Here is a 278,908-nt window from a genome sequence, read left to right on the forward strand (position 1 = left end):
CGGACAACAAACGGAAATTACTCATTAAACCACAAGCCTAATGCGAAGAACAAAGAAACCATGACGGCCTAATGTCTTGTGCTTCCCCGTTTGAAAAATCCCAAGCCGCCTTTACTGTGGTGGCACCTCGCCTGTAAACACCTGCGTAACACTGTGACGAAGTGAAAAGATTTCACGTTTTGAGCTTTTTTACGAAGAAATTTGTCCAACAGATCCCCTATAACGATGATATCTTTAAAATATAGTCTGAAAATTGTGATTATTGTTTGTAAACACTCTCACCAGCAAAGGTGAAAGCCAACACTACTATTTGAATCCAGTATGGAACGAGCTTTGTCCATTTGGCCTTTTGCTTGGATATAATTGCTTTCTTCAATGCTGTGTCCACAATTTTTGTAGCTGTCTGTTGGATTCGAGCTGATTACAGTCTGGCAACTAGTCGCAAACTTTTTAGAAAGTCCCGACACCTCCTGCACAATGTGCCATAAACATCCTTAATATAGCAAAATAAGTAGACAATAAGAAATTACAGACACACATAGAACGCTACACACTTCTAGTGGGTCATATATGATGATTGAGAGAGATTATAAATGTATTAGTTTATGCTTTTTTTTAAGGAAAATCCTGCATACGATCCCTTTAGATACCTTAAACACTGTTTGATTTTTGTGATGTAACTTACCCTTTAAAGCTGCAGTTAGTTGTAACTTTTTTAAAAAAAAAATGGCATATTTGCTGACACTGTCACTATATTCACATAGCAATAATACAGCAGATAAGCTGTTTATTAATATTTCTTGCCTTACTATTTTCAGAAACATATTTTAGTGCACTGTTTGGCTGTTAAATAAGAAAGGTTTTGAATGTTCTTTCAAAATATAGTGACAGTTTCTGCAGATATTTTTTTCATAAAAGTTACCAACTGTAGCTTTAATGCTGACAGCAGTCAACAGGTATGAAAATGAACCTAAGCTGATTTAGAAAAATGCTTACAGCTAGATGTATATAGAGACATTTTCTCGCCTGCTAATATTCGTAGCGACATGTGTGACATCAGTGGCGGCTCTTCCAGAAAGAACTCGAACATTCAATCCTGAAATAAGACCGTGATCTATGTTTCTTTTTATTCCTTTGAGACAAGAGTTTTGGGACTGCAATTGTATTTGCAACTTTTGCTAAACTTTACATCCATTAAATGATATACTATTTGATAAACAGAATATATGTATGTAAGCCCACACACACACACAAATACACACAGGGCATATGGTGCATATTTCAGAGTTGTTTCCTATTCTCTTTCTACTGTAGCTCACAGCAGCTGAAAGAGACAGAGACGGAAAGATAGAGAACAGTGTGTTCCCCCTGTGGGCATAGCTCGGTTGCAACACGTCTTCATTACCGTGGCAATTGTTTTACTATTTTCATCAGTGCTAGTGAAAGGCGCCTCCATTACTGTGCCGACATGCGTGCATATTGCAATAGACGAGATAACTGTTCTATTTGCCGTTCAGCAGTTTGCTGCTGCCGCCATTATGGTATCTTCCCACTTCAGTTCGAAATCAACCCTGGGAGAAGCGCTGAGAAGCATCAAAGCGCTGAAAGCAAGTCAATTCATACCAATATCAGTGATAACTTTCAGAGGGGCTGTCCTGGTCGACTTGCTAAACCACGTCTTTTTATTCTTACACTCAGGCAGACAGACAGCAAAGCAAAAGCAAAAGTTTCACTTCTCTAACACCTCAGGAGGGAGACCTCTCTCTCCTCCTCCTCCTCCTCCTACAGCTTCTCTCTTACACTCACTTCTTTACCTTTCCCACAATCCTTTGATAAAAGTGCAGATAAAAGAGAGTCTGTGCTCATCTCTCTGGCCATCCACCTCTCCTTGAGGTTAGCACCTCCTTTATTATTTACTATTAGATCAGTAGACATACATACACACACCGCCTTGTTCTACTAAAGTTGGTGTGTGTGTGTGTGTGTGTGTGTGTGTGTGTGTGTGTGTGTGTGTGTGTGTGTGTGTGGTGTGTGTGTGTGTGGGCGCAGTCAACATACTGTGTCTTTGCTTATGTATGTCTGTGTGCTTCATGCCCCTTGTGTATGTATCTGTTCTTACCCTTTTGCTTGTGTGTGTGTGTGTGTGTGTGTGTGTGTGTGTGTGTGTGTGTGTGTGTGTGTGTGTGTGTGTGCATGCGTGTGTGTGTGTGTGTGTCCTTGGCTGGAGGCGGTGCAGTGTGAGGTTTTCGCTGCTGTCTGAAGTCGTCCAGCCTCAGTGTCATTAGAGGATCTCTTTAATCCAGACTTTGGGAGAAACTTCTGACAGCACGCTGCAAATAGAAGGCCCCGCCGCACATGAAGAGCAGCTCGGCTCCTAACAAAACACCAAGTTTAAAGAGGCCCCTGGCCTTTTTTCCTCCTCCCACTATTCCCTCCCTTCTTTCTTCTGTGCTTTTTTTCCCTGCCCTCTGTTGCTTTTACTTCACCCTAGGGAAACATGCTTGCCTTATCTGCGCAGGAGGACCACCCAGGAAAGATGACTCAGGCATCGGTGTGTCTGTGCGCCTGTGTGTGTATGTTTGTGTGCATACAGCGCTGAGGATTGCACACTCATTTGACTGAGTATAGCACTCACATTTTTAGAACTTTTGCTGTTAATATTAATGCATGCCTGTACCTGTGTGGATCGCTCTGAGCGGTGTGTTTGTTGGTGCTTGCGTGCGCGTGTGCCTCGCTAATCCTTTGAGCCAAAGTTTGGAATGAAAGGCAGAGGCACATTGCTGATGGAGAGGTGAGAGAGGCCTTCAAGCTCCTGACTGTGGGACTGAGCAGCAGAGGTACACCGCTGCCCCGTCTCTAGACTCTGGCCACGTGTGTTTCTCTCCTTCATGTCCCTCCCGTCTCCCCCAGTATCTCGCTGTCTCACATTCTCACCTATCTGAGCTTTCTCTTCTTTTCTTTCTGATACCCTCCCCCTGGCTTATCTTCCCAGGCTTTTTGCTTTGCATTTTGTTTACTTTTTTCTCCTTCATACACCTTTCTCTTTCATTCCCAACCCTCCGCTCCCTCCTCCATCTCTCCCTATGGAAATCTGATTTCCCCCTCTTCCTGGCCTGTTCACAATGATCCCAGTCTGCATGACTGATAAAGACCATATCGCCCTGAGCATCTGGAGGCGCTTGAGCAGGATCCTCTACACTCAGTCATTCACGCATTTTCACGCACTATAGAAAAATCAGCATTTTGTGTGCAAGTGTGTGCTTGCAACACATGTGTGTGTGTGTACAGTAAAGATTTAGGACAGACAGCAAGTTAGACCCAGTAAATTAGTGATCAGTAACAGAGGTAGCGGACCAAAGCTGCAGCACAGTTTTTGTGGAATTTTCTCCAAGTGCTCTCTTATATTTACTCATAAAAGAGCCACTTCTATTATTAGCCATATAAATGTACAAATTAATTATCATCATGTGATGTTTGCCCCTGGGCCAGCACTGGATTAAAGTCGAAATCAGACATTGTTTTTTTTAACTGCAACAGAGGGTTGTGCAGGTGTTCACAGGTGTCTATATCGTCCTCTTCATAGTTTTGTTTCATTGTTTTCAGAAGTCTTTTTCTTAAATATATATTTGTGGCTGCCAGAGTTGGTGTGATATCTGTTGCTCAGTGCCTAAACACAGCCCTCAATACAGTATAATAAGACCATTATGTCTGACAGCGATGAAGACTAAATATTTCCAAGGCCCTTTCTGACTCACAAAGCACTTTTATTCATCTGCAGAATCATCCCATATGATTCTATTAATGAAGTTGACAAGTGTTGAACTTTTACCCTCAGAGTTGTTTTGAGCACATCAGATATAGAACCCACATGAAAGAGACAAACACGTCACCAATGAGGCCCACTAAGTCAGCCTTACTTCCCAGAAGACCTGGTCCAGAAATGCTGTGTCACAGTGCGGGGAATCAGAAGTGGGTTTTAGAGAGGGGTGAGGGGAGGGGGGGTTGCCAGGGTCTTCTTCTCAACCGTACTGATGCCTTTAAAGGAATACTTCACCCACAAAATGATCATTTGTACATCAGGGACTCACTCTGTGTTCCACTAAATACATGAAAAAAACCTTGGTTTTTCTCATGTATTTACAAAAACTGAGAAAATTCTTTATGAACTGAAGCCATAGGAGTCCACATTTAACAGCAGCAAAACTATATCAAAACATCCATTTACAAACTCGCTCAAAACTCTTGCAGTGTTATCTACATCTAAGTCTCATCTATCTAGTCGTATGCCCAGTACTTTCTGAACAGACAGCCCTCTCCAATGAGGACATCAGCTGAAAGTGAAACTTATCTGTGCTCTCTTCAAAGCCAGACATTAACAAAAACAATCATTTTACATGGCTGAACCCGGGGGCTGCTGGTCTGCCACTGCTTCATCAGTTAATTTGTTTGTGTTACTGTGTGACTTTGGTAAATGTGAACTCCACCTTTTAAACACCAAAGTCACACAATTACACAAACTAATTGATTGAGGCAGTGGTAAACCAGCAGCTTTGGTGCTCAAAGAGGTAAAATCACTGTTTTTTGTTTTTTTTTTTAATCAGTGTAGTGTGGCTTTGAAGAGACTATTGATAAATTTCACTTTGAGTTCAGTTTTAAATATTAGGGTTTAAGTGAAAATGCATGTGTTTGTGAAGTACTGAGCATACCGCTAAGATAAATGACACTTTGATTATACTGCAAGAGTTGAGTGAGCGTTTGTAAACAGATGTTTTGCGATAGCGTTGCTGCTTTTAAACATGGACCCTTATGACTTCAATTCATAAAGAATATATGATTTTTTCACTCACTGTGGAAGGAATGTAAGAGAGAAAAAGTGTTCTTCATGAATTCAGTGTAACACTGGTCGAGTAACTAATATACAAAACAATCATTTGTGGGGGGAAGTATTCCTTTAAAGGATAGTTGTAGGGGGGTCCTTGCTGCAGCACCCACAGGTTCAACGCCAGCTTTGGCCATTTGCTGCATGTCACCCCCCCTTTTTCTCCCTCTTTCATGCTGAATCCGCCCTATCAATTAAACTCCCAAAGTCCCAAAGAAAATCATCTTTTTTTTTCTTTTCTAAAAAAAAGGAAAGTTATAGGTGAGGTTAAGGTCATAGAGGTTTAGTGTTGGAGAAAGAAAGGGTAAGAATAACACATACTTGATAATACAGACTGAAATACAGCAGAAATACATTTCACAATCAATTTCATTCTTTCTGCCCCAAATCAGAAATTTGTCTCTAAAGACTTAACAGTTTTTGCAACACATTCTGAAACAATCTTTCCTTAAGCCTTTAATTCAGACAAGGCAAAACTCCAAAATAAAAAAGGAAGAAGCCTCATTCTCACATGCCTTGGTCATTTAAATCAGAGGGCTTGTGTAAATGGTGTCAGCTCCACTAAAAATGCTTTTCTTGTGTCGTCGAGCCTTTTGATTCACCAATAAACAAAATGAAATGATGAAATCGGAGGCAAGGGGTTGCACTGGATGGAGATGTGGGCTGTGATGGGATCGTGACTGGCTAAGAAATACCCTGATTAATAGGATCAACGTGCTGGAAAAAAACAGCTGCTTTTCATGCTGCAGAGCTAAAACTGACCTCAGCATGCTCCAGAATCATAATAGTCTAGTAATGTGTGTTGATCTAGGATTCCATCTGCCAGAGGCTTAAATTAGCTGCTGCAAAGGAGGGAGGTTCATTATAAAGCTGATTATAAGGCTGATTTACCTGCATCAATGCAGTTCAGACACAGGCTCACACTGTGGTGCAGTCTTGATAAAAGAATATTATTAAATGTCAAAAAATGGTATTATAGGAGGTGTTTTTCAATCAAATGCAGCCAATCAGACGACAGTGCCTCACCGGCACGGAGGCATTATGTGTTCAGGTTGTCCATCCAACCGCCAGGCACATTCTTGTGAATCTCAACAAAGCCTTGAGGGACTTTCTTGAAATTTTGCACAAATACTGGACAGATTATGGTGGTCTTCAATCATGGGTTACTGTGACCTCATCCGTCTCTTTCTTGTGAACGCCATATCTCAAATTCACCTTTAGAAAATTTCTTTAAATTTGGCACAAACGTTCGAGTAGACTCAAGGATGAACTGATTAGATGTTGGTGGTCAAAGGTCACTGTGACCTTGCATTTGTCTAATTCTTGTGAAAGTGATATATACTCATATTTGACACAAACATTCACTTGGACTCAAAGATAAGCTGATTAAAATTTGGTGATCAAAGGTCAAGGTCACTGTGCATCCGTCTCATTTTTGTAAACACTATATCTGCAGACAGCCTTGAGGGACTTTCCTTTTTTTTGGCAAAAACATCCTGTTGGACTCAAGAATGAACTGATTATAATCTGATGGTCAAAGGTCAAAGTCACATCGACCACATATAACATGTTTTTGGGCACGGCTCACTAACCCTTAAGAACCGATTTAAAAATGTGCTTATTGTTGAGATCTTCTGTGTGTGAAGCATCCTTGTTCACACAGACACGGATTTGCAAGTGCAACTTGACTGGTGCACCGAGGCATACAATTGCGTGGCGGTATATCTAGTTTTTTCATGTTGCCCCTGTTTTTCTTTAAAGTCAGTAGTTCTCAGAGAGTTGCTCCCCAGAAGTTCAACCAGGCCCTGAAGCATTACAGTCTGTGTGTGATTTATGTCAGTGCGGTGGGTTGTAGATCAGGCCGGTCATGCCTATCACCTGGACTGTGTTTCCATCAGCTCTGAGAATCGACAAGGCAACACCTGGCCCACTCACTCAACTCCACTGGGGAGGCACACCGAGGATATTGTTGTTCAGGTAGATCGGAAGCCCCCCACCCCCACCCCCCACCACCATACACTTGTTGGAGGCTTTGTGTGTGTGTGTGCGTGCGTGCAAATATAAATCTATGTCCATGCTATTATGTGCAGGTGTGTGTGCATGCATTTGTGCACTCACTCTGCTTTTCATGCACACTAATCAAAGACGAAGTGTCCACATGTGCAACTCAAAACATCTGGTTCTGCGTCGCATGCAGGAACTGTGCCTTTCTTTCCACTGCTATCACTTACAGGCAAAATGAAAAAAAAGGCCTATACACACGTACGCACACACACACACACAGCACATTTTCTTTTTTTCTTTTTTTGCCTGAATTTTAGAAAGCAAAATAGATTAAATTCTTTATTGGCGCCCTAAGGGGAAATTTGATCAACGCAGGTATTTGGAGTACATGTAAGTGAAGTTCTTATCCACTAAATGATACAGTACATATCTTTTATTACCACCAAAGAAATAATGAAACTTAAAGGAATGCAACTTTATAAAAGCCAAGGAAGTTTGCTAATTCCCTCAGTGAGCATGTCTCTCTTTCTGTATGCCCTTGTCTAGAAATGAGTTTGGGCTTAATGAGGCCAGCTTGCCAGTAATTACTGTCATGACTTCATTATTAGCCTTTTAACACCCCAAAACTAATCACAGGCTGCATCTCTCCTCGCTGTCCCTCTGTCCTCCTGTCTGTCTACCTTTCTCCGTCTTGAATATTCTCTCATTGCTCATTGGCTCTGTCTGTCTTGATCACTCTTGTTTTCTCAGATGTCTTCCCAGCTCAAATGTAATTGTAGATTAAAGTTATACTCAGCAGAATTGTTGGTTACTGTTTGTAAACAAGCTCGTCGGCCAATTGAAAGTAAAAGCCAACCCCAGATTCACTCTCATTTGGGGTTTTGCCTTGCTATATTTCCATTTTTCTGGCACCGTGTCTCCTGGATGCCTGCTGCTTATGCTCTGGCACCAGGTCGCTAATTTTTATAAAGCTCCGGCATCACCTGAGTGCTATGGGGGTACACGCCCATAAACGTTCTGAACACGGAAAAGAAGAAGAAAATACAAGCAGAGCGTGCAGAGTGTCTGCAGAAAAATACACCACTACACACTTCTAGTGATGATTCAAGTGTATCACAACAACAATTACGCACTTACTGAGAAAAGCTTGACATTTCTAACATAGTTCGTGCATACCATAATGTTTAATTTCAGATGTGGAGGGAAGTGACTGCCATTCCTCGCCATCTGATGTTCAAACGCATTAAAGTTTGGAACCAAACAGTGTTGAAAAAACTCAGAGAAGTAATTTCCAGCTTAACTGGGGATGCCCATTCATTTGGTGATACTTTTGAGATCAACCGAATTCAAGATAAAGCATTTAGGTCAAGGTCAGTACTGCCAAAGAATTAAAAGAATAGACCCATGGTGCTTTTCTATTTTAATACTTTATAGTTTTACGTCCACTCCAACAGCCTTTACACTATATGCCACATTCACCCATTAATGAAATCAGTGGGCATCCTCAATTTAGTTGGAAATAACTTCTCAAACATTTTCAACACAGTTTAATTCCAAAATCAAACATGTTTGAACAACAGATGGCGAGGACTGGTGGCCATCTTGGATTTGACCTCTCACAGTCCTTAGAGGTCAAATCTGACCACATCTGAAAATAAACGTTATGGTATGCACTGTTAGAAATGTTACGTGGTTCTCAAAAAGTGCATAATTGTTAAAATATTAAGAGTTTATCCACTGTAGTAATTCATGTTTGTTAGGAAAATGCATAGTATATCTTATATCATACCACACAGATCTGCGGTTGCTTTTTTTTTTCCGCTAGTCAGCCGACAGCACTGACTGTCTCTCCCTTCCCCCAGGCTCTGCAGGAAAAGGTGGAAAGTCTACAGAGGCAACTGCACTGCTCCGACAAGAAGCTGCTTAGCAAAGAGCTGGAGACTGAAGAGAAGGTAATAAAGTCACTCCTTTTCTCTCCATATCTCCCTATCTCTTTTTCAAGTTCGTCTGACACTCACAGCAGAGGCCGGCCATCTCCTTCTCAAACTCATTTGCGCCTCACCATTAACGTTGCATCACTCCCGCTGCCCTCAGCCTTTTTGTCACACTTCTTTTTGCTTCTTGACGACGCAAAACCTCTATTTGACTTCTTATTAATCATGCGATCCTTTAATGGAATTTACTGACCCTTTGACACCTATCTCTGCTCGCCCATCACCTGGTGTCCCTCACCCCTCACCCCTCAGTTGCCATCCTTAGTAGACCCTCCAGGGGGCCACAAAACACAAATAAATGCACTCTTTTCTTCTTTTTGCCCTCCCCTCATCACTCTACCACCTCTCATTCTCCTGTTCAGAGCCACAGATATGCCCCCTCGCACATTTCCCAAATTCCTTGAGATTTGGCTTCAAGAGCCAGCGCCTAGGGCCAGGAATGCCACCACCGCCTGTGTTCAGAGGGAAGCCTCTGTGTGTGCACACACACTCCCCATTGCTCTCCAGAATGCCCTGTAATCATGCTCTGTTTTGACCTTGACACACACAGAGAAGAAAGCACTAATGACTACACTCACACAGGAGGCTCTTCTTTGTACACTGGTATGTACACCAAAGGCATTCACCCTCATGTGTCCCCACTGATCTGCCCACTGACCCTTGTGCACACTTCACACACTCGTCACACACCTCGGTGTCATCCGTCATAAATCTGCAGGAAGGGGTCAGTGGTTTTTAGGAGCCGTTGGTCACTGACCCAGTCACAGAGGCGCTGCTCGTTGTTTCCTATAACTTAGGAGGAGCTGACCCCTGAACCCGACGGCTGTAATGTCAGATCATTTTGCCTCGATAAAAGTTTGGGTTACTCTTTTTCGGCTTTGCATTTATGTTTTTGTTAGTCTCATTTAGTGAATGATTCCTCACTGAAGACAGAATTGGTTTATTGGTTTTCCCACAGAATGCCAAAATCCCTTGACTTCATAACATTTTTGCAGAGCAGAGCTTTGTGTGCTGCAAATGCAAAATGTTCAAATAACCTGTTCTTTGGTATTTCTTTCTTAAAATGGCGAGTATATCTTTTTATGTGTCTAAAGTCAAACACATGGTCAGGTTCCCCAACTCTCATGAGATATTGTCTAATTATGTAATGACTGCTTATAGTGATTAAGCAAGTTACACAAATTAAGAGGCCAGTCAGTATTTTTCAGGATCATTCTCAGCATCTTGCACATGACGTCAGATAGATAGTAAAAGAAAGTTGTTTAACACTCCACAGCATTGAGCCATGAAGTGTAATTCAGTTAGAAGATGTTGGTTCAATCAGAAGCCTTTAAATCACGCTACAACACCAAGTACCTTCTTTACATTGCCTTGCAATTTTTACACAGACCCAAACAACAGCAGCATCATGTGTGATTTTAGACACCATGCCAGCACCACAGAAGCAAAACAGGCATTAAGTATATGACATTTAACACAACAGCAAAAAAATAATAATAGCATGGCATAACATGGCAATAAAGATAATTTACCTTTCCAATTACGTGGTGTTTGATCTCGTCCTCTGCTCACAGGGTAAGAAGCTTCTGGACCTAATTATTTTTCTTAGACTGTGGACATTTTCAGCCACTGTTGCTCTTCTTTGAGATAGCTGGTAACTACTACAAGCTGCTTTTTGATTATCCCGGCTGTGTGCTGCACATGTGAGATGTCATCAAAATGTCACAGGCGTACTGTCTGTGGTCCCATCCTGCTGGCTGTCCCTTTGACACGGACTTTGATTCGGAACTGTGACTACCTCAGCTGTTGGCTTAAAGGCGAGACAACTGTGTCCTCCCCACTTTGCGATTATACATTTTATAAAGAACATTGTGGTGGAATAAAGGGGCGAAATTCTTGCTTTGAAAAGGCTGCGTATAAGGGTTAAGTTTTGCTCCAATGCAATGGTGTTTTGCTTAGAAACAAAAAGACTGAAGACATCATGTCTATTAAAGTTCATTTTTAATATTTATGCTTTTATTTAGCACATTAAATCACCCCAAACCCACTTATTGCTTGTGGTCTTTGGGTCTTAGTCTTGTATGGCTGAAATGTTTTGATCCTGACGCCAGTAAGAAAATGGATTTTAGTACTGATACCAAAAGTGCTTCTTTCTTGTATCAAATCAGGAACATTACGATTTAAATCAGGCAATATGTCAAAGCAAAGAACGGGTAAACAAGACTAAGAATTTGATGAAGCATTTGGTACCAATTTTACGTACTTGACAGTTCTTAATTTTCAGCTGCAAACACATTTTACTAATTTATCGCAGATTGTTTTGCTGTGAAAAAGTTGGCAGACACAAACAGGAAGTGTGCCATAGTCGGATAAGAATGAAGGAATCTCAGCGCATCAGCCAACCCTGAGCTAAAAGCGATGCCTCGACAGATAACGACAGCTGAGGCAGGATCTGGAATGATGAGATCTGAAGCACATGGTTATAATAAGAGCTTTTTAATAAGGTGCAGCAGCTAATGTCTCAACATAAAGCATGTCCTCATCATAATAAAAGGGGGCCGTATAGACATTTGAAATGCCTATGTCCACCTGATAGCTGTCTGTCATAGGATGGACAGCTTCTTGGCATTACTCATATCAAGTTTCCTGGAGAACAACATAGAAACATCACAGAAAACAACATAGATTGTTCTTATTTTTTTATTTAGTCCACATGGTTCAGTTGCAAATTATAGATCCAGTCGTTTTTCCTGAACATCAGTTTGGTCACAAGGTCACAGTTTGTCTCAATAGTGAGACATTTTTACCCAGTGCTCTTTAGTCTCAAGTCTTTAGAGTTGCTTAGTGGGTAGTCCTCAGTGTGAATGTGTGCGCTTTTTTCTAGACACAGGAATCTGCTTTTTGCAGTGACAGATGAGTGTTGTTTTAATCATTTCTTTTCTATGTTGTGCGTTTTTTAAATTTGTTGATGTAACTGTACCTGTTCAATTGTTTCTGAGTACCCAGAATTATCCTTCTACTACTATCGCACCCTTAAGCCTGATTTATAGTTTTACAAAAACTCTATGCAGAGCTTATAGTATATAATAGAATAGTGACAACATCAAACAAAAGTACAATATTCGTCTACAGTATAGCTTGCAAGGTTCACAGACAAAACAGTTGTCTTATACTGACCTTTAACGTCATGAACAGGCCAGAAAATCGGTAAACAGTAGAAAGCAGCATGAATGAAGGCCTGTGAAAACTTTATGGTGCTTGTTTTTATATATATCTTACTTATTCAGTCTCTGTTTCAAACTCGGTGCAGATTAATTTGGATCAACTACACTGCTGCTTTGCTGTAAACAGATGATATTTAGTAGGGCTGCCCTTTGAAAGTCAGAGATTTGAATCATCAGCCGCGGACCCCTCAGTCGACCAAAATGCATCAAGTCAAGCAGTCATTCTTTTTGTTTCGTTAGTTGGTGTGCTGTGCGGTGTACTTCTGGGAACGTTTTGTTCCCCACATTTTTGCAACAGGCTCACAGCAACTTAATACAACACAGCCTCTGGCTTTTGTTTGATATCTAGTGTCGGCAAAAATGTTGTTGGGCAGATCCAATCAGCTGTTAGCTTGTTTACATGAGTGGCACTGTCACCTTGAACGTCCTGCTGGACCCTTTCAAACTTTCAAACTTTATCATCGAATCACCGAATATTCGCATTGAACAACCAAATCTGATTTGACTGTCATAATTCTCAGTCGGGTACAGCCGTAGTATTTAACAGAGGCGCATCATTGCATTGCGCCGGTAAAGAGGCAAAAATTAGCACATTCACCCTGGTTTCGTTTCTCCTACAATGTCAGTCAAAGCTGAAGGCGATAAATACCTGTGACTACTGCAGAGTCAATTGACAAATAAAGCTTAGCCATATATAGTTTGTTCATCATATAACTGACGAATGCCGATTGTTTCCTTTCCCGTTACTTTTATAAGCCGGATGTTGGCTGATTTTTTTCGTGCTATGGAAAAGATTCAGCGGTACATAAACCCTACTTTGCTCTCTATCATTGTCACTGTTCCTGGAGACCAGCAGGGTTACACTGTCTTTGCATAGTTAAATGTGTGTGTTTAGGTGTGTAGGTGTGTTTGGGCACCCTTCTCTTTTGGCAACAAGTCACAGTTTTGCTCCCTTTTTGGAGAGTGTTTGAATCATATATTTACTCCTGCCTCCTACCCTGCTTTCACCTAAGGTCGTGTGTGTGTGTATGTGTGTGCCTGCGTGCATGCGTGTTTGAATGTACATGTTGCATGTCAAGAGGGAAACAGCTTTTCTACTGTATATTTTTTATTAGTTTTTTGTTTGACTCTTTACATTAGTGTATATCATATGAGCGTCCACATTGTTATGTGCACACCAGTTTGTTGTTTTTTGTGTACGGTGATAAACCTCCACTCTCAGTCTCCTCACACTGATATTGCCCTAGTTTATCTGCCAAGACTTGTCTTTGTAATCCGATCCCACACATGCAAAAACAGTCTTTCTGCCCAGACTTCACACAGATGTTGCTTGCCTTACACTTGCAGGGCCCTCGCAGGCTCCCCCACTCTAAAATGGCGGATCAGCAGCTCGCTGTGTGGTTCAATTCTCCTTGAAGAGAGGAGCAGAATGTTGAAGAGTACAGCTCTTTGTATAAATACATAATGATACAGTGGGCACAGTGAACTGTACAAGTTTCAGAGATGTGTTCTCCTGCAACATGGGAGCTTGGTAAAATAAAAAATAAATAATTTCTGTAGATGTTTCCAGTATTGATGCAGACATAAAAATGCAGAGGAGTTGAACTTAAGTTCTGTAGGCTCAGTCATTTTCCTGCGTGCTGTTTTTGTTGAGGCACATTACATCAGCAGCTACCAATCCATCCCATAGTTCTAACAACTTCAATAAGATCTGTAGCCACTTCTAATCTCCTCCTGCCTTTTTCCCTTTTTTTTTTTTTAAACTTTTGTGAAGCGGTTTCTTTTTTCTCTCTCACAGCAAAGCGTTTTTGAATTCAAATCGCTCCTTGGTGAACTCTCTGAGTGCCAACTCAGTGGATGTGGAGGTGCAAACTTTGTGAGTGGCGTCATTTTTGATGTACCCCCTTGTTCCTGACAAGGTTTTTGTCACTTTGGAACAAGGGGGTATATCAAAAAATGTCTTTCCAGCAGCAACTCACCCCCCCAACCTGTCCCACGCAAGTTACCACACACACACACCCCTACTTCATTAGCATACATCAAGCTTCCCAACGATGTGACAAACTTCATTTGAACGTTGAAAGTGTTGAGGGCTTGTTTCTTTCTGCTGGCAGCTGTCAAAAACCACGCCATGTGACAGTACCAAACGCAAGGGAAAGTCAAAACCACAATCTAAAGACTATATATAGATGAAATGTTGTCATTTTAAGATGACTGGGAGGGGAAAACGACTGCCGCTCCTCGCAGTCTTCAAAACTAGAGAATCACGCTTCATCAGGAACAAACAAAATCTCATTTTAAAAAGAGCTGTGGAGATGAAACCTGATTTTTCTCCTGAAAGTCAAAGTCCCTTTTCATTGCTTTGGGAAATAGGCACACTTCCTTTTTTTCTCCCTGTGTTTCCCTTCCACTCCTTTCTTCCCTGCTCACTCTCATCTGGAGTCCGTCATTGACCAAAACCTTGTGGTAGATTTGATCAACAGTGCTGTTCAAAGGCACCTGACATCTGTCCTAATGGTGAAGAGGCTTTTTTTCCTGCCACCTGTCAGAAAAACAAACATGCCGTAGCTGTAAAAAGATGTTGAAAGGAGAGAAATGTGTGTTTGCACAAAGAAAAATAGAGATGTGAGAGGAGGGACCTTCGAAGAGGCGAGAGGATGCAAAGCTGAAGGAACAAGTCAGACATATTTGGGGACTTTGAGAGATGCTCCTGTTTTGAATTTCAACGCCATTGAGAGACACAGTGAAGTCAGACATTTGAATCAGTCCTTTACCCATCATTGTCTGCTTTATGCTGTAACTGTAACATACGCTGCCACAACAGAGACGTTGTTATAAAAAAAGACTTCTGCTTCCACCCACACACATTGCATAGTAAACTATGGCTAAGCTTTAGTTAGACAGGCTGTGGAAAGACATGATTGCAAATGCTTTGGTCTGCTGCCGTGCTGCAAAAGCGAACTCTATCATACACCTTCAGGTTACATGCAGTATGTATAGTTAATGATGCAATAATGCAAAAGCAGTGCTGATTTTGTGGTAACAGCACAACTTTTACAACGCAAGTGTAAAAAATGATATGTTATATTTCGTTATATTTTTCTTTTTTTCTCACACCATCAGCTGGACCAGCCATTCAAGCCCAGTCCCGTATACAGATACTTTTGAAAACAGAGATTTCCCCCCTTTGTTTTTGACTGAAATTCTGTCCACACTACCTTCATTTCACAAAATATCTCCATCCACATAAAACGCAAAAACGTCTCCAAACACTCACCGGCGCCGGCTCTCATCAGCGTTGATGCCCCTCTGATATAAGGGCAGGTGAGCTCAGTCAAAGATATGATTGATGCTCTGGACATGTGGAATTTTTTTCTTCCACTTGTCAACAACAATCTTACTCTCAAAATGATTTCACCATTTACTAGTTTGACAGGGCCTTATCCAAAACTGTTTCTGGTGGACTTTAAACTGCAGATGCTGAGGTGGACAAAATAACGTGGGTGCAGCAGATGCAACAGTCAAGTGGTGTAGCAGCACTATTGCCCCTTTCCCACTGGGTGGAAAACCCACTAACACCCACTAAAATCTGGCTTTTGTCTTTACTATGAAAGGTTACAATTGGCATTCACTCCTGAGACAGATGACTCAGCAATCGTCACGGATATTTATCAGCTCACGCACCGATCGGCTCTAATCAGCAGTAATAAAAATACAACATCAGGGAGGAAATACTGGTCTACAGGTACTGTAAAAGGAGTCTTTCCGGTATTCATGCATTTCAAAAACCTGCATATACCTGCTAGTTTTTGTGTAAAAAAATGCTATAAGTTAGGATGTAAAGAAGACATTAGACCAAGATTTGCTTCAAAAAACAAAAAGTTAACAGACCAGTGGTCCGCCATTGTTGTTATAGTGTCTGGCGCATGTCTTCTTACACAAAGGAACAATTGGCATGTGCGAATTGAGAAGATGACATCATTCTTTCCTAAACGTTTCATTTTAAACATCGACCGAGATAAAAAAGTAACCAGAGTTTTGAAAAATCTGCACCTAAGAAAGCAGTTTAAAAAACAAATTTTAGTGACTTTAAAGTCTGCGTGTGGGCGAGAGGCTAAAACGTAGAGGAAAATATCAATTTCCAAAATTATCTGTATGTTGAGACAGAGCCTCTGTACAGCTTGACCACGAAGTCATCAGGACAAATGCCTGAATTTCACTGCATCAAGTAATACATTAGTTCTAGTTCGGGCTTCCCTAAAATGAAAGCAAACATTCATGGCTTGTCATGTTTGATCAGTGTTATGGCTGTACGTACAGTATACAGCCATCCCCGCTGCTCCCTGTGAGTCCCGATAAATACGCCGCTGTAGCCTTGCCCATTCTAATGTATGGGAAGGAAAATGGAGACAGCGACGCCACAAAGGAGCTTGTAATTTAGGCAGAGCGGATCTCTCATTGCTGTGGTGACGGCACCATACATGAACCAAGAATGCAAAACTAAGGAGCGTGGCTTTTGAAGAATCTAGACTTATATTCAGAGTGGTTGGTAAGGGATGTGTTTATTCAACCATTGTTTATTGCTTTGGTCTGAGGTAGTGGAGTGTGTTTTGTCTTGGCTTGCCATTTTGTTATGACTACAGAAGCTGCTATAGATAGATAGACTTTTTGAAAATCCGCACTCCCGTAGCTTCAGCTGATTTTTTAACTCCCGGACATTCAAATTAAAGCCTCCGAAACCTTCTTTTTTGCCACTTGTTTGAAAAGGTCACTCTCAAATTATCCTTGACTTCATTCTCACACAGAGAAGAAGAGAGACATATTTCTGTAAACTTTAAAAATGAATAGGGCAGGAGGAGCCCTGAAAAATTGGCAAAGTTGTGGCAGTCTAATCTACTGCACACTGTGCCGAGACAAAGTGAGCTGCTTCATGTTGGGATCATTTATACTGGAGGTTGCTTTGAAGTGCTTCCCAATCCCTTTCATTGTGCCCAGGAAGATTAATTAGCCAAAGCCAGAACAATCAGTTAAATCCACAACAGGAAAATTATTTTAGGAAAACCAATCTTTTTCCCTCCCCCTCACCTCATTCACGCTCTCTTCACATGAAAGACCGGACTGATGAGAGGAGAGGTGGGGAGCGTGGGGATGTTCTTAATGTTCACTGGACTTTGGCTCTGTCAAAGACATTATGGTCGCTTGAAATGCTCAGACTCTCCCCTGGTTACACCTTGAAATATGTGGGTGAAAACTGTTGCTTTTCACAGCCCCCGTCGATTCCTCAAGCTCTGTTAAACTATTCATCAAGCACCGAATTAATTGATTCAGCAACTCTTTTCAAAATGCCGTAAATGCTTTTACGGTACTGTAAAACCTCTGTGTTTGTGCATGTGTGTGTGCGTCCATTCATGTGTGTTTGTGGGTAAAAGGGGGGGTTGCGCTAACCAAACCCTTTTCAACTTCTATAATCAGACTCTGGTTTAGTGGAGTGTAATTTAGCCCCAGACAGACTTCCTCCAGTCCTCCCCAGTGGAGCTAGCTAGCTAGCTGTTGAGCTGCTGCAGCGTTTGATGTGTTCTGCCCTCCACCACGGCCCTGTCCTCTTCCAAACCCAGCTGTGTCAGGCCCATAAATGCATTGTGTCAGATCTGGCTGTAGTCATCAGCAGCCAGTAGGGGGTGTTGTGCAGAGCGAGTCGTGCCGGCCTGCGGACCCCCTGTGGAGATGTGAAGGAGCTGTGAGGAGCAAGGGAATACTCTGAGCCATGAATAAAGAGGGGATACCCAATGTCTGTGTGTGTGTCTGTGTGTATCTGTCTGTGTCTGTGTGTGTGTCTGTGTGTGTGTGTCTCCTCCAAGGGAGCTGCTCTCTTGGGTACTGTGTGTGGAAGTGCATACATGACATGCAAGTGTTTAAATGAATGAGTAGCAGACATACATATTTATCACTGATTTAAAGCGATCAGTGTTTATTTTCTTGATTTTGTCTTTGTTTTGTTTTTTATCCAAATATACCAACAAATGATATTAACACAGATGAATATCACACATATAAAGGGTTTCGTGTTTGTGTGCACATGTCAGTGTTGTCACAAATATCGATATATCATAAATAAGGATTCTTAATATTTTGTTCAATGCTCATTCTACGCAGTATCAATCTTTAAATTTTCTTTAAATTTCTATTTATTGTTCATGTTTCCTGTAGTCTTTGTGGTGTTTTTTGCCACTAACCAATTAAAGAAAAGTCATTGTTGTTATGTAACAGCCTTGTTATATTTATCTGTATTAATTTGTATTGTGCCCTTAATGTCATTTTTCCGTGTGGTATCAAAAATGGTGTAAAATATCAATATTTTTCAAAGTATTTTATGATAGTTAAAAATTCCAGTATTGTGACAACATTATATGAAAAGACGACAAGTATTAGTTTGGTTGAATGACGTACATGTAATGTGATTAATGTATTTGTTCAGGTGTTCCTTCTAAGTTAACTGTCGCTGTTTGGCCGCCCCGCCTCTGTCTTCTCAGGTGACGGTGGTGCGTCAGGAGTACGAGGAGAAGATCAAAGGTTTGATGCCAGCAGAGCTCAGACAGGAACTGGAGGACACCATCGCCTCTCTGAAAGCTCAGGTGAGAGCTGAATGTTTGCCAGATAAGGATCAGATACAGGCGGGGCCAGAACAAACATGCTGACATATTCAATCTGGTGGCTTTAGTTACAAGACTGTTTAAAATTGTCTGGAGGCTCATATTCTCATTTTCAATCATAAAACATTCCTCCTGTCTTTTTGTCTTTCATTAATACAAACATATTTAAACTCATTATACTGTATATTGGACAGATAAAAACAGTAAAGTTGTGTATCTTCAGACTTTTTTTTTAAAGTATTTTTTATCATTTACTATTAATCAATCAAAACTGTGTCACCGTCAAACAGCTGCAGGCGGATGGCAAACAACCAAGAGAGGTGATGAGGGTGACACTATTTACTCTGGAATAACTCAGCAGTGTGGAAATATATATGTGATTTCTGAGAAAATAAGGGTCAACGGACAGAGCGCATGCTTAATGCAAACAATGCCGTTATGAGATAAACAGCAGTTTACCTGCATAGACGGGCATCTCACTCTGCTAACTTCTTGTGGCAACACAGCAACATGAGCTACTGTGTTTCAACAATGCAAAGCTGAAAATATGTGCATGAAACTCAACCGTGCTGCTCTGTCAGGAGACACAATGACTTGAACCGAAAAAGAAAAAGTACACGTAATTTGATCAGTTATGAGTAGGCGAAAACTGCTCATTTTTGCAATATAAAAATGCTTAAGCTAATACTGTGTGGCTAGAAATGACAACTGTTTCATCTAAGAAGCTTGACAGTAAATGTTGAGCCGAATTTTATACTTCTGATAAATGGTCTTGTTGTTAATCCATGTTTAATGGCTTTCGGGAGAAGTTTGCCATCAGGGCTTTGAGCCAGATAGCCCTGAAGTTTTCAAGGAAAAGGTCATGGTTTGGGTTAAAAATAAAAACATTTTGCTCACAAAGTGCTTTCTGAGATAAAGCCCGAAGGTTAACTTATCTCATGTGCTGTTTATGTGTGTTGTGGAGTCAAATCATCAAGCTTGCTACTGTCTGACTCTCTATGGTGGAAGGAAGCGAATCTCCGGTCTGAATTACATGGATGTGACGTATAAGCCGAAACACACTCGTCACAAATTCAGCTGATACGTAGATGCTCTTGTGATTTAAATCCTCAAATCTGGTCTGCACCATAAAACTTTAAATTTAAGATCTCTTGGCAACATATCTTATTGGTCACACAATGTTAGTTTTGTTAATGTGATATTGATAATGTATTTAATATTTTACAACTGTGACTTCACTCCATGCATAGAGAGAGAATTCATAGAAAATAGTGGTTTGTTGCTATATTAAGGTTCTGAATGTCGTTTAGATCTCCTTTTATCTCTCCTTGTCTCCTCATCACCTCAGCACTGGCACAACCACATTTATGTTACCCTGTTATTCCTCTGAGACATATCTCGTTCTAATATCACCGGGTTCATTTCGACACTGAATATCAATAAAGGGCTTTTATTTGCTTATACACTGTAAACAAAAGGGCTATTTGTGTAATGATGACAGAACCACGCAGAACAAGTTTTTGTATAAGGGGCTCATCATAAACCCCTGCCTTGTTCAAATAGGTCTCCAAAGATCCCGTTTCAGCACGCGGACCACAGCTCTGTGATCGGATATGTTTATAAGATATAATTCATGACCAGAGTGGTCTTTCCCCTCATTGACGACGTATTGGGTTTTGCACATTAAAGTGCATTATTTTTACATGGCGAGAAAAAAAAAAGGTGGGGAGATTTTTCGTGTCTCTGGAGGCATTTGACCACATTTCGTTGGGGTTTTTGCATATACTCCACCACCGTGAAGTGCCAAATGAAATGCTAGAACTTTCCTGAGGTCTCCCCCACAGAAAGGAATGTACCCTCGGCTCCAGTACGGTAGTCCCAGAACAATACAGATGCTTTCAGAGCCGTGATTATTCTGCCAGGCTCTAGATGCCGTGTAAATGTAGATGGGGTTTATTTTCACTTCAGCCAAAGACACTTCATAAATAAACTCACACTTTGTAGCCAAACAAAAGAATGGCGCTGCCTCCTCTCGCGGTACCCTAACCTCAACTAACCTGGCTCATAATCTTCCTTCTGTCCCCATGTGCCTTAACCCCGCTGCCCTAATCTCCTGACCCCCAACCCCTGCTGTCTTGACCTCTGGACTCAACAACCAAGCCTTTCTTCCACTTAGCTAACCCCCTCCACCCAAACGCACAACTGACCCGAAGCCATCAGACCGTTTTCACTCAGTACGTTTACATGATGTCAGAAAAAGTTGAATAATTGTTTTAGTCTGACTAAAACTGGACTTTTAAAATACAAACATACATCTTTGTCAGACTGAAATCATGCTAAATCAAATTTCTTAAAGTCGGACTAACACACCAAAATAACTTGGTTTATGATTGAGCTAGTCTTTCATATATGCCTCAGTCAGACCTGAGCTGGTGTTCTGCGCATGCTCCCAGTTGCCGCTCTGGGGATGTTGGTTATTTATGAGGGGGGAAAGGGTGGTGCCAAACAGGTAAAGAGTTAAAAAAAAAATTAAGCACTGGGGAGGGCCACCACCAGCCACCTCCCTCCTCCGATAATTAAAATTCAGTCCCACAACACCGGCACTGCAGCTACGCAATGTACTGCTGTGGACGGGACCGCAGCAAAACATATTTTAGCCACCTAAAAATATCAACATCAGGTGAAGTGTACACTATATTTGAATATTTGCTACGCATTACCTTCCACAACAGTTGATGGAGGCAGCAGTAAACCAGCAACTCAACCGTTTGGTGGAGTAAAATTACATTTTCTAAATGAAGTCTGGTGTTTTTGATATAATGAGTTCAAATCCCCATTGGTAAGGGTTGTTTTACGACAAGGTAAAGCTGTAAAAAATATTCTAAATATAGTTTATACTGAAAATGATATTGATTTTTTTTTTTTAGGTGGGCCTTTTTTTGGTGTCTCAAAACTAATCAATGAAGGCAGAGTTTGCCCAGCACTGTTTGATGATATGAACATGACACAGCAGTTTTCTGCCCCCAAGTTATTGTAAATAAACATTGTGATTTGGTCCATAGCAACTAGCTGGAAGGGGGCGAAGGAGTTTGACATACTTTTGTCAATCTGATTAAAGAACTAATCAGTACATTTTTGCCTCCATTGTGCATCTGTGTTGCAGGTTAACTTCCTTCAGAAGAGAGCGTCTTTGCTACAGGAAGACCTGGATGCCTGTCGCAGCAGGAGGTTAGCATGATTGTTTAGATTGTATAGAAATGTGTGTGCATATGTGCCTGTACATAGTTCATGTGGAGGTTTGTGCTTCTGCCCAGCACAATGCATGTGCAGTACGTGCCTGTGCTTCACGCACTGAGTGTGATCAGCCAGAATTACTCATCTGCAGCACACTTTGTGACGCACTATTAATGGTGCAGTTACAGTAGATGATGTCTTTGACGGTGACAGCTTCCAGTCCTGAGGGCTTTCATTTGCCTCCCATCCATCATACTGTAAGAGCCATTTATGTCTTTATGAAAAGCATCTTATATACGCAGTGATAAGAGACGTCGTCAAACGACGCTGCCGCTCACATCTCTGCAAACATCTCTCAGGACTGTCAGTCATGCACATCACAGTAAATAACCCGCTATTTCGCCGTACTCTACCTCACAACTTAAAGTGACGGAGACGTTGAGAACCTCAAAGGAACAGTCAATCAGAGAGAGTTAGTTTCATGATGATATTCTTTAACCCTTTAAAAGTGGACCTCTGGCAGAAGGCAGGTCGTTGTTTGTCTTCCCCATCTTTATGTTATGACCTCATGTGCTGTATAAAAAAACAAAATATAATAGCTAGATAGAGTTCCCACAGTCATAAAAATACCTGGAAAAGCCATGAAATTTCACAAACCAGAAGTCATGGAATTCTGGTGTGAGTTATGAAATTGTTACAAATCATTTTTCATGGATAATGTCCATGTAAGGTAACATAACGTCAAATTCAATTTGTGTAACTGACGACGTATACGCTGCTGTGTCTGACATCTTGTTTAACATCACGTGAGTTTCTTCATTTTCTCCCCTTGTTACATCTCTCTCCACATATGCCAGCTTGCTAAAATTATGTTTTAAGTTTGAATCTGATATGTTTGAAAAATGCAGGTTTTAAATAGTGAGAGAAAAATAGTTTTGGGGTCCTTAAAAAGTAATTGAAAAGTTGAAATTGTTGAAATCTTGTCCATGAAAATGTGTGGGAACCCTGGCCTAGAGCGTTTATTCTTTTTCCAGCATCTTCTCCATCATCACATTGTTAACTTAACAAGATCGTTGTTTGTATAATCCTGTATATATCAAACTAGAATAGGAGCCATAATAGCTGGAGCATTCATTCCTTTTTCAGCAGAGAGCCAATGCTTCTGTTTTCCCAGTCATCACCTTGTGACCTTACATTATTTTACCGCACATGCCTCGCAAATGTGATATTTTACCGGCATTTTTATGAAATGGCTGCAACGCCTTTGCACTCTGCTCATAAAAACAAGCATAACTCAAAAACTAAATAAGTTTTTAAATAACTTACGGAGTGCTACAAAATATTTTTTTATGTTTCTACATTTTAAAATCTTTTGGATCAATATGCATAGTGTTTTCATTTTGTAAAAAAAATGATGCAAAACAACATTTAAAGCAAGCATTTCTTTTTTTTAAATGGCACCATTTAAATACTTTCAGTAATTATTATGGTTAAACGACTTACGTAACCTTTTAGCTTAGGTTGTGCCAGTTTTAGTGGTATGAAGCATTTGAAACGGAAGACATCAGAATAAACCAAAATACCAATGTAGGCAGGGCTGGAACATTTCTATTGCAGAGAACATAGGGTTAATATAGATGTATTACAATGTTACGTTTAACTCTTTCCGTGCAGGTAACCATGGGAGAACCACAGCCTGACCCCACACCTGGATATGAAGGACAAAGCATCCAATCAGATGTGAGCATTACTGACTGTTACAAGTATTCGACACACCTGTCATGCCACTGGACCGGTCATCTTTTAGTTTGATGTGCTGTTGTCTTTCTTGGTTTTACTAACATGAATTATTTATTCATTGCCAGAGTTTAGTTTTGCTTTGTCTTGTGGGAAAAAATATATATATACGTTCTGATTACATTGTTCTTTTTATAATATATTTTTAAATATCATTTACTTGTTTTTCATTGTTATTTGATAGACATTTGATTTCCCTACCAAAATCTATCATTTTTAATAAAATACTTCTTTTTTGTTGTCATGCTATTTTGTTAATCCTGAACATGTTTTTCATCTTCTTCAAATACCTCATAATTAGTCCTTCAATTAGGGGAAGTCATGCCGTTGCCCTTGTTTTTGTTTGACCACAACATGCATGTTATCCAAGATTAGCTCTGTAACTTTACACTAAAGTCAAAGGCCTTGAATTCCCATTGCCCTCATCACTATTTCGCATCGCCTTTCTGCTCAAGCCCCCATTTGAACTGTAAAGAGTAGTTGGGGGTTTGTGGTTGGTTCAGATAAAGAGCGCTGCGAGTCGATTGTTTGAACCTCTGGCCAAGCGCTACAGTCCTTGGGCCCAGTGTTTCTGCTTTGTGTTTTACCAGCGGCTCCACTCAAACCCAGGCTGAATGACTCAGACGCTTGAGTCCACGAAACGGCCGCCGTGTCTCCAAGTCTCCTCCAATGTCTCCAGAGTGTGGAGGTTTTATGATGATAATAACATTTGGTGGACCAAGGATGGGCTTCATAATGAGCCTCCATCCATTTTTTTGGCGTCTCACTGGTAGGTGAGGAATGTATGGGCTTGAATACTGATCATTTCAAAAGGATTCAGTTTTTTCCTGGAAAACAGCTCATAGGTGTTCATAGATTTCAAAATCAGATTTGATTTCAAAGAGGCCTTCACTTATTTGCATTGGAATTGCTTTCTTTTTACACCCGCAGTTCACGCACTTCTATGTGTTCCCATTGTCCGTGACCTGCTCTGCTGTCTCCAAACGAAACACTATACCCCTCTCTGTATTTATTTGATGTGCTGGTTCTGCTGCCCAGGCAAAGAGAGAGAAGAAACACAAAAAAAAAAGAAAGGCGAAAGGCGAGAGGATAGTCAGCCCGACATCTGAGAAACAGGAATTTAGTCTCTCAGCACAAAGCTTTTGTAGAGTCTGTTGTTTCTGGAAGACGTGCACAGAGGATTCAGAACTGCTGCAACACAGCATCATGTATGCATGTGTACAAGTATAGTTGTATACCTGACATTTTTTTGCATGTACTATCTGTGTGGTAACATGCATGCCAGTATGGCCTCAGACTGCCTCAAAGGGATTTAAACATACAACACTGATTTTGTCCACCCTCATAGCGTCCTATCAGCTCCCTGATCATTGTCCTATAAGCATCTTTTGCGCGTCTTGACCCTTTCAATCAGTCAAATGGAGAGAGGCATTTTTGCCATTTCAAAGGTACAGTTTTACTTGAAAACCATCTACAGGAGCAGGTAGAGTTATCGGCTGATAAATATCAGGTTGCCCAGTTGTATCTTTTTCATGGACTGTCTCCAGATTTGACAGAATTTATATTATGTCTGGAACAAAGCTGTGCGTGAAAGAGACAATATGCAAAATAAAGATATGAAACCTTCCTTCAGCTGTGGTCTTAACATTTCTAAGAAGCGAAAGTTCATCAAATGACATTTACTGTGTTTACATGCACACTAATATTCCACTGCTTTTCCAAATTTGACAGTAATTTGAATTTGATAGATGTCATTTAAACAGCATATTCCCTTAAGGTATTCCAAGTTAAGCCTTTTTTTGAACGTAGTATTTTCCAATTACAAGGCGTGGAATTTGCAGATAATACGCAGGTTTTAATCATGGATGTATTAAGAGAACTGGATGCAGTGTTGAATGCAGGGCCAGCTTCATTCCTATAAGAGTTGCTCGGTGACGCATGAAGCCAAAATGGCTCAGCTGCTGTATATAAAATTACCCAGAAAGTCCAGGAATGATCAGCTCTGCGTTTGCGCTGTGCGGCCCATACAGCAAGAGTACCACAGACTTACTGTGGCCGAGTGCGGCCAAGCGTCTAACTTCAGGTTTAGCATTCTGCTAACTTGAATGGGGACAAAATGATTTAATCATGCGATTAATTTAGACTTTTGAAATGTAATCAGACTGAATGGATCAAATCCTGATAGTGAAACAAGTCATTTCGCAAGAAAAATATCCACTGATTTGCAAATGTCTCTTTTGCCATGTAGGTTAATGGCAAACAAAGTATTTTTGGGCCGCAGTGTTTAAATTGTTGTTCAAAATGTATCAGTGGTTTCCAGCAGTGCAGGAGCAAAGCTGACTGATAACGTTAGTCTTCTCATTCTCTGTCTCTACTTTTCTCTTTGTCTTGAGACTTGAAGCCTTAATTTATGTTTTGTTTTCTTAAAAGTTAACATCATGAATAGCCTATATCCTTACATCATATACTGTAGTCATGCTGTCATCTTCTTGAAGCTCCATTGCCTGATGCCGAGAAACTAAACTATCTAATAAACACTGCCGCAAACAGCTTAATGGAACTGGCGTCACCACAACCTTTTTGTCAAGCTTGTCTGACCAAGTAACAGTAAGGACTCGGGATCAATTGTCAGATGCAGCACCACCCGATTCTACTGTCTGAAAGATTTTTTAAAGCATCCTGAGTCCTTAATAACACCTACACATGAAGCTGCTGACACTGTAGATCTAAAAGGTTTTGTGTGCACTCGGCCGTTGTTTCCTTATTTACACCCAAACAGGCTCCAGCTTTAACCTTCGCTTTAATCTGTGTCATTACTCTGACATAGTTTCACTCTAATTGATTGTCTACCTCCAAAATAACCTCCATAATTGTGCTTGTGTAAATACAAGCCATGAATGTCATTTCCACACGGCCGACACGGCCCCATTAAAGATCAAAGTCCTCGCTTCCTCTCAGTTATCTCCACATCAGACAGTGGACTGTTGTGTGACAACAGCAAAGGGCAGTCAGGAAGCTCCCATGGTTTCCATTATACTCTCACCTCATGCTCGCGCTCTCTGGTGTGCTGTAATTTAGGTGATTTTTGTCGGCTTGAGGTTCAAATGTTTCATTGGCTAAAGAATTGTTCTCATGACGTGAGTGCACCATTGCAAAATTCACACAGGATTAAAAGAACTGCCTCAGAGAATCAGAAATAGAGCAGCTGCAAATGTGTTTGTTTTCAAGTATTTTATATCAGAGGGGTTATTTGAGGACAAATTCAAAGAGCAACAGTGATTTCTAATCAACTTCTGGTGATTTGAGGTCACTCGCTCTCTTCTGCCTCGCACTGGATCTACACATGTAACGTGCGCTCTGTGTGTGCACGCTTCACTCTGAGCTCTCGTGACAGCCCTCTGGGATTGACTGTACATCAGCGTGTGATTGACAAAGTCATTGTGCGTGTGCGTTTGCGTGTGCGTGAGCCATGTGTCACTGGAGCTTTTTATAGCGCTGTATTCTGAGTCAGACCCTAGGAGGCCTGCGTTTGGCTGCTGTACGCTGCTTGCATAAATAAACCTGTTTATCGCCAACACTTCTCACACACACTGATGTCTTCCATCATGTTTTCTGCCTTTGTCTCTCTCCCAGCTTGTATCACTCTGTCTTTGTTGATTCGGTATTTATGGCAGTGATTTTTTTCCTTTTTTCCCTGGCCCTGTCACTCAAGCACAACCAGAGCTATGAGAAAGATATGCAGCTGTGTGATTTGAGAACAAGTAGGTTAGAAGCTATGCAGCCTCAATGAAGAAGGCACCGCAGGTTGTGTTTGTGTGATTGTGGTATGATTTTGCCGTCTGGGCTGATAGTGTGGGCTGAGCAGAGGGACAGAAGACCATGCACTAAAGACAGTGTGGGAGGTTTGTCTGTGTAGCTTGCCCTATGTCTCTGTCTGGGTATCTGGTATCTCTGTCTCAGTCTTTCCATTGATCTCTCTCAGTCTTTTTTTATTATTTTATACATATTATGGCACCAGTTGATGTTGAAAATGCATCTTTCTGACCTTCCATTCATTAACTTTCAAAAAGTATTCTCTAAACGCAACGTTACTGTGGAAGGGCTTTTCCTTTTCTATGTTACCCCTTTCAACTAATACAGCTCCGGTTCTTGAACCAGTTCCATTCAGGTTTCTTGGAACCTCGGTGCTATCTAGAAAACCAGGCCGCTTTTCCACCAGTTTTGAACTGATTCATTATAATCAAGAATGCGTCACCAATGGACGGCGTTGCACAATGCACAACAGATGTAATCAGTAGTAAGATGGTAGATCACATAGATTACCTGTGAGCTTTTTTTCTGTTTTTACAGATATTTGTTTTTTCCAGAAAAGAAGCATGGACCAACTATTAATGATAAAATGACGAAGATTATTACATGCAAGACTCCATCCTCTCTTATCATCCGTAGGTTATGACGCTGCTCCTGTATGGTCACGGTTCATACTTCAGGTCATAGAAAACCTGTTATTTTTTGTCAGAGCTGGGAACCAACTTTTCAGGTTCTAAACCAATTTTTAGGGGGATGAAATTCTCAGTGTGGAAACCAGAATGGAACTGGTTCCATGTTGGTGGGAAAGGATGAGCATTTGAATTAGGTGCTTTTTTTTTTTGCTCATATCTTCAATTTGCACTACTCAGCATGAATCTGCATCTATTTTTTCCCAGTCGTGTACATGCATTTACTTAACATAAATACACTCTAATTGCACCAAAAGAAAAATAATTACAGAATTTTGCAATTTATTCACTTTTCAGACTCGTGGGCCAACGGAGGCCCTCAGAAACATTTTCTGTGGCCCCTGAACATGACATGAAATGCATGCATCACATTTTAATTATCCACAATCCATTTCAGTACTTTTATCTTCAGTGTCTTATCTTTAATATACTTTGCAGCTGCTGCATCCCTCCTAACATCCGTCTGTCAGATTAGGAAGAACAATTAATAGAAGCTAGTGGTTGCTTGGCACCTTTTGTCGCAAAAATAACAGTCATTAATGCTAATGTTGTTAGCTAATATAAACCAACTCAGTAGTTTAATGCGGAAGTAATATGGTAAAGCCACAGCAGAAAAACACTATAGTTGAGGAGAATATGCAGTTTTGGAGAAAAATGGATTTAACTTCATTGCACCCCAGGGGACAGATCACGAACAGATGAATTCAACACGCTCTCATTCCCAGCTTGTCCATTACTGGTGTTTTGCCAGTGGTCCAGGCATCAGATGCAGTATTGGCATCTCATATTTTGACATCTAGGGCCACTGACCAATTGTCAGTATTTGTCAAATTGAAAGGGAGAATGTGTTGGTAAATTTGGTGCCAAAGGTAATAAATGGTGGCTAAACACCACAATGAGACCAATCTCAAGTCCTTGGGTGAAAAACATAAGGACGTTTATTTCTGCTGTAAATTTGGGGATTTTACGATTCTGAAGCCAGCCTCCAGTGGCCATTCAGGGAACTGCAGTTTTTGGCACATCTGCACTGGCTTCATTATTCAGCCCCGGAGGTTGCCGCTTGTGTATGTCCTGAGCATGTGTGACCCTCAGTGATATGCAGGCTCTGTAAATTGTCACTCTGTCTTTAAAACTCTGAGCACTCTTGATCTTGCAATCCATGCAATTGTGGTAGCGAACACTAAATTCCTTGTTTAATCAGTTTTTTTGGAGGTTGATCGCTGAATGTAGAAACCTGAAGAAGATCATTAAAGCCTCTAAATTTGCTCCGTGTGCTGCTCAAAGGTAGCTACTGCCCAAAAAATACTCTAAAATGGTTATTTCAAGTGTAATGTAATTTAAAGGATCTGTTTTATAAATCTGTTGCCATGGTGCTCACCCTGTTGATGTGTCACACCCCTCTAATGGAGAAACAGGAAGCAGAGGGGGGGGGAGAGATAAAAATCTGGCATCTGTTGAATGGACGAGCAAGTTAATCACCTTACCAGTCTGGGAACCCTCTGCGCTCTGGAGTCAGGAAGGAGGAAGATGGGGTTAAAGTGATGGATTAAGGATGAGTGAGGGAGCCCAGGGTTCAGGTTAAGACTGATTCAGAGACGGATCGCTGTCCTGTCAAGCATGGTAGAACAGTGGCGTCCGGCCTGTGAAGTGTCTGCATGGTGCTTGAGTGCGAGCAGCAGAGGAAATGAAAGTCATTACTGTCAGCGTGGAGTGAGCTTCATGGCCCAAACGGGATTAGACAGTGCATCCGACATTGTTTCTATACATTGGTAGACTTAAAAGTCAAGCGCAAAATGGGATTAAAACGAGGGAAAAAAACCAATAAATAACCTTCAACAACCCCCCTCTCTCTTCTTGCCTCTCTTTTATTTCTTCTCTGCCTTCCTTCGCTACCAATTCCCCACCTATTTCATGTCTCATTCTTTCTTCGCAGTCTTTTCTCTTTCACCTGTCTCGCTCCCGATTCCACTCTGTCTGACACATCTCTCTTTCCCTTTTTCCATCCTTCACACACTCATCCCCATCATCAAAATGCACAGGTAGGCGCCAACTCCCACTCACACTTTACATTCTGTTTTGCAAAAAAAAAAAAAACATCCTTCTGGGGCCAATTGGCGCTTGAAATCCAACTTCATTCCCCTCAAACTGAACCCTTTCAAAAACAACCCCTACCACCCGCACTCTTTTTTCCCCCCTCTTCTTCCTCTTTCAAAACAGCCCCATAACAAGCTGGCGAATTGTTGCCCTTCCTTAACTTTTAAGGGTATTATGCACCATGTCCAACTTCAAAGCCTGTCTTAACTCCACACTTTAATTGTATCTTCCCCAGCTCTCTGCGTGCCATTTGATTCTGCTGACAACAGCACTTCTCCCTCCGTTCTCCATCCTTCTCCTCCCGCTCTTTGGCCCTCGATTACGTTGTGTTTTGACCCCCACCACTGCTGCTGCAACTCCTCTCATCAGCTCCTTGCTCCCTTCAGAGACCATTGTCCCCCTGTTGTCACCTACTTTGAAGAGGTAGCCTCCATTTCCTCTCTCTCGGCAGTCGGTTGTTGCCCGGGGTGTGTACACACCAAACAAACTTGAAACAGTAACCCCCTGTCCTACATTGGCTCTCTTTATCTGCTCTGCTCTCTCTCTCTGTCTGTGTGAGCTGACTTCCTCCTCATGGCCCTGGTTGATAATTGCCATAAGCTTCCCTCTTGGTTTCATTTTCCATTGTCCTCCCCCAAATTCTTGGCTCTGGCTTGAGATAAAGGGATGAGTACTTCAAAGGGGTCTGCAAAGAGTTTAACCCCAAGCCGAAAGGAACAGCACACAATACTGTAATTGAGAGCAGTTACTGATCACAGAGCTGCGGCGCAGAGAGGACAGCACCGGTAGACACACACACACACACACACACACACACACACACACACACACAAAGTGTTTATGACTGCAACTGAGGTGGCCAGTAGCAGTTACAACAGGCCAAGGCTGCTCAGGAGACCATATAACACAGTCGTAAAAACCTTTCTAGTCCTCTTAAGATGGGAGGCGTTTTCCACCAAATCTGACTTTACGCTGCCGATTGCCTTCACAAAGTAAAGTAGATATAACTATAACTCTTAATTTGTGTTTGCTTTATGTTGAAATGTTAAATTTACTTGGAATTTAGCTGCATTTACTTAATATTGTGAAGTTGTTGCAAAGATGAGTGAAATTACCTCGTTCTTCTCATTGTTAGCAACTTCAGTAAACCAAGTTAGTCTGACTTAACTTTCTCATTACAAATAGGATTTCACCACTGATGAAGTTAGGAGATCTGCAAGTTCTGTTTTGGTAACATGTTTAAGAAAATATAAATATGATCGATTAGTTTTCAACAGGCAGAATACAGATATACGGCATAGTAAACTTGGTTTACTGAAGTTACTAAAACTTAGAAAAATTGATTTAACTAAACTGTTCATTTTTACTTTTTTTGTTGCAATTACATTCCAAGATTAAGTAAATAAAACTATGTTTTAAGTAAATTTAACAATAAGATATTAAGTTAACATATATTATATTTACTTACATTTGGAGTTGTTGCAACTTAAAAATGACAAGTTTAATTAAATCGATTTTGGAAACTGATTGTAAATATAATTATAACTCTTAATTTATGTTTAATTTTTACCAAAGTCTTAAGTTTCCTTAAAATTAAGCTGCATTTACATTATTTTGTGAAGTTGTTAAAACTTCAAAATGACAAGTTGAATTATGTTGTTCTTTCTAAGTGTTAGCAACTTCAGTAAACCGAGTTAATCTGACGTAACTTGTTCATGACAAAGAGGCCTTTGCAAATGATGATGTTATTTAATACTTATATTTACTTACATATTTCAAAGCAGTCAATTTCCTAGTAAAATCAAGTTGTCAGATCTTACAGCGTAGATACCAGCGACAATTAAGCTGTGTATTTCGTGCACATGCAAAAACAACAAAAAAACAAAACAGTCAACATTAAAGACTTGATTGGACCCACAAATGATTTATATGCGTGTCCTTTCATCTCTATTTATAGGGCTCTTTGTAGTCAGGCTGAATTTGACCTGTCCCTGTAATAATATCTTCCCAAACAGAGAGACAGTTACACCCCATAACCTCTACCCCTGAAGCCCTCTTTCAAGGGGTCTTTTTTATTGGGCCAGGAGCCAAGGACACCCCTAGTCTCAGGCCAGTCACAGACCTGAGGTCAGCTCCTCAGAGGCAGCAGGGGAAGACCTGACCTATGGGGACCTCCCATGAACCACGGAGGGGGCTGACAAGGCAGGACATGAGGGTCCAACTGGCCCCTGGTACTGGCAGGGGGTCCACACCATCGCCATGGTGATGGTTTCCACCCTGGTGTGTTTACTGTCAGAGGTCAGCCTCAGCCCTCCAAAGTTAACAAAGGCTGACATTGTCAGGGTCTGTATATTAGCCAGATGACCGCTGTACCTCCAGAAAGACCCAGACTGTGTAGATGAGCTTTTATGAAATAAGAAATTGAGTTTGTTCGGACTTGTTTTAACTCTGAGCCTCACATTGAGTGCAGCTCAATGTCAGTTATACTGTACATCGGTAGCCGACAACCTTTTTTGTCAGATGCACAGCCCTCTTAGATAAACTCCCTCATTTATGCTAACATTTATTTCAGTTGTTTAACCCTTTGAAACCTAGAGTGACATTACTTTCCTTATGCTGCTCTCAGATGCCTTTCACAAGTATTTAAACCTTTGAACCCCAAGCAAATTGGTGTTTTTTTGGAAAAAGGCAATGAGAACCTTACTAATAAATGTTTCACAAATTGGAAGAAATTAGTAGCTTTAGAAAAAAACAGTTAAAGCTAGTAAAAATGTCAACGGAAATGTCTAGGAAAAAAAGCAAGGGGAAAGACTATATTTATAACTAGCATGATTACATGTTTTATATTGTGCTACAGAATTATTAGAATTTTAACCACTTTTTTCCTTGTCATTTGTGTGGTTTATTTATATTTTTATTATTTTTTTCTAATTTTCAGTTCATTTTCTGTCTTTTTTCCTTTTTCCTAATGTGGGGGTATTTTCTTCTTTCATTGATAATTGCCTTCTTCCCATATTTTTATTTTTTTATTTTTTTAGGAAATCAAGTCAATTTGCTCAGGTTTCAAAGGGTTAGAGGCCCCAGCACACCAATATAATTGTTGGCTGTTAGTCAGTGTTGTTCCATTGCTGAACGTTTGTCGCTCTAGTTTTTGTTGGCATCATGAGCTCTAACCAGCCGTCGTTGGCTTTCTGTCGGCTGATTCAGCATATTGAATCTGCGTGGAGGTGGCAGAGCCTGTCGGTGAATGTCCTCGCTCTGATTTGCAGTTCAGCTCTGTGCACAGGAAGATAAACAGAAATGAGTAAAGTAAGCAAAGGGCGAAAGTGAAGAGGGTAGGATTTTGAATTCGATCATTCAATCATTGTGCTCTTAAGCAGAAATGATTTGTGCGCTGCTCGCTCACTATCTAATTTTCATGCACTCTTGACATGTTCAGTTGCTATGTGCAACCCAGTTAGTGGATTTTTGAAATTTAAATTGTAATTTTCTCTTTCAAATACTTGTACTGCTTCACAATCCCTCCAAGTACACAAACACCTGCAGTAGTACCCCTGTGGTGAAAGTACCCTTGGATTGCAAAAACTGCTGTTCATCTTTTGCTGGGACAGTAAGTTTGATGTAGGCGCATTGGGATTGTTTTTGCGCAGGATATGAGCGCGCAGAATTTGATGGCGATAAAGTGGCCTTTGAATGATGAGTAATCCCTTAGTCATCGTGGCCTCTTCAAGAGCAATTTCCTCTTTTATTAACCTTGATAGGAAAGCGAGGCGTCAGGGGAGAAAGTTTCACAACACCTTTAGCAAGCAGGCTGATCAAAGTGTTTGCCGTCTTTGTACTGTACTTTTTGAATGTCTGTCCACTGAGACAACAAGGACACACAGACACCCTACTGTCTCCCTTTCAAGAATATAGCCAGTCATCTTGTACAAAGGGTCTCCTGTGGTGGCTCATTTGAACACTAAAGACCTATCCAAAACACTATTGACTCTGTTCTGTAAACACGAGTAGCGACACTGCCTGTAGCTAATCCAGAACCAATAAAAAAAAATGTCATGTCCAAAATGTCCACTATCGTCTAAATCCAGACAACTCCTCTCAGTCAGACCAGTGAATGGATGTCTCATCTCTCTATGGGCTTTTCATGTTATCTGCTGCAGTGAAGGGGGTATGCACAAAGCTGAAAGCCGTACTGTTGGAGCTGCAGAAAGGAGTAATTCTTCTCTTGCTTAAATGATATGATAACATCCTTCAGGGAACTTATCCACAGTGAACAGATGTTTTAATCCGATGTGCATGCATGTACCATGTGCCCTTATTGCCACTGGTAGGAGCTGTGGAGTGATGAACAGCACTATGATTTGATTTCCTATTGCAACATGTTGTATGTGAATACCGTCTGTGGGTAGTTAGTGATTTTTATCCAGAATACCTTGCCCAGTGTAGTTTGCCCTGCTTTCGTTTTCAGCAAGTCTTTGCAGGAGGCACACATTTCCAAATAGAGGTAATTTAAGTGGGATGTTAGCTGTTACCTTTGTGGGTAAATGGGCTGCTAACCTTAAAATTGTATAGTATAGTTGTGTATCCTGTGTTGCACTTTGTATTGGATTAAATTAGATTAATATTGATTAGTATTGTGCGGTGTGTGCTTATGATTTTTATTGTGTAAGGCATCTGCCTTTCATCAATTTAAAATGTATTTATTGGTATTTAATATTGCAATTTGTATTGTGCAATGTGCACCAACTGCTGAAATCTAATTGGCCACCCCAGGTGCCACCCAGTCCCAGTCAGTTTGAACTGTTTGACAAGGAAACTAAATTATGGTTTTCAGGTGCAATTCAGTCTTAAATCTGAGAGGCAGTAATGCACCAGAGTGGTGTCCAGCCTGACTATTTTCACATGCAGATAAACTGATACTGTTGAAAAGTTTGTGCACACAAGCTAATTTATGTTACTGTTTTGGTTATTGAATTTTGTTGGCAGGCTGTATTTGCTATTGCACTATTTACTTTTAGAAGAACAATTTCTTTAACAAAGTATGGAAGCATTATTTTACATTTGTGAGGTGTCACTCTGTTGTGTTGTTATTGATTGGTCTAATTATATTTTAAACTATAAACAGGAATGTAAGATGCTGTGTTGTTAGTAGTTAAAGTGGGTATGAGTTGTGGAGACAAAAACGGTAAATTAAAGCTATCCTGACGTGTGCCTGCAGCAGTGCCGTACTTAAAGCCACCCCTGCATAAATCAGTATCCCACTTGGGTCACCCCAGTAGAAAAAAGTCTGGACACGCCACTGCTGTAAATTGTAGGACTACAGATGGAAATTAGTCTTATAAAATCTGGTGCAACCATGTTTTCATTTCTTGTAAATGACCATTGTCGGTCATTGCACTGTCCTTTTGAAAAATTAAATAAACCTAAGGTTAAAAAGAGTCTTAACGGGATTAAAAATCACAGTGTCATTATTCCCCAGAGCTATTGTCTCATTGCAATGAGTCCAAAAATTCATATGAGGATATAAACGTGCCATTTGATGCACGCTGGTGCATGCATTGTGCATCCCAAGGTCTCCAATGGGTTAATCTCAAAAACTATGCGGGTCTTGAAAAGAAAAGATCCCTGCATCTTTAAAGTTTATGTAGCAACAGAGGGATTGTAAGCGATAATGCTATTGGGGCGGCAGATCAGTTACTTCTGACGCTCCGAAGCCTCGGGGAGTTGGCTCAAGATTGCTTGTCTTTGATAAGGTCCTCACACTATAGCTGCAACTTCGTGATCTGGGAAAAGATTGGAAAAACGTGGCAAAAACCCCGCGTGTCGGGGAACAAACCGAGCGACCTTTAAAATACGTTTCATTCAGAGTGACTGCGACGTTAAGAGCAGCTCCAACACTCGTTTTATTTTTTTTCAGAAGCGTCAAGCTGCAATTGTTTTTTATGCAGCTGTCGGGACCCGGCAGTCGGTTTCTTACTTTGAAGTGCGCTGCTCCAGCCTGTCGGCTCAGTTGGTGTTGGAGTCGCCTACAGGAGAGACCTACCGTGCGGCATGGCAGCCTGAAACCGTAGGGAGGAGAAAAGGAGGAGGGAGAGAAGCGGTATTTTTTTTCCTCTCGAGTGCATTTTTCTCTCCGTAAACCGACTCAAACCTGAACGGACTGTATGTGGACGTCGCGGAGACAAATACTGTGGATTATAAGCGCATTTTTTATGGATAAAACAACAACAACTGGGAGTTAAATTTGAGGAGCAAACTCGTGGATCGATGGTAAGTTACAAGACAGTGTGCCTCCTCAAACTGGCCCCCATTGGAGTTCCCTTTGATGTGCTGTTGACTCGCCTTTGAAGTAATGTTCAGGGGGGAATGAACCGCTTTTCTCACGTTTAAAGACGCCTAAAATACGCGTTTCTGCAGGCTTATCTTTCCCTTTCTTTACGATATTGTTTACACGTTAAGTTAAAGAAGAACATTTCCCCAAAAAAGTGGTCGTTTCTTTTCCTTTTTGTGGAATTCCTCCCCCACAAGATCTGAGACTTTGGTGGAGGCTACTTGGGACTGGACATTTAAGAGGAGTTGTTTTTCGCCTGAATTGTAACATTTAAGAAACTTTTGGGATATACGAGGTCTCATTGAGTACATTTTGAATATTTTCCAAAAGTAGCGTAGATGATTTAGTGATGTTTCTGTGTCCGGAGCTGTTTCTCTGACAAGTTGAGCAATGTAACCGTGTGTCAGTGATACAAAGTGACATCTGCAATGTTGAACATCAGCAGCAGAAACATTGTAACAGTGATGCTTTGCGGCGATCGACAAACTGCTCTTAATCTCTGCGATAGTGGATCAAGAGATAGCTGGGTGAGCATGTTTAAGCTCCAGGAGTAGCACAGCTGCAGTCAGTGAACTCCCATTAACTATTTTAGTCACGTTTTTCCATCTCTCCGAGTTTGTCCCACATCAGTGTCCTACAGGTACTCGCGGGGAGGCTCAATTTGACGTGATTTAGTCGCTTGTGATGAGATGTTGAGAAAACGACTGCCCCAGAAATGAGAAAGTGACAGGGATGCTAGAAAAGACATGTGCTCGCAGTCTGCAGCAGGCAGCCGGGCTGTTACACTGACATGATGGATCCGGAAGCGTTTTAATAAAACTGAAGGATTAATGACTTATTAATGGTGTTCAGCTCGTAGCCCCGCTTGACATACGTGTGGTTACTACTAGTCGTGTTGCTGCCGAAAGGGAAGATGAGTCCAGGCAGGTGGTTTTTCTGCTGTGCGAAATCACTGTTTAATTCTTGTTAATTTAACCAATAGCGCCTCGGTAGAAATCCAGGTTGAGATATGAAGAAATGCTGTTTATGTAATGCTGCTGCAGCGTTTTCTCACATTTTTTTCCCTGTGAATCTTTTTCTGTAGAAGTCAGCGAGGGTCTGAAAAGACTCTTACTGCGTCTCTCCCCCTTTGAAGTTGGGGCGGATCTGGTTTTGATTAGATCAATACTTTGTGTTTCAGAGAGAAGACGGGCAGCCAGAGAGAAGCTCCCCCGCTGACATAAGAGAGTGAGGAGATTACAGTAGAAGCTCAGAGGAGGCGCACAACACACAGGCTCTCCTGCTGCCTGCAGAGCCATGAGCCGGGCGCTTATGGACCATATCGCCAGTAGTTTCCGCGAAGATGCTCCTCGACCCCCGGTGCCGGGGGAGGAGGGCGAGGCGCCCTGCTACCCCGGCAAACTCGCAATGATGAAACCCCAGGAACCCCCCAAATCGGTTTTGCTCGGTTCTCCGGGCTCCGCGGCGAGGAGGAACGAGGATGGTCTTGGGGAGCCAGAGGGGAGTGCCTCCCCGGATTCACCGCTCTCCCGGTGGACAAAGTCTTTGCACTCTCTCCTCGGGGACCAGGACGGTGCCCTTCTTTTTAGGACATTCCTGGAGCGGGAAAAATGTGTCGATACTTTAGACTTTTGGTTCGCCTGCAATGGCTTCAGGCAAATGGACCTCAAGGATACCAAAACGCAGAGAGTCGCCAAAGCAATTTACAAGCGCTACATCGAGAACAACAGCATTGTCGCCAAACAGCTCAAGCCCGCGACCAAGACTTTCATACGGGATAATATCAAGAAGCAACACATAGACTCTGCCATGTTTGACCAGGCTCAGACGGAGATCCAAACCAACATGGAGGAAAACGCGTACCAGATGTTTCTGACCTCTGACATTTACCTCGAGTACGTGAGGACCGGGGGAGAAAACCCCAATCACGGCAACTCGAACGGGTTGGGCGACCTGAAAGTTGTCTGTGGATACCTGCCCACGCTCAATGAAGAGGAGGAGTGGAGTTGTGATTTCAAAGCCAAAGCGCTGGTTGAATTGTCGGCGAAGGCGCAGAGGGCCACCGTGTCCATGAGGGCGGTGGAGGTGATGGAGAGGGGATACAGGTATGTCACCTTTTAAACTGCATTAAGCTTTAAATCAACGCTTAACATGCAGTTTTGTGCAAAAGTCTTATGCCACCTTAAACTTAATTTTAACAGGATTGTTATGATCATACATAGTTATTTCTCAGTAGTCTCAAAATACAACCAGGACATACTGGAAATGTGTATACCGTATTAATATCGCAAATATTTCAGAAAAAAACTTCAACTGCCTAAAGGTGCAAGTATATATTGTGACCTCTCTTTCCACTTAGAATGTCTTGGACTCTGTTGAGCAGACAACATGACATTTACAATCTTCTGCTGTATTTACACCATTTTGCATTCAAGACAAAGCATATCCAAAGCTCAATATTGATGATCTGAGCTATCTTTTGTTATGGTGGTGAGATTTCATGTTTCACACTAAATATTGAACAGGCTGTTTTGTTCTGACCTTTTCTGGCATTTCAATGCATTGTTAATGTTCTCTGTATTCTTAGTATCTAAATAAAGCGACTTAGAAACAGATGTTTCCTCAATGCAAATTTGCTGAAACAACAAATCTATGGTGGCCTAAGACTTTTGCACAGTGCTGTAAATCATAATCCACATCACAGGCTACTGGAAACATTTTTCCCTCATGCGCAAAAGTGCATCAAATCACTTCAGGGTTTCTTTTAAGTTTGCAGAGAACTCTTGTCTGTCTTTCACTCTCTGGCCCCTCTCACCATCTCCAGCAGCAGCAGCAGCAGCCCTCTGCTGGCGCTCGCCTGGATTTCCGGGGCTTTGAAATAGTTCAGCAGAATGAGGGATCGTCTTCCACGGGAAAAGTTCACAGAGCACGGCTGGCTCTGGCCCCAGCCGGCAAATAATAGATGATGACATTGCTATGCTATGCTTCCTCCTGTACCACGCTGTCCTCAGCCTTTGGCGGAGATATAAATCTATAGCAGATCTATAGACAGCAGTATTAGATGGATGTTCTGCAGCTTATTTTGGATGCTTATTATGATCTCTCCATGTTGGCTTGTACGTTTTAACAGAGCAAAATCAAAGTTTGCTTTGAAACTGCATCCCAAGCAAATTTTCTTGAGGACTTAATAGACCTCTATGATTTATGGGCATCTTCTGATGTTGCTGTAATAGGACATTGACTTATGAGTTGCATTAAGATCTTAACTTTTACTTGAGTACAGTAGGTGAAGCAAGATGACAGCTACCTGCTTTGAACATGATTGACAGCATGTGTGGTGGGGACTTGCCTAAAGTGTGACGCTTCTTGCCTCAAGTTAGAGTATAGTCCTTTTTTGACATGAAGACCCATTGTCACCTGAAAAGATTCAAAGCATGTGGAGCCCATTTCTCCCGTTTCCGCTTCCCTCTTCTCATCTGACTTTTTACAAACAAACCCTGAACGGCAGCTACAGTACAGAATCAGCACCCAGCTTCACCACCACCACCTCCCCACCCATACCCTCTCACTCACGCTTCCCTCTTTTCTTGTTTGCGTCAATTCTCCTCTGATTCCCCCCTTTGCTGCTCTCCCCCCCCTTGCCTTCGCCACTTTTATCTTTTTTTTTTTTTCCCCTTTTGAAAACTCAGGGATGGGGACTTCGAGGCATGCTTTTGGAGCGAAAGTGAGGGGAAAGAGAGCGGAAAGGAAGGACAGAGAGGGGGAGTGTGTGTACCTCATGAAAGAAAGGGAGGGAGGAGAAAGGATAAATGAGGGGGTGAGAGAGAGGCAGGGAGGGAAGAATGCAAGGCCAGCTGTGTTAAATACCTGACTCTTTGCAAGCCCCTCTGAAGGTCAGCCTGGAGCTGGGGGCCTACAGCTTTAGTCCTGCTGGGTCTCTCCCTCATGAAGACCCCCCTTTTTTTCCTCTCCCCTTTCTTTCCTTCTCTGACACACTCTCATGCTTCCGCTCTATACTTTTTTTCTCTCTCTTTTGGTCACCCCCCCCCCCCCTTCTCCTCCTCCTGTACCATGGCAAGAATGCATGCATGCACAGCGGGAGATGAATGCTAAGGAAAGAGTGAGAGAAATGGAAAGAGAGAAATTGTGGTGCCGTTTAAGAAGGCATAAATGGGGCAGAAGGAGAAAACCACGGCTTTCCCAGCGCACATGAGTGCATGTTTCAGGGGTGGAGTTTGCCAGGCCCCATTGTAGCCAGTCACATTCATACATTACAGGGTGTAGCTGTTATTGCAGACAAGGTTACACATTAATCACTTGGTGGCATTAAAACCTCGGAGGATACAACGTGTCTTGATCTTCAGCAAATACAAATGAAATGTCATCCACCTGTTGGATCCTGTGTCACAGTGTCGTGTTGGCATTAATCTGATTCTTGTTGTTGTAACCTCCCCAGATCGTACAAGAGAGGAGACTCGCTCAACCCCTGCCATGTGGGCTCTTTCGCCCCCGTCAGCAGCACCAACGACAGCGAGGTGTCCAGTGACGCCTTGACCGATGATGCCATGTCCGTGACTGACAGCAGTGTGTAAGTGAATATTACCCAGACATCAGTGTGTGTGAGAATGCCAACACATGAGGGTGTTTTAGGAGTGTGAGGTACTGTAGAAATAGTAATAAAAAAAGATAAAGTGACACATTTTAGGAGTTTTAGCCAAACTGGAAGAATGGTTTGCTTTAGTGGGGATATTGGTGAATTGTGGCCCCTTAAAAACACTTTGAGGTATGTTTTTAAACATTTTGCTTTAAATATAGAGACTTGAGTTGATGCATAGGTAGAGGAGTGTCACAAAGTATTTTTGTGTTGCAACTAATGATTAGTTTCAGAATCTGCAACCAAAACCAAGAAATATTCAGTTAAAGGTCTAGTATGTAGGATTTAGTGGCGTCTAGTGGTGAGGTTGCAGAACTGAAACTTCTCGCCTGTGTCAAGCGAGTAGAGCTATGGTGGCTGACACCAAAACGCAAATGGCCCTTATTTAGAGCCAGTGATGTTCTGGGCTACAAAACATCCATGAAAGAGGATCTGCTTCATTTTAAGATATAAACTGCTCATTCTAAGCATAACAAAAACACAATAAATAGACGCCCCAAAATCCTACACGCTGGACCTTAAACAATGAAACTTAAAAATAATTTCATAACCTGGTTGTGAGTTAGCAAAGGTTTGGCACTCATGACACGTCACAAAGACGTGAGCGATTGGTCAGTTGTAGAAACTGTTGTTAATGAATGGCCTATAGATTGAGAAATCAAGGGACTGACTAATCATCTCAGCTCAAACAAAGTGCATAAGTGTTAAAACTCTGTCCACATGTGGTGTGCGCTTATCTGTGTACGTGCCGAGGGCCTCGTTTTTCAAAAGGATTTGCTTGGTGTAATCACGTGTCTTTCAAGTGACAGGGTGCTATGAAGTCATTGCGCAGTGCACAGCTCAAGGCCAAGAGCACTCAGGTCAGCTGGGTTTTGGACAGAAAGCAGAAAAGTACAAGATCTTCTTTACCTCATCTCACATGGGAGGCGTCGTAGCCTACATGGATGATGTCACTGAAGCAGCGAGGTTAACCATGACCAAGCTACTTAAAGACTGACACTGATGATCAGTGCAGCCAGAGGGCTGGGCTACAAATAAATATGGCAGCTATAACGAGTCTTTTTTACAACCGGGTTCTCTGCTCTGGCATATCTCTAGACGGCCCTGCTTCAAAGAGGCCGAGGCCCATATAGTCCTGCTGTACTTTGCCCAGTGCAGTGACAAAGCCCCGGCCACAGGGACACAACCACCCCCACACCTCAGTCCTGTTCGCTCTGGCCTTGATCCGAATATCTGCCTCTCTTTAGGTCAGTTAAAAGGAGCCATAAACATTTGAATCTCATTTACAGATAAAGAAAAGAATAGAAAAGGGAAAAAGCAAAAGGGGGAGGAGGCGGTTGGGTGGGAAGAGAAAGAGAGTGGTGGAGGGGGGATTTTTGCTTATATCTTATTTATGGATTTGCTTGGACGCTGGGGAATGCAGCTGCGCAGACTTCAAACATTACCTTATCTTACAAACCAGCCTTTTGATGTGCGGAGATCAGAGGCTGGCTGCGGCAGCGCTTGCCAAATGAAGATTGGGAGGAGGGTGGGTGGAGGGGAGGGGGGTTGCTTATGCGCATGACTGTGGCATTTCAAAGCAAAAGTGGAAAAGTGCTCCTCAGTTAGGCTAGGTCACCAGGAAACTGCTGTTTAGCATGGAGAAAAGACACCGTTTTACACTGTCAAGTGCTTCAGTTTGAAGCTTGCTGTTTGTTGTTTGATTTCATATTTTAGCCAGTCAGCCGTTCAGTCCCCTCAGACAGATTTAACCAGGTTAGCTACACCCTTGGGTCCTGTCCTGCAGTAACTCTTTGAGTAAGTATAATGAGTTGCTAATGCTAACAGTGTCCTCAGCTCAACATTAAAGTCAGTAGGGGAATGCTAATGCTGACACTACTTCTGGCCAGTAGAGCAGAGCGCACTGTGACTGCAGAGTGTGTTTGTGTGTGTAAGTGTGTGTAGTGTTGAGAGGAAATAGCCAGCAGGATGCCCAGTTCTGCGCTGGAGCCAGAGATGAAAACGAGAGTCATTTCTAGGGCAAACAAAACCTCCTACAACCTCACTCAGAACCATGTCTGCTCCGACACATAAACAAGACTTGAAAGGCTGGCTTGATTCACCTCTGACTGTCTTTTTTGTCATCAAATTAAGTCTAAAGGATGGAAAAACAAAATGGTCGGGAGAATTAATTGATTAGATTTATTCTTGCTTCGTTTGATCTTCCCAGTTAGCTAACAAGCTTCTTCCTGAATGGCTGTTTTGGTCTTAAATGTTGTGTCTGATTGGGTAATTGACCTTTGTGATCTGTCTGTTTGCCCCCCAGAGATGGCATCCCTCCGTACAAACTGGGCTCAAAGAAACAGCTCCAGAGAGAGATGCAGCGCAACATGCGGATGAACAGCCAAGTCTCTCTGCCTGCTTTCCCTGTAAGTACACACACACACACAAACACATTCAACCATACACACACATGCTCCGAAGTCTTTTTGAACCTAGGTCCCACAGTGTAATTTCCATACCACCCTCTGTTCCGGGTCTCTCTTGGTTCTATGAATAGTACGGCACAAACTGTATTCGGCATTCTCAATTCAACAACACCAGCAAAGATCTGAAGAGTAACGTCAAAGACCCTGCCTCCCACGCACACAAACACGCACACACACACACACACTCACATAAGCGCACATACAAACACGAGCCCCCTCGCTACCTTTGGTGTCACCTACACCCCCATTAGGGTTCCTTGAAGTCTGCGGGAGACGAGGGGGGTCTCTAAGCTGTTTATCGCCGCAGCGCTCGGAACACACCAGGGTTTTTCTTCCCTCCCGATGCTGTAAATATGGAGAATAGGGAGAAATGAGAAAGATCTCTGCCGCTTTATCCCGAGGGCTCTGAAATCAGCCCCAACAAAAACACAAAGATACTCAGACACATTCACACGCACATGCACGCAGCGCTTTGATCCAAGGATGAATGGAGCAAACGCATAGGGATGTGACAACTTCCAGCAGAGCTGGCCCCCTTTTTTTCCACAGCAACCCCCCCCGCATATACACACACACACTCAGCCAGCCCCCTCCCCTAAAAGTGAGGGATCTCGGGGAAGAGTTTGAGCATGTCATGTGAGCTCTCAGTGGGTCAGAGGGGAGTTTAAGGCTTAAGAGAGGCCAACTTCAGGTTAAGAGAAGCACAGGAAAAGAAGTCCCAAACAGAGGCAGGGGAACATCTTGCAGAGGTAGTCGTAACAGAAGCAGCTTGTTGAAATAAACTCGATGTAACCCCCTTTTTTGTCAACATTATGAGACATGCAGCAAGTGTTACTTGTATGAGGAAAACATCCACAGATTGGTTCCCGCCACTCTTCTCTGACTGTCCCCCTTTCACTTTATTTTCGCTTTTATTCTTGTTTTGGTTTCCCGTCTGATTTTCGGCGATGGCTTCCATTCCCATGGTGCATCAGCCCCAGGCTCCATCAGACAGCGCCTCTTTTTCTCACTCTTTTCTCCCCTTCATCCCGACTACAAAGGGATAGGAGAAACAAAAAAGAGGAAGAAAAATCAAGAAAGCCCCTGTGCAAAAATGCAAATAATTTAAGATGTGTGCGCACACACACACATTCTCACACTGTCACTATACTGTACCTCAAAGGTGCCCAGTGTGTGACAGGGGGGGGAATAAATTACCTCAACCTTTCTGATCTCCCGTCCTTTTTCGGCACCTTTATCTCTTTCCTTCAATCCTTTCCTCTCTTCATTTTCTCTTTTTCTCTCCCCCTCTGCGAGCACACATCTCTGCATCTCAACTTCTCCCATTTTTTTAATCCCTCATCCTTCCCTCCCTGGAGTTCTCTTCCACCCCCTGTCGATATGTGGCTTTTATTCCTAGATGTAAAGCCACTGCTTCCCATCCATCTATCCCTCCATCCCTCCCTGCACCACCCTATTCTCCCCCCACTGAGTGTTTGATATTTGACGAGGAAGCCTTTGAAGTGAGCTGACTTTAAAGAGGCCTGCTGATGATGACAGAGGGAACCAGCCGAGGCCTAGCCCAGCGTGACCGTACACCAAGCCCGCCACCCCTTGAAACAACCCCGTAGCCCTGGGTGCCTGTGAGAGCGCCCTGATCAGTACCACCAATGGTGGAGCAGGCGCTGGTGGAGAACAATGCATAAATGTAGGCAGATAAGGGGAGATGAGTACAGATATCTCTGTAGAAGTTGGTAAAGGCTGTGTCTAAATAATGGAGGGATATCATGTGATATAATGGCTAATGTATCTTCTTCTTCCCAAAGCGAACTCGCCGTCCTCCCAAGGAGATGGTCCCAATGGAGCCGTCAGAGTTTGCAGCCCAGCTCATTTCCCGCCTGGAGAGCCTGAAGAGAAAACAGGACACCATCAACTCTCTGGAGGAGAAGCTGCAGCAGATTCAGGAGGTTTGTAGAGCCTCATTCCTGCTGCACAAAAAACCTGCTAACACCCGCTAACATCTGGCTTTTAATGCAATGGGAATGCATACAATCGGGTCAGTTGACTCTGCAGTTGTCACAGGTTTTTGTTGCCTCCATCTCAGATTGGCATTGATGGCAGCACAACACCCAGGTGAACGCGCTAATTTCAGCTCCTTAACTGGCGAGATTCATCTTCCACTTACTGTTGCCTGTCTCCGTCTAAGCAGCACCAAAACATCAATACATATTAGTCTGCAGAGCGTTTAAAAGAGAGACTGAATAAACAAGAGATGTATAAACAGAAGTAACCACTGTAAAGTTTTCAAAGACCCCTGTCCATGCTGTTTCTGCTGTTTACCTTTTCTCTGATCCATTTGTGATGTCGCATGGACACAGCAAAACAACACACACGAACAATTGTTGGCTGCAAAGCCGTGTACACAGCTCTACTCTACTGGCAATGGGAAAGCAGTCTATAGCCTATTTTTAGCAGGTTTACCTGTGTTTGAAAAACCCGTGGACATGTGCTAATTTTGGGGTATTTAAGAAGTTTTTTTTTTCTTAGAAAAGTCAACTTAAAGATATTTCTTATCCTCAGCTGATGACTTTGTACGTTTTTCTACCAGGAGGAGGAAAAAGAAGACACAGAGGTTATGGGAAGTGCTCCTCAGCTCTCTCCCCATCCCTTGACGCTCCTCCCTGGCTCCTCCGATGAGGACCCCCAGGCCATTCTGGACGAACACCTGTCTCGAGTCCTGAAGACCCCCGGCTGCCAGTCCCCCGCTGTCATCCGCCACTCGCCTCGCTCCAGCTCCCCAGAACACAGGCCCATCACACGGGCAGGTTTTGGAATCAAGGCCCTGGTCAGGACGGGGCCCTCCAGTCCTTCTGTCTCTAGTCCAGACCAAGCGGCTATCACTCTGGCCTTGGGGCCCAGCAGGACCCTCGTAAGCAGGCAAAGCACGAAACACATTCACCACCACTACATCCACCACCACGCCAGTCCCAAGACGAAGGAGCAGATTGAGAGGGAGGCAGCACTCAGGGTGCATGGCCTGTGCTCTAGCAGCGGCGAGTGCCAGCCCTGCCAGCCTTACCAGCGCAGCCGCAGCCTGGGCAGAGAGATGTGTGGGGCCATCTCAACAGACAACAGCATGGGGTCAGTTCCAACACATCTTTTTTCAGTCACGCTTTTTATTGTTTCCACCACACAAGAACGTGTCTACAGCATCCTAAACCATGACAAATACAGTTACATGTACATATGATGACAAGAAGATAAGAGTATATTAAAGAACAAATTGTGCATTAAAAAAGAAAATAATTAGTGTATGAGTAAATGAATATTAAAAAAAGATTAAAAAAGAATTACCAAGAGAAAAAAATCAAATATTATATGAACTAAGGTTGGGTCAAAACTATTCAGGAGACAATATTTGCGTTCACTCACAGCCCCTAAACCACCTGTCTGAACTAAAGGGCTGTGTATGTTTTGGTTCCAAGATATGTCAAGTCAGACATTTCTCTGACTTGGATTCCCTGGAATGTATCAGAAATGGTTCCCAGATTTCGAAGAAGACGTCCAGTTTATTGTTCATCCTATAAATTAGGCGCTGGAAAGCTGATGCCGCTAGGGTGTTAAGCCGTTCATGATGAGTCCAATACCTCTCTGGTTTTATGTTGCATTTTCTACGGTTTATTGTTTAAAAATGTATTATATTAATTATGTCTCTCTTCCTTCCAGGCGTTCCAGCTCTCTGTCCAGGCGTGTTTGTCGTTCTGGGGCTGAGGATGGAGTGGCAGAGAGATGTATGGACGACTGTGGGCCCTTGCAGCTGCCCAGCGACACAACAGACCCCACCCAGAATGTGCTGCAGTGGATCCTGGAAAGTAAACGGCAAGGCAGGCACAAGTCTCACAGGTGAGAAGCAGCTGATACCCGGAGTTTAACTTTTTTATTTTTGTCTAAAATATAGGCCTGAACTGGACTCAGAATTATGTCAGCTGAATCCGATTTGTCTATTAACTAAGAATATTTGGTTATGTAAGGGTTTTTTTAAATACAAAGTTTTAAATGGGGCTCAGCAGGATGTTCAGTGTGACAGTGGCATTCATGTGATAAAGGCCTAGTGAGCAGCTAACAACAGATCGCAAATGCACAACTAAATTTCATACCAGCACACAGCTCTACTTAAATATCCTCATTATATACCCTCATTTGTGTTCCCACCATCGCACGGTCTTAATGCATATGGTCTTATTTCCTTTCTACCTCGCAGTAACCAGAGCACCAAGAAATCCTTTGGTGGCTCGTCTACGCAGACACACACGTGGGGTGGAGGTGGAAGCTCTGGCCACCTACGTAGCCACCAGCCTGCCCAGCCATTTATCCAGGACCCCGCCATGCCTCCCCTGCCCCCTCCCAACACTTTGGCCCAGCTGGAGGAGGCTTGCCGCAGACTGGAGGAGGTCTCGACTAAGACCACCAAGCAAAGGTACGCAGAAGCTAGAGAGTAGTTGTTGAAAATCGCTCTTAGGCTTGCTCTGATTTCTTCCTTGCTTACAATTTCTAGATGTGAAATAAATTGACGTCTTGGATTTTCACTGAAGAAAATAGTGTGTTATTGATCCTAGTAATAAAGCTTATGCCATATTTCTTTCTAGGCATTCAATGTCCAGTCTCCAGCAAGAGAAGAGCCACCTAGTGCCTGTCCAGGGTGAGGGGTCCGTCCCTCTGTCTCTAGCCAATCCCAGCCCTGCTGGCCTCCTCACAACCAGCCCCGGTCTCCAATCAGAAGAGTACGATGCCTCTAGCGTCCTGCCCTCCCTGTCCTCTCCTCCTCTCTGCTCCTCTTCCTCCTCCTCTCAGCCATAACCTCCACCTTGCAGTGTACTTCTACCCTTTTAACTCTTCCTGCTTGTTGCGTGCACCGCTCACCGCACACGAGTAGTCGTGCAAAAACACACACATCACAATCACAGTCCCCTCAAAAGAGAAGGTGACCCCCTTTGCGAAGCTTATTTCAAGATTTGTACACAGACGCCTGGCTCCTGTTTGCATGAATCTTGTGTGTTTGTGCTGTGTGTGGGGAGTGTGTAGTCACTGCACCACCTGACTGAGACATCCCTTTCATATATATGTATCATTTTTATTGGCCGTCCTTCAGTGGACCGGCAGTCGGCTGGGGCGAGCAGAGCTTTGCAGAGAGAGCTCCTCTGAAGTGGGCCTACAAAGCATTGGACATAGCTGAAGGGGAATTGATAATACTGTGCCCCTTCTCCATGCACACAAGTACACACTTACTGATGGCACTAGGTCACTCACTCACCAGTGTTATTCTTCAGTCAGAGCGCTGTTACTGTATTTCGACTGTAGTGCTGTCTTCTGCACACTTTTATTTAGAGTAGATTGCTGGTTATCCCTTTAGCAGCTTTGCTCCGTTTCTGATTCTCTTTTGGTCATTATTAAGCATAATGAGTGTGTCCACTCCTTCTAACACACTCTTCCTCTCCCTCTTTGTTTTCTTCCAGGATGAAGGAGTGTAAAAAGGGTTTAGGAGGCGAGACGGTGGTGACGTATTTCTTCTGTGGTGAGGAGATCCCCTACCGGAGGAACATGAAGAGCCACAGTCTCACCCTGGGCCACTTCAAGGAGCAGCTCCGCAAGAAGGGCAACTACAGGTGTGTAGCTGGAAAACCGAATACACTGAGATGTTGGTTAAAGTTTTACGGCAATGATGTAATGTGAACTCTTGCCACCGGTGCTTCTGTGATATTGGGATTGCCGGCAATAAAACGCTATCAGCTCATTGGCCTTGGTGTAAAACTATGATTGAGAACAAAACGTTTCCTTTTCTGCGTATCAACAAACCCTCTTTAAGACAGAACTGAAACTTGAGAAAAGGGGGCTCGATTATGGACTTTTATTTTTTTTTAAAGTTGCAGTCACATGGGCAGGAAGTAGTGGAATTAAGTAATTTCCAGTATCTTTTGTGTCACGGGAGCTTTATGGCTTAATTTTCAATGATAGGGCTGCATGATATTGGAAAAAATGACTTTGAGATTGTTTTTTTCTGCGATAAGAAAAAATACAGGAAACTTCATCAGATGACTTGAACAGCCCTATTCAGAAATAATTAATCATGTTAAAATTATTGGTGTGACTTTTTAAAAACGTTTTAAAGACTTTTCTTAGGGGTATGAGGAGGAAATAAAGTATAACGCACTGGTTGACTTAGCATGACACCCACGGTTCATGAAATACCTTGAAAACTCATAAAATTTGTAAAAAAAAAAAAAAAAAGAAAAAAATCATTGCAAGTTTTGGAAGAGTAATGGACTTTAGTTGTGTAATTAAGTAATTTTCTGTGGATAACCTTCAGCGTTATGTAACATTAGTTTTTTTCTTAAATTTATTTTCTGTAGCTGTTGACATCGTAGCGCTAATATGCGTAGATATGTGACAACGTTTTCCCTTGTGTTCCTCGCTCTTTTTCAGCTCGTGGTTGATTACTAGTGGGCCATGCTTTGGTCCTTATCAGACGGGCCTTTCTTGTAGATAAGCATCGGTGTTAGAAGTAGTTTGGAGACTGCAGTTTGTCAGGCTAGCTCATTTAGCGTCAGTCTGCCTCGTAGCTGGTAACTAGCTTTTACAGTCCGCCTCTGCAGGGAAGAATGGTCAGGAGACGTCGCGATAACTAAACAGATGCTATTTTTCTTCTGTGCAGCAAACACAAAACAAACTTTGTTAGGTCGTATGAATGTGTTACAATGGAACGTGAGTTTATCTGGATGCTTTCTGCTGACCACTGTAGCTTCGGAAAACTGTGTTTCATCGCGGCAACTCGCTGGCTCAGTTATGGCACTTTTTAACATACATACGCAGACGAGTTGCTCTTCCCATGACAAACGTCAACTATGACTACTACTGCAACTACTAGATTTGGCCAGTAACATTAATCGCGGAAAATGAGAATCGCGCGAGTTTTCCTTTTGTATCAATCAGCAAAACATTTTGGAGCATGACGCGTTTGAGTTAATTGGCTTTACTTGACATCGCCGTTTGCAGACACAATATATGGTGCAGCTCTAAACTCTGATTGCAAGTGTAATGTCATCATGACATGATGACACTTCAGACTTTGTCAGTCTAAAAGGAAAACAGCAACTGAAGTGATAACGACTCATGTTAGTTAGCTAAAAGGCTACATGCTGCACCGTCTGGTGGTGCATTTATACCTTTCAGTCGGCACCTGTGTGACCATATAGAGATCTGATATTTTCTTCAGATGCATTCGTGCTTTATCCGTGCCTGTGTGGAGCGCTGTTATCAGTGTTTTTCTCTATGTGTGTGTGCAGTCAGATTCAGGCCTCTGTGGTTTGTATGCGTGTGTGAGTTGAGGGGGGTGCAATGAAAAGGAAAGGACAAGAGGGAGGGTGGGTGGTGCGGGGGTTAGTGGAAGAGTTTGAACTGCAGCGATTTGGGTCCCATCTGGTATTGATTTCCATGCTAAGGCACACTTAATACACATGGCTTTGAAGCCCCGGCCCCTTTCATTTCAACCAACAAAGACTCACACAAATGGCCAGCGTGCAAATTCTTCACTGATGCTATCAGGGGCTCTTTTTTTACTGCCCCGGTGTGTGTGTGTGTGTGTGTGTGTTTGTGCACGTCTGAATGTGCTTGCGTTGAACGCGCACAATGTTTACACATGTTGTAATCATTTTATGGATATTTTTGAAAGGCAGATTGTTAAATGCCAGATTCGCTTGTTTGCTGTACTTCAGGGCCTTGACTGAGGCCGCGCAACTTGATGTGTGTTTGCGGAGAGAGATTTTTACTTTGATTGCTCCTTTCCAGTTGGCATTAAAGGGGAAAAGATCAAACATTCGTTGTTTAGGCGGCAACGGTCTCCACGAAAAAAAGCCCGAGTTGAGTATTGTGTTAATAATTACAGGTACCAAACTTTTTTTTTTTAAAAAAAAAAAGAAAAAAGCAAAACTTACAGAAATGTCTTCCCATCCAGATGTGTGCAGCGTTTTTGGATCTACAAATGTGATCACTTAGCTCTGAGATCTCCACATCTGTCTGTTTGCTGCCCCCCCTCCTTCCCTCTCTTCTTTTTTCTCTGGCTCGCTGTCTCAGTTCCTGTGTCATACCATCCACATTTTTTTGGAAAGAGAGCTGCGCGGCGCTTTAATAGCAGCCAGAGAATGTGTGGAGTTGGGTCATTTCAACATGGCAGCGGTTCAACAAAGAACAGTACTGCTGGGCCCTGCCAGACGATATTGGTGCCAGATGTCAGTGCAAACGGAGAGAGAAGGGGAGAAGGGGGGGAAACAGATCTAGCCACATAAAACATGTTCCAGTGGAAATTCAGGCTCTCTCTGTCTCTGTCTGTCTCTCTCAGCAGAAAAGATCATTGCTCTTTGAAGATTTTTTTTAAGAGTCAGACAGCTCTACTTTTTCTTTTTTTCCCTTCTTCCTCCAGATAGTAAAGGAGGATACAATTATCAGGCATGTCTTGTGCTCTTTAATGTCCTCGTATTTATCTACTTTGTCGTATTTACTCACTTTATTTTCCTGAGAGAGACACCTTGTGACCCGTTTAGCCATCCTGTATTTCAAATGTGGCTGCTTTTTATTAGTGACCACCCTCGTGTCGATTGGCAAATGTGCACTCGGGCATTTGAGCGATTTTTTTTTTTTTTTTTTTTTTTTTTCAGTCTTGTTTTATAAGTATTGCATGTTTCGACTTTGTCAGCCTCCCGTCTCATTAAAAACAAAATGCTCACAAACATACCCACATTCCAGTCACCCCACACATGGAGCAAATGGAGGCATTTTTCCATTACATAGTTAATGAGTGAATTCTGAGACACCCCCCTCCACCCGAACCGACCCACCCCTGCTGGTTTCTCTTCCTCTAAAATGAGGATGGGGGGGTTGCATCATTAATGGCCCAGTGAAGTCATGGCTGACGAGAAGCCCCTCCTTGGATTTTTTTTTTCTTCCACACACACACACACACACACACACACACAGAAAGTTGTCAGTCGGCTGCCCTTCCTATAGCTCTCAGCGAGGGCTCGTGCCATCAACAGGGGTAAGGCAGGACACCGTGTACTGCTTCTTTCTCCTCCTCCACTTTGTCTCTGTTCTTTTCTTTGTCCCTGTAATAATGAAACAGGGATGAGGAGCGAGTGAAAGCCTGTGCATGTGTGTCCTCTAACGTGGGTGTATAGGAGTCGGGGTGGGGGGGAGTAATGACAGGCAGACTTGCAGGCACCCAAAATTTCAGCCTTTGTCAAAGGACCCCTTCATTTGCACGCTGCCCTAATTGGCCCCTGTTAGCCGGGGCAAAACTCACAACAACGGTGGAGGAAAAAGGAAAGGGAGAAGTAAAAGACAGGAGGAATGAAGAGAGCGAGCCTCTTATTTTAGACTTTTTAGCAGCAGGTTGCACCCCACCTTTAGAAGTCAGTCTGTAGCTCAGCAGGCTTGGTTGATTGTGTACCGAGTGGCTTTTCATGGATGGCGGAAATTAGGCGTGATGTAAAAAAGGTCGAATAAAGAGGGTGGCAACATACTGTTTGACTTTTTGGGTCTTTCTTTTGACTTTGAGCTCAGAAGCCTTAATGCGTCTTTGAGTTTTGTGTGTGGTGCATTAAAAGTGTTAACGCTCTCTTGTGTCTGCTTCGCAGGTACTACTTCAAGAAGGCCAGCGATGAGTTTGAATGTGGCGCGGTGTTTGAGGAGGTGTCAGACGACAGCTCCTTGCTGCCCACCTACGAAGGCAAGATCTTGGGCAAGGTGGAGAGGATGGAGTGAGGCCCTCCCTGTGTTGTGGATTATACGGACGCTTCACAACTCCGTGGATGTACTCCCTTCACACACACTAAGTATGTGTCTTTTAAGCTAAGACTGTTGGACTGGAGAAGCTGAAGGAATGTCGACGAGGTCTGGGCAGGCGGACTGGATGGAGAGGGAGAAACGATGGAGGGCATGATATCGCTATTTCTGGACTATCGCGTGAACACGCCCGCCTTGAAGTGAAGAAAATACAAGACTGTGTGTTGCTGGACTGAAACATCTCCATGTTTCCAGAAGAGAAAACTCTAGAGACTCCAGGTGAATGACCACTCCTCAAAGAAGCGGGGCGGTGGGTTCAAATTTGAGACTGACAGCCTACCTGACCCTGCCCGCGCTAGCATCTGCCCACGGGTACTCGCTAGCACATCGCTAATATGTATATGCAGATATACATGTACATTGCATTGTATTGTGATGCTCGTATTGCTGTGTAAAGATTTCTATTGCTATTTATTGGAAATATCCCCGCCCCAACCCTATTATTCCTCCATGGACAAGCTGCTCGGAGTTGGAGAAACTTCTCCAATTTTCCACATCCGTTTTTTTTCCCCCTCTCCCTTCTGAGCATCAGTTCTCAAGCAAAGGAAATGGGTTTTATTCATTTTCTGCCCCTCATTGAACTGTAAACTTCAAAAATACCTCTTCAAAAAATCCACTCCTGTACCTGGAGATTTAGCGGGACATCATCTCTGATCTCTTGGCTGGAGAGCTTACTGCTGAAGCTTTGAGAAATGGCTCTCTATCACTTAATAGTTTGATAATATATTTACTACTGCAGTGCTATTTGTGGCCGTGTCCCCATCTGCTCTGAGTGTACTATGGAAAAAAAAAAAAAAGGAACAAAAATGCTATTAACGTTTAATTCCCAACTCTGGGACTCTGCCCAGCTAGCCTTGATCTGTCGCGTCTTAGTGCCTTTGTTTCAGTGGCGCAGGCATCGCACAAATAGCCTACGTATTTACTAAGAGGAAACTGCCCTGAACAGGTCCTAGAGTCCCCAAAATGTGTTTACACCAATATTAATATTTACCAACAAAAAGCTCTATAATGTGCTCCCCAACTTGCTTACCTATGTGATTGTGTGACTGAGTTGCTTTTGAGTAGGGTTACTCTGTGTGTATTTGAAGCCTGCGCTATGAGCTGCAGATGATAATGATGGTGGTGATATACACTATGTCCATAGTGTTTTAATTGAGTACAGTAGCTGTGCCTACATGGATTCTTGCCGTGTTTTACCCAGTTTTCAGGGTCAGATTACTCCCTTGGTTTTTACAAGGGGCCTTATGTTGAAAAGATATTTTTATGCCTTTTAGTATCCGTTTCATCATGTTTATGTTTTATAATATTTTTCATGGCTTCCTTGGCTCCACTTGTAAACTGTAAATTATGCGTTCTATAGAGCTCAGTTGAAAAGATGCCTCGGTACTTTAATTATTGTAATTATGAAGAGATGTAGCCTTTATTAAAATGTTCTATTTTTCAAATTAGCAAATGGTTTCCTATGGTTTTGTGTGTGTGTGTGTGTGTGTGTGTATGTGTGTGTGTGTGTGTGTGTGTGTGTGTGTCTGACTCTTACACACACACACACCCTGCTGTGGAGAGTGCAACTCGCTGGATCCGGTGAGAAATCTCTGCCAGATTTGCATCCATTATCAGCTCTTAATTTACTCCCTGTGTGTGTTTGTGTGTGTGTGTGTGTGTGTGTCTGACTCTCACACACACACACACCCCGCTGTGGAGAGTGCAACTCGCTGGATCCGGTGAGAAATCTCTGCCAGATTTGCATCCATTATCAGCTCTTAATTTACTCCCTGTTGGAAATTAAAGCATGCAGCATTAATTTGGCCACCAGAGCCTCTGTGTGTTTTAGTGTAAGACAGAGAGTATCTAAGTGTGTGTTAATGAGACGTTTGGCAAATGCACGCCATAAGTACATTTCACCGAGCTGTTTACATGGTTAACTGTTCGGCCTCCTGCGGCACTTCATGAACTGCGTGTGAGAGTAATGTGGTCTTTTGCTCAGACTCAATTAGGGTCCCAGTGAACATGAAACCTCACGGAGAGGCTGAGAGCAGACTGCTGCAAGAATGCAAGTTACAGGTACAGAGCATCAAGAAGTCAGGAGTAAAATGCTTTAATATTAAATTCTGAAGTCTTAAAACAATCGTCCGATATCTATATGAGCATTATAGCGGGATTTGCTCGCTTTATTTACTCCTGTTGTTCATACTGGCCTTTCAGACCCCTTCCTGAGTGCATCTGCAGTGTATGGACAAAATCCACAATCCTCTTTTTGTGCAAAATGTCATATTAGACCATCTTGCTTTTGGATCACTCCAGCTGCAATATAGCGACTGTAACTCAGTCAGTCAGGGCTGTAAAGTGGCAGCTACCATGGCTTTTTCTCTGCCGGCATTGGTGTTTGTTTGTCAGCTGACAGTTACACGGTTGCTGCCGCTGGCTGACAGATTAAACACACAAAACAGCTCACCAGAGCACTGAAATGGGGCACACCCAAACATGACCAAACCAGAGAGGGGCAGGGAATAACAGAGACTGAGCTAGAGCTTCTCAAATTAACCTGACACACTCTCAGGTGCTCGCAGTTATCCTAACGATCACCTGCCTGCAAAGAGAGCACAGACAGTTAAATCACCAGAGAGATGACATCCGCGGGGCCGTCACAGTAAGTATAATAGAAAGCAACAGTGTTTATGACATTATCTCATGAATGAAAGTAGGGGTGATGGAGAACCAGAATATAGTCACTGTGGATCATTTGTGGTCAGAAAATCAAACTGTTTAACACAGGTGTTGGTGTTTTTATCGGATTTGATGACAATTTAAAAATAAAATAAAATAGCATTATACAAATATACCTAACGTCAGAGAATTAAGGCCATGTTAAAGAAAAAAAATGTTAGATTTTGAGAATTAAGTCATAATTTTGAGAATAAAGTCATTATATTCTGAGAATAAAGTCGTAATTTTGAGAATAGTCATTATATTCAGAGAATAAAGTCGTAATTTTGAGAATAAAGTCATTATATTCTGAGAATAAAGTTGTAATTTTGAGAATAAAGTTGTAAAATTATGAGAAAAAGAGTTGCAATATTATGAATGAAGTCGTAGTTTTACAAGAAAAAAGAGCACAGGTCAACAAGTGGTGGCACACCACCGGGGACAGCGGTTGCTCACAATATGTTTATTTCCATAATATAATATTTGTTAATTTTTTAGAATACGTTATTCTCTTAAAATTACTTTTTTTTCCTTGTAAAATTATGATTTGTTTTCTTGTAATATTACGTCTTTATCCTCATAAAATCATGACTTTTTTCTTGTAAAATTACGACTCTATTCTCATAATATTTCAAGTTTATCCTCATAAAATTATGACTTTTTTCTTGTAAAATTATGACTATTCTCGTAATATTTCAAGTTTATTCTCATAAAGTGATGACTTTTTTCTGGTAAAACTACAACTTAATTCTCGTAATGTCATTACAACTTTATTTTCGAAGTTTCAAAAAAATAAAAAAAACCTCTATGTGGCCCTAAAACTCCATCATAATACCTCAATATAAAATTAATTCTATCCAGCTGTTCCACTTTTTCCTCATGGCAGTATCAGCTGAGACCCACAGCTGTGTAAGATGTAAAGCTTGGATCATCGTGTACACCAGGCTGACTTACATGATACCTTATTTAATTTAAATATGTAATAGCTTATAGCTTCACACACATGCACAGTGATATCTTCACACACATTTTACACACCACGCTCCTCTGCCACCCTCTGTCCTTTCAACTTTCATTGGCTAAGAGTGTTGCTTATGCTGCCTTTCATATTGAAAGGGCATCATGATATTGTTAAAATACCATTTTCAGCCCTTTCATCAGCAAAGGTCAGTGCATACACTTGAAGGCCAGCCTTTGGACCCTTCAGAACTAAGAGGCTCTCACTCAGCGGCGCTCCACTGTCAGACGGCCTTGTGAACCCATCTTTGTGTAGAGGGCTATTTTAGACGGGGTCATCTTTTTGAAGCGTGCACTGGGCGCGGTTGACTATAGACTGCTATTCAAACATGTAGGTGCTTTTCGGGTGGGTATTAAGATTTGGGGGCATTCGAGGGTTGCCTCAAAAATGCCTCGACAAAGAAGAATTTATTTGTGTGTTTTTGTATGACTTCAGTCTTAAGTTGTGAGGCTACAGAACAATATTTAGCCAGTTTTGTGCCTCCGATTTACCACCTGCAGCTCTGTTTTATTTTTGGCAAAAAAGTGAAAAAGAAAAGGCAAAACTAGTCTGACAAAATAACTTTAATGACATCTCATAGTCTTAATCAGCGTATAGAGTTTGCTGTTTTTTTGACACTTACCATTGGAGGAATGTAACTAAGTACATTTACTCAAGCACTGTACTTAAGTACAAATTTCAGGTACTTGCTTTTTACTTGAGTCTTAAGTTCATAAAAAAAATATAAGTATGCATAAAATATTTGTGCTATATAATATTTGCCCGTTATGTTTTGTTACAAATTTACTTTTTAAAATGTGGGCTAACTGGCTTGATTTCCTTCAAAAACATCAGAGGCAATGAGCAATTAAAAAGAAATGAAATATGTTTTAAAAAAAAAGTACAAGAAAGTTACCTGAAAAACCCAAAACAAACATACAAACAAAAAACACAGGAAAGATAAAAAGAAACAAACAAAACCCAAAAAAGGAAAAGAAATTACCTGAAAAAAGTGCTTAAAAATAAAAAAATAAAAAAATAATTTTAAATATTTAATCATGATTATGCTATACATATTTCTTTTCATATTTTACACTAGCTTATTAAAACATAAATTTCTAAATCAAAAAAAAAAAATCACATTTCTCACCAAATTGCTCATTGCCTTTTTCCTGAAGTTTCTGAAAGAAATCAGGCCACCTTACTCAAAATTCTCAGAATTCAAAGGTTTAAAAACTTATTAAAGGTGTGCAAATGCAGCTTAAGAAAGGTGATGACAATCTCAGGTTCAAAGGGTTAAACTACCAGACAGTTTATACAAGCACAGCTAAAATGATAAGTCACTTAATCAATTAGCTGGCTAAAAGAAAATTAATTGGCAATTATTTTGGTAAACATTTAACTATATTGTTTGTTTTTTTTCCATTTTATTTCACCCCATTTCCATTATTTTATTTTAATTTATGAAAATGGAGTAAAATAATATTTTTATTTTTAAATTCATTGGTAAAATGGATTAGGATAGGATTGCTGTATGTTACATCCATACAGTCCTAACCTTTAGGATGAGCTCGTCTATCACAACGAGTACTGACGGCTCTCCGGGCCACTGACTGATCGCCACTTTAAGAAATTAGCTGTTGACTGTAATGAATTGGCACGACTTTGTGCCAACCTGCCACCTCACCTCCACCCTCACGTCCACATCTCTGCCTGCCATTGTTTCCCCACGATGATATCCAGCGTCTGCTACCTGTCCCGCCCACATGAGGCGAGATCAAAGGCTGCGGCTGTGAACAGCGGCACACAGGAACCTAAACAGGAAGTGGAACCAGGATCACACAGATGCGCTTTGATTGGTGGAGACAAGGCTTTGACGTCCACACGCAGTCATTACTGTGCTTTCCAAAGTGGGTTATTATAGCACAAAAGACGTGACCTTGACCCCCTTCAAAGAAAATCCACTTCAAAGCAACTCAGTAGGTGCACATAGTCAGGAATATGAGAGATTTTATGTAGGTTAATGTAAAGTCTAAAACATCCAATCACAGCTGAGCAAAGAGACCATGGGAAAAAACTCCGCTCGCTGTCTGTCACCGCGAACCTCAACCTCATTTAAATACACTCCAATCATTCCACCATAGACGGATACGAGAGAGTGAGACCCCCAATTTTGGGTCCTGAACCCCTTCATTTGGAACCTGGATCAGCCATGCGAGTTGTTCCACACAGGCATCGGCCCAGACAGCCATGGGACTGTGGTCAACCAGGGGGCCTCGTCTGGATCCTGGCCAGGCGCCACTGTGGTAGCTGATCCCCTTACCATGTGACCAATCACGTGACTTCCTACTGACTGATGCTCCCCTCTAACCAACGACAGACTCTCGCGCCTTCAATGCCAAATTTGCTGACATGTTCAGATGGCAGCTGCTCGGCCAAGAACCAGAACGTATCCATCAAAAAGAAATTAACGGTTATTATTGCAGCTTGCAGACTGTTCAAAATGACATGAAGAGTGGAATACAGACGTCTTTTACATCGGAGAGTGAGGTGATACAGAGTGCCATTAAAGAAGATATCCCATGTCTACAAACTTGGAACAATATGTCACATTTCTGCGATTTGATGTTGTTGTTTCGAGGACAAATGCTTGGTAATTTAACCCTCTGAAACCTGGACTGAATTCTCTTTTCTTGTGCTGCTTTCAGACGCCTTTCACAAGTATATAAATCTTTGAAGGTGTGTCATTTCTTTCAAAAACATGGGGAATGTATGTTTTTGTTTGCCATCCTGCTTATTCTCCACTCTTATTGCTTTTAATTATTTAAAATTAAAAGTAAAAGTTAAAATTAAAACATGTATTTGTTCATTCTGTTGTATTTACTGATTTATTTAGATTTTTATTTTGTTTCTTTTCTTTTTTTTTTTTTCTTCAGGTCATTGTTTTTGTAAATTTACATAAAGAAATTAATAGATGTAGAAAATTAGCCAGGGAAAATGTTGAGAAAACCTAGGGGAAAATATCGTAAGTAAATATCAATAGAAATAATAAGTAAATAAGTATTTTAATTACACATTTAAAATTATGGTACAAAATTATAATAATTCTCTTTAAGCATCCTTGTATTTTTGTCTTTTTTTAAAAAATAATAATTAATTAATAATTCAGGTAATTTTCTTGTACTTTTTTTTTTTTTTACTAATTTCTTGCTAATTTTTTAGGTAATTTCTGTTTTCGTTGCTCATTGCCTTATCATGTTTTCGAAAGACATCAGGCCAATTTAATGACCAACATATGTGACCAAAACATTTGAAGGCTGAAACAAAGTTTTTCCCTCCCAAAAAAAAAGGACCGACAGAAAGAAAAGGCATTATATTTCCCTCCCAAATCACATGGTAAGAATCTGAAGGGATTATGTATCTCACAAATGCTTTGGGAAACGAAGAAGACAGGATTTTTGACGTTGAGGGCCAGAAACCCTATCCGTCGGGGGCGGTATCGGATGCTGTGCTGCTAAAAGGGCACTGAGGACGTGCTGCATGATAGCTGGTCGGGCCGCGCCGGGGGATTCTGTGTGCATCCTCCCTGCAGTTGAAGGAAAAGCATCTTTTGTAAGGAGAGTGAGCGCCATTGTCCTCCTTTGGTGTTTACGTTTGTCTTAAATTTCACCTAGTGCACGGCGCAGCCCCATCGAGCCACAGGATAGGCATTGTTCTGGGCCCGTGCAGGAATGGTAGCCTGCAGTCACCTTCTCTCTGACTGTCGCCATTGTCCCACCACCAACCCCCCAAACGTCTTTGTTTTTGCTCGCCACCTCAGACAGCTCAGATTGTTGCCTGATGTTGCTTCCTCTCGTCCCATTGTTTGCACATCTCCTCTGACTCCTCTCCTCCTTGTAGGTCGGTGTGTGCGTCGCTCGGTTGGCTGAGGGGATGGGAGCATGGGGTTGAAGGGGGGTTAGGGTACACAGAGTGCATGTGAAGTTTTATGGCTAACCACATGTGTTTTTGAATCTTTGAGCTTCCACGTTTTTTCCCAGGGTGAGGGGTTGGAGGGAGACGGCAGCATGAGGATGGGGCGGAGAGAGGGAAGTAGGGTATGAGAGAGAAAGGGAGAGAATTAAAGAACCAGGACTGGGACATGTGGTTCTTGTTTGGGGCGCTGCATGCAGAGATGGTGGGCCTGGCTTCTCTTTGCTCCAACCTGCATCTACAATCTAAACATCCCACTGATTATTAAACAATATGGATGCTCTCATGCCCCCTCGATGTGAACCAGAAACGGATAAACACAGCGGGATCACAACAAATCAGCCTCACACTCCTCTTTATTTTCAAATCAGAACGGCGAGCTTTTTTCTTTCACTGCAGTACAAACAGAATTCAAGGGCACGTTCTCACATTACAAATCTATCATATTTCCTTTGTAATGGTCTACAGTACATCTCCAATGTCCTGATCGGGTTTGTTGTTGGTTGTAACTGTGTGGGAGCATATTAGCATGATGCCTCTGGGCTCTGTGAATTCACTACAGTGTGTAGTAAAGTTAGACTGTGCACCCCGTGAAACACCAAACCGCAGCCCCCCATTCACACCCACATATCTCCAAAGCCCTCTGGGTAATGAGCTGTTTTACATGTGCACACCTCTCCAAAACACTAAAAGGCCACTATGTAAGCGCAGTGATTTAATGGGATGTGATGTTTGGCATTATTATTCGTTACAAGTATTTTATCATCTCAGGTAGGGGTGGGTAGCCTGTTCTCATTCTGAAGTCATCAAATACCGGCACTTTTTCAGCGCTATGGAGATGTATATTTGTCTCAATACTATTTGTGTGAATAGATTGTCAATCCATATGTTACTGTGAAATAATGTGAATTAAATATATAAAATGAAAGATTTGTAAACTCGCAAAAATATGTTGCATATATATTATTATTATTATTATTATTATTTTAAAATGACAAGCAGTTTCAGCTGTTCTTTTTTTCCATATTGTGCTGTGATAAACTTAGACCATAGTGACTTTGCACACGTCTAATTAATTAAATTTGATAATTAACAATTAATGACAATGACAACAAGTAATGAAATATTATTATTTACTCTGATTTATATGGACAAGTTCTTTCAAAGAAATTCCAAGTTTCCCTTTAACAGCATGTAAGGAAACTTCTTGGAAATTACAGGCCCATAAAATAAAGCATTACCAGTAATCACTACAGGTTCCTTTGACAGCCACAATGACTATATTCTTGTCAGCTTCATTAACACATCATTAGTGTTACTCTTGAACTCACACTTTAGGAATTTAGATGTTTGTTGTTGTTTTTTTTTTTGCCCAACATTTGACGTTGCCAACAGGCTGGTTCACACACTGGCTGAAACTGTAATAATGAGAAAAAAATAACTGGATGATGATGGGGAGGTGGAAGAATCAATACTTACGTATATATATTTCCACACACAAAAAAGGTAACTTAAGGTCAACTTGCTTACTTTTTCCGTAGGTCTCAGCCACCTCTCACGGCCTGGCTCGATGGATGGAGTATATTTTGCTCAGTTGACATCCCCCTCACCACTTACACAACCATCACCTGCTATCACATCCGCCACAGTGCTGAAAAACCAGTAAGTGGACTTTTCAATAAGATTTCGTTCTTTGTTTTCAATGTCAGGAATTAACGTTCACGTTCAACTACTTTTAGAATAAATGAAAGCAATGTGTACTTATCATAAAATATTTCCAACAAGACGCTGCCAACACGGTTTCATCCTGAGTCATCACATACTGCTGCTTTATTGGTGGATTTCCGCGTCTACATATTATGCTAGGCGTAAATTAAACTACAAAGGCATGGGTGGTTAGGTTTACATTTACATTCAGATGGGAAGCGAACACTGACCGTCCAGGTGAAATACCAGAGTCTGTCAGACCCATCCACCGCCACCCCCGCCCACCATATAGGCACCCTCGCTCTGAATATTACATTGTTAGTGGCAGCTTTTCAATCTGATGTATATCATATGGCTGGGACAGGTTCCATCAGCTTCATTATCGACTGACGCCGCCTCTTCGAGTATCATAACACTTTGAACCGTTCTGTCTGGCCATGTTACAAACTGATGGCACGGAAAGTGGCTTTTGGTGTCTTTATCTCACGACAAAATCACTGACAAAGCAGCGGTATATACCAACTGCTAAATGAGAATGGATGAAACTGCTCACAATTTCTATAGCTTATTTTGAGTAACCAGGTCATGACTTCTAGAAAGAGACTTTGCTGTTGGGTTTTTCAAATGTACCTTTTTGGCATTTTGAGCACCACAATCCAAGTGGGATTTAGTTCCAGTATATTGGAGAGAAGGCAGACATCTGCCACTGCAGGTAAGAGGGATGTATTTTAGATTCGGGGGTTAATTGTCCCTTTAAACCACAAAAACAGCCTCTCTGTCTTTTGAGCTTCAGAAACTATGAGCACAAACCTGTCGTTATCATGTATTCAAGGATTAGTCTACAGAAAACGATCCATGCTGGTGTGCTTTAAAGATGGAGGGCAGTGAAGGCCACAGTCAAAATCATTACTTGATTACCACATTGCCTTACACAATCACATCACTGCCGGATCTTTCATTTCTACGTCCCCTCGGTCTCTAAATGATGTCATATCCCAGTTCTCAGCCTTTAACTTGTTGGAAAGAAATAAGAAAGGGAGGAAGGAGAAAGAGCCAGGGAGGGAGGTGAATATGTGTGAGACAGGGGTCCTCGCTCCTGCTGGCCTGCCTGGGAAAGGAACAGACCTGGCTTCACATCACACACACCCGGCATCAGCATACGTGTGAGCACGCATGTGAGTGCATTTGCTTGCAAGGGAGTGCGTGTGCGTGACTGGGAGAGCGCACAAAGAAAGGAGAATTGTTTCAAAGGAGAGAATTAGAAAGGATAACAGGGAACGTGTGAGAAGGCAGGGAAAAATCAAGGAGAGGGTGCGAGTTAAAAGAAAAAAAAACGCTTCATAAATGTGATGAAAGAAGTCATGCAGAGTGTGACTATGGATGAAGGCTCCACAGGTGCTGGAGGGAAGAAGCAAAAGGGGTAATTGATCGATTAAATTTAGGTGTGTACATAAAACGGAGACATTCAAAAACCTTGGGTGTCTGCTGAACAAAACTTTTCAGAGGCAAAGAGGGCAGGGGGAGTCATCAGAAGTTGGAATGAAGGAGGGGAGGGAGGAGAAGGCTGTGATCCAGATGAAAAGCAAAAAAATGCCAAATGTGGAAAAAGAGCTGCAGTGCTTGCGCGTCCCTGGCTGGGCGTGGGTCAGAGCCGGAGTAAACAAACCCACAGCTTAGCAGCGCGTTTGATCTGTTCAACTGCGAAACACTGAGTGGAGTAAACAGAAAAATTAGACTGGGTCAGCTACAGAGGAGGGCTGTGGAGGGGTATATACGTGTGTGTGTGTGTGTGTGTGTGTGTGTGTGTGTGTGTGTGTGTGTGTGTGTGTGTGTGTGTGTGTGTGTGTGTGTGTGTGTGTGGTGGGGGGGTGGTACAGTACATACACACCAAAACAAGTTAGATGTTCCAACCCCAAAAGCAAACTAAGAGGTTCTCACCATAGTCTGCGATGACCACTTTTCAGCAGCTCAAACTCGGCCTGTCATCACTTATTTTGAGTTTCAGTGAAACACGGCGCCTTCAACCAAAGTGGGCTTCTGATGAGACAAGGATGTTATTCTGCTGAGATGAATAAGCTGAACTGATTACTGTTAACATATATAGCATGGGAGAAATATACAGCTGTAGACCAAAGACTGTATTTAAAGATGGACAATGCGTCCCCTCTTACTTCACTATGCTTAAATGAAGCCAAAATATGCTGCCATATTTTGCTTGTGACGTCATTCAGAGGCAGATTCTGCCGGTAGCGAGCTCCGTGGTGGGGGATTTTCCGCCTAAACACCTGTCTGACCAGTCGTGAGCAGCGCCATCGAGCACAAGCGCATGGGTTGGCTGATACAGCTGTCAATCATGGAGGAAAATCCCCACGTGAAGAATTAAATAAGTCATTAAAGCCAAAGTTATCAGAGAAAACTTGAACAAACAAACTAGTAAAAAGTACCGTAAATGACAGAAACAAACTTTGGGAAAAATGTATTGGCGTGTAGTTTTTCGTTTGTCCCATTTACTAACATAGAGGGGGCCGGCTTTATGGTCTGTACTGCAGCCAGTCGCCATATTTGAATGGTAAGGATGAGGCGGCCCTGACACAGGAGGGGCGCAGACTTATGCACAGAATTACTTCTGCTCTGCAACAAAAACAGTGATCAATACCATTGAAATGTATAGATTTTTCTCTGAAATATTACTGTCTCAATGCTGTGTGATTGAGCATTTACTTGCCTAGACGGTAAAGAAATTACTGCTGTTCGTTCTACTGGTGGGGATGCCAGATCAGCAAACGCTCAAACAAACAGGACTTTGAGGACTTTTTGTTTGTAACTAAAAGCCGACGTTAAAGAAGAAACTAAAAAGTTTTGCAGATTGTAACCTCGGAGCAGAATGATGAAGCAAAAGTGACGAGAAGAAGTCCGTCATTAAAATGATACACAGTTTCACATTTGTCGGACGTTCAGTGAAGATAATTTCTTTTAATGTGTGCTACCATGATCATTTTCACAATGATGTAAACAAAATACATGTAAGATCAAAGCTGATGTACAAACCTGTCAGAGGAGCAATGCTCCATTCATCAGCCCGCTGACACTGATCATCAGAGCCGGCCGTTACTTTGGTGGACCCTGGCACGTTTGAACGCTCGTTACTTGGCTGAAAAAGAAGCACGTCAGGCGGAAGAATCCTAATGACACGCCTTTGCCTGTTTTTCCAGCCTTGAAGATGTTAAAATTAGTCCTTTAAAAGGCAGAATTCAAAGCCGGGAGCATGAAAAGGGGGGCAGAATGAAATGTCGGCACTGCAGTGTTAAAAGGGAGATGGGAGATGAGAGATCCTAGTGTCTGACTTTGGTGTGACTTCAAAAGGCTGTGTTTAAAGCGGCAGGCCTTAATGCTGGCCTGATAGCAGAACTGTCATGTCTGTGTGACCTCCCACAGCTGGCCAGCCGGGGACACAGGACTCATGCCGTGTGCGTGTGCACGTGTTTGGTGACTTCTTGATGTCTGCGTATGAGCTTGTTTTCTTTTTGTATATTTGTGTGTCAGCACTTGTGTGGCTCTTGCTGTGTGTCTTGATGTGATTGTCTGTGTGCCCTTTAATGTTTATGTTTTGATGTCAGTGTATGTGTTTGCCTCAGCCGTGACTTTGTGTGTGCGCGCACAAAGGTTGAAGATCTAAGCCAGGCTCTGCCCTCTCTCCCTATGCACAGGGGCCTTTTTTCCTTCTTGTTAAGATTCAAACGCTGATAGGCTTTGAACTGCAGCTGTAGACTCTGCAGTCATTTCACCACTTTAGCTCAACTAGCTAAAGTTGCCCTTGCGCTGCCTGCCACCCTATCGCTGCTGCCATTACAAACCATCACACCAGCCACATTAACTGCAAAGCAGCGGGCAAAGGCGCGCGGCATCGTTTATTAAAGCGGGGATTTGCCTTTGATGTGGCAAAACAGACAACTGGTCCGTCTGGAACATGATACCGCTCGGCTCAACTTTTCCTTTTGAAAAAAGACAGTTGATCCAATGTTTGGCATGTAGTAAACAGCTTCCAAAATGGATTAAAGAAAGGTATGTTCAGTTAAGCCCTATCAGCTTGTTTGCTATGCTAACAACATGGCTCTGCGGATGGCAATGTCAATCTGTTGGTCACAATGTTGCCAACCTGGTGACTTGCTAGATTTAGCGACATCTTAATCCCCCTTTTAGCGAATTTATTTCTAAAAAGCGACTAGTGACATATTTAGTGACTTATTCAGACCGTCAGGAAAATGAGAGCAATATATTAAATTGTAATTCATTCCCTGCATGCTACGAACGCTATCAGCCACTTTTGTTTTGTTTTGTTTTGTTTTTTTGTCTGGTGTGTGACGTTTGACACCACATACAAGCTGGACAACAGGGTATGAAAGTGGAAGCAGCATGGAGGTCAGTGAAACTGTAATGGTTGTTACTTTTTTATGTGTTACCTGTGCAAAGCAGCAAAAATTAGCACAGTGTGATGTTTCTATCACTGCTGATCACAGGTGGAGCCGATAAATACCTATGACTTCTGGGTCATGGGTATTTACCAGCTATAACTTTTCCCACTAAAAGCCAGATGTTAGTGGGCATTGCACACGTTTTTTGTCCAGTGCAAAAAGGGACTTTAGTGTTAAATTTCCAAGAAAATCTCTAAACAGCATTTTCGATGTTTCACACTGATCGAACACAAACATTGCTGGTAATTACCATCATGAGTTCTTGACAGATTAATGGGTTTGGATCTTTTTTTTATACCTGTTATCATCTTGCACAGACTTGTCAGTTTATTTTTCGCTTTCTTTCTGTCCCTCATGTTCCTTTTGGTGCGAATCTCCTTATCAGTTGGAGCTAGCAGGCGAGAAAGGCCGAGCAGACTCTTTCCTGCTCTTTAAAGTCCAAAAGGCAGGATACTGCTGAGAGCTGCTTCTCTTCTCCGGCACTTGTTTGTTCTCATTTCATCTCTCTCTATCTTCTCTCAGGAGAGAGTGCAGACTGGTGCAGATGTCGTGAAAAGACCACTACATACACACAGCTTTGACACACCTTCATGTCCTTTGCACCTTTATGTTCCTCTCACAGAGTGGAGCCCATCAGGGAACCTTTCTCTGCATATGCATCCCGCCACGTCCATATCTTTGATTTCTGTTTTGAACTGAGCTGAAGAGAGGGCCTGTATGTGCCTATCAGTTGATCAAATGAAAAGTTTCCAGTGGTCACCTCCCGGCTCCTGACTGTGTGTCCGCTCGGCTGACAGCAGGAGAGCGAGGGAAACATCGGGAGACGCTCCTGTCACACCCCGATCTCTGCTTTGATGAGTCACATCAAACGATGTCCATATCCAAACGTCATCCTCAAAGGAAAAACTGGGGGAGGTGTGCATGTGTGTGGAAGATACACCCAAAGACAGAAGAGGGAAAAAATTGCTCATAAAAACACATAAACAGGCGTCTTTGTTTTACTGTGTCGAGCTGTTGATAAGGTTTATGTATTTAAAAGTGCCAGATGTGAGGATTGCAGTTTACTTTAAAGTTCAGCGTGTTTGGAATTGTGTGTTTTGTCGAGATGCAAGTTGCCAGGCAGAGATAATAGACTTCTAAAGGGATATTAAGTCTTGGAAGTCTCTCGCCGGGCTATTCACAGGCAGAGATTTAGCCGCTATCTTCGCTATTGTGGCGAATTTGCATCTCAGGCACTGGAGCAACTGTTTCTGCAGTTTGGGGGTTTATTCCAAGCTGTCATGTGCTCACAAGGAGTCTGATGATAGCACACCGCAGAGAGCGAAAACGAAACATCAAAGACTGATAGGCTGATGATGTTACCTAACTGGATTTGAATTTGATCTACTATTCCTCTTATTCATATTCTACTTCCTGTTTCCTTGTAGCTACTGTCATTATCATCAGTTTTGTGTCTTTCTTTTCTTATTTTCCTCCATTGTTTTGTCTTCTGGCTCTTCTTGGCATCGTGTTGAAACTACAGCTGCCAATAAAGCGGCTTTTTCCTGTGATGAAGATTTAATGTGCTTGTCACACGGCGCAAATGGCATATGTTTGCCCCCGTTGCTACTTTCTCAATATTCAGCCAGCGAGGAGGTAGGAGGCATGCATTTATTCATCACTTCCTAGAGGTTCTGGTGCTGGTGTCAGGAGCAAATGAACAAATATAGTTAGGCACCGAGCTGGAAATGCTTCAGGGTTGTTTTTGCGCTCACCGCTCAGTTTTTTGAACATATATCCTCCACTCAAGGCGATATCGCACTTCTTTTCTTTTCCACGTTTTGCTCCTTCACGGCCGAGTTTTCTCCCTTTTTTCTTTTCTGCTGGGCTTTTCTCAAACTCCAGCCTGTTTCATGCTTATTGTGCCCAAAGAATGGCGAGGCATGCGTTTGTTTTAGATGGATCCAGCACTTAAAAAAAGGATAAGTGGGTTAAAGAATTAAGTGCAAGCAGATCAGGCAATCTCACTCCGTCGTTTTTATTAGAACTTTTCTGAAGGCCACTCAGAGGTCTCCGTTTCCTCAACAAAATGGGCCTCATCCTGCCTTTACGTCTGCTAGAAGGGGCTTTAATAGCATGGTTCCAGGGAAGAGAGGAGGGGGAGAGGACTGAGTCATACAGAGATGTGAAGCTTTATGTCTTTGTTCATCTCTTGCTGAAAAAGAAAAGCGAGGGAGATTGTGCATTGAAGATGCGGAAGGACGATGCCGCTGCTGGTGCTCAAATTTAAAAAAAAAACCTGTGTGTATTGTGAGACGTAGTTAAAGTATATATTTATGCGTCTGACTGCCTGCATGTATGTAGTTTTTTGCACTCTCTCACACACATTTGTGCCACCTTCCCGTCTTCGCTCTGTGTCGTTTTGATGAAAGTGATCAGGCATCCTGTGCCAGCGTGGGGCCCGGCCCGCTCATTAAAAATGCTAATGTCTCCCGCCGGGTCTTTGATGCGAGACCCAGGCACACAAAGCCGGCCAAGGTTACCAAGGGCCTGTGTAATCCTTTATTCGGGGGCCGACGCAGGGAGACACCCAGCTGAGAGCCCTGACAGTCACAATCAATCATGTCAGGGACGCGTCACACAGGTCTGCTGACCCCCTGCAACACGCTCTGCTTTAATTAGCTAACGAAGAAGATGCACACATGAGTGTACTGCACACACACATACGTGAACAAAGATAAAAGTGCACGTATTACATCCTACTGCTTCTCGAGTGGCTTCAAATAGGCATCAAGCTGTGGATGTCTCAAGCTGTCTAATGTGTGTGACTTAATTACTGTAACATACGTTTGTGTAGTGTGAATGTGCAAATAGGCGTGTGTGTTTGTGTGTGTGTGTTTGTGTGTGTTGTGTGTGTGTGGGTGTGTGTGGGTGTGTTTGGGAGAAAGAGAGAGAAGAAGACTTTGCCATGATCACTTCTTGTGAGCTTCTGATCACTTTTTTCCTGACAGCAAAGCAATGAGGCTTAAAAGAGAGAGAGCAAGAAGGAGAGAGGAGGTGTGTGTGTGTGTGTGTGTGTGTGTGTGTGTGTGTGTGTGTGTGTGTGTGTGTGTGTGTGTAAAGGGGGGCGAGGAGGAGAGCAGAGGATTGAGATGGGGGTTGTTTTGAAGTTTGCTTGACATCATGTTAACAAAGCTTGCCTAAACCCTCGATGGAAGGCTGGGCAAGAGCCGTGATTATCGTGTGTGTGTGTGTGTGTGTGTGTGTGCCAAGGTGTGTGTGTCATGTATAAGGTACGCTATTTCTTGTTGTGTTTACTTGTATGATTGTTTACATGAATATCACAAACATTTTAACCACATGATACCAAAATAAACAGCAAGATTTTCTCACTATGATAACTGCAGTGTTTTTTTGTGAGAAAAAAAAAGGTTTTTTCTGGCGTTTTGAGCATCATAAGCCGAGTTTCATCATCTAGTTCCATTACAGGTTTTTGGATATGTGCAATTGTTGAATTGATTACGTTTTCAAGAAGGTGGTTGAAGGAATGAAAAGGGAAGGCTGTCTTTGCAGGGCTGCATGTCTCTGCTTTGTCAGCGGACTTTCATGTCTACATATTACATGTTCGATATCCTTCTGCATCTGCTGTAGACGTTCAGGGATGACGTTCAGGTCGTTTGTGACGTTACTGTTACAGTTGAGGTAGGGAATATGAAATTAATGTCACATTATATGAGCAAATATTAAAGAGTATGCCATGAATGTTGGCAAAGTTAGTGAAAAGCTGCAACATAGCTAAAATCTTGCAACCAAACCCCCACCTTGAGTCCATAGCAACAGTCAACATCAAGCGATGCTAGGTTACAGAATCTACCATTTCTTTCATTTTACAAACAAATAAAATACAACTAAAATAATGACAAAATTACTTCTTTCGGTGAGCATGTTATTTTCTTCTCTCTGAAGTGTTGTGTGCTGATGTTATTTAGAGTCGATTTCTCGTCTGTGGATAGTTGCTAAGCTCTGAGGAAAGTGAACCCGCTATGCTTCACGACAACCAACAATAAAAAACCACTCACAGACGCTAGGCGGGGGTAGAACTGAAAAGTTGAAAACGTATCGCTTTCCACTTTGAACGGGGAACGCTGAAATGATTTTACACATCTGCTCACATCTGTTACATAGTATCTGCGCACTTTTACACAGCACACAGTCAAATAGTGTTTGCAGTTTTATGTCGTGTATTTACATACTTTAAGTGGCTGATATTAGAATTCAGTGCAGGCAGGCTGATGTAGAGCCTCCCTCAGGAGCAGAGTTACTTTGCTCTTTGTAAACAAACTTCTGAATCCGCTGCACACACAGTAGGCTCGACTCCAAAACAATACCTGAGCATACCTTCTTTTCCTGCTGTCACGCTCTGCTTTTATTTTGTATATTCTTGGCTTCCCCAGCCCTGAGCGCTTGGCACAAAGCTTGTGTGTGGGCCTCATCATCATCCACTGTACTCAAAAATAGAGTGTTGCTCTCACTTCAGAGCAGGGCAGACTTGTTTGCTCTGAGTCCTGACAGCGGAGCAGTGTGGTTGGAAGGTGGCTCAAAGGAGACGGCGCAGACCAAGTGTGTGTGCACGTGTCTGCGTGTGTATGTGAGTGTGTGTATGTGTGTGTTTTTCAGTCTTGATGAAAGCAGGTGCCTGCTGGAATGAATGTGATGCGTTTCTGGGAGGGAGCACGGAGGCGATCGGTTTGGCATGAAACAACCTGTTACATCTCTTCCTCCCTCCTCCTTCTCCTCCTCCTCCTTCACCTTCTCTGGTGCCACACGTCAAGGGGAGGCAGGAATGCAGGAAAGGGGAAACAACAAACAGAGAATGTCCTTCTCCCTGGAGCTATCTGGCAGGGTTGGATTACAAACTGAACACCACACGAATGCGTGCACACACACACAAACTCTTTGTAGTGAATCTACCTCTTGTCTCACCTTTGCCCATTCCTGGTGGCTGAAATGTGAGAATACACTGGCTCGAGGGCTTGGCTCAGGTTGGGACTTGGCACAACCTCCACCATTAAAAAATCTACAAATCCTTAAGCCTTTAAGGAAGCATACTTTCTCCTCTCAGCTTTCTAAATTCTTTGATAGAGGTGAGCCCAGGGGGGGGGATGAAGTATTCAGATCCTTTACTTAAGTAAAAGTACAAATACCAACCAGTGAAAATACTCTGTTGCAAGTAAAAGTCCTGCATTGAAAATGTCACTTAAGTAAAAGTATATATATATATATATATACTTTTACTTAAGTGACATATATATATATATATATATATATATATATATATATATATAATATATATATAAAACAGACATCCAAAAAACACTCAATTACTAGAGCATAAGGAAAAAATATCCCAAAAATTTGAAAAAACAACTGCAAAAATTAAAGTTATTAAAAAGAAATAAAAAGAAATAAATAATAAGAAAATGTTTTTTAAAGTCGAAATTACAAACAAAATTGAAAAAAATAGAAAAAGACTTACTGGCAATTCATTTTCTGTGAATTGACTGATTGATTAATCAACAATTGTTGCAGCTGTACTTAAATTTAAAACAAAACATCCGATTTTATACATTTTCTGAAAAAAACTTTTTTTTGCAAAAATCTCAATTTGTAAAGAAATTAAAGATGTCAGATAAATGTAGTGAAGTAAAAAGTACAATATTTCCCTTTGAAATGTAGTGGAGTAAAAGTACTTTACTCAAGTAAAGTAGAAGTACCTCAAATTAGTACTTAAGTACAGCACTTGAATAAATGTACATTCCACCACTGGGTAAGCCAGATATATGTGAATAACAATGATCACGGTAATCATCCAGACAGATGCTCAGACAGGCAAACAGGAACCGCAGAGCACTGGATGCATAAAAACAGCCAGACAGACAGACAGAAAGACAGAAAGAAGAGCCGGCCAGCTTGTCAGTCAGTCGGCTGATCAGTCAGACAGCCAGACAAACATTTAGTCCAACTGTCAGTCAAGCGGCCAAGCCAGCAAACCAGACCCTGCACTTGGAAAACATAGAATTGAAAAGACAAGCAAAACAAGAGAGCGTCCAATGGCGGCTCCAACTCTGAGATGCCAAAGGAAGCGACACTCTGTCACCCAACACTTTAATTACCTGTGTGTGTGTGTGTGTGTGTGTGTGTGTGTATTTGTGTTTCTGCAGCAGTGCCAGACCTGTTTGGCCAGATAGGATGACTGTCACCTCTCATCTTCTCAAATTAGTCCCCCTCTCCTCACCACCACCACCTCCTCCTCCTTTAGGCTAGACCAGACCAAGTTTCAGCAGCACACTTTTCAAACACATTTTGGTGTAACTTACACAGAGATATTTGGCCCAAATATTTCTCTGCAGGAGTATAACATTTGCTCTTTATCTGTTTTTTAAGCAGCTGGGAGGCCAACATGGATTGTAGGTCATTAGTATGTTTCTTGATGTATCATATCAGCGTTTCTAAAGTTACGGAGTATAAGAGCTGATTTGTCATCGACAGGGGGAGGGGATGGTGGATGGTGTGACACCGAGGCAAGCTGCAGACCACTGTTTGAGTCCAACAAACAACATAGCTGCTTGTTTCTGTACAAGCCATAGTGGCTTTTTCAAAACCAAATGTTTTTTTGTTTTTTTAGGGACCTATTATCATGCTTCCACCAAAAAAGTGCCACAAAAAGCAGATTTTTTTACCAAGACTTTGCCGCATTTCCTATCAGCATGGTGCCAAAAAAAACGTTGCTTTTTACCCAAACTTGACTGTGTTTTCTTCTGTGATAGTGCCACAAAGGGATTGTTTTGACTGAGACATTGCTAACTTTCCTGCTGGAACAGTGCCACAAAAAGCGATTGTTTTTTACTTAGACATCACTGTGTTTCCTGTCGGGATAGTGCCACGAAAAGCAACAGTTTTTTAACGGAGACATTGCTTTATGTCCTGCTGGGATGGTCCCACGTAAAGCGGTAATGTTTTACCAGGACATGACCGTGTTTCCTGGTTTTAATGCAGCCATGCACATAAAGAGTAAAGAAACATTTTGTGAATAGTTAAGCAGTCTGATATCTGCCTTCCTGGTTCAACTTTGACCTATCATACCTGCCAAAGTTGTGCGCACACAGTTTTGCTGACAGATGTTTGCCAACATTGTGCCTTACTTTCGGTTTTATCTCTATTTAAAGAAGTGTTTTTGATAATCCTGTTTAACTGTTGCTTTGTACAGAACCTGTTCTGCTTAATAATCCACTAATTCTCCACTGGCTTCCTGTAACTCCCATACTTGTTCAATATTTACCCCATTTACACATCAGAAATATGCTTCTGTCTTTCAGTTGCTCTGTCAAGCTTTTCTCCTCTGCTGCCCTCCCGACCCCTCACCTGCACATGCTGACTCAAGGTGTTCGCTTACCCTCCCCGCTTTGCTCCTTTTCCCTCTGCCAAGTACCACTGATATGCACAAACACACACCTGCAGCCAACAATAGAGGCCTTATTCAGGGTGGGCACACTGCTGATCCAGCCGGGCCTCTATCAAGGACTGTGATCTGGACATGGGCGGCTGCCATGCAAAGACCACAGTGCCTTTGAGAGTTTCTTAAATGTACTGCACATGATGTTTCGCTTTCATCTGCGGCTTTAACAAATGATCTCATCAGCCAAAATAAGGACATTATCCAGAGTGTCACGGCTTTGTCATGTTAACTGCAGAGATGGTTTTCTCCAGCACACTTTCCTAAAAGAGAAGTGAAGACAGAACTGAGCAGTCTGTGATATAACCGTCTACTGTCATTATACTTTGGATGTTAAAGTCAGGTTTAACCACTCTAAATCTTGTGTTTTCTCCCCCCGGTGCTGCTCGGCCTCAGACATAACACAACATCCCCATGGCCATGACATCACTGTCTAAATAACATGCTTGTTAGGAATCTCCCTTGATGTCTGTTGCTGCACAGAGGGATGAAAGCGAGCGAATGAAAGAGCGGGCTAAAGCCATCAGATGCGTCTTCACCAGCAGCTTTTGGCTTCAAAGGCAAACCTCGGGCGCTGTGACGGAGAACAACAGCTGATGACATCACGAAGGGCACAGGACATTTAACCAAACCTCCTTACTGCCCGGGAGCAATTCTCAGAGCACAAAAGGATAGGAAAAACAAAGATGCAGAGGAGGGTTGAGGTTTAATGAGGAAGAGAGAGAAAAACAGAGAGATCCAGAGAGCGTAAGGGTTCATGGGGGTCGGTGTGTGCACACATGAAGGTGGCAGGCGAGATCAGAGCCACGGGGAGCGTTCCCATGTTTGGGATGGGAGGGAAAGATAAATAAGCCAGGATGGCTGCACAAAGAGAGGCAAGGAGGAAATGGGAATGTTGAGATTCCAAAAGGAAAATCCGTCTCGCTCTCACAAACACACACACACACACATTGGATCAGATGTGTGTGTGTGTGTGTGTGTGTGTTTTGTAACCATGGAACATGAGTTTTAGAAGTTTGTTATGGATTTGTTTTCAAAATGACAGGCTCTCACAACAACTCCCTTCCACTGCTGCGTGCCAGTAGAGAGCGTATGTTTTACATCATGACTCTTAAGTCTGCTGCCTCAGAGTAAAAAACACGCAAACAGCAAAAGGTCTGGTCATACTAGTAACCTTTCTTTCACAGTAACACTTGATTATCTCATGTTATCCTAAGTGTTAAGCCCTGTTGTATTTGCTATGTCCATAGATGCAGTAGGCAATTTGTTAATTTTTTAATGTTTCATTCACACACACTTACTTTTCTCTTTTAAGAGCATGGCATGTGAAATTACTTTTTCCCCAACTCACTTATTCCTTAGACTGTGTCTCGTGTGTGTGTCTAACTCACTGAATCAAGTGACGATGCTTATCGAAATGCATTAGCCTGTTCTCACTCCGAAGTCTTCAAACGCCGCTGTTTTGACAGAGCTTTCAGTGTACAATTCCTAACACAAAAAGTCACTTTTCGCATCCACATGATACGCCCCTGGACAGCATCAGCTGAGAATGCAGCCAGTCAGAGCTGGTTTTGTTGTTATTGTACGCCACCGTGCAGCACCTGCTGCTGCTGCCCGATGTGTGCACGGGCTTAAGAATGTGAGCAGCGCCACTAATGGTACAGTCCTTGCTGCAGATGCATCAGGATGGCGTTATTGTTTATACTAAAAAAGGTATGTGATGAAATGCGTCCCAAACCACCTCGGCAGATCACAATAGAGTGCCCCAGGGATGACATTGTTCTGTAGGTCAACCTGGACTAACTAATTTTGCCATGGTTCACCCGTAAAAAGCCGATGGGATTTTTCCATTGGATTTTGGCTCATTGAAGAAAACAAACTCTGTGGTAATCTTCACAAATGAACACCACTGTCAGGGTTTTTGAAAACTCAATGTAACCGCCAGAAGTAAAAAGCGAATGCTAGGTTAAAACGAACTACACTATCGTCATGTCACCACCGCTACAAGGCTGTAAAGCCACGTTTGGTGCTGTCTGGTGTAATGATGTTCTGTAGTATCATTTAAACACTTGTTAGCAAATGTCTTTTTTAAGATGCATAAAAGCTTCAAAGTTTGCAAGTGGGGTATTTACATACTTTGTACTATAACGTATTTTATGTCGTAGTACAAAATGTGAGTGTCTCTTCAGCTTGTGTTAACCACAGATGTTATTTCAGGCTTCTAACCAAAAACTCATTCAAAAGACCCATCGACTTTGAGACGAGGGAACCGGAAGTACTAACATACTAAGTCATTTCCGAGTTTTAGGACTCATTACTGGGGTTCTCTATGCGTCTTAATGGCCGTTTACAACTGTACTTAGCGTTATACACATGTAATAGGATAAGACGCATAATAATACCAGGTCTAAACAGAGTGAAACAAACATCATCTTACTGATCAGAGCGGTACCTGTCAACATTTTCTACCAGCGTCTAAACAATGAGTTTCCTTTTTGTGTGGAAAAAATGTAAACTAGCACCTGCTGAAACCCGCATTTCCTTAAGCTGGGAGCCAGGGAGTAAAGGGAGGATACTGGCACCACACAATGGCCGTAAAAATCCAAAGTATCCCAAACAAACTTCATCACTCCCCTGCCGGTCTGTCCTCCCCTCTGATCTCGCTCCTCTTTCATCCTTTTCTGGTAAGCCCCCTCCTCTTCCTCTGTCTCTGTTGTCCCCATTCTCGCTCGCTTTTCGTCTCTAGGCAACAAGGCAATGGAGGTCTGAGCAGAGAAAGACAGACAGAGAGATAGTGAGCTACTCTTGAAACTTTGGAGACAGCTATGCCAGGAATGCAGGTGCCTGCTGTGAGGACAACAAAGTGAGGAGGACCTCCGTAGGAGCGCAGCGTGGGCAAGCAGCACGTCGGTGTGAGGGAACACCAGCCCACATTTCAACAGTGCTGGCCTGCTTCTCATGCAAAGCAGTTGTGCAATGTTGAGTTTCGCAGGTGTGTTTGTTACCGTGTGAGGCTCCTCAATATACTGCATGACAGCAGGACTGAAACTCCTGAGAAATAATGAAATTTGTACCCATTATCATACAGGAAGATTACTGCAGAAAACATCACAGTTTAGAAATGAAACTTGCTGTAAATGACATGACCTTGTTGGACATGATTGAGGACATGATTGATTTTTTTGTAACAACGGCAGCGTGGGCTGTGTTGAGGCAAAGAGAGGGTAGAGGCAGATTTTGCCTCTTAAAAAAATAAGTCTTGACTTTCTTTTCTTGTTCTGCCTGTTTCTTTTATTGTCTACCTCTCTTCCTTTCTTAGTCTTTCTCTTAGCTGTCGACACTTCTCTTCGTCTCTCTCCACTTTTTCTCCGATTCTGTGTTTTATTCAGCAGAAACAGAGAAGCCACATCACAGGGAGAGAGAAGAGAAGACGAAAAGAGAAGAAGAAGAGTTTAAAACAAAGTGTAGGAGAGAGCTTGAGAGAGTGTGTGATGTGGCTGAGTAAAAGGACACAGATGACAGAGAATACTTTAGACACAGATATAAAAGAACATTATTTAGTGGTGTGTTGTGTGTGTGTGTGTGTGTTGGTGTGTCCCTGCAACAGCATGAAAGCAAGACTGTAAGAAAGGTGTATTGAACTTTGTGTGTGTTTTTTGTGTGTAATATTTGTGAAAACATGGTCATATACTTCTCTGGTTGCGTCGGTGAAGTAGTAAGAGTGGTGCACAAACGTGTGTAGTTGTGCGCATTTGTTTGTGTGTGGGCAGCTGCCCATCTGCCTGGTGGAGTCCCGTGGCCCTGTGGCCCTCACAGCCATCGACTGATTTGATTTAGTGGTGCGGGTCAAAGGTCAAGAGCCCCCAGTCTCCATCTGCGTCTGAAGAAAAGGCCATCAGGAAGGAATTAGGTTGGAGTCAATGGTCCTGGTGACATGTCTGCCACCAGTTTACTTCACACACACACACACACACACACACACACACACACACACGCACACACGCGGGCATCTGTTTACAACTTCACCATCTGAACCCGTGTGTGTGTGTGCGTTGTTACTTAGGTTTTTATCATTTTCTTGCAGATTAACCAACAGAGCATCAGTGTTTACACCAGTGTTTTAAAGTTCCTCTCCTGGCATTGACTTAAGCCATTAACAAATCAAAATGATGTACTTAGAAATTTTTTTTCCATGAAAAAAGTTCTTTCATGCCTTACATGTAACTCTACATTTGTGCCCCATTTAGTGGATCTACAAATACACCAATTAGTCCCTGCCTCTGTCTCCACCAGCTGCTTACCTTCCACTCTTCATCACTCTCTACAAAGTTAGGTAAGAAATAACATGAATCTCGGTTTGACTACGTTATCAAACAGGTAATACTGTGCTGCTTATATTAGCTAAATCTTTATCTTGGTTGTCATCTTTGGCATCTGTGGTGAAAGTGAAACCCAAGCTGTCTGAATTAAGCCCCTAGGAAATGTGCCAGCTTTGAAGCCAACTTTTGATGTGGCCAAACGGTTGAATAACAACGATCGGGGCCGTCACGTGATGCCCTGCGACCCAAAAAGACTTTTTACCATACCACTTACACGGCAAAAATACTCGTCTGTCAGTGGATACATTTTTTTGAGTGTCCAAAACCCCTTTAAATAACTAGTTTCAATATCGGGGTTTAATCCATTTGACCTGATAACACTTGGAAAGTCCAGAAAAGATGCACAATTTAAGTGTTTTACCCCCATTCAGAGCAGAACCCTGAACCACAAGTAGCCAGTTTGGCCAGCAGAAGTCTAAAGTGTGGAGGCAGTGCCCGAACATCCGGGTGACCTTATACACAGCAGTTGAACCATGTTGGCCTCACGCGCCACTGAGCAACTATCATCCGAAGAACAGGACTCCACTACCAATATTGTATCCAGTTTGGATTAAACTACCATGGTCTGAATCCATATTTTAAGATGGTATGAGGCAATTCCAGGGCATAACTATTACCATTGGCATTAATATTAGAAAATGACTGCTAAAACACTGAGCAACATGTAATTTTGAGTTCCTGCTTAAAGCTGTGGTATGTAAAACCAGTTGATTGTTGAGTTTCATTCCCAGGTGATCAAATACCAATGCAGACCAAACCACCAACCCAAAGTGTGATATTCAACAAACTTGGAATATAGTACAGAAAATAACCAACAATGTATTCATCTATAGTTTTTCTTTGATGCAAGTGCTAACAGTAGCAATACCAGGCTGTATGCTATATTTCCCAGCTGTCTTTAGCTCTGAGTCCTAAGAATCCTACAGTAAATTCTTTTAACTTATACAGAGCTCATTTAATATCCACATTTCAGTCGAGAGTGGAAACCTGTGGAAAATGCTATTTATGAGGAGCTGTTTGACTGACAGACAAGTCTGCGATGGCTGAAGACAAGTGTGTTTGATGAAACATGGCAGGAGCCAAATCCCAGTCAGCCCTCTTATTGAACCTACTGAAGGAGGACTGTGTTGTGGAAAAGTTCCCCAAAGTGGCACAGAAGAAGCCCGTTTTTTTTTCCGCAGGTGAAGGGAAAACTGGCGAGCCAGGGGAATAATGTTTATGTATTAGATTTCAAACACTTCCTTCCTGTGAGGAAATCCAGATGTAAAGGCATGTTCTTCTGCCTCAAGGATCTGACGAATTTCTTATTCTTTCTCTGCCTTTTTTTCCCCCCAGTATTTTCTTCCTCTTGGTGTCGTGATGGAGTGACAGAGTTTGGCTCTCCATCATCTCAACACACGCAGGATGTTTGAGCTAAATATGCATGCAGGTCGCTACCGAATGTGCTGCCTGGCATTCTTTTAAAATGTATCATGTGGGCAAAGTGTGTTTTCTCACAGCCTCAGACACCTTTAAGTTTGTGCAGTGGAATGTAGAAAAAAAAAAACTACCTTTAAAGGCAATATCAGTTAAAGGCGCTCCCTATAGACAAACCAATTTCTGGGCCTTTCAAGAAAAAAGCCTGTTCTAAGATGACGACAGAACTTTAATCTTCAAACAAACCTTATCCAGCTCTAGTGGGTTTTTCTCACCGCTCTTATCTTCTTGTGAGCGTTGTCAGCAGCGTGAATTTCTATATATTCTTACTTTCTTTGTCAGCATATATAAACAAACCCAAGGCCTTAACAAATACGCACCTCCCTGCTTCCAAAAGTTCGATAAAGTCCTTTTCTTTCTCTCTCCCCCGCTACTCAGAGAGGAGAAAACGGGTTGTTAGCTCTTTGAGCCGGCTATCAGAAAATCCGGGGGAAATTACGCTGAGCACAGCAGCCGTACAGCAAAGGGTGATTACAAATTCAAATGGATGCTTTTACATCAATGGAGGGCTTTGAAGACCTCTTAATGAGCAGATAGCTGGAGTTAAACATTTGTGGAAGTGCCATCTTCGAAAGAGAAAAGGGGGGAGAGGGAGAGAGAGTGGGGGAGACGGGAAGGGTTTTTGATCCTGGCAGATATCTGCAGGGCAGCACTGAGCAACTGTCTATCTCCGACCAGTGGTTGTCTTTTGAGAGCGTGCTGTTCAAGGCTCCGTTTGGATTCAGGGTTTCTGAACAAACTTGCACCAGGACAGCATCCCCGCTGCTGCGTACTGATCAATGTCCGTCAAATTTGAAAGACTGGCATATTTGATGAAAGCTGGATAGAGACAAAAAAAAAAAAGGGAGAACGGCAGAACAAAAAGGGCTGCAGAGAACCGAATGTAGCGAAGAATCAAATATTGAAAATAAAGTAAGAGAAGGAGACAGGGCAAGAAAAGGCAAAGAAAAAAAACATTGAAGTGATGTCTGAATAAAGTGAGGGGTCTCCTCAAAGAAAAGAGGGATGAAAAGCAATGAAAGAGAGATGGAAGCAGGAAGGGAGGAAAGAGAGTAAAGCAAAGGATAAACAAACACAGGGAGGGAGAGGGAGACGAAAGTGTTGTTCCTCCATCTCAGCAAAGCAGCGGGAGTCTAGTGGAGCTTTGAACTTGGCCCCCATTAGAGGCCTGATGACGGTTTGAAGTGAACGGTTGAAACGAACCAGAGCATTTTAGATGTTAATTTGTTTTTGTTGTGTGTGTGTGTGTGTGTGTGTGTTTGTGTGTGTATGTGCGCACGCCCGCGTGTGCACGTGTGTGGGTGTATTTTCTCATCCTTTTCAGGGCCTCAGGAATCATTCGTAGTCACACCCAATTTAACACAGCAGGATAAAATGCTTCCTTTAACTTTGTTGTTTTCTGCTCTTTTCCTTTCGTCTCTTTTCCTCTTACCTTTTTTTGTTTTAGGAAGCTCGAAGAAAATGATTAATGGTTGTAACAGCAGATCTTTAAGTAGAATTCAGCTGTTTTACTGGGAAAAGAATCTCTTGAGATGTTATCTTCATACTGTCATGATTTAAGTTTTTTTTTTTATCTTTGCCTCCTTTTTCTCAGTCATTACTTTTGAGTGCACTTAAGGAGAGATATCTTTCAAGTAGCGGTGTGTAGGATTTACTGACATCTAGTGTTGAGGATTGCAGTTTGCAATCAGCTGAAACTTCTCTTGTGTGCCAAGCGTGAACTCCCGCTTTGAATACCTTTAATGTTCATTGTTCTCACCAGGAGCCGAATTATCCAGAGAGCCCTTTTCGTCTCCAATCCAACGGACCTGGTGATTAAACAATCTTACAAATTAGTGTTTCTCTGGCACTGTTTGGCATGTTGGAGACGGGCCACTAGCCCAGCACCTGCTAATGTGTGCTCACCTTTTTTTCACAGATAACTCAAGATCCAGATATTTACGAGCTATATACCAAGAGCTGAATTATCTTTTTCTCTGCAAAACAAACGTACCCGTTGATTTAAACCCATAGAAACACTAAATAAAGCAGTTTCACATAAAAAAAAAATTCAACGTTCTTCAAAAATTGCTCACTGAGGGGCTGCTAACTACAGTGGTCAACATGAAAATGTGAATTTGTCAACTATGGGCTACTGTAGAAACCAGCCCGTTCACGTTTCAAACTCGTAAAGTAGCGCCACTTTGTCAATGTTGTAATGTTAATACACAATGCAGAAAGGCACGTTTTGCATGTGCATGAAACGCTGCTGGACGGCATCAGGTGAGAATACGGCCGGACAGAACTGGTTGCTGGTGTCATAATACGCAGGTAGACGGCTGGACGTCACCTGCTGCATCCACATGATAAAATGCACAGGCACCGTCACCAACACTGCTAAAAGTAGTGTGAGGGTGCTAACTGGGGGGGTGGTGGATGGGTCCCACAAACAATGTAATTTCATGTGGAGTCCTGTGTTCGCTTCCCGTCTGAATATGATGTTTTTCTTCTACACCTTACAATGTGCCTCCTTCCCCTCATCCTAACCATCAGTGCCAGCATGTGCTTTTGTTGACGTTCTGGTATTCGTTGCCATGTGCTCATGCTGAGTAAACACAACCACACGCTGCGTCATCCCACCATGTGCATTTGTTGATGAGACAGTCGCAGCTTTCCAGAGTGTAAACAGCAGACGCAGGATACTGAAAATATAATAAATAGATGCAGAAGTCCTCTTACAAAGCTGCAATTTGTGATGACTACGTAGATATAAACGGCTCATTCTGCAGTATCAAAAACGATGAATATTATAATGATATTATAATGATATTAATGAATATTATTTTCAGGTGATTAAACACTAAAGAAAACATATTCATTATACTCCATTTCTGCCAATATATCCCCCTAAATCCTACACACTGGACCTTTAAAAATATAACTCAGTGCGCAAATCATCATTGTGCTCACATGCTTCCGTTAATAATCCATTACCGCTCGTTTCTTGTGTGATGCTCTGAGAAGTTTGTGATTTGAAGATGGTACTGATATGAAAGTATTTTGTGAAAGATTACTCTGTCGCCCATGAAATCACATGCTGCTGCTGAAATAATTTGGCTTTTTGGTGGCTTGACTTCTGACAGATTGAGCTCCATGAAAGGTTCAACAACTTAACACTCAAGTCGCTGTAATTATACCACATTAAACCAAGTGTGTGTTTGGGGGGAAGGCAGCTGAGAGGGAGCCTAACTAGAGGAGGTCAGCTGACTTTCTTTTATGGTTTGCTTGACCTCCGACCTCTGGCCGTATCTCCCATCAGGTCTGTGGCAGTCGGTCAGATCAGAGAGCCAGTCTGGCACCACCACCTCCAGGTTGACTCTCAGCCTTTGTCCCCGAGCTTCCCCAGCCAGGGTGACAGGTTCTGGGGGACGTGGCCGGGGCAGAGTGGGGGGGTTTGGATGGGTCTGGTGTGTAAACACTGAGCGTCTGTGATCTGATGACACATGAAAGGGGTCTGCCTGTGGGGTTGCCGGCCCATCGTCTATATGTCGACCTCCCCCACCACACACACTAATGCATACACTGACACCAGATTTATGTATTTATGCATTACGGCGGCACTGCTCAAAGGGATATGGCTGGAGGGGGATGGGGAGAGACGATGGGGAGCGAGGCTGTTTGGTCTGCAGACAGAGACTGATGGGGTACTGGGGGGCTGGAGGGTGGTCTGTAGGTGACAGGAGAGATTGAAGGGCAGGAGTGAGAGGAGGGTAAGGGGTGGGAGACATCTGGAGAGCGATGATGCGGATTCAGAAGTTGCTGCTTCAATTTGCCTTGAAGTTTTAGTGAAGGGTTCATCATGATGCACACAAACACATAGACACACACACACACACACACACACACACACACTCAGCCTGAACAACAATATTTCTTACAAAACCTTTCACCCTTTGAAACCTGGATCTATATCACTTTTCTGGGAGAAATAACCAGGAAACAGAAGAAAATAAAACTCTGGAAAAAGCTATATTTATAATTCTCATAAATACATATTTCAAATTGTGTTACAACGTTGTTAGCATTTTTAAAGCACTTTTTCCAAGTCTTGTTTGCCTTGGGTTTTTGTCTGTTTGTTTTTCTTTTCTTTTCCTTTCTTTTTTTTTTTTTAGTTTAATTTGTCTTACTTTTCTTTGCTTTGTTTTATTATAATATTCACGTAATTTTCTTGTAGTATTTACAAATGTTTTGGACATTTCAAGACAATTCACTCAGGTTTCAAAGGGTTAAGTGAAATGTCATCATTTTCAAATTATTTTTGTACAGAAGCTGTTTTGCTCTCTTAAGCTATGACTAAAGAAGCTGTAGGCTAAATATGTGGAGTGCAGTAGATCATGAGCAAAATCAGGGTACCAGTGTGTTTAATCATCATCTAGTCTGTTTTAATCTCTCAGATTTTTGATTGACAAACTGTAGCCTGTAGCCTCAAATTTCACTCATTATTTATTCAACTGCACATCTTAAAATGTTTTAAATACAAAAACTTCATGTTGCTTTAGTTCAGTTCAGGCTGCAACGTGTAGTACTGAATACTCAACACTAGAGGGAGGAGTTAGGAGTTAAGGCGAACTTTTCCCCCCTCTGCTAAAAGAGGGTCTAATATATATGTAGAGAGATTTATTTATTTATTTCTATACATTGATTTATTATTTGCTTTGTTGTGTGTGTGTGTGTGTGTGTGTGTGTGCGCGCTTGTTTTTATTTATAAACTAAACTGTTTTACTTACTGTCTTATTATTGTCATGTCAGGTACCTTGTAATGAGCTGTATGTAGATGCTACAGTTTAATGTTTAATTGGCTAAAATCTTTCTTTGCATTTCATCTACTAGATGACAGAGGTGGGACCAAATCATTGTTTTGCAAGTCACAAGTAAGTATCGAGACTTTGCATTCAAGTCCTGATTCAAGAAAGGTAAGTCCTAGATTTTAACTTTGCCAAATGTAATGCAATTTTAACAACAGAGTCATATTTTATTACATGTTTGTTAAAACAAGTGCACTGAACTTAAGGTCTATTGTGTCAGATTTAGTGGCATCCAGCTGTGAGGTTGGAGAATTGAATCCTCTCTCGTATGCCAAGGGCGTAGAACTATGGAGCAGGGTTCCCACGGTCATGAAAAACCTGGAAAAGTCATGGAATTTCACAATGCATGCTTTTTCCAGGCTAGCAAAATCATAGATTGTGTGAACAAAATATTATTTTTTCTAATAGTTTTGGAAAAGTCATTGAATTTTTAGTCCTTTGAAACCTGATCAAACTAGACTGATTTCTTTCAAAAATGGGAAGAAGGCAACAAGCAACTTATATGAAAAATCTACCCAAAAATTCCAACAAATTAGTGAAAAGTATGAAAAAATTAATTCAGAAAAAAATATCATAATGCCCTAAAAAGTCATGAAAAAGATCATCCCAAACTAGAGCCGGTGTTTGGTTTGTCTTTTCAAGGCTACTGTAGAACAACATGGCAGACTCCCCATCCCGTAGGTTTTTCGATGAGGGAACCAGGACGACGTTAGCTTCTGGGTTGGCCTACAGAAAAAAAACGTAAGAAATCCAATCATACTGTAAATTCAAATTTCTTATTTCGAAACACAGAGCTTTTGCGCTCCATTTGAGGAATCTATTTTTTTCCCACTAAAATGATCATGTTATGGCTCTCTGTTGGGGTTCGGCTATTTCCTTGCCAATTTTAAATGATGCTCTCCAGCATCTGATCACACATTAGAAAAAATAACATTATGATGCAGCTTCAAAGGCCTCACCAGAGCCCCTGAGGTCCTTCTCATCCTCTTTCTCTCTTCATACCATCATCTGTTGTTCTTGTTTCCTTTCCTTTTAGGGTCCTTTTAGTTGATTATTTCTGCCGAAATGTTGTGATCCAATATTGCCTGTTTTAAAAGCACTTAATTAATAAAAAAGCACAACATGCTTAATTGTAAGAGGAATACGAAGAAATGTGGAAAGATTGAGACGATAAATACTAGCTTCATTTAAGTGAAAAAACTCAAGGTGATGTCCTTGTGATCCAGCCATGGCTTCAATGTACAAACTTATCTGAAGCAGTCATATCATGTTATGTTTGCTCAAAATCACAGACGGTATTTTCATCATGAAAACGAACACTAGAATCATTTCAGCCCCCAGAACAGTCTTTTACTCTTTTCTTGACTGGCAAACAGCTAAGCCTTCAAGAGCAGAGAGAGAGGGAGAGAAAAGGAGAGAAATAAAGGGGGGATGTCTGGGTAACTTCAATAGCCTCTCTGTGTCCATCTAATATGGAGGGCTAGCATGCTGGGAGTTGGCCCTTTCCATTCAGACAGACCCCAAACTCATAAAGACCTCTTCTATGGCCCCCAACCTGAAACCCACCCACCAAAGCCCTCGCTGGTATAGGCCCCTTCCATGGGAACTTGCAATCTGCAACGTAATCCCACTTTGGCCCCTGGAGAAGCCTTTCCAAACAAACCATGTGAGTCCTAATACCCAGGGCTTCACAAGTGGCTCCTAGCTCGGCCTGAGCTCCACCACCAACAACAACTTGGCCCTCCTTCTTCTTTTTTTTCTCATTCTCTCGCTTTTCTTCTTTCCACAGATAGACGACAAAAGAAAAGGGATCTCCTTCTAATTGCTTCGAAGATTGAAAAGCTGAGAGGGGTGGTGGGCGGCTACAGGGGGAAATGAGACGGAGGCTCTGGAGGCAGCGGGGGACTGTCAGTCTGGCTTTGCCCGCCCTGGGTGTGCGGTAGCTGGGATAAAGGAGCTGGCAGGACAGCCTCTGCTGCAGAGCTGGGCTGAGTGGATCAGAGTGGAGGCGGGCGACTCCCAGGGCCCAGCTTTACAACTCCGGCCAAACGGAGGACTATGAGAATGTGGAGGAGCTGAAGCAGCTCTGCTGGAGGCCCTCTTCACTCATGGGAAAGGACGTCTGGTCTTCACAACTGGGATTCAGAAACCATAGGCTGCTGAGAACAGTGCGTTCAGCCAAGAAGGAGTATCTGACAGAGAGAAGGCAGAAACATGGTGTATTGGTCGCTATCCAAACCCTCTGCCCCGGATGAACACTCCAGCCACTATTGATCAGTGTGGTGGTGGATGATGAAGTGTGTGAACACACAGTTGGGTGGTCCATGACCTTTGGATCTGTTGCTATGACATGCAGAGTTGCTAATAGCACTCATACACACACACACGCAGTCACATAGACACACACCTTGACCTCTGCAGCAAGCATCAGCAACGCTTCTTTTTCTCGCTTTGCTGTCACCCAGCAGCAGCCCCTCTTAGGCTTGGCGGAGGAGCTCAGCTGTTTATTAGTAACGTCTTTTACATAGCCGGTTCAAGGCGGGAGTTCTGTGCCGTAATTCTGCCTCACCATTCTGTATAAAAGGTACAATCGCGAATTTGCCTTTTCATTTTTACACAGAACCAAACAACGGTGCCATCATGCCGCTCTAGAGTGTGATTTTATAAAGCATGCCGGCATCACAGAAGCAAAAGAGGCATGACAGGCTTCACGTTTTATACAACAGTGTCTGACTCCTGAGTGACATATAACCTACGCGTCAGCAGCCCTTTCTAAGCAATAACAGCATAATAATAACAAATGTGGCTGATCTCAACAACTTTGTTGTTTTCCCAATTTGTGGACATTTTTGGCTGCTGTTTTTCTATGTAGCTGCTGCAAGCTGCTTTTTAAATTTCTTTTTGGTTGCTTGCACACACAACACGCTGTCAAAATGTCCCATCCATGGTCCCGTCCTGCCAGCTGTCCCTTTTACAGAGCCCTCGTTTTGTACCTCTACCTCTACTGCTGACTTAAAGTCAAGAAAACTCCAACCTCCCAATCTGCAATCCTACTTTTTATACAGAACAATGAGATGACATAATGGTGCGATATTCCTACCTTGAACAAGCAGTGTAACCTAAAAAAAGAACAGCAGCCCAAAATGTTCACAAAACTACAAAGCAACAAAGGAGCTCCTTACCCTCTGAGCAAATGTGAAGATCAGCCACCATGTAAATGGGATGGTATGCGACTGTGTGTGAAGCTTTAACGGGACAAAAAGAAGAGGAGTTGCTTTAGTGATGGTTAAAATCAAAATGTCATTTCATTGCCAATTCCTCCCTTTCAAACAATAGTCATGAAAAGATTTTTAAAACAACATGAAAATTTAATTTGCAGAGAAAATAACATAATTTTGTCAGGGTCAGAGCACTTAGCACATCATGTCCAAGTTCAAAGATTGAATAAAAAAAGGGCCCCACTCATCTGTATGTGTAGTGACATGAGATCCAAAGGATTTTGGCCTTACTAGCTCCAGAAAGTTCCCTCAGTCTCCCCTCCCTGACCTCCTTTCATCCCGCCATCCCTCCGCCTTTCTTCTTTTTAATACAAATCAGCCACTCAATGCCATGCACATGTTTTAGTGTTATTTGAACTCTGGCAGAGAACTTCAAACAGCTTTCAAAGTGAACCGAGTTTTTTCCTCTCTTGCTCTCTATCTTTTTCTCTTTTTGAAAGAACACAGCCGCGCTTCCAAGTACACCTGATCAGAAGGTCGAGAGATGGGGATTATGATATGCAAATGAGGCTTTGTTATCAGCGTTGACATTCGTTAGAAAGCCGAACAGAGGAGAGGTAACATGAAAAGGTGGCAACTCACCCCCCTCTGCCCCTTTTAGCATAACCTCCCCTCTCAAACACATTGGCCTACCTAAGCCCCCTTTTTTTTTCATTTAGATCAAAAGGTTACACACAACAAAGAGAGGCCTGTGTGCAAAAGAAACACACACTTTGGTGCACTTTTACACAGTCAAGTCTATTGATTGGTCATCTGCCCAAAAGGTGCGTGCACATCTGTACAGTATATGTGTGTGTTAATGTCTCGATTCGTCCGTGTCCTGATGAGGTTGTCGTTTCTTATGCTGTTTAGGCAGAACGGAGGTCTTTGCAATTACCAAACGCGGTAGAAAGGCTTTCATGTCTCTCCCCTGCTGTGACAAGATAAGGACGAGGACACACACACATATACATGGAGAGATTGAGTCTTCCTCCTTTCAAATACACACAGAATCATGCATATGGTAGGCCGGTCCCCAGCCCCCCCCCTTGTTCAATCTGCGTATGTTTCAGTTCAAAGGAGTCCAAGTGAGGTGGCAGTCTGTGCATCTATTCCAGCTATTAGCCTGGCCCACCATCTGCAGTGATCTACTGAGGAGTGGGTTTTATGAACTTCATACAGGGACGGTTATTAGAGCGTCAGAGTGGAGATGGGCCGTCTGGCCTTTGAGTTTAGCAGCAGGGGTCCTGAGTGCTTTGATGTAAATCATAACTTTTGAGAGGTAGAGGGAGCTACTGAAACCTTACAAAAGGCCAAGCCCTGGTTATATAAGTGATAATTGACCCCGCTTTTTTTCTTTTCTTTTTCTTTATGTCTTTTTTCTACACAACTCAAGGACACACCAGCAATGAAGACATTGAGACAGTCCAGTCAGACAACTTTGAAATGTTAATTTCAACAGCAGAACATAGAGTTTGGCATTTAGACTTCATCACACCCCACAGATATTTTTACGAGATCTTGGGGAGTGATGGTTTTATACCAACCACACACCACCACCCATAACCACTGTTAGTAAATGTAATCACAAATAAATAAACTTGCCTGATTATTACAACAGGTTCTAGTACCGGTGTACTCCAGTTTGCATGTGGTTTGTCCAAGTGGTATTGCCGTACTGCAGCAGAAGCCAAATCCAGTTAAAAAGTAAAAAACTTAGACTGCAGACAAACTACACCAATGTCGCCTGACTTCAACAACGCCACCACAACTGTAATGTTGTGTTTGGTGTAATCACATTCTGTAGTCTTCGTCAGCCACTTGTAAGCAACAGCCTTTTTTTAAGACACCTTAAAGCTTCAAAATTCACAAGTTGGGCTTTTACTGACGTTTTTTAACAAAACATAAAAGGCTCTTAAGCTTGTGTTAATCATAGACCTTATTACAAGCAACAAAACCCCATTCAAAAAAAACATTTACTTCTAACTAAGTAAATGGAGGTGCTGTAATGCTTACTCATTTCTGGGTTTTATGACTCACAGCTCTATTTCATTACATTCAAATGTATTAAAAAGTGGGGAAAAAAGACAGCAATATCCATGTTACATTGGCTATATCCCTGTTGACTGTTTGCATTTTTGTGAAGTGGTAGTATGTGAATATAAAAAGGTATTTCAAAAAGGCAGAGTGTGCGCACTTTTTTTGTGCAGCCCTAAAACATATTTTTGCAAAAATGGCACTCGGCAGACAAAACTTTGAAAACCCCTGATCTAAGATTTTTGTTTCAAAATGCTCTAAAATGGCTTGTTAAGCTGTTTAGATTCTAAAAATGTCTCCCCCTTAACCCCCTAACACTAACCCACCACTGAACTGACTGAAAATGCCCCCCCTATATTAAATAGGTGATTACAGCCCTGCTCTAATATTTGCTTTAATATTAATTTTTTAAACATGTTATTAAAACATCACTCTCCCCTTCAAAAACACCCCAAACAAACAAGATAACATTTGTAAAAAAAAAAAAAAAAAAGTCATGAGGTCCATTTAGCCGGTATTCCTGGGCTTTCAACTACATCAAAAATCTTTATATACTTCAGGTATTTACGCAGTTGTCATGAAATTGTAAATGTACAACTTTCTTTTTTTCTGAGTGTGCCTTGTTAAGTCTCATCTGATCTTTGATTGGTTTTTCTCCATCCATGGTGTCACAGGTGGAGGCAGAGACTTCAGCTCAAACAGACAAGGTGTTTTGGGTAATGTCATCCTCCTGGTAAATAATGAAACAAAGAAACGCTGATTTACATCTGACCACGGACATTTGTTGTATCTCTCTTTCCCCATTTTCTTGTCATCTTTCTTCTACTGTTAGTAATAAAAGATAAAAGGGTCCTAAATACTTAAGTGAGCACAGATCAGTGTGAGCTTTAATACAAACCAGTTCAAGTGAAACTCAGATTTTTGGGACTAGTGTAATTTTGATGTGACCACAGCTTTTTCACAGGGTGAAGCACTGAGAGGAGAGGACATAAAGTCTTGTTCACAGCAGGGACAGTGGTGGACACCAGGGAAGCATCCTGCTTACGTCCTGAAGCACCAGTGAGTGATCGACACCCAGCAAAGACACAGACAACAATTTGTGAGAGCTCCCTTTCTTCAGAGATTTGAGGATCCCTTAAAAACACTCCTTGACATTCACTCATGTTTTCTGTGGTTGATAAATCACATCTGCAGCAGCTGATCTTGCTCAGTTAAACTATGTGCTCACAGTGGCCAGAAGGTGGTGCTGCTAATCCACATACCAGTTATCAGCGTCTTTCGAGATATGAGCCGGGTGCTGCAAGTGTTCAGGTGCTCTGCAGTGCATCATACTACATGTTGATATATGGATTTAGATATGCGTGCATGCACATTTTGGAGTTGGATGAAAAAACAAAACAGCAGACTTTAGTGCATCTAACAGAACACATAATTTATTGCTGATTAAAAAATGTCATTCCTTTAAACCTTTAAAGGTGAATACTGACTTCTACTGAGGCCATGTAAGGTATTTAAACAATAGCCATGCTGCACAATTGAAGGGCCCTTATAGGTTTAACACTTTCTACTGGAACAAGAAACAAATGATGATTGAAGGAGAAATGTACCACTTTAGAAAAAAAAATACAATATTGGGGAGTAGTCAGCTCCATGTAATTACATTAGCAGTTTAATTACATCTTGCAGTTAGTTGCTGGTAGTTCAACTACATTTATATTTGCATCGTGATTCAAGCAGTTAAATTCCTTTTTTTCTTTTTTTGTGTAATTAACTACCGAAACTACAGTTATTGGGAAGAAATGAGATGTTTTTCTATTTTTTTTAATTTTATTGCTCTCCCACTGTTACTAACCCCCCTTTGACCAAAATCAGTTAAAATTATTGTTTTTTGTTGTTTATTAACAAATGTATTTGCAATGAGAAGTTGTTGCATCCTATTTTAGAAGTTACCTGGCAAACTGAGTCATCCTGCTTGATGTAATACCCCACCTGGACTCTGAGGCCCATCCCCAACCCATCACTAGTTATTATTTAACTAGTTAATTTTATAACTTTAGCAACAAGCAATAAAGACATTAAAAAATATATATTTACGGCTTAACTATTTCATGTAATTTTCATTGCTTTACCATTCTTCAGTCCATGCAGTGTTTTCATGTAGTCTGATTTCTATTTTCAGCTGTTTACTATCATTCTTATAAAAAATACAATGTCTCTTTTTTTTTTCCAAATGAATAAGTCAACAGCTTAAAAATATTTTAGATTGATCCAAAATACTTTCACACATCTTGGTCTGGATTTGATTCTTAGTATTTGTCTCATCTTGGTTTTGTATTGGTTATATTTTATTTACAACTCACACTTTTGTTCCATCTCTATTGGATAAAAAATCCAATGAAATCAGATGAAACGTTGACAGATGAAAGTTTGACAAATAGTTTTAATTTCATAGTTACAAAACACACATTTGCTCCTTGTGCTGTCATGTGGACCGTTTCCTGTGACGTAATCCCGTCAGCCCAGTAGGTGGCAGCCTGTTCAAGCAAATATAATCAGATTAAACGAGCCGGAATTCGGATGAATCTACTGGTCGCCAGTAACACTGTGCACCTGGTGGCAGTGATCCAGGGGTAAATTGTGGCTGCGGTTTTTTTTTTACGTTATAGTTTTTAAATCCAAAAATATGTCGTCATCTGGAAAAGCTGCATTGTGTTTTGAGCGTCTGTGTTTTTAGCAGCTGCTCATTAGCCACAGGGGCTTGTTAGCGGTGTTTGTGGAGGGGGACCCGCGTCTGCCAGGCAAGCTGCAACGCCGTGACGCAATTCACACTCTCCTGCTGCAACACAATCAAATATGAAGAGCCAGAGTGCCGACGACGAGCTGCTCCTTTGGCTGTAAATATCACGGAAATGCTGAGGAGAGAGGAGCGGGGGGTGTGGCGCTGACCATCACCCATTCACCAAAACAATACACGCCCAGCGCTCGTGCAATTGTGGCGTAAAAAGCCGCGCCGGGGAGCCGCGTTTGGTCACAGTCTGTCCGCTCCGGACACCTCACTGGGTGCACAGGCCAGCCCGCCGCGATCCGTCCCTCTGCAGACTGCCAACAAAACGCAGGGATCCTCATCGCATTACGCAGATTCAAAGCCTGGATGCAGCGCGAGCCAGTGGCCTGCACGAGAAGATGCGATAACTACGGTAAGATTAAAGGTGCGTTTGTCTTTTTTTTTTTTTTTTTTTAGTGTCGATTTGAGTATCAGCTGTTATGCGCATCATGGGTGTATCACTGTCAAACCATTGCAGAGCTAAAGCCAGGATGTGAGGAGGACAAAGGGGCGGATGGAGCTGAATATTTTTTGGATTATTAGTGTTAACAGAGTAGAAAAGCACGAGCAGGAAGCACATGAAATGAAGCTGTCAGGATGCTACAGTATGGCCCAGTGTAGATGGTGTACTTCCCTATTGGTGCACATCTCTGTTGTTTTATAAGCATCACACTGTTTGTCATGTTATCATGTTTATCACAGACTCATAATGAACTGTCTCATTATCCACGTAGCCTGCTGTGAACAGTACAGCTCTGCATCAGTCCTCTCTTGTCCCCTTGGTCCCCCTTCCTGTAGCAGGCCACAGCATCTCTGGATGACACTCAGACTTTTATCTCTGTTTCACCTAATTACACCAAATCCCCGGGATAGAGCACCGTTGGTCTGTAGGACATTACTTATCACATAATTTCGAGGGAGTTTCTGCAGTGTCCTCATGTGAACTGGTTTCCTAAGAAGCTATAATGTGGTTTCTAATACAGGTGTGTGTGTCTTTTTATCACTTTAGACCAGGGATACTCGACTTGCTTTGCTTGGGGGCCACTTAAGCAAAATTAAAAGAAGCCAGGGGCCAGTCGCACCAGTTCTAGGATAATAACATGTTTCTAGGAATTTAGGACATTTCTGGGATTTTTGGACATTTCTAGGACTATAGGACATTTCTAGGACGTTTTAGGACTAGCACATTTCTCTGATTTTAGGATTTTTCTCAGATTTTAGGATGTTTCTAGGATTTTTGGACATTTCTGTAATTTTAGGATGTTTAAAGGATTTTAGGACATTTTTATGATTTTAGGAGTTTTCTACGATTTTGGAACATAAGGGGCCTCACCAGGACCTCCTTACAGGGGAATGGGGGATCCTCCACTGGCACTTTTTGATAAAAAAGCTCTATTATGACACTGTTTTATGCACTTAAGCACCCCATGTATACTAAAAGTACAAGTACAGATTTGTTGAGTATGAGTTGAGTATCACTCCCATTAAGATCTGAAGCTGCGGCTGTTCAACATATCATGGAAGACACGAGTGCATCATATTAGGAAAATATGTTTTATGTAACATGTTGTTAAAACACAGTGAAACGACTAAGGGGTGATCAGAAAGTTGATGAGTACAGTTGTGCGTTACCCATTAAAGACATGTATCTCTGTCTCTGTTTTCCTAGGCGTGTTTGCACCATGAGTGCAGGTTGTGTTGCAAGAGGAGATTGAATGCCTCTAAAATCTCAAGGTAAGACTTCTCTGCGGCTTTGACCTTGTGTTTTGTGTGTGTGTGTGTGTGTGTGTGTGTGTGTGTGTGTGTTTGAGTGAGAGAGAGAGAGAAAGAAAGAGAGAGGTGGTAGTGCTGAAATTGATCCATGGCCTTGGCTGCCTCGCTCTCCTCTTCTTAATTATGTCTCCTTCATCTCAACTTTTCTTACTCGACCGTGTTTACATCCATAGGTGTAGATTTGGGGGGACACAGGGGGCACGTCCCCCTTTAATAATTAAAACATGCACATTTGGCCCCTAATTGCAGAGGACTTTTATTTAGACAAAATTAATTACATTGAAACATAGATTGATGCACAGGGCACAAAATGGTTCATATGGAAAACAGGAAATGAACACCCCTGTCCCACTAAAAGTCCTATTAACACTGTTTAATATCTGCCTTTTTTATTTGGTGGGAAAGGTTACAATCGGCATTTAGCACAGGGTCAAATGACTCAGCAGTAGTCACAGTTATGTATTGGCTCTGGCTCCAATCAGCACTGACGGATACAACAGCAGGGTAGACGTGCTAATTTTGGCCCCTTTGCCAGCATGATGCAATAACAGACTGCCACAAAATATTGTCTATCTCCACTTAAACAGAGTTCAAACATTGTTCCAAAATAGTCTGCCCTGAGTTTGAAAGAGAGACTGAATAACTAAGAGATATAAAAAAGAAATAACCACCAATACTTTTTCACTACTTATACTGTTTACTTATACAGTCATGGAAAAAATTATTAGACCACCCTTGTTTTCTTCAATTTCTTGTTCATTCTAATATCTGGTACCACTAAACGTATAATACAATGAACACAACAAAAAATGCAGCTGGTCACATAATACTTTATGTCCTATTTGACATTCTTAAGCTTAATTGATTCCCAGGGTATATAAGAGGCCATTTCATGTCACAAGCAGCACTGCACATGCAAAGGCCTAGAGTGGTTTCCTGCTTACATTCAAGCCGTAGCACAACTCAGAAGTTGTCAGCTCTCACATAATGCCTAAAACAAAAGAATTATGTGAAGCCACAAAGGCAGCCATCTTGGCACTGCTGGAAATTGGCAAATTGGAGAGACAGGTAGCGAAAAAACTGAAGATCTCCAAGACAGCCGTTCATTACAACAAAAAAAAACAAGCTGAACATGGCACTACCAAATTGCTACCTGGCCGTGGCAGGAAACGTCTTTCTACCCCACGAGATGACCGTGCACTCATCCGTTCCTGTGTCAGGAATCGTCGTCAGACCTCCAGGGACCTTAAAAATGAGTGGGCACTGTCGAGAAATGTGACTTGTTCCGCAAGGACAGTTCGAAACCGACTTGTTGAAGCTGGTTTGAAGTCACACAGAGCACGCAAGAAGCCCTTCATCAATGAAAGGCAGAGGAAGGCCCGGTTACTCTTTGCTCGAGACCACAAGGATTGGACTGTTGATGATTGGGCTAAGGTTCTCTTCAGTGATGAATCCAATTTTGAATTGATTGCCCACTCCAGCCAACTTACTGGTTAGGAGGAAGCCTGGAGAAGCTTACAACCCAGACTGTCTTGCCCCTACAGTAAAACATGGGGGTGGATCAGTCATGATCTGGGGTTGTTTCAGTCTGAGTGGAACAGGGCAAATGCAATTGTGTGAAGGCCGAATGAACCAGGTCATGTACAGGACTACCCTTGAAAACAGTCTTCTTCCATCAGCTGGAAAACTCTTTCCTGCCTCGAATGACTGGATTTTCCAACAAGACAATGCCCCTTGCCACACGGCAAGGTCAGTTAAAGCCTGGATGGAGAACCACAACATTCGCACCATGCCTTGGCCTGCTCAATCACCAGATCTTAATCCAATTGAAAACCTGTGGAAAATCATCAAACTCAAAATGGAGAACCACAAGCCCAAAAACAAAGAAAATTTGTTTGAATTTGTCCAACAGGAATGGGCTGCTGTGACAGCAGAACAATGTCAGAAGCTGGTGGAGAGCATGCCAAGACGCATGTCTGCAGTCATCAAAAACAATGGTTATGCAATCAAGTATTAACTCTTGTGTGTATCATGTGTTTAAAGCAAACAGAAAAGAAAACATGGAATGCTTGAAAGTAGTGTTTTTGGCGGTGCAATGCCATAGCTATTGATGTAAGAATTTAAGTAATTTTGGTTATTATCAAGAAAACCATGGAAAATGAATAGTTCTTAGTTCTTAAATTAAACTCTCATGAGCTAGTTTTGTTGTTATCATTATAATTGTCCAAACAAATGCACCTTTAGTTGAGCCAGGCATTAAAATTAACAAGAAATTGAAGAAAACAAGGGTGGTCTAATAATTTTTTCCATGACTGTATGTTTTCCGGCCTGTCCATGACAACAAATGTGGCACACCAGCAGAAAGGCATTTGCACAGCCGTGTACACAGCTCTGGTCTACTGGCAATGAGAAAGGAGTCTATCACCTATTTTAGCGGGCTTCCCGTGTGTAATAAAAACATTTACATTTGCTAATTTGGGTGGAAAAGGGGTATGATGTGTATGAGTGTTTGATGCTAGAAATTCCCCAAACCCCCAGTTTCATTCAAACAAAACCTACACCCTTTACATCTTTACATGTATGTCACTGTCTTAATGCAAATGTGTATGTTGGTATACATTTTCACATGCTGCATTTTTTACGCATTTTGTTTTTTATGCCAACCTCTGTGTCTCACACTGAGGTATATTTGCATATAAAGCGAGATTGTCCAGAGAGAATACTCTTTTTTTTTTTAAGCTTAATTAGACAAATTGCTGTGAGGGTAAAAGCAAACAGTGGCAGCTGAACCATCTGAATAAGCCATTGTTTGTGGATGAAAGGGGGCTTGATGGCACACTCTGTCACAAGGCCTTCAGTAATCTGAAACACATGAGATTTCACAGAAAAGCCAAAATATAATATGAACAAAGAAAACATGGATGTGTGTCTAAGTGCAAAGCTGAAGAAGTGGATGTGTTTGGATGCTTCTGTGTTTATGGCTGCATGTGCTGCAGGCTGTGAACTTTCGAGTTGAATGGCAGTTCACATTTTGAGCAAAATTAAAATAATTTAGCCGGGGGGCTTTTTGTGAGCCAACTTGGAGTCAGCGGCCGACATAAATGTTCCCACTTTGTGGTTTGAACCGCTGTGTCAGTGGCTTGGATAACTTGAGCCCACATGGATTCCTGCCATGCTGGTCGAGGTCAGGGCCGTGTAAATGTTTGTATGTGTGTTGTTGTACTCATTTAATGTAGGAACCAGTTTTAAAGCTTTAAAACTTTTACGCACTTTCCCTCTTACCTGTAGTGCTATTTATCAGTCTAGATTGTTTTGGTGTGAATTGCTGAGTTATTGCCTGTAGAGATATCTGCCTTTTCTCCAATATAATGAAACTAAATGGCATTCTGCTTGTGGTCCTCAAAGCGCCAAAAAATACTTTTAAACTCAGCAGCAATGTCTCTTTCTAGAAATTATGACCTGGTTATTCAAAATAATCCATAGACCTTGTTGTGAGCAGTTTCGTGTAGGAACTATTTTCTTTCCACCAAAGTGCACCAACCAACTGTATCACTGCGCAGAAGGAGGCGTCGATACCCATGGACAGAAGGCTCGTACTCATGACAGTGCGAGATGTAAACATTAATGGCGTCCTCTGCGGCTGAGCTGTAACAAAGTCCAGCTCAGTGATGCTAGGTGAGCCAGCAGTGGACGCACGCTTCCTTGGTTGACTGGTCTTGTTTGGTAGAAAGAAAGTAGTTCCTACATGAAACTGCTCACAACAAGGTCTGTGGAATATCTTGAGTTACATAGTCATGATTTCTGGAAAGAGACAATACTGGTGAGTTTTTAAAGAATATTTTTGTGGCGGTTTTAGCACCACAAGTCGAGTGCTGTCTAGTTAGATTACGTGCAAGAGGGCAGACTTCTCAATGGCCGATATCTTCAATACTCGGTGACACGCACCAGAATAACCTAGACTGATAAATAGCACTACAGGTAAGAGGAAAAATACTTATTTTTTACATTCGGAAATGAAGTGTCCCTTTAATTGTTTTCTGAAATAAAGGACAAAAGTGTAGTTAGAGCCAGATAATCAAGCCACGATTGAAGTGGCCCTATGAGAGGGAGAAAGGAAAATCAGGGAAACTGGTGACACATCCAGTGTTTGTTGTAATATGTACAGGAGGCAGGTGCTAGAGGCAGCCCCTGCAGCTCACTATATATTAGATTGCTATAAGTGTAATCACCAGGGTATTCCTCCTACTCAGGTAGGATGTCAACCGATACAGAACTGAGCCAGATAAAACAGTTTATGTGTGAACTCCGAGAAGAGCCCTGGAGGATAGAAACGTAGATGAATTAGAGAATAGACAATGCTGTCTCCCAGATATGTTTTTATATTATAATTGTGGTGACAACATATTTGCTGTGTGGATTATATTCAGAGACAACATTTCTTTTAGAAATATTGTGCAAGACTGTGACTCCAGAACCTCGGGTTTGCGTCCAGACTCCTGCCTTATGTTTAGGCAACCAAGGCACGTTAGTAATATTGAGGGAAAAATTGTTGATTTTTTTACTTTAAAAAAAAAGGGGGAAAAATTAATTGATTATTATTAGTATTTCTACATTTATTCGATCAGTATTACGTTTACCCTCAAAAATGTACTTGTTGTTTGAAATGGGTTGTGCAGACATACAATATAAATCCTAGGTGACGGGGCTGACAGTAGGAGATACGGGCGCTTTGAGAACTAAAGTTGAGAGAATTTTGTGCATCTTGTTCCAGCTTATTCTTGTTAGATTTCAGCCTCTTTGAAATATCAAAATGAATCTGCAAATGCTGTCATCCTTTGCCTTACAGTGCTTTCAGTTTCTTATTTTGTTTTGTCCTCGAAGGTGCAAGTGAATCAAGTGTTTCCTTTGTTCCGATGTTCAGCAGATCTTTACACAATAGCGCCTGCCTCCCAGAGTTGTTAAGAGAAGTAGCAGACTACAGGCAGTGGGTTGTTGTCTTTTAACTGCTTTGACAGGCCTGGAGGTACACTACGGCCAAAAGTATGTAGATCATTTTATATACCTAAAACAGACCCTACTTGTGGTTCTTTTTTTATGGTTTTGACGTCTCAGTTCCAATTAAAGGAAATGTTAATGGGACAATATATAGTGATATTTTGAGTCATGCCACATTTAATTTTATAGGACATTTTAATACAACCGGTGTAGAAAAGTTTTGGAAAGGCTATTTCCTCTTTTAACATGTCAGTGCATGCATACTGCAAGATTCATTAAGACATTGTGATTTTGTTTGGAAAAACTTGACTCACCTGCACAGAGAGCTCTGGCGTCTACCAACCCAACACCTTTGGTTGAGTTGGACCACCTGCAAGCTCGGCCATGTCACCCAGCATGATAGCACAGCTTCACTGATGTTCTTGCAAGTGGGAACAAATTCTTGATGTTTCTACCTTTTAAAAGGTTTTTTGAAGGTTTTTCCTTATTTGTTACGTGGGTTCAAGGACAGAGGAATGATGTATGCTGTGAAGCCCTCTGAGGCAAATTGTGATTTGTGATATTGGGCTTTATAAATAAACTGAACTGATATTGAATTAAAAGTTTCTGCAGCCAGGTTTCAAAAAGCTTTCCCATACGATTGGAAGCTGTTAGAGCATCAGATTAATTCCCATATATTTGGAATGACATGTTCTACCATCTTTAAGGGGTGTCCACATACTTTTGGCCATGTTGTGTACCTGTGGTGGGAGTTCTGCTGAGGACAAAAAATGCAAATCTGATCTGAAAATAGTCACACTGAAGATGGATGTGGTAAAGATGCAGAAAGCGTGACTTTGCTGATGGATTGGTTTGCAAGATAACTGACACGCAGCACCATTTCAACGTGAAAGCACGCACGCACACGCACATATGCACATGCACAAATTCATTCACACATGTTCCACACAAGCACCTTATCCACACACTCTCTGTTTAAATGAAAAAGCCAGTGGAGCAGCCATTGGCGCCTGTTACTGTGAAGAGCAGCAGCAAGTGTCACAGCTAATGGCTTCTGACGCTGCCATGGCTGTGTGTGCAGGCGTGTGTGTAGGCGTGCATGCATGTGCGTGTGTGTGTGTGTGTGTGTGTGTGTGCACACTTCACTGACCAGCTATTGACCAGGATATGCATTTAATAAAAGCACACTGACAAAGCACATACATACTTGACTCATTCTGCAGGACATACATCTGTTTGTGCTTTCACTAAGGAGAGAGTAATGGGTGGTGCTTTCCTCTCATTGCGGCTATCTTGCCAAACAGGAAGTTAACGTTGGAGAGAAAGGAGGAAGTCTCTGTTGACGAGATCACACACAGAGATTTGACCTAGCACACACTGAATGCACACTTGGTTTGCACACGCTGTGCTCAGCATGCAAGCCAGTTATACTGTATGTATGAGCTGCAGTTCGTCCTCACACAAAACAGTCAATTCTACAAACAAGCATTGCCTCTTTAGCCAGATTTTATTCCTCTGTGCCGTGACGCTCCACTGTTGTTCAGTTACAGTTAAAAACAAATGAGAGAGCCACACTGTTGCACAGGGACGACAGCTTCCTTAATAAAAATGAACAAGAGCACTGTAGTTTATTTTTGATTCGATAACACACATCCTGCTGCTGTAAATAATCACTAGAGCGCCAAATGTGTATTAATCCACGGTTGAATATAGTCTTCAATAAATGCACTATTATTTCCTGTTTGTGTAACACATGCTGAAAACTATAGTGCCCCCTGTTTTAAGAGATTATTTAGTGTTTAAAAAAACAACCTAGGTATTTGTTTTAAAGATTTAAACCTCAGTAGGAACCAATGTGTCTGCAGAGTGACAGACAGGAAATCAGATAATATTTAGATAAATAGAGCGATGAAGGGATGACGTATTTTTGTAGGCCAACCAGAAAGTAAGCGTCGCACTGGTTCCCTCGTCAAAAAAACCTTATGGGATTTTTGGATGGGATTTTTGGATTATCGCCAAAAATAAGCTCTGTGACGTACACAGATAAACACCATTTTTGTGTGTTTTGAAGCATAAATGAAATCACCAGAAGTAAAAAGCTGTTGTTAGGCTATAAACAAACTACATCCAGGTCACATGACATAAATGTCACCACCCTAAATAAAAACACGTTAAAACACAATAGAAAAATATTATAAACAGATAAATCCACAAGCTGGAGCGTGACTGTTGCTGTAAAGCTGTAAAGGTGGCTAATGAGTTTATGTGTCTGCTGTGATGACGTCTAATGTCCCTGAAAAAACACTGTAGTCCGATTTAGCAACCGCCTAAAAAAAAACTTAAAAGTTTGTTTGTATGGACGTATTTTATTTTGCAGAAAAAAATGTCTAAATATCTCAAGCCCATGTAAACCACAGACCTTCACATTTTACCCGAAAATCCATAAAAAAAACCCATAGACTTTAAGACGAGGGAACCGCAAGTGCTAAAAGGCTAATGGACTTCCGCATTTTAGGACTCAATACTTCACTGCTCTATATATCGATGCTTGGCCCTCAGCGTCAGTGGCCCTCGGCGTCAAACGCTGATGCACGGAGGCGTCCTTTGGCAGCAGTTTGAGACGACGGCATGTTTGAAATATAGAAGTATACTGTCTGTAGATAAGTACCTGATACAACCCCACTTCAAAAAACTCCTTTGAGATAAAGAAATAGAGCAAACGTCTCTCATTTACCAAAAGTGCTGCCGACTTTGTGATATCACAGACAAAGATTTTCTGATACAGCAAAGATTACAGGTTTCTACATGCTGCGCCACTGTTAGAAATCCACCCTTTGTTATTCCATGTAACTTATACGCTAATTCTGCTAAGTGTCTGTGCTGATGCCTCCATTGTGTGGCACGTCACTGTCAAATATATGAAAAAATAAATGGATTAGATATTTTGAGCTTCTTTGAGTGGCCTAGAATCTTCTAATGATGTCGGTCTGGATGTCGCTTCTTGAAGTTTAGCAGCAGCTAAATACATAAATACAGTGTATAAACATAAGAGTTTCTTTTTGTCAGCGCCGTGAGAGCTTGCAACAACTTCACACAATGAGCCATGAATACTAATTTCAAATATTATATTTAAGATGCGTCTCCTTCTCTTATTAGCCACAGGCTATTATCTCTCCGTCCTCATTTTCACAGTCTTTCTTTTATGGCTTTCGATTACTAATCAGACTGTTTTCACTGCAATCTCACAGATCAGCACCACTGTAAGCAACATGGCCCACTTATTTCTTTTGGTCATACAGGATAAAAGCATAACATAATTTCTAATGTTAATCTTTGTCTGTGAATACACTCGCAGCTGATGCCCCCCCCCCCCCCCCCATGTCTCCCTCCCTCCATCACTCCATTCATTCTGTAATTGGGTGGATTATGACTAATACCAAACCCTCCGGCTGTTTGCGGGCTGTCAAGCAGCTTTTGCGCAGATTATAAATTGCTTAATATATTTGGTTGCCTGTGTGTTTGTGTGTGTTCAGTCAGGACTGTGCGTTGATCCACCTTTTGATCTCTTAACTGTCAAATCGGGTTAGGCGGCTCCAGACATTGATATCCGATGCAAATCTGTTGTTTATCGAAGTGAGGCTTTAGCAAATCAGCAGCTTGTAATGATGAAAGTTTGCACATCTATGTCTCGACGCTGGCAGAGAGGATCAGAATCAAAAGCTGAAGTTGACGGGAGAAAGTGGATTGATGTTGACAACCATTATTAGAGGTTATTAATTGATGAGGCGCTTTTTTGTTTTTTAGAGGGTGCTCAGCTAAACGATGTACAAACACACTCTTTCACCCGTCTCATAGAGGTAGATCTGAGCTTTTTCCATCCTTCTTGGTGCTTTGGTTTTGCGCCTACGCATCCCACACACACACACACACACACACACACACACACACACACACACACGCACACACACTGAGAGCCCTTCACTGAAGATGTTAACAAACACTCCACACACTCCGAGGAGACCAGGGTTATATACAGTGAGGAGGAGCTGCCCTGCCAAACAAAAGGATGTGAGAATAAGTGTGGAGCAAGATGAAAGCTTCACTGTTGGCATGGCAACCACCAGATGATCTGCATGGCAAGGTTTGATGTTTGACGTGTTTGACGGTGGATTCTGGGTTAGAGAGAAAGAGAGAGGTGAAGAAAACCGGTTTGATCCAGCGCAGCTGTGTGAGTGCTCTTTATCTCCCCGGCTCTTGTTTTATTGTTGTTTTATTCTCTTCTGCTTTTCGTTAAAGAGATTCAGAGCAGCGGTGCTCACCATCAAACCTCTGCTCAGTGTGTCCTCTCACGCTGCGGGAGCTCACAGTGCTGCCAGTCGATGCACTCAGACCCCGGAGCAGCACTCCCGTGCACAGTGTGTGTATGTTCGTGTGCACGTTTGGAGGTTTTGAGTGCATGTCTGTTGCTGTTATGCAAATGTATTGGTCTAACAGGAATATTGACACATCACACATTAACGGTGTCAGTGTTGTTTAATGTCAATATGATGGCGGTCCTGTGCTGGAACAGCTCTATCAAAGCAGTCTCTAAAGCCTGCTGTGAAATCATGTTTTCTTTCATTTGTTATTTTTCTATTTGAATGTTTTATTGGATTTTATATTAATCATCTTTAATCAGAGGCCAAGTGTACTCAATATTAGAGAGTGCTATCCAATTAATACATTACGAAGTGTTTTTTAAGTCATATGTCATACACACTGTTTCACAGGAATTCTTACAAACTCTGAAGAAAACATTACAATTTTATAATAATATTAAATGGTATTGGATAAAGCTGATACTATAAGTCAGCTTAACTCAGCAGAAAATTAATTGGCAGCTATTGTTTATCTTTCTTTCTCTCTCTCTATTTTTTCTTACTACCGTTTGTGTTTGCTTATGTTTTGTGAATATAGTTCTTTTTATTTATGCCTGGGTCCAGACCAATCCATCAAATTTGAATTGACTGATTCGTCTGGCATCGTGAGTGATATGGACAAGATAGACGGTGCTATCTAGGTTGTTCTAAATCCACGTCTTCTCAATATCACAGAAAAAAGTAGATTGTTTTACTTTGCACCACTCTTAACATCTTGGAAAAACCAGTATGTTGGCACGGCTATGCATCAGCGCGGACTTAAAATGACATCATATTGGGGCGGTTACATCGATCTCTAGTGAATGGTTAAAGAAAATCGAATCCCCTACTCTTGCTTCAGAGTAGTAGGCCTCTATATAATCCTCTCAGATTCAGATCAGCCTCTCTCTTGCTCTGTAATTACTGTCTTTTCTATTGTATGTATTTTGTATCCAAATTGTTACGCCAATGAACAAAGACTTAACAGTTTTTAAAATAGAAAACAAATTCTAATCTTAAGAAGTTTAAATAGCAACAATTTAATTCATAATTGATAAACTTTTTCAGACTTTTTTTAACAGTGAAAATTCACTGTTTCCAGTTTCTCAAATGTAAATATTTAAATATTTTCTCAGTCTTCTGTGTAAGTAAAATAATTATGTTTAGTTTTTTTGACAGTTGGTCAGATAAAATAAAATGTCTGAAAAAAAGGAACTATGTTTTTTTTTCACTATTCTGGCAGGCTGTACAGTAATTAATTCATTGATTAATGGAAAAACAAATAAATAATGGAAATAATCACCAGTTGCAACCCCTAATATTGAGTTCTAAAAAATGTTGTTACAGTTTCGGTGAGTGTGTGCACATCCAGGCGAAAATACCCGGATGCAAGACTAAAAAAATACTGCAGGGCACGAAGGAGGTCTGCACACTGTAGGCTCCAAACAAACTGCTTCTCATTTTGAAGCAATGTTTCTTCTTTTGGATCGAAACGTTGCTGTTAAGGAATAATTTGACGATTTCAACCAGCTTTGTATCATAACAGTGTGGGTGTCGACAAACTGCTGTAAACTTCCCTCCATCTCCTCTCAGACAGCATTTTTGCTGGCTCTAGGGCTGTTGCTCACACTACAGATTGTACTTCATCATTATTGTGTGAACCACGGACACAAAAAGTATAGAAGCAGATCAAGAAAAACTCAGATCAAACATTAAAACTACACAGTGCTGATCAAATATGAACCGAGATTCTGTTAACTGCTATTTCTTGCCTAAAATGTCTCCAGAAACATTATTTAGTGCACTGTTTGGCTGTAATTCAAGAATTTGTAAACAGGAAGTGGGGACATATTTTAATGTCCTTTTTGACTGTAATTTGAGATTTTCACCATATTTTTTCTTGTTGAAAAACAGACAAGCATGCATCCACCGCCGGAGCCTTTAATGGTGTGGTGCGGTGAAGTGCATTCTGGTAGTTGTCGGTTTTCTACCTCTCTAGCAAAGCAAAAGTCACAGCCCTTTTTATCTAGTCACGAGAGCCCAGTTTTAAGGAAAGACCATCTTTCCAGCAGTGAAATACTTCTTCAAAAAGAGAATTAAACAATTTATTCAGAGCCTACAGTGCGCAGACCTCCGCGGTGCTCTACAGTTTTGGTCAAACTTTCAGTGGCAGACACCCCCGGTGAGAGGGCAGCCATACTTAAAACTTTGTGCTGTCGTCACTTTTTCATCTTTTAGTGAAAGGTCAGTCATCTCCCTTGAGGTACTGTCCTTCCCTTCGCTTTTCTTTTTTATTCATGCACCTTCCCTTTATTCCTCCATCTTTCTGTCCTTCAGCGAGAGCTTTAAGTGGCCGGCCAGGTGCTTTGGGACTAACACCTCCACAGCCCCCTTGAGCTATTTTAAGAACTGCAGTTTGTGTTCACATCCTCGCAGTCAGTCAGGTCAGAGTTTCATTGACTTCCATGGTAAGTCAAAAGGGCTTTTTGCACAAAGATTGTGCTATAAGGGTCGTAACGAAGTCCCTTCTTTATGCCTCCTTTGCATTTTTACAAAGAACCAAACAACAGCGACACCATCCCGCTCCAGTGTGAGGTTATACGCTGCATTATGGCATCAGGCGATCAAACGAGGCGTGACCGGTGTGACATGTAACTCAAAAACGTCGGCCTCTAGTGTGACATATAACATATGCGTTGGCAACGCTTTATAACAATAACAATCAATACCTTCTCTGTTACATGGCGGCTGATCTCTGCCTCTGCTTGGAGGGTAAGGAGGCCCTGGACCTCTTTGTCTGCTCAATTTGTGGACATTTACTGCCGCTGTTCTTCTTCTTTGAGTTAGCTGCTAACTGCAAACAGATACTTTTTAAACTTCCCACATTGTGGTCTCTAACATAATAATCAAATCATCACATCTTTCCAGCTTAACGTTTTACACAGACCTCGTTGCGGGACTGTTGAAGTTCGACTTGATAAAATGTGACGATTAAACTGGCGTCTCTTCATCCATATTCAGCTTTTCTTTCTCAATTGCCATTCGTCTCTTTCCCCGTCTTTCTTCGTTTTTTTTAGAAGAAACAATGAAAAGAACCAGTAAAACTCTTGTCATTTCTCCCCTTATTTACATTCAGTCCTCTTATCCCTCACTGCATACCTTTTCATATAAGTGCACAGTACATCTACATACAGTATGTATACAGTACTGCATATGTATGAGGTGTAACCAGTGATGACAGGTATCAGTGTTCCCCACGGAGAGCAGTGGAGCATGAAAAAAAGGCTCGTGGTAAACTGCTCTCTGCTGTTATGGGACTGTCAGAGTTCCCGTGATCATGGAAAACCTGGAAAGTCATGGAATTTCATAATCACATTTATGACATGTGCTGTGTGTAATACATTTAATTATATTAATGCAATATAAAAGTGAATTTACTTCTCGCAGCTGACAACGTAACGTAGCTCTAATCTGCATCGACGTGTGATAATTTTTTGGTTATATTGTGTTTTTGTTTATTTGCTTATCACAAAAGTTTCTCTATTTTCTCCCTGCGTTCCGTCTCTTCCTTCATATATGCCCACTAGGCATGTCGAATAATAAGTACTTTTGGCTATAAGGGAGGGGCATGCAAAATAAAATGGCTGTATTTTAAATTTATTTTACTGCCAATTTTAAAACAAAACTTTTCAATTTTTTTTTGCAATTTTTATATAAAACTGTAAAGAATTTGGGAGATTTTTTTTGTTTGGAAGGCATGTTTTCTTTGAAAGCTTTTTGGCTATTTTTTCTTTCTTTTTTTAAATTGGTGACTTTTATAGAAAACGATTATAGAAAACGATTTTTATATTTTTCTTAATTTTCAAAAGGCATGTTTTCTTTAAAATGATACCATTTATACCAGACATAAAAAGAAATTAATGTTGGATTTTCACATTTCTGGCAGTCCTTGAGTAAATCAGGTGGGATGCTGAAATTATATTTGAATAAAGTTATAATCTAAAATGCCCCAGCATGTGGGGCAAGAAAAAAATTGGGTCCTTGAGAAGTCATGGAAAACTGCTGGAGGACAAAAGACCATCCTCAGCCTGTGTGTCTTTTTCTATTCTCTCTGCCTTCTTCAGGTGCTCTCTGCTCGTTACCTGACTCGCTCAGTCCACCCTCCCTTTGCGTCACTTTTATTTGCATCCAAACACATCCAGGCAACTGCAGACATCATGTGACCAAGGAGCTCATTTCTGCGTGTGTGCTTGTTATTAAGGAAACTCAAGCATCTGATCTGTGCATGTGTGTCTGGGCAGTTAGTGACAATCGACTGCTCCGTCAGCCTCTCTCTCTCTCTGTCTCACCCGATCTATCTTCCCGCTGTCACCCTCCCCTTTTTAATGCCTCGCCAACTTGCTTCTTACTCGACTTGCTCTCCATTTTCTCCCGGCCCCATTTTCCACACGCTCATCTGCTTCAATTCTATTTCCCCATTTTACTTTTCATGTTGATCTTCCTCCTGTGGAAACTTGGCATGTTAGCTTAACATCCTTCAGCAGAGGTCACGCCAGTTTGTCCTCGACACCTGCTGACGCATCCAATCACATCAGCACGCCGTTACTTAAGGAGAAGTAGCCTATTCAGGAGTTTGGTTCTGGCGCGGATAAGGATGGCCTGAAGTAGACAGAATGGTGAAGTTCTTGATTGAACAAATACAGCAAGAAAAAAATCCAACGGAGACACCCAAAAAATGCAAATATTCTTACGACTGTAGTCTGCCCAGCCCACGTCGTCCTTGACATGGCGAAGCTGTTTGTTATTCCCAAATCAGAGGCTTGAAAGTAGTTTTTTAAAAGCCAAAAAATCTAAGGACCTGCTGAAGTAACTGTTGAGTCATTGGTATTGATCTGTGACTTAAAATAAACCCCACAAATACAGATATTTGTGCCAGCTTTGTGCTAAGGGAATGTAAAAGTCTTACAGGGAAATGCCAACCTGTTGGTGGCTGAATGGCATTATGGGTAATGTAGGCATTGGGTTTCAATAAGGAAGAAGAAGAATAAAAAGACAGTAATTTGTTGCATCATCCTTTTTTTGGCTGGGCCACCAGGTTGTTTCTGTCTCTTTGTAGTTATGCCCCTTTGCATCTCTTTATGAGTGTTTCAAGTCTTTTTTTCTGCTTTTTTGGATCTCTTTGCAGATTCTTTGAACCTCTTAATTCATAATTTTAATCCTTCTCCTAGCCAATGCATGTCAATATGAGTGACATTTTGCAAGTAAAGGCTAGGGGGCCCCCTGATATTCAGTTGGCCCGTTCAGTAATCCATCCATGATTGAAAGATTGTGTGCTGGTAGAAAGTTTTTGTAGACTTTGAACAGAGCGAGGCTCACTGTTTCGCCCTTTTTCCAGTCTATGAGCCAAGCTAAGACTCCTATTTAACATACAGAGCAATTATCCGAAAATGAAGAAGAATATCTCCTCAAAATGTAAAAACTTTTGCTTTAAGTTCACTTGTGCAGACATCCTTCCCATCTTTCCTAACTCTAACCTTCACAAAAACCATGATTTCTAAATGTGAAAATCTACCTCAGTCCATGCCCCCTGCTGCTGTGTGACACTTGTGTAAGGCCAGGAGGCCCTCACCCCCCCCCACCTCACTCCGCACGCCCCCTCAGGGCCTGATATTTGTCAGGATGGGTGACAGTCCAGAAGTATCTACCCATCCATCAAATGCAGAGAGAGGAAAGGGAGACCAGGTGAGTCTCTGTCAAAAAAAGGAAGAAAGAGAGACCGAAAAGTAGACGCATATGGAACCTGCTGCAGCATCTGTCAGACTCAGTATATCAGCTGCGGTTTTAGCAGGAATGAAACGAGCAGAAAATAAAGAAATCTCCAGCAAATTCTGCTTTTTAATGGCGCAGCTGGAGGTTTTTAAACCAGTTAAGAGTGCTTCTCTGCTCTTCAAAAATTGAGTAAATTGGTGGTTTTCATCAGTTCATTCAGCTGAGAGAAGAGAGACTCAATATGCTGAAGGAGGCACAAACTGTTGACCATAAATACATCTCCATCTCTCTTTCAGCATCCACTCTGCACCTCCCTCCTCTTCACAGCTTCTTCTCATATTTTTTCCACTTCTTTACCCACTTTTGAATATGCATGTAAATTTGAATACTGTCAATGTACTCTGAGTTAAGGCAGGATGGGATTACAGATTGTGGATAAGGATTCATTTAAAAAAAAAAATTCTGCAGAAGTAGTTCAATGTGCAGCGTTTTATATGCCGTTTTCTCTCTCCTGTGTTTACTTTTCAACCCCTTTCTCTCTCTACTGTCTGCTCACCCTCTTATATCACTTTTATACCCTGCTGCTTTTAAACCCCCCTCCTCTCTGGTCTCCCGGGGTACTGGCTTTAGCTGATTAGAGTGGCCCCGCTTGCTTTGATTAATTGGATGAGTCTTCCCTCGGTGCCAGACTCTTCTCCTCATCCTCATGCAGAAGCGGCTAAAACAAACACAGGGCTTTTAATGGCAGTGGTGCATTGATGAGAGGAAATAACTTAAACTGTGGGTGTGTCAGCAAACATTGTCCAGGTTGCGCTTAATTGAACCTGAAAAACACAAGACATGTTTCCAGTGTTTCATCTGTGTTTTAGCTCTCATAAAACGGAGATTTTGGGCTGTGAATGAGCTAGCAGAATGGCTTATGTTATTTTTGTATGTTTAAACTTTGTAAAAATGGTTGTAATTAGAGATGAAACAGTATGAAAATTTATATATCACAATCATAGTGGCCAAAATCACCACAATTATCAGTTTTGTTGAAAGTACCAACACACACACTGAGTTCATTTCACTACGTTTTATATGAAAAACTGCAATCTCTGAACCCATCAGCTATGCATTGAAGCCTGGTTGATCTGGTGTAGCCAGCGGAAGTCTGGACCAATCTATAAAACATATATATGAATATGAATGCAGATAAATGAAATTAAAAAACCTAACAACTTCCTAAATGCCCAAAATGACACCTTTGGAACAAAAACCCAAAATATTTCAGTTGCTATGACTTATGACAAATAAAAAAATACATAAATCACAATAGCTGCTGATTAATTTTCTTTTGATCATCATCATTATCTTTCATTTTTGTTGTCTGCACACAAACAGTGAACACCAGTGCACGCATATCATGGAAGAATTTTAAATTCATTCATCAGTAGTATGGTTTCGCATGATTCGGTGTCTTTTGGCTGCAGCCTCCTAAAACCCGACTCCAGCTAAACTTGGAACCATCCGTCTCTGCTCACCCTATCGACCTCCACAATGTTTTAATCCGTCCTTCAGGCTTTGATGACGACAACAACCACTTCCATCTCCGTGGCTCTGTCTCCCTACTCATTTGTCTCCTCCCTCCTCCCCATCACTCTCACTCGTCTGTGTCAACCTCCCCATTTTCTCTCCGTCTCTGCCTTCCTTAAGTGAATCCCACTTCAAAAGCTTGTCTCTGAAAGGTCGTCTGCATCCTCTACAGACCCCCTGTGGCTCTTCATCGTTTTTCTTTTAGCTGTTCTCTTTTCTGTCTCTCCCTTTTCCTTGTTTTTATTCGATCTGCTGTGCCCCCAGCACAGCCATGGCAGAAGCAACACACACACAAATACTCAAAATGACACACACAAAACCCAGTGTAGCACAGCCAAATGCAAGGCTGGCTGGGAAAGTCAAACGCTCTGTTATTCCATCCCAACAAATACAGTCTCTGGAGATGCAGTGCCAACCGGAGAGCCCCAAGGGGCGCCGGGGCTTTCTCAGAAATGCAGGCAAACACACAAGCTAACTGCTCTGTTGTTTCCCTGCGTCCCCCCTGCTGCCATTACAGGACATTTCTATCAACCAGCAGAAAGACCAGAGTGACTCTGTGTGTGTGCAAGCAGCATGTTTGTGTGTCTTTCTGTGGGCATTTGCCCTGCCCGTTTGATAATGCTAACCAGGGATGATGGACTCTACGTGATGTGGAAGAATAAACAGGCACAATAACTCAATAACAACTTGAGGCCTCATTCGGTGAAATCACCGCATGATGAATGACTTTGGTTCCGCTGTGTTGAGACTGTACAATAGACGCCTTGTTCCTGCGATCACTGGAGCCTAACAGCTGCCTTGTAGTGTGATTATGTCCTGCATATTGTTATGCGTGGGTGGAGGAGGGAGGGTTTGCTATATTTATGTATATGTTTATGTTTTTTATGATGCCATAAAGCACAGAAGTAATGCAATGCATGACAATTATAGACTTGTAAAAGATTCAATTGAAGGACTAAATGACGGCCACAACAAATGAAATGAGGAGTTTCAGGAGAATATTTGAGCTATGAATATGAATTAGTAAAAAGACTAGAGAATAAAGAATAGGAATAATTAATAACGGCTACATTAACGGCACCAGAAGAAGAAATTTGAGAAATACAGGAAAATTCCCTGAAAATTAGTATTAAAAAAAGAAAAAACAAGAAAATGAAACAAAGTGCTTAGTAATGATAAAAATGCTGTGACATTCTTTTAAATATTAAATTATGATATTTATAAAATAGTTTTTTCTACCTTTTTATCCTTGTCTTTCAAACCTTTTTTCCTAGCATTTTAAAAAATATTTTCTGAATTTTCTTATATTTTCCAATTTGTGCAACATTTCTTACCAAGTTGCTCATCTCCATGTTTTTGAAAGAAATCGCACCATTTTTTTTAAAGATGCCTAAAGGCAGCACAAGTAACAAGTAATGATGTTAATGTTGTCGTTAAACTAACTGAGATATTTTCAAATAATAACTTTCACTTAATAATGATTTTCCATCCACTACTCAGAGAAGCATACTAATTTTCCCCTTTCTTATCCTTACCACCTCACAGTATTTAGCCAGCTGCAGTCTGCCCCCTGTGGAGGGTGAAGATACATACAGCTGAATCGCTGTCGGCCCATCTCCTCAAGGCTCATGTGTTCTGAAGTAACCCATTAATCATGTTGTCATAGTGGGGGTGAGTGAGTAGGACGCTGGTAAGACAGAGAGAGGCCAGGCCTGAGAGCGACTCAGTCTGTCAGCTAAAGCCTTGCATAATGAGGGCTAATGGATCAGGGAGCATGGACATACCTGTCCAGTCTGCTCACATTAGGGTGAATAGAGATCTGCGGGGCTGTTCTCTTCTGTCTGTGTGTGTGTGTGTGCATGAAGAGTGTGTAGTGGCCCTGGGCAATATGTTCATGTCATATTGATGAAGTGATATGAGACTAGATATCGTCTCGATTTTAGATATCGTTATATTGTGTGTTATCTTTTCCTGCTTTTAAGGCTGCATTGAAGTGAATTCATGCATTTTTCTGAACTTACTAGACTCTTGCTGTTCTACCATGTGGCATTACCCACTTAGTCATTATATCCACATTATTGATGATTATTTATGGAAAATCTCGCTGTGAACCCAATATTGAGTTAATGGTCAAAAATATCATGATACTTGATTTAATCCACATCACCCAGCCCTGAAATAATCCTACGCTACTTAAACGTCAAACAATGTCTCTTTTGCCATTGTTTTGACTGAGATATGTCAAATTATAAATACATATTTATTGTAAATTATATTTGCTTGAATGTGTATCACTGAGACTTATTTTTATACTTTTTGCCAAGAATCTATTGCTGTCTTTTTTTATTGTTCTTAGGGCATGTTTTTTTGTATTTTATGGGGAAACTAAAGGCACATTTATTACATTTATGGACAATAAAGTTTTCGTAATTCGGAAATTATTACTGTGGTGGCGGCATGTCCAGACATTTTTTACTGGGGTGGCCCAAGTGGGGCGCTGACTTATGCAGGAGTGGCAGGAAGGATTATAATAAAAACTTGCCTCAGTAATATTTAAATAATTTTATGCTATCAACTTCTCTTAAAACAATGATAACTGCAGCATATTTTAAGATTAGTCTGATTTCCATGTCACTGCTGTTTTATGATATCCAGAATGCTTTCTCCTCTGGTGTCTGTGCAAAGTAGCTTTCCTCCTGTGAGAAGTCATTTTGGGTGCAGCTTATTATACGGACCTCTGCATGTTTTGCAAATCAACGTAACTCCATGATCGATGACATCCATTATGTCGATAAATCGCCCAGCCCTCGTAATTGTCAAAATCGACTGATACGTACATTTTTATCATTATTTTATATTATTTTTTGTCATATTGCCCAGCCGTTAGTGTGTGGGGATTTCTGAAGTCATTTCATCACATTGCTGATTTGCACCGCAACTTCCTTCATTGCACCAATGTTTTATTTCAGTGTTTCTGTGGTTAGTAACAGTGTTCTGCTTCTGCCTGTGTCTTTTTCTTCCAGGCTGTGAGCCCTGTGCAGGGTGGTGATGAGCAGTCAGGGCAGCAGCAGCAGGGGAAGTGGCCAGCATGCTGACACTCCTCCCCTTCGTCACGCCCCCGGACCCAAGCTGCAGGTGCAGCGCTCCCTCTCTCGCGACACCATCACCATCCACTTCTCTGCTCTGGGGAAGGAGGAAGACGACGAGGAAGAGGAGCTCTACGGGGTACCTGTTGGATCTGCCGCGGATAAATCTGAGCTTGACGGTGCAGGGGGGTTTCAAGGTCTAGAAGCTTCGGGGGCTGATGACCAGTCTGTCGCCACGGGCTTGGAGGCAAAAGAGGAGCTGCTGTTTGACTCCACTGGTGTGGAGACCTCCTCAGGAGCTGCTGTACTCCCTGTTTCATCCACCACTCTGTCCGTGCAGCCCTCAGACCCTCATCCACACACACCATCTCCAGCTATGACTATCACCCCCACCTCCACGCACCCCCACCTGAGCTCCACCCCTCCTGCCAGCTCCTCCTGGCCCTCTGACCGACCCTCAGTCAATCCTCCATCCACAAGCTCCAGCTCCTCCTCCTCCCCTTGCAAGTCTGCAGCTCTGTCCTCCTCCAAGCCTTTCCTCAGCCTGGTCAGGTCTTTGTCCAATGACGTCGAGTCTCGAGATCCCACCCCTGCGCTCACAGCTGTTGCACCACCACATGCACGACACCGTCACTTAATGAAATCTTTTGTTAAGTCTCTTTCCACGGACACCTCAAAGGCCGAACATCAGGAGGGGCCTCTTCATCACCATCTTCATCACCCCCCTCATCAGCAACAGCAAGCACAGCCATCCCAGCGGCCTCCACCTCGCAACATGCAGCTCTTCAAACAGTTCTCCCAGCCTCGCTTATCCTCCACCCCAGTCATCGTCACTCAAGCAGGTGGAGACTCCAAAACGGCGCCCTCCTCCCCCATCATGTCCCCAGATGGCAGGTCTTTCTTTAAGGTTCAAGAGGTGGAGGCCAGAATAGAGGATACCAAGCGGCGTCTGTCAGAGGTGATGTCAGACCCCCTGCAGCTGTTTAGTAAGATCATGGGGGATGAGTCTGGCGTTGGAGCTGCTGGAAGCGCCGCTCATCGCGCCAAATCGCTGTCCTCTAGTGCCTCCGAGCTCAGCGGAGCCACAGCCGTAAACGGACACATGGAAGGTAACAACAACTATAGCATCAAAGAAGAGGAAGGAGCAGAAGAGGAAGAAACCCCCACGGGCAAGGGCCCTGACTCTGTTTTTTTCTCCTTCCCACCTCTGGCCTCGGCCCCAGCCCTCACCCAGGCCTCCTCATCCACTTTCCACCGGTCTCCTTCTCTCACGCTGGGCCGCTGCTCGATGTCGGCTCTGGTGGCTCGACAGGAAGACGAGGACTTCTGCGAGTTGTACAGTGAGGACTTTGAGTTATGTACTGATACAGAAACACCGGATGGGGATTTTCCCGGGTCCCGGCAGCCCCACACTGGTAGCACTGGGCTGTGTAGTGAACTTGACACAGAGGAGGAGGAAAAAGAGGAGGAGGAGGAGGAGTTGGAGACTTTGCCTGTGACTGGCCTCATCTTCCTGACGCAGTTGGTGTACTGGTATATAATCCTTCCAGTGCCACCGTATGTATGTGCGGTGGTTCATGGGATTGTAGCTGGGTTCATGCTGGCTTTGCTGATCCTTTGGCTGTCCTCTCCCCGACGCTCCTCATCAGGGACGAGAAGAGGGAGGCGAGGGATAGAGCACTGGAATGTGGCCCAGCTGGATATCAAAGAACCGGGAATCTTCAAGGTGAGAAAAAGCTAAACACGGATGGCCAAATATGGACCTGTTGCTCTACGACTTTAAATTGTAGATTTGTTTGGATCTTTTTTGCAGAGACCTTGGCTTTTCCAGCAGGTGTTCTTACCAGACATGTCCAAAGTCCAGCCCCGGGCAAAACTTGGCCCGTAGACCGATTTTAAACGACCTGTAGCCTGTTCAAAATATACTCAAGTGCCCCAGGGACGACATTTTTCTGTAGGCCAACCCAGAAGCTAACATCGCCCTTGCTCCCCTCATCAAAAAACCAATGGGATTTTTCCATTGGATTTTGGAGTTTTGCAGAAAATAAGCTTTGTGAATAACAAACTTTTATGAATTATGTAGCCTAAATGCAATTGCCCAAAAGTAAAAAGCTAATGTTAGGCTATAAACGAACTACGCTATGGTTGTGTCGCCACCGAAATATGAGGTTGTGAAGCCGTGTCTGGCGTGGCTTGATGACGTTCTGCAGTCTTATTTAGCCACTAACAGTAACAGTCCTTTTTAAGACACCTAGAGGCTTCAGGGTTTGTATGTGGGGTATTTACTGACATATTTTATGTCGTAGAACAGAACATGAAAATATCTTCAGCTTTTGTTAACCACACACCTTATTTAAGGCATCTATCCAAAAATTCATTCAAAAAACCACTGACTTTAAGACAAGGGCACTGAAGGATCTGAAATGCGAACTGATTTCCGGATTTTAGGACTCCTACCTGGGGTTCTCGATATGTGGCTCATCACACAATATTGGTTTACAAGCAAGTTCACCTCACATTTTTTTCCATTCACCTCATTATGCAGGATTATAATACAGTTTGTAGACATGCACCAAGTAGGAACTATGCATGCAGTATTTCATACTTTTAATCTGAAGTTTTCATTACGGTTCATATTATATTGGAGAATATATATATATATATATATATATATATATATATATATATATATATATGTATAGTTGCTGCTCTCATCCATCAATCTGACCTGATTTAATTTTTTTAAGGAAGTGATATATAAAATCAGTTAACATCAATTAACATTTGAATTAGAAAAGTATAACTAACAATCTTTTGACCCCCAAAAATACTCTAATTCAACCGTTTTTTATCCACCCCACGACTCAAACTTCACAAGCTGCTGCTGAGGAAAAAAATAAATCATGAAGTTTTTCTGACTGTGCTGGCTTCACAGACCCGTGTAAGTTTTCATCAGTTTAAATCCATAAGTTTGAATTTTTAATGCGCAACTGTCAGAAAAACATGCCAGCATCGATAATAAGAAGTGATGAAACCCAGGGCCTCATGATTCAGATGCATCGGACTGTTTGGAACCAGTTTTCAAATGAAACTGGTTCTCAATTCCCATTTACAGGAAAGTCTCACATTTTTAATGCAAACTCACAAAAAACACCTTGTTCTGTATAACTAAGAGTCGAGATGACCTATATTGGGTTTAGCCTTACAGGTTTTACACATGCAGTTGATAAGATCTGTGTGATAAATGGCTGAGGTGCCGCATTTTATCTTATCAGGCCTTGGAGAAACCATCCACAGAGAGCAGAATACAAAATGTCTGTGTTTGTTTACTATCAAGCATGAGCATAATTGTAGTAGGTAGTATTGTTGTCCCACAGAGCTTTTGTTTTGGATGTGTAAACTACATGCTCTTCACTTTCGCACTGGCTGATATTTCCCCTGTTGTTCCAATTGAATTGGCTGTGCTCACAGAGCCTCCTTTGGGACTGATAAGGTGGGAGGTTGGATGAGAATTATACTCTACACATCCTCATGGGGACCAGCAGCAACATATTGGGGTTTTATTACATTTTTTCTCCAGTGAAGGCCACAGTTTTTGCTTTGAACCAAACATCAGAATGACAGCACCACCACATTTGCCCCCTGTTCTCAGTTAACCTCACTCATTGCGGTAGAAACTCTGCTTGAAGAGAAATGTTAAGTAGCTTGAAGGAGTTATGTAAGCATGTGTACTTGTGTGCGTGTGTGTGTGTGTGTGTGTGCGTGCCTCAGTGGGTACCAAGCTGTTGCACAGGGGAGCCTTATGGCTGGAGGGCACAGCTGTTCCAAAAGAGGAGTGCTGCGGTTGTGCAGAACATGATACACACATTTGAACATTCGACCCCCCCGAGCACACAAGTGCAGAGCAACAGTGGGGACGCACTTCTTTCCCTTTCTTTCCTCCAAGGATCAACAGAGAGTCTCAGATGTCCCACTTCATCATTTGTTGTGTTGTATGAACTCTGTGGCCCTGCCGCACCACTGAGTGTAATTTGATTATAATCTTAGATAAATACCACAAGGAGTGATGTTTTTTTGACATTTGGCAGCCAAAATTGTTGTATTCCTGCATAATAAATTGTAATTCTAAGTAATCGCAGATATATTGGTTCATGAAATCCTATAATAGCTGATAAGTAATAAGAAATTGCTGCACAGAGAATACCAAAGATATTGTATACATGTTGTCGATGTAACATAAATTGTAGACCAAAAAAAAGGAGCTATACTACTTTCAGTGCATTAATATAACAGAAAATAACTATTTGCTATAGTGGAGTGATGTCGTCCTGGGCAGAGGATGAAGTCATGTGTCTGTGTGGTTTAATCTGACCTTCTCTGTTCTTTGTTGTGATGGACACTCCGGCGGCACACACGTTAGTGTGTCACTGTGTGTGTGTATCCAATTTGCTTACTAATCACTGCAGCTCTGCACTGCACTCATACAGCCAATAGTGCCGTCCCAACCCGCATTTTCAACACAGAACAACGAGTTCAACTTTCTTTCACTTGTGGTGACCTGCCTCTCACTTAAGTTTTTTGAAACATCCTTTTGAACTGGATAATTGAGTATTGAATCTTTATAGGCAGGTGTTCAGTGTTTAAACGGTCATGGAAAACCAGAAGAAGGAAATTTGCAAATCGCAATTTCCAGGCCTTTAAAGGTCAAGTATGTACCCTACATTTTTTGGAAAAGTCATGGGGTTTTGTTTCTCATGTCTGTATAATAATACATGATGTGTTCAAGGACCATCAGAAATGTGGAAATCCAACAATAATTTCTGTTTTTATAGTTTTTGGCTGTGATAAATTGTGTAATTTTTTGGTGATTTTTAAAGAAAAATTCTTCTTTAAAAATCATCAAAAAAAAAAAAATTACAAAAACCTTTCTTCTTTAAAAATACAAAAAACGTTTTTAAAAAATGGCCAACATTTTTTTAAAGAAATCATGCCTCATACAGTAATTTTAAGTTGTACACCCCCTAAATCCAAATAAGTCCCTTCCTAGTGCTTAAATAAATTATTTGACCTGACTCCCCCTTTTTGCACAACCCCCTTTCATAAATAATGAACAGTCCCTAAGTTATATTTGAATATTTAGTTCTAATTATGTTCTGATTTCATTATTTTTTAAAATATTATATATGTTAAAAAGCTATTATAGTATAGCTATTATAGCTATTATAGTAATGGAAAACAACTGATAAGGAGTATTGATGATTTCAGAGACTGTATGGTCTTGAAAGTTTGTTTCATGGAAAAGTCGTGGAAATTTATTGGTTTATTGTTATACAAACCTGTTTCCTCTGACAGTGGAAAGTTCATACATAAAATATGAGTGTATGGGCAAATATGCTAGTATAAAATCTATTATCAACTCAGCAAAAACCACATGGAAACTCAGCTAGTGAGGTAACATATCCCAAAATCCTTGGTGTTCAACTGGGAGTCTGATGTGCATATAGTGAAAAAAGATTTTGAGTCACAGTCAGTTTAAACTGTCCATCTTCTTAATCTCTCAGGGCTGGATGAATGAGATCCACAGCTACGACCCAGAGATGTACCACGCCACCCTGACACACTCCATATACGTCCGTCTAGAGGGCTCTGTCCTGCGGCTCTCCAAGCCCAACCGAAATATCTCCCGCCGTGCCACACACAACGAGCCTAAACCTGACGTCACCTACATCAGCCAGAAGATCTACGACCTGACGGACAGCAAGGTGCGGTGGTTGTGGATGTATGTGGGTAACTAGAAATCAGTGGTGGACGAAGTATTCAGATGCTTTACTTAAGTAAAAGTACTTAAACCACCCAGTAAAAATACTCTGCAACAAGTAAAAGTCCTGTACCTAATGGTACTAAAGTAAAAGTTAGGAAGTATAATCAGGAAAATGTGTTAATTGTATGAAAAGAATACCCCCCAAAAAATCCTGTAAAAAGGGGAAAAACATCCAAAACTCTCAACATTTTAAACAAAAGGAAATTAACACTCCCAAAACTGAAAATCAGTTTTATTTTGTGAAAATCTTCATTGGTAAAGCAACTAAAGATGTCATAAATGCTGTAAAGTAAAAAGCACAATATTTCCCTCTGAAAAGGCGTAAAAGTATAAAGTAACATGACAATCAAATGCTAAAGTGAAAAAGTATGTTAAATTCATACTTGAATACATTTTTAATTAAATTCCACTCAATCTTCTTGAGTCCTGCAAGTAATGCAAGAGACATACTGAAATTTCCTGTGTGTGTGTGAGTGTGAGAGAAGGAAACATATTTGTCCGTTAAGTGTGTCTACTGGCTCCTCATTGTTTTTGTGTCTTTGATGATAAGTCTAACAGATAGTGACATCAAGCACACGTCCCCTCATATTTGCCTTTGCCTGAGTGCATGCTTGCTAATAGGTCAAGTTCTGTGACAAAGCTACTCATTTTCAGAGTCACATAGTGTGTGTAAACATGGAGTGAATATCACAGGTCACTGACCCTGTACACACAACTTTGCGTCTTGTGTAGCAGTGTGCTGACTCGATGGTTTTGTTTATCTGAAGATAGTAAGGGGACATTTCTCATATCATGGAGCAAAGGGGTCATTACGGCTGTCCTCATCATGCAGCTGTCCTGCTCTCCTCCTTCTGGAACTGAGTGGCTCCCTGAAGCATCATTTCACCATCATCGTTGGTCGGATGATTAGTCTGTCTTGACTGTTACCGGCATTTATAGAATCAGATATTTTCAAGTGTTCCCAAACATGCATTTGGTCCTGCTCATTGTCAATGTCTTTTATTTGAACCTGTCTTAGATCGGGGGCCATATTCACAAACATTCTCAGAAAACTCCTAATATAGCCTAAAAATTTCTAGCAAGGAGTCCTTGCTTAGGAGTTATTTTGAAAAATTATCAGAGCAACTCTGAGCAAAGAAAGGACAAAAACTTTTATCTTGGTGAGTAGGTGTGGTTGACCCCCTATGTATGACATATTCTTTCCACAGATGTGATTGGTTGTCACAGACACCTCCTTTTGTGAGCCTGCAGGGTGTGGACACCCAGTGGAAATTGAATGACATGTATCACAATATGAGACTGTAAAAGCACTTTATGTGTGATCGCACTGCTGCACTGTAACATGTTTCCAGTTGCAAATATTTTTATTGCTGTGATCACTTTATTTCTGGCGTTATGTGGTTATTGCGTTGGGTGGGAAATGTGTAAGTAGAGTAAGATCGACCAAAAACATTATCGCTGCACCATGTAATCTGTAGCATTTTGTTAAATTATTTTCGTCCAGTCGTCACTCCTACATTTGTCTTTCTGAAATTTTCTCCTCTGCTTAATAAAGTCGGAAAAGTCCTCCCTACCCCGAACAGTTTTTCACCGTAGGTGCTCTCTGAAGGGCTAAGATGCTTTGTGAATAACTTTTATCTTAACTTAAAGGGGAAATTCCTGGAAAACATCATAACTCTCTCACTGAAATGTCATGTGATTGGCCAAAGTCTCCCATCCCCTGTTCTCTGTAAACAGAGCCAAGAGGAGGTGCAGAACTCTCTCAGTCCACTTAAATTACAATATTCTCAAAATTTGTTATTGGATTTTTGTCCAGTGAAAATAAAACTGCCTGCCCCGGCTTTAATAAAACAAAGGACATATTCCTACATTGCTGGTCAAAGACAAATTGAGCTCTGGGTTAGATAAATATAACTACATAATAGATGAGTCATTTGCACTTGAATTCCTGCCTGCATTGTTTCCTTTGGTTTTTATTTTTAAAAAGGTTTCAAGCCCCCAGTTGCTGCCACTCACACCCTGGGGCAAGTCTGTCACATAACATTTATAGTTTCAATGTGCTCCACAGAGTATTAGTGTTCGTGTTATTTCTTTTGTTAGTCCTCATTTCAGCATGGGCCTTCTGCTGCCCCAAAAACACTAACACACTAACATTTTCATGCGTTTGATACGAGCACATGATGATGCACTTGGTACTTAAACGCTTTGAAGTGAGTGTGTGATTGTGTGTGTATTTAAAGGCATTTTGTCATGACATTCAGAGTTCTTCTACTGATGATGATGATTCATGTATTTTGTTTTAATGTCTTATAAATCTGTTTTGTCGGGATATCTTGTTTTGGAGAGCTGAATTTCCTGTCTGCACAACAAATTTACTGTTGGATACTAAAAATGAAACCTTAAATCTTGAACCTTGAACTCAGTCTATATGCCCACCGTAGATCTACCTGGTGCCCCAAAGCTTGGCGAGGAAGAGAGTTTGGAACAAGAAGTACCCCATTTGCATTGAGTTGGCCAAGCAGGAGGACTTCATGTCCAAAGCCCAGGGAGAGAAGCCTGAAGCTGGGGAGGAGAAATTAACGGGGCTGGGTGAGAAACTGGAACGAGCGGACAAATGCGAGAAAGTGGAGGTATCAGGATCAGCAGAGGAACCCAAAAGACCAACATCTGGAGGTGGTGATCTGACAATCTACTTGTTTGGGAGGACAGGTCGCGAAAAGGAGGAGTGGTTCCGGAGATTTCTTCTTGCATCCCGGATGAAGTCAGAGGGGAGAGGTCCATCTGGCATCTGCAAGAGTGGTGAGTTTGAGCGATGTACAGTGTATGGGTTTATCTATCTCTCACATCCTTCCCACACACATACTGTATTTGCACCGACACACATCACTTCCCACTGCCACGATAGCCATTCTCTTGAGTATGTAACTGCATAGCCATCAGATCTGTGCATAAACCCCAGCTTAGGGACTGCCAATCCCCTCGACTGAGCGAACAGATGAGTGTGAATGGGTCAGCAGGATTACATGCACAGAGAAGCAGCATATTATAGTATTGGTCTCCACTGTGGGATATAAGCCTGCAAGGATAAGGCCCCATTCAAAGGGAAACACCAGCACTGTGTGAGTCCAGTGATAAAGGCAATGTACGGCGAACAGGATTAGCGAAGAAATGATTTTAAATATCAAGCCTGTTTTGTGGATATACATCGCAGTTATGTTGAAAATGACTTTTTCAGTGCTAATGTGAGTCAGGGAGAGGATGCAGTGTGTTATATTGTGTAAAGCATGCGGTTGCGTGTGTTGTGTAGTGTTGCGGCATGTGATGAATTAATAAACAGTACATGCTCACCATACAAAGCCTTGATCATGCATTATCTATGTGTGATTGATTTGAATCATTGAAAAATCTTGTCGATGCATAATTGCATCACATTAACCTCCCCTTACTCATCACATTCTGCATTCCCCTCCCCACCACTTTTAGCCTTCTTGCCCTCCCAAAGCCGCAGTAGCAGCCCCCAATCTGGTGGCGGCCTGGAGGCCGACAGCAGGAGCAGCAGCCGGGGAAGCCTCGAGGAGCTGTCTCAGTCTCGCCACAGAGAGACCCCCTCTGCTCTCTCCTCTGCTTCCACTGGAGGGATGAAGCAGAAGATGATGTTGGACTATAATGTCTATATGGCCAAGTATGTCAACCCCCAGGCACCACAGAGAAGCCCGACTGCCACTGACAGCGCTGGGCCCAGTCCCGAAAGCAGCCCCAAAACTACCAAAAAGGTAGGAGACAAAGGGAACTTTAAAATGACAACCAGGAATAATATGATCTATGGGAAGCTAGGAAGATACCCACTCTGAATTACACTTAAAAAGAGAATTACTGGTTCTTGAGGGAGGCTATTAGAAAGCAAAGAAACTAAACTTAGTCAAAATTTGCAGGTTAAGCAGGTACTGGATGGCTGCAGTTTGCAAAAGTGAAAAGAGGCTGAAAAGATCAGTTCATGCAAAAGTGTAAAAATGAGCTCAGCTGTATGATATAATATAATATATGTGTAGAATTTAAACAAGAGCTTAAACTCTTGTAAATAAATAAGTAAATAAATGAAATGGAAACATGAAAGGCTGAAAAGAAAACCAACCAGGCAAAGTGGGCACTGGCCCCGAATTTCTAGTCTTATGGGTCCCCCAATCATGTCACTCATAGGTAGTTTGTAGTTATTAGTAATTGCAGATTTGATAGTGAAAAATATCAACAGTTGGTCTGTGAAGGTATCTGGGTGGGTGATGCATGTTCCCAGTAGAATCTTGCATTGGTACAAGAAGATTGATGTTATTCACTTCACCTGCCTGTGGTTTTTTTTCATCAGGGTATAATGTAAATTTGTAAACTGAAAAGGGGGAAGCTGGTGTCATGTGGCCCACTGACAGGCTAATCCAGACATGGAAGGAAATGGAGCCTGGATCAAACCCGGGCTTTATATAGACTATTATTGCACTTAATTAACTTAATGTTGTATCTTGAAGATTGAAGCTACATTACTTACCTGTATGTGTGTCCTTCAGATACGCACAAGTTCAGAGGAGACTGTGGAGCCTGAGGCCTGGGTCAATGCTTTTGTAGGAAGAATATTCTGGGACTTCCTGGGAGAGAAGTACTGGGCCAATGTAGTCTCCAAAAAGATCCAGATGAAGCTCAGTAAGATAAGGGTAGGTGCAAGTGTGCACAAACATACATCTACAGTACAACTAACTAAATCAGAAAAATGTTTACTAATGGTCCAAAGCTGAAAACTAAAGGTGACTGTGCCTTTGCCATAAGGGCCCCTCGGCTTTGGAACGACCTGCCTCAGGAGATGTGGCGCGCAGAATCATTGACTTAAATCGCTTCTTAAAACCCATTTTTATAGACTAGCTTTTCGGTGATGTTGTCTTTTTTATTTATTTTTATTTATTTTACAGATTTTACTTATGTTTTATTTACCTTATATTTATGGCTTTATTTCTTTTGTTGCTTTTGTTTTGTTTGTGTTATTTTATATTGACATTTTGTATCCTGCTTGTATTATTTGCCCTCTCGCTTTAATTTCATACTAACTCTACCCTTGTTTTGTCTTGCTTGCGTACAGTGGGTTTGTTTGGCTCTCTGTTGTTATATCGCCTTTTAAATATCCCATTTCTGCTTTGCTTTGTTTGTTTAAGTACTTTGTAAACTCTGTTTTTAAAGGTGCTATGTAAATAAAGTTATTATTATTATTATTATTATTATTATTGATTGTATAGACATTTTTTGCATTTTTTGTCTTTTTGTCTGTTAAGTCTAAATGGGGTTTTTTTTTTAACTGTTTCTGTGTTTTAGCTGCCGTATGTTATGAACGAGCTGACTTTGACAGAGCTCGACATGGGCTTTTCCATCCCCAAGATCCTCCATGCCTCCAAACCCTCTGTGGACCATCAAGGTAGGAAGAGAAGCTACACTTAAGTATGATAGGTTTTCCACACAGTGGTGATCTGCTGAAAAACAGATTTTATTTTTGTGCCATCAATCTTCGTTCCCTCTTCCCGCTATCCTCCATCCTTCATCGTAACCCAGGCTGTCATTTCTCTCAACATGCTCTCACTTTTCTTTTCCCCTCAATCTATCCATCTCCCTTTCTTACTGTTCCTCCATCTTCCCTAAATTTTGCTCATCTCATCTCCTCTTCTCCTCTCTGGATTTAGACATTTCCCCTTCCCTCTGTCCTCTGGAGTCTTGCCCTTCTGCGTGCTTCGCTCTATTAATCCACAGTAATTAAACTTCACATCTTGGGTCCCCCTTATCCATTACTGAGGCACTGACTCACCCTGCCTTCTGCCTGCCTTAAACCACACCGAAGGGATGGCTTGGACACACACAGACAATACAGAGATGTGAGGCATATTAATTCCTACCAAGGCGGACGTTTTAGGGATAAAAGAGTGAGGGGGCGCAGGATGTGGGAGATATGTTTCAGTCATTAGTGGTGTTTTTTAAGCTAAAAGTAGAGCAATCTGGAGTTTTTTTTTTAACATCAAGCTCGCTATTTATTCCCTCAATCCATGTGACTGTAATGTACAGGTTTTCTCTGTCTGATTTTTATTTTTAATATTCAGGATTTTTCCAAAGACAGTTTAGTCACCAAACACTGACATTGTAATATCTGTTGCTGTTGAGTTGAAGCAGCCAGTCATGAGTCATTCTCCTGTCAGCCACATTTCCACAGCTGAAGGCTGCAGTGCTCATTAATGTGTTCTGTCTGAACCGATACACCCACAGAAATACACTCACAAAGCATAATCAGTTGATCCCAGCACATAATTAGTCCCGGGGGACGGGCATCTCTGGAAGTGCTGCGCTGTAAATCTGCTCGATCAACAGGATGCGTTTGCTTCGATGGAAAAATTCCTAATTTCACGTCTTGTTGATATTTCTTTTGTTTTGTGATGATGATAAGAAGGAGAGTGAGTGAGTGCTTCCTGACTCCATAATGCTGGGAGGACATGATTTGATTTCTAATGTTTATACTGTGCTCCAAGACCTGCTAAATGCACACGGGCTTGTGTAGAGCTCAGCATTACTGATAGAATTAAATATATTTTTTATTCAATAAGTAGACACTGATAATATGAGCATATGACTATCATTCTACAAGACTATTAATAAGATTGGGCATAAAATAGGCTTGATATGGCTCTGTGAGACTGTTTTTTCTTTTCTAGGATTTGAGGACATTTGGGGTTTAGCACAGACCTCAATCCAGGGAGTTTTTTTTTTTTTTTTAAATGAGCAAGCTCTGTTTGATGGTCTTTTTATGCTCTCTGGCACCTTATTTACCCTTAAAACCAATTCTTTTATTTTCCAGATTAATTATGAACTGTGATGAGAACAAATCAGTTTTTGGTCATTTGTATTGAGCGCAAAATACTTTTAAATTATATCATTAAAAATCTAATAAACTGAGATGGAAATAGTGTATGTTTTCATGTGAACAGTGATGGAATGTAACTAATTATATTTATGTAGAAGTATTAACAGACTGACTGATTTTTAAATCTGGGCTTTAGGTTATTATTAGGCCTATTCGTATTTTTTGGCAAAATAAATAAATAAAAAAGCTTACATATTTACAAACGGGGGCAATTATAAAAACTTTGTTTGGACGCCAAGACATAACAATGTCACTGCTCAGTGTGAAGAAAACCAGGCTGATCTGTTTAGGTCTTATCGCAGACCAATGTCCTGATCCTAACCCGAATCACTCGTCCAAGTCCAAAAATCTGTTGGTTGTGGCGGCAGATGATTTACTTGTGGTGAGTATGAGGGAAACCTGCATATGGTATATTTCCCACTTCGAAGTAGAAACACAAACATGCTAGTGAAGCCTCAATTTGGCACTCCAGGCTTTCTCTCCCTCCTGTGTGTCTCGTTCTAGACAGAGACACCATCCAACGTGTTCTGACTTAATGCTGTCATTTAGCTTCTCTTTGACTCAGCTGCCACACACATACAAATCAATGAGCATTTGAGTGGAAAATGAAGAGGGGGGGGAAGGAGCGAGGCAGAGGATTAATAAAAGGCACTTATCAGTTACAGACATTAGGATTCATTGAGCAAACAGCAGGAGGATCGAAATCTGAATTGCTCTCCCGTTGCCTCCTGAAAAGTGTGTAAACAGGATGTAGCCTTGATAAGCCAATAAGGAGGCACCGAGGCTCCAGAGCTGACCTTTCCAGTGTTTCCTAGATGATAGGACTTCCTCCTGGCGGCTCTGCAGGAGAGCTCACAGCAATTAGACAGCAAGCAGGGGTTCTTGTTTACTCACAGAAATAGCATTTAGAGTCAGTTATTTTTTATTTTAGGTGGTATTATCTGAGATGTAAAGTAGCCTGATTTTAATACTGAAACATAATATGAGTTTATGGTTTCCCTCACTATCTGTCCAGGTCTGTGGTTTGATCTGGAGGTCTCCTACACGGGCTCCTTTCTCATGACACTAGAGACCAAGATGAACCTGGCCCGTCTGGGGAAGGAGGGCGAGGGGCTCGGCGAGCACGGAAAAGAGTGGTGAGGCTTTCAGTTACGTCTGATTTCCAAGTCTGATATTCAGTCTGATTTTAAAATGTCTCACAGATTTTTGAGAGTGATTGTATGCATTTGATGATTGAAATTCTCAATGACTAGGCCAAAATAGGATGTTTAAAGGATTAACTTTCCTGCTAAACAAACAGCTCTGAGCTGGATGATAACTGCATTTAGAACCATAGTAGTTGTCACATCTGTTTTTTCACAATTTCCTACCATTTGTCTGTTGGCTCTTCCTCCCTTCTCTTAATTTATGAATCCTCTCTCTGGACGCTTACCACTGTGGATTTTTCGAATGGCTGGTGAGTTTGGGAATAGATGCTCGTAGATGCCTGTCACTGAAATAACACATTTTGTTCAGGATTAAACTTTATTTTCTTGGGTGAATCATCAGAGACTAGTGCAGTGCCTGTTCAAAAAGTGCCTTTTTCTAATGGGCTGATTGCTTGACCTCTGGTATTTCTGCTGGCAGCTTTCTCAAGAACTTATTATCTAAACAACTTCACTCTCAACACTGTGCTTACTTGGGTCCTATGAATAAAACACCTTCCATGACATAGTTGCGTCCTCTAGAAGTGCTTGAGTATACAATAGTCATTTGGGTGCAAAAACTCACAGAAATTTTATGGCCTCAATGAAGCCAAGGCTATTTCTGGGACCAAAAACGTACATATAGAAAGGTTCATTGCTGATGCTTGACATGATTGAGTTTGCTACCATGTAAAATCTCCGGTCTCTATGTCTTCATCTATTTTTGAATTTACTGGAGCAAGCAATGGAAAGTGAGATGTAGGCCACCAAGCATGCTGTTTGGCAGTTCAGGCTGTTCTCATGCACTGTTCATACTTACGCCTATGAAAGGTAATGTGCCAACCCATGAAATCATGAGCCAGTAATTCATGTATAATCCACATACTTGGGAAGGCAGCATAACCAATGCACGTACAGGAGTAAAGAAAGATGTAGTATAAAGACCAAAAGTCTGTCTAAGGAGGTCGGTTGGGGTGGTGGAAAGGTCAGGAAATTCGTCTTAAAACAAGCAAACTCTGAGTTATTTTAAGGTACATCGTCTCCAGGGTTGCAGAGATATACTTTTTTAAGGTATACTGTGATAGGAAAGTTGATGATTTTTCATACCGTTATTTCCTTATCTACGATATTGAAAAAGAAATGCATTTGGATGGAAAATCTCAGCTTTATTTTAATTATTTTCAAAAGGGAGACTTTTTACACATGCTTCCATTAAATAACATGGTTTCACGTCACGAATGACCCTTCAAGGAAGGAAAACAAAACTAACCCTTCTGTTTTCCTTCCTTGAAAGGTCATTCTGACTGATAATAATACTTATGTAATACCGTGATACCATTAAACCGCAATATTTTCTGAGATGGTAATTGTACTGTGAAATCTCATACCATTGCAACCCTACTGTGAGTAGTTTTAAGACTGAAAGTCTGTCTAAGGTGGAGGTAGGTTGGGGTGGTGGAAGGGTCAAACAAACATAGGACTTTCCCCTATGGGATTCGTGTGAAAAGAAGCAAACTTTGAGTTATTTTAAAGTGCATAGTCATCAAGTTTTCTTCTCCTAAACCTAGCCTACATTACTTTACACTTAAGTGTGTAATGTCATTTGTAGGCCACTAATTCATCAGATAACATCTGAACTGCTGTGTGTGCATTTTCATAAGATATTATACAAACTGTTGTATGAAGATACATTGAACAGTTAAATGGGTTCACTTTCAATACACTACACAGTGTGTACAAAACACACATCTTACAAATATGTGCCTTAGATATCAACAGCTTGCACTCGACACTGCACTCCTCTGGGTCCTTAGTTATACACCTGCCAAATGTGAAGTTGATCTGATGAATGGCTGTCGAGAAATTTGAAGGACAGACATACAGACACTCCTTCCATTTTAGTTATTAAATCAGTCAGCATGCATTTAATGAGAATAAGTTGTAACTGGTAATGGTTTTGCAACAGTGAGTGTTTATGTGTGTGTGACAGGCCCAGGCCACGGACATACTGTCTGGCAGACAGCGATGAGGAATCGTCTAGTGCCGGCTCGTCAGATGAGGAGGACCCCCCAGAACTCCTCAGTGACAAAGCCATTCTTCCTGGAGCCGAGGGGTGAGCGAATGTCTCTTTACAACAACATCATCAGGTATCTGAATTGAAAATGGGCAAAAACAGATTCACACTGCTGTTTTGAAACAGACTGTTCTGCCCTTTCAGTCCACCCACCCACTCAGTCCCACGTTCGAAAGCTTGCTGCTGATTTAATGTAGCACCTGGTCACTCCCCTCCATCGTGGGTGCTGAGTAGCAAGAGATGCTGGTATGAATAAATAATGAACCTGACTCACTCCTCGCCTCCCCTCCTCTGTTTCCATCCTCTGCTCACGTAGCTATGTGGGAGGCCACAGGCCCAGCAAGATCATGCGCTTTGTGGACAAGATAGCCAAGTCGAAGTACTTCCAGAAAGCCACAGAGACAGAGTTCATTAAGAAGAAGATGGAGGAGGTGTCCAATACGCCCCTGCTGCTCACAGTGGAGGTGCAAGAGTGCCGCGGGACGCTGGCTGTCAACATCCCACCTCCCCCCACGGACAGGATATGGTATGTTCAAGCAGTGCATTTTAGCCTGTTGGATGTAGTCAGGGAGTGTATGAGAGTCCTGGTTGAAGAATATTACTGAGTGCCCTCTGCTGGGCAAATACAGCCATGCTTGTAATGAAAGAATAAAACTAGTGAGCAAAATAACACATTAGAATTTAGGACACAAAGGTGTGTTTCCTTCATGAAACATGTTGAATCCTGGAGTATAAATTGCGTGTTTTTTAACATAATTATTAAGACAATCTTAGGGATAATAATAATAATAATAATAATGATGATCACCTTAATCAGCATCTACAGCAGTGGTTCACAAGCTATGAGATGGATCTCTGAAACAGTAGCAAGAACAATCACCAGATAATTAAAATCATTTTTAAAAAGATAAACATATATTTCAGGATTTTTCCTTTTTTTGTCATGTGAGTACTGGATACTTTTCACATCTTTAAGCCTCTAAAACTCCTTCAACACTAACAGAAAAATCAATAAAGTGCTTAAAAACCATGCACTCACTGAGGCCACAACTTACGACGCAGGGTCAGAAGTAGAATTTGCCTCATTTTAAGGGGTCTCAAGCCAAAAAAGGTCAAGAACCACTTATCTAAAGGCGTCATTGCAATGTTATTCTGTGTTGCACATTTCCTCAACTAAGTGTCTTATGTTGCCAAATTGGAAAATGTGTTGAATTTTGTGACATAAACCAAAAAAGCAGCTTTCATGGAGTCTGTCTAAATCGTTTCCTAAATGAATGTTTCCTCTTGGCTGTCAGGTACGGTTTTCGGAGTCCGCCTCACTTGGAGCTGAAAGCACGGCCTAAACTGGGTGAGAGGGAGGTAACTTTAGTTCACGTGACCGACTGGATTGAGAAGAAACTGGACCAGGAGTTTCAGGTATACACTGAGAAAAACATGCCACAAATATAATTTATTTACACTGTCTATATTGTGTAGTAGGTAATGTCATATCCCGGGGTGTTAATCAGCTTTGGTGTGGTTTAAAGAGAGAGGGTGCAAGTTTACTCATGAAAAAAGAAAATGTCCCTGTAGATGTTTTAGGGTGAGAATTTAGGGACTATAGGATGAATTTATGGCTGCCCACTTACATCTACTTCAAAGCAGTGTCCCTGTGGCTTTCCCACCCCCTCATTTATATCCAAAGTAATGATACGCCTGCCTCTAGATAACTGCCCAGAAGCACACCTGCAAACTACTGTTCCTGTTAGGTCCAAAGCATCTACATTTATCCCTGCCTGACTCCTCTGCGGGTTATTATTACGTACAACCCCCCTAAACCTTCCCTCCAGTTAAATGCAGTGCTGCAGTGCTCACTGTTGTCATTTATGAGTGAGTGTATACATCTGGCTTTCAGCAACTGCCACACTCAGGCCTCATTTGTTTCCAGACATAACAGTGCAGGTTTGGATACACGGGTGATGATGTATTCATATCTTTGTTCTTCTTTTTACAGTCTCAGGACACAGGTCATTTTTGTTTAGACTTTTGGTTACAAAAGTATGTAAATCTGCAGTTTGTGCTCCATTACACTCACAATAGCTTTTTAATAGGCATATTTCAGATCTATTGTTGAAGTTAAAAGCCCAGTGTGAGGGGATATAATATAATATGATAAGGATATTTACTTAAGTGTACAATCAGCTGAAAATAAGACTCTTTTCGTTACCTTAGAACTGGTATACTCAATTTGCTTTGCCCGAGGGCCATTTCTGCAAAAAACAAGAAGCCAGGGGCCAGTTAAGAAACATTAATGATATGGCTCTTTTTAATGTTTTGCTGTTTTCACTCATTTTTACCTGGAGGCAAATCAAGTTGCAGCACCCTCAAACGGGTCAGCAGTATGCGGGGCGGTTCTAGGATTTGAGGACATTTGCGGCTGACCCCGGCGCCTGTCATGAGGTCCTAGAGATCCTTCCCTGGCACCTTTTTTTTATTAAAAAAAAAGCTCTATTTTGATGGCTTTTATGATTTCTGGCACCCTATTTCCATTCAAAGTACAAAATTCCAGTGTGAATCAGTTTATTTTCATTGTTAGATAGCAAATGATGGGGGGTGCAATGGTCACCCTATTATAAGCCAGATTCGGCCCCTGGGCTGCAAGTTAACTATCACTGCCTCCGAATGAGTCATTTATATGGACATAGTGAGCAGGTCCTTGTCTACGGAGATTGCCTTGTTGCAGCGCCATGTTTCTACAGTAGCCCAGAAGAGACAAACCAAACACTGGCTCTGGATAGGGTCATTTGCATGTTCGTGTCGGCCACTGTAGTTAAAAGCCTCTCTGCAACGAGCGTTTCGGAAAAACACTGATATGATTGTTTTGGAGAAGGAAGCAGATCATACTAAAAACCAGTCTGGATCTTAAATTATCAGAGAAAAAAGGTTAGCACAGGTTAGCAGACGAACGGTCTGCCCCCAGCATGTTAAACAGTGTAGGAGAAACACTGATTCGAAATGTGAAACTGCTTTATTTGTGTTTTTACTGTATTTAACCAGAAATAAATTAACTGCTGGCTTCAGCTAAATGCCCCTAAATCTTACACACTGTTCCTTTAAGATAACTTTGCTTGCTGACTGTGCTTGTCCTCCCACAGAAAATATTCGTGATGCCAAACATGGATGATGTATGGCTACCCATAATGCACTCTGCCATGGACACACGTTCTAATGCCAACTTGGTTACTGTGACAAATGATGCCTTGAAGGACCCAGAACACGAGGAGTCTGAGGTCTCTGACATGTGAAGACTTGCTGTTCAAAGTGCATAGCGACGTACATTTTATCTCCATGGCAATATGACAAGTCCCCGCCCCTCTCAAGAGACCTACAGGTGCAGCAACGGGCTGAACCAATATTTTTACCCATGTTTCAGTCCCTTTGTTGCACCAGTCCGATGCCACCCATAAAGTGCAATCAGTGTGCGAAGTGTCGGCGAGCTCGTAAGCATCTGCGGCGACTAAAAGCAGGAGAACGGAGGAGAATTGTGACTCGTAGATTGTCATCCAATCACACAGTTTTATATGTGTGACATCAGATATTGTGATTCATTCTCAGATGAAATACAACACACAGGGCATGTCGAGACTGCTTTAACAAATGTGCGTGGATCAACAAACAGCCATCAGATTCAACCTGAAGAACCATAATACCTGTGATGTACAGCTGCACCAAACATGATAGTTGTACAGTGTACATTTTTCTTACAGAGTGGTTTATTGTAACTATGAGAAGACTGAGGCCACTGAATAAGCGTGTGTCTGAGTGAAAATTTGGGGTTGATTTTGCTGAAAAAGCCCTCGCGTCTGTTGATACACATTTCACAGGGATATCAAACTCATTGGTCACCCATCCACACCTGCTGCCTGTGCCAGTCGCCTGGCACTTTTATGCAAACAGATCAACGGCACTGTGTCCATCGAGGACACTAGGTCAGTTCAAATCCACAATGGACACTATCACAACATACAGCCTGTGTGCTTTTAACCGCGTGGTATTGATTAGAGCTAAACCTGACTTTAGATGGGTGAATTAAAACATATCTGCAAACACAGCAGCTGAACATTGCCTAGGTCTGATGAATGTATTAATAGGAATGCAGCTCCCTAGTTGTGCAAGGATTAGCTCATTCACTGACGACGTGCTTCTACGCAACATGCTTCAAGACTTCTTTTCATGTTATATTCAGAGTTGAGAAAACATAATAACTGTTTTTATTGCCAAAGCAATCTTTCAGTCCTGTCTGAAGGCTACTGTATGAGGTAAATGATGACAAATAAGCAATCGGGTTCCTGTGAAGGCCGAAGTTTGGACAGCAGGAGACTGAATCCCTTTTGTGATTTTTTTTTTTTTTTAAATGTATAAAGAGAGGGAAATATGCCTACTCTACTCGTTTTATTTAAATAAATAACATACTGGATATTAGCCATATTATTTAATGTTCTCAGCAGACATCCAGCTAATGAATGCTCTTTTTTTAATTCGTATTTATTGATTTGCTGTTTCTTTCTGTACTGTACACATTCAAGAGGAATAACACCATTTAAAACTAGAGCAGCAGCAGCAACTTTATCTGCCAAGACGCCCGGCTGCTTTATAGGCGACCGTTATTTTACATGTTCAAATATGTGTGTTGGCAAAAGTGTATGAGGCAGAAAGTGCCTTTAAAATAAAACATTCCTCCTTCGTGAGCCACCACATTTGTTGCATCAGTTGAGGAGAGAAAGTGTCTTTGTGCCATTATTGTGTCTGTCAAGACATGCCCTTCGTTTTTCACGACTTTCGGTGTTGTTCATTTGCACAGTGATGAAAATGTCAAACATTGCTGTCGTGTTCAGTGATGTCACAGAATGTTATGGTTCTGATCGTTGTGGATCAATTAAACCTTTTGCTTGGAAAGAGTTTGTGCAGCTTTGTGGTTGTAGCATAAGATGAGAGGACGATGCCCGATTCTTATAAGAGAGCGGCTATATCTGTACAAAAAAAAAAATCACTTCACTTTTTGCACATAGTAAAAATGGATAAATGTAGCAGGATAAATGAAACCTGTGAGAGGTGCAGATAACCCTTAAAAAACCAAACGATTTAAAACAATATCAGAAAAAAAATCACATTAAAGATGCTGTTATCAGAAAAAGTATGGCATTTTTGCAAGGAAAAACACAAGCCTAATCAATTATAATTTTTTTTTTTTTAATTTTCTGGTAATCAGCTAATTTGACTTATCATTGCAGCTCAATATTAGCCAATAAGATTAGACCTTTCACACTCTTAAATGCACGTTAAATTGCTTTATTTGTCAAGATATGATTTTTATTAATATATCTACATTGTAGATTTATAACACAATTTGGATCGACAGGGACTTAATCTCTCGGTTACTTGTGCAAAATGCAATCCTCATATGTCTGAAGTTCCCAGCACATATCTGTGCAGATTTCGCAGGTATTTTTCTGAACTGCATTTAGATTATGTGTCTTGCTTTAAAAGAGAGACTTGGGAAAATTGCCAAGAAACTCCAGTTATGACAAGATGTATAATCTCGCACTACTCTTGACCTTTGTGAATGGCCACACAGGAAAGGGCCACTCAGGTTAAAAGTATAGTGCCTTTTCTCCATTTTCCAAGTAAAATAAAATGAACAACACTGTTTGCTGACAAATGTTTTATTCAAACAGGGCGTTAAATTCTGATAGTTCAACAATATATACTTAGGTCTTCTTCAAAAATGCATGTAAGAGAAAATCAAAAAGCATGGTAATTTTGGAGTCCTAGTGTCGCCTTGCAGTAGCTTGTCCATTTCTTGAGCACCGCTGTCTGATTGCTGCAGAAGAAAACAAGTGTGAGCTTAGATATTAAAACACCATCCTTTTAAAGACTGTGTGGGTCATGTCAGATCTAAATTGTCTTCAATATAAAATCAGAAGTCTAACGCATCAGGATCATCATTCATGACCATTACTATACACTTTCTGCTCTTTCATGATACTTACTGCTTATGCTGCTTCTGCAAAACCAATTCACTGCATCCCTGAAAATATAAAAAAATGAAAATGTTTAGGAGAGCATTTTTTCAAACACACCACACTGGTGCGTGTGGGTTATGTCAGATTAAATATGTTGACTTCATTTGAACATCAGAAGTCTAACGCACGTAAATCATCACAAATGAACCAAAAAATCTGTCTTTTTAAAAAAAAAATTATTTAAGAAATACTCACTGCCATGCATAAAAGGCCTCCATCTGACAGCACACCACCCTTCCGTCCACGTGTGGATGTGCAATCACCTCAAAAACACTGCATTGATCTGAGTTAATCCTCGGCCCTGTGAATAGCACAACATAGCGTGTGTAAATGGATAATATTGTATTGTATTTTTATGTAGAAAATAATAATAATAATTTTAAAAAATCTTAAAAGTTACCTTCGCATTTCCACGCCGATGCGGCCTAGTCCCACTGCTCCAAAACGCACCATGATACTTCATCAAAATTAAAGTATTTCGGGCAAACCTACATCATGTATCATAATAATAAGTAGAAAATACGCATGCAAACAAGTTTTCAGACATGTTAAGTGCAATTAATTCGAGCCTAACTGGCCGGACTACTGAGAGCATGCTTTCCAGGAACGGACTTGTGCAGAAAATATGCCCCGGATCTTTTTTTTTATAGTACATCCGGTGTCCGGGGCTCTTTTCTCATTGGCTCATAACTGACTCTACATCTCCCCTCCTCCACTCCTGTGAACATCTATCCCAAAGTCCAACCCCCACGCTTTTCATTTCAGGAAGAAGCGGATCCAACGTTGTGTCCACTGCTGCGCCTCTAACGTTACAGCGTTGCTTTAAAATAATTTCGTAACATCTGGTTGTGAGCCAAAACACGTTTTCTATGTAGTCAACGGCCGCCCGGACCAGCTGTCTATCCCGGTTTGAGACCAGAAAATATGGACTGGAGAGTGAGCAGTCGGGCCCTGTTGTGGTGCATTTTGGCGTTGCTTTGCTGCGCTGGTTTCCCACAAAAGGTAAGAGGGGCCAGCTGGATAAGCTAGCTTAAGTTAGATGACATTAGCTCGGAGTTGCTCGCTAAACTGCACTTTTCACTCAACGTCAGGCTGGTTTTCTGCCTTTAGTGTCACAAATATAACAGGTTCATGCCAAAATATTTGTCATTAAGTGAACCTTTGATTCAGTCATTGTGCTGCGTGTTGTCTTGCCATGATAGAAGTAAGCTAACATGAACGCTAGCTCGCCGGTGAAAAGCACTAGTTTTAAGCAAAATGCCCTCTAGAGAGCCTATAATCAGCTTTTTCAGCATTTTGCTATCAACTTAGGACACATCTAAATCATCACTTCAGTGTCACAAAGTAATAAAAACATCCAGAGTTTGGAAATCCGATCTCCATCTTCTTTCTGAGAAACGTTAGCAGGTTAAAGGATCTCTTTTTTTAGGGATCTGTGAGGATTTGTGTTTATTATTTTTGTTTTACGACTAAGCTCTTCCCAAACGTGTTTTTTAAATTATCTCATCAACTCAGAAATATCTAAGAATCATATTCACAAACTAGTGCGTTTTAGTATTAGTACTGTTGAAACTTAAAGGTCCCATATTATGCTCACATTCAGGTTCACACTTGTATTTTGAGATTTCTACCCAAACGTGTTTACATGCTTTAATGTCCAAAAAACACACTGTTTTTCTCATACTATGTGCCTGAATATACCTGTAAATCGCTCTCTGTCTGTCATGCTAACATCAACAGCCGCTTCCAGGTAGAAAACTGGCAGTTGTTCTGAGATATGTGAAATGTTTATTTCTATTGTCATATTTAATGGTAACGTTTCAAACACGGTGGTAAAAGCTATCTATCCACTTTGCTCATTTTATGGGCTGCTCTGCTTTGCTGGTGTCTTTAGTAAACCAAATCTATCAGCATGGATGTTAGACAAAAAATGAATATGGGTGTAAGTGTACTCTATATTTTGATTATTTTCACCACATATCCTTACACAATAGCTGATAGAGGCAGTGATAGACCGACCACTGCCATTCTGCGAAGTAAAAATACTGTTTTTCTCAGTGGGGTGTGATTTTTAGGATATAACGGCTTCAGTGTCCTGTTGTAAAGGACTGTCTGACAGCAAGGTAAAATGGTAAAAATATTCAAAATATAGTGCACACTTAAAATGATAATGATTTTTTTGGAAGGGGCGTTGGTCTTTAGTAGCTTAAAACTAATCAATTAAGGCAGCTTGGGTCAATGTTTACCTCCTGTGAACTAATGTCATGCACATACACCACAAAACATTTCAACAGGGAATACAAAAGGACTCGTTTAGAGTGTTTGTCTTTCAAACGGTCTGTATAGTATGGTTGTGACATCACAAATTCACAGAAAACCTGACGCCTTGTTTAAAAGCACAGTTTCTGAATATGCACTGTGTGTAATTCTCCGTGGACTAAGCATTTTGATACTTTCTTTAAATTTATATAACATCTATACCTGCTTTAGTTTTTAAAAAGATATGGAAATCTGACTTTTCACAATGCGACCTTTAAGTCTTATACTAAGGACAGTGAGTTGATGCAGGGCCAGGCGATACAGAGAAAATCAAATATCAAAACATTTCACCAGTACGTATATTGTTATTGAGACAATCCTGTAGGGTTGACTATTGGTGCTTCCTCAAAATATTAACATAGTAAGATTTTTTTTTCTAAGTAAACATGAGTAATGTGGATATAATGACTATGTGGGAAATGGAAATAACAGAACAGCTACAGCAGTCTGGTAAGTTCAGAAAATGACGTCACTTAACCGTGATACAGTCTCTAATACCACGAAAAGACAACCTGTACAACATTTCAATATCCCAAGATGATGGGTTGATGTCTTGGTGAAATTTTGTCCCTTGACATCAGGCTCGTCAGTCTAGATGTAGATGTCTGTAGACTAGCATTGTCACAATAGTTGAATTTCCAAATTTGGCACTGTATATTTAAAAAAAAATGATATTCCTTTTTTTCCATTTTTATCAGGAGATAAATACAACGAAGTTATAACATGACAAAGATGACTTTTTCTTTTCTTGTTAGAAACAGAGAACAGTAGAACGACTATAGTTTACATCAACAATCAGAGTGAGAAAGCACAGCTGGTATCAGTGTGTTGATACTGCAGAAAACGAAACTGTTTCAGATATTTTAATCTCATATGTATGTGTAAATCAGTATTTTTGAAAACACTACTGCAGGCATTTACTTGACAAAAACAACACTCTGAAGAGAAGACACGTTTTCACCAAACAGTAAATATAGAAGCACAATGCAAGAAAATGCAGTCTTTGCACTGAGGTAAAGTTTGCATGATGTTTTTTTGACTTAATGAAAGCCTCCCCCTTTAGTTGAATCTCTACAGCCACCTGAAGTTCACAGGACAGAAACTGTGTGTGCTTCATCTGTAGTCTCTCATTACAGAAGTTCCTTCCCAAAGCCCGACATTGTTGCGCATAACGATTCTTTGTGTGGTTAGGTTGATTGAATCATGCACAACCTGAACTGGGGCAGTGCAAAATAACCACACAAACCTCATTGCCTCTGCAGATATCAAAATGCAGTATGATGTGGTAGCAAAAGTAATGACTGAAAACTACCGAAAACATTGCAAGGGAAAGCTCGAATAAAGTAGAAATCTGTGCCGTATTGTCATCGTATACCAAAGGGAATCCTAAAGAGATAATGGGATCTATACTTTAGAGGCTAGCAATGGGAGTCAGATAACTTGCTGAGACTGAGCCAGATACCTAGAAAGTCTCCAGGCAAAGACATTAGCTACAGAGCTAGTACACCACGGCAGCTAAGAACCAGATTAAAGTAGCCTTATAATCCCCTATCATGTCTCGGGTTCCTCTCTTTGCCTGGCAGACAGTATGCTTGTAGTAAGGGTGACAGATGATGAAGGCTATAGATAGTGATGCACACATGCGCGCGTGTGTGTGTGTGTGTGTGTGCGCGCAATGTATATTATATAAAAGTCAGACCAAAATGGCTTCTCCAGACTTATTATAGACATGTTTATGAGGCATGATTATAATCGTGCAAATTGACTATCGAATTGCATAGATCAAATACGATTACGAATAACGAAACTAGTTGCTGGGGTTGTGAAGCTCAAAGAAATGTATCCAGTGATTTACAGACGTCTCTTACACATTGTAAGTCTCTTGTTTGTCTCTTTTTTTGGGCCCCATGGTCATATGTGATGGACCTGGTATATTAAATCCATATTTGGGCACTTTGTGAAATTGGCGTCAAAGCCTAGTGTTGTTCCTGGGGGCTTGAGAGGCACACAACTGAAAGAGCTATAAAGTTATATTAGGTGGATGTGTTGTTGACAAAAAATGGTGTTAGATGCTTCTTTCCACATTGCGCTCATGCCTCACTTCACACATCTGCAAGCCCGTTATAACAACACTAATACAACACTAATACTCCTTGTATGACTTATAACTAACTTAAGACTACACTATGTCCCTTAGCTGCAGTTTGCATTGCTATAACCACTATAACCATATTTTAATTCTTTGCTTTTTGCCTATTTGTACACACTATTCAAATTGCACTAAGATAGACATTTGCTAGAAAAATCTATCTTGCACTATCTTATCACAACAGTAGATTGGCTGTGCTTTGACTGAGTGTGTCAGAATGAGGGCCAACACGTGACATCCTCCCCACTGAAGCAACAGCACGCAGAGAGCAGTTTAAAGACCGTGTTGACAAGAAAGGTGGCTAAAAATGACTCTAAAATGTGAAATACATCAACTTATGAGCAATCATCTCTCCTATTCACTGGTGTCTTAGAGTGTGAAGGAAATCAAACATCCCCAAGCCTGTGTCATCTTTATTCTGCCCTGAAGGGAAAACTCTCTAATGAATACTTTCATAAAGGACTAAAAGACTGCTCTTATTGCTGCCTTTCTCACATTCCCCCATGCACACAGGTATTTCCTAATTGACTTTCAAGACATGTTTTTGATGACATGAAGCTGTTGCTGCTCTACACCTCCCATAACAAGTAACAAGGCGTGTGATAAGCGATTTTGGTTCCTGTGGTGGTTTTTGTCTGCACAAAGCAAGCAGCAAACAGGTTGTTTGCTGCTGCAGATACATAGGTGTAAGGAAAGTGTCTGGGCATTATGCCAAAAAATATTATCACAATATCATATCTTCATATTGATCTACATTGATAGTTATCTACCAAAAAAAGTCGCAGTATTATTTCCTTAAAATTTAAAGGCTGATTTTCGCCTCTAAGTGAAAGTTGAAGAAATCATGTGGTTAATTTTTGTTTAAATTCTTATTTATTTGTCAGAACATGTTAACATTTGCCAAACAGCAGAACATTTCACAGATCTTTGGTAGATTCAAAACACTGATAATCATTGTAATGTTAATAAGTAAAATAATAAAGAGATGAAGGAAAACTCGAAAACAAAATAGATAGACAAAACAGAAATTTCAACTGTGGCAAATTCAATCACAGTTATCTGTGGTCGAAACAATCATACTAAAAAAATGCGTGTTTCAGGTTGTAATGTTAAAATGTTGCTGCATGCATTAATGCCTGGTAGGTCAGTCCCATTGGTCTCTTTTTTACTCTTTTAGGGTCATGAAAATGTCCAATACCAATTACCAATTGTTTCCTTTGAAAACTCCCACATAAGTGACCCATGCAAAAGCCACTGCTTTAAAACAGGTTTGTTACCCATGTTATTTTTAGTCTGACTCACCATCATTTGTTTTCTTGCTAGTACTAATTTGAGATATGACTCACTACATTTGGGAAGCAATCATGTTCTTATCTTATATATTCTGTATTTGTCTCGCTACCCTGCATGCATCATGAAATGATCACATAACAGCCTGTAAGGTCAAACAGTAAATAGAAATCTTTGTGGCTGCTCGACACAGCCAGTAAGACATTTAAACAGTGCATCAGTGTTTCAGATGACGCTGCCAATTCATCTGGCTGTAGGTCATTCAGCCACACGCTTGTTGCTCATAGAGCCCCACCGTTAATGTCTTTCCGTTTGTGGCGGTCACAAATCTTTTATGAGACGCTGTGCAGCAAAAAGCAACTGCCCAAAGTCTTTTTCTGACATTCTATTACACTGGCATAACATTTTAATACAACCTAAAACTAACACCTTAAAAGCCCGTCCTCTGTCAGGAGAGAGGGCAGCCATGATAAGGTGACACAGAGTGGTGTACAGCCTCTCTGGTTTTTTTCTGACCATTTTTTTAGAACACTTTTATGGCGACTAGTCAGCTCATTTGTAATGAATGCCAATAGTTGGTGCATAATTAGTTGGAGCATCTTCTGTAAGCTTTGCTGCCTGAGTCACCCCCTCCCTCTATGTCTCCTACATGTTCCCAGTCTTTCTCCTATGAAGGGGCCCTCTGTCTGGTTCTTATGGCCCTGACACACCAAGCCGTCGATTGACTGTTGAATGTCGGGCCATTAGTCAGTAAGATTACATGCACTGATAAGTTGAGCTACGGTTATAACTCGATTAGGCCATTCAATTGGACTACTGTCTTTGTCCAAGTGTCCAAGCACTGGGTGAGAATTGATTCATTTACGGTAGTATGTCCGACTCTGCCACGGTAGGAGGAGATATGTCAACTTTGAGCTAGTTGCTATATAGATCCATTTTAATAACACGGTCTATGCCATAGGCTAAATCTCAAGTTTGTTTACAGTAACTTTGGGGTAGACTAGGAGTGGCGACTAGGAGCATATGCAGAACGCCTAGACAAGTTCAGGTTCGACTGAAGCATACATGAAAGAATAAATCGAATCTGAACTGAATTATCTGGGTGTGTTAGTCTAACTTGGAGAAATGTGATTTACTGTAGTACAATTTCAGTCGGACTAAAAAGTTAGCATGTATTTCAAAAGTCCAGTTTTAGTCGGATTTAAAAAGTAATTTGACTTTTTCTAACATCAGATAAATGTACTGACTGTCTGTCACTCTAGTCTTTGCGACATTTCCTTCACTGTTGCCACTCGTCGTCCCTCGTCAGCTAACTAGCAAACTAGCGTCTTGAATCCGTGCTGTTTGTCTTGGGGTTTCCCTTTTTTAAAGACAAATTCAGACCACCGCTGCCTGCTAGTATGGAGAGTAATTTCCTCTCCCGCAGGCACGTAATTTACTTGTTATTTATGTTTTGGCTGTAGTCTTTCCAGGGTGTCCAGGTCTAACTTTTTGCGAGACACAGGCGACCTGATGCGATGCAGCAGTCGGCCCTACTCATTCTTTGATGTCAGTTTGGTGTGTCTGGGTCTTTGCATTTTTACACCTTTTGCCCAGATGCTCTGGTTTAAAGCCTAAAATCACTTAACTGTTGGCTCGGGATGCAATACTTCACCATCTTGTAGCGATGAGGGTACCTGACAAAGGGGTAATAAGGAAGGTGTACTACTAAAGGGTTTGTGTACAGTCGGTGGGAAAGCTGCCAGTTACAGCCTGTCCTGCGTTCAGGTTGGGCTGCCATGCAAGAGGCAGTAACGCACAGTGACACTCCTGCCTGCTACCAGTGATATCATGAGCATTGTAGTCAGTGTCCCTTTAAGCTATGCCTGGCCTCATTGTAGAGGAGAAAGTGAAGACCTCAGAACCTGCCAAGATGTTGGTTTCTCTCAGTTCTGGAGTATTATGTAACTCGCTTACGCAACAGCTAAACATTTCTGTGCTACACAGAATGAGGAAATGAAAGGGAATGCCCCGATGTTGGAAGTCTTACAAAATCTTTATAACTCCCCTCCCTAATCATTGAACAGCCTGACATTGTAAACCAGATGTTCCCGTAGCCTAACACTTTATAATATTAAACGGTTGTTGAATGTCAGTGTGTGTCCAAAACTGGGAGGCAAACAGATGTCAGGAGGGTTATTTGCTTGCGAAACCAAGAACCCTGATAGAGGTTACAGGGGGCCGAAAAACAAGTTAGTTATGATTCTCCCTGTACAGTTGTGTGATGCTTGTGAGTGTGCAGCTTAGTGGGAACAGTCACAGGTGCAGAATATTGACACAAATGATTGTAAAGGATGTGAGACTAAAGCAGCAGACCAGTAGGCAAATGGGGAAGGACCAAGTTTACTTCTGTGGAGAGTCTGAAACTTTCAGCGCGTGAGGTTATTTTGGCTGTGGTTTCTGTTTGGACAGTTAGAAAAGGCTAGTATTTTCCGATTATGTTTCAGCTGAAGAACACACATGCAGAAAGTGATTGTTGCACTGGTCATCTTTAATGACCTTGGTTTCGTGAGGAAACGCAATCTGGGTGTCCAAGGGGAACATCCTGAGTGACTTGGTGCTGGTGGTCGCATTACTCTCTATACCACATGTTCAGGCCAGATGTACTAGCTTTAGTGGTTTGCTTTTGTCTGACTTATGAGACACCCACCTTCATTATCTCCTCAAAAGTGGCTGAATGCTCAGTCGAGTGCGTGAGTACTTATTATACTGTATGTGGGGGCTACTTGCACTGTCCCCGGGGGACTGTTCAGGGGGATTAGCCAGGGATGTTGATCAATACTGTTGTGGTTCAGCAGGAGAATGAAGTCTGTCTGCTCAGCTTTTCTAAGAGCTTTTTTAGACATGATATTGAGGTGCGTCTTGGGTGGTCTGATCACAAGTGGACAACTCAGCGTCTGTCTCATCACACCATGCGTTAAAATGCTTCTCCACATGCATGGAGTGACCACTTCTGATCTGATGCCACTCCCCTCCTGCTGTTTACGAATAAACATGTACGTCATTTCCATTTGCAAAGACCAAATGCTTAGTTGTTTTTAACCCACGGGATGTTTGTGTTGCTATATGCACATTCGCAGCCTATTTAAAATCGGTAAAATTTTATTTTATTGTAAAGCTGTGCATAGCACATTGATTTGCTCACTCCCTCCTTGCTCCACTCTTTCTGTGTTTATCATAAAACAAGCACACTGAAGCCTGCTGCCCTTCTGCCTCCCTGCCACTATAACATGACTGCTGTGGGAGTGTGAGCTCCATGCAAGTGACAGTTAGTGGGAGTAAAATTAAAAGTAAGATTAAAAGCTGCTGCTTTTAATCTTGCAGTGTTAGCTTGTACTAACTGGGCTGACAGCAACAGAAAGTTGGCTTATTAGTTGGGAGTGGAATAAGAAAGAAATCAGTTGAGTGGTCAGTCTTTTAATGTGGCCTAGGGCACTTCACATACAGACTGCTTAAAGTGTGGCCATATGCAGCCCAGACCACCTCAATGATCTATGAATTAAATCACTCTGATTGGCCATTCAGCTCAGCACATGAATGAAAAAGTAAAGTGAAAAATGTCAACAAATGGCTAAAGTTAAGAGTGAAGTGGTCTTCCGGTTTCCTGTTTTGAATTACTATTACAGATGACTGCCGTCTGCTGGTTCGGAGGCACAGGAACCACTGAAAGGCCACTGAAAAGTGCTGATAAGCTATGTCAGATAATCAGTCTGCAAGAATTAGAAATCCCTTTTTTTTAAAAAGTGTACCTAGGAAAGCATTTGGCATGTAAGCAAATCCCCCAAATGTTAAAATGTTTGTCCGTAATTTAAATGCATAAAATGTAAAAGAACAGAAAAAAGCTCTCCTGGCATCCTTACCTCTTTTAGTTGAGAAAGTTCATGTGTATCAGTTGCATTTAATCTGAAAGATTCTATATGAAAAAGCAGAGAGACTGGTCAGGCTGGCTTCTCTTCACAGGCCTCTTTCTGTACATTGGTGCCAAAAACCATAAGAAGCCCACAGCTTGGTTATCAAGAGCGGCGTTTTTTGAATTCCACAGTGGGTGAGTGTAGCACACATCACCCACAGTGCTGTTAATTTTGGCATAAGCCAAGTCATGGGGCTGGGTCGTTTCGCTGCTGTTGTGGTAATGAGTTCATTTGTTTTCGCTTCATTTGCTGAGTACATCTATGATGACTGTCATTGTATCGGCCTTCTGTCGCCTGCACCGTCTACGTCTGTCATTCAATGAACCACTCCAAGTGTTCCCATGTCTGTTCATGTGCCACATATTTGAGTGGGCAGTAAAAGGTTCTGGAAAGAAGGGTTCCCATAAGGCCTGTCAGCCCACTATTCATCTGTGCAGAGAGAAGCTGAAGCACTCTCTTCACTGTCTTCATTGTGAAATCTGTCAAAAACAAAAAAGCCAAACCAACCTTATAAGGTATGCTTGGTTGTAGCACTAGTGTAATGCAGAATTTCAGAACATGCACACGTGCTCATGCCCAGTTTGTTTACCCTCCTCCTCATATCAGCCCTCGGCTCTGGCTGTTACTTTGACCCCTCTGAGAGCTCATCCAGCAACTTGCCCTCTGTTTTCTAGTTAATCAGCCCCCTCCTAGTTTGCTCTTTAGCTGCCATTGTAAGGTATTGATTTGAAGTTTATTGATTTGTAAAGCAGACCAAGGTGGCACAGGGGTGACTCACCCACGCCACCCCCTTCCAGCCAAATGCTAACAACGCCAAGACGATGATGAAAACAGGCCCCATGCAGACAATGGACCACGTTCTTCTAGTGTGGGGATTCTTTGATTAGCATTAGCATTAACATATCACTAATGTTTGATCCAAGTGTGTGTGAGGGTGAGTAATGCCTGAGTGATTAGCAGCTGAAATCATTATTCACAGCCTCAATGCAGGAGCACACATTTTGACCAAACCTGTGGACTTAACTGGGAGCATGCGTGCCCACACATGCCTGCTTGCTAATGTCTGAGTTTAATTTATTAATTCTGAGATTCATGTTCATTAAAAATAAGTAAGGATGTGTTTGTTCGTAGTACATCACCTTGATGTTTGTGTTGTGTTTTTTCGTAGGGTTTTTGCAGCGCCAGCACAGTTTCCCTTCCTGAAAGCCTGCTTTTTGTGTCCACCCTGGATGGAAACCTGCACGCTGTTAGCAAGAAGTCAGGCTCTATTAAATGGACTCTGAAAGAAGGTACGAGAACAAGAGTGTCATTTTTTTTGTGTGTGTTTTTGTCAGGGCCCAGTTCCTTATTCAGGTTACAATACAAAAACAAAGTGTATTGTTTTATGGCGACAGAGAAAACAATGAGCTCCCACAGCTGCTTTTTGAACACAATGAGTTTATTTTTGCTTTTGTCATTTTTACTGTTAAGGTATAAATTACACAATAACACTTAATTAACTTAAGGAATTTAATAATTTGCCAGCCACACATAAAACCCGTCCCAACCTGCCATCATGACTCCCGCAGCCCGCCCCGAAACAGAGTCAATAATAGCCATGCGCTGTTCAAATATTTTGTATTGCCAGCACATTTACATGGACCTTTTGGGACATTTCATATATGTGAAACTAAACACAAAAGGTCAGCAGTCACAGGATAAAACATTTAAAACATTGATTTGTTATCTTTATTTTATTTTTTAAATTATTTTTCTTAGTTTATTTTCACAGTATTTATCATCTTATTCACCCGCAATCTGATCCCTAAGTTTTGTTTTAATTTTCCACCCTCAAATCACCTTTTGCCATATCAAGAACTGTGCCATTTGGTTTTGTTGTCATCCGAATTCATCTGTTAATTTTATTGAAAAGTACCATCAGAATCTAAACCAAAATGTTTAACTGCATAACCACCAACAAAACAAAAAAACACAGTCATTAATAATTTCTAATGCTGTTTAAGGTTTTTTTTAATGCTTGTAAAGATTATTTTAATGCTTGTAAACATTACAAGCCTTAAACATTAAAACAGGCGTGTATTTTTAATTATGATCAGTTTAGAAACAAACAAAATTTAAAACTCTTATTATTGAAAAGTATGTACCTGTTATTTTTTTTTTTTTTTTTTAGTAAAAAAAGAAAATGGAAATAGTACTTTTTTTATGGGACTTAAAAAATGTTTTCTGGAATTAAGCTGAAGAAAATGCTGTGGGATGTTCTGTTAGGCATGAACCTGGGTAATTATTAACTGAGAGAGGGGCAAAAATAGCCTCTAATCAAGGTCAGAGTGGGCAAGGGTAAGCAACTTCGCTTTTAGTGTCACCTGCACACACAGCATGTACTATGGATACCATGTTAATGTAGGCACTATACGCCTGGGAATTACATTAGATAAGAACACTGACGGGTGATTGGAAAAGTTTTGCATAAATAGTCCAACACATTTACCGCTGTTGCGGGAAGTCATCTTTTATGATAATTTAAGACCTCTGCTGTTTAAAAAAAATCTATTTTCATTACATTTTTAAGGATCACAAGATTTTAGGAGGTATTAAAACAACTATGGTTTGAACCCACAGCTCCTGGTTAGGTCCACCTAATACCCAAGTCATTAATAATCAGAGGCAAAGGCTGCTTCCCCCGCATCATCTGGTTTTCTGGAAGAGCTATTGAATATAAATTTGCCCTGTTCTGTACCAGGCTCCACACACACCTGTTGTTGTGCTCCAGTCAGGCAACCATACACCCACATAATGAGGGGGAAGCTTTTCCCTGGACCAAGACAACACAACTCAGCCCACACGCATGCCCTCTCACTGTTTGCTTATCACTCCCTGTTGGCTTTACGAACATGTATTTGTATTTCAGCCAACCAGAGTTAGTGTCTTCCTATGCAACATAGAAAACCATTGTTTTCTCACCACCTTCTGCAATTACACACAACGAATGCTGATGTCTCTTGAGCACAAAAGTCAATGACCACCTTAGTAATCCTATGCGTCCCCCCTGCTATCGTTGACCCCTTCAGGCACCTCCACAGAGATCAGCACCATCTGGTCCACGCCCTGTATGTTCACACAGTGGGGAGGTGTGTGTTTGTCTAGTAGTAATGGAGGTTAGTGCTAAGAGAGCTATTGTAGTGTTTTACTGTCTTCATTACTGCTGAAGACTTTGCTGTCTGCAAAACTACACCGTTCACTGCGTGGTACTGTTGATGAAGTGCAGATATTCATTTCAGAGCCAGTTCTCACAAGCATATAAAAAATTCCCTTTATTAATCACTTCAGTATAGATAGTTTGGCACCACCCAATTGCAATGACCTGGCATCTAAGGAACAGCTTTTTAGAAAGTATTTCACCAGTATGAAGAGTATCAACTAGGCTGTTTAGTCAATAGAAATATGCAGACATAACAAACAGAAACTTGATTAAGCAGCACTGCCTAGTTTGACTATTTGATCAGATTTCAGTCTGAATTTGAGGTTGGGGGGGGTAAGTCTTTTAATCTGCTACATTTTAATGTTGTTTGTTTTTTTCTTTTGATGAATTTGATTATTCTGACACTGATATGAACTTTTTGTGAAGGCCTGTTTATTTCGGGGAATTTGAATTTGTTTGTTTGAGGTTTTTGGTTTCATTTATCACACGGCAATCAGCCAATGCAGTGTAACCCAGATCAGCACATCATTCAGTTAAAACAACTCTTGAACCGCCTGAACCATCCTGTATAATAAAACGGTGAATAAATAACCAAAAACAACAAGTTGGTCACATCTAATGTCATGGCGTGTGTCGGCAGCTGTTTCGATCCTGTTATTTAGCTTAGAAACTGCAATAGTTCCTCTGTTCGGTTGCTAAAGAAAGGATTCAGCAACACAACACACAGTGATTGTGTTGCATGGAAGATGATGTCATTGCAGTTTTATGTGGCGGCACTACGGCGATCAGCTGGTACCAAAGTAGAGTTGAGTTTAGCCAAACCTTTAACTGGAAACAAGGCGTAATAGAGGCCCAGAGGATAGGACTCATTATTGGGTACTTTGGAAATTGATGGAACTAATATATTTAAAGTAAATGGGCTCAAACATGCAAAGACATGATATGGTCCTTTTAAGCATCTGTACCTGGGAGGCATTTCAGGGAGGAAAATTCATAACATGGTGGAACACTTTTACCATGCCATTTTTATTCATTTATTTCCAATCACAACCGTAACCGTAACATGGTAAAAGTAAAATCAGCTTCCTGGGGTAACTTTGCTGTCTTGGCCAGAAGTGCCTTAAATAAGAGATTCAGAATCTCAGTGGGGGTATTCTGTGTTAAACAAAGGTGAATGAATAAAATACAAATTAAAAAAATCTTTAATCAGTGTGCTGGATAGATATTTGATATATTAGAGGTTCATCAACAGGTTAGTATGTTTAGCACTTTTTAGAGAATATGATCTTATTTGAGCTCATTAGATATGCTTTTTTTGGCGTTACATGTTTGACGTCTTAACGGTTAGCTGTTGGCAGACAGGACTGTTTGCCTTTCATGTTTGCCCCAGGGGAATTCGTTTTGGACTTTGTGTTCTGTGCCGTTGAATGTCGCCGATGTTGTTCTCTCGCTCAACAGCTTCTGGCCATAGTTTCCATTGTTGGTTGATATTCTTGTCAGTCCTGACTTGCATCTTGTCATCTTTTTCTTTCTTCACAGATCCAGTTCTTCAGGTCCCCACACATGTGGCAGAGTACGTATCTTTGGAGTTGTTTCCGCACGCGTAAACATCATTGTGTACTGCACCTGCCTGTTAGAAAAGATGGTGAAAGCAGTTGAGCTCATCTGTCACTCCCTTTTCTGGTCTCAAGATTTGATGCATCTTTTTATATATTTACTCTAGACCAGCGTTTCTGCCTGACCCCAATGATGGCAGCCTGTACTCTCTGGGAGGAAAGAACAACGAAGGCCTCACAGTAAGAGGAAATAAATGTCTATCTCTTACTATAATCTCCCTTCTTTTGTGAGAAACACACTGTTCAGTTCCCTATTCTGGAGAAAAGCACCACAAATGTGTGCAGAAGTCATACTGAAAAAAGTGCACCCTCATTGAAGTCCCAACTGTGGTGCATGCATGATGTTCCCCATGTATTGTCGCAGCACATATAATAGCTATTTTAATGTTCATTTGTTCATTTTGCTTAAACAGAAATTACCGTTCACTATCCCTGAGTTGGTCCAAGCTTCCCCTGCCGCAGCTCTGACGGAGTCCTTTACATGGGTAAGGCTAATTCACACACAGGAATTATGAATGAATTAATTAATCTTTATTTTGATGGTGTAAAAACAAAAAAAAAACACAAATAAAAGCAGACAAGCCTAACAGCAAGTGTAATAAACAAAAAACAAAACAGCCTTTACGTCAATCTCAATAACAACTACTTGTTTACACTTTAACTTAAATATCACATTATCGAAAAGGAGTAGAAAGAAGTGCGTACTTAGTTATTCCTACCTCTATATATACATTCACAGTCTACACAAACGACTTTCCAAATTGGCTTTTGATTAAACCTATTGTCCTCCCTTATTCATAAACACGTGCGGCCCGTGTCCCAGTGTGTCTCCACATCAAAATTAGGGGGTGTTATCTGGATATCTTCCACAGCCTTTCAGTTCCACTCAACCTGTGGCCGTAGCCTGTGCTCTTTTGAATTTACAACAGTTAACAGTGGAAAGGTAATCTACCGTATTGACTGTGTCATTGTTTAAGGCAAAGCGGGTGACCTCTCCACAGCCATTATCAGGGACGCTTTTGTTTTCATCCAACTGAAGCTGCTGCAGGAACAAAGCGTGTCAGAGATGCAAAGGTCTGAAAGTGGTTCAACCTTGAATTCTTGCGCTTTTAAATCTTTATTTATGAAAAGTTTGCCATGTAAAGATTGTCCTCCCCCGTCATCTGCAGTCCCTGAAGCGGCTGTTTTTCCTGATGAATGATTCTTGCCTTCATCTATAATAGTCTATGATCAAGGTGTAAGTGCCACTCCCTGCATTGACACAATGGGTGAGATGGCAATACAATGAGACCGTGATGGGTTGGTCGTTTAATGATGGATTGGTAACACCCATTCCTGTGGAGGATAGCTGGCTGCATGCTGGTTTGCTTGACTGGGCTTGCACTGGTGCACCTCAATTTGACTATTTCCTGTTCATAATCTTGTCAGTTTTCTTTAGATAGACCCTGCTATCTTCAGTTCCTTAAAGTCTTAAAATGTGGTTAATTCAGATTTAAAAATTACACCATGAAAGTTGTTAAATAGTCTTAAATTTAAAGTTATAAGTTTTATGGATAAAATAATTAAAAAATTAAAAATAATTTTTAATTAAAAATAATTTTTTAAAAATGTATCCATCTTTTTGTCAAAATGAGTGAAGCTCCTCTGCGTGAAAGCTACATTTCTAATGTTCCAAATCTTAAAGTCTACCTATGAACCTCTTTTTACTTAATACTTGCACGTACCTGCACAAAATGTAGATTAATCTAACTCATGCTAATAAGCGTGTTCCTACACAAAACCTACCTCTGCACAGGACCACATATAATCTTACCTTTATACTTACCTGCAGAGCTTAAATAATAAAAAGGTTTTTTTAAAAATGTCCCCCTGCGCCCCTGTCCACAGGAGTACATTGTTTTGCCTCCATGCTAAAAGATTTGTTTAATCAAAGACGCAAGCAAAGCAACACAGAACGTAAAATACGCACAGCAGAAGTGTCATATAGGTTGCACTACTGTATTACTGTATGTTAAGGTGATTTGGTCTATAGTATAAACGCTGTAATCATGGCAGAGGCAATTCATTCTGTCTGTGTGTGTCTGTGTTCTCATACAGGTAAGAAGCAGGACTTGTGGTATGTGGTGGACCTGTTAACTGGTGAGAAACAGCAGACTCTGACGTCCTCCTTTGCTGAGATGCTGTGTCCCTCGTCATCTCTTCTCTATCTGGGACGCACAGGTAAAAACAAAACCAATCCACTAACACAAAGTTCTGCTGGGTTTTTTTTTCTTAACCTGGTCAGGCACAATTTAACCAGATTATCATTGTAGCCCATCCCAATTGTTAATTTAATCTGGTTAATCAACAGGTTTATTTGCCTTGTGTGCTCTAGCCCCCAAACTGTTTGCAAACCCTTGTTTACCTCCTGGTCTACGGCTATCTCCGCCCTCGCCTCAACCAGCCCGCAAATCTCTCCCTGCTGTGCTAAACAGCGGGGAAGCTGGATGGTAATTGTAGACATAGAGCATGCGAGCCCTGCAAATTGAATACCTGCTATAAATCCATCCTAAACCTGGTGTCAAGTCAAAGCTCACTTTGTAATATACACTGGATTTTGTTTCACCGTGTCTCCACATTTTCCATTTTTTGAAGCAAAGGAAATTCAACACCGCTTTGCACTTTCTCCCAGAAATGGATACTCAAAGCCCGGCTTTTGTGTGCGTTACATAAGGAATGCAAATCAATACATACGTTTTTCTCCTGTGTGAATATGCCTGTATTCATCTGTTTGATAGAATACACCATCACCATGTATGACACCAAGAGCAGAGAGCTACGCTGGAACGCAACCTATTCTGACTACGCCTCCACCCTTCCTGATGATGACACCAAATACAGTAAGACTCTCAGACGCGCTGGCTCTTTTGTTTCGTTTTGTTTCTGACAGGCCATGCCAATAAGTTTTTTGTTATTTGGTTTCTGCAGAGATGGCTCATTTTGTTTCCAACGGTGACGGCCTCGTTGTGACCGTGGACAGCGAATCAGGAGACGTTCAGTGGGTGCAGAACTACAACTCTCCGGTGGTGGCCATGTATATCTGGCAGCGCGAGGGCCTCCGCAAAGTTCCACACACTAATGTGGCCGTGGAAACCCTGCGTTACCTCACTTTCATGTCAGGGGAAGTCGGCCGCATCACTCAGTGGAAATACCCATTTCCTAAAGAGAATAAGCCCAAGAACAAGTTCATGTAAGCAGGCTGAGTATAACGATCCTTTCTTTTTGTTGGCTTTTGTTTTAATGATTGCTACGACTTCGGTGTTTCTCATTTGGATACATTTTTAAAACGTCTCACCACTCAGGGAACAAGAATTGACTAAACACTGCTTTAAACATGTCAGAACCTTTTGCCTGTTAATCACACGGGCTTGAGTTACTGAGAAGGTGAAATCGAGATTTGTAAGACATGAGGTTGCTTAATTTTGGGATGGAGTCGAGACATGTCACATCAAACAAGTGGGTGCTGGCGGGCCTGGTTTCAGCTCTGGTTTCACACTGCAGTACTGTTTTATTTTTATTTATCATCTTCACATCTGCTTCTGCTGGAAAGGACAAACAGGACTTTCAGTGGTTGAGCAACTGTGAAAGTTCGGCCTATTTAGGGAGATGACAAAGAACTCATAGATTCATGACTAAAACTGTGTTTACTGTACTGTATGCAAAGAAGAAATGTCAGGGTGTCTATAGGTCCTTATAAAGTCTTAAAATGCTTTTTAAAGGTTATTTTCAGGGCTTTTATTGGCTGTTATTTTGACAGGACAGTCATAGTGTGAAAAGGTTAGAGAGAGGGGGGGGATGACATGCAGCAAAGGGACGAGGTTGGAATCAAACCTGCAGTCGCTGCAGCTAGGACATAGCCTTTGTACATGGGGCACTCGCTCTACCAGGTGAACTACTGGGTGCCCCAAGTTTTGAAATAGTCTAAAATTTGAATTTGTGAGGTCTTCATTAACCTTGATCTAGTCATATTTATCTATCTTTTACTGTCTTTTTGTTAAAATGAATGAAAAAAGCCTCAGCACACTCAAAACTGTGCAAAAATCTTGCACAGATTCATAAATGTATAAAGCTGTCTGTATGACTGATCAAGTTTTATACACATACACAAACGCCATGAAACATCCGTTTGCACATTGATAGGTGAGCCTGCTCCAACAGTCGTTGGACTCACAGTGAGAAATTTGGGAAAGAAAATGCAGTTTCTCCGACTGTATGGCATTGGCCCAGAGTAGCGACCAATAATTAATCGTGTTTCTGCAAACCATCATCACGGTAAAATTTCATCATAATGGTTAATCATGATCAATAATTAATTAATAGTGGTCATGTTGAGACTCATGAACAGTGATATGATGGCTCAAATGTAAAGAGTGATGGAAGAATTCACTCAAAATTACATTTGTAAATGCACTTTTGACATTTTACAAGACACCTTGCAGCCTCCAAAAGTAATAACACAGTCTTCAAAATTGGCAAAAAGCCCTTTAAATATTGGCCCCCCCACACAGATTCTGTCATCTCCTTTTAAACTCACACGCTGCTTTCTCAGGTAACACCGTGTGTTCGCCCGGTTTGAAGTCTGTGCCAGGTGTGCACATTCACACTGACGTTCTTCCTTACATGTTAGAAAAGTTTATGTGTTAGAAAAAAGGTGTATGATTTCTGTGATTTTGCATTTTTTATACATCCGGCCCCAGATGTTATCACAGATATCACACTCTGTCTATATAACATGAAATATGAACTTTATTTTCAAAAGTAAGCAGGCATCTCATTGACTGTTTTTTTTATTTTTCCCATTTCTCAGGGCCACTTTGTATGTTGGTAAATACTCCACCAGCCTATACGCTTCTCCCTCCCTGGTGCATGATGGAGTCACTGTGGTGGTGAGTGACGGTTGCATGTATATTTTCATTTAGGCAAAACACAATCCTTATCCGTAAGACATGAACATAAAATATGTGCAAGGGTTTTATTGAGTAATACTTTCCCAGCAGTTTCTCAATTGGTTTTTGGCCTTCTTTTTTTGGTTGGATGTTTTCAGGTATGCAGGGGAAGTTACATGAATCTATCCTGTTCCAGTTGTGTCGTAGCTTGCCCCAGCTCTAGTGCTTTGAGTCACTGGTCTGGCTCCATGGAATATTAGTTTACTATTACAGGAAATACTCTTGAATGTTGTTTTAACTTAATCCTGTGAGGCATCTGATAGGAAATGTATCTAATTTCCTCAAATGTTTTTGTGTGTACGCACAGCCTCGTGGCAGCACTTTCCCCATGCTGGAGGGTCCTAACAGCCAGGAGACTGAAGAGGACAAGGAGTGTGTCATCACTCCCAGCACCAGCGTCAAGTTCAACGCCGCGCTCCGGGAGCGAAACCGTATTAACTTCATGAGGAACTACCTTCTTCTCATAGGTGCAACATCAGTACATAAATCACAAAATCATTGTCAGTCGTTACTAACTACTCTGATTATCGTGACCTTTCCTGGTGCAGTGAGGGAGATGATTTAATCACCGAAAAAAGAAAAAAAGTCTTAATTTTTTCTAACGTTTCATGTGCTACTTCACGGAAGAAAAATGTTTATTACTGTTTGTTGAGAGGTTTCACTGTCAGTATTATCACCACATTTAAGTCCAGAGCCTTGATTATAGGTCTTACAGAATAAGAATGTAATTGGCTTAGTCAGCAAAAAATGACAGAGATCATGTCCATATATTGTAAGAGATTGCCTTCACATATTACATGTTTACATAAGAATGTCACGAAAATTTTGGGCAACTTAATGCCAAAATAAACAGCAGGGTTTTTGGTATCATTTTAAGACTTGAACAGAGCACCTAAGCCGCGTGAACAGGAAAAAAAACTATCCTGAGACACGTTTTGATGTAATTTCTGGTCGAATTAAAAGATCAGTGCTCTTTGAAAGGCTGTCCATGGAGGCAGCACTTAGCGGATCAATAAGCCGCAATAAGCACGCAGCTCTGCAATGAAATGAGATTCTATCTGTTTGAAATCGTCAAGACTGCAGTTAAGTTGCTGTGATAGGACAAAATTGCTCAGTCATGTCTAATATCTGAATTTTAGTCAATTGATGCAATCGCAAAGTCCTGGAGGGACTGGTGATAATATTGTTTATCTCAATTATTTCTGGGACAATATATTCATCGGTGGGTTCTTTCATGCTTGACCTGTCCTATCCATTAAAGGTTAAAAGCCCAAAAAATAATATTTAAAAACAAAAAATATGTATCGTCCAGCAAAAGTAGTCATCGTGACGGCCCTACTTTGCTGATCTGTTGTGCTGTGAGTGACCGTGTTGCATTTAAGAGTACTGTTTGCAGTGGAAACACTAAATGGGTCTAGGTTCATGTTCTTTATTGAAAGATTTTGGTGGAAACACAGTTTAAGACTGCTATCTGCTAAAAAAGTGTGAGTATAATTACATTGCAATTCTTTTCCATTTAAACATAAAAGCTATAAATATTGTAGCTATCATTACTTAAAGCGGTTTTTGGAGATGATTATGGTGCTGTGGATGGTAATTCTAATTAAAAAGGTTTACTCCTGCATTTCAGGTCATCATGAGACGCCCCCTGACGCTCACACTAAGATCCTGGAGAAGTTCCCTGACAGTTTCCCACGCAATCAAGGCAACGTCATCCCACCTACTACTGACAAGAAAGTTGAAGAGGTGTGTGTGTGTGTGTGTGACCCAAGAGATATTTTGTTCAGATGATTTGTCATATATCAAAACATTAGTGCAGTTTTTCTCACTCTCTTCCCCCTGTCCTCACCTCCCACCCTGTTGTAGAAGGTCAATGATAGCGGCATGGATGATGGGCCCCCCTCTCCTCTGCCTGAAACATCCATCCAAGAACCTGGGATCAGCGGTCGCACTGTGCGTCCAGAGGCCCCGGTGGACTCTATGCTCAAAGACATGGCCACCATCATCTTCTCCACTTTCCTCCTGGCTGGCTGGGTGGCCTTTGTGATTACCTACCCCAAAGTAAGTCAGACAACACCACCTAGTGGACTGCTGTATGTCTGCAACTAACTGTAACTGTGTTGCAAATCTGTTAGTGGACACAAGTGCTGAGTACACCTTTGTTATTCTTTGAGCCTCAGACAGTGTCCTCTCTCACCACAGAGTGTCCACAAGCAGCAGCAGCTGCAGCACCAGGAGTTCCAGAGACAGATGGAGGAAAGGTTGGAGCTGCTCCAGAGACAGCAGCCATTCCCGCCTGCAGACATTGGCCTCGGCTTGGCCCCAGACAGCGACTATCTGGAGGTGGCCCGCATTCGCTCCGAGTGCTCAGACCACAGCAGCCCCAATGTCACCCCCCGTGCCTCCAACCACTCCAACCTGTCTGTGTCTGAGCTGGGAAGCTCTGCCAATGAGCATGAAGATGGAGGTAAGGATCGAAATATTAAGATTACATGCACACTGTTTTGTTTGTGCATGTTTTTAACACTTGAATAACAATTTAACCCAGTTTTCACTGTCATAAACGATGTATTTGTCTCATCAGACGAGGACTCCAACATAGTTAGAGTGGGAAACATAACTTTCCGTCCCAAAGAGGTCTTGGGTCATGGTGCTGAGGGCACCATTGTCTACAAGTAAGTCTGAACAAGCAGTCAAACATTTATTTATGATAACTTTGAAGTTTAATCTGTACAATCATAATGCTGTATTTTCATCGTTTCTCCACAAGGGGTCAGTTTGACAACAGGGCAGTGGCAGTGAAGAGAATTCTCCCAGAATGCTTCAGCTTTGCAGATCGGGAAGTCCAGCTGCTGAGGGAGTCAGACGAGCACCCAAATGTCATCCGCTACTTCTGCACCGAGAGGGACCGACAGTTCCAGTACATCGCCATTGAGCTGTGTGCTGCCTCACTTCAGGAGGTAATGAATGGCTCCATCGTTCCCATTAAAGCCTTTTTAGTGAGTCTGGAAGAAGTTGAATAAATTGCATGTTGTCCTTTAGCAAGGATTTACACATTTTCAGACTATCTTGTAATAACTGGACCACACTGACTGTGTCTCTTTAGTATGTGGAAAGGAAGGATTTCAACCGTCATGGACTCGAGCCAGTGATGCTCCTTCAGCAGACCATGTCAGGACTGGCTCATCTGCACTCTCTCAACATAGGTATCAATCATGAAATACGTTGTTATTTATGTCTGTTATGTCTGTGTATTCCCACACAACATCTACACTACTAAAGTAACCAACCTCACCTTCATGTTTCTCCTCCCAGTCCACAGAGACCTGAAACCCCACAACATCCTGGTGTCCATGCCCAATGCCCACGGTCGGGTCCGGGCCATGATCTCAGACTTCGGCTTGTGTAAGAAGCTGGCGGTTGGCCGCCACAGTTTTAGTAGAAGGTCTGGGGTGCCGGGCACTGAGGGCTGGATCGCCCCCGAGGTTCTCAGCGAGGACTGCAAAGACAACCCGGTGAGTCAGTGGTGGAGTAGCAGCTCTCTCATGGTGGTTTTCATTATCGTTGGTTTTTTAAGAATTTACACAAGAAACAAAATTATACGCTTTTTGTGAAGCTGTGTTATCACCTTATGTAGAAGTCTGATAAAAAAAACTATGAAAAATAAAAGCCAACAGTTGACAACACAATACGAGCATCAACGAAGCTTTCATCCAAACGTTCTTCAATCTGGACAACATTAAAAACCATCCACAGGATAAATGTGGAACCCAAATGAGCATTAAGTAACCTAATAAACTAAGATAAGCCAACACTAGTAAACATAACTTGAAACTGTATACTGAGGTTAGGGGATATGATGATATGCACCATGCGACGAAAGAAATGAGTTCAGTAGTAGAGATTTGCAGTACCGTCTCTACCACTGGAGCTATTTGAGATTCTGTAGCTGGACTCTGTGATACTCGCATGTCCAAGTCCAGCTGCCTTGCAACATATCATGATTTGGGCAAACATGGAGGATGAGAGTGAAGTTGTAAATACAAAAACCTGTATCTGTTGAAATTATTACTATCAGGAACTGTAAATCTCCCATTTAAAAATAATTTTAGTTTTACTGTTTTGAGTATTGTTTTAAATAAAAGAAGAAAATGTGATGAAGTACAGGGTGGTTGTTTTAAACCATGTTTTAACGATTTTAAACAATTACTATATCCTGATATACACCAGGGCTGTGATATGAAATTACACACTCTATGATATTAGATTTTGGCTCCATCGCCCACCCCGACTGCATACAAATATTGTTGGTAATAAATGTGAGCTTCATTATATTTCCTGCATCATTTCTTTCTTTTGTCCCTTGCAGACCTGCGCTGTTGACATCTTCTCTGCTGGTTGTGTGTTCTACTACGTCGTGTCTCAGGGAAGCCACCCTTTTGGCAAGTCTCTGCAGAGGCAAGCAAACATCCTGCTGGGCACATACAGCCTGGACTATCTGCAAACTGACAAACATGGTGAGGACTAAAACTTCTGCTTTTGTTTTCTCACGTCACTTCAGGTGAGGTAAGAGGTGTACAACAGTCATAATGTAACTGGTTAATGTAAATTAGTAAGAAGGTGGGGTGAATGATTGTGTGGTTGGGGTGTCTAAGTGTTTGGTTCACCTGTGGGTGTTGCCAACATTATGTTTTTTTTTGTTTTGTTTTGTTTTTTTGTCTGCCTCATGTTGGCGATATCCAAGGCCGGAGGCATTATGTGTTTGGGATGTCTGTCCGTTTAACCGTCTGTTCTTCACATTCTTGTGAATGCCATATCTCAGCAACGCCTTGAGGAAATTTCTTCAAAGTTTGCTTAAACATTCACTTGTACTCAAAGATGAACTGATTCAATTTTGGTGGTTATAGATCAAAGGTCACGGTCACTCCAATCTCACCAGTCTCTTTCTTGTGAACACAATGTCTCAAGAACACCTTGAGGGAATTTCTTCAAATCTGACACAAACATTCACTTGGACTCAACAATCAGCTGATTGGAATTTAGTGTTCAAAGGTCAAGGTTACTGTCACCTTGCGTCCGCTTCATTTTTGGAGATACAATATCTGAAGATGACCTTGACAGAGTTTATTTAAATTTGGCACGAACGTCCACTTTGGACTCAAGAATGCACTGGTTAGAATCTGGTGGTTTAAAGTAAAGGTCACCATGACCTTTATAAAACATGGTTTTGGCCATAACACAATAACCTTGTGCAACCACCCTGAAACTGTGCTGATGGCAAAGATCTTTTGTGTGTGAAGCATACACGTTATCGCAGACATGGATGTAAACTCTAAGTGCAACTTGACTGGTGCGCGGTGGCACAAAACAGCGAGGCAATATATCAGGTTTTTAATGATTTGTCATATACAATTTATACCGTGTAGTTATACCCTGTGAGTCATTGTCAAAACCTGCATGTTTATGTTATTTATCAGAGGACATTGTAGCCAGAGACCTAATAGAGCAGATGTTGAGCATGGAGCCACACAGGAGGCCTTCTGCAGAGAGTGTTCTCAAACACCCTTTCTTCTGGAGCCTGGAGAAGGAGCTGCAGTTCTTCCAGGTCAGCTTTTTCACATTTTTCACTATTTCTCTGTTTATGTATTAAGCTGCTTATTGTGTGTACTGTGCTGTTGCAAACTTGTGTGTGCACACGCACTCAGGTGTCTTTGAAATTGAACTGGATTGAATTGAATAAAGAATGTACTGTATGTTGCGCTTGTATTTATCATTATAGACGTATTCATAGACGCAGGCAAACATGCACACACATTCAGGATATTTTACTGTGATTTGGGCACTCATGGCATATTGTTTGTATTTGATTGCATAAAGAGCTGATTCCTTGTAATATCTTCTTCACATGCTTGTAGGATGTATGACCATCCTCTTCATCTTCCTCAGTCCTTGAAGCCACCTAAGAGGACCCTCTTTAATGTGCTGTGTAATAGATTTGTCAGTCATTTCCAAATAAAATAAAACACTCTTTCACAGCAGAGTGTGCTTGCACCCTCGTGCAAATGAGACACATTCACTTCTAAAATAAGTGGTGGACGTTTTTGCATGTAGTAATGTTGTGAATGAGAACAGGACTGCCTGGCATTTTAGCAAAGATTGACTGAAGTTATTTTGTGGTTTCTTGCAGGATGTGAGCGACAGAATAGAAAAGGAGCCGCTGGACGGACCAATCGTGAGACAGCTGGAGAGAGGAGGGAGGGCTGTCGTCAAGGGTGACTGGAGGGAGCATATCACAGTGCCACTGCAGACAGGTAGGAAACTCACTCAAGTTGATACAACATGTCGAATACAAGCTTGTAGCTTGTAGTTTTCTTGTTTCTTGTGTTGGTTCAAACATAGAGTTATATTATATCCCTCCACAAACTGACTCGAGTCATATTTCGGTTCGAGAAGAAAAAAAGGCAGATGAAGCATTTCGTTTGAAATGTCACCACAGTGCTGATTTAAATCAGATTTATGGAAGCAAAGTCTAGTGTGAACTTTGGTTTTTCCTCTCTCGTATTATCTCTTGTCCTGCACCTCGTTTTTTATTGTCTTGATGTGCGTGCTTTTGCAACGTTTTAGTGTTTCAGTGGGAGAATGCTTTGACGGGAATGATGAATATTCATAGCTGCACTGAATGCTGCATCCTGTCACTACAAAATATTTCAGTCGGTGGCGAAGTAAACCTGCTGCTTCCCGTCAGTGCTGCCGCTCACTCAGTACCACAACCTCAACTGATCTCTTTAGACTTTGCACTTACGCTCTGTTGATCACTAAAGCACATGGCACTGATACAGTTACGAACTGACGAGGCAAGATTAGCAGCAGAGTTTAAAAGTATTACTCCCGTTTTTCTACATTTACAAAACAACTACCATTATTGAAATAGTGAATTGTTGCATACTTCCTATACTTTTTTGACTGCTTGTCAGTCACTTAAAGTAAACATAAATCTGTGTAGATTCATGGCTAATATAGTGTGTACACACAGAGACAGAAAGATGCATACAAATTCTTGCATTGGATTTGTAAATCTGTGCATACCTCAGTTCTGTGATCTGTTCACTGTGGAACCGGGCGCTTATTTCCACTCTCTCAGGTAGCCGTAAATGAATGTTTTAAGGTTTATTGTATATGATTTAGCATAATATATTGGTATAAATGGAATACAATATAGAAAAATATGTTTTCATTAGTGTTTAATCACCTGACACTAAGAATTGTTGTGTTTTCATTACCTTGTAATCATTTTTTATATCAACATACGGAGCGAGTTCTCTTCCACAGAGTTCTTTCTACAGGTTAAACAATAATAAACACTTGTTAGGGCCGTTTGTGTTTTGTGCTTTGACCTCCATAGTTATTCTCTCGTTTGGCACGTGGGAACTTTCAGGTTGCTGTCTGCAAACTCACCACTAGATGACACCAAATCCTCCACGCTCGACCTTTGAACATCTAGTAGAGCTCATACAGACTTCACAAAGAGCTTCAAAGTTCACGATAAAATATAAATAATAATAGATCACTGGCACAGAATGCTGGTTCGGATGTAAATAAAAATAATTTTGAAATACTTCTAATCCCAGATGATGTTTTAGTGAAACATGGAGAAATCAGGCATGTCATCACTCTTGTTTTGATATTTCCTAAATTGCACTGATTAGTCCAAGTTTTGGAAATACTGCATCAGGATAAAATAAAAAGTGTCATCTCAGAATTTCCTGTTTACTCGGTCCTTGTTGGTTAATGATCACAGATTCATTCAGTCTTTCTTTCTTTGGCAGATTTGAGAAAATTTCGCTCCTATAAGGGTGGGTCAGTCAGAGACCTGCTGCGTGCAATGAGGAACAAGGTGAGAGCGTATTCTTATGTTTTGTGTTTAAAATAAACTTAGCTCTGCTGTTAGACTTGAAGCTTGACCAGTGTTCATTTTGACTTGTTAGATTTAGTTTCAGTCCCGATTACTGAAAATTGTAGCTGGTTTAAAGTCAGGGTGGCTTCTGAACGCGGTAGGTAATTTTACTTTCATGTGATTGTGTAGTCATGAGACTAGAGTTCAGGCTGCAAAATTCATGTGTAACTCAGAGGTGTCAAAGTGAAGCTGATGACTTGCACATTCAATTCTTTTTTTTTTTATATATTAAATGTTTTGTCTTGCTGCACCTTAAGATAGAGGTTGGAAAGATGCATGAAAAAACCTGCAGTGGCTGTTATGTTCATACTTGTGTGATTTCTGGTAAACATTAACACACCACGCCCTAACATTAACCATTAATGCTCAGGTGTAGCTCAAAAAGGTTATTTAGCAATGTGATAAATGGCACTACGCAGGTCCCAACAGGTGATCCTTACCATTTTTCTTGCGACTGCGTTAACTCTCTGCCTTAAAGCTGTCATTCCACATGTTGTTGTGTTACAGATGTGGAAACATTTATATTTTACTTTTTTTTTCTAACACATAAATGTTTCAAGTCATACCAAATTCGTAACTAAGGACAAATAAATAATATAATGACTTAAAAAAACTAGCTTGCACTCATTTTAAAAGGTTCGTCTTTTCTAACCTTTTTTTTATTTCATTATAAACTTTCTGTGGTTGCCCCTCTCTGTTACTCAAGCGCTTCCCCTCAATAACAGCCCACGCTTACCTTAGATTGACTATGAGCCATAGATGTACTTTTAGTTGCACACTGTAGTCTACTAAATTATATGACAGTTGTGAGACATTTAGGAGCTTCTTTTGAATGCAGGGCTTTTCAATCAAGCATTAACATTAAAATTGTATTGTTACATCCGGTTCAGTCAATTTAAGTTTTTTTTTCTTAAAAAAAACAAATTGTGCTGTGATGTTTTGCAATACTCTGCATTTTTTGCCAATCAAACATTTCTCAAACCACATCAACATTCTGCATTATACATCACTTTATTTACTTTTTTTTTTTTTTTTTTTAAATGTGTATGGCACTTTTTATACAAACAAAACTGCACAAAGTACTTCATACAATAAACCAAAATTATATAAAATATGTAAATCTTTTAGGTTATTGTCACAGTCACTCATTCTGTTTTTGTTTTATTATTTTAAATCAATAGCAACAGTCCACCTAAGCTGATGGAGACCATGTGTGGTGGATGCTCAGCCTACCCCTAAAAACTTAAATTAAAACTAAACAGCACTGTCAATGACACAGGAAGAATGTAATCCCATCAGCATCATACTGGAATATATATGTGTAGATTAAACTACCATGCTGCTGCAAAACACAAACATCTACATGTTCTGAAACAAGAAATACCATTGATAGTTATTTAGCGGCTTTAATAGTAATTTGTAATGATTTCTCTCGACAGTGCGTGGTGGTATTCGGTGTTGTCATGTATTTGACTGACTTGTTTTGTGCCAACATTATATTATGCTCGGCTCATCTTACATGTTGGCTGATACTGTGATGTACGGTTCAGCGCAGGTGTGTGACTAATGCCGAGGCTATTTCCCCAAAAACGAAACCTGGTGAGCTGCGCAGTCGCAGTGGGTGCAGCCCAGCAGTATATTCTAGAGAAATCCATTTCGAGTTATTTATACGTCGGTGGTGAAGTTACTGAACGACTGCGTTTACAGCGTCTGAAAATCTGCAGTTTTGTAAAAGAAAAATCTACCAGAAAAGGGAAGAAGGCTGGCTTTTTCTCAGGATATATCCGAGGTAAGAACAATGGTTGCCTTTGTTTTTATTTATTTTTAGTAGTGTAACAGTTTCCCTCCTCCTCGTGGTGCTGACATTACGGAACAAAAAGTTACTTCTCCCTACTTTTTGTCCCTACTTTTTGTCTATCTATCTTTATTCATACTAATCAACAAAGGCTACCACGTAATCGTGCTTATTGCTATATAAATATGTTTGGTATTACGGAGGTTTCTGGTAAGTATGTATTCCCCGGGAAGAGTTTACAGGGAAAAGGCGGGGAAAAATGCGAAATTTCAGAAAGACCGGAAGTGAATAAATAGCAATCGTAGTTTGGACAAACATAGTTTTTTTCCTCAAATTTCTGCTTTTATTATATACTTTTATTGTGCTTTTAGTCTGTATCTCTCGGTAGTTTTATCCATTTGACAGTTACATTTTAGTAAAATTATACATTAAAACAATAATTAATACTATTAATGTCATTAAAAAATAGATTTGCTGGAGGCTATAATTCCAGAGGGTGGTTAGGTGTATTTGGAGAAAAACACACACCAGCACACACATTCGTATTTTTCTTTTTGTTAAGAATAGTCCCTTGTGAATTACATGCTGTGTGCGAAAGGGCTCATTCATTGTAATGAACTCACAAAGAATTATCACCTAAGACTGAAATTCCCCTCAGCTCTGTATCGCATCTTTTAAAAAATGTCTTTGCTTTTTTTGGCACACTACTGGTTAGTTAAGCTTTTGGCCACAGCAGACAGCTGATTTGTACGGTGGCCCTGAGAGCTCAATACATTGCAAATCAAGAAAATTAATGTAAATGAAGAAACATTTTTCTTCACAACAACAAACAACACAAAACAACAACAAACAAATATGATGACACATCATGAATTTGACAACCGCCACAGGATTTTAGACATCAACCTCACCAACTTGACAAAACACTAAAATGTCATCTTGATGACACACTTGACATCAACTTTATGTCACACTAACATATCAATTTGATAATGCATCAAAACATCAAGGTGACAACAAACTGAAACATCAACTTGACGACACGAGAATATAAAGTTGAAAACACACCAAACATCAAACTGACAACAGACTAAAATCTCAAATTGTAATTCGACTAAATCATATGACAATTCACCAAAATATCGAGTTGACAATAGACTAAAACATCATATTGACAACACAATAAAACATGAAATTTTGCAAATGATCCACCAGTATTTTGAATGAATTTTGGCAGTACCATCTCCCAGTACAACTACCCTACAAGGAAGGATAACTAGGAACTAAACTTTAGGCTGTCTGTGATTCCAGTTTGAAAACTTTAATAACAAACTTTGAAAAGATAAATCCACCTGTGCCAGCTTCATTAACATTCATCTGTATGTATGTAAAATAATAATAATAACCAGTAATGGGATGAATGTATGTTTTGTTCTTGGTTTTTTGCAGAGAATGGTATACTATAAACACCAAACCTGATAATGAGATGAAAGGAGAAAGAAATCATGGGTGAGTCCTCTATGAGTTTTGATGCGCGTAGTATTGTATTGTCATATTAACAATGAGTGAAATATTAATGTGAAATGTTAAACTAATGATGACAAACCAACGTTGTTCACCCAACTCTGCAGTTTCACCAAATTATATAGAGTATTTTTAACACACTGTTGTGGCTTTACAGACCACAGCTTTACTGTTTTGGTTTAATTTCACTGCTCATTCTCATAAATGTTATTTTCACCTACAGCTGTTTTTGGCAAAAACACTAGTGTAAATCTGATTAAATAGACAAAGTTGGAGACTAGCTGGTGAACATCGTGGAACATTTAGCAGTTAAAGAGCCATGGTAGACACCAGACCTAAGCTATCAGGGTGATCAGAAACATGACTTCAAATGAACGCAAACGTTGACTCGTCTCTGCTGAATATGCAAATAGGCATTTGTTCGCCAAAACAGTCTCCATATAAATATTATATGGTGACATGTAAGTGTTGTGTGTACAGCTTGTTTCTCTGCCCCCAAAAGACAAAAAAAATTAAATTACTGCTTTGAGGATTTAAGTGTGCAATAGGAATTAAGGGGCTTGTGGGCAAGAGCCACATAGCAGAGGAAAGTTGGAAGGTATTTAGATACAAACACATTGTTGGCATTGAATTTTTTGTGGGATATGTCAGCAAACTGAAGAATTTAGAATACTGTCAGCATTTACAGTAATCTATGTGCTATTGCCAAATATCTCTAAAATTTACAAACCACAAATATGCTTGAAGTGTGGAAGGGAACTGTAGTGCATCTTTGATAATTTTATTTATAATCAAACATAGGTTTTTTCTGTCTTTTCTCACTATAAAGCTGACAAACCTGAGCAATCTCCCAAGGGTTGGACTGAATCTCAAGTGAGCGACTGGCTAAAGTCAATTGGAGTCAAGGAGCAATACATAAATAAGATCTATGAGGAAGAAGTAGATGGACAAATCCTACTTGAACTGGATGAGGACTTTTTGAAGTCAAAGATTGGCATGAAAGCCGGCCCTGCTCATTTAATTATTCAAAAGAGAAATGATCTCATTACCTCCAAGCAAAAGTCTCAGGTGAAGAAAAAGCTCACCGGTGGGAAAAAAACTGAGTCGGAACAGACATCAGTTGAATGTCTTCCTAAAACAAGTGAAGATCCTCCAGCGGAGATTCCTGAGAGAGATCAAGATGTCTTAAAGAAAAGACAAACTTCTCTGGAAAAATGCGTGTTGACTTCGAAGGAAGACTGCAGACCACGACCATTTGATCAAGAAGGGATTGAGTTCATATATGTAAAACACACAGTCCTGCAGCCTGAATCAGGTGCTTTTAATCTGATATCTCCATGCCATGAATTTAAGTCTTTTGCTACAGCTGCTGAATTGGATCGCACAAGACTCCAGGCGAAGTTTGCCAAAGAGGTCCTCAAATTTGCTATAGGCTGTATGAATATCAGATCAAATGGCACCATTCACTTTGGTGTGATGGACAGCAAGGAGGATGAAGGACACGTGCATGGTGAGATAATTGGCATCGCTGTAAAAGAGAAAGACATTTATGTAGATGCTTTGGACTACATTGAAAAATGTATTTCCTCGGACAAGGAGCATGTACGCCTGTGTGTGCGGCCACCAAGGTTCATAGAGGTTATGGATCGAGAAAGCACAGAAAAGAAGTATGTGGTAGAGGTTGACATTGTGCCTTCAGTACGTGTTGTTAAGAGCAAGGTGTATAAAGTTCGTCTGCCAAACTTCAAAGAGTCAACTAACAAAATAGAATATGAGAAAGAAATGATTCTGCGGAGAGTGGGTTCAAAAACAGAGCAAGTAAGCAACGAAGACCTTGGTGATTTTTACCAGCGAGTCCAAGACAGGGATGCCCAAAGAGAAGAAGCAGAGAAAAATCAGTTCCTTAGTGCCCCAGACTTATGCCAAGACCTCGGACGAAAACTCACAATGCTAATGACTAGTGGGAAGAAATTTATTGAAAAGGAGAAATGGTTCATACTTGTCACAAACAAATTCAACCCTGATGATCTTTGCAACATTGACTGGCTTCTTAACATGAACGTGTTCTGTGTATTTGACTTTGACCCAGACTCAAAGACATCGGGTCTTTGCAGTAAATACCTTCAGCATCATGCTGCAAACATGCATTCTCTGCAGAGCTATAGGATATCTGGTGACATGACCATCAAAGAATTCACAAGCCACTTGCATCTGTTTGAGCAAACTAGCTGGATCTTTTGTAATGGCCGTTCTGATTTCAAAGGAAGTGAAATGCCATGTGATGAAATGACCTGGATTAAGTCAAAAATGACTTTCCTGCGGGAATCTGTGTCCTTGATCTGTAAACAAATCTTGCCAAAGGGAACGTTTCAAGTCATTTTTCTTCTCACATCACCAGTTGAGAAACCACTCTTGCACACCTTTAATGAGTTCTTCACGGACATGGAAGGCCATGAAGACATCATCTGCATCTGTGAATCACAGAAAAACTTCCAGAAGTGGCAAAGCTTTGCAGAGGGGTCATGTCGAACAGAAACTGTGAACAACTCCAGTGTTGTTGGGATGAAAATGAGTCACATCAATTCAACTCTGCAGCAAGTACAACCAGTAAAAGCATGTACCAAACAATTGCCAGTCTATGTAAAAGGGACATGTCTTCTTGAAACCCATGAAGAGGAACAGATGTATTCCCTGGAAATTCTGACAGTTGATCATTGTCGAGAAACAAATGAAGAATTTATCAATGAGGAGAAAACAATCATTGAAAAGCAGTTCTACCGGGGTGGAAGAGTGAACTGGTTGAATTTCTGGCTTGCTGGCACAAGTATGTTGGAGAGGTAATTAAGAGAGATGCTTATTATGAAGTTTCCAAACTTCTACGTGATGCTTTGGAAAGGAATGCAGATCAAACACCGGTAAACAGTATAAACATCTACCATCATCCAGGAAGTGGTGGAAGCACTGTGGCAAGACAAGTGCTGTGGAAAAAACAGGAAAGAGCTAAGGTGTGCAGTTGTGAAGCCTTCATACTCAGCTGCTGTTGTTGCACAACATGCAGTTAAACTAAGAGAATATGAAGAAAAAGATCCACAAACATGTCTTCATGTGCTGCTCCTCATTGAAGACTCCGACAAAGAATATCTAGATGATCTCAGGAATGAACTAGAGGTTGCCATTAACACCAGAAGAATCCAGTATGGGACTCTATGCTTCATTTTGTTGAGCTGCAGACGATCCCATGATCCAGAGAAGAGATGCAAGGAGTCCCCACTACAGAACGTGTCTGTCACTCACAAACTATCTGCTGACGAGAAAAGAAAGTTTTCTGGAAAACTAAAGTCACTTAAAGAACAATATGAGCCTGACTTCATACTGACATTTGTTTTGTTGAGTGAAGGATTCAGTGAGAACTATGTTCAAGAGTTTGTGGAACATTTGCTCAATGGCATTGATCATCAATCTGTTGTTACTCGCCTCATACTCTATGTAGCACTGCTGAACACTTACGTTCAAAACTCGTACATCTCACAGTCCCATTGTGAAGCTTTGCTTGCCTTAACCATTCACTTGGAAAGGTTTCGCCAGCATGAGTTTGAGAAATCACTCAGTGATCAGGCCAAACTGGTCTTCTTGCACCTGAGAGATGACAAGACGCACATTGAATCAATCAGAATCATCCACCCACTTGTTGCAAAGGAAATTCTCCAACAACTTTTGGGGAACCAACAGACCCAAAGCAGTTTGGCAATGGATCTGCTCTGCGAGACAGTGCTTTTTGAGCACAGATTTGGAAGGGACGAATATCTGTCATTTTTGAGAGCACTTTTCATTAGGCGAGCCAGAATAAGCAAAGGGGACAAATATGATAGTTTTTTCTCTCCTCTGATTGAGCATGTGTGTGAAAAGGAGAAATGCCCAGACAAAGCAATTGAGTTACTAAAAAGCATTCCAGCGTTTCCATAAAGATCCGTTCTTTGCACAACAACTTGCTCGTCTTCATTATACTTACGAAAAGTTTGAAGAGGCAAAACACTGGGCAGAGACTGCAGCTAAACAGCAGCCCAACAACTCATACATCCTTGACACAAAAGGACAGGTGTACAGGAAATGGTTCCAAGCTAAATGCAGAGCGTTTGACAACGACAATGTTCCAAAGACAGCCCAAAATACAGCAGATGCTATGGAGACTGCGCTGAAAGCACTGGAGTGTTTTCAAGAATGCGAGAAAGCAGCTAATGCAGATATGGAAAACGTTAACAGCTCAGGGTTTTTTTCAGAAGTTGAGGTTGGCTGCAGTCTGCTCAAACTCATCTCTTCAACCCAAGTGTTTGCAAATGGCCATTCAGAGTGTATGAAGTACCTGCTGACAGATTACATTCCAGAGGAAGTTAAAGATGCCTGGGAACCATTTCATGACCGTGTGAAAAAACTTCACAAGACAATGCAAGATGCCTTGGAATGGATTTCTGAAGACCTCAGTTACTTCCAGACAGACATCGGGGAAGATGAAAATGAGACCGCTGAAAGACCCGAGGAGAAGATAAGCCATCCTCTGAAATGGCTGGCAAAAAAATCTGCAGAGTATGGGAAGTACTTCAGTGAAGCATATTCTACTGCACTTCTACAACATGGACAATCAATCCCAGCCAATCTGACTCCTTTCCAGAAACGCATGATCATCTATCATCTTGGTGGAGGTAATGTAACATCCATCCTCTCCAAGCTAACTGACCAGAAGGATGCAATATGTCTTCTAGAGAGCATTCTTTCTCTGTACCCCAGCAATCCAGTTCAGGCTAAATTTGGACAAAGGGACATTATCAATTACATATTGGCCCACATTTCTCTGAACTGCCTGTCACCAAAGAATCAAAAGGTAGCTGATTTTAAAGATCTACAGGCACTCTGTTGTCAGTTCCCAACTGATAAAAGGAAATGTTTACCAGGTGCCCTGTTCTTGCTCACCTTGCTATTCTGGCCAGAGGATCATGACACAGACCGTGAGAAAGAAGCCAAATATGAAATTGTGCAATCAGCTGTTGAACACCTGGAAAAAGACTACTGGACCAAGATGAAGGACATTCCTCAGAGGAAAAGAAGGATTTACGCCCACTTTTTCCTGGGCAATGGAAATGGATTGGATAAATTTGTCCACAAGAGAAAGTTTGAAAGAGTCACAAAGGTGTTCTCAGTCTCTGAGAAACGAATGAAGTGGTTTAGGGGTGAAGCATGGAAAATGCCAGAGATCGCCAAGATGCTGAAACGTGTTTCTGGATGGACTGAAGATGGAGTGGTGTACCTTGAAGGTCCTCGGAAAAAGAAGTTCAACATCCTGCCTCTTCATGTACCTTCAGTGCCTCACAGTAATGAAAACATCACGTTCTACCTGGGGTTCACATTCAGAGGCCCTGTTGCCTACAACATCAATGTGAAACAATAGACTGTCTTTGAATAATGATCCTGTCACATAAGCTGTACATCACCTTGCTAGAACATAGCTCAAGGACCACCCCATCACCAACAGCAAGAACAGATTACGCACAGAGCAATTCAAAACACACAAGCCTTCTTTGGATAGTTTGTAGGCAAATTTGTAAAATAAGTATCATTTTGTAAAATGCAAGATAATTTGATATTCACATTCCCCCCTCTTCTACTGGTGTGTATATCGTGTACATAGCTAAAGTCATAAAATACAGTTTTTGTGTGTTTGAACATGGACTACAACATGGTTAACTGCATTCCCAGAGTACTAACAATGTAAACCGAATTTGCTACTACAGCTTAATGCTTCTTAAATACGAACTTAAAATCCCTGTTTAGATTTATGTATCTAGGTTGAACTGTTTTTTTTTTGTGTGTGTGTGTGTGTGTCAGGTTTTTTTTTTTTCTCCTGGGAGTAAGGAGCGTTTCAGAATGCATCTCCAGTGGAATTTGTGCCTTGATTTAGCTAACTGGATCACCTTTTGTGTTATCTTTTGGGTAACCAAAACAGTCAAATTGCACAGCACTGCAATTGAAACATATTTTTATTGCCACATATTTTTAATGTTTTATCTATGTTTTATCTATGTTTTATCAGAACTAGATTGCTGTTAGACAGAAAAAAAGTGTATCACACAAGATGAAATGTGATCCCAGCCATTCCTGAATGTCTGATCTGTTTGTAGATCATGATTGCTTATATTTGCTGTTCTACACTTTTCAGGATACAATGTGGAAACAAATGGAATTTATATGCTACTATTTTCATGGATATTGATTTTATATTTTTTGAGAATAAATGTATAAAAAGCTGAACATGTACAGTTGGAGGAGAATTTGTATATACGTGCAACAGAAAAATGTGTTTTGAAGTGTAGAATTTAATGGTTGTACAGATATTGAAAAGCCTACACTTCACACAATATATAAAAAACATCCTTCAAATGAAACGAAAATTATGGCTACAGTGCTTACCTGTACTTTTATTGCTATATTTTATATACACATACCATTATATTGAATGATTGTTTTTTTAGTAACATGACAGATTATTTGATTCTGTAATTATTGTGTTCTTAAATATATGCATAACATGTCACCGAATGAAATAAATGTTTTTTTTTATCTCCTTCAATTTTACCTTTATGTTGCAATTCTTTCATATATTGCATCAACATTTTAAGTTCATCCAATAATAATGTTTTTTTCAGAAGATATTAATTTATAGTGAGTTTATAGTGGCAGACTTTTTAAGACAGAATTGGTAGGCCTATACTTGGCACCTCACAAATTTTGAACTAATTTTAATGGTTTCCAAGAAACTTTAATATTTTTTAAAAGTTACAAAGTGTGAGTACGTAATGCAGCAAATTCAAGAAAAGTAGAACTTGCAACTTAGCTTAAGGTTAATTATATGTTGGCGCTAAATCATGCAGCCTCAGAAATTATAGAATGACCTGAAAATCAAAATTTTGGATTTAGTTAGAAACATTGTGGAGTGGCCAGATTTTATGACTGAAATAAGTTTGTCAGATCAGTCAGTAGAGGATTAACACATTTGCAATGCTGATTCAAAAACAACCTAATTTTGAGATATTTCTAACTAACTCAAACTCAAAACTCAGTTCTGTAGGTGTTGTTATTAGATTTGTAGGTGTAAATGGCACACAATATCTGCAACATATGTGATTTTTTTTATAGGACTTGATCATCAGTAAAGATAATTTAGATTACGCAGTTTGGGGGTTTAATACAGCACATAAAATATTTGATCAGAATCAGAATCAGAAATACTTTATTGATCCCTGAAGGGAAATTGCCTTTAGTTACAGATGCTCCCATTCTAAAGTCTTAAAAGAAGTAGGAAAGTGTAGAATATATCAATAAAATTTAAACATAAGTACTAATATAAAATAAATATATCTAAACACTAAAGTATAATATAAATGTGCATTTGTTCTTGTTACTATCGTGTGATAAATAAAACAACAGATTACCAACATTTGAATATAAAATATTACACATGGATGTAGTTATTGCACTGGATTATTGCACATCAAAGTAGTTATTGCACATAAATACATACTAAATATAAATATAATATGTAATGTAATGTTAAATATTTTACTGAAATAATGAAAATAGGCCTATTACTATGTGATCATTAGACAAGGAAACCAAACATCACAGAATGGATCTTGATTTAAATAACTAATAGCTTTGTTGTTTTAGCCACCTTGAGTGACTGCATGGTGGAAATGGATGACCCTCCTCCCACCATAAATTAATTAGCACATTAAAACTTAGACTTTGACGCTAAAAGTTAAATACAAAATCCCTCCCCCGTTTTATTCAGTCTTATCATGCAAACTGGTTAGTCAATGAAAACAGTTAATTTTTTGGCCAAATTTTAAATGAGACAGAATGAAATGATTTTGATGAAATGGCACTATTTCAACATCAGATTTGTTTGTTTTTTGTTTTGTTTTTGTTTGTTGTTTTTTTCTGACAGAAACGCACAATGATGTATCCAGGGACCTTTTGAAATTGAAAATTCAGTAATAATTTCTGTTTTTACAGTTTCTGCCAAGATTTTTAAAGAATAATGCCATTCAACCATTCAATTTGTATGCCCCAAAAAATGATATGGAAAAGGGAGGAGGGGAGGTAGTGGCAGTAGTTTTTCGCACTTTTGTCCTAGTATGCTTGCCCTAGTTTGACGTTAGCTTGCGCTTCGCCTCCTCTGCTACAGATATGGTATTTTATTGTAGACATCCTTTTTCACTTAAACTCTGTTCATTTCTCTTTTTTTGCTACACAACTTGTCTGCCACTTGGCTGAGAGGAAATGCCAAATAAGAGCTCCGACACTGAAGTGCTCGATAGCTAATGGCGAGCTAACGGCTAACTAATGTCGCTGCCCCACCGAGCGAAAAACGGTTCAACGCCACAAAATGAACAAAACTGAGTGTAAGTGATTCTCCATCAGCTAAATACTCATACCGGCTGTCTGTAACGACGACAAGGTACTCTACGGTTGAATATTTACACTGTATGAGGCACAAAGTGTGTGTGTTACCGCAGAGCTCGGCTTAAATGTCACCTGACACAAGTCAACAAACCCACCATGTCACCGGAGAGCCTGTACTTTATTCTTATACTTTATTATACCAAAGCGCACGAAATACTTGATAATAACAATAATAATTCAGTGGACACAAACGGAGTCCGCGCAGAAAGCACCGCAGAGACTGATATTTCCAGAGATAACAGATGCACCGTGGCCCCAGAGAGCCGCTTTGACTGTGCCAGGGACAGGACAGCCGGTCAGGCAGAGTGTGAGGAGAGGGGGTGCTGCTACGCCCCTCTGACCAACTTAACAGGACCACCTTGGTGCTTCTACCCCACTTTGTACCCTGGCTACGAAATGGGTCCGCTCACTCCCACCAGGCGAGGCCAGGGGGCCACCCTGACTCGTGCCACCCCCTCATATCTCCCCAGAGATATCTCCACTCTGCACCTGGAAGTCCTGGAAGAGCCTGCAGGCTGCTTACACCTCACTGTGAGTACCTGCTTTTTCCTCTGCTACCTGTGGATTTGCATCTCAAGTGTAGATAACTGTCATGTAGTCTGAATGGGAAATGTATTGCAGGAGTAAAAATGTTTCCTCTTAAGGATGCACCATATTGGATCATCCAATATGCCGATATAGTATATAACATCTTTTGTATGTATTGTCTTGCTCTTATCTGGATCATTGAGTCTGTAATAAAGTTTATTATTATTATTATTATTATTATAACAATTTATTTGGCTGATAACTTATACCAATGTTGATGTACTTTTTCTCCCACCTAATTTTAGTGATCAACCAGTCTCTTTTTAAGTGGAATGAACTTATGCATACTCTTATTCTGATGCCCCAGCAGCAGATGGAAACATAAAATACAAATAAAATAATAATAATAATGAAAATATTTCAGATTAGGGTTGATGTTTTGTACATGTTCGCTTTGTCATATGGGAAGGAATCAGCATGTTGGCTGACTTTGATATTTCATTTTAAAGCCAATATCTGCAAATACATTTGAGGTGCTGATATTGTCATGCATCCATTTTTTCTCTGGCTATTAAAGTTGGCAGATATAACAAGAGGAGGAAAACAGACTGTATGAGCTGGAAAATTAATGCCATTGTCTTTTGTATTGTGCATGCTATGATAGTTCAATTAATTGAATTTATTTTAACTACTGTAGCTTTAAAAGAGTAAATTTTCCATGAAATGGCTGAACAGAAATATTAAGGTGTAGAGATGATCAAACATTTGTAATGGATGTTTGATGTTGATCTGCTCTCATTTGCTAACTTTGTTACAAAAGCCAGGGAAAAATTTAGTTGGATTTTTCCTTTATTATGTAGTAAAAGTCTTTGTCAGTGATTTATAATTTTGTTGTAGAGAACAAAGATGTGAATATGTTGCTGTTAAACTTGCTGGAGTAATTTTTTCTTAATAGTTTTGTTTGTAATTAGGGTCTTCACAATATGCTAAAAAAGGTGATTATTTTGACAGATATTATGAGTGCAATATGAGTCATGTTGTTGGTGGGAATAGTTATTTTTGCATTTCATTTTCACTGAAAAGAACATTAAAATTATGATGATGGTTAGGTCTGTACCAAACGAGCGTGTCCTTTACGTCTGAAATGTGATTTCTTGATCTCTGTAGCACCGCAATGCTTCATTTATGATGGTACGTTATGACACATTTTATCTTTATTAAAAATTTGCAGCTCCAGCAATTTGGATATTGCACTTGGCCTGATTGTGATTTCAGTAATATTCTGACTAATTGTGCAGCCCTGTGTGTTATGCATGATAATCACAGTTCAACTCTGCTGAAAATTTGCTATAGGGTGCTGAAAGCATCAGTCTGTCCAAAGTGATAGAAGAGATTTTCACATACTTTCATTTATGCAGCGTTTATTTTGAGCTTTCAGTCTATCAGACCTTCATCAGAGCATATCCAAAATAAATAGTTTGGCTTAAATGTATACATGCAGCACGCTGAATCTAGCACATATGAATTTGCAGCGTGATGTAAATCCATGTTGCCTGGGTGTAATTGTGTGAATAATTCAATAATAAAAAGTTATTTTATTCATTCATATGTATGAGATCAGGAGATTAGATCGTTTACCATTCTATACATATCGTTTATTAGGATGCGCTGGTTAAAAAAAAATACATTTGTGTTCTCTTAAGTTAAAGGACCCGTCGTCTCAGCGATATGAAGTGAAACTCCCTGGTGGAGTTCCTCATAGCAAAGCTGACACCCAAGATGCCCTCTTTACCACTGAATACCAGTCTGACCCGTTTGGCTTCATCGTGCGGCGAAAATCTAATGAAAGGGTGCTGTGAGTATTTCTGTTCAGTTTCAGTCTATAATGCATTATATGGATGGCGTCTATAAAATGTGTCTATACTGTATATCCTAGGCGATATAGGCGGTCGCCTAGGGCGCCATCTGCTGGAGGGGCGCTGCCACACTGCCAGTCCTTCTTGGCCTCAAGGGAAAATAATAATAAAATAATAATTTTCTATGCCCACTGGCGCCTTCACTTAGTGTTTTCTGTCTAGAAAAATATATATATATTAACATTACAAATAAATAAACAGTGACATGTTCCTAAATTATGTGTGAGCACGTGATGTGTCGTTATTGGGTGCAGAGGTGCCTGTTTGGGTTAGGGCGCCTAGGGCACCAAATTGGGTAGAGCCGGCCCTGTATATATTCTTACTTATGTCCATCTTTATCAACAACTTAATTACTCGTACTTAGTCAGCTTGTGCCTATTCTTATTGTTCTAACCCAGTTTTATTACTGGCAGTGTGTTCACATCATTATGAAGTTCATTTAACACAGTTACTAAAGTGTTTTCTTGTAATTTTACGTTCATAATGTACTGTATATAAATAGTAAAATTATACTGTATATACACATTTATACAAAGAGCTGAAAGTACAAATGAGGGTGCATTTATAAAAGCGCATCTGTTTTTCTGTTACAGAAATGCAGAAATACAAAAAAAAAAAAAACGGCATTGAAGTATACATAATTCATTGATTATTTATACTGATTATCATGATAACAAAAAGTCTTCTGTGTGATTTTATCTTATGAGTCATGTATGAGCGGTGGTGTGATGATTGTCCTAATCATATTCATCATATAGTCCGTGTTTGTTTGTTCTCCATGTCCTGCCTGTACAGTATGAATACCACGGTCGCTCCGCTCCTGTTTGCCGATCAGTACCTGCAGCTGTCCACTGCACTGGCCTCCTCCTTTGTGTCTGGCCTCGGGGAGCATTACACCCCCCTCCTCCTGAATCTGAACTGGACTTCTCTGACTCTCTGGAATAAAGACATGGCGCCTCATGTGAGTCTATTGCATTTGCTCCCAACCTGAGGTTTGGGACCCCTCTAAAGTCAAAATTTGAAAGGTCTGAGAGACAATTAACGAAACATGAAACAGGAATATAACATAATCCTGCTGCGTGATTTTTTTTCTCCCACTCTAATCTTGATGAAATTGAGTTTAAACTCTTCCAGTCTCCAAAACCCACATAAAACAAAAGTTAAAGATGACCTGTTAAGTTCATTTTCAGTTTCATACGTGTACTTTGGGTTTCTATGAGAATGTGTTTACAAGCTTTTAATGATCAAAAAACACTTTATCTTCCCTATATTTTCTCTGCTGGACAATTGCATTCATCTTCTCTCTGAAATGCTCAGTTTTATAGCCCCGAAAGAGCCTCGTCTGCTCAGATTGATCAGCGTTTCACTGTCTGTCATATTTTGGCCTCTCTGCGCTGTCATTGCAGTCGAGGGATGACTAAAACAGAGGCACTTTTTACCTGCTGAAAAATCCCCAATCAAACCTTCTAACACAACATGGACATCTTCCAGTAGCAATAAAATCCAAAATTTCATGTTTTCCTGACGGTAGCATATAGCTTTATTTAAAAAAAAAAAAACAGTTGGAAAGAGTATTCAGAACAGTCTGGCACCTGCTGTTTTTGCTCGCAGGGATTAGTCCTACATACAATAACCTCGTTAATTGAAACTTTAGCCATGGTCAATATGAAAATCTAGTATTATAACATTAAATAAATGACACAAGCCATGGAAAAGCATATTAGGTCCTTTTCTAAAAATCTTACCATAAAAGTTATCACCTTTAATAAAGGGTTGCAAGTAGTCACTGAATTGTTTGAATGGTCCACAAGTCAAAAATGTTAGTGTAACTCCGGGTTAATAGGACATTTCAGTCATGTCCATTATGCAAAATATAAACATGCCCTTCTTTTAATTTATAGCATGTTCTAAACATCTCAAATTACTTTTGAACATTTTACATCAAGTCGTTTCTGCAGAACAGTCAGGCTTTTGTCATTCCCTGCCTGTTTCCTGCTGTGTGTTCAGGTTGTAAATGTTAACGCTTGTCTTTCTCTACAGGCCGATGCTAACCTCTATGGCTCCCATCCGTTCTACATCGTGCAGGAGGAGGACGGCTTGGCACATGGAGTTTTCCTTCTCAACAGCAATGCAGTCGGTATCGATCTTTTCCAATTATACACACACAGCATCACCGTGTCATTTCTTTTGTCCTCATTTTCTGCACAGAATCAATTTTTCAAACATTTGCAGATAATAATTATTGCTTAATATCTTTCCAAATGTCTCTGCAGAGGTGATACTGCAGCCGACCCCCGCTCTCACCTGGGTGGCTATCGGTGGAGTCCTGGACCTGTATGTTTTCTTGGGTCCTGACCCTCAAAGCGTTATACGACAGTACCTCCAGGTCATTGGTATGTCTTTTCAGCACTGACATTCAGTAACACATCTCTGAGTAACAAGAAGAATGGGCATATTTACATACAGCAAGAGAAATGAATTATAAGTGTAAAAGCTCATCACTGTGTGTACTGTATATTTGAAGGAGCTGTGAGGTAATTGATAAAGAGCAGGTGTATTAATGCATTTCCCTGTTGCCATTTATCTATCCCTAGGGTATCCTATGATGCCTCCCTACTGGTCGCTGGGCTTTCATCTGTGTCGCTGGGGTTACACAACATCTAATACAACCCGGCGTGTGGCACAACGCATGCACAATGCAAAATTCCCCATGGTAAATCAAAGAAGTACTCACAAAGCTCTGTAATTATTGCAGCTCACTGATCATTTTCTTACATATGTGCATTTATTATATACAAAATTGAATATACTCAGAAATAGGTTTTGTGAATGTATGGAATTGTCAGTGTTTACTTGAACACAAGTCAAATTAACATTCAGTAACATGTAAAATTTGTTGTGACATCCTCAAAAACTTTTGGTTTTCATCAGCACTGGACAAAGCTGACATCCCAGAAATCAACAAATCAGCCCATGAGATGATTTTGCTTTGTTTCATCATCAGGATGTGCAGTGGAATGATCTGGACTACGCACATAAGCGCAGGGTGTTCACCTTTGACCCCTGGCGATTTGGGGACCTCCCGGAGATGGTGGAGGAGTTCCATAAGGGAGGCATGAAGTACATCCTTATCCTGGTGTGACATAAATATTTAAGCATTTAATTGAAAAAGCAAAAAAAAACCACATACATCAGTTGTTTAAATTGGCACTAGTATGGTGTAATTCTCTGAATGAGCAATAGATGGCAGCAAAAATGTCTTAACTTACTGAGTCTCTTGGTTTCTGTCTAAGGACCCGGGGATCAGCAGCACCAGCCCTCCTGGAACATACCTGCCCTTCGATGACGGCCTGAAACGAGACGTCTTCATTAAAAATGCTACAGGACACATACTGATCGGGAAGGTTAGACCTCTTTTTATCAGGGAATATGAGCGTTTTTGTCCCATCATGATGTCCCTGTGTCATGCACATTTCCACACTGTGTGTTTAGGTTTGGCCGGGCCCAACAGCCTTCCCTGACTTCACCAACCCAGAGACCAGACGCTGGTGGGAGGACTGCATCAGAGATTTTCATTCTAAAGTTCCTGTGGACGGTCTATGGATTGTGAGTATCCAAAAACACACAAAGCACAGGTTATTCAGCCTCCAATACCCCTACTATGTCAAGAACTATGTGAGGTTTTCTGCACATGCACATGACTGGTTGTGTTTAGTTTGTGTTCACCTTAAAACCACATAAAGAATAACTCATCCTCTGTTGTTTTTTCTGCCATGGTCCACCCAGGATATGAATGAACCAGCCAGTTTCGTGCAGGGTTCAGTGGAGGGCTGTCCTGACACTGATCTTGAGAATCCGCCCCACACACCCAGTAAGTGTTTGGCTCAGTGTAGCACGTTACTAGCATTTAAAAGTATACAAACATTATTAGTTTTCCATTTATAATCAGTTTATACATTAAAAGCACATATATAGATATTGCAAATAATGCCGTGTAAATGGCTAAGGATGCATAGCTAATCTATTAATTAGAAGTCGACTGATATTGGCTTTTTAGGGCCAATAGTGAAATCAATTATTAGTACTTAATGAGACTGATAGACTGATGACTGACAGATATGCATTTGCAATAGAAATTAAAATATTTGTCGAAATTTTGAATTTGGAATATAACAAACTTCAACGCAAACTTTATTTAAATGCTTTTAGCAAATGTTTAATAAAAACTGAAATTTTCAACACCATATACAGCACATTCCCTGCAACTTTCTTTTAATAAAGTTTCAGGAAAATTTAAATAAAATGTGAATGAATGAAAATAGCTCCCTTGCAGTGCAAAAGTACCTCCCATGCTGATACATTTTTGCATGTATTGCAGACAGCCTTCCCTTAGGCTGGTTGAGTTTAATACACACTTTTTCATTAATTAATATTTTCTGCACTCATTAAATAAAACACAGATACAGTAATCAGCCAGGCCAATAATCTGTCGACCACTGCCGTTAATTACTTCATATGCTGCATTTATTTGTAGCCTGTGTGTCTCTCTGACTGTCATGCTAACAGGGGTGGTTGGAGGCCAGTTGAACTCGGGAACTCTTTGTATGTCGGCTCAGCAGAAGCTTTCCACTCACTACAACCTGCACAATATGTACGGACTGACAGAAGCCTTTGCCACGCACAGGTCAGGCCTGTGTTTCCCAATCTTTTTCCTCAAGTGACTGCTTTTCTATCTATTTTGTAAGCTGAAGACCCCTGACTAAGTGACCTATTTTGTGAATATTTTATATAAAGCTCATTGCATAACAATAACAAAATAAAACAACTGATAAACTGTACAAATTACCCAAGTAGTGAACGTAATAAATGCAGGGAGTTTTTTTGTAAAACAAGTGATTTGGATGAATTTTGTACAATTTATTTCCTGTGAATATTTCATATATATATATGTTTATTTTAGTGATAATGCATAGTTTATCAGGGTCTTTTTCTGACAGATTCAGTGTTTTCCTCTACCTGAAACTTGGCCATCCTTCTTTTAGCTCTGTGGTTATTTAACTGGGTACTTTTTTAGTGCAGGATGAGTCTGTTAAACAGACAGTGAAGGCTCTGTGAATTTGTTTTCATGTCTTTATCCTGTGAGTTTATATCTTGAATATGAATGTAAATTTTAAAAATACTAAATTAATGAAAAGCTGAGATATAGGCCTACTGTAGATTTAAAATGAAAAAAATTTCACACCCCTTAAAATCAACACGGCTTTGCAACCCCCTGTGAAGTTTTGGCGACCTCTAGTGGGGGTTGGGACTCCCTAAATTGGAACCAGTGTTTAGATCATGAAGCAATCAGTAGCAGAATAAAATTATGCAATAATTTAATAGCAGAAATGAGTAAAAAAAAAAAACTATTGCTGCACCATCCACTCTATAGGATTATGATAACACACCATTGTAACAAAAATGTCTCTTGACGTTATTTGACAGGCAAGTTATGCATGTTTTTATCTTCTTGCCAAGCATAAAAGCTTAGCTCAGCTTAGTATAAGTAGTGGTGTAGCTCATTGAGATTTATGTTACTCTTGTGTGGGTGCTAGTGTGTGTTTATTGAGTATTTTAAAATTGTAAAAGGTGTAAAAGGACAGAAAGACTTTTGAGAACAGGCCAATTTCTTTTCTGAATTCAGTACATTGGAGCCCAGTGTGATGCCACAGAACATATGGAATAGAATATATTGTCCATTTCTCCATACGCCTGTCTTTTCCATTATTGTGAACATGATATCTAAACAACACCTCAAGGGATTTTCTTCAGATTTGGCACAAATGTCCATTAGAACTTGATGATAAACTGATCAGATTTTGGTGGTCAAAGGTCAAGGTCGCTGTTACATTGTGTCTGTTTCATTCTTGTGAATGTGATAGCTCAAGAGGGTTTTGACGGATTTCAGATTTGGCAAAGAAGTTTACTAGGACTCAATGATGATTTGGCCATATCTCAAGAATTTATTATGATTATGACAAAAATTGACACAAATGTCTTATAAATAAAATGATGAAGGGATGATTACATTTTATATCCAAAAAGTCAGAGGTCAACCTCTTTCTGACATTATAATGCTTTGCAAAAATATTTTTCTGGCTGTTACTCAACATCATACATCACTCACATCATAACTCAGACATTTGTTCAGGTACTAAATTGGTGACGCCAATCTTGGGCGCCCGCCTTGAAACTGTGCTGATTGTAGAGATCATCTGATGCCTGCTTGAAGATGTGTGTGAAGCATCCATGTTTAAGAATATGTAGCTTCTTCACAGCAACATTTAAGCATCGCCAGCTGTCAAGGCCACATATGAGTCTGGACAGACATGAATGTAAACTGTAATCTGCAACTTGACTGGTTTGTGAAAGCACACAATCGCAAGGCAGTCATTGAGGTTGTTATTTGTTTTTATATTGCATTCATCCCGGGGTTGGTTGGCGTCCTCAGCGCTCTTATGAAGGTACGAGGGAAGAGACCCTTTGTCCTGTCTCGCTCTTCCTTCCCTGGCATCGGACGCTTCTCTGGAGTGTGGACAGGAGACGTTCGGAGTGACTGGGAGCAGCTTCGATACTCCATCCCAGGTGAGGACATTTAACTGTGTTGTTGTATATGTTCAAACATTGTCACAGATGTCTGAATGCATGTGATTATTAAGTGGGATATTGGTTTGAGATAGCTGTAGTTTTTGACACTTCTTTAAATGATTTAAAATATATATATATATTTTTGAAGACACCACAGATCATTTAATGGCTGTAGTTGACCTTTTGCACCTGTTCCCCAGCGGTGCTGCAGTTCAGCCTTTTCGGCGTGCCCCTTGTGGGGGCGGACATCTGTGGCTTTGGAGGAAACACCACTGAGGAGCTGTGTGTGCGATGGATGCAGCTCGGGGCCTTCTACCCATTTATGAGAAACCACAATGACAACCTGAACGCTGTGAGACAGAGACACTGTTTTTATGTCTGCCTGTGTACTTACTGCATGTTTGTGTCTGTTTGCTAACCTGTGTAATCACTGACTTAATTCAAGTGCTTTTATTTTTTTCAAGTTTTTTTTAGGACATTGTGGTGTGCCCTGAATGTTTTTTCCACTGAGTCTATAGAGCAGTCCATCTGTTTCATCTATTATGAATTGAGGTAACTCTATAGCTAGTCATTATGCATTTCTGTGTCCCTCAGCCTCAGGAGCCTTATGTATTTGGACAGAAGGCCCAGGCAGCCATGCGGAGTGCATTGAACCTTCGCTACTCCCTTCTCCCGTTCCTCTACACGCTCTTCCATCATGCACACACTTCTGCTGAAACTGTGGCCAGGCCTCTCTTCATGGAGTATGTGTCCTCTCCTCTTTGTCCTCTATGTAAATGAAATTATTTAAACCACATGCTTCTCTTTTCATAACATTGCCTTATTTTTATCCTCTTTGTCTATCCATCCTTCTTAGGTTTCCCTCTGACCCTAACTGTCAGACCATAGACCGGCAGTTCCTGTGGGGGAGTTCACTTCTCATTAGCCCAGTGTTAGAGCAAGGGGCATCAGAGCTGGCTGCTTACCTGCCCCCTGGCACTTGGTACAGCCTGCACAATGTGAGTACCTCAACTCTGTTCCACAATGGCTATAATTACATGGACATCAATAATGATGATAGTAATAATAATGATAATTACTATGATTATTATTTCTATTTTTAAAGCACCTTTCATACACGAAAGTGCTTTATAATAGAACAGGCCAGCAAGGCAATTCTGCACAAAAGGACATTTAAAAAAAGTTTAAAACAAAAAATAAAGACCCTCAAAATCTTAAAATCTGCAGTCAGTTAACAGACATTTCGGTAAATGTGCAGTTCATAGTGAATGGGGATTAAAAGCACTGCCTATTTACCGATTATTTTAACTAATTTTAACTGCTTAATTTCTCATCTTAACATCTAAATTATTGAATAAATACACAAATGAAAGAGCTCATGAGACTAAACAATACTATTACAAATACAGGTTTATTTTATGAAGTATTATGGGTTTACAAAATGACGTTTATCTTTACTTACCCTGATGATACGTCACTGTAGATGAGACCTAAACCAAACGTCATTGCAAAGCTGTAATCAGTTTTTGTTCGTACTGTTAAAGGTCACCATATTTGATGCTTTCTGTGGTAACACATGACTGAAATGTTTGCCTTTGGAGTCTGGTCATCTTTGTTCTGCTCTCCAGGGTCAGCCTTTCTACAGTAAGGGTCAGTACCTGCTCCTTCCAGCTCCTCTGGACACCATAAATGTCCACGTGAGGGAAGGACACATTATCCCCCAGCAGGTGGGTGTCTGCTGCCAACACGCAGCTCATTCTGCTGATTTAGCACTTTCTGTATCATTTCAGGTCCAGGATGAGACAAAATGTGATAGATGAATTATTAATACAGTATTTGAGGATTGAGAAAAACCCACAATGCATAATTGAAACAAGTGAAACAAGTCCTTAAAGTTCCTGCTTAGAATTTCTGCTTCTGTTTAGCTCAATCTTGTAAGAGGCCAGTGTAAGATCAACAAGCAGAGTGTACCAGTGTTTGTTTTACTGTTCTTTCAGGTATTACAGTTTACTATCATCAGCTGAGTACATCAGTTCACACTGTTGTGACGTGTTCAAACTGGATGCAGAAGAGCTTAAAAGTGTGTTGATTTTACATGGAGTACTGCCCACTTCCTTTAAGTGCCAATATAAAAGAAGAAGTATTTCACTGCAGGAACGATGGTCTTTTTAAAATATTGAGCTATCTATGCAGTAGAAAGATACAAGTACTTTTAAAATTAGTACCATTTGACCATTGAAAAAGGAAGTTAGTTTTGCTTAAAAGGTAGAAAACCTACAACTAAAACACTGATAATCCTACATGAATGATATAAATGAACAACATGATAGAAATTATTCGACTCCTTTGTGCACTTATTTGGCATATTTGTCAGTTTTGTCTAAACAGAGAGCACGAGAGACAAGCAGACACACACAGACACACAAGCACGGAGAAATGCGATTCTGATGTGAATGGCTAGGCGACTTCTTGGCTAACAATTGACACATTGATGCGCTTCTATGTCCATTGTTAACATGATGTAAGGTTCTGTTTGATAATCATATAGTATACCTGACAAAAGACTGAGATTCCAGTTCATATATAGATATATTATAGATCATTTTGTAATGCCTTAACTTTTTTTTAGCCACCGTTCATGAATGATTTATTCCAGTGAAGGAAAATAATTTTTCACTCGACATTTGCATCTTTGTAAACTAATTTGTTACCCTTTTATTTAAGCAGCAAGTCAGTAAAATCACTGTGTCATGGACATTTATGATCAAATGTTGTTAGGCTGAACTATTATGACATTCTGACTGACGTCTAAAAGCTGGGAATTTGTTGAAAGGATTTGGAGAGAAGAGTGCATTTGGTATCATTTCATGTTTTCATTGATCTGCTTTTCTTGTGAAGGAGCCTGCTTTGACAACCACAGCCTCTCGAAGGAACCCTTTCTTCCTGACGGTGGCTCTGTCAGCGGGCGGCTGGGCCTGGGGGGACTTGTTCTGGGATGACGGGGACAGTCTTGACACCTTCGAAATGGGAAATTATTGTTACATTATCTTCATGGCTGGGCAGGTAAGAAAGAGACAAGTGATATTTGCATTGGGAAAGCTGATGAGTCAATGTTTTGCATGTTACTGCGCTACTACTTGATTCAAAAGTCTCTTTACTGAATGATTTAGTTTTTCTTAAAGGGACAGTTCACCCCCAAATCAAAAATACATATTTTTCCTCTTACCTGTAGTGCTGTTTATCAATTTAGACTGTTTTGGTGTGAGTTGCCGTGAGTTGAAGATATCAGCCGTAAAGATGTCTGCCTTCTCCCTGTAATGGAACTAGACGTCTCTCAGCTTGTGGTGCTCAAAGCGCCAAAACTCAACAGCAATATCTCTTTGCAGAAATCAAGACCTGGTTTCTCAAGATAATCTACAGACCTTGTTGTGAGCAGTTTCATGTAGGGACTATTTTCTTTCTATCTATATACACCCTATATGCACCTTCTAACTGTATCACCGCGCAAAAGGAAGTGTGCATCAACTCAGGGACAAGAGGGTCGTCCTCATGACAGCGTGAGATGTAAACATTTGTGGCGTCCTCCTCAGCTGGGCTGTGATCTTAGCTAGCTCAGTGATGCTAGGTAAGTTCAATTTTATTATTTATTATTCTTTTAGTTTAGTTTAGTAGTTTATTTTATTGTAACAGTCTCTTTTTCGAGGGAGACCTGGCCAAGACAGCAGCATAAAAGAAGTTACAGACAGCAACCATGATAAAAAACATAAAAGATACACAGTGAACATGTAGAAATATTAAAATACCTACGCACAATGACAAGTACCAATCATTTCATTCTCCCATGTACTTATGAGAGTTTCCAATTCAGGCAGATGGACCAGTTCTCTTCATCCTTTTGGAGGCTGTTCTAAGTGACGGATGCAGAGCACATAAAAGCTTTCTTTCACAGCTCAGTACGTGCACAAGGAATAAAAAACAGGACTAAATCTAGAGATCGCAGACTATAGCGACAGTCAGATCTCTTTTCAGTCAAACTGCAAATGTTTGAAGGGAGTTTACACAGTAATGTTATATCAATGAACAAGTACCAGTGACTGAGTCTAAGGTAAAAGAAGACCAATCAGCCCTGGAATAAAGCAAACAGTGATGAGTGAAAGCTTTACGATTTGTATCAAATCTCAGTGCAGTATGATATTCAGTATCTAACATATGCAAGCAATGTACAGATACATTCATGTACAACAGATCACTGTAATCCTGAACAGATAGAAATGTTACACCAACCAGTCTTTTTGGCCTCAGAGGAGAAACAGGATTTGTTTGTGAAATAAAACCCTAACTTCAGTCTCAGTTTAATAAAAAAGATTTTCACCCTCAGGTTTGAAAGAAATGGCAGTAGTTGCTCGCAGATGTGGAAAAAACTCTCGTTCAATCATCTTGTATCAGTTCTAAAATTAATTCGATCCGGATCCGAGAAGCTCTTGTTACAGTACGAACATGGACAAAGACACACCAAAAACCTAAAGAAACAGAACAATGATTCGCCCTTGTAAAATGTATTTCCGACATAAGACATCTGTGTCTAACACTGGATACTGAACATCTACAAGGTCTTGATCTCACCGTATCGTAACCTTCAGACACCCTGGAGCCTCCTCACATGTCTGCATGCAGACAGTGAACGACTCTGAGGCCTCCAAAAGTACCTAAACCTTGATCATGGATGAGTCATGCATTCATACAATTACTATTTTACAAGATTGCATTCAAATACTTTTGTATTCAATAATTTTTCCATGACATTTGCTTCATTCTGCACAGTGATGCGGTTGGTGGGTGTGATTTAGTGGACAGAAAATAGCTCCTACAAGGTCTGTGGATTATTGAGTTTTTTCAGTGTACTCATTGGGGCTTTGAGTACCACAAGCTGAGTGCCATCTAGTTTTATTATATTCGAGACAATGCAGACATCTCTACAGCTGATATTTTCAACACTCAACAACTCACCAAAACAATCTAGACTGACAAATAGCACTATGGGTAAGACTGAAAATATGTATTTTTGATTTGGGGGTGAACTGTCCCTTTTGAATGCTTAAAAACCTTGACATTACTTTGTCCTGGTATATTTAGACAAGAAAAATGTGTCCTTAAGTCTCAGGTGGTGAGTGATCCCCTCAGGCTGGATGGGGCCCTTGATGGTCTGGTGCTGGGAGGGCTGCAGGTCTTCGGGGTTCCCTCACCACCCCTGTATGTATTAGCCAATGGGGACAAAGTCAGGAACTTCACATACCGCAGTGACACAAAGGTGAGTTCTGCGTGACTCAGCACTACGACCTTTAGTGTGTGTCTTCCACAGAAAGATAACATCATACTGCAGATATGTGTCTGCTTCCTCGTTTGGTTGTATTTGTTTGTCTTTTGTGTCCTCCCTTTTTATTCATCACGAGATTCTAATCCATCCAAAGAATCTAACAGAAAGTTGAACTCTGTTCGTGTCTTTCTCTTCCCACAGGTTTTGACAGTGACCGGCCTGGCCTTGCCCATGTCAAAGGTGTTTACAGTCCAGTGGGCGCTCTGATGCACTGAACTTCATTACCCAAGAACCACAGGAAGCCTTTGCATTTTTCTCTCCTGCTGAAAAGATGTGCTACATTTTTCTGCAAAGACACCAGACGATTTCCTTCAGCTGTCCGACCCACCCAAAGCAACGCTGCTTCTACTTGCTCTGGCCCTTCGTCCAAAATTAAAAGTAGTACTTTCTAAGCAGCAGGTTTTTAAAAATGTGGATCAGAGAGAGCCATCATCTTTGCCTTTTTCTTGCAGGGTAACTTTTGCCAGACTTAAGTAAGACAATATAATGTCTTTGTGTTTTTTTATTATGTTTTTAATATTTTTGTGACTGAAGTGCATTAGGAATGAGGGAATAAACAAATACATTTGTCTGCAACACTGCATCTGAGGGCTCTGAGTACTTTTTGTTTGTTATGATTTTCTAAAGATGTTGCATACTGATGACATCTTAGAAATTAGATCTGTTACACCAGTGATACTCAACTTATGGCCCATGGGCCAAAGCTGGCCCCCAAAAGGGTGTCGAGTGGCCTCTCAACCATTTTCTGATTCACAATTGAAATAAAATGATTCCTACTGGGAAATTGTTTTTGTACTTTTAGTTTACATGAGGTGCCAGAGTACATAAAACTGCATCAAAATAGAGCCTGTTTATATAAGAAAAGTGCCAGTGGAGGATCACCTGCACACAAATTACAAACAACTAAATTTATAGTTTGCAGGCAGTAGATTGTGCATGAATAATTTAGCGACCAGTTAAATGATTTGTCGGCTGAAGTAAGACAGGTTTTAAACGGACAGGTACGGGGTGTGAGGAGATGCTCTGGCTCCAGCTCTGGTCCTGATGATGGACCAACTGCATCCATGCTTTTACTGGTGTCCTTTAAAACGTCACTGGTGATGAAAGAGGGTCAGATTTTTAAAGTAGGCCGGGTCAGGTGAGGACTTTGGTGTACTTAAAATATATTTGTTTATACTTTAAAATGCAGTAATGCCCTGATGCCTTCCCGTTTTGTCAGACTTAAAGATAAAACTCACAGTTGTGAGTGATGAAAACAGTCTTTGGCATTCCGGAAGCAGCAGAATTGGGGGGGGGGGGGGTCCGGAGTTGCTATGTCAAGTTAGACACAAATGATAAAGTAATTAAAGGAAGTAAGACAAGTTCCGCTGACAAATTAAAGCGCAGTAAATTCAAAAAAAATTACAAAAGAAAATACAAATGTAACAGTATGGTAAAAACACGTGAACATTTCTTTTTTAAATGTGTACATGTGACTATCTTTTGAAATGAATTCCAGCTGGATCTCATGGACATTTTTGCAAGAACATTGACAATATTCAAAAATCCAAATTCTCTGAGAATGAGAAGGGGATAGATAAGCAGATTCTGTAAGAATAAGAATATACATATCTACAGAATATCTGAAGATTACACAATATCAAGAATATAGTATAGAAAGCTTTAAATATGCAAAACATACTAAATGGTAAAAACTACAAATACACTAAATACATAAAATGTATTGTAATTTAATGTATTACATATATATAGACAATGTACCAATTGGTAGAAGTTTGGGTAAAACAACATCAAGCTTAAAAATATGTAATAAAACAAACAAAACAATTAATTTATGCAAATATTACAGCTTTATTATATTACTAATTTGGCAAACCCCCGTTTGTGGTCATACTTGTGTCTATTTATGTTATTTATTGATTGATTTTCCGCCTGGTTTGAACTTACTTGTGTCATAAAGTAAACACATTTTGCAACACAAGCACCATGTTCGTCAAATGGACGCTTTACTTTGAAAGGGAAAACCGGAAGTGTCTTTTTTTCGCTGTAGAAGGAGCAGCAGTCAAACGTGTGGTGTCACTGTCGGAAAACACAGCGGTACAAACAAGACTACACTCCGTAACAGCTGAGCTAAATTTTGGGGGGGGAAACAGGCGGTGAAACGACGCCGGTACATGCTGCTCGGTCCCCGGCTGCCCGGTGAGATGGATGTCCGACCTGGGCTGTAGACTCCTGCGGCGGGACTGAAGGTGAGAGCCGCTTGGCCCCGTTTCTGCTTTTCATTCATTTCTCCTGCTGGAACAGGTGTATGCCAACTACCAGGAGGGACACGTTTCTCCGAATAATGTCACATTGTTGTCGTTTGCTAAAACAAACTTTAAAGTTAACACCGTGAAGTGCAACTAGCAAAGCATTTCGGCCATGGTGGAGGTAGCTAAACTAAAATATTTATGCTCGAGACGGTACAGATAGCTGCTCGGGCCAAAAAACACACACGTATACGAGTGTGGGCCTGTGTGGAAATAGTGCTGTGGTGGCAGAAACCGTGTCCCATCCTCCCCTCTCGTCCTGTCAGGCGGATGCTGCCTGTCAGAGGAGCTGATGGAGACCCCGACATCATGGCACGCCTCTGCTGCACAGGCTGCTACTATACAGAGCATTTGTCCACAGTCAGGACAGGGAGAGGCCACCTCCAGCCAGCCTCTGTGCATTTAGTTTAGGGACTGTTCTTTATTTATCAGAGGAGGGGGTGACTGAGCTGTGACTTCTTTCTTTTTTTTTTTTTAATGGTGTGTTTTGACCCAGCTATTTATCCAGTATCGCTATTTACTGTCAAAACAGCCACCTATACTTTTTAAGGACCTTCGAAACCTGAGCAAAAACATGTAAGAGCACATTGGCTTGATTTCTCTCTAATACATGGAAGAAATGACACTAAAGTTGGCTAAAAATTATGAATGAGTACAAGAAAATTACCTGACAATTTAAGAAAAAGAAAGTTGTGACATGCCTCAACACTGAAAGTTTTTGTAAACCTGAAATAGAATAACTAAATTAATGAAATAAAAATGTTTTTTTCTTTTTTCCCCCAGACATTTTTCCCTAGTTTTTAAAAATAATTTTCTGAATTCGTTGAACATTTCTTACCAAGTTGCTCATTGCCTTTTCTTTTTTTTTTTTTTTTTACCATACTTTCTTATTAGGGTTAAGAATCACCAAAGGCCCTGCAATATGATATTATCAGGATACTATAGTCGTGCAGTAAAACCAACCTGAACGTGCTCGATCTTTTCTGATGTGGAAGTTTAGCCGGCTCAGTACTTGGATGGGAGACCGCATGGGAATACCTGGAGCTATAAACTTGCCAGGTTTCTCTTGAAAAAGAAAAAGTTGATCTCTACAGGAATTACTGGGTTGATTGAAATTTTTATTTATTTATTTTTTAATAGTATTACGATAAGTGTGATTTATTAATTTTTTGTACCTTTTTTTCAGTTTAAGATTTTGTCCCCCAAATACAAACTTTGTCAACATTTATAATAAGATAAAGTTTTAAAGAGAAAGTTTCTCACTTCAGTCATTTTTTTTGCAGCAAAATGTGTCGAGTGGACTGAAAAAGGCAACTGATTTTATTATTCTTGTAGGCTACCAAAAATGTCATTTTGTATTTGCAATATTAACAATTTGTAATAAAAAAAAAATAATACTTTACACACATTTATTGATACAATATTGCCACACTAAATATTGCGATTTTATCGATATTTTCTCTGAGCCTGCTTGCTTATCAGTTGACGAATACAGTACGCTGATATCTATACATCAGAGATTTAAGGCAACAAATTTAAGCACAATTTAGCACTTTCCCCAGAACAGAAGTATGTAATAACTTTTGTTTCTTTATGAAAATCATCAATTGTCAAAGTTACATCACTCAATACCAGCTGGTGGTTAAAGTGGTTTTGTGTTTTTAATGCCTCATTTTGAAAAAATAAGCCACCTGTCCAGAAAGGTGTATTTACATTTTAGCTTGTGTGCAGCTGTTGTTTTATTATAATTATTTTATCTTTGTAATGTGTCCTTGAATGCTGAGAAAGGCGCTTCTAAATAAAATGTATTATTATTATTATTATTATTTTAGGGCACATAGTTTATTTCTTTAATGAAGGTCTTTATAACTATTTTCCTCAAAGAAAAATATGCTTCCTACACTGAGTCACCCATAAAATGTCCTCATAACTTACCCAGCCTTTTGCAGAATCCTCAAGTACCTTGTTTTTCAGGCTTCTTTGTGGCTGGTCTCCTTTCAGCTGCCTCAGGCACGTCAGTATACAGCACAGATGTAAAGAGGTTTTTCAGTTTTGGCTCCTCTATTCAAATGTCAGCGTGACAGCTTAATTAAAGTAGCCCAGAGGTGAGAAACTGAGACTCTGTCTGCTTCTGTACTCGCAGCTAAATTTCCATGGCGTAAGTTGCAGGTTCTTTTTGGAAGACAATCTGTTAAAAGTTTGAGGAGAAAAAAAAATAGTGACGTCTTCTGCAGGTCGCAGTGGGATTAGACGAGGATGTCCTAAAGGATGTGAATCATTTGATGAAACAGTGAAAGGTCAGAGGAGACAGGCGGTGTGTGAGCGCACTGGGGTGTTGACAGCATAAAAGATGAAGCGAGAAGAGAGGACTGGACTGAACGAGCTCTATCAAACTGACCCGAGTGGCTCTGTAATCACATACTGACCAAAATAACCTCTGGATAGCAGCACAGCAGGGAAAAATGTTATTGATGCTATGAGGCTGCAAACAGCTGTGTGTCATGTGTGAGATCCCGGCCTGTCGTCATGTCGAGATAACATGTTTTCCTGTGTGTGTGCTGTATGTGTGTGTATGTGTGTGTGTGTGTGGTGCAGGAATGCAGAGCATGTGGACGCTGCGTTTGTCCTCTTATTTACAGTTGGAGTAGTGTGGTGTTATTTGAAGCAGTTATCATGCAAATAGCCCCGTGGCAGCAGCTAATAATCAGTAGTAGTCTAATGTTGCGGCTTGTGGATAGAGGAGTGGTGCCCTGGCTAGCAAGTCATTTTTTTTGTTTAGATTATAATGATTTATATATGTTATATATAATTTAAAAGCATATAAAATAATTGCTGCTTACCTCATGAGTTTACTTGTGATTATTGTAGGCTAAATAATTAGCTGACAGAAAGAAAGTGCCATTTAGATTTGGATTAATTGTTTCAGTCGTTTATCAAGTAAAAATGCGAAATATTGTTGGCTGCATATGTGAAGTAAAATTAAATATTTTTGGACATGTCAAAACTTTACCATGGCCAAACTTTTTGGTGTTTTTTTTTTTTTTTTTTTAATTTCTAAAATTTCATACAGGTTACCTACAAATCCCTAAAAGTCTTGAAAGGCATTCACTTTATTCATCTTAAGATAAGGCTTAATTTGTATTACAGTGGGAAAAATAAAAATCTTTTTTTTTTTTTTTTTTTTAAAGTATTTAAAAATACTTAGAAATGGGAAGTAAGATTCTAGTTTTTTTCTCAAAAAATAGTATATATATATGTTTTTTCCTTCAATTATGTTTATTGTAAGATTAGTCTTAAATTTCATTTAGAGTGGCATTAAAAAAAATCTGAACTGTATCTTGCCTAAAGCCGTAGAAACCCTTTTCAAGTAAACTTGGCTGACATTATTTACATCTGCCAAGAACAGCAGCCCTATTTACAAAATGTACTGCGCAACTGGTAAAACTCTGTCCAAAAAAACACCCCTAAACTTTTTAAATGTAAACCAAATGATGGCCTACAGTACGCCTCCTCTCACAGGTCATGCCTGGATTTTGTGCCAGCAGACTTCCTGTCTGGGGCCTGGCATCAGGAAGTGGGGTGCCTGCTTAATCAGGCAGAGGTAAACATGCCCTCCGAGGAAAAAGGAGGGAACATTCCTCAGATGGAGTGGGGAGTACATGTCAGTGTTCAGCCAACAAGAAAACAAGGTTACACACATGATGTGAGTCCAAAGACGCTCATGAGAAGGCGAAGAGAAAGAAAATGAATGAATGAATGAGTTCTGTGTGAGGTGAGCAAATAAAAAAATCTGACTTTCTTTTGCTTTTAATGTTCTTTGAGCCTAAAACGTAAGACTCGCTTTAAACCTTTTCGGAGAAAAAAGTCCTCAACAGCACCCTGTGCTGCGACATCAGAGAAGCTGTGTTACTTTTTGCTTTACTTGACATCACAAAAGACTTTCTCTGTGAAGCAGACGAGCTAAACTCTGGTGGTGTGACATGCTGATCCCAGTTCAGCGCTGCTGTTGATGACATCTGTTGGCTGCTGATAACTGCTTGGAATTTCACACGGATGAAGTGAAGTGTGTTTGCACATGTCTTTGTGTGTGTACACACTGGTGTGTGTGTGTGTGTGTGTGTGTGTGTGTGTATGTTGTTGACAGAAGGTGGGACGGTTACACACTACTAGTACAGTATCCGCAGATCCTGTGAATGTGTTTGTGTTAGTAGGTGGAGGCATGAAAACGTGGCTTGGGGAAATGCTGAACAAGTACAGAGGGGAGAGGGGATTGTGGGGTTGAGCGCTGCAGAGAGAGGACACTGCAGTAAATACAGGGACACGTGTGACAGGGGAGGTGAAGTGTAGGTGAGGTGTGTGCGGCCATATAGTGTAAAAAAATGTATGTACCTTCAGTGCAAAGCTGTGTCACACTGTCCTTAAAATATGTATCTGACTGTCAGGATTCCTCTTCATGCTGGTGATAGCTGAGGCCTTGAGGGAATTTGTTTAAATTTAGCACAAACATTCACTTGGACTCAATGAGGAGCTGGTTAGATTTTGGTGGTCATAGGTCAATGGTCAAGGTCACCTTGACCTCGTCCGGTACATTCTTGTGAGCATGATATCTCATGAACGCCCTCAAGGAATCTCTTAAAATATGGCAGAAACGTTCAGTTGAACTCAAGGATGAGCTGATTGGATATTTGGGGTCAAAGGTTAAGATCCTGGGTTGCCCAGTAGCTCCTCTCAAAAGCCCCCCAAAAAACAAATGTCAAGGTCTCTGTTACCTTGTATTTGCCTCATTCTTGTGAAAGCAATATCTCAAAAACGCCTCAAGGTAATTTCTTCAAATTTGGTGCAAACATTCAACTAGACTCAAGGATGAGCTGATTAGATCTTAGTGGTCAAAGGTCAAGGTCACAGTGATCATACATTCTTCCGATTCTTGTTCTTGTGAAAGTAATGTCTCAAGAACACACATTTGACACAGAAATTAACTTGGACTTAACAATGAACTGATTAGAATTTGGTGTTTCAAGGTCAAGGTCACTGTGAACTTGCATCCTTCTCATTTTCATGAACGCAGTATCTGAAGATGGCCTTGAGGGAGTTTCCTCAAATTTGGCAGAAGAGTCCACTTAGACTCAACAATGAACTGATTAGAATGTGGTGGTCAAAGGTTAAAGGTCAAGGTCACAACTCAAGGACCCCCCAAAACCACTTTGAAACTGTGCTGATAGTATCGCCCTCCTGTGTGTGAAGCATCCTTGTTTTCACAGACATGGATGTAAACTGTAAGTCCAACTTGACTGGTGCATGGAAGAGGCATATAACTGCGTGGCAGTATTTCTTATTTTCTTAAATGTCTCTTCCTGTGGGGTCCGGTGGCTTAGTGGATAAAGCATGAATGAAGGCAATGTCCTTGCTGCAGTGACCGCGGGTTTGATTCCAGCTCACGGCACTTTGCTGCATGTCATCCCCTCTCTCTCCTCCTTTCATGCTATTGATCTATCCTATCTAACAAAGGCAAAAATGCTAAAAAAATCTAATAAAAAAGATAAAATAAAAAAGTCTTCTCCTGCTCGTTAACACTCTCATGTCATCACTATCAAGGACTGACCTCCTCTCCTCTTCCTAAAACTCTTCTCTCTACTCCCCAATATTGCAGAGGATGGGCCCAGTGTCCTGGCGCCTGAGATGTCTCTGGGTCGGCTCCTGCGGCGTGCCTCCTCCAAGGCTTCCGACCTCCTGACCTTTAACCCCGGGGCGGGGGGCTCATCATTGCGCTCAGGCCTGGATGGCGAGATCATCTTCTCCAAAAATAATGTTTGTGTGCACCCCGCAGAGCCCCTGCCTGGCCTGGCAGAGCACCACCCAGGTGAGGCTGCACGGATGTTCAAAGTGTCTTTTCTGTTGTATTTCTGTGTCAGTGGAGGTGTAGAGTCAGATGTGAAGTGACCAGTGCAGTGACACTGACCCAATGCTTCGGCAGCACCCCACCCATTAACATGTTTTTCTTTCTTTATACACAAATAGAATCACGTATCTACTGTATTTCAACTAACAAATGCAATTGTATCTGGGCAGTATACATGCATAGCACCTTTCAACACTAAGGTAATTTAGGCCCCGTCTACACATGGACAGAAATATTTGAAAACCAATATTTGTTTCCCCTCTGTTTTTTTTAAAAAAAAAAAATTTGTCCACGCAAACTTCATTATATACAACGGAGGATTAGGGCCACATTAAGGAAAAAAAATATATATTTACGAGATTAAAGTCATTAGTTACAAGATTAAACTCATTATTAACGAGAAAAAAGTCATTATTAATGAGAAAAAAGTCATTATTAACGAGAAAAAACTCATTATTAACGAGAAAAAAGTCATTATTAACGAAGAAAAACTCATTATTAACGAGAAAAAACTCATTATTAACGAGAAAAAAACTCATTATTAATGAGAAAAAAGTCATTATCATTATGTCTTAGTCATTATGACTTTTTTCTCGTTAATAATGAGTTTAATCTCGTAAATAATTTAAAAAATGTTCCCTTAATGTGGCCCTAATCCTCCGTCGTAATTATACAAAAAATCTCCATCCACACTAAAATGTAAAAATGACACCAAAGGCTGACCGGCATTATCCGTCTTCAGCAGTTTACCCTTGTCGCAAAGTTAATAAAGAGCACAGGATAATGTTTTTAAAACATCTAGTGGAGATTTCGTCACTGCTGATTCCCCTCTGATAAAAGGATGAAGGAGCTCACTCAAACAGATGAGTGGTGCTCTGGACATGCTAAAGTTTCCCTCCCATTCCTCATTGAAAACAATTCCACTCTGGAAAGTGTCTCACCATCTGCAGGTTCGGTCCGCCCTGATCCAAAACTGACATTTCTTGTGCACTTTAAACCACAGATGCTGATGTGGAGCATAAATATCTGCATCTGGGTGCAGCAGATTCTCTGTCTGTTAAGTGGTGCAGCGACTGAAGTTTTGAAAATTCTGCACCTTAGAGGGCCTTAAAAAATCTTTGTGTTTGTGATCTTAGACTGTTTGCATGTGGACAAGAGGCCAAAATGTGGAGGAAAATATCTGTTTATCTGTTATATCTGTTTAGCGTTAAACTGCTTTACATACACAAAGACAAATTTTTAAGACAAGATATAAAAGAAACAGAGTTGTTCCAGTACAGTTTTTTTTCTTACAGGGACGCATTACAATAAATTCTTCTTTGCCGCTCTAAAACAGTATTTGCCATCCTCTCATCCAAATATGGCAGATTTAAAGCAGCATATCAATAACCGAGAAAACTGCAGTTTTATCTGGGTATAAAACTACTTGAAAGTGTATTAATAAAACTAAGCTTTTTAGGCACTTCTACGGATGTTTCCGATACTGGTATTGGTATTGGAACAACTGTAACAGGAAAAATAAGGCAATATGAAAAGACACAAATAAAAAGTGTTTAAAAGAAAAATAGAATAGAAATATAGAACAAAATTGGATGGTAATACTCCCAAATCTTAATTTAACCCTCTGAAACCTGGATTGACATCAGTTTTCTTGTGCTGCGTTCAGACGCCTTTTACAAACTATACGAGCCTTTGACAACTGAGCAAATTGGTTTGATTTATTTTAAAAATATCGGGGGGGGGGGGGAAGACAATGACCAGCTTTTGCAAGAAATGTCCCACAATTCCCGCAAGAAATCTTACCTAAAAACTTGTTTTAAAAAAATTATCCAAAAAATAAATGTCAGGAAAATATATTTATAAAATTATGTCACAAAAAATAAAAATGTAATTTATAAAATAAATACATATATGTCTTTAATTTTCAGCACTTTTTGAGGCCATCTTTTTTGATTTTCTTGATTGTTTTGGTTTCTTTTTTGCTATTTTCAGTTTAAAAAAAAAATTTTTTTGCAGCTTTTTACTCATTTTGTGCTAATTTTCAGGACATGTAAGTAGCTTGTTGCCTCCCCCGCTATGTTCTTGGAAGAAATCAAAACAATTTGCTCAGGTTTCAAAGGGTTAATCAAAAGCACTGTGTGAGATTTATTGAAAGATGGTAAAATATAGGTCGAGCTTACTAAAAGCTTAGATCAAACACACGGCTTATTTACAGCTGTCGGCCAGATGTCCTGCTGTCAGCTTTATGTGGGCTTTTGTATTGCTTTCACTTTAACGTCTGTAAAACTAAACATGCATTATTCCTACGTTTTTACTCAGACTGCTGTAACACAGTGTGACATTTTTCTGTGGTCTTCTTGTGTTGTTTATGCATGTAAAGGATGTGTGATTTTGGCTTTGTGGTTTTAAAAATGAGAGCATTAGCAGCCTGGTATGAAGACTAACAGCGTTTCCTTTATTTCTCCATCTCTTATCTCCTGTGATCCTCCAGTTGTGTGTGTATTAAGGCTGTTACTCACATCTCAGGGTGTGTCCTCACCTCTTTGTGTGTTTATCTCCTCTCGTGTTTGTCTTCCGGCTACTAAAAGTTTTGTCATTCCCCCTTATGTTGCCTGATTTTTTTTTTTTCTCAACATAGTAGTTTCTATATTAACCTTAGTTTATGTTGCCCCCTGCAGGCTACCTGTGCGTGCACACGGAGAAGGATGAGAGCCTGGGCACCACCCTGATTCTGACGTGGGTGCCCAACTCCCGAATCCAGAGGCAGGATGAGGAGGCGCTGCGCTACATCACACCGGAGAGCTCCCCTGTACGCAGGAACGCACGCCGCCGAGGCCGACGGTAGGGAAGTAATTACTTAAAGGTAGACTATGCAGGAACTGTCAGTTAGTGTTTGTAAACACAACGTTTAAACGTGGCCCCTCCTCCCGACACTCCTTGTGCATGTGCTGCAAGCTACTGTTTTACAGGACTGTTACATCTGTTGTTATGGGAAAGGTGAAACTTAAGCAAGCTATCGAATGTTTATGGTACTCTAGAAGACTTTGAAAATACTTTTAAAAGACTAAAATCTGACCAGGATTTTTTTCATGCAGTATAAAAATGATACGGGCGGCACAGTGGCATCGTGGTTAGTCTCACAGCAAGAGGGTCCCTGGCTCAAAACCTGGTTGGAACGGGGTTCGGTCCGTGGGCGGGGGCCCTTCTGTGCAGAGTTTGCATGTTCTCCCCGTGTCTGCGTGGGTTCTCTCCGGGGTCTCCGGCTTCCTCCCACAGTCCAAAGACTGCAGCTCAGGTTGATTGGTGACTCTAAAATTGCCCGTAGGTGTGACTGTGAGCGTGTATATGTGTCCTGCGATAGTCTGGTGACCTGTCCAGGGTGTACCCCGCCTTCCGCCCAATGACAGCTGGGATAGGCTCCAGCCCCCCCCACGACCCTTACGAGGACAAGCGGTTACAGAAAATGAATGAATGAATAACATTGATACTCAACTTGCTAAGCAAGGCAGTGCGACATTTACAGGATTTTAGGACATTTTTAAGATTTTTCTTTGATTTTAGGACAGAAATAGTGTTTAGGTACATTATTTTGATGGTAGTCAATTACACATTTCTGATATTCCCTTAAAAAAAATCATGCATTATGCATTATGCATTATGATAGCTGCTGTTGCACTGAGATAAAAAGTGTGCAGCCCTGTTTCACTGTTATACATGATACTGATGGTGTTTTAAACCAACCGTCCCCTCCAGACCCCACTCCCGTCACCCAGCAGCCCAGGAGGAGGACGAGGATGAGGAGAGGAACATTACCAGCAGCACCTCTGCAGAGAGCCACAGCCTGGTGGTAGAGGCAGGAGCGGATCCCTCCTCACACCAGCAGCAGCTGCCCTCGGCAGGGGAGGAAGGCGACGAGGGCTCCTGCGAGCTGTCAGACGAAGTGAGTCGGGACAGCACGATGGGTTCGGACTCCGACACTTTCTCCTCCCCGTTCTGCCTGTCCCCTGTCAGCGAGGCCCTCTGTGAAAGCAGCGGCTCAGTCTTCCTGGACAGTGAAAGCAGGTCAGTGAGTGGGGTGGAATGGGCTTCTCTGTTTATGTTTGTTATCTTGACACAACAGAGTTGAGTTAATTCTTTGTTTTGTCATTCAGTGGTGGGGAAATTAGTCGGCACAGCACCCCGTGTTCAAAACTTTTGCATGGACACGTACCATAATCGCTGTATGAGCACAGTGCAAAGTGGCAGCGACAAGCTAGTAGGATGCACCCATGCACTAACATGCACATGCAGCGGAGAAGGTCAGATTACAACACACAGAGGCAGTGCGACGTCAGTCTCTGCTCAGGACGCCACTGTATATAACAAATAGCGGTTTGCGGATATATTAATGCTCTAAATTTTGCAATGCATAAAATCAAGTAAAATGCACTGTGGCTACGTAAGCTCATTTTTACTACTACTACATTTTCTACTGGAAGTTTCTCTCCTTTCTTGTCAAACCAGCATTGAAAAGCCAGAGAGCTGCTGAATTTGACTAAACTTAGTATATTCTGTACAGGAGAAAGTACCAATTTGAAATCCATTCAGTGAGATAAACGTCCAAAAGCTGCTTGTTAAGGCATTATATTTAACATATTTATTGATGCGTTGTTGCTTGTATTTGCCTAAAAGCAATCAAATCTGAATAAAGCAGGTGAAAATTGTATCATTAAGCCACAAAACGCTCACTGTATCTAAGTTGTTATGTAAACTCTGCCAATGTTGCTTAAAAAATCCAAATAATCACTGCAAAAATATACAGTGTAAAGCGGTCTGACTGATGTTATGACTTGTGAGACATTTCTTTTACAGATGAGGGGGAAGGGTTGTCTTATAATTCCTACATTCCTACAATTATATTGCAAATTTACTAAAATAAAACATGTCTTAGTTAGGTTATATAGTAAATTGTAACAAATTACATTTCAAAAGTAACTATCCCAGCACAGGTTATAAAGGTGTTTTTTCAGTTACTCTAACGTACCACAAGGTGGAGCCAAAAAGAAAAGAATTGATTACATGGGGGATGATTTTCGCTCGGAGGGCCACACGGTGGCTCACTGCACTTCAGCTGGATGTGCCTTGGCAATGAAAAGCAAGTAGATGACTTCAGTGAGAAGCATGAAATGTTATCAAGTTCAAGATCATTTACTTAAAGCTAAATGTTTTATATCGTCACAGCTGTCCCAAAATCACTCCCCAAATCCTACAAACCAAAACCTCAGAGCTTCCACGGACTGTTCTCTAATCAGGCGAGCCATCTGGACAGTGATAGTGTTGCTGTTCGGACCTCACGGCCATTTGACTTTATGATTCCCTTCGTGGTCGTTTCCTCACGCAGCTATTTGGCCTGACATGTTGCCCAGAATGTGTGAGCCTGTGTCAGTGTGTGTCAAGGAGAGCGAGAGAGTGAGTCAGTGTGTGTTTAGGCCTTTTTAACCACTCTCAGACCCCAGCTTGCTGTAAGTGCAGTCAGTGTGTGACTTGGCAGCGCTCTCTGCTTCACAGCTTCTAACCTTTACTCTGTCCTTCTCTTCCTCCGTTCCTCTGTGCCTCGCTCGCTGTTAGTGTCACCCTTCAGCTTCAGCCTGCGTTTCCCTTCTTCCCTCAGATTCCCCTCTATTCCCTCTCCAATCCTTCCACTCTCTATTTTGCATCCTTTCCTCTCACTCATTCTCTCTGTTTTTCTCAATATTGTTTCTTTCAGTGTTGCCCACCTCTCAAATATCTTGCCCCCCTCCTCCCCTCCCCTCCCCTTCCCTTACTAAAGTCTGTGTGAAGCCCTTTGATTCCCAGTGCTCCCGGGGTTGTTGTGCTGGGCTGAATGTCAGCTCTCCGGATTAGAGGACTGAAGAGAGCGGAGCAGCAGCCAAAACCCTGGAACCCACTCAATCTCTCTTTCTCTCTCTCTTGCTTTAATTGACACTGTTAAGGGGCCAGGAACTGGAAACATGTCACTTGGAATCATTCAAAGAGAAAGAACCGCGTATGGGAGAGCGAGAGCGGATGAAAAAAGGAGGGGGAGAAAGAGGAGAGTGGTGGGAGAGGGTGAAAAACAGAAATCCACAGCAATCTCTGTCAAGCTTCTTAACAAGTTCTTTGAAAGTTTAGCAGTAGTTTATAAAGATGCTGTTGACTGTCAGTGCGTACGGCCTTCGTGAGGCTTTACTTGCCGAATTTCAACATGTGATTATATCTTAAATAGATGGTTTACAGTGTTTTTGGCTTGTGACACTTTAAAACAAAGCAAGCACTGCTAATCACTAGTTACATACTGTATGTCTACCAGTCATGACCTACATGTTTTTCCAATTTAAAGGGAAAAATTACCTAAATTTTGGATTCCAATGTATTATTTCCATTGCATAGGACAGTTCAATCAATATTGTGAACATGAGCTACTTTCTCTCAAAGCCAGAAATCAGAGCTGTCATCACACATGAAGTCTGGATCTGCTCCACAGACAGTGAATGGGAGCCGCATTTTGTGTTTTATTTTTTATACCCAAACAAACTTTATTGTATTGTATTGTTCTCAGTTTGAAACAGAAAGTGTGTCTGTATGCTCCGGAGATTCGCCTGGGTGCTCTCGGCATCATTTTTAACATCTATAATGTTTGCTCATAATTTTAGTTGAGCTGCCCCTTGGAAGTCGCAGATACAAATCAGTCAGGGACACCTCAGTACCTGACATTCTCCAAGTTTAGCATATGTCTGTTTTTTATTGTCAGATAAAGCAGTTTTTCTACCAAAATTAGCATGTGTTGGCATTTTTTTCAGACATGAGAAAACCTGTTAAAAATGGGTGATTGACTTTCTTTCCCATTGCCAGTAGACCAGAGCTGTGTACACGGCTTTGTAGAAGACAAGTATGCCTTTCTCTGTGTGTGTGTGTGTGTGGGGGGGGGGGGTGTTTTTTTTTTTTTTTGTGTTGTTTTTTTTTCTTCCACGTCATGTTCAGGCCTGCACAGGTTCTGAGGACGCGTTATCTTCTACCCTCTGCTTAGAAGTGGTGAATTTACAGTTCCCAGCAACTTAATATGATACAGCCAGTGAGGAACTGGTGGCTCAAAAAATAGCACATCATCCATTTTGCCAGGTTTTGGATACAGAGGGTGATGTGGCACGAGCACAGGTCTTGTTGCAAGTCCAGAACCGACAACACTTTAATATCTGTTGATAATATCCTTCCTCACTGTGTATCATGCAGCCCTAAAATCCATGTTGTAAAATAATAAACACAAACACTTTCAAGTGGGTTAATACTTTTTACAGTCCCCACTTTTATCTTGTGATCCCCTTTCTAGAGGAGACTTAAGTGTGTAGAAAGTCCTACATCTGACTTAAATGTGTGCTGTTTTGGCACTGGGGGTTGTACTGTTGTACCACTGTATTCATAAAAAAGACACAAAAAAATCCATAAACTCAAAATTGTACTGACCACCTTCCAGAGTGTGCATTGCAGAGAGCCCACACCACCCCCCTCACCCCTCCCTCAACTCCACAGGGATTAGCTGAAGGGCCTTGGAGTCCCTGGAGGCCTGTAGCACTTGGTCCTGGTTCTCAGGGTGACCTAGCAGCAACTTCCCCCAGGGTAAAGCTTGTGTACGCATGTGTGGAGAAAGGTGTTATGAAGAGCCTCGGGGCAGTTTTGATCTCGCCCTGGCCTGGTGGGACATGCCGGTCGCTGTAGCCTGACTCCTTCAAAACAGCTTGTTTACATAATGTACTCTCTGTACAGTTTATGGCCTGGCTGCTGCTTGCGTTTGCTGCCTACAGTACGCAAACAGAATCAAGCTGACAGACGTTGTTAATCAGTCATTGAGCTCTGCTTGAATGCGGCACAGCGGAGGATCCATGCTATAATGCCAAGAATCATGTGCTTTCTCACCACATTTTCCACAGTTTTTGCACTTTCATTTATATGCGGAGAAATACGCAAAAGCATTTTTGCACATCGGCTTGTAAGGAGCATGAAGGAAATGTTTGCTGTAAATTGGCTCGTCGGCCTTGTTAACACCCCCAGCTTGACAGTCATTGGAGTTATGAAAAGGCGAGTTCAGTAGTCCCTTTAAAATACATTTCAGATTGCTTGACTCCCTCACCAGAGCTGTCTGTGCCTCTCTCCCAGTCTCCTTGTATTCCACAGTCTGGTTTGTGGCGTGATACATGAGACAGAGAGCAATAAATCACCAGATAGCAGAGGAAACTGTGCAGCTTGGATTGATCAGCCTTGTTATTTTCCCATCTGCTTACGGGGAAATGATTAGCCAGACATGATTGATTCAGGGTGTAATACATTAGACTGGGCCTGCCTCCCTCGTCTTCTCTGAGTACCAACCTGCCACTTGTGTTCACCTGTTCATGTGTGTAAAGAGTAAGTCATTTTCTGAGTATAAGGATGTGTACAAAGGCATCTTTTAAATTTACACCTTCATTCAAACAAGAGCTAAAAAAAGTTCTTGTAGAACTCTTTTATATAAATATTATACATATAATAAACAACATTTTTTAAATTTTTTTTAAACAAATGAATAGTTAGTGTATTCGATAGTAAGTAGTAAGCAAATAACTTTATGTAGACGTCTTCTTCTCAAATGTCAGCGGGTTTAATGCATTTCTGTTTCTCAGCATTAGCATGTCTCTAGACGTGTTTGAGAGTGCATTATGGTCATTAGCTACGGTCCATTCATTTGTGTGTGTGTGTGTCTGTGTGTGTGTGTGTGTGCATCTGACAAAGAGAGACATTGGACATGCCAGCCAGTGATTCTTATGATTGAGAAACTTGTGTGTGTCTGCTGTGGTGCAGGATGTGTTGGCCACATCAACAATTTTGCCTGTTTTTGTTGTTGTCGCATCCGTGTGTGTGTGTATGTGTGTGTGTGTGTGTGTCTCTTCGTCCTGCAGCAGAGGAACCCTCGGCTCAGGTTTCAGTGCCGGGAACAACATGCTGGCCATGGGGGAATGACAGGGGAAATTGGACAGCAGACAGTGTGATTTGTGTGTGTACAGATTTCCTTGTGTGTGTGTGTGTGTGTGTGTGTGTGTGTGTGTGTGTGTGTGTGTGTGTGTGTGTGTGTGTGTGTGTGTGTGTGTCCTCAGAAGCCTCCATGCATTCCTCCCATTCCCAGCCTCTTGGTGGAACCATACTGAGACACAAAACAACAGGGCAGAACGGAGCTATATGTCTGCACAATTATCGCTGGGCTAAACACTACCAGCCACTGTCTACATGATATTTATTATTTATGTTCCACATACAAGAATTTCTGTGTTTCTGAATGCAAGACACAAGAGAGGAGAGATTTTTGTGCAGAAGGGATAAACAATATCTGAAGTCTCATTCCTTTGCTTCACGGAAAACATGACTCAGGCTCCTTAAGCACAATCAAGCACCAAAAATTCATTCACAAAATTCAAACTACTCTTTTTGTTTGTTTTTTGCCAGGGAGCTGTGCGAGGAGTCCATGACCCACTCTGCAAGCTCTGCCTCCAGCCTGGATAGCCACGCCCCTTCAGAGAGCGGTGGCCAGTCACACGGCGCACGGTGGGAGGAGCAGCAGAAGGTGCTGGCTCTGGAGCAGTTGTGCGGCGTTTTCAGGGTGGACCTGGGTCACATGAGGTCGCTAAGACTCTTCTTCAGGTTAGCAAGGACTACAAAGGTCACTGGGAGGTCATGATGGGGTCACCTAGTTGAGCTACTGTGCACGCTGTGCTGCCGGTTTCAGGACTGTGTTCATTTGTTTTATGATAATTAGTTGAACTTTTGTTGTGGATACAATTAGAAATAAGTTAAAGGGACCATTCACCCAGAAATCAATAATAAATATTTTTCCTCTTACCATTAGTGCTACTTGTGTGAGTAGCCGAGTGTTGGAGATATCGGCCGTAGAGATGTCTGCCTTCTCTTCAGTGTAGTGAAACTAGACGGCACACAGCTTGGGCTGCTCAAAGCACTCAAAAAAACCCAACAAAAAACATTAAAAAAAACTCAACAGCAATGTCTCTTTCCAAAAATCATGACCCAGTTACTCAAGACAATCAACATACCTCGTTGTGAGCAGCTTTACACAGGAACTATTTTCTCTCTACCAAAGTACGCTTGTCATGGATATCACTGCGCAGGTGGAAGTGTGCATCTACTGCTAACACACCTAGCACCGCTGAGCTACCTCATGTTACAACTCAGCCGAAGAGGACACCTTTAATGTTTATATCTCGCATTGTCATGAGCACAGGCCTCTCGTCCATGGGTAGACCCTTCCTCTGTGCTATGATACGGTTGGCAGATGTAGTTTGGTACAAAGAAAATAGTTCCTAAATGACACTGCTAACAACAAGGTTTGTGCATCATCTTGAGTTACCAGATCATGATTACTGGAAAGAGACAGTGCTGTTGAGTTTTTCAGAATTTTGGCACTTTGAGCACCACGAGCCAACTAGTGCCAATATGTTGGACAGCAGGCAGACATCTCTATGGCCAATATGTCCAGCGCTCTACAACTCACACAAAACAATCTAAACTGATAAGAAGCACTGCAGGTAAGAGGGCACATTTGTATTTTTGATTTTGGAGTGTACTGTCCCTTTAAATTTGGAGTTAAAAAAATGCCTTATTCCATTTGTGTATTACTACTTTACTAAACACATTCCTTCAAATTTCCCTCATGAATCTTATCTTTCTTATCTTTATGATGCTGTTGCAGTGATGAGGCGTGCACCAGTGGCCAGCTGGTGATAGCTAGCCGAGAGAGCCAATATAAAATCCTCCACTTCCATCATGCTGGCCTGGACAAGCTGGCTGAGGTCTTCCAACAGTGGAAGTGCTGCAGGGAAACGCAGCTTAAAGACCAGGTCGGGTTACAATCCTACTTGGCATCCAGTTTTATTGAGAAACGAAGGAATTTTTCAGCCTGTCTCTCCCAGTTTCCCACTCACATTTTGGTTCGGTGCCTACATTTTCATTTGATTCTCTTTCCGTCAGGTGTCAGATGAGAAATCCTGCATGCAGTTTTCCATTCAGAGGCCCACCCTGCCGTCAGCTGAGACTCACCCAGAAGAGAAGCTTTATCGACGGCTGGATGTCACCACCTGGTTACGTCACCTCAACCACAATGGGCAGGTGGAAGAGGAGTATAAGCTACGTAAGGTATGTCTATGCATGTTTTTATAATTGTTATTTTATCCATGCATCACTCTCACCTGCTGCTATCCACACAGGCAAGCTTTCCTTTTTCTTTCATTTTTTTCTCTCAATCACACATGCTCAAAGTCATTCTGAAAGTGGAACCCACAGTGTTCAACTCTCAATTTGAGTAAGCACCTCCACGCTGTAAATAGTGAGACGGTTGGTCTTGGCCAGTGTCCCCCCGTTAGTCATTTGGGTTCTCTGGGATTGACTCAGTTGAAGTTTTAACATCTTACTGAAATGACTCAGTGGCAGTTAGACTATGACCAAGAACATTTCCTCTTTAAACATACAAATGCAGGAACAAAAGAGCACTGTTTTTCTCTGGACGGACAGATCATATTGGTTTTTAGTTTTGGTTTTGTTGGGTTTTGCAGCACTTGTGAATTATCTACTTCAGATCAGTAAGATGATAGTCAAGTGCAAGCTGTGTCACCTTCACCACAGTCTGCATATCCAGTTTGCATACAATTTGATATGTTCTCACACAAGATGTGATCTCTGACTTCGTGCCCTCTGTTTGCCCTTTTGTGTTCAATGTGTTTATTTCACCTCCCATCCACCGCCAGGCCATCTTCTTTGGCGGTATCGACCCATCCATCCGTGGCGAGGTGTGGCCCTTCCTGCTGCACTACTACAGCTATGACTCCACTTCCCAGGAGAGGGAGGCCTGGAGACTGCAAAAACGCACCCACTACCATGACATACAGCAGAGGAGGTGAGGAACAGGCAGAGAGAAGTACATGTGTGTTTGTTATAAAAAGAAATATGGGGTTTCCTGGCTTCAGTGCCACATAATGACAGTTATTTTGAAGGGATGGTTCTTTTTTTTAAAGTGGGGTCGTATGAGGTACTGACCTATAGTCAGTCAGCACATTTACATGAGGTCATCAGGATGTCAGATAAAGCTGAATCATTGTGTTAGTCCGACTACAACTGAATTTTTAAAATACATGTACAGTAGATGATGGTCAGCACAACCCCTGTTTGAGTAAGCAGGCTGAAGGACTGCCATGGAGGCTAAGAAATGTACTGCTGTGGATGGAGTCCAGCATCAAAATGTATTTTAGTCAACTAAAAAACAAAAAAAGTCAGTATCAGCTCAAGTGTATGCTATACTTAGAATATTTCATCAGCTGCCCTGATCAGTCATTTTTCTGTGTTATTGTGTGATAATTTAGTTCAGATTCACCAAAATCACACAACACAAATAAATTGACTGAATGAGGCAGGGGTAGATCAGAAGCTCCTGTGTTAAAACTGGTGCTGTCCGTGGAGTGCAGCCTTAAAGAGAGTAATATAACTAGCTCAGTTCCTTGTTGAAAATCGCTATCAAATGAAAGGTAAAGCGATGAAAACATTCTAAATATAGAATACACTTAAATGGTCAAATGACTCTGCAGTAGTCACAATTATTTAACTGGCTCAGATTGAGAGAATGAGTAAGTAAAAGACATAGAAAAATAACCACTGTAAAGTTTTCACAGGCCGACATCCATGCTGCTGTCCACTGTTTACAAACCCGTTGACTGGCCTGTCCGTGACCGTGACTGTCGTTGAATGTGACACACTAAAAACAAAACCACACACACACACAGAGAAAGGCATACACGCCTGCTGCAGAGCCGTGCACGCAGCTCTGCTCTACTGGCAATGGGATAAGAGTCTATCACCTATTTTTAGTGGGTTTTCCTGTGCTTAAAAAAATGACTTGCACAAAGGAAAACAAAAACTGGAAAAAAGGGTATGATGTGTATGAAGTGTCTGATGCAGAACATTTTGTGTGGCCCAAACCTCAAGTTTTCATGTGTGTTTGAAAAAAAAAACGTATACACACACCAATTTTGGTGGAACAGAGGTATATGAATGTGTACCTCATACAACCCCACTAAATAAAATCCAAACTATCCTGTTAAGGTTTTTGGACATTATGGAAATCAATTCATTAAAAAAAAAAAAGTCTGATTAAGACACACTAGTATGCTTGACACTGTAAAACAGCAGATAAACTGTCACATGGCCACAGTATCAGGTGCCAAACGCTCAGACAGTCAAACATTAAACCATATGTGAGCATGTTGTGGCTTCTCATCGCAGGCGCTGAGCAATCAATAATCACAATCAGGGAAGTGTTAAGGGGAGGTGCCGGGTGTGAAATAAAAGGTCTCTTGAGAGAAAACATGTCAGCCCTTATCAGATCAAACCCTCTCATCAGACGGAAAAAACACACACACACATGCAGAAGCACATCCTCGAGTCTTTGTCTTCATCACTCAACCTTAAGTTTGAGTGTTCACATATTTTCACACATTCTGCTGCTCAGTCCGTAACGAATATGATAATTGGACAGGTTGCACCTGTATGGCCTATTAACATTTTGAGTACCTCAGAGGGTCTTATCGCAGTCAGGTAATTGGAGCCCTTGTTCTGGCTCTGATGTGGATTCCTTTAAAGAGCATTTGACTAGAGCAGCCTCCGGGGCCACTGGTTGATCATTAGGAGCAAGGATACATGTCTGTGGTTTTGCTCCTTGTCTCCTAACCTTGTGTCCTTCCCTTAGCTGTGGTTAAAGCAGCTGCCAATGGAATGAACGTAACGACTGCAGATGTTGGTCAACAGACAAGTTTGGTGAAAGTGGCAAAATAATATTTAGGATACTGTCCTTATGGGAAAAACTGCTACAAAATCACTCAGTAACATCCTTTTGCCGAGATTATCTTCCCTTTTTTTCTGCAGTTGAATATATTTATTGGATTCCACATAGTATTGTATTCACTATTTTGTGTATGCAATATTATATATATATCCCTCCTTTCATCATCTATATTCTGTATATTCCTCTGAGTGTTATTTGCTCTCTCTCTCTTCTTTCCCAGTTGCAGACACACGTACGTGAGTGACCTCAATAACCATTCATAGCAAAGTAAAACAACCGGTTTGCATATCAGCAACAGAAAGAATACTATCATTCCTGATTATTTCTTTTATATGCTTGTTGTTGTGTCTTGTTAGTCTGTTTTGTTTTGCCTTCATTTTGTTTTGTTTTGTTCTGTCTTGTCTGAATTCACATCTCCATCTACCTCCATGTATGCATTCAGTCAGTGCCTTGTTTTTGTTATTTTTTTGTACAGCCCTTTGCACTCACAAATAAATGATAATTAAGAACCCAAAAGCTCAACAAAGCTTATATATAGAAATAGAAACCCATCTATATTGTTCATACTGTCAAAAATACCTGGGAATTCTCATCAGAAAGTGCAGCGTTAACTTTTTTTCCAGGTAATGCGTGAAGCATCCTTTCATTTTCGGCCGTTTGGATCCTCTTTCTTGCACTTAAACACTGCCAGTTATATTTATGCTTTGTTTGCAAGGTTTATGTTAGTACATTTTGAATTTATTGTGTAACATACTGCATGCTTGATGGAAGAAGATGTCCTCTCTAGCTAACTTTAAGAGGAAGTGCTTATATATAGTCTTTGTAAACAAGTGACTAAAATTCAAAAGAACTCTATTTTTGGTTCAGATGTGAGGAAGAGAGGAGGAAGTTCACTTTTCAGCTTATGTTTATTTTCATTATTGCTTATTTTTTCAAAGATTCTGTTTGGTCTGTAGTGAAAAAATATCCAGGGAGATGTCTTCAAATGTCTTGTTTTGACCAACCAAAAATATTCATTGTAGTGTTGTAATACTTGATTGGTCTTGAAATTGATCTCAAGATCGCATTTTTAGTCAGTCTTGTTGTGATTTCAGCCAAAATGCCTCTTGATTTTATGTCATGACCGGTCACGTCACCTCAACCTTTGGGATATCTCTAAATCGCCTCTGCAAAACAGTTGATTTCATCTCTTTAGTGTATTTCTATGCTCATAGAAAGCAAAGGAAGACATATAAAATTCACCTCTGCAATGCCTTTTGATTATTTTATCATAACATTTATCAGGTACACTTATACATTCACAATATATGGTGATAAAATATGTGAATGAAGTGGAATCTTGGTTTGTTTTCTTTGGGTGAATGAGGATCTTGAGATGAATTTGAGGATTGCCTCTGATTTACATATTACACATCACATTGTAAGTGTGTTGTACAGTGTGACACCTGGTCTTGGTAATGAGTTGGTGTCAACCCTTCAAAGTCTTGTTTTTGTCTAGGTTTCCATACACTCTGGTCTCGGTCATGACTGTCTTGGCTACAAATTTGATTCAGTGTACAATTAGATAAAACAGACAGAAAGCATTCAATTCTTACATTGAAGAAGCTGGAACCAAAAATGTTTGGAATTTTTGCTTAGGATTTCAGTCAGCAATTATTTTGATATCGATTAATCATTTAGTTGATTTATTTGTGTATTTTTTAGTTCTGACTTTTAATGTCTAGGGCTGTACCCGACTCAGAATTATGTCAGTCAAATCATATTCAGCTTTTAAATGTTTTAGGTTTATTGTTTTGTTTTGTTTTCCATATAAAGTTTTCAAGTTTGAATTGGCTTAGTGGGATGTTCAGTGTGACTGTGACATTCACATAATGTACTAAACATGCTAACTGCATGTGCCGATGGATTGTTAATGTGCAACAACAATTGCTGACACTATAAACAAAAGCCGGAGACTCTGTCATACTGAGTTTCTTTAAGCTGTAAATTCACCACTAAATTCTCAGCAGAAGAGTCGATAATGCTTTCTCAGCGATTTATGGTGCAGTGTCTCTCTTCCTCTGTGCCGCTGCCTGCATGTCCAGAGCTCTCTATACCAAAGATTAGCGTGAAAGTCAAGAGCACTCACTCTGCAGCAAAATCTTGGGACCAAAACGACCCCAGCACAACCACTGCACAGCACACTGACCAAAAAAAAAAAAAAAAAAACACTGCTTGACTTATAGCAATCTCAGTTGACTAAGAGGTTTCAAACTGATTATTCAAATCTCTCACTTTCAAGGGGCAGCCCTACACATTTCTACTTTCTAATAATAATACAAAGTAGAAAGTAGTAGCTAGAAAGTAATAAATGAGATTCCCGACTCAGCCATAAAACTTAAAACTCAAGTTTTACAGGCATATGACGGATCTGGTGTTTGTTATGTTCATCTTACTGTATCATTGTTTGTTCCTTGTGCTGTTTTGTGTGCACTTTCTTGTTTAAATGTGTGCATTTTAGAGGCCTATTCTAAAGTTGAACATTGCAAACTAACTTATACTATTAATGTCATGATATGACGTATTGGTCTGTGCTATATAATTGTCCCTATAAAGTAAAAAAAATACATAACATGAACAGAAATAAGTCCTGAGCCATGCAAGCGTCTAAAGCAGTGTTCCTTTTTATCACTGTGTAGACACAGCTATATTTTTGTCTCCACTCTCAGACTTATAAGGTGATGAAAATATGAACTTAACTAGTAGCATCCCTGAGAGAGAGAGAGAGAGAGAGAGAGACAGAAAGGTGGCCGGGGTGGGTCCAACCACACAAACACTCGGCACTGAAACTAAACAGTTGCATGGCGTTGCATCAGGTGTGCGCTCATTATTCCTGGTGGGGCCACATGGAAAACAAACAGTGTTAATTAAATCCCCTCTGCTTGTTAGGACTTGAGTACATTAGTGCCATACACAGAGTACATTGCTAATATAGTTCCTAACATTTAGAGGGATAGATGGGGGTTTTATGGTTGTGGTATTATCCTCAATGGAGCGCTTGGTCGTGAAATATCCCTTCAGTCCACTGCTTGCCCACCCCCACACTTTTTAGTTTATTTGCATCAACCCATTAGTGTTTTACACCAGAGTAACATTTGAGGTAAAGATTATTTGACAAGGCTTTTTTTAAATCCTAATTTCCTTAGAGAATGTGCTGTAAAAACTTTCTTAAACTTTCTTGTTCTTGTCCTTAGAAATTTATCAGAACTGACTTTGTGTTGATTAAGAAACCAGCTGCGGTTTCTTTTTGCATGTCTCTAACTTTTCCATTTCTGCCTGGCGTTTGTGTGTACTTTTCAGATTGTCCATGAGCCCAGAGGAGCACAGCGAGTTCTGGAGAAAGGTCCAGTTCACGGTGGATAAAGACGTGGTGAGAACAGACCGCAGCAACCACTTCTTCAGAGGAGAGAATAACCCCAATGTGGAGATCATGAGGTCAGACCACTTCTCTTCATTTCCTCTTTTTTCCTCCCCACTTGAGATCTCTATCTCTGCCACTTTCACCTTCTCTCAATCCATCCTTATCGTTCTCATTCCTCAGCCCACCGCACAGGCGTACCTATTCATTTCATATTCTGAACCCTGGGGGAGCTGCAAATGAGTTTCATGCTTTATTGACTCTGACTAAGCCGTCTGAGCACTTTTGATGCATACTCAGAGCTAATGGCTTTCTAAACGAGGAGCAAGAGGATTTAAATAGCATATTAGTTTAGTGACTCTCATCGTGGCTCCTTGTATTTGTCTAGGTATTATGTCTTATGCTGCGTCTGGGGCAGGGTGATCCCAGCGCAGCACATGTCCAGATGCAGAGTACTTATCTCGTGCTTCCTCAGTTATCTCACATCTATTGTACTGATGCTGTCACAGATAACTTTCTCCGGGTCATTTAGTCTAAGCATGTAATTTGATCTGAAGATACTTCTTATCATTTTCATCTTTAACACAATGTTCTTACATTGTGTGAGATTTATGGGGAGATTTAGTGGCATCTAGAGGTAAAGATTGGAGATTACAACCAGCTGAAACTTCTCCTGGTTAGAAGTCCTTCAGTGCTCATTTCTCAGGAGTGTGCTTGGGTGGTATCTACTTCATCATACTTTAATAACTTAAACAAATTTCACCGGGGTACACGCCCTCCACCGGCAAGTTGGCTTTTTCCACGAAGCTCTCTTAGCTTTTACAGTGTAATAAATGAACAGTATAAATTCACAAAATGATAAGAAAGTTAATATTCTTTCACTTATTTTCCTTAGTAAACAGAGAACTACAGCCATGCACCCTCTAAATTCAAGTGTCTCTCTTTCATCAAACCTAGACCTACGTTGGCTTGATCGCCTTTTTAAAACATCTTAAAACACTCTTCATTCCAACTGCACAAAATTTTCCAAACATGTAACCACTGCAAAGTCTGCTTCCTTCAAAACCCCTCCATCCTCTTAGTTATTCCGGATGACATCTATTTTTACTGCTAATATTTCACTGATAACATTAAAACAAACTCCTTCGGGTTTTCCCTTTGTTTATGCAAGCCTCACATGCGTGAGGACTGCCAGGGAAGTTTACTTCAAAGTAGCACCCATATACAAAAAAAAGATCATTAATTAGCTCCCTGGTTACCAGAGCAGTTGGCATAGCAACCGCTTAAGCAGGGCTTGTCATGGTTTTTTTCTGGGCATTACCAGCAATGCAGAAACACATGTTGGATCAGTCAGTGTTTGGGTGGGACCGTACTTTTCAGTGGTTTGGCTTGCCTGCAGTGTCGTGAACATTTCTTTTTAAGAGACTGCCAAAAAAAGGCAAGATGTTCATGAAACACTATTGCTATATTGTATTAGATTTTTTTTTTATTTTTTATTTGATGTAATTGAGATATAACAACAGCACTAAAATGTTTATGGCTGTTTTTGACCCAGGCGGATTCTGCTCAACTATGCAGTGTTTAATCCAGACATGGGCTACTGCCAGGGCATGTCTGACCTGGTGGCCCCCCTGCTCACTGAGATCCAGGACGAAAGCGACACCTTCTGGTGCTTCGTCGGCCTCATGGAGAACACCATCTTCATCAGCTCACCGCGTGATGAAGACATGGAGAGGCAGCTGGTAGGATCATTCTGTGTGTATGTGTCTTTGAGTCAGGCACATGTGTTGTGTCATAGAAAAAGAAAAAAAGATGGAATTATGTTTCTGCGGGAGAAAACATAAAGACGCAGGTATATACCATCAGAAGTGCTTGTCGGATGGTCGAATAGCTTGCCAAATGGACAAATAGCTTACATCCTCAATCATGTGGCCACAGAAGCATAATTCCAGCCTGACAATGCAAAAATCTCACTTAAAAATGTTTGATTTTGTCTGTGAGACAGTGTGTACCCTCTCTGACTCACCTCCAGATGTACCTGCGGGAGCTGCTGCGTCTCATGCTTCCCCGCTTCCACCAGCACCTGACCGGACTAGGGGAGGATGGCCTCCAGCTGCTCTTCTGCCACCGCTGGATCCTGCTCTGCTTCAAACGAGAGTTCCCCGACACTGAGGCTCTGCGTATGTGGGAGGCCTGCTGGGCACACTACCAGGTCGGGGCAAAGTCTGAACGCCTCCTTTGCATACAAAAGTTTGTGAGAAAAACTTTGCATAAATGAAAACACAGAAGCGCTTGACTGTTGTCTGTTTCACTAGAGCACCACATTTTTTAAAATGATTTTTCAGGAAGCAGGCAGAAATGCGCAGTTAACATTGTCTGGAAAAAAAAGCCCGTTATCCCTTTTAAGCCTGTCACCACAGACCATTTTAATCCTCCTAAATACCTATAAAACATCTTCTCACGTCTTTTTTTGAGGGGCCTTAATGGTTTAATTCAACAGTGATTAGTAATTCTCTCAGTAGAGATTCAACATCATAAAATCCCACGTTTTGATTTATTCACTTTAAATTGAAGTTTTATATTGTAAAAAGTAGGAGAAATGTTAACGGTACTTAAGCAGGTCTTAAATGTGCAGTAGTTTGAAGATCTTAGATATTAAAAAAAACATATTGAAAATACATCAAGTCTTTTTGCTTCATGCCATCTGTTCATACTTCCTGTTTTATCATCAGCTGCAGGTGCAGATAGAGGAGATAGCAGAGTGAAACCCAGGGTTCTCACAGTCATGACATTTTTGGGCATGATATAAGAAACATGATAATAAAAACTTGCGATCATAGTATTACTAATTTAAAATCTACTGCTTGCTTCGCTGTAATAATAATAATTATAGCTTATTATAGCTATAATTATTATAGCTTCCAAGGGTACCCAAGGGCACTTTACAGAGTAAGAAAACAAAAATAAATAAATACACAAAATGGAAAAAAATAAAAGCAGAACTTGGTTTCACTGTAAATTAGCATTTTGTGCTTATCTATTCTCTGTCTTTCCTTTTTGTCTGTGGTAACCTTCAAATTGCACCCCGCAGCAAGGACACAACTAAACACAGAAATCTGGGACCACGTTGTCATTAGGCCCTAAATAAAACCGCCAATTTGCAGATTTTCCTGCATTTGTCTTTCACTCCTCACTGACCTCTTTCTTTACAGACGGACTACTTCCACCTGTTCCTGTGTGTGGCCATCATTGTTCTCTATGGGGAGGATGTGACAGAGCAACAGCTCGCCACTGACCAAATGCTGCTCCACTTCAGCAATCTCTCCATGCACATGAATGGGGAACTGGTGCTACGCAAGGTACACACCAGTGAATGCTCTTTGTTTTCTTGCCTTAATGTCACTGTGTGCACCCAAAGTAAATTCATTCATCCTAAACTGTTAAAATACTCTGTGGTTTATGATCAGGCTCATAACAGACTGCTGCATTTTATTTCATTCATGCCGGTGTTGTGTTTGCATTAAGTAGCTTTGCCCAGTGCTGCAGCAAAGCAGCGCTGTCTTATTGTAACCAGCCCACAGAGGCCTTGAGCTGCTAAATGGGATGCTGCCATGCCATGCAGACAATTTATGATCTGCATCCTCTGCTACGGTGTCTGTGTCTGCGTCCTCATGTTTATGGATACTGCGTTAGTGCTGCTGTAACCACAGGCAGTGAGTTCATGTTAGCATGCAGCTGGCGTAACTCCTTTTGGTGTTGCCCGAGATTTTTTGCAGCCAATGCACGCTGGCTTTTTAGCTTTAGGTAACACACTGCACTGCTGACCTTGACATTGTTTTGTTTCCAGCATCAAGGGTGCAGGTTTCATTTCAACAGTGGTGGAGACACATATGAATACATGGTGGTCTGGGGGTCCTCCTGCAGGAAATTATTAGGGTCAAATATTTCATTTCCTGCATTCTGGGGATTTTTATGCACCTATTTATTTAATTTAATTTATTGTTTGTTTTTACAGGGGCAGCACACATTTAAAAGTAATTGCACCAGAGTTAGCCAGCAGCTAATTTGCATCTGTTGTCCCTGGGCAGGTAAACAAAAAACAAACACACAGAACAGCAAGTAGCCTATACTACCTAAAACATGACAGTACATACAAGTCCATAAATATGAACATTTGACCACATAAAATTGATGGAAACAAGTGGAAATGTCTTTATCATGTTAAGGAAAACACGAAATTCAGACAGCAGACGACAGTTCAAAATATAAAAATATAATGGAATAAAATGCAATAAAGCTCTTGGGCATTCTGTATTGCTTTCAAATATTTCTTCCCCTGTATGATCAACTTTTCTCAGTGGATGAGAAAAGTCAGTCTCTGCTGAGTCAGCACACATGTAAGCATGATTTACTCTTTTGTTCCTTTTGTTTGGAGAAGGAATGTCTTAAAATATGCATGTGGCACCAATTACATCAATAGTGAATTAATCATTTTTATTTGATTCATAAACCTCTACGCTTATATAGCCCGTAAGTGTTTCAGCAACATTTTTTCTTATGTTCAAAACTTTCTGCTCATTCAAAACATATCTCACATATCCGTGTTTGGGGAAAAAATGCTGTACTTTTCGGAATTAGAATAAAGTCATTGTGCATCTGCTGCACAGTGCGTTATTCAGACCATCTGACAGACACAGAACTCTGTTCAGGACTCCTGTCTCTGGATGAGACAAAGTCTGAGCAACTGTGCTGCGGTAGACTTGCTCACTTAATGCGAGTCCCATGTTTTTGATTCTTTACCAAAAAAATCTGGTAAGAATTGCTTTACCTTGCCAATTAGGACTTCAAAACTGTTTTGAAATGCAAAAAAAATAAATAAGTGCAATTAATCACAATTAACTATTGAAATTCTGCAATATTGTTTAACAGCCCAAGTTTCTTTGTTTAATATCCATTATTAACTGTTTTGCATTCACAGATTTTGTTTCTTGTCCAAATTTCCAGTCACTCTGTGACATATTGTAGGTCATTTTTCTCACTTTCACCCTGCTCTTCCAGGCCCGCAGCCTTCTCTACCAGTTCCGCCTTCTACCCAGAATCCCATGCAGCCTGCACGACCTTTGTAAACTGTGTGGCCCGGGGATGTGGGACAGCCGCTACATCCCCACTGTGGAGTGTTCGGGGGAACACCCGGACTCGCAGAGCTGCCCCTATGGAGGCACCTCCACCCCCCAGCCCTCCTCACCCTCCCTGTCATCCACACCCTCACCTAACCCCACTCCCACGCCTCCGCCGGAGGGCAAGAAAGGCTCCAAAACCCGGGATATTTTCACCTTCCGGAAACAGTCCTGAGGCGGAGGCTATGGGGAGCTTTGCTGGTCTTGGCTCATGTTGGTACAGCGAAGGTTTGGATCCGTCTGCTAGATTCCTGAACGATTTGCCGCCCTCTGACTCCTCTCCCCAAAGTCCCTGCTTCTAGTTTCACCATCTCATCGAGGACTTTTATCACTTGATCCTCTCGTGTGGTGCACTGTGGAACACTGCCTTACCAGAATGTTATTCGCAACGTTCAGCATCACAGGAATCAGAGATGAGGACGGTTTGCTGCCGGAAGTCGAGCGGCTGCTTCCCTCTCTCAGCAGAATGAACAATCACCAGGCGCTGTGTTGGTCTGGAGCTACTTCAGGTTCGAGTCTGCTGCTGGCTTGGCAAACTTCCACGGGCTTTGTGGGCAGGGGTCACGTCAGGGTCTGAGGCAACCAGGCTGAAATGGTGCAGACTCTGTGCGGGTCAAATGAAACTGGAGATTCATTCACAGGACTTGAACTTGAACTTTTAAAAAAAATGTTCCCGTGTTCTCACAATGGAATATTTGTGTGAATCTCAAATTACACAAGCATATCTCCAGCCTGAGCAGGACAATTTTTAACATGAAATCCAAACCCTCGGTGTTAACAAAGAACCTAGGATTTTAACGATTTACTGGTACTTTTTAAGTTTTATTTTGTTTTCATTTTCAAAGAACGTTCGCGTTTCTATCAGCAGTTACAAATATTTAGCAATATTATATCCTTGCATGAGCGATTCTTGACATATAGAGGGCACAACATGTTTGTTGGAAAACACTCGAGCCCAAAACAGAGGTAAGAATGTGTTTACATGACAAACACATCATCATAGGGCTCTGCATATTTCCTCATCAGAAAAGCAGTAAGGAACGTTCTCCTAATCTCTCTCTGTTAACACGATGCTTCCTGACAGGCAGGAGGAAGCTCTGCGTATGTTTCCTTCTGATAAAATTTCTGACACAATCGTCCATGTTACCTGTGAAGCAATAGGAGCTTAATCATGTGCACAAAACCATTATAAGATATATTTTCCTTCGTGAGGTTTCGGGATAGATGCGACAGCACTGTCTGCCAAAGAAAGAATAGATCACGTTTTTTATCTTGACAGAAAAATTAACGGCCTTGTGTTTTACTTGAAGTTTGGCTTCTGCGTTGAACCATGTTCAGACAGGGGTGTGAAAAATCGTCAGCACCGCGTTTCGTTTTCCGGCATTCTCTCCACTTTCACCTTAAAACGAATGACAACGCACTATCAACACGAAGAATCAGTCCACATGAATGTATATTGAGTTTATTTGCTTCTACTCACTCGACAGTGTGAAAGTGTTCGGTGTGTGTGTGTGTGTGTATAAACTGGAGTGACCCCTAAACATCTGGTTATGAGTTGGAGAACATGGGCCTCCCCCCACTGACCAATCTCTTTAATTATAGCAGTCATCATGGGGAGGAAAAGAGAAGAAAAGTAAAGCTGGCTGTTGGGACGCTTCTGAGGAGGAAAAAAAGACAAGAGAGATGGAAAGAGATGATTTAAGCTTTGCACAAGGATCTGATCTGCATGTTGCCTCTGTGATTTGCAAGTCTCAGATGTAAAGATGGTCTCCACTCTGAGGCTTTTCCTCGTGAGCTTTTGAGTTGACACTCCCGGGGGCTGAAAACGTCTTCAAATTGCTGCTAAAATGTAACATTAAGACCCTCAGTCAGCCCCCCTTCCTCTCTCCGTGTCTCTCTTGTGGTCTCGCGCTCTCTCTCACTCAGCAAGCAGTCTCTGCAAATGACATTCATAACTGCTCCTTTTCTCTGTTAGTTATCATGTGCAGCTGCTTGTTGGAAATGCCCGCAGAGTTTTGAAGATTGGGTTGGCCGTGTTGAAACAAGCAGAGTCAGAGATGCACGATGGGAAAGTAATCAAACTGTGAGTGTGTGTGTGTGTGTGTGTGTGTGTGTGTGTGTGTGTGTGTGTGTGTGTGTGTGTGTGTGTGTGTGTGTGTGTGTGTGTGTGTGTGTGTGTGTGTGTCTGTGAACTCCTTAATTTTATTTAAGTCCTCATTGAAATCACATTGTCTGCACAGGCACCGTAAGTCACGAGCCTATTTAATGACCACTCCGATTTAATGGAGTTTTGAAGAGTCGTCACTGAATGTACAATGTTGCTGTTGATTTTTATGATTTGTTGATGTATTACTGTGCACATCTCAGAGAAAAAGAGCCTATTCTTATTCTTGGTATTAATAAAAATTTTAGGAAACAGGCATACTTTCAAGAAACATCTAAAGGAAATGTTTCACTGAACAACAAAAGCGTGCAATTTATAAATGCCTTTCTGACAATAAATGACTTGTGATTGTGATTCGATACCAAGTAAAGCAATGCTGGGATTTACAGGACCACCACCAACACTTTTCATCATTAAACACTGATCAAGTGGTAGCATAAAGTCTGTGTATTGCTTTGTAATTTATCGAGTAAGCATGGTTGTCAGAAAAAATGAATACAGAAAAGTAATCTAAATCATTTGTTACATTTTTTTTAAAAGTGCATTCATACCAAAGAATATCAATAACTCAGTATCAATGACCTATCTAGCATTATATGATGAAGTTGATGCTATTGTAAATAAAATAATAAAAATAAATGGAGGAATTTATAGTACAAATCCCGTTTTTATTACCAATAATAAGATAATAATACTACAGTTTCCTTGACCCTAGTTTTTAGTTTTTACTATTAAAACTTTATTAAATCCTTCTCCAGTCATCACAAGTTTTTATTTTTCACTGTATTTATCTATTTAAGAAAAAAAGAAATATTATAAACACAAGACAGTGAAGTCAGTGTGTACAACCAAATATCGTCATTGAGGAGGAAGCATTTCACATAAAACGAGGCACTCTGTGCCGCAGAAAGATACAAATACTTTTGTAGTTGTTGCTATATGATCAGAGAAAATTGAGGAAAATTGCCTTGAAATTTGCTTTTGCTCAACAGATATAAAACCTACAACTACCAGAATGCACCTTGCCACAACGCTCCCACTGATGATGTAATGTGAGCGTGGACCGGTGTTTTGGGTATGTGTTTCCCCCTGTCTTAACCTGAGCCAAACCCATAAATTTGAATGGTTTGATACTTGTAACACTTATTACTTTGTGGTTGTGTTATGAACCTTAGTGTCCAGCACTTTTTTAAAAAAAATTTAAAACACTTATATAATTCTATTTTGAATTATTTATATCTTATAGATAGATAGATGTCATTTTTTTTATTACATATTTTATATACTGCATTTTTTATTATTTAAAATGACATTTTAACATTACAACTATGATCAATGCACCCAAACAATGGTGAACCATAGTAGCTACATAACCAATCCTTCCTCTGTCCCCTCCAGAGAATGTGGGCCAAATAAAAATATAAAACATATTTTTTTATTTTATTTTATTTCATAAAAAACGACTATATGTTTTTATTTTATTTTATTTCATAAAAAATGACTATATGTTTTTATTTGATTTTATTTTATGTTAGGTTAGGTGCTCCTCCCAGAATTAACCATCGAAGGGGGCGCTACGCATTATAACGGGAGGGGGGACACTATTTGTGGGACACACTTTTCAACTTAACACCGACCGGACACGGACCTTTTTTTCAACAAGAAACAATATGGCGGTTAGCGTGCAACATCGGATTACAGCTAACAGGTAAGATAAAATGTGTTTCTTATATTTTAGGCGACAGACAGACGACGCAGTAACAGCACGTCGGTTTATATTTGAGGTGCGCTGTCTAGTTTTCCCGTTTGGGTTGAGTTTTGGCTGAGAAAAGTTTGAGTTTTTCCTCTGAATGAGAGCAACAACAACATGCTAGTACTCCGGATTTGTTGCTCCGCGAACCGGTTTTACCAGCGAGTGTGGAAAGACGCCGTAAGACGAACGAGTTTCCAGCTTCCTGAAGCTGTTTACCTGATTTTTCAGCAGCTGTTAAACCAATAACCGTGTCACCTCCGGGACAGAGAGCACAAAAACGCTGTTGTGTCTGCACGAAGCTAACTGACTCACCTGAGAGGACACAGCTAGACTCAGCGGTCGGTTTAGTGCCTGAAAGCTACACTTGAATAAGCTAAAAGTAAAGATTTCTTACCAGAAATTGACTTCAGCTGAAGGTAAAGGCATGGCAGCTTTATTTTTAGGGCACATGTTATACAGCAGGGCAATACAAAGTGCTTTACAGAGCATTTTGTTGCTCTGTGAAGCGTAGAGACTTGCAATAGATGGGGAAAAAATATAAAGATAAAAGTAATCACGAAGTGATTTACAATAATTAAAGAAATCAACATTAAAAGTAGTAAACAGGGTTCCTGCGTATCCTTAAGTAGTCTTAAAAGGAATTGGACTCGGTAATCTTAAATTAAGGCCTTAAGTGGTATTAAAACGACTCACATGAATATTTTAGAAGTCTTAAAATGCTCAGACATTTGAAGTAGGATTTTATGTTTTTTTTTTCTGATGTTGCATTGTAGAATCTAAAAATAAATAAATAAATAAAATGGTAACATCTATTTTTTAAAAAATAATCTAATAATTTTTTTAAAACTCATTATGATGGGAATTCAAGCTGTGGAATATCAAATGCAGAATGAGAAGCTGAAAATTGCCAAGAAAATCAGCTAAAAATGACAGATCTTTCCCACTTCTTGAATTATATTATACAGTAATATTGTCATTGTCTTCCATGTGTTCCACTCCAAAAAGGTTTTGTTTTGGGTTGTTTTTTTTACATTTGTCATAGATAATCTAACTTTTTCACTGGATACAAAAAATGTTTTATGTTATAAACATTAGAGCAAAATAAAATTCATAATATCCTCAATTTTGACTATTATAAAATTGAAGTGGTAATAGGAAAGTCTTAAAATGTCTTAAATCTAATTTACCTTAAGCTGCAGGAACCCTGAGCAACATATATTTAAAGGTAAATATATTAAGAATACTTGAAATAATTCAAAATCGAATTTAAAAATGAATTTGCAGTCATTACAGAGTGGAGAAGACAGTGTAAAAAAGTTTTAATCTTTAATTTAAAAGTGGTTAGAGTCTTGGATTGTCTGAGATTGTCTGGCATCATCGAGGGTTGTGCTGCATGATAACAAAACGCTGCTCCACCATGTTTTGTTCTAACTCTTGGGATTGTCAGAAGTAGTCATATTATTTCAGTAAAAGTCTTAAAGTATCTAATATTTACTGTAATTAAGTATTAAAAGTAAAAGTACAAGTAGGTGCTGCTTATAATAAAACAGCCAGAGTTTTGAGTTCTGAATTTTATTTCTTCATAAAGTACACAGACTTCTAAAATGCAGCGTGCGTTACAATTAAAGAAAAAACAACATGTTTTACCACTGAAATGATTAAAAGAACAAAATCAGGATTTTTCTCCCCTCCCATTCCTTCACCTGTCTGTCCCTTCCTCCCTCCTTGCTTCCCTGTATTTGCTAAGTAATTAAGGGAACATGTATTGGAGTTTAAGTATACATTTTATGTCGGAAATTTAGTGGAGTAAAAGTGAAGGTTGACAGAAATATAAAAAGTAGGTACTGTAATGAAGTATTACTTTGTGACTTAACAGCATTGACTTGAACAAGAGTAAACCTGTTACCATGCATGCCCAATAGTTCATTTTTTTCTGTCTCTCCCAGTTGCCCCCAGTTTTTTGTAACTCCTACAGATCTTTGAGCCTAGATGTGGATTCAAGCAAAAATAGTGCTGGTGTATACAAAGTCTCCTCTGCAGGAAATCATGGTTCCTCTCAGCAAGGGATGTGATGCTGATAAAGTATTATTGAAAATGTCACATTTGCGTCATTGGCATTTTCTGTCTGTGTCTGCAGTACCGTCACTTCTGAATCTGAATATTGCATGTAGCTTTAAAAAAATATGTGAACTTATAAATATTTGAATACAGTTGGAGTTACTTGTTATACAGTACTTCCCAAATTTCAGAAGTCCAACAGCTGACCAGCTTTGGGGTTTTCAGTCCAAAGCACTTACACACATATGTTCCCTGAAGCGAGAAATGAGATGGTATTTTAAGTGTGCCTTGCTTTAACTCTGCAAAAACGAAAAAGATGAGCTGTGAATTCTGCCTCACAGGGGATTTCTATCCTAGTTTTCTGGCAAACAATATAAGGCTTCCCATGAGAAAAGGTAGCAAAGCAGACGGTGTGTTTCCCAGCGTTTAACCCGCAGTCTTATCAGCTCCTTGTGTTTGTTGTGGCTGTTTGACAGAGTGTGTGATGGCTCATGCATTTGACAGCAATCAACTGACTGTCACGGACAGCTGTGGAGATAGCATCAGACACCGTCGTCAGGTGGCTCGCTCCTTGAAAGCATAAGGAAGACGCAGGGCTGACAGTCGTCTTTGGGGAATGGCTCTGCAGCGCAGGTACTGCGGTGTAGACGCTCTGAGTGCATTCAGGAAAACAAAATCTGAACAATTTTTTCGGTGGAAGACCCAAATATCTTATGAATGTATGTTTTGGAAACCCAGTAACTTAAAGAAAAACTTGATCATTTGTGTATCAGTTGCTTAAACTGCGTTACGTTGAATTTGTGAAGAAAACTTTATTTTTCTTACATGCCTCCACCGTGAACGATGAATTTAAAAAAAAACAAACAAACTGATTTTATCATTTTTTTGTGATCAGCTGTTTTTATTATTTTCAGCGTGCATACAATTAAATTATCATTTTAACAATGACAAATAAAATTCCCCCCAACCTTTCACCCACCCTGTAGCAGCACAGTAATTAGGTAGTGAGATAGAATAAAAAAGCATAGACAAAACATACATATAATTAATTATTTTGCTCCATTCTTTAGATTTTTCAATAGCCTGTGTCCATAATTGTAGTATTCTTGGGCCAGCACCACGAGTTTTTGCCACTGACATTGCCATTAACAGATTAGTCCAGTGATTGAGTGACAGCTCATGTGGAAATTAAAAACGGAGGCATTGCTTGATGAACTGCAGTCATGAGGATCTGCATTGAAAAACAGCAAAACTACAGTATATCAAAATATATTTGGGCGGTATTACGGTATACCAGGATATTTAGAAATCCCGAGGGTACGTTTTTCAGTCGTCATAAATACAGGCACAAGCATTTTTAACCTGACGACGATCCAGGTAGGATCGAAACGCTGTCTTTTATAAACTTGCATGGCATGGAGTTAATGTCAGTACTGACAACTGACAACTCTACTGTATTGTAGTGCACAGCATGCACCACCAGATCTCAGTCTCAGTAGGACTGTAAACAGTTGGTGGCAGTGTGAGACCGTGGAGTGTAACGCCATGTTTTTTACATCTTACTTGGTGAATTAAGGATTTATTTCAATGAAACCATAGTTGGTGATTGTTGGAGCAGTGGACTTAATAACTAGAATACTAGCAAAAGAAAACAAGATAATTTGGGTGAGTTGTATTTTTTCTGTGGAGTTTGAAAAAAAGTGTGTTTTATGATGAGTCAGCGAGACAATAATGCCTCATCAGTCTTCTGTGACCAAGAGGAATTTGAATTCAGAAGGTGTACAGTTGTATGTCTCTCTTAAATATTAAATTTAAGATTATTGCCCTGCACACTTATACCATAATATACTGTATACCCTGACATTTGTAGTATGAGGGTACTAAATATTGCAACATAGCATCCAGTACATGTTCTCAATGCTTCCCTATCACATGCGTTTTCGCTAAAACCTATCCTGTTATTATGACCATCACAAGGCACACTTGTGTAGCATCGCTGCTGCTTAATTAGCATCTTGACTTGCCACACCTGTCATGTTGATGGATTATCTTTGAAAAGGAAAAGTGCTCACGAGCACGCGTTTTAACGTAGAAATTAGAACTAACATAGAACTTAAACCTGTGAAAGGCGGGAGCAAAAACACAAATGTTGCACTTAAATTTTTGTTCAGTGTAGTTTTGTTAAACACGACCCTCTTTTACTTCAATTCATCAAGAGTTTTCTCTGTTTTTAGATTCTTCGTTTACTGTGGAGGCATGCAAGAAACATTTCCAGGAAACGCATGGTGAGTATCTGATATACAAATTCTCATTTTGAGTGTAACAGTCCAGAGTATCTTCATTTCCAGTGACTGATCTGAAGCTCTCTTTCATTTCTCTTGTCTCTCTCTATTAACCCCTCACTATATTAACCTTGCTGATTAATGTAAGACATTGCCAGGATGAGTATTATGGGTTTCAATGGGGAAATGAGTTGAAAATTATGTTAACTTGAACCCGGAGATCGCCCAGGGACCTAATCCATTGTAAGCAGCGCTCCACTGTACGTGTGATTATTCTGCTATCCAGAGACCCCGCTGCCTCTGATGTGGGGGCCTTCCTGCCTGCAATTACAACCCATTAGCCCCTGATTGATAGCTTCACTGAGGGCTAATGCATCGCTATAGCAGCAAAAGATAAAGGGAAAATGACAATAAATACATAAGTGAATTAAACGCCACTTCTCATTACTAAAATCTTTGACCTCTTTGCGTCATCGGAGTGACTAATGCACTTTTTACCCACATAAAAAACCCTAAATTACTGTACATGTGATGACGGAGCAACACGTGGATCCAGTGATTGTAAAATCTATCTATCACCCTGCTGTAAAGTCTACAGCTCGTTGGACACACTTTGCTTATTTCCACACGGCGTTAGATTAGAGCGTTTTTTAGTGCGTCATCATGATTGATAAGACTGGTGGTTTAACAGTAAGTTACATATGCGTGTGTGAAATGAAATGCCCAACTTTTGTCTCTGGTGTGTTACAACCTCACGCTGCACAAGCACAGCGCACGCTATCAGTAACCTACGCAAAACACTCGAGCTTTGTGGAGGCTCTTTGTGTTGGAGTAAATACTCCCTCTCTGCTCTTTCAGTCTTTACGCCTGCATTACATGAAAACGTGCCTGTGTGTACGTGTGTCATTTCAAACAAAAAATATGTTTTTTTTCCTAGCTCCCCTTGTTGAATTACATCCCTCCTCCTCATTCCTCTCATTCCCCCTGCCTCTGACTGACAGTGTGAGGCCTGGCCACTCTCCTGTCGCGAGGCCTGCATTGAACGCCGGGTTACTGCCCCCTAATTATCAATTACAAGGCTCTGCTTCCACACCTGGAGCAGGCCAGGCTGGGAATGAGCTTAGCCCATTAAGATGGACCTCCGGCTGGGTTGTTTATGGAGGGGGCTGGGCTCTTCCCTCTGGAGGTGTTAATGGGCCTTCCAGGGGTATACAGCTAGCAGGCTGATCCATCACAGAGTCTGATAACATGCTGCACTGCTGTTGGGATTTTAATGCTCATTTCTAGTAGAGATACATGTCATTATTTGTCATTGTATATACTGATTTGTCATCTTTTATCTTCAGTTTCAAAGCTTTAAACCCTTTAACTGATTTTCAAGAAATCATTCAAGTATTTGGTGATGTTATTAAAACAGATTGCAGTGAAAGGGCCCTGATAATTTGCGTTAGGGGTTGACAGATTATCGACCTGACCGATTACAGGGGCTGATATTTGGCGTTTGGCCGATTATCTGTATCGGCATTTTATTTTAATGATCAGCGATAAAATTAATTAATTAAAAAGTGCAAAGAAAATGTCAGCATGGGAGAAACTTTTACTTTGTAAAACCTCAAGGAGCTATTTTTATTTAGTAATTTCTTATTAAAATTTTCACTTGACTTTATATTTTTTTAAAAAGTTACAAGGAACTTGCTGTATGTGACGTTTTGATTTAACATTTGCAAAAGGCATTAACACAAAGTTTTGTGTTTGAGTTTGTTGGATTCCAAATTTTTAAATATTGACAGAAATATTTTCATTTTTATTGTAAATGCATGTCGGTTCCAAACATCAGTTAGCGGTCTCTGTAACTACTAATAATCGGTATCCCTATCGGCCCTGAAAAAGAAAATTCGTTCAACTCCTAATTTGCATTATTTGTAGATTCATTAGGGCCCTGTTAAACCAAGCTGACATTCGAGGCTCAGTGTAGTGCTGTCGCTGAGCCTCTGTCGCCCGAGTAGTTGCAGTGTGTTTGCCATTTATTGTCTGCTGCATCACAAGTTTGAGATTTCTCTGGTTTCTTACTTTGACAGAGAGTAACTCTGTTCACAAATCTTGATCATGAAAGTCTGAGATTCGAAATTAGTCAGAGACCCCTCAGTTAACTTAGATTGCTACAAGTTATTCTTGTTAGTCTTTTGTTGTTGTATTTTTTTTGTGAGTAAGTGTGTTGTACAGCGTGCTTTTAGGGAGACATTTTGGTCACTAGATTTTACTGCAGAGTGAACGCTCTTGACTTTTATGATACTCTTTGATACAAGCTGAAGCTGACACGCTGCAGCGGCACTGAGAGGAGGAGAGACTACACTGTAAGGCTCTGAGACAACCTTATCTTCTTTTTTTTTTTTACTTTTTCTTATTTATTTGTTTATTTACTCACTTATTTCACTTTTTGTACTATTTTTTAAAATCTTTGTTTGATTCATTTTTGAGCCTTTAATGTTTTTGTCTTGTCTTTTGACACTTATGTTGTAGAGTTGTAGACTTCTTGGTATCACATGACCTGTCAGGTGACCCATTCATGCTACTTATGGGTTGTGTGTCTGTGCTTTGTCATGTCTTAGGAAGGGCTAATGCCCGAAACGTCACATGTGTGGAGGTAATCGAATACATTTTCATGGGAGCATGCACTAGCATGCAGACTTTATTTGTTCTTTCACATGTGTTTTTGCTTGAACCAGCACTTAGTTTTAATCACTTTTGGATGTGCGCGCCGCGTGAACTTTTCAACATTATCTTCTCTCTTTTGTTTAAAAATGGTGAATTTAAAGCAGCTTAATGAGATGCAGTCTCTGGCTTTTGTTTGATATCTTGGCAAAAAAATGTTACGCACTTACGACCCATCGTTACTGCCGTTAGCTTTTTTACTATATTAAGTGAGGCCACTGTCACACTAAACATCCCGCTGAACCCGTTCAAACTTTACAACTTTATATGGAAAAAACTCCTGAATCATCAAATATTTGTGTTACGCAGCCAAATTTAACTCAACTTTCAAAATTCTAATTCGGGTACAGCCCTAAAAATAACATAATGGACTTTTAGTTTAGGTGATGACGTTACACCATTTGTCGGAGTGAGTGATGACGTAACTGTTAGTGTTTGCCCATTGGCCGTGCTCTCTCTAAATGAATATGCAGTTCTGCATAACTGTATTCCTCATTTTCTTTAACCAGTGTAGCATGATAGCACGTCTTAATTAGCCACCTGCAGCTACTCAGCCAGCCGCTAACAAATTAATGCTTCATCCACACGCTCTTGTCACAGTGCGGGAAAGCACATTGATGGGTTGATATATATCCACTGTTTGGGGCTGCAATGGTATGAGAATGTCATAGTGGGATAATCATCTCCGAAAATACAGAGTAATGTGGATGTAGCCGTAGTAGTATTGTTCTTCGTTTTAAGATGAATTTTTTGGGCAGGACTACAACAGCAAGGCAAAGTCTTTAAGTGAGGAATGCCGCCACTTTCTGTTTCAAATTAAAAGCCCTCTAGCATTTCTTACACAGTCTAACCATGTACAAGATTTTGACCCAGTCTTGTTTTTGAAGGAGGAAGTTAAAAAAAAAAAAAAAAGAAAACCCATGCCATCTAAAAAGTCAGGAAAGCATCGATTTTAATCGTACATCATTCGATTATTTGTTACTTGCATTTCAGCCAACTTTATGGGAGTACAGTGTGCTGTTGCTGGAGAAATCTTGAATTTAAGAAGAGCAGAGCAGATTTCTGGATGAGACATGTTGTGTCATCACCTATTGAACGTACCCAGAGAGACCTATTTAACAAGTAAAAGAAGCACGTCCCTCCACAGCCAGGATTTGTAACAGCATCGAGAAAGAATCTGCTCTCTGAAATATTACCTCATCGCTCTGTTCAAGCTTCGGATCTTAAAATATTCAACAAAATATATTCAGTAAAAGGTGCAGCATTGATAGAATGTAGCACGTCATTTGCTGCTAGGTACTGATATCTTTATACGTACTAAGTAATCAAGTACGACATGCATAGATCACTGCTTCCATGTTGCCGCAGCCACCTGTATCCTCCACTCGCCTCTTTCTATTCATGTAGAAGACACAAAAATAGATGTCTTTTCACCCCTGAATGCAAATAGATTGACTTGGCCTCTTATCATGACAATAGTTGCTCTTTCAAACCCGTCTCGCCTGTGCTCTATTCAACTGTTAGCAGCGTTTAGGTGAAGGAGTCAGCTTATGGCAGCCGTGCTCTATATCACGCAGAAGATTGAAATGAAAATGAGGCGTTTCTCAGAATAGCTGCAGGCGAACGGGGGGAGGCTGGTAGTCGGAGGATTGAGGGTGACGGGGGTGAAGATATATGTTATGACTGTCTGTGTATTCTAGAGCTCACGGGGTTGTTTTGAGTCTTTGCCTTGCTGAATGCTTCTGAGATATGTCACAGGTGTTATGATGGATTGGAGAGCGCGGTATGTGCCGCATTAACTTTCACATCGTGTGAGAAAGAGACACAGAGAGGGTGCAGGTGTGTGTGTGTGTGCTTCTGAATGCAAACACACATTTGTATTATTGCGTGTGTATTTCAGATCCCCTCCTTCGCCCCATCGCTCTTCCTGCTGGTGTGTGCGTGTGTATTTATGTGTGCTTGCGTATTTTGTTGGAGGCGGAACAAGGGAGGAAATGAATGAATAAGACGCAGCTATGCATTTATTCTCTTATTATAAAAGCTCTATGATTCACAGAAGATTGAAAATGTGCTTTTCGCATTATGAACTCAGCTTGTGAAAGATATTTTTATGTTCTGCCTTTTATATTGTTGCCAAAAAATCCATTATCCCCAACAATGACTCATCATCTGTAAGCATTCATTAACAATATAAAAACAAAGGTTGTTGACACAAGAGCTGTACTGTGCTAACTATTATATTAATCACCAACATATGGCTGTAATGAGAGATAATTGAAAATGACATTATCTTCCATTTGATGCAAGCTTCACAATGCCCTCCATAACAACAAAAATGGCCACATAACTTTTCCCTGTACCAACAGTAAGCCGTTGATGGTAAAAAAATAAAGTCTGGACCTAAAAGTCATCCTGACAAACCATTAGTGATGTTGCCATGATGTGTCCACACACGCTCGGTGCATTTAGCCTCCCTGCTGTCCCCTGTTGTGCTTCATTGGGGCTGAGGGATGTGTGCACTGACGCAAGCTGCAGTCTCTCTTGGGCAGCCATGCAGGTAAATAAACTGGTGATTGTGTGCTGAGGGAGGGCATCACGTGCACAGAAGAAAAAAGCCTGCTGATTACTGATCGTCTAGCCTCGCTAATAATGCTCCATGTCCCAACTCCTCTCTAGATGAGCTCTGGATCAATCTTTAATACGGTGACCGAAATACAAATTCTGTATTGACCTGCAGGAGAATTCTCCAACGACCGGCATCATTTATTTGTATTTAATTGCATCCGTGCGCATGCTCGACAGCCCGTCATTGATTTCAATATAGGAGATAATGAAAATAGTCTTTCACCTTAATTACTGATCAATTTAAAGGAATTGAAACTCTCCTGTTGTTTAATATGTAGCATCTCTACTGTCTGCCTGTATTGAGGATGTTTTATTGTTACTTCATACCACCGAGTGAGTCTGTGGCTCTGACACATCTTACCTTGGTCAGAAGATCATGACCTCTCTTGCATTTATTTCGTTATTAATGCCTGGAGAATGTTTGTGTCTTCCCAGCAGACAGTTTGATCACTTTTTTTGTCCCCTCAAAGGTGAACAGCTCATCTTTATGTGTTTTTATACCTTGTTTATTTGTGAAACCGCTATGTTGGTATTTATTTGACTCAGTGCTGAAATATGTTGATGTCTGAGATGTGTGTATAGAAGCTATGTGTCATAACCAAGACTGCACGGTGAGATCTTTGAGGTCCTTTTGATCCATTTAGAGCCAGTGCAGCCTTTTTTTCTTTTTGCTTTTGACATTTCTTGTTTGTCTCTTTGCTGCGCATATGTGGCTTCTTTTCTGTTGAGCATATTTGTGTTGAGAAAGGTTAAAGAGGGAGCGCAAACGCACGTCGGGGTTCTCATTAAGACAATAGCTGTTAGCTCCAATAATGCGCCAATTAAAGTGTATCCTGTGCTTACAAAGTGCTTCGTTGGGGGCTCGATTTCTCCTCTTCTTGAATCCAAATCTTTGTCACCTCAAATGAAAAAGCACTTGTAACATCACAGGGGCCTATCCACCATTATCCCTCTTTACTATTATTCATCTCCAATAAGCACCGCAGCTCCCCTCAGGGCAACAAGGCGAGGTTTGATGCAATTCAGTCCTAATCAGACACTGTTTGCCTGTTTTTGGATTGGCTGTTATGTTCTCTCACAATGTGAAAGGCGCGGCGCCTCAGGCACAGCTGACTGTGACGGGGCCCCCACGAGGGACCCTATGGTGGCTCCATGGGGAGGAGTCCCTAATCCAGGATTATTCTCCCAGACCCGCAGCCAGCTGGATTAGGAGATAGTCAGTGGAAAAGAGCACCGTCAGCACTCTTTCCTTAGCAGCTCAGTGGATTAGAGGCGTGCAGACGCCGAGCTGCCTGTGAGGTGCAGAGACCGAGAGGAAGGTCCCCTCTCAGCTACACTGCAGCACCATACATGGAGATGGAAAAAAGGGGATGGTTGAGTGCACACTCATACACGATGAAGAGTTGATTTTTCCATTCTTGACTTCGGGTGCTCAAATAAGGTGTCAGGAGATAATGGCGAGCTTCATGGGTGGATGGCGTTAAACTGAAATGAGGAAAAAGGACATTTAAATAAAACAGCATACGCATTTGTCGTCATTTCTGCAGTGAAATCTACATCTCATGACCCCGTGTGCAGGCTGCACTGTACGACAGGTGACACGCAGCTGCAACCTGCCATCCCTCTTTAGAGAGATTATCTACATTACTGTGGGTGCACTTTTGCACATTGTACAGCGTGTTTTGTGTATGCACCGGTGAGAGAGTGTTTGAGAGCAGCAACTAGTTGCATTTGTGTTGTTTGTGGTCTGCACATGAAACCAAGTGCATGGTCGCAGCAGCAGCAGAGCAGCGTTAGAAACCCCAGCTAGTTTCTGCAGCCAGTAATCAGCTACTATTGATTGTAAAGGAGTCAATGAGAGTAGAGTCTCAATGTGCCCTCAAAGCTGCCGCGGATGGATCGATCACGGCCTGCTGCTGAGCCTTTGTGTGACCGGCATAATGGAATGTGCACAGAAATGTGCAGCGTTTGCTTTCTTTGATAAGAACAAAACAACGTCTTCATTTTTGCAGTGTGTGTCCATTGTTGGTCATTTTTCTGCAAGGTTTGGAATTGTAATTTTTTTTTTTGTTCATAAATTCAAAAACAATTTGTTTCTCAGCCTGCAAACAAATGCTTGTGTTCATCCATGAGACCGAAATGCATGCAACCACATTACCTCCCCATCAAAACCACATCCTATCAACTTAATGCACAGAAAAGAGGCCATATTGAAATTGCCAGGTGCCTAATTTGGTCTTTGTTGAACATAATTGAAACCACTCATCCCTCCCCCCACCGGAGAGGAGAGAGAGAGAGGGGGAGAGAGAAGAGAGAGAGAGAGATAATTGCCTTATAAGGCAGTAGGCTGTTATGAACGTGACGTCTCATTCCCAGCAGCATGCTGGCAGATGATACGGTAAAGCCCACATCTCAAATCCATCTGAAGAAAGCTGGCTCTCACAGGCTTTGGTTTGATAGCTCCAGCTGTCTCGTTTAGGACTGCATGTGTGTGAATGTGTGCACATACATATGTGTGTGTGTATGTGTGCGCTTGGAAAGGGGGATGGTGCATTTATGTGTGTGTGTTTTTTGTGCACTAGTGAGTGCATGTGTAGCGTGTTATTGACTCCTGAATTACTTCGCTGCAGGGGGATTTTGTTGGAATTTTATGTGTGTGTGGCGGTGGGCGGGCGGGCGGGAGAACATGGGTGATGAATAGAGAGGTGTGTGTAAGTCTGAATGTGTGTGTGGACAGAGTGGGATGCTGAGTCAGGTGGGTGATTTACAGTGTAAGCATTGCAGTGCAGGTGGAAGCGCGCACACACAGACACGCCGTGTGTAAGATCATTTTTCATTTCTTCTTTTGTTTTTCCGCTTGCGGTTCGACCCCTCCTCTCTCCTTCACTCGCTCTGTGTCTCCTCCACGTCCTCCAATCCTGTCTTTCTCTCCCGTCCTCCCCTTCTTGTTGCATCCCTCTCTGTTGCGCTTCCCTTTCCCCTTTCCATCACCATCCCTCGCCGTTTCCCTGCATCTCAGTGTTCCCCTCCCCCAACCAGACAGCCGGGCTAGATGCATGTGTGTGCATGTGTGTGTGTGCACACAAACACACACACTCTCATGCACGCACTCCCAGCTGGGGGCAGCAGTAGGGAGGGATGTTCTTTGGGGAAATGGAGGACGGTATGCAGTCTGCTCCTCTTGGAAAACTGTCATATCTTCTTCTCTCTCTTCTTTGTCAACAGTGAATTTCTTCTTCTCTTTTCAAAACAAATCTCTGTTTTACTGTATATGATTTTTCTGCTAAAAAGATTTCACTCTACCTGTCACCCCCTTGCCCCCCCCCCCCCCCATCATCCCTCTCTGCCCACCCCGTTCTCTCTGTCTGATTTGCCAAGATTTTTTTTCCACTGTTGCTGGTGCCCTCTCAGCATGTGCTGTTGTCCCCCACCGAGAGGGTTTTCTCCTGTCACTACACACTCCTCACAGGGTGTCCTCTTGCTACCAACAGTCCCTTTAAAGCCTAGCCCTCCATTTATCTCTGCTCTCCTTTTTTTTATCTCCCATTCTCGCTTTTTTATAAGTGCCGCGAGCTCCTTTCAATTATCTTCCCCTTCTTCTCGGCGGTCGCTGGGAGACAGCTTTTCTGTGCAAATATTTGCTTTTCATGAATATGCCATCATTAAGCACCCTGCAAAGGTGTAGGCGCTGCACCGACGAAATGTTAATTGTGGCTCGGCGAGGCCCTCTCGTGCATTCCTACCATTGCAGGAATCTGGCAGGAGCTCAGACAGGGAACAGACGTCTGGGTCAGGGCAGGCTCAGGCAGAGAGTGTGAGAGAGAGGACGGGAGAAAAGAAAGAGAGCAAGGAGAGGGGAAGGGAAATGAGGAGTGTGAATATGGGAAATAAGTGTGATATTTAGATGTAAACATGAAGAAAATAACTTCCAAAAACCTCCATTTGCACCATCAGGTTGAGCTTTCAGCCTAATCCTCTAGACCTCAGGGTCTAGCATGAACCACAGGGGGGTTTCGACTTTCGGAAGAGCCGCTTTGTTCCTCTTGAACGCACTTCCCCGACCACCTGAAGGCACATCAGAGACTGGACTCATTTAAAGAAATCCTTTAACGTTACTTTGTAAATTATCACATTGTTTCTCAGTTACTAAAAATCCAACCACTAATTCTCATCCCAGTGCTTTAGATTTGTCCCTGTTGTTTTACCTGCTTTTAATTACTGTGTGCTTCTATCCTCCTATTTCCCCTTTGAGATTTGCATTTAATGAAACATGTGTTATTTATAAAATGCCTTTATAACTATTATTATTATGAAGGCCAGAAGGAATTGAGCCCGCGTATGCCCGAGGGAGTTCAGTCGTCAATTATAGTACAACTGGATGAGGACCAAGAGGCCAGCGTGAAAAGAGGGATTAGAGTTCGTTTCAACATGGAGCTGGTATCTGTTGCAAGATCGCCTTAATATGGTGAACAGCAACGGCTTTGTTTTAGGCGAGGAATGCAGCCGGTTCAGCTAAATTAGAGGCAGCCATTTCCGTATGCATGAGGAGCTAGGCTACGCTGGCAGAGCCTCTCGATCGGGTTGAACATGGACGCTGTGATATGGAGTAAAGCAGTTGAGGTAGCCAAAAAAAAAAAACATTGGGTAAAATCAGTAGATGTTTGGTTAAGATGGGCAGCAGTTCCATCCTCTAACAAGGGTTTGCTGCAGGTACTTGCTAAAGTTGCTAATATCATTTTTATTTTTTAAAATTGGTCTAATGCTCTAAGACCCCTCTACTGTGACCATTTTGTGCTGGTGGTCCCATCCACTGACATGCAGGGGGTGGGCTTTGTGACCTATTCTGCAGCCAGCCACCAGGGGGCAATCAAGATGATTTGGCTTCACTTTTGGGGAGTTGGCATAGCCATCCATATTTTTTTCATGCCGCCTATGATTGTGGCTCAATTTTGCCGTTATGACTGCCTAAGGCCCCATTGGGGTGAGTCTTTTGTAAGTTGCTAAAATGATTAATAATGATTGGAATAAACAGTTGATACCCTGCAAATAAAAATCTCCACATTTGCTTCTGCACAAAGCCAAGCTTGTCACATTTCCACCACGTTGCGCATTATTGCCTCATATAATGCTCATGCACCACTCTTAGCTAGTTAGCTCGCTGGCTAACATCTACATTCTGCCATTTACATATACAGTTTAGTCAAGCTACGGTTATAACTTGATTAGGCCATTTCATTGGACTACTGTTCTTGTCCCAGCAAGGACTGGGGTAGAATGGATTTCTTGAAGGAAGTATGTCCGACTCCGTCACAGATGGTGGACATATGCCCCCTTTCAGCTTCTTGCTACAGACTGAACCACAATGTTGATCTGCAATAGCTTCTGAGTGGAAAACCACCCGGTCATGTACATAAAATCAAACAGCACTGAGCAAACTCTGCCTTAATTGATTCGTTTTAAGCCACCTGAAAAAAAAAATCAATATCAGTTTAAGTAAACGCTATCTTTAGAATAGTTTCACAGCTTTACTTTACCATAAGACAGCCCTTACCATCGGGGAACTGAAGCCCTTATATCAAAAACACTAGACTCCATTAAGAAAAACAGGCATTTTACTCCACCGAACATTGAAGAAGAAAAGGTGATCGCTTAAACTGATATTGATTTTTTTTTTAGGCAGCTCAAAAATGTTTTGCTGCGGCTCCATCCACAGTACTACACTATTTTTTCCTTCTACCTAAACCAGACTAAGAGCCTCTAAGGGACTGTGCTTTATTTATCAGAGGAGGGGGGTGGCTGGGGTGTGACATTTTATTAAAATAAATATAAAATATTACCATGTAAAGTTGTATGTCCCTCACCTAATCCAAAAATAAAAAAAAAAACACAAATCCCTCCCTAGTGCTTAATTTTTTTAAATGCCTGACCTGTTTTACACCACCCCTTTTCTCCTCATAAATAACGAACAGTCCCTATCTAAACCACCAAGGGAGACCGGCGAGGTGACTAGGAGCATGCTAAGTGGCGGATAATCCAGGTGTGTTAGTTTCGACTTGGAGAAATTTTATAAAGTAGGATTTCAGATTACTTGTATTTTAAAAGTCCAGTTTTTGTCAGACTAACATGATAACTCCACTTTTTCTACCACTATGTAAACGTCCTGAGGGAAAGAAAGAGCTGAGGGAGGCAGCTAACAGGAACGCACCTTTGCAGAGCTGAACTCAGACCTCCAGCAGGTAAACAGAAATGTCAAGCAATCATTTCCCACAGCATTAATTAAAAGTAAAGTAGTCCTATTTTTTCAAATATTTCACCCCACAATAAACACAAGTACATTATACTTGTATATAGTAGAGTATGGTATATATATTGATTTTCAGACTTCCTGACTACAGTTGAGATGGTATAAATGATGGTGGACACATGGACCAGTGATGGAAGAAGCACTCAGGTCACTTAGTATGCTGTAGTAAAAGTATATATACAAACATGTAAAATACTCCAGTTCGAGTAAAAATTCTGCATCCAAGAGACGGGGATATAGCTTGTATGGACAGGAAGACATGATTCTGTATTTCTTTTCGGTCTCATCTTCAGCCCTCAGATTGCAGCGTGAGAAAGTGTGTGAAATTGCTGCTTCAGACAGACAGGATGTATTCACAGGGATGACATGATTGTAGTTAGTCACACTGAGCCACATGACGGCCGCCGCTGATAAATGAGGTCGATTTGATATGTTGTGGCCCATCACAACAGTTCCGCGTTGTCCGTCCCGAGTCTGCCTCGCAGTCGTCTTATGTCCTAAGTGTGTTTTTATACGTGAAGGAGAGACGGAGCAGAGAAGATGCTCCTCTACACTGAAATGCAACTGACACGTGGGTGTTTGTTTGGATGGAAACTCTTTAGCTTCCCCTTCTCATTCTTGTCTTGCTGGCATTGCAGGTGTGTGCGGATGGATTCCTCGTTATCCTTCATTTCATCATTTTTTGCATCCTCCTCTCTTCCTCAGCTCTGTTTTAGTTTGTTTTCCACAGGTGAATTCTCCCGCACCCTCCCTCCTTTGTCTCTTGTCTACCACCCTCCCCCCTCTCTCTGCCTTCTGCTTTCCCAGAGAAGTCAACCTGTTATCGGCAGGGTCTATGAATAGCACAGGGTTGGAGCTGCGACCCACTCACCCCCCTAACATAGCTCATGTCTTATGCATTGCTCCTGCACGCAGAATCCCTCAAGCCCTGTTTCTACAGCTACACGGCTGTAGTTCTGCCACGACACCCAGTTTCCAAAACATGCTGCACAATTCCAGAAGAAAAGAAAAGGTTTAGATAATGGAGAATGTATTTATTAATGCTATAAATGTGCAGATTAAAGGCACTATATCACAGTTCTCAAATAGCACATCACTCAGTTCATTAACAGGCAGCTCATCTCTCAATGGAGGTGTCTCAGGTGCATCTTCTCTCTCCTGCTCCTGAGCTGAAAAATGACAAAACGTGCGAAACTGCTAATAAATTGTTACACTCATTTGCATTCTGCACACATTTTCTCTCACTTTTCCGGCACCAGACACCTACACTGTATATTCATCCAAAGATTGCAGCTCAGCAGTCAGAGCTGCAGATGCAGCGCAGAGATAAGCGTCCGCGGCCGCCGATGCCATCATTCTTCCTACGTTTCCTCCTGGAAATTCAGTTGTTGGCGAGATGCTTATTTTCCAAAACACTGAAATATGTTTACAATGCAGCGAGCGGCGGCATCATCCTCCCAGTGTTTCTCCTCTATGCCACCGCTCCAATAATACACCAGGGACAAGGAGCTTAACAGTGACAGCCCCAAATCCCTCTTTCCACAGCACTGATTTCTGGATTAAGGAGGGGAGATTTCCACACCTCTGAATTGTATTGTGTTACGGGGCTCACACATCTTTTCACGCATCTTTTCTTTTGCGGCATGCATCGAAATGGAAGCATTTCCTTACTTACACAGATTTAGAGCGATTCCGGATGGGGCACGGGAGGCTATAAATGAGGTTTGAGGCAGGGAGAAGGTGGAGAATAAGACTGATTATTGTGGTAAACCCCCTTTATTGGGGGATTTTGGAGCTTCATAATAAACAGAACACCTAAACAGAGTGCTTATGCATATTTTGGTTCCTGAAAAGCATGTTCACTCATGGCAGGGTGGATTTGTTATCGTGTCTAAATTCAAGATATGCCTCAGATCTGGACTTACAGCTCTCCCACTGCTTTGACAGATTTGGATGCCACAAAAAGGTTGGGAATATTTTCATTCCAGCCAGATAAAAAAAAAAATCCCCACTCCAGCCCTCCTTTGCCTCCCTCCCTCCTCCACTTCTTGGCCACTCCTTTTTTCCTCTTCCTCACTCCTGTCCTCCTGGACCCTCCTCACGCCCTTCGTCATTTTTTCCCTCACTCCATTACCAAACATTGTTTTGACTTTTCAAGGTTCCGCATTCCTCCGCACGGCATACCGACCTGCCTGCTGGACTGCCGGAAGAATTCCTGGCCTGTGATTATCCACTCATATTTCATTTACACACACACACACACACACACACAGGGGAGGCAGTAAATTAATGGGATGGGTTGTACTCTTTTATTACCTCTGAAGAAAGGTTTATTGTTTCTTATTGCAGGGGCTTGAATTGATTTACTGATACATTCCAAAATGTCCAAATACCATTGATTTGCTTTCGAGCGATCAATCTTGGGAGATTTGTGTTGTTGTTGTTTTTTAACAGATGCTGTCTGGCAAGCGGAGCGCGTTTGTGTGTGTATGTAATTTTCCTCTTTGTGAGCCAAATTAAACACAGCTTTATCGCGTGTTTGTTTTACATTTACCGAGAAATTAGCTTCTGAAGAGCAATTAATTAGAAGCCGGAAACGATGAAAATCTAAATCAATCAAACTGAAATTTCCCTCATGGTGCATCCGCAGACATGTATGTGCATTCGTAATTATGGCAAAGCACCACATTTTGTCGGAAATAACTGTAATTTTTGCCAGAATGAATAAACAAATTACACCGGTTTATGTATCTGGAGCAGACACATTAATGCATGTACACATGTGCTTGCAGAACACAACACAGCACACACAAACACACACACACAACTTACCAGTTGGCAGTGGGTGTTAATTGTGTTGGGCCTCAGGGCAAAAATAACATTGCACCAAAGACAGAGAGACAGAGTGTGTTGTGTCTTTCAGCAGCCTACGCCTTTCTGCAGAGACAAACAACACAACAGTGTAACAAATACAAAACACATTGTATCTCCTTTATTAATACAAAAAGGACTACTCATTACATATATCATATACATAATGAAACAGATATTTATGCTCTTCTTTTGTTCAAATCTTTCTTTCTTGTCCTATATCCAGCCCATATCCCCCAGTGAATCCCAATAGACAGTGTTTTCATGACTATATGACTGTTAATTGCTAATTAGTCCGGTGTAGCAACAGACCCCTGTGTGAGGTGATAGCACTGTGTCGGTGTACACAGAATAATTACAATGAAAGGTGTTGTAGGAGCGTGTCAACATCTGCTCCCTGTGTGGCTGCAAGAAAGAAACTGAGACGAGCTCTCACAAATGTGACAGGTTGTACTTATCGGCACGGCGGTATTAGTGCAAATATTTCATGGGTCATTTGCTTACAGTCTAGTTGATATAGAGATTTTGGAGCAAGAACTGAGAGGCTGTTTCATTGTGTAAACCTTTTCATACTTTGGTTGCATTTTGCGTGCTTCACAGGGGTGTTTGTGCAATAGCTACCTGGATTATTTAATGTAAACTGCATCATTTAACCGATATGTACACAATCTTTTAGTGTCTGGCTCTGCCCGTTTTTTGTAGTTATTTTGTCTAACTGCATTTCTTTGCACCTATTTGTTGCTGTTTTGTGTCTCTAGGGTAATTTTGTGTATTTTGGTGGTCGTTTTGTGTATCTTTGAGATAATTTTATGTCTGTTTGGGGGTTTTTTGTGGCTCTTTAAGGTTTTTTTTGGCCCTTTAAGGGCCTTTTTTTTTTTTCTCTGTTCATATTAGGCGTGTCTTCGAAGGGATTTTTTTTTCTTTGTGGTCATTTTTTGTTTGTACTTGTTTTGCCCCTTTTTGTACCTCCCTTGCACTTCTTTGTGGTTGTCTTGTGTCTCTTTGAGGTATTTTGTATCGCTGTGTTTATTTTAGGTGTCTCTTTCAGGTGATGTTTGTGTGTTTTTGTGGTAATTTTGTGTATTTTTGTTTGTTTTGTATCTTTTTCTGATGTTTTCTTGTCTCTTTGAGGTAATGTGTCTTTTTGTCCTCATGTTGTGTCTGGGTGTTTTGCGCTTTTTTGTAATTATTGTCTCATTGCAGTTCCTTTGTATCTCTTTGTGGCCATTCTGCGTCTTTTTAGGGCAATTTCTAGTTTTTTGTGATGGTTTTGTGTCTCTTTGTGGTCATTTTTTGTTTGGGTATTTTCCCTCTTTTTGTACTTACCCTTTGCAGTTCCTTTGCACCTCTTTTTTTTGTTTTTCTTTGTGATTGTTTGTGTGTTTTTGTAGAATTGTGTATATTTTTGGTAGTGTTTTATCTCTTTGAGGTAACTTTGTTTCTCATTGTGGTTGTGTGTCAGGTTGTTTTTTTGTAGTTATTTTGCCTTGTTGCAGTTCTAATGAACCTCTTCACTGTTCTGTGTCTCTTTTGAGTAATTTTGTGTCTCTTTGGGGTAGTTTTACTCCTTTGTGGTCATCTTGTGTTTGTGGTTGTTTTGCTCCTTATTGAGGTCATTTTGTGTCTATTTGCAGTTTCTTTACATCTCTTTGTGATCTTTTTGTATCTCATCATTGTCGTTTTCAGTCTGTTTGCTGCCTTTGAGTTGCTTCCTGCTGGTAAGTTCGTGTTAATTTGAGTGACATTTTGCAGGTGAAGGGGGGTCCCCTACATCGTGGGTCCTGGGCCTTTGCACAGTAGACCTGTTCAGTAAACCATCAATGGCTGTAGACATTATCTCATACAGCATATAGTGTGTGTGTGTGTGTGTGTGTGTGTGTGTGTGTGTGTGTGTTTGCAGTTTGCAGTCCATGAGAAGCTAAGTGTCCCAAAGTAAACCAGTAAAACAGGATTTAACAATACAGATCTACTCATGAAATAATTGCATTGTATTGTTGCTGTTTTGTCGCTCTCATGCAACTCATACACATCCCCCCACATTCTTCTTTACTCGCTGACATTGTGAAGCGTGTGTCCGTGTGTTTGAGGTTTGGGACTGCAGCTTGCTGAAAAGCTTGTCTGTGGGTAGAACTATTCTGAAAACACATGTTGGTCTAATGGATTTAATATGGCTGTAAATTACAGTCAACAGAGTGCCGGAGCATCAGTACCACTCACATGGAAATGAGCGCTACTTGAGTGCCTTTTAACGCTGTATTCAAAGCTTTATCAGTGGTGTGTGTATGTGTGTATCTTGGTTTCAACGCGTCTCTCAGACGACTAAGTTGAGTGTGTTTGTGGTCAGTTATTCACTTTCTTTCACATTCTTCAGACGACCCCTCTAATGATTTCTTCTCTACTGTGCTTTGTTTCATACAGATTGCATGGATTTCTTGTCACTCCGATTAATTTCATGCTTCATTTGAATGTATCGTCTAATTATTCAGACAATTGCTTCACAAAAATAGCTTGTAAAGGCCATTTTGTCTGCATTGCCACTTCAGTTTCTCATTTCACAAGCTTCGGCATTAACAAATGTTAAATCAAGCAGCAATTCTCTTGTGCAGGGCTGTAATGTGAGAGTGGATATATGCATGCACGCTGTGTATGCAAAGGTGTGCATATATGCATGCGCCTGATTGAGTGTATTTAAACTGTTGATCGTGTGAATGGTGGTAGCACGCAGGCAGATTTTAACCTGCGCCTCTGCCTCATTAGGCCTGCCTCCGTTGCCATGGTTGTCTATTAGAGCAGCGGAGATTAAAGACTAATTTACATGTGAAAGAGGAGAGTGGTTAGAGAGAGAGAGAGAGCGAGAGACTACACTCTACTTCACTCTCCTCACTTTAGTGTATTCTGGAGAAGAGGGTCAGATAGGCCACAGGCAAATGTTTGCAGAAGCTTTGACCAACATTTTGACCATATATCTGTGTGTGTTATCGACTTTCTCTCAGTACCCAGTTCAGTCTAAATTTATTTATAAAAGACAGTGCTCTACAATTTTTTTTAAGACAGAAAAAAGGAAAAACTGTAAAAACAACATAGGAAAACACAGATTATAAAATGAATATTATTTATTTATTAATTATTAAATATAATGATAACTACGCAAATTAACTAAAAATAAATTTATATTTTTTAAATAATAACATAAATAGAAAATTAAAATAAATAAAATAATGCAGATCATATAAATAACACAGAAGAAACACAAAGACCAGTTTAGAAAAAAAAAAGGAAAAATAATATAGAAACGCAATGTTCAAAGTAAGTTAAAATGCCACAGAAAAAAAAATGCATTTTAAGAAATGATTTAAAAAGCATCTTATTGAACATCTTGTCAGCTTTTGCACTAGTTGATTTACGTTTGGCCTTTATTGCAGTTAAATTCCTGCCTCTAGCCACAATGCGCCTTAAAACATTTTTTAATGGGCATCCTTGTGGCTTGTGGTTTGAGATGAACGCCGTCCAAACACAACACATTTGTTACATGTAAACTTCCTTGCTCTCTTTCCGTGTTTCCTGTCGATCTAGAGTCAAATAGTGTGTTTTGAAAGATCTTCCTGTTCCTGTCCCCTTTTTATATACATATATTGTGTGTATTCCGCATATGTCAGTGTGAGACAGGTGGATGTTTTGCATACTGCATGTAGGCCAACATCTGGCATGCTGTCACACCTGATCCTCAAAGAGAGAAAAGAAATTGATCATATTTTACGATTATTGTGGTGGAAAAAATACTAATTTGAGGAAGGGAAGAGCGATAATATGTAGTCATTTTGGTGCTTGTTGTTTAGGGATCTGCAAGGTGGACTTAATGACTTTGAGCATGTAATTACTGAGGTTGTTCATGGGAGGCATGAGTCACCTCTCTCTCTCTCTAATGTTCGTCATGAGCCGAAGCAGGAAAGGCAAAGTGGAGCACTCTGTTTCACTCTGACTCACTCCGCCACGGCGGCTTTCACCAAAACAAGCCACAAGATGAACCAGTCAGTGTGTGAAGTCGTGCTGCAGCACTGGACCGTGAATCTGCTATTGCTCAGCACAAGGCAACAAATTCACCACGGACCAATTAGCCAAATAAAGTCTGATGTATTTCACTAAAAGTAAAGCTTCACAAACAAAGAGGGTCTGGCGGATTCATAGCTTGATTCGTGCCATGTGTAGCCTTCACATTATCAGTCCACACAGGCAGTCTGTGAAAATCACAATAGCCTTTCCCAACAGAGTCTGCTCGCCATATTTTAGATTCCTAATAAGCCAAGTCTGTGGGCTACAGGCTGCAACAGACAGCAAGGAGAGAATCTTCTCTATGAATATTAATGTGTGGCACAGGGGGGAGGTTGAGGGGCAGAGAGGGTGGGGAACCAAAGCCTCCTCCAAATCCTTCGCAGATAAACTGAGAGGGGAAGAGAGATGATTACATGCATGGTTTTTCACAGGGCTCCCCCAAATCTCATTTTCTGTAGTGCATTTTAATGGGATCCTCGCGCACACCTCAGCCCACTAAGTCTCTGGATGCCGCCGTTAAAGAGGGGGGCCGAAAAATTCCCAGCTCTTTTATGGCTGGCCGTGGTGTGGTTTTGTCACGGTTTTTAATGCGCGCAAAAACCGGGGCTTGTCGACCTTTTTGTCTTTGTAATGTGCCGTTATGTATCACTGTCATTTAAATGCAGCCTTAGACAATGGAGGGCTGCGAGAGATGGATGAGATGAGGCGCTGAAATGGGAATCAAAGTCGTTCTCCGCTGCAGATGATGGAAGAGGTCACCGCATGCAGGCCCGGAGGGAAAAAGATTTGGACATATGTGTGACATGAAAACGTGACAGAAAATTAGTTTATATGAAGAGGAACCGGCCACATTTGATGAAGCTGTACGGTATTTTTAAAGCGTTTTTAAGATCAACATATTCAAGTTAAAACACGCAAAAAAAAAAAGCCAGACTGGACCTTTAGTCTCCGTGGACTCACATGTCACATGCTATGACTTCCCGTTTTGAAATCTGAGACTCAGACATTGATCTCCGTCCCCTTCTCCGCCCGTCTTGTGTTTATTGCTGATAGCCATCAGGGTGACCTGAGCACACACGGGGGACTGTTTAATTACACACTCTTTCTCCATGTGTCCATCAATAATCCAACTGATGCAATCATTCATGTGGCCATTTCAATCAATACCTTCAAGGGAACTGCAGTCAAACTCTTGGTCACATGACTAAGGCCTCACATCAGTTTTATGGCATCGTTACGTTACCCTGTTCATTTTACTATGTGGAGTTTACAAGCCATTTACTATCAATCTGTTGGTTAAATGGACCCTTCGTTGGTTTTTATGTAGGGAGTGCACTTTCTCTCGGAGGGTGATTCATAAACATCGGCAGCTTTGGAAACAGTTCTGATTTTGGATGAATGAAATGTTATTTTTAATTAAGTTAAAGATGGCAGAAAACATTATGTGTTGGTAGAATAACAGGAAAAGAAAGCAGGAAGAGACTGTAAAATAACATGCTTTCCTCAGAGCTTTTATTTAAGTTGTAAGTTAAAGATTATTCGAATATCGATTTCGAAGCATGTTAGGGGATCGTTGGCTCTCATCGGTTCAGGAAATTAGCTTTTAGCTTAAGTTGTTATTGGTCTCATTACAAAAATTGCCTAAGTCTGAAATGTTATCGCAGTTTAGGATGGAAACACAGGGTTGATTAGGTGAGATGGGGCCATTGCAACAAGTTTTGTCTGGACCGCAGCATACAGATCCAGCTATATAAAAGCGAAACAACGTGAGTGAATGACTGAGTGATAGAGTTTGCAGCATTGGTCAGTGTGACTGATGGTGTGACGTTTCTGTTTCCTCATTGGCTTTCTTTCAAAATAAATGGTACGGACACAGTGGACAGACTGACAGCCACTGACATTATTACTGTAAAGTTATTCCTCATTCTCTGTAACCGTGGAAGTATGGTGGGAATAGCAAGCTCGACAGCTCACTGGCCATCGGCGGTCATCATGTCATTTTCGGACTGAAGAGAGAGGAGCACCTCATCAGTTAGTCTGAGGAACAGCCGTGTCTGTAAGACAGTATCAGAACAGGCGGTGCTGCTGTTATAAAGAGAAGCCGACGACAAGTATCAGCTGCCCTCGTTGCAGCGGTGAGTCCCTCACTGACCCTTGTCTGGTATTTTTCTGCTGATTCGGCATTTTGAATTGGCCGTGGAGCCTGTGGAAATGAAATCATTCTGATTGGCTGTTCAGCTCAGCGCAAGAGAAGAGAAATGGGAGCAAAAAATGTAAACAAAAGGCTAAAGTCAAGGGGGGTGGGGGGGTCAAAATTGTTTTTAGGTAACCATTGAGCTCTTAACATAAACATTTCCTGGTGGTTTGTGTTGTTGTTCACTGGCGCACAGTAAATATGAATCTTTCTTTCAACATTAGATTGTGTTGTTAACTTGCCAATTGGCTAAAAATCGTCATGGAGGTCTTCCAGATTCCCATTTTAAATGGCTATTTCAGATGACTGCTGTCTGCTTGTATGGAGGGGTATTTCCTCTCACGCAGGCGCAGAATATACATGTTTGTTGGCTGTCGGTTTGGTGTGTTCCTCTGCAACGTTTTGGCCAAGACACTGCAACGTCAGGGCGTCGCAGAAGGGGGCTTTAGTCTCCGTTTGACTTCCAGGCGGAGGTTGCAGATCTGTCTTTAACATCACAGCCAGTGACAAGTGATAGCTGTTGGCTCTGAGCGAGCCTACCGGTGCAATCTAATCAAAGATACAGACCGGATTCATTCTAAACATAGATGCAGATTGAGTTACATTTTCAGTTTTTGTTAGGATTTCCTAAAATAAGATCGAAGGTCTTCGATAGGGAACACAGACATGATTTTAGGAATTGCTTCTGTAATTTTAAATAATTGGATAATAATATTATTTCCTTTCTTTGAAATTTAAGAAAGGACAAGCAGTTAGGATATTTTTCTATAATGAGGCCCCTGATGACTGACTGCCCAGTTTCATACAACAAAAGGAATCCTCCATTGTTCTACACAAAAACAAGCATTTCTGTGTATTTTCCAACTCTCTCATGCTGTATCCTTGCATCCCAGTTGCTATTTTTTCCTTTAGTTATCTTATTATTTTAATCTCAATCCCAGAGGTGCACTTTCCCTCCCATGCTCTTAACCGTATCAATTTTCGGAAGCAGTCCTCTCCAGAAAAAGCAGCCACATTTAGCGACTTCAGGGAGACATCTACTGAGCTGGAATTATCTCGAGGCGGCTGCTTCACTGAGATATTGACACTTGGCTAGAGAGGGTTTGGAAATAATTATAATGTGTTCAAAATCTGTCTGTTTCCTTATGATTACGAAGCATCCATTGGTTTCGTGATCAGATGCCTTTGACTTTTCTTAGAGCACTGCAGGAAATAAGCAGACTTGTGTACGTGGCTCTGAACAGCCTTGTTCCTCTGTTCGTCTTCAAACATGTGCTCATATCTCATGGTGTGTGTGTGCTGAGCTGAGCTGGTATAAACAACACGATCTGGCACTTCTTCAGAAATATGAGAGAGCAGATGACAGTGATAGAGGAAGATGGTGTGTGTGTGTGTGTTTGGTGAGAGCAAGTGTTTGTGTTTGCACTTGTGTGCTTGATAACCAGAAAGATGGTCTTAGAGTCTGTAGTGTGTTTACGGCTCATGAAGTAAGTTATGTACGGCAAACAATCTATTGCCCCTCGAGAGCCTTTTTATTTCATAGCCTGCTTGGTTGTATCTCTATAGCTTCATCTATCGTCCAGCAGAATGTGTGAGCAGTTCAGTGTGATTTGGCCTGAACCATGGCGCGCTGTTTTTGTGCTCTTTCACCCCTCTATCCGATCAGTGTGCTGCATCCAGATACAAGAGGAAGCTTGTCTTACTCTTTGCATATATTTGACTCTAAATATTTTGGTCTCAACCAGCTATTGAATGTTTTGCCTCATATTATTGAAATATTCTTTCAGGGATCTTTAGCTTCAGTTATTTGGGCCCTATCTTTCACCTGGCACAAGGGTCGCACCAGAGCGCAACTGTCATTGCAAATTTTACGTGCACCGTGTACCCATGGGCATGCAAGTGTTAAAATGAAGTGTGATCGTTTGCATTTTTTTTGCATATTGCTATTGAGGCAGCAAAGAACAATAATGATATTGACTAACAAAAACCTGGTCCAAAGTTAGTGGCACAATATTTTCCAGCTATTTAAAGAGGATCCACGCGGTTTCACTTGTTCACACTCTGCTTGTTATACACACAAAGGTGCAAGGATTGGTTACAGTTGTGTACTTACTGCAATACTCTCAGCAGAAAAAGGCTCACTTTCCAATTTACCAAAGCCACCATATGAAAAGCAGTGCTCAAGTTGCAGGTGCACCTTTTAAAGGAAATTGGAGATGACAGTGTGATTGGTTGAATTCATCTTATGCCCAAAACACACCTATGATTAATTAAGAGACTAAAAACAACTCCTTTACCCCTTGCGCCTTATTTTGTGCCAAGATTATGCACCGTGTAAGCAGTAAAAGTGGAGGTTGACCCACCCTACATCCTGCCACGCACTTTAGACCATGCACCATTAATGACATTGAGGCCAAAAAAATGCTAAGAACAGCCCTCAATGTGCATGACTGTGTGCATGCATGTGCCTATGCCTGTATATGTGCTAAGTCAAATTCAGTGGGAAGAAGATAGAAATGTGTGAGCTCGGTTACTGTGCTGAAGCTCAAAAGTGTTAGATTAACATCACACATCCAAGCCCTCCTCCAGGCCTTCTCTCATCCGCTGCTGTGAGACTCAACCTGGGCAATACAGCATCTGCAGAAGTGTGTGTGTGTGTGTGTGTGTGTGTGTGTGTGTGTGTGTGTGTGTGTGTGTGTGTGTGTGTGTGTGTGGCTTTGTCTGCATGCATGTGGTGTTTTTGAGTGCGTGCACACAGACACACTCGGTGCATGTGTGCAGTTTTTGCAAAGGTGTGAAAAGTGGCACATTGCTGTCTATAAAATAACACTTCAGTTCTTCATCAGATGCCGTGTGTGTGTGTGTGTGTGCCTGTCTGCCTCCCTCTGCCTGCCTCTGTGTGTGTGTGTGTGTGTGTGTGTGTGTGTGTGTGTGTGCGTGCAGGGGGTACGTGTGTAGTAAGACTGCATGTGTATGTAATTTTGTTAGTGTACATGCCTGGAGGAGGGTGAGGTTTATTTTCAACTTACTGTCCGTCTGCAGAAACGCTTTGTTTTTAGGCATTTCCAGTCACACAGATCAATGAAAACATGAATAACAGACTCATCAGGTTTGATCCGACCGTGTTCACACTGAGAAAGCTCGATCACACTGACGGCTTGTTAGTCATCCGCTCTTCTCAGGCTGCATGAACAAAAGACACTCTTTGAAAACAAGCCCCAGTCTAAGCAGTTTGGCGTGAGCTTCGCCCCGATGACGGCAATCCAACTTGGGACGCAAGGAAGACAACCTTGCCTTTGTCAGTGTGGGAGCGTGGGTAAAGCTGAACAGTCACAAACTGTTACTTCAGCTGTCGCCATATCTGAATGCGAGGTGTTACTCTCTTTTTCCCACCCACAGCATCCACATCCTTTCATACCCAAAGGCTATCGGCTGCAGTGGTGGTGGCGGGAATGATTAAGCAGGATTTGCTGTCGAGCCTCAGCCCTCCCCTCCTCCTCCAGCGAAGCCAGGTCCGCAGCACTTCAGAGAGTGGTGAGTCATTGAGGGATTGCCAGCCGTGTCAGAGATAAAGACGACGGAGGAGGCACTGACTGACAGAATGGAAAGTGTAAACACAGAGGACCTCCAGGCGTCTTGTCTTTTGACATCTGTCTCTTCCCCCCCTGTGTTTTTGTCTTTGCTGCTGGTTGGTGGAGATTCATTTCCATGTTTTTTTTCTAGTCATCCTCTCAGTCCTTCCTGCAAACCCCTCCACTCTGAAAAAAAGAGCCAGCATTCCTCTCTATGTAACCATTCCTGTCTTCTGCCCAGTAGGAAACTGCTGTCCAATCCATAAGTCATGATAACAACCGTCTTCCTCCTTCCCTCCTACACACACACACACACACACACACAGTAACAGAGGCGGTGGAAAACCTCCTCCTCGCTCAGAGCATGATGTCAGACGTCTGCTGGCTGACAGGTCTTGCCATGGGAAAAACACACATAAGTGTGTCTAAGTGTGTGTGCTCACACCACAGGGACCTCGCAGGCACATCAGCGTACTCGTCTTCATGCTCCATATGTGTGCGAACACACATTAAATGCACATCCACAGCTTTAATCGAACTGCACAAAGGAAGCCAATTTAGAAAAAAACTTTATTTCAAGATGCAAATCTCACTGTGTGCCGTAATGATAACGATTCATTTCACATTCAACTCCATAAATAGCAGGAATGATTAAACATTTATTCATATAATGCAGTTTGAAAACCCATCTACTCCTTTATGCCAGAACTCCAGTTCAATTTGGCCTCCCATCGTTTAGGCAGCTGTAAGAAATGCGCGCTCTCCCCATATGGCCCCGTGTTATTGATTTGCCATTATGTTGTATGTGGGAGAAAATCCATGGCTCTCCCTTTAAATAACCATCACATGAAGACAAGAGAGATATATCATGAAGAAACCATATCGAATTGGAACACATGGGATGGCCGGTGTAAGCGAGGCAATCTTCTCTGTGTGTCTTATGTCTGACAAAGACGAAGCTGGTGAATTATGTTAAGCTTTGCTGAATCAGGCTTTTCTGGAGACCCTGATCTTGTGTGCTGTTGTTGGGAGGGATTCCTCCTCACATGGTGGCTCCACTAATAAATCTGTATCCATTCGTATCACCCAGTAAGCATGGAGACGACTGGTTTACGCTCAAACTGGGCTGAATTTGAGCGTGAAAGTTTATTCTTGACCTCGGAAATCATGTTTATAAAAAGAATTTAAACACAGTGTGCACTGACATGGACACTTACATGGAATTGTAATTACATTGGTGAGATGAATTTGGTTGAAAAGTGAAAGTTTTTAAAACGTCCAGGTTACTGTAGTTTCAACAGTGTGTAGAGTTGACCTGTTTCGCACTGAAATATAGTTAAGGAATAGGTTTACAGTTTTTACTGACATGCCCATATATACATCGAAAGAGTTGTCAGTTGCTGTACTTGTCAGCCACTCAAGGATTCTGCTGGCTTTTTTTGGGGGGGTTGATTGTTGCGGTCTAAATTGTCTGAATTCTTGGCAGCTCATCTGAAAATATTGTGGTGCATGTTACAATGTTTTTTTTGCAATGAAATTGTGGCTGCAGGTGAAAATTGTAAAAATTGTTTTAGTGATTTTTAAATTATATATAATTGCTACTATGCTAAATCAAAGGCATCTTTTTCCAGTGTGAAAACTCTTCTGGGTTTCTCATTTATGTTACACAGATGTTACCATATTTGACCTCTTTCAGAACTGGATGCAACCGCCTCTGTCGTGGTGATTTGTCTTGCTTGCTGTACACGAATTTCAGCCATTCTCCAGTGGTGTTTTGCATTAGAAAAGTGTTTGTCAAGTCAATGACATTCGTTTTTCTTTCATGTGGTACAAAACATTTTATTCCCCGTAAGAGCTAGCATGGTCTTAGGCGCTACTTTTTGCTGGTAGATGTGATACATTTGTGTTGCACGTCTGCATCTTCACATGCAGAAAAAAGAAAGTGAGTTTGGTGACGGTATGTGGGAGGACTGCTATGACTGTCTAGTTTGTCAGATTTGTGGAAATTTGCAATGATTGGAGAAAATTGCAAGGTTGTGCAGAATTCATAGGGATTTGTTAAATTTTCCTTAATTGTTGCGGTCACAACAACGCTGCATCTTGGAAGGGCTGAATTGTTCAGCCTCTCCATTCTGGCTGTGAAGAGTTCATCAGTTTCTACTGTGATTTCAGTGTAAGAAACGAGGCACAAAATCTATCTTTAGAGCTTAAGCCAAGTCTTCAGCGGTCCCACTCAGTCGAATTAAATGACAATCTTCCAAAAAGACTGTGTTTTCTCCCTTGTGTAACAATCCCTCTCAGAAAGGAGAAAAAAGTAGTTTGTTTTGCAGTAAAAGACTTTAACTCTGGAAGATACCCACTTTGTTTGCCTAAGTCAAACTGCTGAAGCTTTGTATTAACTTTGGCGAAACCTAGAATACACTTTTCAGCACAACATAGATTTTTTTTGTAATGGGACTCTTTGGAGCCGGTCTGGAGAAGAGGAACAATTACAGCAACTAATAGCTTTTTCAATATACCCAAGGGCACTTGAGTATTGTTGTAAGACAGATTTGAAAAAATATGAACTTATTTTTTAGTAAAACAGCCATTATAAATGTTTCACTTTCCAACCAGTTTGAAACTAGAAGCACAGACGTGTTCTTGAACAGCAAATCACCAAATTAGTGTTCATTGTGAGTCGACTTTGGGTTGGTAACATAATTGTGCCCTTTTTAGTTTGTTTAATTGGCTTTAAAGAATATTTTTTGTCTAAAAAAACACAAGTAGTGACTTTTTTCATCCCACAAAGGAACACAGAACCCCCAGAAAACTTGGTTACAAAGCTTATGTAGTATTTCTCTAAAATATTAAACATTAATGACTTAATGATAAAAAGCCACAATCAAAGTTACCTTTACCAGGACTTTGTGGGCGTGGTTGAATTAGATTCGACTGACAATGGCAGGCAGCCATGAGCAGACAACATCAAAATGTCTGGTTCAGATATGCTGACTTTTCTCAACTGAGTTAAATCTGTGAGAAGAAATTCAACCGCACAAAGAGAAATCTTGTCATTAAAAACAAAAACTGTTGGCTCACAGTAATAGTCCAACTGTGCCTTTCTCCGCATGCACTGAAGTATTTGCGGTATTAGCGTAAGCACATTGTCAAACACATGACTGACACACACAGTGCAGTGACAACCGAAGGGGACAATACAGGACATGCAGAAGACAAAGGGCTGTCTGTGCTGTTGTGCTCAGGAAGAGGCCTGTTTGGCTCTGATGTGGTGAGCTGCAGTACCTGCGACACACAACAAGTTCCTGTGTTGAGTGTATGATGTCTGGTGCACGTGGCAGGGTGATGAGTGACACACACACACAGACAGCTCTGCCTATGAGTCCTGACAGGTTTGTCGTAGGCCAGTGATACTCAGTTTACAGCCCGCAAGTGAAATCTGGCCCCCAATAGAGTACTGGGTGCCCCCAGTTGTTTTTTACTTTTAATATACATAAGGTCCCAGAGTTCATAGAACAGCATCAAATTAAATATTCTTTATCAAAAAAGGAGGATCCCCACAACCCCAGGTCCTAGCTAAGCCCCTAATGTCCTAAAATCTTAGAAATGTCGTAAAATTCTGTCGATGTCCTAAAATCTTAGAAACATCTTAGAATCCTAGAAATGTCCTAAAATCCCAGAAATGTCCCTAAAGTCAGAGAAACGTCCTAAAATCCTATAAACATCCTAAAATCCTATAAACATCCTAAAATCCTGGCAATGTCCTAAAATCTTAGACACATCCTAAATTCCTAGAGATGTCCTAAAGTCTTATAAACATCCTAAAATCCTGGCAATGTCCTAAAATCTTACACATCCTAAATTCCTAGAAGTGTCCTAAAATCCTAGAAACATCCTAAAATCCTAGAAACTTCCTAAAATGCTAGAAGCTTCCTAAAATTCTAGAAAAGTCCTAAAATTCTAAAAACATCCTAAAATCCAAAAAATGTCCTAAAATCCTAGAAAGATAAATAGGGCTGCTACAACTGTCCCCTGGCCTCCTGGCGTTTGACAAAAGTGGGCAAAGCCAGTTGAGTATCGGTGCTGTGGGCCATCTGTGTGGGAGTGAGAGGTGGTTAGAAAGCCATGTGGGTATTAAGGCTTATTGTCCGGAAAGTTTCCTATAATATAGGATATCTTTGAACACACAGAGGATGATGGGTTCACAGCCCGAGTTAGTGAAACAGATTTTTTTTTTTTTTTTTTTTTTTTTTTTTGCACGAGAGGAGAAAACGACAAAGAAGAAATAAGAGCATGAGCTAGAAAACAATAGATAGCATTCAGCTGCAAAGTCTTTGTTTATATTGTGATTTAAAACTGCTGTGGATGGCAGTTTCTGAGTGATTGTCACCTCCTTTTTTTTTCTTTTTTTTTCTTTTTGCAGAAAATGGCAGACGCTACTCGGCGCCTCGATTATCTCTCTAAATTTAATACAAATCTTAAATCCCTGTTGTGCTCTTTGCTCAAGTGAAGAAAGCTTGCTTTATCTCTCAGCTCCTCCTCTGAAGCTCCTTCTCTTTGCTCTCCACGCAGCCAATCAAAACCCAAAAGTGAATTATGATAAAAAGGAGAAGAAGAAGCAGCGGGGCGAATGCCTGCGTGGCCGAATTTCCATATAGATAGACGTGTACATTAAAGTTGTCTATCTGCAAGCTCACTGTCCACCCTTCCTCTTATTACATTTTGATGGAGAGATGGCCGCTTCATCTACATCATCAACTTGCGCCCCCCCCAACCCACCCCACCCCTCCTCCCAATGCTCTCTCCATGTCGTGTTCCTATCTGGCCCGGACACTTGATTGTTTCTGAGCCCGTGTTGACCCCATAAAGAGGAACCTTCGCCTGGTTTTCCTGCCACGGTTTTCTTGTGTTCATTTGCGGTTCTTATTGCTCAATCTAGCCTCTTCTTTAAAAGCTACAGTTCATGATTCCCCAGTGGTGAGGAGAAAAAAAGGGGAAGAGGAAGAAGGGAGGGAAAAACAGAAAGGCAGCTCCTCATCATGGTGCTTCTAGGCTTACATGTAAATTAAAACGCAATTAAAAACAGGCAAATAAGCTGTTCCCGGGAGATGTGGAGGGGAGGGAGGAAAGCGAGGAAAGGGCTCTCAGGATAAGGGCCTGCGTCACTCATCATTAGCATGGCATTAGACTGAGGGGAGCTAAATCTGAACACTGGGTCACAGGCACATTTAGAGGAGCTGCGTCTGCTGTACTGCGAGGTCGCCACGCCGATGAAAATAGCCGCACCATCCCGCGCAGAGGGATTCGCGTCTGCTTCTGATCACAGAAAAAAAAAATCCACACAATTATTCAGTGGATTATTCAGCTATTGTTCTCTGAGGCGTGCTATTGTGTTCTTACTATTGCGCTGTTGTGTTTTCCCGCACAAAACCCGTGGCGTGTCGATCATTGTTGGCAGCGAATAAATAATTTCAGCATACACCAGCAACTGTGCTGCATGCATGAGCAGAAAGATGCACTCTCTCAGACATCCCATGCTATCCTCCTCGCTTCAGCTCAATAGAGTCCCCCAGGGATGACGTTTTTTCTGGAGGCCAACCAGGAAACTAACGGCGCCCTGCATCCCTAGTCAAAAATCCTGCAAGATTTTTCCATGTATTTTAGATTATTGCAGAAAATTGGCTCTCTGGCTAACAAACGTTTATGATACTTACACGTTATGTTCAGCAAGATAATCTTTACTAATGAACACACCTTACAGGGTTTTTTAAGCCTAAATGTAGTGGCCAGAAGTAAAAAGACATAGCCAGGCTAACACGAACTACACTATGATCGCTTCACCACTGCTACGAGGCTGCAGAGTCGTGTTCAGCACGTTTCTGGTTGATGACGTTCTGTAGTCTCATTTAGCCACTTGCCGTGTTTTTTAAGACACACAAAAGCTTCAGAGTTCGCGAGCTGGGTATTTACTGATGTATTTTGTGTCGTAGAACAAAACTGAAAAGTCTCTTCAGCTTGTGTTAAGCACAGACCTTATTTCCGGCTTCCAACCAAAAACCCATTCAGAAAACACACCGACTTTGAGATGAGGGAAGCAGAGGAGCTGAAATTCAAACTGATTTTCGGGTTTTAGGACTCATTCCTGGGATTCTAGAGAACATTCAAGAGACCTCCAGGAATGAAACCTACAAGAAATCGGTTATCATCTTAGCACCTCCAGTTCCCTCATCACATGGAGCCACACCAAACACAGCTTTACAGCGACGTAGCCATGGCGACGTGACTGTAATGTAGTTCATTTATAGCTTAGCAATAGCTTTTTACTTCTGGCAACTACATTTAGGCTTCAGTAATCCTTAAAGTGGTGTTCATTCATAAAGATTATCTTGCTGAACAAAAACGTGTAAGAGCCAAATACGGTTATGACAAATCTTACCATAAAACTTCAATTAATAGCCCAGGCTATTTGCTTACATCACTGAACTCAGCTCTTTATTTTGGACAGGCGTCTATATGGGACGGGTTTTTAAATCCTTTCACACAAAACTGTTGCTCAGCAAAGAAGCAAAATACAACCAAGTTAATTATTTAAACCTATTTTTTGAGTCTGTCTCGTATACCATACCGGTATTACCGTCTTCTTCGGTGCTTATGGTTTCAGTAAAATAAAATGAATGATAGAATAATAGACCATGTCTGAAGCGTATCCATACTGACAAAAGTTTAAACATGTAGCAGTTAGTCAGTAACCCAGTTTTATACATCCAAAGAACTTCTCTAAAAATGAACTACACGGTAATGCGGCCTCTAATTGAGACAGGCCTTTATTTGTAAAACTGTGCAGCCATGCGCAGTAAAAGGGACTCCGATTTTATTTGAAGTATTTTCTGCATCGATCCAAGAGGGAACCAGGGCGACATTAGCTTTCGGGTTGGCCTACAGAAAAACGTCATCCCGGGGCACTGTATTTAGCCATTGTTCTCTGAGGCCTAACATTGTGTACTTACTGTTGTGTTTTTCCACGCAAAACCTGTGGAGTATCTTTCATTGTTGGCGACGAGTGATTTATTTCAACATGTTGCAGTAACTGTGCTGCATGCATGAGCAGAAAGACGCACCCTCTCAGACATCCCCATGCCATCCTCTCGCTGCAGCTCAATACTGTATCGACAAGTCGTACATTCAGCCGCATTCTGCCAGAATTCCACTGCACCACCTCCTTCCTCCGCCCCTGATCTCGGCCCTCACCCCTACCACCCCCCGTGGAAGCCTGGCGCTCTACGTAGGCCCCCCTTCTTCCTCTTCCCTCTCTCTCCCAGGCTCCCCGCAACCCCCCTACCGCCTGCTCAGGCTCCTGGGTAGAGGGGGGATCAGTGGGGGAGGCTTATGGTGGTGGTGGTGGTGGAGGTGGTGGGGGTGAACCCCACACGACGGCAGCCTTACAGGCAAGCAGGCGGTAGGGCGCAGAGGGGTAGAGGGAGGGAGGAGAGCCCACCCTGGCAGAGGAGCACCCCTCTCTGCAGACCTGTCGCCTCGGTGCAACAATGGCTGTGACAATGACACTGGAGGAGGAATTTCCGCTGCCCCCCCACCCCACCCCCCCCCACCCACACACACACACACACACACACACACACACACCTCCCCTCCCCATCTTCATCGTGCATTAAAATCAGCAGCGCCAAGATGAATGGCTTCCTAATAGCTTTCATTTGTTACAATTATCATAATTAAACATATGTCAGGGGCAGACAAAGGAAACGGGAGATTTCTGTGTTAGCACCTGAAGCAGAAGGAGATGCAGGCGCTGGAGAGGGATAGCTATTGTTACAGCGTAATTAGCCCGAATGTGTGTTGTAATCACACAGCATATTTACACCGAGGAGCTTCGGTGATTCACACAGCGAGTTTCCGTGTTGTTTTCAGCAACAGTGCGATTCTTCTGTCTCTTTGCCCTTTGTGTGCATGTTTCATCTGTATGTCCTTGCTACATGAGCCTGTTTGATAGTGGAGCTTAATGACCGCCCGCTGAGCGCTGTGAGAATGGCTATAGGGCCCTCTTAACATTTTTCTAACACCCCCCCTCCTCCTCCTCCTCCTCCTCCTTCGCGTACTCCTCTAAACCCTGTCCTTGCATTCTGTCTCTTAAACCAATCAACTCTTTTCTCCCTCGTCGCTGTGGAGGAATGAATCGGATGCTTGGCTGTGGTCGACGCAGAGCTCTTTCCCACGCACCAGAAATTACAAGCAGCTTATGTACCTACCAACACGAACCAATCCCTCCCAAAAGAGAACCACTCACGCCGCGTACCCATCACCCCAAGGACAACACACTCAACCACAGACTCTCACAAAATAGTACACATTTAAGCTATTACTACCACGAGACAAATTGACGCAGCACAAAGCAGATCTGCATAACGCTTACAACCACCACTGAGGGTGCCCAGAACCAGTAACACCAACCCCATACAAAAATAAAAAGAACAAGTACGCAGAAGCACCAAAATAGATACAAAAAAAATATCGAACACCACACCTCTAACTCAACATACATACAAAGAGCTCACCAGAATTGAGCCCAGTCAAAACATAAACCTACAGACTATCTAATAATACCCAGCAATCCTCCCTCCTCCCCTCCTCCCCATCACTCCATACCCTCAGTTGGCACACCTGGCACCGTGGGTGGTTGGGTGCCAAGCAGGGGAGGGCCCTCTGGGGTGTTTTAGATTTTTATATGAGAGTGGTTGTTTTTGGTGGTTGATTTTGTTGTTGTGTGTTCTTTTTTTTTTTTTTTTTTTTATTTTTTTTTTTTTTTTTTTTTTTTTTTTTTTTTTTTTTTTGTTTTTTTTTTTTTTATTTTTTTTTTTTTTTTTTTTTTTTTTTTTTTGTTTTCTTTTTGTTTTTCCTTTTGTTTTTGTTATTTGTGTTTTGATGTTTTTTTTTGTTTTTATTTTTTTTTTCTTTCTTGTCTGTTTTTTTTTTCTGTTTTGTTTTTGTTTTTTTATGTTTTTTTTTTTGAGTGTTTGTTTTTTTTTTTTTTTTTTTTGTGTGGGGGTTTTTTTTTTTTTTTTTTTTTTTTTTTTTTTTTTTATTTTTTTTTTTTTTTGGTTTTGTTTTTGTTTAGGTCAAAGAGCGCCTGCACGTATGTGGGATGCTGCGCCATCAGGAGAGACACGTTAAAGACACGTTAGTCACATGACACACTTAAAAAAGACTTTTCTAGTCTCTGACATTCACTTTCACACACACACACACACACACACACACACACATTCACACACACACACACACACACACACACACACACACACACACACACACACACACACCTCCCCTCCCCATCTTCATCGTGCATTAAAATCAGCAGCGCCAAGATGAATGGCTTCCTAATAGCTTTCATTTGTTACAATTATCATAATTAAACATATGTCAGGGGCAGACAAAGGAAACGGGAGATTTCTGTGTTAGCACCTGAAGCAGAAGGAGATGCAGGCGCTGGAGAGGGATAGCTATTGTTACAGCGTAATTAGCCCGAATGTGTGTTGTAATCACACAGCATATTTACACCGAGGAGCTCCGGTGATTCACACAGCGAGTTTCCGTGTTGTTTTCAGCAACAGTGCGATTCTTCTGTCTCTTTGCCCTTTGTGTGCATGTTTCATCTGTATGTCCTTGCTACATGAGCCTGTTTGATAGTGGAGCTTAATGACCGCCCGCTGAGCGCTGTGAGAATGGCTATAGGGCCCTCTTAACATTTTTCTAACACCCCCCCTCCTCCTCCTCCTCCTCCTTCGCGTACTCCTCTAAACCCTGTCCTTGCATTCTGTCTCTTAAACCAATCAACTCTTTTCTCCCTCGTCGCTGTGGAGGAATGAATCGGATGCTTGGCTGTGGTCGACGCAGAGCTCTTTCTTTCTTTCCCGTCTCCTTTTTGTTCCTCTTTTCCTCTTCCCACCACACCTTTTTCTTCCCCTTGCCCTGTGCATCAATCACACTTACCCAGCTTTCCTCCTCCTCCTCCTCCTCCCCTCATCTCTCCATTCCCTCAGTTGGCACTCCTGGCACTGTGGGTGGTTGGGTGCCAAGCAGGGGAGGCCTTCTGCCCCCCCACCCCACCCCCTCCTTGAGCCACCATTTTGTGGATTGCTTCTCAAGTGAGCCAGCTGTGTGCATGCAGAGCGAAAAACAGAAAAAAATAAAAATAGGGAGAATGATGAAAGAAATTGGGTGTTGCAATGGAAAAAAGTCCACAAGGCTGAGCTGCACCGTGCTCCCTGCTGAGACCGGATCAGAGATCAGGACTTAACCTGACCCCTGTTCCCTCGTACGGGCACATTTACACCCTCATAAATACACTCCACAAACATTCTTACGTGCATTACTTATTTTCTTTCTCACTCAAATCAGACAACCTCCTTAAACTCACAGAAAAAGTTAATGTTCAACTAGATTTCCTGGTTTTACGTGTCTTAAGGAAGTATATCTATCTTTCCAACAAGTAATGACATAAAGCACTGACACAAAATGACACCTTGACGGGGGAAAAAATCCCTTCAAACAGGAGATAAAAAAACCAGACTGGCTTACCCTGAGTTTATCTTCGTGTTTTAGATAACAGCTTGTTTGACCTTGATGCTTTCAGCAAGGACAAAATAAAAGCTGAAAGCTTTTTTTTTTTTATAAAGCACTCATGGAGCATTAAAAGGTCTACAAGTTTCCAGAACACAAGGACAATTTTGAGAGCTTTGTGAACATCCACAAAGTTGTCTGAATATGTGTTTGTTGTTGTTCATTTAGAGGCATTTTCACATCGTGAAAAGCTGAAAAAAAGGGGGAAATACACCAGAAGCGTATCTGATGTGTTGAATTTGAATTGAGAAAATTTCCACAACTACTTCTCATCAAAATCACCTGATTGCCATCGGTTAAATTTCACCAGCTTCCTGTTGAATTTCTCGCTTTTTTTTTAAATGTGTGTGTCGTTTTATTTACCTGCAGATTTCGCTTTAAACTGTCGGAAAATCAAACCTTTCCGCAAAAAAAGGTTGATTTTACTCTGAGCGACTTTTCACAACCGCGTGCCGTCGAAATCACAGGTGAACAAGTGCAAAAGGGACACGAGCTCACCTGAGCGCATTCCTGAGAGGGCGCGCAGACCACGGAATCACTGCAAATATTCACATTCATGAAGGAGAAGATTAGATTACCCTATATCTGGGATCTTAAAAGGTTTTTGGTGAATTCGAGGTTATGATTTGAAGCTTGTGATAAGTTCATGGATCAGCAAGGTGCTTCGGGCAGTTTGGATCTGGCCACATGAGTGAAAAACGCACAAGATTTGCGCAAAAATATGTATTTTTTTTAAAGAACGAAATTGCTCAAACCTTCATACTTAATGTGCAATCTGAGCGCTGTAAATTAAGAAGTCACTCGCGTGTTTGGTGACGCTGTTTCTCTTTACAGTCAGGTGATCGAAGCCAGCTCTGATGAAGCTTTTTGATTTTTTTTTTTTTAAGCACAACCCAATGTATTGAGAGGATATCGAGCTGTGATCAGATCACAGACTCCGACAGGCTGAGTCAGAGGATTTTCTAAATGATTATCTCTTGTCTTGACGCAGACTGCAGGCGTCATTCCCGCCGGCGCAAACACAAAATGACACATAATTTGTATTTTGGGTACCTGGTGAGTAAACAGAGCTCACGGTGAATACCACACTAACTCCAAAATTTGGTTCTGTAGTGCTCTCAGAGCTGTCAGCTTTTGAATATGCATTTCGATTCGTTTAGATCTATTCAAAGACAAAACAATGCTTGAGGAAATGATGGGTCCTTGTTGCAGTTTTTTTTATCAAGCGCTCGTTTGTTTGTCACAAACTTAAATTCTGTCTCTCTGTGTTTCTCTCTCCGTCTCTCTCTCTCTCTCCTTTCATGCTGTTGCTAGGGAAGCAGGGCGTATGCGCTCCCTGGCCGCGGCTGAAGGGCACAGGAAAAAGCAGGAATAAGGCGAAAAGACGGAGTTTAAATCGAGCATGTTTGCGATGTTTGAGTCTTGACCCCTTCCTGCACACATTTCAAGAGCGAAACTCGGGAATTAATGAGTGTAAAACGCCGTATTTCGGCGCTTTTTCTCCATTGCCTTATATGGCAGGGCAGAGATATATCGTGCCTGTATTTAATAGGCTGGCCGCTGCCGCTCTGCTCAGAGGCTTCATTTTAACCCTTGTGGTGCTGAATTATTTTTAGAGCAAGAAAAGCATCGGGTTTTTTTGCTCGTTTAACTCTATCTTGACGCGATCAGTACCACGCACGCAAACGAATTGCGGCTTTTTTGGTGACAATCACGCGCACAAATCACAATTTACGCACAGATAGGCTATTTGACGCACGGCTCACGTTTTCTCTCATGTTTCCAATTAAGTACCCATAAATCCGGTGACTTAATGCGGACGACATTTACAGCACAGAGTACACACTCGGTGGTGATGTGGTTTATGTTTTTGGATTTAAATTGTCAGGATGCAGATAGACAACCGATATTACGACCAATAACGGGGCAGTGGTGGAGAATTTAGGAGGGGGGCGAGCTGAGCGCTGCTGTGGCACCATTAGAAAGTTGCCACAGGTAGGCTGAAGGCTGCACAGCAACCCTCTGCTATGTGTCAAGTTAATGGCAGTTAAGCCCAGAGGACATGGCACTGGTTTGATGATCTGAGTGTGTGTGACCTATATAGCAGGGCGCTGTCACCAGATCGAAGTGTAAGTGTGGTGTTTGAAGGGAAAAGGAAATTTCCACACAAAAAAAAACGATCAAAAAGGGAACTTGTCTTTAATCAGTTTCTCAGCTCGAGTAATAAACAAGTTTTGGTTAAACATAGCTGTCAGTGTTAGACATTATTGTTATACAAATCTCCTTATGAAACATTTTTGACTGATGTGGAGGTAGATGACTGGTTGACAAAATTGGTCATTCCAGCTCCCCCAGGTGCAGTTCTGCAGCATCAAAACACCTGAAGCAGCTATAGCACATTCTCTATTTTTTTGTTCAGTTATGTGAATTTTAATAGCAGCACATACATCTACCACTTCAAATTAACATCCACATTACATGGCAAACTCAGACAATTCAAAGTATTTTTTTCTCATGTGAATTAGCTGCAGGAGGAGGAGTTCCCACGAGCTTTGCTATCGAAATATACCATAAATCTGCACAAGTGGGTTTTATGTATACGTGCTGTGACGGTAAGGTGGTAACTGATTTGAATTTCCAGATATCCCTCCCGCAGTCCAGCACGCACGGGATAAACCCCAACCTCTGTGCAAGGTCTCCACCTCCCCCTCCTCTCCTGACGTCATGCACCGAGCTGAAGCTATTGCACGAAAAGAGCTGCTCGCAGCCGCACTACTGTGAATATCTGTAAGCTCATAGCCAGGACTGTGGAGTGTGCAGAGGAGAGAGCGCGAGGAGGAGAGGTGGAGGGAATACAGTTGGATTTGGACACAACTGGAAAACTACCAAACGCGCACAGTACGCACCGAGCGGAAGGCACATCGACGGTGCGTAGCCAACATTTCACCTACTCTCTCCCCCCACTCGCGTCCTCCTGCGATCGGATCCAGGCGAGAATGGAGCTCCCCGCCGCCGGAGAGCACGTCTTTGCGGTGGAGGGCATCGAAAAGAAGCGCATCCGCAAGGTAAGAGAGACAGAGGAGGGCATGTTTGCGAAACGCGCTCGGGACGGTGAAATATTGACACGAGCTTCACCAAATTTTCCTTCTCTGCCATCACAGGGCAAGATCGAGTACCTGGTCAAGTGGCGAGGCTGGTCTCCCAAGTAAGTCTTAATGCAACATTTTGTCACATTATTAACCATTGCATTTGAAAAAAAACATAATTATTGCAACAAAACAAGTGTTAGTTTAAAAAATGGTTTTCATCAAGGGCGCACAGTGTGTGTTTGTGGCTGATGTGTGTGCGTGCATGTGTGTGTGTGTGTGTGTGTGTGTGTGTGTGTGTGTGTAGGCTGGGAGCGCGCGGTCGGTATGTGTTTCAGTGTATCCGCGGATGCCTTCACTAATTTATGCGAGGGAAGGGGGTAGGCACAACCATGTAATCCCGTTTTAATTATTTCTGCTCTGCCAGCGAATTTACGAGACAGTGGTGCTAAAATGGCCGACTGTATGTTGGTACTGGAGGACCGTTTGGAGAGCACACACACACACACACACACACATACACACACACACTATTTGTGTGTGACATGTTGGCTGTGCAGTTGCGTGTCCTCGCGGTTGATTCGCAGTAGCGGGAATGTGGCTGATAGTTGGTGCGTATTTAAATGAGAGTAAACGAGCGTGCAGAAACACCTATGCTCTACCTGTCCGCTGTGCACCGGCTGCACGAATAGTGAAGATGTGGGAATGTGTGTGAGGCTGCAGGCCTGTGTGTCAGTTAGAAAAGGAAGTCTGCACGTGACAGCTCTCTGACAGTTGGTCTCTTCTCTCTGCAGATACAACACATGGGAACCAGAGGAAAACATCCTTGACCCGAGGCTCCTCGTCGCGTTTCAACACAGGTGAGAGAGATGTGGACTTCGGACGAGGCCGCAGCAGCCTCCAATTCAGCCGTGACCATATATGGGCATGGGAGGAGGGGCGCTCCTGTAACTCTAGCACTACCCCCCCACCCCTCCTCATCCCCCTCCCACTCCTCCACAGGACTGTCTCCTGGGGAAAAGGCTGGGGATGTGGTAGTGAGAATTCCCAAATCATACTAATGGGAAGGTCGGACACAAGGAAATATGCATGGATGTAGATGTAAATTCTAACAAGTTATCACCTGATTACGTGATTTTGCGCCAGGAATCAGAGGCCAGCACAGCACACCGTGACCCAGTTTCACAAAGAAAACAGAAGTAGCTACCTTTTTTGACAAAAGGTGCACGATGGGCCAGTGGGAATGCTAAAGCGATTGCGGATCAAACAGCAAATATGTTCATATCCATATACACGTCACATTTTACCAGTGACCGTGCTTTGTAAAGCTTCAGCAGGACAGGTGCTGGATTAGTAGCTGCACTTCAGAGCCTGACTGTTTTCATTTAGGGTTTGTTGTGGTTTCATGAGAGGAGGCCAAGCTGCTGCCTGATGGGAGTCTCATCGCTATTACCAGTCTGAGATCTGCTAACAGGCTGAGCTGCGCTTGATTTCTGCAGGCTGATTTCATATAATGCCAAAAAAGTAAACCATTCAGCAACTCAAGTTTCAATCTTGGAGCCCATCTGCTATTGGTCTGACAACAATAAAGCCTCTGGGTGCAAGAGCCAATATTTTGGCTTTGTAGGTGTAGGGTTTGGATGCAGGGGACACACCCCGCTCATTACTAAGACAGTGTGCATTTGTCCCCGCCATTAAAAACAACAGTAGCACAGGGCTTTTGTTTGGACAAGATTAAAAACATTGCATGATGAATTGATGCAAAATGCACAAATTGGTGCATTAAAATTCACCAGAATGCAGGAAATTAAGACCCCCCCCCCCCCCCCCAAACCCCCACAGGGGGGTTTTCAGCCCCGACAAAATGTAGCAAAGCGTTTATTCAAACTAAAATGGTGTTGCGTTGAACACTCTGTTGGGTTACAGGATTCAAAGTGGCTTTATTTGCATGAAAACATATACAATGCCAAAACAAGCGTGAAATATAAACAAAAAAGTACAATAAGTAAAGATCTGATAGACAGTTATTTATATTTAAGTAGTTGTTGATTGGGTAACACCTCTTCACTCCAATCAAAGCAGAGAAAATAAACCTCAGAGCCTGTTGTACACTGTTATGAACTAACATGTCATTCAACCTGGAAAACACAGCAAACCAATGCACAGAGTTTTGAGATTAAAGGTTCTCCAGTTATGGCCAGTGCATATGTGGACTGAAAAGCTCTATGGTGGCAGGTGTGGTTAACTGTCTGAACCACTAAGGGAGGTGAAACATCTGACAGTAAACAATGACATAAAAAACATAGAATAAGTACATAGGGAAACAAAAACACTGATGTGAAAGACATATTCCAAAACAAACGGATCTCAAGTGGATAAAAACATCTCAAGATTCTTTATAGAAAAATGACAAAACTAATAAGTCAAACGATAGTCAATGGGTTCCAAGATTGTATTTTGACGAATGTATTCCACCTCTCCACATGGACTTTCTGGTCATTCAAGCCTAACTAGTCAATACTATATGGACTAACCAACGGAAACCAGAACAATACATATAATAAAGTCTTGTCCCATCGCCAAAAGATTTTGCATACGTACAGAATCAGTTTATAGAGATTACACTAGTTTGAGCATAACATACAGCTACCCTCTTTGACAGAATGAAACAGAATGTCTCGCCTTGCACGCGTAAATCGACAACCTGCTTTGGGTCAAGAGAAGGTTTAACAGAATCCTGTAAGATAATCCGAAACCCATCAATGTCAATCTCAGAGGTTGAGATGTTAATGAATACTAATGCTGCTGTCATTTTAGCCCCGTGGCGTGGCACAACATCTTGTCTGGGTTGCTGGACTCATGAGGCCTGTGAGATACACTCTCTGTTGGCCACCGCGCAGCTCATGGGACTGGGTAAAGACACGATGGCTGTGGAAAGGAATTCGCATTTCTGAAAAGGCTAATTGACACGCAGTGCTCTCCAGCGTTTCCAGTATACCGCTCTCATATTCCCCCGCAGCCTGCCTGCCGAGCTGTGTGTGTGTGTGTGTGTGGCTCTCTGCTGATGGTCATGGAGTGCTGCCTCTGCGCCGTGTGTGTGGATTCCTCTCTGCTCCCAGAGGATGGGGGAGGGGATCCGACAAGGGAGGCTGTAATTGCCAAATCTTCTGTGAATAGGGGTCACCCCGTTGGACGCTGTTTTGAAAATCGCGCACACATTACAGCATTAAAATGTGGACTGTTTATTGTGGCAATTTTCTGGCAGCTCTGATAGTTTGAACATCTGCAGCAAGAGGCCAACAATAGGCCGGGCTCACGCATGCCCGGTGAAGCCTGCGTGCTGCCGGCCCTCACCCGCTGCTGGTTATTTATGAGCCAATGATGAGTCAAGGTTTATATCAGGGAGTGATAATTCACAGACAGGCCCAGTGCTTGGTCTAGTCAGTATAACACGTTTCCCTCTCTACTCCCTTTATAAAAACAAGTACAAGCAATGTTTATTAGTCGGTTATTAATCACCCTACATTTTCAGAATGTGGGCGTTGTGTTGCACAAAGCATGGTGGTTTGCATGTTTTCAACAGCAGCATGTATCCCAGAAGAAGTCTACAGTGTTGTATTTATCCCATTTCATCCCTACCTCATGATCCTAATTAGAGATTGAATGTAGAAGGAAGGGCATGCTGCAGGAGGGAGGATGTTTGAAAGACTAGGAGAGATTTTCCCCGCTGTAGCCTTAATTGAATTTCTCCGGGATAATGAGAATATGGAATGGGCCGATTACCATGGAGAGCTATGCAAATAAGGACCATAATGCTTTGCAGCGGGTCACATGTGGGCATTCATTAGTCCTCCGAATCTAAATTCCACTTTTGACCTTGAATAGGTAGAAGAAAATGAACGAACACTCCAAATGTCAAACCTGTAATTTTCCTTGTGATATAATTAGATTTTTTAATGCAGAAAGGTGAAACACTGTCACTCAAATGCAATGTTGTAAGTAGAAGGTAAATACAGCGCATGGAAATGTAATTATCTTTTGTTTTCGCAGAGAGAGGCAGGAGCAGCTGCTGGGATATCGCAAACGGGGGCCAAAACCAAAACATCTTTTGCTCCAGGTAATTATCCTCTTTCTCATCGATGAGTCATCACAGATTCTGTGGAATTGTCCTGTTTTTCAGTTTCACCCTATCAAAGCCAAAAATGGGGGAGGGGAGGCCTGTCAAGTGTTTTTGAGCTACACTCATTATGCTCGTGGTTATTAATAGATTTCTTTGGAAAAGGTGCAGTAAGAGGTAAGGCTGGGATGAAGTTCTACAGCTGGATTTGTCTGCATACTCATCATGAAACTGGATTTGCTGCCTGGGGTTACGCAAGCTTGAGTGCACTCGTTTTATCTGCATGTTCATTATTTCTTTATGCTAAATAGCTTCATCTGCAGAACACAGTTTCAAACAGAGCGTGTTATTGTAGTCTTTTCTGAGAATGTTTTCTTTCATTTCCTTGTTTTTAAAAAGTAGATGGCTGAGAGTGGCACTCGTGACGTGCTCTGACTGTCTTAGCCGGGGCCTTTGCAGGACCACACTCTGAGCCAAATGTGATTATATATTTCCAGAGCTGATTGCTATGCAGTGTCACTCCTTAAGAGGCATACCACTCTGCCAGAGTCACACGTGGCCAGCAATCAGGGATAAAGCGTGACATGTCTGGTGGCACTTCTCTGACCCGAGGTCACAGCCAAAGCGTCTTGAGCGTTCCGCTGCAGTGCACCTCTGACGGCCCGAGGGGTCAGTCTGTACAGGAGGGGGGGGGGAGGGGGCAAGATGGTGGGAGGGGGTTCATAAGCTGGGCACTGATTGGATGGTTTATTTAAATTTTCAACAGGCTTTGGCATTCAATAAACTTTAATTTTAACTGTATTTTGGCATGCAGGTTTGCATATTTTAGCTGTAGCATGCTTTAGAGCTCTCTTAAAGGGCTACTACACCAACTTTACTTAAAAAACGTAGTATGCTTGTTGTGCTGAAGTTGTGAAAACGGTTGTATAATGGCTCTTGTGGTCTCTGGAGGAGCAAGTAACCCTGATTATGTCATAGTGATGTCATCAGGGTTATCTAATCTTGGCCTTGGAGACCACACAATTTCAACATAAAAGCCTGCGCTACAAAATGGGTGAAGGAGTTTAACAGACATTAGTGATTGCCAGGCAGGGAGGGTGAAAATACATTGATGTGTCTGGTCTATATAAGAAATCGGTATGTACTAGTGACTAAAAATCAGGATGTTGCAGCCTCTATATCTTTTTTAAATTTAATATCATGAAATTACATTTGATACTGAAGTACAGTAAATGTCAGAAACTTCAAGATATGCGCTATTTTTAATTTTCTAGAAGGTGAATTTACCTTCTACTAAAGTCATTTTCTGCTAAGAAGTCTTTACTTTTACTCAAGTGTTGCTTTCTGACACTTCATCCACCACTGTTCAGTATTAAATTGGCTCACTTTTCATTTAGACATCCGAGAATTCCTGTCCTTATTATTACAAGTTGGCTTACTATATTCTTGACTTAACTGTAAGATTTTGATAAAAACAGGTAAAATGTTGAACTTGTTGTTTTGTCTCTCTTGTCAAGGTACCCTCATTTGCCAGAAGATCCAGTATCCCTGCTGGTTTTGAGGAATCATCTCAGGATGCAGAGGCTAGCCTCAAGTCTGATCTTGTCCCGTTTCAGCGTCCCCAGCCTCAACAGTACCAGCTTAACAGCAAAAAGCACCACCAGTACCAGCCCAGTAGTCAGGAGGTCCCTGCTGACCAGCCAACTAACGGCAAGAAGAAGTTTATCTACCAGCTCAATAGCAAGAAGCACCACCACTACGAGCCTGACCCCAACATGTACGACGCGCAGGCCTCCAGGCTCAAAGAGGTGGTCAAAGTCCAGGAGCCGGCCAGTAAACCGCCGAATCCCGGCTGGAACTTACCACTGGCTTTACAGCAGAAATGGGTTCGGGACAAAGACACAGGCTGCTTGAGCAAAGTCAAAGAGTTGGCGGTGGAGATGAGGAAACCAGCTGTTAAAGACGCTGAGAGCGAACAGGCCCTCAAACCCAACCCTAAAGACGCGACCCTGCCGAGCACTGTTAGCAGCAAAATGAAGATAATCAAGAACAAAAACAAGAACGGACGCATTGTTATTGTCATGAGCAAATACATGGACAGCAACAAGGTTCACGGAGCAAAGGGTAAACACGGGGAATCGTCGGGCGAAGCGAAACCCCAAAACACCAAACTGTCAGAGAACAATCCAGCGCACACAACCAAAATGGCAGAGCACCCAGAGAACGGTATCCCCAAAGAGCTCTGTAACGGCAGCTCCCCACCTGCCGCTGAGCATCCTATAAAGTGTTCCCCAAAGGACAGACATTTCTCCAAACCTTCGCCAAGCACAGCAGAGGAATACAACACCGAAGTGGCTCGCGGTCAGGCCGATTTACCGGACGATCTACCGCTTCAGCTGACTGCCAGCTCGCCTCTAACATCCTGGGCTGTTGACACCAACATCCCAACCCCTACGTCCATCGACCAGATCAGGATCCCATCTTTTCCCAACGACCGCAAACGAAAGCTTTCAGATCCAGCAGAGGACAGGAGCGTCTCTAAAACCTTCCTGACATCCAGAAGCTTCAGCGTCCCGAGCACTGTGGTCACGCCACCTCAGGACAAACCTATGGACCTCCATTGCAGCGGCCCACGCCGCAGCAGCTCGTGTACATATGAGGTCGCAGACTCTGGCAGCCAAGAGGAGCCGATGGATCTCAGCTGCCCAAAGACTAAGAAGCAGGCGGAGCCGGAAATAGAGCCGGAACCTGCGGTCACAGAAACACCTCCTGTCATAGAAGAACCTCAGAAATCTACAGAAAAATCAAAAGAAGCACCTGTTAAAAAAATCTCGCCGTTCATGGGAAATATCATAATCACTGACATCACGACAAACAGTCTCACCGTCACCTTCAAGGAATATGTGTCTTTCTAAGAAACCGGACTACCAGTGACCGATTGGATGAATTTTGTGAATATGTGCATATGTAAAAATATCAGAATTTTGTATATGTGGAAATTTATAATTTATCATTCAAATTCAATATGTTTCTTATAATGTTTTATACTGTAACTCCAATGTGACATCGTAGCCAAGAAAGTGCCCTCGAGGATTTGAGCGAATGCATTCAGGTGGATGTATTCCACTTTAAAAAAAAAAAAAATACTGTTTATTGTCATGCGGAGCTTAATGGGATACTTTTGCTGTTGTTTCATACCTGTACCAAACCTATAACCTGAGATGTATGAAGGTTTATACATATTTTGTATAAATAATATCACATATTTTGGTCCTGATAGAAGTTAGAGAGGATGTTGATGAGTATATGCTGATCAAAGATCAAATTGAAAGCACTTAATTACATTTTCATACGTTTGTGTCTTTAGGAGAAACAGCCGTTTTCTTTAAGTCTTATGTCACTTTTTACTCCACACAGGTTCCCTTAGACTGAACTGGCGAATTTTGTTGCACGTTTTGTTTGTGGCTTGTTTGAGAAAACATGATTAGCCATGACATCCAAATCGAAAAAGCAGGTGTGTCTGAGTGTAATGCAAACACACACTGGCTGTGTCAACAACCTCAAAGAAATGTCTCGCTCTTTCCCTTTTTTTTTTGTCAGGTTTTGGTCTAGCAGAGCCGTCGGAGAATATGCCGTCGCAACCCGATCTGTAAGGTTACTGCACATTTCAACAATCACCTTCAACAAAATGTGACGTCTCACAGGTCTGTTACCATTAACAAAACGGTGTGGTTTATCAAACGTGTTACTTCCCGTTAAGACGATATATTGATACTTAATTTATTACATTATTGTTGACCTCTCATACTGCTGGAGTTACTTTAAAAGTACATCTGCTAGTCTCATTAGGAGCCTCCTAATGTCGCACAGATTAATCATCTCATTTTGCTTTTGAAGCTCATGATATGACCCGAAAAACACGTTATACTGCTATTTGCTTTATAAAAAAGCTACCATTAACGTTACACAGATTAAATGTGAGTGGCGAGGCTCCTTTTGTGTTCTGTTACATGCGATCCAATGAGTGCAAGCTGTTTTGATTATGCTGCTGAGTATTCAAATGTCAAAGCTGTTGGATGTATTTGAGTCTAAATTGCCTTCTACGCACGTTTAATGCAAAACCAGTTAGAATGCTAAAATGCTATGACATAAAATGAAGTCTATTTATTGACATTTGTTCAAAACCAATTACAAAGATGCTCTCTGCATCAGAAGCTGCACTTGATTCTGAACAGTTGATGAAAATATTATGAGTCTGTTTGCTCCATCTTTTGCTTTCTTTTCTTCATTCTGCCTCGCGCTTGGTTCAAAATCAAAATGATTGATATAAAGTACCACAAGTTGGTTGAGTTATTGCTATTGGCACAGCTTATTGGATGGTATGTTCCACAATAAAGAAAGAGAACTGACCTCTGATACGTTTTGATGATTGGCTGGCCGGCTGGTGTGTTGATATATTGAACATTCTGTTGGCAAACCTCTCATAGTCGTCTCTGGTGTTCCAGTGAGAGATTTATGTATCATTGTTCATGCTCTGCAGTTGTTATGAAGCCTTTTCTGCTCATACGGAGAAAGAACGGAACAATAAACACTAGAAACACTAACTTGGTTGTGAACCATGAATAGGAAAACAGATCATGTTGCATAATCACAAACGATCCTGCACAAAGGACCCTCTGTATTGCATAACTGCACCGGCTGCTTGTATTATTAAAACTTTGCCCATGCATTATTTTTCTACTGCAGCTCGACTCAGAACAGGAATGTAAACACACAACATAGCTGCAGGGAAGGCTGTTATGCAATTCTGAGATTGTATCAAGAAGAAAGGCGTCATGGAGGGTAAGTATTTGGACGTCACATGGCTTTCAAGCGGGTGATCACAGTGTGGCAGCTAAGGGCATCAATTACATGCCATTTAAATATAATGTTTCTGCAGTAAGCTTCATGGCATTTTCAGACCACTGGGTGAGTTACTATATAGGGCTGTGTTGCCGCTTTAAGAGGCCTGTGTCACCATGACACAGCAGTTTCCCTACGGTGTTATCATACAGTAAAATTTAGAGGCGAGTTCAGATGTGTTCACAGATACACATGCAAATCTTTAAATACACACGTGTACATCTCTGCTGTTAAGAAAGAACTTAAAGGTCACGTGTGTTGGATTTAAAGAGCTATATTAGCAGAAATTGAATATGATATTATGAGTATGTTTTCAGTGTCTAATCGTCTTCAAATGTTTTTGTTACCTTTGAATGAGCCGTTTTAGTCTACATAGGGAGCAGGTACTTGTTCATAGAGATCGTCATGTTGCAGAGCCATGTTTCTAAAGTAGCCCAAAATGGACAAAGCAGTGGCTCTTAACAGGGCTGTTCACGTTCTCGCATTTTTGGTCAGCCACCACAGTCAGCAGCCCCTCCATGATGACCAGATCTGAGAAACACTGATTCTTTTTTTTTTTTTGCCTTTTGCCCTTTTCCTTTATCAGATAGGTCAGATTAATGAATGTGAAAGGCAGAGATAGAGGGGATGACATGCAGCAAAGGGCTGTGGGTTGGAGTCCAACATGTGGTCACTGGGACAAAGACACAGCCTTTGCACATGGAGCACCCTCTCCACCAGGTGAGCTACTGAGTACCCAAAAAAAGCACTGAATTTTGGTGTGAAACTGCTTTACTCACTTTTTTACTGGTTTAAATTAGCTGGTCAGACAGGAAGAAACCCCTGTGGACAACTCAGCTCCTGCTAAAAAAAAAAACCTCCTGAACAACAAACGCTTAAGGAAGTTTTGGCTGGTTGTAATCCTCACTGCTAAACGCCGCTAAATCCCCCAAAATATTACACACTGTTCCTTTAATAGGCCTTGTCATTGGCTCTGTTCCATTCAAATGCTCCTGTGAGGGGTGACAGTGAGCAAGCATGCAGGATCCTCAAGTCAAAGCAGCTAAATGGGATTCATCCTTTATTCATTTTTTTGTCTTTACAGCTCTGTTGTTCCTACTGTGACATGTCGAAGTGTCTCCGGTGAAAAAGGCCTTTTGCTGACCTTGCATGACTTCACCAAATGTTGTGGACGTCTCTGCTGTAGCTGTCAGGTCAGTATTGTCTGTACACACGAGGTCTGTTGCATGTCAGTGCGTCCAGGGAGATGTTTCTCTCCTCGGTTACTCTTGCTGAGGTTTCTTCCATTAATTTTTTCCCTGTTGAAGGAGTTTTTTTTGCAGAGTTTCTCTTTATCTGAATGGAGGGCCGTGTGCCACCCAAACATTTTCTAATTCACAATTTATTTTTTAAAAAGTGGTTCACACTGGGTATTGTTTTTATACTTTTAGTATACATAAGATGCCAGATTGATTAAAACAGCATGAAAATAGAGCTTGTTTATCAATAAAGTGCCAGCAGAGGATCCCCTGTACACCATGACCCCAGCCCCCATTATCCTAACATCCTAGAAAATTCCCAAAACTCTAGAAACGTACAATCTGAAACATCCTTAAATACTAGAAATACAAATGCTAGAAATGGCCTTAAATACCATAAATGCCCT

At 41.2% G+C, this 278,908-nt stretch overlaps 8 protein-coding genes and 1 long non-coding RNA gene across 13 annotated transcripts in view; 8 read left to right on the top strand and 1 right to left on the bottom strand.

The window, feature by feature from the left end:
• cep112 (centrosomal protein 112) overlaps nucleotides 1-23,871 on the top strand; it is a 132,259-nt gene extending 108,388 nt beyond the window's left edge. For both annotated transcript variants that reach the window (XM_042505151.1, XM_042505152.1), the window contains exons 24-27: nucleotides 8,746-8,835; nucleotides 18,632-18,733; nucleotides 21,915-21,979; nucleotides 23,660-23,871. In XM_042505151.1, coding sequence (XP_042361085.1) covers nucleotides 8,746-8,835; nucleotides 18,632-18,733; nucleotides 21,915-21,979; nucleotides 23,660-23,663 — 261 coding nt within the window. In that variant the 3' untranslated portion in view covers nucleotides 23,664-23,871. The remainder of the gene's footprint in view (nucleotides 1-8,745; nucleotides 8,836-18,631; nucleotides 18,734-21,914; nucleotides 21,980-23,659) is intronic.
• Nucleotides 23,872-36,402: 12,531 nt separating this feature from the next.
• Nucleotides 36,403-55,149, top strand: LOC121956775 (axin-2-like). Its single transcript, XM_042505153.1, has 11 exons — nucleotides 36,403-36,645; nucleotides 37,887-38,811; nucleotides 41,163-41,294; nucleotides 43,666-43,768; nucleotides 45,634-45,774; nucleotides 46,416-46,948; nucleotides 47,534-47,710; nucleotides 48,069-48,284; nucleotides 48,454-48,588; nucleotides 49,321-49,470; nucleotides 53,494-55,149. Exons 2-11 carry the CDS (start codon nucleotides 38,003-38,005, stop codon nucleotides 53,618-53,620), a joined length of 2,523 nt encoding a protein of 840 aa, XP_042361087.1. The 5' UTR covers nucleotides 36,403-36,645; nucleotides 37,887-38,002; the 3' UTR covers nucleotides 53,621-55,149.
• Nucleotides 55,150-93,726: 38,577 nt separating this feature from the next.
• LOC121956512 (testis-expressed protein 2-like) lies at nucleotides 93,727-135,888 on the top strand. 4 transcript variants are annotated; one of them, XM_042504771.1, is made up of 13 exons: nucleotides 93,727-94,246; nucleotides 95,531-95,595; nucleotides 115,394-117,182; nucleotides 121,018-121,218; nucleotides 123,719-124,076; nucleotides 124,761-125,050; nucleotides 125,834-125,977; nucleotides 126,627-126,726; nucleotides 129,230-129,350; nucleotides 131,389-131,511; nucleotides 131,789-131,998; nucleotides 132,768-132,888; nucleotides 134,607-135,888. In XM_042504771.1, exons 3-13 carry the CDS (start codon nucleotides 115,419-115,421, stop codon nucleotides 134,754-134,756), a joined length of 3,582 nt encoding a protein of 1,193 aa, XP_042360705.1. In that variant the 5' UTR covers nucleotides 93,727-94,246; nucleotides 95,531-95,595; nucleotides 115,394-115,418; the 3' UTR covers nucleotides 134,757-135,888. The 4 variants fall into 4 exon arrangements, with proteins under 4 accessions (XP_042360705.1, XP_042360704.1, XP_042360706.1 ...); XM_042504770.1 differs by having other exon boundaries at nucleotides 93,727-94,234; XM_042504772.1 differs by having other exon boundaries at nucleotides 93,727-94,234; nucleotides 131,395-131,511.
• Nucleotides 135,889-137,166: 1,278 nt separating this feature from the next.
• Nucleotides 137,167-138,130, bottom strand: LOC121956087. Its single transcript, XR_006106667.1, has 4 exons — nucleotides 137,935-138,130; nucleotides 137,730-137,835; nucleotides 137,502-137,539; nucleotides 137,167-137,332 (listed from the first exon to the last, which is right to left on the bottom strand). It is a non-coding gene; the product is annotated as an uncharacterized LOC121956087 (long non-coding RNA).
• Nucleotides 138,131-138,310: 180 nt separating this feature from the next.
• LOC121956272 (serine/threonine-protein kinase/endoribonuclease IRE1-like) lies at nucleotides 138,311-165,131 on the top strand. The gene is given in 23 exon segments (XM_042504411.1): nucleotides 138,311-138,536; nucleotides 148,411-148,531; nucleotides 151,981-152,014; nucleotides 152,165-152,237; nucleotides 152,471-152,504; nucleotides 152,507-152,542; nucleotides 154,155-154,277; nucleotides 154,835-154,936; nucleotides 155,025-155,286; nucleotides 156,904-156,982; nucleotides 157,350-157,509; nucleotides 158,673-158,788; nucleotides 158,909-159,103; nucleotides 159,245-159,509; nucleotides 159,627-159,717; nucleotides 159,813-160,002; nucleotides 160,149-160,248; nucleotides 160,358-160,557; nucleotides 161,412-161,559; nucleotides 162,520-162,647; nucleotides 163,230-163,353; nucleotides 164,869-164,936; nucleotides 165,126-165,131. Coding segments are annotated over 23 exon segments (2,733 nt in total). The 5' UTR covers nucleotides 138,311-138,458.
• A 1,517-nt stretch (nucleotides 165,132-166,648) lies between these two features.
• LOC121957229 (sterile alpha motif domain-containing protein 9-like) lies at nucleotides 166,649-174,252 on the top strand. The gene is given in 6 exon segments (XM_042505768.1): nucleotides 166,649-166,785; nucleotides 168,241-168,300; nucleotides 169,145-171,130; nucleotides 171,133-171,299; nucleotides 171,301-172,256; nucleotides 172,258-174,252. Coding segments are annotated over 5 exon segments (4,611 nt in total). The 5' UTR covers nucleotides 166,649-166,785; nucleotides 168,241-168,296; the 3' UTR covers nucleotides 173,756-174,252.
• Nucleotides 174,253-176,509: 2,257 nt separating this feature from the next.
• gaa (alpha glucosidase) lies at nucleotides 176,510-191,857 on the top strand. Its single transcript, XM_042505602.1, has 19 exons — nucleotides 176,510-177,360; nucleotides 179,061-179,212; nucleotides 180,069-180,234; nucleotides 181,314-181,410; nucleotides 181,547-181,666; nucleotides 181,868-181,986; nucleotides 182,278-182,409; nucleotides 182,567-182,677; nucleotides 182,766-182,879; nucleotides 183,060-183,144; nucleotides 183,840-183,957; nucleotides 185,764-185,897; nucleotides 186,101-186,252; nucleotides 186,495-186,643; nucleotides 186,757-186,898; nucleotides 187,529-187,627; nucleotides 188,799-188,963; nucleotides 191,056-191,208; nucleotides 191,416-191,857. The coding sequence occupies exons 1-19, from the start codon at nucleotides 176,926-176,928 to the stop codon at nucleotides 191,479-191,481; spliced, it is 2,709 nt and encodes a 902-aa protein (XP_042361536.1). The 5' UTR covers nucleotides 176,510-176,925; the 3' UTR covers nucleotides 191,482-191,857.
• A 1,482-nt stretch (nucleotides 191,858-193,339) lies between these two features.
• On the top strand, nucleotides 193,340-224,042 carry tbc1d16 (TBC1 domain family, member 16). The gene is made up of 13 exons (XM_042504133.1): nucleotides 193,340-193,523; nucleotides 199,234-199,443; nucleotides 202,161-202,323; nucleotides 203,236-203,544; nucleotides 208,969-209,163; nucleotides 210,227-210,374; nucleotides 210,505-210,669; nucleotides 211,278-211,426; nucleotides 216,704-216,838; nucleotides 218,317-218,503; nucleotides 218,794-218,973; nucleotides 219,974-220,120; nucleotides 221,820-224,042. Exons 2-13 carry the CDS (start codon nucleotides 199,263-199,265, stop codon nucleotides 222,111-222,113), a joined length of 2,253 nt encoding a protein of 750 aa, XP_042360067.1. The 5' UTR covers nucleotides 193,340-193,523; nucleotides 199,234-199,262; the 3' UTR covers nucleotides 222,114-224,042.
• Nucleotides 224,043-267,883: 43,841 nt separating this feature from the next.
• cbx4 (chromobox homolog 4 (Pc class homolog, Drosophila)) lies at nucleotides 267,884-276,777 on the top strand. The gene is made up of 5 exons (XM_042505425.1): nucleotides 267,884-268,223; nucleotides 268,320-268,363; nucleotides 269,039-269,104; nucleotides 272,295-272,361; nucleotides 273,879-276,777. The coding sequence occupies exons 1-5, from the start codon at nucleotides 268,155-268,157 to the stop codon at nucleotides 275,274-275,276; spliced, it is 1,644 nt and encodes a 547-aa protein (XP_042361359.1). The 5' UTR covers nucleotides 267,884-268,154; the 3' UTR covers nucleotides 275,277-276,777.
• Nucleotides 276,778-278,908: the final 2,131 nt, after the last annotated feature.

This window comes from Plectropomus leopardus, chromosome 17 (genome assembly GCF_008729295.1).
Source record: "Plectropomus leopardus isolate mb chromosome 17, YSFRI_Pleo_2.0, whole genome shotgun sequence".
Taxonomy (NCBI): domain Eukaryota; kingdom Metazoa; phylum Chordata; class Actinopteri; order Perciformes; family Serranidae; genus Plectropomus; species Plectropomus leopardus.

Bases quoted from the DNA above. Each gene is read 5' to 3' on its own strand.
- cbx4 (XM_042505425.1), top strand. From the start codon at position 268,155: ATGGAGCTCCCCGCCGCCGGAGAGCACGTCTTTGCGGTGGAGGGCATC. The intron at 268,364-269,038 runs GTAAGTCTTAAT...TTCTCTCTGCAG, and splicing joins TGGCGAGGCTGGTCTCCCAA to ATACAACACATGGGAACCAG. The intron at 272,362-273,878 runs GTAATTATCCTC...TCTCTTGTCAAG, and splicing joins CAAAACATCTTTTGCTCCAG to GTACCCTCATTTGCCAGAAG.
- LOC121956512 (XM_042504771.1), top strand. From the start codon at position 115,419: ATGAGCAGTCAGGGCAGCAGCAGCAGGGGAAGTGGCCAGCATGCTGAC. The intron at 124,077-124,760 runs GTGAGTTTGAGC...CACCACTTTTAG, and splicing joins ATCTGGCATCTGCAAGAGTG to CCTTCTTGCCCTCCCAAAGC. The intron at 125,051-125,833 runs GTAGGAGACAAA...TGTGTCCTTCAG, and splicing joins GCCCCAAAACTACCAAAAAG to ATACGCACAAGTTCAGAGGA.
- gaa (XM_042505602.1), top strand. From the start codon at position 176,926: ATGTCACCGGAGAGCCTGTACTTTATTCTTATACTTTATTATACCAAA. The intron at 181,667-181,867 runs GTATGTCTTTTC...ATCTATCCCTAG, and splicing joins ACAGTACCTCCAGGTCATTG to GGTATCCTATGATGCCTCCC. The intron at 191,209-191,415 runs GTGAGTTCTGCG...CTCTTCCCACAG, and splicing joins CATACCGCAGTGACACAAAG to GTTTTGACAGTGACCGGCCT.
- LOC121956775 (XM_042505153.1), top strand. From the start codon at position 38,003: ATGAGCCGGGCGCTTATGGACCATATCGCCAGTAGTTTCCGCGAAGAT. The intron at 48,285-48,453 runs GTACGCAGAAGC...ATTTCTTTCTAG, and splicing joins ACTAAGACCACCAAGCAAAG to GCATTCAATGTCCAGTCTCC. The intron at 49,471-53,493 runs GTGTGTAGCTGG...TCTGCTTCGCAG, and splicing joins CGCAAGAAGGGCAACTACAG to GTACTACTTCAAGAAGGCCA.
- tbc1d16 (XM_042504133.1), top strand. From the start codon at position 199,263: ATGTCTCTGGGTCGGCTCCTGCGGCGTGCCTCCTCCAAGGCTTCCGAC. The intron at 199,444-202,160 runs GTGAGGCTGCAC...TGCCCCCTGCAG, and splicing joins CCTGGCAGAGCACCACCCAG to GCTACCTGTGCGTGCACACG. The intron at 216,839-218,316 runs GTCAGACCACTT...TTTTTGACCCAG, and splicing joins CCCAATGTGGAGATCATGAG to GCGGATTCTGCTCAACTATG.